We start from the raw sequence: 251,872 nt of genomic DNA on the forward strand, positions 1-251,872 counted from the left end.
ATAGGCTGAAGTATCCATTACGAACTTCATATACCAAATTTGAAACAATTTTGGTGAATATTGTCGCTAGAATCATCAAAATACCGAATATCGGCAAGTATAGTTATATGAGGGCTATACGAAGACATGGACCTGCACAGACAATTTTCTGTCATACGCTGAAGTATTCATTACGAATTTCAAATACCAAATTTGAAACATTTCCGGTGAATAATGTCGCTAGAATCATCAAAATACCGAATATCGGCAGGTATCGTTATATGGAGCTATTCGAAGACGTGAACATGCATGGACAATATTCTGTCATAGGCTGAAGTATCCATTACGAACTTCAAATACAAAATATGAAACATTTCTGGTGAATAATATAGCTTATATCACCAAAATCCCGAAAATAGGGAGGTACAATTAAATGGGGCTATATTAAAACGTGGACCTACATATTCAATAACGAAAGACCTCCAAACATAATATAAGGGGCGTCTGGTTACCCTAAAGTTTATAACAATTGTTACAAATTGTTACTGGAAGTCGTCTGTTTACCCAAAAGTTCTGCAAAAGAGAGCGGTCGGAGAGAGAAATTTTGACAGTTCTTTCAGTGAGAATTTGCAAATTCTTGCTGGAAAAATTTCTTCTTGCAATCGCTTGCAACTCTTCTTCTTCTCATTCATCGGCATTCAATCAGATGTTTTCTATTGTCTGTTATTTATTTTTGTGCTTTCAATTTAAAATATATTTTTGGATTGGCAAGACTAATAGTTTTGGAGAACAACTTTATAAAATGTGAAAAACGTAAATGTTAATATGTAATAAGAAAATAAAAGACAATTTTCAACATTTTTATTTAAAAAACTTGTAAAATTAGTGTTGGTTCCTTTGTTTTAATTCTCCTTATGGGGACAAATTGGTTTGTTTTGACAAATGCAGACGAATTAGTAGCAGCACAAGCAAAAATACCGTCTATTTACGTCACAGCAGTTTGCTTCTTTGCAAAACACAATGTCGCAGCAAGCATTGCCTACAAAAGACGTCACAACCACCAATTTCTCTCAAAATCAAACGACACAACACCGCCATTGAATACGCCGAACAGCCACAAAGGAGTCGCTGCCACCACAGCCGCCATTGAATCTGCCACCACAGCCGCCATTGAATCTGCCATTACATTCAGTAGTTTTGCCACCACAAACAGTACCGCCAACAACAAGTCAACAGTTGCAGACTCAAGTGCATCAACTGCCGCCATTGTCTATCAAACACAGATGAGTCTTTTCCAAATTCACTTTCAAATAACTCCAACGGAAATGCACATAAAAAAATTATCCCTTGCCTATTTTTTCAGGTCTTCCAGAGGAGTGGCAGGCATTTTTCGAAGCCTACGAGAGCACACAACCGAATTTGGTTACTCCAATCTCCATAACATCATGCGTTTGAGAGACGCATTGAAGGGCCGAGCAAGGGAAACAGTGGAATCCATGTTGGGGAGTTCTGCCAACGTCAGCGCCATTTTGGAAATTCTGCAGGAAACATTTGGTCGACCAGAGCAACTTATCCGAAGCCAAGTAGAAAAAGTCCGAGCATTCCACCGCTGGCAGATGATAATTTGGATGCACTTGTCAACTTTGCCAACAAACTCTCCAATATGGCCACTTTCCTAAAAAACGCCAAGGGTGAACACCATCTATCCAATCCATCGTTGCTGAGTGAGCTAGTGTCCAAACTGCCGATAAACCGCCAAATGCAATGGGCCGAAAAATGTCTGCAACTCCAGCACCCCGCCACTATAGTGATTTCAGCGATTGGTTGGGAATATTACGCCGTCTCGCACATATGGTCCACGACACACAGCCAATTTCAGCAACCTCGTCCAATCGCCGACACACACAAACACAACAAAAAAAATACGCATATGTCGCTGTCAGTTCGAGCTGTCCAATTTGTCAGGGAGAGTGCAACAATATAAAAATCTGTCCACACTTTTAAAAATGACCATCGATGACCGATGGAATAAAATTAAACAAATTAAAACTTGTTTTTGTTGCTTAAAGAGAGGCCACCAACTTAAAAATTGCCACTATAAGCGTCGTTGTGGCATAAATGATTGCCAAAAATCACACCACCAATTGTTGCACAAAACACTCGCGACGCCATCCCAGGAACCGAAACCGAACATTACCCACACACGATTTGGAGCCACGAACGAACACCCCATCTCTTCCCGACGCACCGCCGTCTCAAACACAACGAAGAAATTGTCATGCCGCCCACTACACCGAAAACGTACTGTTCCAGATTTTGCCCGTGACGCTATACGGAACACACAAACAATAACGACGTACGCGTTCATTGACGACGGCGCCAATGTGTCCATGCTGGACGAGGACGTGCTCGCGAACTCGGAGTACACGGGAAACCGGAGATTTTAAAAATTCAGTGGCTTAATAACCAAAACATAAACGAAAAAACAGAAAAAATTAATTTGACAATTAGTGGTGTCGGTGAGTACAACAACAAGTACCCGATAACCAATGTTTACATTTCGTCCAATCTGTCATTGCCAATACAGAGTTGCCATCTGGCTCATTTAATTAAATCCCGTGAAATCGACCAAATCGCCGAAATTCCATTCCGGGATTATTCGAATGTTCAACCTAAACTAATATTAAGCTTGCAACATTCATTTTTAACAGTTCCCTTGGAAGCTCCTCGTATGATGACCGATGTTGGACCAATCATTACCCTAACGAGATTAGGCGCCGTAATTTATGGACCGATCCCAGGCGAGAAGAGTTCCAATCTTAAGCGGGCTTTACACGTTAGGAAACGTTTCGAGGAAGAAAATTGTGACTTTCTTAAGGAAATGCATACCATGATGCGGCAATATTTCGACGTGGAGACATTGGGTACCAAGGTAAATGTGACACCAATTCTGTCCATAGATGATGAACGAGCGTTAAAAATATTGAGAGAAAACACGAAAAGAATCGATGGGCGATATCAGTGTCCGCTTTTGTGGAAAGAACATTTTTCTCCAATTCCAGAATCGTACAATTTGTCGTACAACCGATTGCAGTGTGTGGAACGAAAAATGGCAAAGGACAGTGTATATGCAGCTCAATATTGCAAAAAGATAAGAGACTACGAGGAAAAAGGATATTGCCGTAAACTTTCAGTAGCAGAACGAGAAAGAAGGAGCGACCGAACGTTTTATTTGCCACATTTTGGCGTTAAAAATCCCAACAAAGATGGAATTCGTATCGTCTTCGATGCTGCTGCTGAAGTTCAACAATTTCATTAAATAAAGCCTTATTACCTGGACCTGACATAAATAACTCTTTAATCTCTATTCTTTTTAAATTCAGGGAATTTCCTGTAGCCGTGTGCGGAGATATACAAGAGATGTTCCACCAAATTGTAATCGCCAAAGAAGATCAGGACAGTCAGCGATTTCTATGGAGAAATGGGGATCCCAGTCAACCCTTAGAAACTTATGTAATGGAACGGATGATTTTTGGAGCCACTTGTTCGCCCACCATAGCCCAATATGTAAAAAACCTAAATGCCCGAAGGTTTATAAATGAGTCGCCAAGAGCAGTACAAGGAATCATCGATCGTCATTACGTAGACGATTACGTCGACTGTTTCCAGACTGAAGGTGAGGCAGTTGAAGTGGTACGTGATGTCATAAAAATTCACAAAGAGGGTGGATTTAATCTCCGCACATCAAGTCTAATTCCCTTGTTTTACAACGTATGTTTGGCAACCCTATTTCTGATGAAAGTGATGGCAACTCCATTTTTGATGATGGAATGGAACGGGTACTCGGTATTCATTGGCTGCCAAAATCAGATGTATTTTGTTTTGAATTAAAATTACACAAAGTGGATGAAAAGATATTGAAATTGCAAAAAGTGCCAACGAAACGCGAAATGTTGTCTTTAAATATGTCCGTATTCGATCCATTCGGGTTTCTTGGTGATTTTATGGTGACGTCGAAGATAATTATGCAAAATGTGTGGAAAAGTCGTATAAAGTGGGACGAGGAGTTGCCGTCCGCGATTTATAGCCGCTGGAAGACCTGGCTGGAGGAATTGCCTAAATTAAAGGATTTCAAAGTTCCGAGGTGTTACAGTAATGGATTTTTTAATGGTATAGTAGATTTGCATGTGTTTGTGGATGCCAGTGAAGATGCAATGGCTGCTGTGGCATACTGGCGTATAGTAACAAATTGTGGTGTAAGTGTTGTGTTCGTTATGGGCAAGACGAGCTGTGCCCCAACAAGATACCATACTATACCTAAGCTTGAGTTGCAAGCAGCAGTAATTGGAGTGCGAATGAAGGAAAAAATTTTGGAAAATCATTTGAAGAATATTAATACATTTATTTTGGTCAGATTCCTCAACAGTGATAAGTTGGATCCGTTCAGAACACCGTACATACAAACAATATGTGGCAAATAGAGTGTCGGAGATTCTGGAAAGCAGCCGTATGGAGCAGTGGCGGTGGTGTCCAGGAGCGGAAAACCCAGCTGACGAAGGGACCCGTGCTAAAGGACCCAAGAAGTACCAGCCAGAAGGACGTTGGAAAAATGGGCCAGAATTCCTGAGAAAAGAAGAGAAGTATTGGCCGGACGAGGAACAAATTGGAACATGTGTGGATCACAGCAAAACAGAGCTAAGAAACAAATACAAAGTTTTGGTGGCTTGCCAGGTATGTTTTTGTATTCCAGATATTAATAGATTTTCAAAATATCGTAGGCTGAAACGGGCAATGGAGACGTGGACGAGTCATCGAAGTATTCAGGGGCAAAGACGGAGTGGCACGATCAGCCAAGGTGAGAACGAGTGCCGGTGTATACCACAGACCTGTGTCCAAACTTGCCATTTTGGACGTGGAAGCGGCTGGAGACGGAGTTGGTGAAGCCTCCCCCTCTGGGTCAGTTCACGGGGGTGGGGATGTTAGAGATGGTAACCCTGCAATTACCAAAGCTAAAAAAGTGTAGCCAAATTTGAAATACCACTGTTATAAATGGCCGAAATATCCCAAGCGAAGAGGGAGACGAAACTAAATTTAAGCCAACATCTTCATTTTGTTTATTTTTGTTGTTTTGCTTAATGTCACTTTTTATATAAATAGGCCCTTATGGCCATTGTTTATTCCCTTTTTTGTTAGAACCCAAAAATAAGTAAGTCGTGTTAATTTTTATTGTTTTTAAATTAATATTGTTATTTTATTTGTAAACTTAATTTTTGTTAAATTTTTAAAATTCTTACAGAGAATAAACAACGACAACTAAACTCACTATTTGTAAACAAACAAACCAAATAAACGCAGCTTTTTATTTTGCCGAAATCCTGCCAGTCTTGTCATTTGGGAGCCAGCCGAGTTTAGGTTTATTCCTGGAAAATAACAAAAAAGGACAGAAGCTAAAGCATTTCCACAAACGGACAGACGGACGGACATCGCTAAATCGACATAGAATTTTATGCTGATCAAGAATATACATACCTTGTGGGGTCTAAAATGTATATTTCGAGTTGTTACAAGCCGAAAGACAAACTTAATATACCCTTCATACAAACCGTCTGGCGCGAGAATCTGACGCTTTCGCGTGAATCAATTCTTTGTTTGTGTTCATGCCCATATGTCTATTGACATAAATACACTAAAGGAAATCGTATCAGGTCACTTTATAGGTAATTATAAAATAATAATTTTATCTATTCTGCGATTAAATTGTTTTCGCTGAATTTGATTTTGTTGTGCATAAAAACCGGGAATTTCATGCCATAGACAATAATGCATTTTTGCCACAAAACACAAGTTGTGCATACATTTCGAAGAGGCAAATTTTACTATATATTCAAAATGAAGAAAGAATGAATTACAACTTACAGTGTTACCTAAAATTCGACGTATTTCACCACTCATGTAAAACACATAAATTTATATGAATGTTACCCAAATACGTCGAGCGTACGAAAAATCTGAAGTTTACAATAACTTATGGAAAAATTGAATTTCCATAAAATTAAGGAAGTTAAGTCATTTCAGTCAGTAGCATTATTAGGTTTGTTACTTATGGTCTATAAATGCAGCCAATATATGAATATTGACTTCCTAAAGAAAAATATCTGAAAACCTGGTGTGGAAAAGAATCCAATTTCCAATGTTGCATAAATCTCAGGGAAAATCTCAAGCACAAATTTAGAAAAAACTTTGGTCGGCGTAAGCGGTGTTGGAAAACTTGTCAGCCAATTTGTGGCATATAATAAACATATTTTTTTTCTTGGTTTTCTGGTGATTTGTAAAAAATCCGTCTCCACAAATTGATTATTTTACTAATTTAAAACCGGTCTGGTGTCTGGATAGTTGCGTCCATAATTTTATTTATGCGATTTTTTTATTATTCTGCAAATTCTTTCATAACATGGTGGATAACAAACCAAATATTTCAGAAAATATGAATAAAGACATTTGTACATTAAAAATATTACAGGGTTACATTTTAACCAACAATAATTTCGTTTTTTCTTTGCTTATTCTTGTTTTGTATTCTCAACAGCTTTTGATTTTTTATTTTCTTCTGGATTTAATTTATATACCGAATAGTTAAGCATAGAGGCAAAACTCAACCAAGCAATGTATGGAACAAACAATAGGCCGGCAGTTTTGTTGACATGATAAAATAACACTCCACACAGCGAAGCCGTAGCTGTTAAGGCTGCAAGGTCTATTAGCCCCTGTAAATGGAAATAAAAGAGACACGCATTACGTTGGTAGAGTGCAGATGATGAAATCATTTTTCCACTTACCCCTTTAATATTGTGACTACCGAAAAATATAGGTGTCCAAGCCCAATTCAGAGCCAGTTGGGTGCCATAAGTTATCAGTGGCCACTTGGCATCGCCGGTGAATGAACTACCGCCATCTCTCCACACCAAATATGAGGCATAGCCCATTGAGGAATAGATCGAAGTCCACATTGGACCAAAAATCCAATTTGGTGGCCGATAAGAGGGAAAATTCAATTTCTTATACCAAGAATCTAGGTTTTTGCGGGTAATAAGACCGCCCATTATGCCTCCCACATTGGGAAGGATGACGGCACCGGCTACTTTCCAATATTCGCTCATGTTATTATAAATTCCAGAATATGCCAAAGCAATGGATCACTTAGTTAAAATATTAAGGTGGAGGGGTTTTGTTTTGCGCTGCGTAAAAATCCAATTGGAAGTGACTGTTGCTGTGAAGTTCTTCTAACTCACACTGGCATTCAAGTTGAGTGTACGTGTTTATTTTACCTATAAAAAATACATGTATTTTTCCACAACTCTCCAGAGATGAATGCACAGCGTAGATAGGTCTCTTGTGCACTTTCCAAGTGCTGTAATTCCAATCAAGTAAAAAACAATTGTTCTCATTTTATTTGTTCTCACTCGTTCACATTTACTCACTTACCCATGGCACATACCTATGTACATAAATCTATATTCAGAGATATCCACAAATGAATATCTCTCTCCCCATTGCAAAACAACGGCAACAAAAACGAAAACGGAAACCGGTGAGCATGACATTAGCAAACAACAAATGTCTATGGCCGTTAGTGTCTTTGTTTATTCGAATAAGAAATGAATGAACAACCGTTCGTTCGTACATTCAAGGGTAGAACTTTTGTAGCCATGGCAACTTTCCGAAGGAACAAGGAATAGCAATATTCAGGACAATGAAAGCAAAAGACGCATTCATTCATAGTTTTCATTCGAAATGACGCTTTTATTTGATACCAAAGTTGAATTTTTAGATGCAGATGCAGTGGGCACTATAGGCTCTTGGCATTCACGGGAACCGATATTTGCTGTGGCATCATACAGCCAAGAAAGAGGTGGATCGGTAACCGTTTTTACTGATACGGTAAGTTTAAAGTTATGCGTTGAATTTTTTTTAAATTGAAATTCTTTTTTTTAGGGAGAACCCCAGCGCGATGTCACCTATCCGGTACACCCCACCTCACAGTGCACGGCCATGGCCTGGCATCCCGAACGAATACTTTTAGTAAGCTGTTGGGAAAACGGTGACATTCATGTGTGGTTCGATGGTCATCGTGAATTTGCCAGTGTCAGTGGTCCACACAAGGCCGCCATTATCCTGGTTGAGTTTAGTGAACAGGGTGGTCGCATGGTTACGGCCGATACAATGGGTCTGCTAACCGGTTGGCGTTGTGATGGCCAATATCAATTTCTTACAATGTTTTCGCACGATTTACGTGATGTCCTTTCGTTGATAACATTTCGTCGCACCATATGCAGCGAATTGCGTGAAGAGATGGTAAATTTGGCTAAAGCTGCAGTGGCCGGTGATGAAAATGCACTGGATACATTGACAAATTGGAGGCCACGCACGGCGGTGCGTACCGCTACACACACCGATATCAAAGACAACTATTGTTTTTTCGTCTGCACCCAGGTGGGTCAAATGTATTACATTAATCAGGGTGGAACATGTACGGAAGCTCTCAACAACAATTCCGTTCCCATAACACAAATGTTATGGCATCCAAAAAAGTAAGTTTATCGGCATTATTCCGGGTCCGGGAGTATATATCTATAATTCAAATTAATTATACCTTTGAAGAGATGCTGTGATATGCCTAACGGAGGACATGTCGGTGGTGTTGTTCTTGGTCGAATCAACGGGTATTTTAACGGAATTGGATCGTGTAAAGTTGAGCTGTAAACTTACCGGAAAGAAAGGAGCCATAACATGGGTCGGTTCTACACTGGCAATAATAACGGGTACGTATCTAGTCTGAAGTAAATCCAAGTTATGATAAAAATATTGTTTTATCTCGAAATTTTTAGACTTTTTCACATTCAAGTTTGAAAATATGAAATTTTTGAAATTGAAATAATTTTGGATAGTTTTCGGTATTATTCAAACCATGGTAAAGAATCGCTGACTTGTTTCCCAAGTTATGACAGATAAAAGTATTGAAATTTGTGACCCTTTGTGAGTGAGGTGCCATAACGCATCAGATCTTGTCATCACAACAGATCTTGTTTAAAGAAAAATATTTGTATGTGTGAAATTTTAAGAGAGAGTTGGAACTTATTTCGCTTTCTTTGGGCGTTATGTTTTTCAAAAGCTTGAACCCTATGTGGGGGAGGTACCAGAAGAAATGGTCCGATCTCTACCATCTTTATAACAGATCTTGTGTTGATGAAAACGTTCCGATGTACAAAAGTCTGAATAGAAAAGGATGTTAATTTTGCGATTAATGAGCTTCATGGATATTTAAAATGCTAACCTCTCGTGGGGGAGGTACCAGAAGGAGTAGACCGATATATCCAATCTTCACAGCATATCTTGAGTTAGTAGATGTAATGGGATTTGTGAAATATAAAGATAATCTTATGCTTATTTCGAATTTTATAAACCTTTTGGTTATTCAAAACGTTTACCCTTTGTGAGGGAGGTACTAGAAGGAATGGTCCGACATCTATCATCTTTATAACAAATCGCGTGTTGATGGAAACATTGAGATGTGCCAAGTCTGAATGGAAACGGATGTTATTTTCGTGTTTTAAGAGCTTCTCGGATATTCAAAATGTTGACTCTTTGTGGGGAGGTACCAGAAGGAGTTAACCGATATATCCCATCTTCACACCAGATCTTGGGCTAATAAAAATATTGTGATGTGTGTCATTTGAAAACAATCGGACACCTACATCACATTTTATGAGCATTTTTTTATTATATTTATTCCAAATTTTGACCGTTTGTGGGGGAGATACTTGCTGGAGTGGACCGATATTGTCCATTTTCACATCTGACTTAGCACTGATGCAAATATTAGGATTTGCAAAGTTGAAGCAAAATCGGATTATCGTTCCTCTTTCTGTGCAGTAAATTATTTTCTTTGAAAATGTTGAAATTTTGTGGGTGGGGTACCAGAAGGATTGGGCCGATATAGCCCATCTCCGAACTCGATCTAAGTTTGACAATAATATTACGATGTACCAATTTTGGATCAAATCGGATACTCCCTTCGAGATTTATTGTGCGCATCAGCCAGTGAGACAGACGGACGGACATCGCTAGATCGACTCCAAATCTCCTGAAACTGATTTGGTCCAAAAGAACCTAGTGACTAAAACCGTTATTTCGATGAGGCCCGTTTTGCCCGTATCATATCATCATCTGTGGCCATATGGCTGAGGGAAAAAAAAATTTTTATGTCTCCAAAAAAACTAGGAAACCTTAAAACAGGAGGAAAGATTAGAAAACATATCCAAGTTCCATAAATGATTTGGATTGGGAGGAAAATGTCCTCACCTCGTTCATTTCATTACAATTAGCAGGAATCAGACAAATTTGCAGATAACCAAGTCAATACTTACTCACTCTCTACTTCTTCCTTTATTCCAGGAGATTTATCCGTGCGAATCTGGGATATTGAAAAAAGCGACAATTATGTTTTGAAAATGGATTTGCCTGGTGCCAAGACTTCATCTGTGGGCGACTATCAGTCTTCTTCGTCGGCATCGAACTTCTTTAGCCAGGAAAATAGCATTGAAAACAGTTTGATGATGAATCATACAAGTGGTGCCGTCAGACATCTCAAGAGCATGCCGCATAATTCCAATGAATACTTTACTTGCCTTACTTACATCAATGATAATCAGACTCTGAATGCCGGTACAAATCTGGGAAATTTATATACATGGAAACGTAATGTGGGCTATAAATCCGCAGCACCTGAAGATATGTGGAAATTGACAAATATTTCATATTTACGTGGATCTATTAAACAATGCCTGTGGGGTTTCAATGAATTGGCGAAACCGTGTCTGTTAGTCAACTGTGTGTCCAATGTGTATGTGCTGAAGGTAGGGCGATATAAACATTAAACTTTAATATTTTCTAATTTTTCACAAATTTGCACACAGGAACAACCTTTGATTTCAGTTCACAGTCGAGAAATTTGGGCAATCCAACAGAGTGCCAGAAATATTCTTCTTGAATATCACGACAAACGAAGTTGTACTGTACAGGCGGAATTTTGTGTTACATCACTGGCCCTTGATGTGGCCAATATGGCATTGAGTAATGGCCGCAGCATTTCCACATATATCATAGACAAGGAGAAGTCGGAGGCAACGGATGCCACTTCATCCAGCGACAGCATCAAAACCGAAAATAATTCCAATCAACTTGTTGTGACGTTGTTGCAAACCTTTAATGCCGATTGTTTGGCACTGGGATTGCGTCAGCAAAATGTCTTTTGTCTCACAACCAATGATGTGACAATTTACTCAATAGGTGGCGTCGTACTGCACAAAGTGATCGCCAGCACCACAGAAGGTAAAATTATTGGCATGGATTTAACGTCTACATATTTGTCCATTTTCACAATGAATGGTTATATAAAATGCTATGATGTGTCACGTCATGACCCCAGGATTTTGTTCCCCGCCAAATCGGCCTATGATATATTTGAGGATTTTGGAGAAGTTATTTTGGTTAAATGCAACTCGGATGGGACGCATTTGTCGATTCTAATTGCCAATCGTAGTTTCGTTCCCCAACCCACCCTCTATTGTTGGGATTTTGAAAGGAATAATTTAATGGAGTTTGATTTGCGCAAAGATGGCATGGATAAGTCAGAGCAGTTGGAGTCCTGCATGCCGGTTTCATTGTGGTGGGATTCAGATGAACCTAGATTGCTGGCAATGGAAATAAAATCTATGAAGCAACAGCAAAACAATGAGAAACAACGTGCTAAACTGAATGATAATGTGGGGGGCAGCCATCAATATGTTGAGGCAGCTGTTTGGGTTTTCTTTTATTCGGACAGTAATAAATTGAGTGTGTTGGAAACCAAGGATTTAACACCCGGGGAGCAGCTTGTCAACATATGTATCCCTTGTGTGGTAAGAAAAAACATAAAACTTAAGTAAAAACTATTAATACACCCTCTCTATCCCAAACAGATAACTCTGGACATAAACCTTATACGAGAGACTCCATTGCGCGACTTTAGTGATTTAAAGGATTGCGATGCTTCAACGCGCAAAATGGTTTTGAATTTTAGTATGCATGTGGCCGAGGGTAATATGGATTTAGCCTATCGCAGCATTAGATCCATACAATCGAAAGCCGTTTGGTCTAATTTGGCTAAAATGTGCATTGAAAGCCAACGCTTGGATGTTGCTAAAGTTTGTCTGGGTCATTTGGGCCAGGCCCGTTCTGTGCGGGCCATACGCGAAGCCATGGAAAATGATGATTTAGAAATAGAAGCTAAAACTGCTGTACTTGCTACTGAATTGAATATGCCCGAGAAGGCTCAAGAACTGTTGGAGAAATGCGGAAGGTATGATCTGTTGAATAAACATTTTCGAGCCATAGGAAAAATGGATGAGGCTTTGAAAATTGCCGAAACCCATGACCGTATACATTTAAAGAATACCTATTATCACAAGGCCAAGGAGTTGGCCGAGCAGGGTGATATTGCAGGTGCATTGGAATATTTTGAAAAGACCCAAAATCCAGTGCAGAATATTACTCGTCTGCTATTGGATAATCCCATAGCATTAAAGGTAGGCTGGACTTTGATTTACGCAACTGTCTATAATTTGCAAAAATATATTTCCAGCGTTATATGCAGAATACAACGGATCCTAATATGCTGAAGTGGTGGGGTCAATATGTGGAAAGTTCTGGGGATATGGATGGTGCCTTGGCGATTTATCAAAAAGCAGATGATTGGTACTCCCAGGTGAGCGGTGTGAACATCTAAGTTCCCAAAGAGATTTTCGATTCTTCTTATTTTAGGTGAAAATTTTATGCTACCTGGGTAAAATATCCAAGGCCGATGGGATTGCCCGGCAATCGGGTGATCGTGCTGCCTGCTATCACCTGGCGCGGCACTATGAAAATGTTGGCAAATTCCAGGATGCCATTATGTTCTATACACGAGCCCAAACTTTCAGCAATGCAATACGTATTTGCAAAGAAAACGATTTCCAAGATGAACTGTGGACCGTGGCCAGTTCATCACGCAATCGTGATAAGGCTGTGGCTGCAGCCTATTTCGAAGAAGTTGGTGCTTTCAAAAGAGCCGTAGAGCTATATCATAGAGCGGGAATGTTACACAAGGCTGTGGATATGGCATTTGAATCGGAACAACCTGACATATTGGAAGTTATTGCCTCGGAACTGACAATAGATTCCGACCCAGAGTTAATACATCGTTGTGCTGAATTCTTTATGGGCGTTGAACAACACCAAAAAGCTGCTCATTTGCTGGCCAAGACGAAACAGCTTAAAAATGCCATACAAATATGCGTTGAGAAAGGTGTTCCCATCACTGAAGATCTGGCAGAAATGTTGACTCCCGTCAAGGGGGAAGTGGAGGAGGATACCCGTATTTATATTCTCTCACAGTTGGGAGAACTATTACAGCAACAGGGTGATTATCATACGGCCACGAAAAAGTTTACCCAGGCTGGAGATAAAGTAAGAGCCATGAAAAGTCTCTTGAAATCGGGAAATACCGAGAAAATAATATTTTTTGCCAACATGTCGCGGCAACATGAAGTCTATATAATGGCTGCTAATTATTTGCAAGCTCTCAACTGGCAGGATGACAACAACATTCTGAAACACATTGTCACCTTTTACTCCAAGGGTCAGGCCTATGATTCATTGGCAAACTTTTATGCCATCTGTGCACAAATTGAAATTGATGAATATCACAACTATGAGAAGGCCTTGAAGGCAATGCAGGAGGCCCATACCTGTTTGGGTAAATTGGGTGGACACAGTCAACAAGCCATTAATAACTTACAAAGGACAATGGCCGATGTGAAGAGCATCTTGGATATACAGAATGCTTTGCAAAATGGTGACAATCAAATGGCCATTTCAGGGTGTCGTAATATGTTAAGTAAGTCTATTTTTAAATGGGTATTTAAATGAAGTTCCCTAAAGTGGGTATTTTTTTATTATCTTTTAGTAAAACCGGAAATGCCACCCATACGACAGTCGGATATAATTGCCTTACTTATACGTGCCCTAACAAATACAAAACAATATAACGAGGCAGCCAAAGCATTGAAAGAACTAAGTGTCAGAGATCCTGGTTGGTGTTCATCGGGTATTTTGGAAAAGTCACTAATACAAAAAATAGCAAAGGAATGCAATTTGGATTTCGATTTGATTTGGAAACCAAGTCAGTCTTATGCCATGGACAATGATAATGACAGTGATGAGGAAATACAGGAAGTTTTACGTTAATATTTTTTGATTACTTTTAATAACTTGGGAAAATAAATGATAATATTTAACACTTTCTCTGTTGTTTTTTTTTAAATTTATGAATCCTTGACAGAAACATTAAAACAAGAAAATATTTCATTTGTGTTATTAAACGTCGCACTTACCAGCTGGAACTTAAAAAAAGTCGGTGAATAACGTCGCTAAAATCAGGTACCGTTATATGGGGGATATACGAAGACGTGGACCTCACAGACAATTTTCTGCCATAGGCTGTAGCATCCGTTACGTACATCAAATACCAAATTTGAAACAATTCTGGTGAATAATGTCGCTAAAATCATCAAAATACCGAATATCGGGAGGTATCGTTATATGGGAGATATACAAAGACGTGGACCTCACATTCAATTTTCTGTCATAGGCTGCTTCAACTACAATTCCGAGCTTCAACTACAATTTCGGTGAATAATGTCGCTAAATCAACAAAATATCGAAAATAGTAAAATACCACCTTATGGGGGCTATACCAAAACGTGGACCTACATGGCCCATTTTCAATACCAAAAAAGTAAAATTTATCAACCTACTTCATTTCGTTCGGAAGGAAGACCTACCTTCGGTTAAAATATCAGAATTTCCCGCCAGCTAGAGCTAAATTCAATTTAAGACTTGCTCTTTTCCACAGCCTGGAGAGTCATTTGTCAAAAATTTAATTTTTTTGTCGATACAAAATTTGTTGAAAGAATTGCCTCTTTTGTTAGCAGTTTTCTGTGGAAATTCCAACTCGTGGACAAAATGCGCACCTCGCATAAGAGAGAAAGCATTTACTTTCGTTTAAATATACATACGCCATTTAAAATTGTAGTTTTCATTCATAATTTTCAGTCTTCCCACAAATTTTTAAAACTTCATTTTTTCGCCTAGAAAAAAAAAAAGAATTGATATTAAAATTAACAGACAGAGCCATGGACAGAGCTGTATTTTTTACCAATTCGCTTCCACTGAATTGGTCGGAAGTCGGCTTACATATCCCTAATACCGGCACAAGATAGGCATTTTTCACTCGTAGTCACCCGAAAAAAAGGAAAATGTGGAAATATCTTGCATTAATTTGTCTATTATTTCATAATGGTGGTGCCGTACTTCAATCTAATGCTGATACTCTAGTTTTACTGGATAATTTGGCAATACGCGAAACGCATTCTATGTTCTTTAAATCCCTTCAAGGTAGGTGTGGTATTTCGATGCTCGCAACTATGACGTGGTAACATTTGTGTACTCTGCTTATCTTCCATTAGATCGAGGATTTAAATTGACCTACAAATTGGCTGATGATTCTGGTCTACTATTGTCTCGTTATGGCGAATATTTGTATAAAAATTTAATTATTTTCGCACCTAGCGTTGAAGAGTTTGGTGGCGAAATAAGCGTGGAAAAATTAGCCCAGTTTGTCGATGATGGTGGTAATGTTCTGGTCGCCGGCAGTGAACAGTCTGGCGATGCTTTGCGAGAATTCGCATCGGAGTGTGGTTTCGAAATTGATGAGGAAGGTGCATCGGTTATGGATCATTTGCATTATGATGTGTCCGACAAGGGTGACCACACAACCATACTTACTGCATCGAAGAATTTAATCAATTCTCGTACTATTGTTGGTAATAGCCGGGATGATATCAAAAAACCATTAGTGTACAAGGGCACAGGTCTGTTGGCAGACAAGGAGAACTCATTGGTTTTACAGCTATTGACAGCCGAAAGTACCGCATACAGTTACAATCCTGACCAAGCTATTAAGGATTATCCACATGCTGTTGGGCGCAATACATTGCTAATTGCTGCATTACAGGCTAGAAACAATGCTCGTGTTGTTTTCTCCGGTTCTTTGTACTTCTTTTCCGATGAAGCTTTTACCAATTCCGTAACCTATGCCCAAACCGGAGAAAGCTTTAAACAATCCGGAAATCGTGATGTTGCCAACTCGATTAGCAAATGGGTATTCGGAGAAACAGGCGCGCTACGTGTTGCTGGCGTGAAACATCATCTGGAAGGCGAGACACAACCTCCAGCTGAGGCATACACCATTACCGATCCCGTTGTTTATTCCATAACAATTGAAGAATTGGTTGAAGATAAATGGCAGCCTTTTAATGCCAATGATGTACAATTAGAATTTGTTCGCATTGATCCATTTGTACGCACCACTTTGAAGCATGTTGGCGGTGGCAAATATCAAGCTAAATTTAAAATACCCGACGTCTATGGTGTGTACCAATTCAAGGTGAACTACGATCGCATTGGTTACACTCAGCTGTACGATACGACACAAGTATCGGTGCGGCCATTGGAACATACTCAATATGAACGGTTTATTCCAAGTGCATTCCCCTATTATTGCAGTGCCTTCTCAATGATGGTTGGAGTATTTTTATTCTCGTTTGTATTCTTGCACTTCAAAGATGAAAGTGCACCAGCAACAGCTGCCTCAGCCAAGAAGGGTGAAAGCAAGAAGAGCCAATAAAAACATGAGATGCATTTTTCTACGTAATTGTATATCGAGTAATTAAAAGCATTTGGCTGATGAATGTACAATTTCATTTTGAGAAATAAATTTTGAAATCCAAATAAATATTTTGTCAAAAAAAAAAGTTATTACATTTGTTGTTTATTCCATCATTTAGTTTCAAAAAAAAAACTCCGTTAAAAATTCTGTTCAAATCTTAAAAATATTATATTAGGGTCTATACGACGAGGACGTTATATTAGGGTCTATACGACGACGTAGACCTACAAAGGCAACTTTTGCCATAATATTCAAATGCGAAACTTGAAAAAATATAGGGTGGTACCCATATATGGGGCTATACGACGACGTGGACCTGCACACACAATTTTCTGTCGTAGGCTGTAGTATCTATTACTAACTTCAAATACCAAATTTGCAACAATTCCGGTGAATAATGTCGCTAAAATCATCAAAATACCGAAAATAGGAGGTAAAGTTATATGGGGGCTATACCAAAACGTGGACATACATGGCCCATTTTCAATACCAAAAGTACTGCAGACATAATGTACATTTCATTTCATTTATTTACCTTACAAAGAAATATAAATAAGCCCACAGGGCCCATAACTTATATTATCTATCTACAATACCCTAACATAATACAAATTCAATGATTAATTCAAACTTAACAAATAACATATTAAACCTAATAAGTTATCTTAATAATTCACGTGATAATTCGAACCCTACACCTCGATTCACCATCACCAACTAAACAATAGTCTAGTAGAGCAGTGAAAAAGTGTAGCAGAAACGAGCTAAAAATAAGAGATAACTATTTTATTACTCACAAAACAGAGTATAAATAGTAACTCACATTATACCCTACAAATAAAATTAAGAAGATAATATAGTGGCTCCCCAGCCCAAACAAAAAGAAAAGCAAAAAGAAAAACCCATAATAAACCGACGCAACCACTACAAAAACATAGCCTACATATTTAGGCGAAGGTATTCAATTACTTTAACCCTAAACAGATAATTGGTATGGGCAAAAGTACGTAAGGCCAAAGGCAGCTGATTCCACAATCTCACCGCCCTAACCACAAATGATCTCTCACCAATGGAGGACGAAAACATTGGACACAACAATTGAGGATTTCGAGATGATCTACAAAACACAAAGTTGTCACGAAGAGGCGAGTCAAAATTGCACATAACACTGTAATGAAATTGAAGAATACGAAGATCAACGTAGCTGCTAAATGGCAATCCCAGGAGATCATTAACAAAACAAGAAACATGATCACCACGACGCAAGCCATACACATAACGAACAATCGAATTTACCGCCCTACGGATACGTTGCATTTGAGAAGAAGTAGTACCGGAGACTACCTCTAGACAATAATTTACCTGCGATAGCAGCAAGGATACAACCACTCTCTTCCTAACATGACAAGGCAAATAAGCATTAAGACAATACAGCCTCCGCAGCTGAAACCTTATGCGACAAAGCAAGGAATCAATGTGTCTCTTAAAGTCCAACTTCCGATCAATTATAATACCAAGACATTTCATTTCATCAACAAATTTCACTAACACAGAACCCACAGTAATATTAAGAGAACCACCATTACCATGATCATTGAACAGCATAGCTTTAGTTTTATTCCAATTAATCATAAGGCCATTTAGCGAAATCCACGACGAAAGAGACAAAACAATAGAATTAACCAATCCTTCCAACCCAGCAATATCAGCCTCTCTGAAGAAAACATGAATATCATCTGCATACAAAAACAGACAACACCTGTCATCAACCACTGAGTGCACAATGTCATTAATGAACATAATAAATAACAACGGTCCCAGTACAGAACCTTGCGGGACTCCACATTGGACACTACAAACTTCAGACGAAACACCCAAATGAACAACAAACTGAGACCTACCTTCCAAATATGAAGCCATTAAATGACACGCAGAAGATGAAAAACCAAACTTAACCCTCAGCTTGTCAAGTAAAAGGGAATGGTTTATCGAATCAAAAGCCTTTGACAAGTCAAGGCCCAATAATAACCCAACATCAGATGAATTAAATACATCTCTAATCATGTCAGTAAGATATAATAAGTGCGTGGTCGTACTACATCGTCGCCGAAAACCAAACTGAGAACTACTCAATAGCCTACGATCATCAAGGAAGTCAACAATCGCTTCTTTAATAATATGCTCAACGACTTTTGACATAGCAGGTAGAATGCTAATGGGACGCAGATTCGGCAAATCAAATGATTCGCCAGTTTTCGGCACAGGAACAATTCGTGCAACCTTCCACGCCCGAGGAAAAGTAGATGTCATAAAAATCGAGTTAACAAAATGCAGGAAATGACAGGAAATGTATGGAAATATAAGTTTAAAAAACTTTACTGGCACGCCATCAACCCCCACAGCTCCCGACTTAACTTTATTTAATGACCTTACAACATCAGAATAAAATATGCAATAAAACCGAAAAACATCATCTCCCACATGACCCTCACTATAAAGAGACTGACCACGCTCACCCACAAAACCAGGATTCCCACTGGAAAAATAATGATTAGCAGCATTGACATCAATTGGTGGAGCTTCATTATCACTACCCAAAACACCAAACGACTTTAGAGATTTCCACAGCTGATTATTATTCATACGACCAAAGAAATCATTATAGTACTTACGCCTCTCATTCCTCATCACAGCCTTACAACGATTCCTATACATACAATATATTATTCTATTACCCTCCATAGGTCGCTTGCGCCACTCAAAGTACGCAAGATCTCTAAACATCCGTGCCGATTTTACCACATCAGATTCCAACCATGCATCATTCCTGGGGTTGACCTTACGAACAGAAACAGGAACGAAAGACAATAGCGCGTTAAACAACAAATCAAATAGTGAAAGTTGACAATTCACATCAGAAGTGGAATATAAGGGGTTGAAGTCAAAATCGGATACGAAATTTAGAATGCCCAACCAATCCGCTCGGCCAAAGTTACGATACTCAATAAATCTCTCCTCTGAAAATACAGGCAGGTTAAGCGAACCAAAAACAAAGGCATGGTGTGATATACCAGGACATCGACCCTGAGACGAGAAACCCAAGGACAAATTATCACTAGTAAGGCAAAAATCAATTAACGAGGTAGAGTTATGGGCCAAATCATAATGGGTAGGTTTCATGTTATGCACAATAGTTAGCCCCAATGATCTGCATAATCCTCTCATCGAAACAGAGTTCGAAGACACAAATAAATTACAGTTAAAATCGCCAAGGACAATGATATTAGAGAAGCGATCAAACAAACTCTCATGTACATCACAGAAAGACTGAACATCGCCATGGGGAAGATATACTACCGCCACAAGCAAAACCAATGCCCCAATATTCAACTCAACACACACCGACTCACAAACACCAAAATTATTTGAACGAAAAACTACCTTATAAGGAATGCCACTACCAATATAGAGACATACCCCACCACCAACACGACCAACACGATCACTCCGCACCAGCTTATATCCTGGAACAACCAACGATTTCGATGAGACTGCAGAATTAAGCCAAGATTCAGTGACACCAAAAATGCTGATACCACTACCAACCAGCAAGGATCGAAGCTCATCAATTTTATTATTGAATCTCGATGGGCGAATACTTTGGCAGTTCAAGTGGCCATACGTTAGTTTACCAGACAAACCCTCAAATAAGGGTTTAAAAAAGTGAGCGTCATTAATTATGGGTCCCAGATTATCATCAAGTGACATCAAACCAAATAAAGGGGCTGGGGAGCAAAACTTTTTATTAACCTCCTGATATTAAAAAAAAATAGTAACGAACTTTTGATACCCTCCACCATGATATATAAGGGTGAGGTAAAAAAACTGCAACGAAGTCAAACGCCATAATTTATAATTTTTTTTTAATTTTATTGAATGAAAGCAAAAAATGTCGGAAATGGCATCAAATTTCAGAATAAGTTGAGATTTGTTTGAATTTGTCACCTTTGGCACAAATTATGGCCTTTAAATGCCCAATGAAACCGTTACACGCTGCCCGAATGTTGCTCTGCGGTATTTTGGCCCATTCCCGGCGAGGTGCTTGCTGGAGGTGATCGACACTTTGGTATTTTTGCTTTCTAAAATACTCTAGACACAATAGTCCAACGGATTGGTATCCGGAAATTTTGGTGGCCATTGTGCTCTGGAAATGAAGCGAGGAACCTCACTTTGTAACCATTCTTGGGTGGCCCGTGCTGAGAGCGATGATGCAGAGTCCTGTTTGAATATCCAAAGTCTGCGACCAAAATGTTTGCGAGCCCAAGGCTTCAATACACCCTCCAGAATATTTTCGCGATAATATTCGGCATTTATTTTGATGTCACGGTCGATTAATACGAGTGGACCATCGGCTGTTATATTTTATATTGCGATATTGCGATATGATCAGCTCACGAGCCATTTTTCGGCCACTTTTCGAACCATTTCTGCTGATGTTGCTATTTTCTTCCGTACATTTCCTTGACGTCGGGCTACGCTATCAGTATCACGGTAACGAGCGATGGTACGAGACACAAAAGATGTATTAACATTTAAATGCTGAAATGCTCCAACGATAGCCACTTAAGGTTTTCCAGCCAAATATAAAGAAATCACACTATCACTATGAATTCCATCTGGAATAATTTTTTTTTTGCTGGAAAATTCTCACCTAAATGCTTCTGTACGCTTGTAAACAATATTATGAGCTGTCACTGGAATAATTTTAACAGCTGTCGGACGAGTGACTTAGAAATGACAGCAGCTGAAGTAGGTTGAAGTTTTTTTTCATCTCACCCTGTCAAATGTATATTTCGAGGTGTTACCAACGGAATGGCAAACTTAATATACCCTACGTACTATTGGTAATGAAATCATATTTGTGGGAAATCCACTTTGTTAATCTGATTTTAAAAATGTATAATGACTCTCTAAATAGATCAGATAATTCTTGCATAAAATAAAAATTAATTCAGAGACAATATTTTAAGAAATTTTCTACAGTAAACACCAAGACGCCGATCCGAAAGCCTGTGATATTAAAAAAAAAACTAGAAAAAATAGTAGCGAACTTTTGATATCCTCCGCCAAAGTGAGGGATTGGAATTTTACACTGATCATAAATATATACACTTTGTTATAAAATTACAAATGACAATCTTCATGTACCCTCCCTCCCTGGAGGGTATAAAACCCAATATATTGAGTCTTTGCAAAAATATATTTAAAAAGTCCACAATTATATTCTCAAAGATATTCCAAAAAAATCTAATCGCCAAGTTTTGATTTTGGAAAAACTTAAATCATCGATTTTTTTTCATACTGCCTCCTTTACATGAATTTCATTTAATTTACCTAAATTTACCCAAATCCGATTACCATTCGAAATTCAAAACAATTGCATTTAGTGTGTTGTTGTTTTTTGTTGTTTTTTCTTTCTTATAAAAGCAATTTTGTATTTTAACTAAAAATTGGTGTATATAAATTATGCATATTTCTCTTAATTACTTTTATGTTCGTAGGGATAGTGTTAAGTATGTAATGACGAATGATTTGTTGGTTGATTTCTTGTGGTTTTGTATTAATTTTTTGTTTTGTTTTTGTAATGTGCCATAGTAGCAGTGGTTTGTTTTTGTATGCAGATCATCATTATCATCGTCGTCGCTTATCAAATACTTGGTTTGTTGGTAGTAAAAGTTGTTGTTAGCAAGAAGAGTGTCTTTATTTGGTTTGTTTCAACTGTGCCAACTGCCAAACGGTACGCACACACTTTATATAACAATTGGAGCAAAGTCATTCGAAGCAGCAGTAGTATTGGCATTGGGACAGCAGCAGCAAAACAGTAACCAAACGTTTGTTTTTAAGAACAACAGCTCTTATAGGCTGGGGCTTTTTCATTGTTCCTGCGATCAATTACCACTCTCTCGGGATTCTCGGCAGATTCTCGTCCGGCTGTTTTGTCCAGAATTGCTTCGGCTAGTTCGCAGAATGCACTTTCAATGTTGATATTTGATTTGGCTGATGTTTCCTTGAAACGTATACCATGCTCTCGGGCAATCTGCAAAAAAAGAAAAGTGGAGTTCATTATTGGAATTGTTTTTAATGTTGCACAAAAGTGTAATGAGACGATATTTAATACTCTATATTCCCAAAATATTTTTTCGAAAATAAAAAAATCTGAGTTTCACTGGACTTGTCCTTAAAATCAATCAATTATTTTCTGGTACCTCCTCCACAAAGTGTCAATAATTCAAAGAACATAATTTTCTGCCCAGAAAGAAAAAGGATAATCCGATTTAGCTACAACTTTGCAAATCCTAATATTTGCGTCAGTTCTAGGTCAGGTGTGAAAATGGACAATATCAGTCCACTCCTTCTGGTACCTCCCCCACGAAGGGTCAAAATTTTGAATAATTACAACTCTTATACAGTGTGATGTAAGAGTCCGATTGTCTTCAAATTTCACACACACCAATATTTTTATTAAGCCAAGGTCTGGTTTTAAAATGGAATATATTGGTCTACTACTTCTGGTACCTCGCCCACAGAAGGTCGAAATTTTCAAAAAACAAATTTTTACACAGAAAGAGAAATGATTAGCCGATTTGGCTCCAACTTTGCAAATCCTAATATTTGCCTCAGTTCTCGGTCAGATGCAAAAATGGATAATATCAGTCTACTCCATCAAGTGCTTGTCCCACAAAGGTTCAAAATTTTGAATATTTATAATTGTTATAAAATGTGATGTAACAATCCGATTGCCTTAAAATTTCACACATTCCAATATTTTTATAAACTCAAGATCTGGTGCTAAGATGAAATATATCCGTTAACCCTTTCTGGTACCTCCCCCACAAAAGATCGACATTTTGAACATCATAAAACACAAAATTAAGATCCGATAGACTTGGCACATCTCAATATTCCCATCAACACAAGATCTGTTATAAAGATGGTAGAGATCGGACCATTTCATCTGGTACCTCCACCACAAAGGGTTAACATTTTGAATAACCAAAACGATGATAAAATCCCAAATAAGCATCCGTTTTCTATTCAAATTACACACATTACAATATTTTTATTAACCGAAGGTGTGGTGTGAAGTTGAAATATATCGGTCCACTTCTTATGGTACCTCCGCCACAAAGGCTCAATATTTTGAGTATCCATAAAGCTCATAAAATGCGAAATTAACAACCGTTTCCATTCCAGACTTGATACATCTCAATATTTCCATGAACACAAGATGTGTTATAAAGATGGTAGGGATTGGACCATTTCTTTTGCTACGTGCCCCACATTGGGTTCAAGATTTTAAAAAACAAAACGCTTAAAGAAAGCGAAATAAGCATCCAAATCTCTTAAAATTTCACACATACAAACATTTTTGCTAATACAATATCTGTTGTGAAGATGATATATATCTGCGAACCCCTTCGGGTACCCCCTCCACAAATGGTCACAATTTTCAATACTTTTATCTGTCATAACTTGCGAAACAATTCTGGGGTTCTTTACAACTTGCTACATCTAAATATTTCTCCCAACCATAAACCTGAGGTGAATATGGAATTTATTATTATTTCCCATAAATTGGATACAAATCCTCGATTTTCTTAAAATTTTGCCAATACCAAAATTGTTAATGTATTATAGCATGTTTCCATTGGAAACCGAACAACGTTGTTCGCTCTCAGAATTAGGTACACGAATTAACCCGTTCATACGGCACGATTCGTAATTCATAGTAAAACAATTCATTTTTTCAAAAATTTTGTTTGATGATTTTAATAGGAATTTATACGAAAATACATGAAATTCTTACTAATATGAATAGAAGAAATTATTGTTTTCCTCCCAAAGATTTATTATATAATTAATTTTACAATTTTCATTCAGGTTTTTAACTTTTTGTGTAAATGTTGACATTTTGAAAATATTTTTGTGTTTTTCCATTTTTAAATTCTGCTGGAGAGACACTTGTCAAACATTTTTTCTGCCGATAGAAACTTTTTGAAAATATTGCCTCTTTTGTTTGCAGTTTCCTGTGTAAATTTGAACTCGTGGACCAAATGCGTACCTCGAATAAGAGAGAAAACTAAATTAACTTTCGTTTGAATGTACATACGCCATTCGACATTGTAGTTTTCATTCATAAATTTCAGTCTTCCCAAAAATTTTTTAAATTTCATTAAATTTTTCTATTTTTAATTTTTAAATGTCATAATTTATTTTTTCGATAAATGCTCTCATTTGTTAGGGATGGGACATATTTTTTCGTTGTTCTGAGAGTGATTTGATTTGAACAACGTACAAATATGAGTGTTCGCTCAGGAAATTTTGTGTGAAGAATAAAGTAGTTTTTTCATAGTTAAGGGTCAAACAACGAATAGAGAGCGAATCAAGTGCAGTGGAAACGCCACATTAGATGAATCATGAAAATGGAAAACTTCTGTCTACTATAACATTTTCTAAAAATTATCACATATTTCATATAAAGTGAAGGAAGTAAACAGTATAGTCCAAACCACGTCGCAATATTTATATCATATGTATTCAGGACCGACACGAAATGGTCAATATTAATCCATTCCTTCGTAACCTATTTCATAGAGGATCGACAATTTGAATAATCATAACAAAAGTCAATTTTTTTGAAATAATCGAACATTGGCTGAGGGTATACATCTGTCAGCAAAAACGAGTGATATATTCTAACTTGTTTTCAATAAAAAAAATTAGAAAATTCAGAAAATCTTTGATTTGTTTAAAAATCGAGAATTTTTGCCGCATTTTTCTATTCCAGCAAAAAGTTAAAATTTATTTTTTTTTTCAAATCAATTTCGGTCTGCAGAAAATCTGGGATTCCTTTATTTTTTTTTTAAAGAACAAATTTTATAATTAGTTAATTTTTAATTTTTTTTTTTTTTTTTTTTGAAAATCAAAAACGTTTTTTAATAAAAAAAAAATTGTATTGTATTGAAGTTTGTCAATTCTTTCCGGCAAAATTTTCAATATAACGTGTTCCAAATCACACCTATGACTATATTCCATTAGAGTTTAAAATTAATTCTGGTACTTTCCACAAAAAACAGTGACATTCTCTGAGGATGCACATTCCTAAACGCTAACTAATTCTTTTTGTTTTTTTCTACAAAATATTTCTGTATTTGCTTCTTGAATGTTATATGTACTTAGACGCTGTGTCGGCAAATTTTTCAAGAACAAAAATGTTGATAAGGAATTTCTGCTTGCGTATACCGATACGCTTTTTTTTTTTTAAACGATGACTAAAATGTGATTAATTTTATATCAATGGTTAATAGTCATACAATAAGAACTTACCGCTTCTCCGCGTTCTTTACTAACAACACGTTTATCTGTCATATCGCATTTGTTGCCCAAAATCATTTTTTCCACGTCCTCATTTGCATGCTATAAATATACAAAAACAAAAAATTGACAACAATGCAATATGATATGTCAAGCTTAAGGTAGATATTTTGCTTACCTCGTCTATATTTCTTAGCCATTTGACTATGTTTTCAAAACTCTTTTCATTCGTTATATCATATACTAACATTATGCCCATTGCGCCTCGATAATATGATGTAGTGATGGTATGGAAACGTTCCTGTCCCGCAGTATCCCATATTTGCAATTTGATTTTTTTGCCCCTGAGTTCAACGGTTTTTATTTTAAAATCAATTCCTGCAAAGACATGATAACAGAGAGATAGAATCGTTGTTTATTTGTTCATTACGAATAATAATAAAATATATAAAATACTTGTTTTTAAGTTGTTTTCAATACCCCCCTAAAAAAAACTAATTTAAAACCTATGACTTTTATTAATTCGAAAAAAGACTTCCCCATACACTTGTTCGCTTTTCTCCCAGGTTTGTATGTATGTACATATACCGTGGTATACGCAATGTTTGTTCTATTTATTCAACTTTATCAATCAGCTGAATTTGTTTAATTAAAATATTTACACACTAAAAAATGGGAAAGAAGAAAAAAATCAAAAACCTGGCAACCCCAGGTTCTAGATAGTTTATTAAAACATCGAATGCGTCATTTTTTATGTAATTAATTAACTACGATGTTGATCCATTCTACTTGTGGAGCAATGTCCATCTATCTACACCCCGCTCCCATACATCCATCCATCCATCCCATGAGACAATGAACAAAAATAGAACAACAAATGCGTGCAAAAGGAAGAACAAGGAGGGGGTTTTGTGTGTGTTCCACCAACAAAGATATATGCATGCAAGTAGGTATATACAATGTCATATTGTACGTTCGTTCTCTGTATATATGGTGGGATATGACAAATAGATGTCAAAAATAACAGGACAAAGGGAGTAATGACGACAAGCGAAAAAAAGACGGAGAATGTGACACCCATGTAGACATTAATAACTTAGCAATTTTTTCCCTCAAATACACAATAATTTCGATGCTTCCTTTTTGTTCGTAACACCACGCCCTTTTAAGTAGGTAGATAGATGCCTTTTTTCCTAATCTACTCCATGAAAATGTCAAGAGAACACCGGCTGGTGGTGGTCAACCTTCGATGGTTGTAGTACATTGGAACTTGGACTTAAGCCGGCTTGCGTTGCAACTCAACTTACCAATGGTCGATATAAATGTGGAGGTGAACGCATCGTCAGAGAATCGGAACAGTATACAAGTTTTTCCAACACCTGAATCGCCGATTAGCAACAGTTTAAACAAAAGATCGTATGTTTTCTTGGCCATTATTAAGTAGTGATTTGCAATTTATGATGTATCCTTATTAGTAGTACTTGTTTCTCTTTCGGGGGGAAGAGGTTAAATTCTTATTTTTGCGATGTTTCTTTATTATGCTACGTTATTTTTGGAGTTGATTTCTATAGGTTTGTTTTTTTCTTTTTTTCTCTGTAGAGATCTACAAGTCGACTTCTTTGCGATATACAGTGTTCTATCGATTACAATTAGAAATCAAACTGTCAGATATCGATGATAATTTGAAGTGCAATGTCAATACGTCAAATGGAATTCAGGTTCTGGAAAAAAGCAATAGCTTAACTTCGAATGGAGACTTTTATAATAGTTTTGTTCTTTGTTTGTTTTGATTTTTTTCAGAAACTTAAATAAACTCATTTTGTTCCCTTTAAAGTCCGGAACATTACATGATATGATAAAGACATAAAGCTGTTTCGTAAAACTTCTGAAATACAACCCTGTGTTCCAGAATTTGCAAGAATCTACTACTTTTTCATTTTATTTCGATATCATAAAGGGTAAATGGGTTATCGCAGTAAAAACTTCAACATTCTTGTAGTTCTGGAACAGATTATTTCTTAGCAAAACTAGAAAAAAAATAATGGAGCGCTCCGCAATTAACGGTCTGTTCCAGAATTGTAAGAATGTAAAATTGCTCACTACGATAACCGATTTCATTATATGATATAAAAAATGCAACACTAGTAGATTCTTTTGGTTTCTTCTTCAATTCGCCGCAAGAGTAGCTAGGTTTTCGCACTCTAGTACAATACAGTACTATATTGGAGGTTCTGGAACACAAGTTTTGTATATAATTGGTCTACATACGCTACGTTATTGAGGTAAACCTCGATAATTCACTAATCACAATACATTTGCTCCGTTCCAGTATCTGCAAGAATCTACTAGTTTTGCAATCTCCTACGACATCACGAAGGGAAAATCCGTTGTCGTAGTAAAAACTCCTACATTCTTGCAGTTCTGGAACAAACCTAGTTTAAATTGGTCTGTTCTGATCAGTTCTGGAACAGACCATTATTGTATGTTTTCCAATGTTAAATTCATTGTGATTAGTTAAGGGTTAAAAGTACGTTTAGATTTACAAAATCCACTCGATACTAAATTTCAATTCCATAGCGTATACGTCAAATAATATACACACGAAGATTTGTATTTAAATGTAGTTTCGAAAATAAATGTATTTTGTATATAAAAATGCACTCTACTTTTGACGCCCACATCGTATTGCGTATAAGGTAAACTTGATACATAGGTTTTTTTATTACAAAATTCGAGAATGTAAACATGTCATAAATTAAATACTTTGATAACAACAAATCGATAACAACCAAACATCGATTTTCGATTGTCTACCAAAAAACCGACATTGAGTTTTTGCTCGATTAATCAAGTGGCCCAAAGTCGACTTGCATATCCCTAAGAGCGTGAATTTTTTAGTGAACAGAGAAAGAAAAGAATAATTAAATGCATTAAATAAATTAAATTCCAAGAATAATGTCTTAAAAATTCCGTAATAATATTTATTTAATTCATACCGGATACATAATCTCGCTTCTGCCGTTAAGCGTTTAAATAAATCCCACATTCCCTTTGACAATTTTTACACACAGAGAAAATTTTTATGTGAGAGAGAGTGCAAAAAAAGAAGAAAAAGAATTGACATGATTTTTTACAAATGAAATTTAAGAATGCAATGTGTGTACTGCTCTGATTCTATTGTTTTTTCCAATTGTATGGCAAGATAGATAATAAAAACAATAACAATTCACAGGACGTGGTCCGTATTAGAAAATATATAGTCAACTGCCAATAGCAAAACGAAAAAAAAGAAGACCATCAATTAGGGAGGGACGTACGGGAAAGGCAACGGAAGAAAGAAAAAAGCGAAGGTGTTGATTTCGATTCGGCTGGCTGTCACAAAATCTCAAATCTATTGAACCCACCCTACCCTTGCAAAGCAAAAAAGGAGAAGAGAAGACAAAAAAAAAAGATATAGTGCAGCAAATGTACGGCAAACAACGAAAAGAAAAAACAATGAAACAGCTTGCCAAGAACAAGTAGTAGTAGTAACTTAATTCTCAAATTAAGAAAATAAATAAAAGTAAATGAACATGTGTGCCTTCTTTGTAGGAATCGATTGACTAGAAGAAAAATGTATGCAAATGAAAACTAAGGCTGTTTGCTGCGCATAAATGTGGTATTGTTGTTGTATTGTTCTTCTTCTTGCGTGTATGCGGACATGAAACAAGTCATCACCGACATCATCATCAGTAAAACTCGATGATATATTCCATATTTTGTAATTTTTATGTTCCATAGAATCGATGAAGCCAACCATATTGGCTGCTACTGCCTGTCGAATGACAATACAATTGCATTGTTGTAGAAATACGAAACAACATCCAAATAAGGTTGAAAATATATTCTCTATAACTAATAAATGAAAAAAAGAACACAACAGTAAGTGCCAGTGAGAAATCGTGCAAAAAGTCTCCAATCAGCCAATAAATCATACAAACATATTAACGACAAAAAAAAAACCAAACGCTATTGAGGAGTTCACAAAACGGCCAACACCAAAAAAAAAAACAAAAACCGAAAACAACAATCGTTACCAAAAAACCTGTGTCTCTTCTCATTGTGTGTTAGTTTGTTTCTATGTATGTTGCTTGCGATCCTTCAACGTTTTGGCAAAATATAATAACAACAAAAACATTATATCTATCAACGACTAATTCGTAGAATTGAAATCTATCTGCCTGACTTGGAGCTAAAGCTTTAAATAAAAGTGAAAAGGCCGCCGCAAAGTTAATCCATCAACAATCAATATTTCAACAACAATGGATAGCTCGAGTGCCGTTGGACGGCGCCGTGTTAATTCTCGGGTAAATGCCGAGGATCAGGCATTAGATCAAATTGCTAAAGAGGTAAATATAATTTTTTATACGTTTAAATATTTTAGTTTAGAAAATAACATTAGAAAATAAGTGTTATTACATTCAACAAACCTTAAACTGATCCTAAATATCCAAAATGTAATTTTATACCCTCCGCCATACTCTGGAGGGTATATTAACTTTGTCATTCCGTTTTTAAATCCTCGAAATACCCATATCAGACCAAAAAAAGTATATACATTCCTGATCAGCGTAAATGTCCAAGTCGATTGTGTGTCTGTCTGTTGTAATCACGAACAAATTGAGATAGAAGGCTAAACTTTTGCACACATGTGTATTTTGCCAGGAGGCAAATTTAGTGAATGGGCCATGTCGGTCCACGTTTTCGTATAGCCCCCATATAACGGTCCATCCCAATAATCGGATTTTGATCATTTAAACTACATTATTTTCCGGAATTGTTTCAAATTTCGTATTTGAAGATCTTATCTTAATGGGCCCTGCAACCTATGACAACAAATTACTTATGCAGACCCATTTCTTCGTATGGCCCCCATATCAGGGTTAGATAAAAAATTGCAACAAAGTCAAACGCCATAATTTTTACTTTTTTAGATTTTATTGAATAAAAGCATCAAATTTTAGAGTAAGTTTAGATTTCTTCGAAATGGTCACCTTTGGCACGAATTATGATCTTTAGACAGCCCGAATTTTGATCTGTGGTATTTTGGTCCAAAGCGCTTGCTTGAGGCAAAGCGCTTGCTTGAGGTGATCGACACTTTGGTATTTTTTAGTGCCGACCTTGCTGTCCAAAACACTCCCGTCACAATAGTCCATCGGATTGGTCTCCGGAGATTTTGGTGGCCATTGTGCGCTGGAAATAAAGCGAAGAACCTCATTTTATAACTATTTTGGGTGGTGCGTGCAGCTTTTACTTGAACATCATACTTCCTTAATTGGAGTTTAAAAAAGTAATTGGCTTCAATTAAATTATTTAAAGAATAAGGGTCCTTACCCTAATCAAAACTAATTGCAATATATCGCTTTATATTCAAGGTAGATTTTTGAATAATTTTTGAATGCAAATCAAATGTTATAATACACCCTCCGGAATATTTTCGCGATAATATTCGGCATTTGTTCTGATGCCACGATCGATTAATTCGAGCGGAGAGCGACCATCGGCTATTATGGCGGCCCACACCATAACCATGGCCGGTGCTTGAGTTCTGGTGGCCTACCGAAGCTGCACATTTTCAGCTGAACTCTTTGGCAAGTAAACTCGACCAGTTTGTTTACAAACTGCTGGACAAGGAATGTTTACTCATCGGAGAAAACCAAATTCGGCAGTTCATCACTTTCGGCCAAGCGAAGCAACTCTTTAACTCTTTTGAGTCTATTTTCTTTCCGTTGCTGTGTAAGTTCTTGCACTTTTTGGAATTTCAATAGCTTAACCCCGGGATCATTTTTCAATATTTGCCGAATGGAATATTGCGATATGTTTAGCTAACGAGCCATTTTTCGGCCACTGCGACGCGGGTATCGATCAAGTCGTTTCTTTACTTTTCGAACCATTTCTGCTGATGTTGCTGTTTTCTTCGTCCGTCCACTTTCTTGACGTCGGGCTACGCTACCAGTATCACGGTAACCAGCGATGGTACGAGACACAAAAGATGTATTCACATTTAAATGCTCTGAGCACTCTAATATATATATTCAACCGATTTCGGATTAGTAGTGCACCAAATGGCAAATATCAGTCCAAATGACCTGAATTTTGGCACATCCAACCTAATTCAGCCTAAAAGCAAGCACATCAAATTTGATGAAAATAGGTTCAGATATAGCTATAGCTCTCATATGTATGTTTCATCCAAATTGGGGTTTTAAGTCCCTCACATGCACTTCACAACAATGATATTTGGTACCAGATATCTTATAGTGCTCGAAAATAGCTTTGCCAAATTTTATCGAGATCGTCTCAGATTTGGCTAGAATATATATCCTTATTGCGATTTCAGGTTTATTGTGCAAAAAATTGGATAATATCAGCCCAAATTATAATAATTTCGGATGTATGTTTCCATTTCGTGGAACTCGGCCCGATATACATATTTTTATTAAATGTTGACAATTTGTGTGGCAGGTACCAGAAGGAGTGGACCGATATTGTCTATCTCCGAACTCGATCTAAGTTTGACAATAATATTATGATGTACCAAGATTGGATCAAATCGGATACTCCCTTCGAGAGTTATCGTGCGCACCAGCCCGCCAGGCAAACAGCCAGACGGACATCGTTAGATCGTCTCAATTGGTCCAAAGAGACCTAGGGTCTAAAACCGTTATTTCGATGAGGCACGTTTTGGCCCTATCAAATCATATATACCCTCTGTGGCCATATGGCTGAGGGTATAAAAAATATATATGTCTCGAAAAGAACTAGAACAATTTGTATTTAATATTTATTTTTTTTGGCTCTTGGTGGTAGTGTGGTAAGTATGCTTACTTCCAATGACATGTTGATTTTAAAATAGGGTTAACCTGATTTAGGAGGATTTATTTGAAGTGTAAGTAAAGTAATATTATTAGTATATGTTAGTTAAAATGTCCTTAACTTAGTAATGCAACTTTTTGCTAATCCAACGTTGAATTCTTCCTAACTGGTTTAAATTGCGATTTACCCGTTGCCATAAATTGCAGTTGTTATCTTCAAAACAATAAATTATTGAGTTCAACAATCAATTTCGTTTTTATATTCTTAGTAAAATAAAAGAAAACGATTAAAATTTATAGATTAAATCATTTGATTTTCCATGTCTCGCAATGTTATTTTTGATATTCTCTTTAATAAAAGAGAATGAGTTTTAAATTCTTTGTCAACGGAGATAGAGTGGAAAAGAGATCTACTCTTTGGGAGATATGGTTAACTTTTTTTGTAGAAGTTGATAAAAATAAGTAAATCCAGCAACCAGCCTACACATGCAGGTATAAAGAGAAATGTATAGATATTATTGTTGTTGGAGGGAGTGTGTGTTTCTCTTGGCAATTAATATTTATATTTTTGTCTCAAAAGGCAAAACCATGGAGAGTAGGTACGTCTACCACACATAATTTGTGGGTCTCTCTCTGTGGTTTTTATGGCCCTTGAAGAGAGCCGGTTTTAGTTGTATTAACTGCTTGATCGTTTGGATCACTCACTCAGGCTGTCAGTTAGCGGACGACAAAGTCAGTCATGAGTAAGCGCGCACCGCCTGCACACAAATTGTGGCCCAAAAGTGAATAAAACAATCCGTGCTTCTATCTGAAATATATCCAGCAAAAGCGAGTTTATTTGAATTTGTTTTGTCAATTCAATTCCTACGTTTGTTTATTTCCACATATCCATAACCCCCCGAATAGACAGACATACGAACAAAATGTATGTAAATTAATGTGCGGATCAGAGCGACTTAAAGTGTGATTACGTAGCCAAAAAAGAAAACGCGTGTGTAGAAGAAGTGAAAAAGTAAAGAAGCCAGAAACGAAAAAAGCAAATAATTATCCATTTGAAAAATATCAGCAAATTAGTAGAAATCCCCTTTGGAAATAGGTATGTCGGGGAAACAACAACAACAACCGTCAAATCAAGCCCCATCCAATGACAACCCTGGCGGTGGCGGTACAAAAGCGAATAGTAAAACAAATCAAAAAAGTAAAAAAGTGATTAATAAGAAAAGTTTGAAGGCAAAACTGCAACACAAATCAACTAAAAACAACAATTGTAATACAACCAGCAACAACAATAACAACAACGATAATGGCAGTAACAACAAAAATAACAACGATGTCAATGAGAAAAAAAATGTAAACGATGAAGTCATCGAGGAGTTTGATTTTTGTGCCAGTGATTTGGCCGAGTTGGATGCAGCAACGGCAGCTGCTGCAGCCACTGCATCCCCCCTTACTCCAGCAAATGGCGATGATCACAAAATTGACCAAGATTTGGCTATTGAAGAATGCGAGGAAGCTAAAGAACAAACAATGGTAAAAGACGAGGGCGGCGAACATGTTACCCCAGTTGTTGATAACGAACAGGTGGATAGTACAACGCAAGCAAAATCAGCGGGACTCATTGATAATGACGGTGATAAACACGAACTGGCTGGAACAACAACTACAACAACAGCAGAAGCAACGACGACAGAAAAAAGGGAGTCACCGCCACCACCATTGGTGCTGACTAAGAATACCGACGAAGTGTGCGAAGAAGACGAAGAAGTAAAAGAAAAAATTAGCAGCAACATGGTTGCAAATATGAAATCAAATGAAGACACCAATGCCGCCACCGCCACCACCACTGGCAACAACAACCATAATAACATCCAACCAACAACGAAAATGTCAACGCCAACGCCACATCAGACAGACAACGACTCGAGTTCAGCGATTCTCCCTTCAACAAACGTTGCAGCGAAGAACACAACGTCAAGTAACAATGATGCTGATGATGACAACGGTTCCGCCGATGCCGACGATTACATTGACGATGGACTTTTGGTTCAATTTCTTGACGAAGCAAATAATATTGTAAGCAAATCCATTGTTAAATTTTCTTTCTTTGACGCACACAATAGAATTTTTATAAATTTCCAATTGTATTCACATTAACAGGCAGTCCGCCCTTATGGTGGGGTGAAGATGGGCAATTTTCTTTGCGAATAAGAAATTATAAGAAGTTCAATTAATTCTTATTATGATATGATGTATTCTGAACTCATAAAAAATTGGATGTTATTGGAAGGGAGAGGGATTGTCGCCTCTAATCTAGATCGATTTGTATTTGTATTTAGCACAACAACATTAATTTTCAGTTTTAACTATGCGACAAAAATTTGTTTTCAAATTAACGATATATCCCATCTTCATAACAGATCTTGTGTCAGTAGAAATAATGGGAAGTACGAAATTTGAAGAGAACCCGATGCTTATTTCGTATTTTATGATAATTTTGGTGATCCAAAATGTTGACCCTTTGTGGGGGAAATAACAGAAGGAGTGGTCCGATCTCTACCATTCTAAAAACAGATTTTGTGTTATCGAAAATGTTGAGATGTATAAAACGTGAAGAGAACCCGATGCTTATTTCCGATTGTGTAATCATTTTTGTTATTCAAATCTTTGGATCTTTTCTTTCTGGGGGAGGTACCAGTAGAATTAGGCCGATCTCTACCATCTTTATAACAGATCTTGTGTTGATGGAAGTACTGGGATGTGCCAAGTCCGAATGGAATCGGATGTTAATTTCGTGTTTTATGAGCTTCATGAATATTCAAAATATTAAGCCTTTATGGGGGAGGTACCAGCAGGGGTGGACCAATATATTCTGCCCTCACACCAGACCTTGGGTTTATAAAAATATTGTGATATATACAATTTGAAGAGAACCGGATGCTTATTTCGATTTTATTCGTTTTTGTTATTAAAAATTTTAACTCTTTGTGGTGGAGGTACCAGAGGAAATGGTCCGATTTCTACCACTTTCATAACAGATCTTGTGTTGATGGAAATATTGATAATGTGTGCCAAGTCTGAATGGTATTGGATGTTAATTTCGTGTTTTATGAGCTTCTTGAAAATTCAAGATGTTGACCCTTTGTGGGGGAGGTACCAGATGGAGTGGACCGATATAATCCATCTTCACATCAGACCTTGGATTAATAAAAATATTGTAATGTATGCAATTTGAAGAGAACCGGATATTTATTTATGATTGTTTTTGTTATTCAGAACTCTGACCCATGAATATTCAATATTCAAGATGCCGACATTTTGTACCAGAAGAAGGTACCAGAAGGAGTGGACCAATATTGCCCATCTCCGAACTCGATCTAAGTTTGACAATAATATTACGATGTACCAAGTTTGGCTCAAATCGGATACTCCCTTCGAGAGTTATCGTACGCACCAGCCAACCAAACAGACGGACGAACGGACATCGACTGTTATGTCGGTCCACACCACCACCATGGCCGGCGCTTAAGTTCTGGTGGCCAACCGAAAGTAAACATGGTCATTTTAAGTCATTTGTAAGTTCTTGCACTTTTTGGAATTTCAATGGCTTTACCCCGAGCTCATTTTTCAATATTTACCGAATGGAATATTGCGATATGTTCAGCTCACGACCAATTTTTCGGCCACTGACCACGCGGGTTTCGATGAAGTCACTTCTTTACTTTTCGAACCATTTCTGCTGATATTGTTGTTGGGAGGTACTGTATGTATCTATACGAAGACGTGGACCTGCATCAGCAATTTTCTGTCATAGGCTGTAGTACCCATCAGGAACTTCAAATTCCAGATATGAACCATTTCCAGTAAAAAGTGTGACACAAATCATCAAAACGAATATCTGGTGGTACAAGTTTATGGGGGACTATATTAAAACTCAGACCTATATTGATAACTCAGATCTAACTCACATTTGTGTACATTTTTATCAAACTAATTCATTTCGATCGGAAGCTAGAGTGATTTTCAAGAATATATATTAAGCTCATAAAGAGTCTATGTCAAAATACTTGGATAAAGTGCGGTCTAAAATTTCTAGAACGGGGTAATGTATTCAGATAATAAAAACTGAAATAAAATGAACCACTTCCTTTGAACTCCTTTATATGTCACAGGCTAATTAACTAAATATAGCTCCTGCTGCAGAAAAATCCCCTTGCCCACATACCATGACGACGTTTTTATTATCTATATTTTCTCGCTCGCCCCTAAGAGTCCCACCATTGAGTCATACTATTCATTTGCCACCGATTTCGTACTGCTATTGCGATTTTTTGTTTTTCGTTTTTAATTTCCAAAAAATCACGTATAACAACTGTATTTGTATTCGAATATAAACAATTCGTATTAGTAGAACGCAAAGCAATTTACGCTTACTTAAGATAAAGATGTTGTCACAGTACAGAATACAATTTTCACATACTTTACAAAAAGCAATTTGCTCCGAACGTCGTCGTCGTCGAGTTCGATATGTGTGTGTGTGTTTTGTTTGCATTAGTTTTTATCAGTAAAACGTTATAAAAGTTCACTTCAGATGTATATGTACATATATACAGCTAGCGTCTTTGCCATGCCAAATGTGAACTTTTTCAGGCAACCTATGTAAAAAAATGAATGGAAAAGAGGAGTGTATGGATCCCGTGCCTCCTGGAACGCACATCTGGTTCTTACTTTGGTATTTTTAGTGCCAACCTTGCTTTCCAAAATACTCCAGACACAATAGTCCATCGGATTGGTATCTGGAGATTTTGGTGGCCATTGTGCGCTGGAAATGAAGCGAGGAACCTCATTTTGTAACCATTCTTGGGTGGCGAGTCCTGTTGGAATGTCCAAGGTCTGCGGCCAAAATGTTTGCGTGCCCAAGGCTTTAATCCACTCTCCAGAATATTTTCGCGATAATATTCGGCCTTTATTCTGATGCCACGGTCGATTAATACGAGCAGAGAGCGTTCATCAGCTGTTATGGCCGCCTACACCATCACCCTGGCCGGCGCTTGAGTTCTGGTGGCCAACCGAAGGTGCACATTTTCAGCTGACCTCTTCGGCAAGTAAACACGACCATTTTGTTTGTTTACAAACTGCTCGACCACGAATGTTTTCTCATTGGAGAAAACCAAATTCGGCAATTCATCACATTCGGTCAAGCGAAGCAACTCTTAAGCTCTTTTGACTCAATTTTCTTCCTGTTGCGATGTAAGTTCTTGCACTTTTTGGAATTTCAATGGCTTTATCCCGAGCTCATTTTTCAATATTTGCCGAATGGAATATTGCGATATGTTCAGCGAGCCATTTTGCGGACACTGCGACGCAGGTTTCGATAAAATAGTAGTTTTTCATCTCACCCTGTATGTGGAGGAGGTACCAGAAGAAATGGTCCGACCTCTACCATCTTTATAACAGATCTTGTGTTATCAGAAAAATCGACATTCAAAATTTTGACCCTTTGTGGGGGAGGTACCAGAAGGTGTGGACCGATGTATTCCATCTTCACACCAGACCTTGGGCTAATAAAATATTGTAATGTATGCAATTTGAAGACAATCGGACATCACATTTTAAACGAGTTATAATTATTCAAAATTTTAACGCTTTGTGGGGGAGGTACTTGATGGAATGTACCGATTTTGTCCATCTTCGCACTTGACCTAGCACTGATGCAAAAATTAGGATTTGCCAAGTTGGAACAAAATCGAATTATCTCTTTCTGTGCAGTAAATTACTTTCTTTTGTGGGAGAGGCACCAGAAGGAGTGGACCGATATTGCCCATCTTCGAACTCGATCTATGTTTGACAATAATATTACGATGTACCAAGTTTGGATCAAATCGGATACTCCCTTAGAGAGTTATCGTGCGCACCAACCAGACAGACGGACGGACATGGCTAGATCGACTCCAAATGTCCTGAAACGGATTTGGTCCAAAGAGACCTAGGGTATCCGTATCAAATGATATATACCCTCTCTAGCCATTTGGCTGAGGGTATAAAAATGCTAAATTTTGTATATAAATCCTCTCCAAACTCTGCGAGATTCAAAAATAATTTATTGCCTTTCATGTCCCCATACAATCTTTTTTAACTATTTTTTTATTTTAATTTCTTTTTCTTGCAGGCTGAAGCAAGATTGGCGGCTCGTAGACAGGCCCGTGCCGAGGCACGTGAAATTCGAATGCGAGAACTGGAAAGGCAACAACAGCAACAGGAGTTAAATGCCGATCGGGTATTCGATCTGCATACCACAGCATCGGGCATAGATCCATTGTCTCGGACAAGACTGGGAATGGGCAGTGCATCACCGGCAATCAGTGGCTTATTGAACTCTTCACGAGTTGGTAACTCAATGTCTTCAAGACGCAGCAGTGAAGATTCCCTCGAAGAGGAAGGTCGCAGTTTAAGAGACATACGCCACGAACTGAAGGTAGCGAATTTTGTCGTCAATGAATTAAAACTCATCACAGAAATACTTAATGTGAATGTTTTTTCTTCTTTTTTCAGGATGTGGAGGAACGATTTCGCAAGGCCATGATAGCAAATGCCCAGTTGGATAACGAGCGTGCATCACAGACGTATCAAATTCAGTTGTTAAAAGACAAATTGGAAGATATCGAAGAATCGTATGCCCAGTTACAGCGTGAATTCAAAGAAAAATCACGTGAATGCAATGCCCTGAAACGGTCGTTGGATAAATTAACGGAAGAATTGAAACTGGTGCAGGGTCAGCTAAACGAACGGGATACACTGATTGAGGAACAAGGCCTTGTCATTGTGGCCGTTGAAAACGAGGATGGCACAGATGCCAAACGTGCTCTAGTCAGCGTAGAAAATGCACAATTGTTAGGATCTGTTCAGGGTTCTTTAGGTATATTTTCCTGGCAAATTTTTAAACATTTTTTGTATACCTATCATTGGCTTCATTTTTTTCTTCTTTTAGATGTACGACTTAAAAAATTCACCGAAGAAAAACAGCAGTTACAATCCGAAGTACAACAATTGCAAGAGCAATTGGAAACGTACAAAAGTCAAGGCAAAGGTCGGGGTAGGGGAAACTCTCTAAACGGGCCATTGGGTTCAGATGATGATGATTATGAAGCTCAGAGTATGTGTGCTGTGTAGAGCTATTCCATTTGGATTTGTTAATGTGTTGAATGTTTTCAATTTTACAGGGGAAGCCAACAAAATAATCTTAGATTACAAATATAAACTGCAAAAGGCCGAACAAGAAATCGCTAGTCTACAATCAAGTTTAGCTCGTTCCGAAACTCAAGTTATACGATATAAGAGTACAGCCGAGGCAGCTGAGAAAGCAGAAGCTGAACTGAAAATTGAGAGAAGGAAACTGCAAAGAGAGGTAAATGTTAAAAACAAAGAAGATTATTTAGGCATTGCGTTCATTTGCCGTCATTGGAAAGTTGCGAGTTAAGTAAGAGTACCTCCCCCACAAATGGTCAAAATTTGGAATAATTATAACTCTTATAAAATGTAATGTAAGAGTCCGATTGTCTTCAAATTACAAACATCACAATATTTTTATTAACCCAAGGTTTGGTGTGAAGATGGAATATATCGGTCCCCTCCTTCTGGTACCTCCCCCACAAAGGTTCAACATTTTGAATATTCATGAAGCTCATAAAACACGATAGAGACAAGATGATAGATATCGGACAATTCTTTCTGGTATCTCCCTCACAAATGGTCAAATTTTCGAATAACCAAAATGATCATAAAATCCGAAATAAGCATCTGGTTCTCATCAAATTTCACACATTACAATATTTTTATTAATCCAAGGTCTGGTGCGAAGATGGAATATATCGGTCCCCTCTTTCTGGTACATCCCCCACAAAGGGTCAAAATTTTGAAAATTCATGAACCTCATAAAACGATCAAATTACATTCAGACTTGGCACATCTCAATATTTCCATCAACACAAGATCTGTTATAAAGGTGGTAGAGATCGGACGATTCCATCTGGTACCTCCCCCGCAAAGGGTTAAAATTTTGAATAACCAAAACGATCATAAAATCTCAAATAAGCATCCGGTTCTCTTCAAATACACACATTACAATATTTTTTATTAAACCAAGCTCTGGTGTGAAGATTGTCCCCTCGGTCCCCTCCTTCTGGCAACTCCCCCCACAAAGGGTAAAAATTTTCAATATTCATGAAGCTCATAAATCATGAAATTAATATCCAATACCATTCAGACTTGGCAAATCTCAATATTTCCATCGACATAAGATCTGATATAAAGATGGTAGAGATCGGAACATTCCAAGAAGATACCACCCCACAAAGGGTCCAAATTTTAAATAACTATGAAGCTCATAAAACACGAAATTAACATCCGATTCCATCCAGACTTGGCAAATCTCAATATTTCCATCAACACAAGATCTGTTATAAAGATGGTAGATATCGGACTATTCCTTCTGGTACCTTTTCAGACAATAATACTTTTGAAACCCTTTCAGTTTGCATCTGAAAATAACAAAGCCCAACGAATTTTGCCTTGCTATTTCCAGCAATTCCCAAAACGCAATAAAAAGTGCTCAATTATTTATCCTTTTTTTTTGGTTTTTTTTTTCAGAATCGAGAGGCCATGGAAAAACTTGAGGAGCTGGAAACGTCAAATAATCATTTGATCAAGCGTTTAGATAAGTTAAAGAATGCCAAGAGTGCTCTTTTAAAGGATCTTTGACCATTGTATGGATATGAACGTATGTCTCAAATAAATGATACGTCGCCGCAGCCGCCTAGCAAGGTTGACATTGAGGATTCAGGAACAAAATCTTATACATCACCAAAGCAGCCACACAGTAGTTATAATGCCAATGATGATGATGATGATAGCAGCAATAATGGTACTACGAAAATCAATGGCAGTAGTCATCACAACAATGCCAATGGCCATTGAATTGATTGATGGCCAACGACGATGATGATGATGGTGAGGGGCCTACGTCGTGATTTCATTTCATTTTCGTTGCATATATGTTTGTTATGCTGTTGTGTTGTTGCTATGCTTGAGATCCGTGTCAGTCAGTCAGTCAAGTCAAACAGTTAGTTATGCATATTTTTTTAATTAACAAAAATAGAAATTAAAACAGACTCTTCCAAACTCTATTAAAAAAACACACACACAGACAGAGACAAACAACTAAAGAAACGTCTAATTAATAAGAAGTAAAAAAAAGTAAAAACTCTCTTTAATATATAAATATATATTTATATAATATATACCAATCCATACCACATAGACACCACACAAACAAAATTTGCTGCACCGCGCTCTCTCTCTATCTCTGTATGCGATAAATAAATATTATTATTATTACCTATGTATGTATATTTGTATACATTTATTATGTTTATATATAATACATTGTATTTGTAGTCCAAACAAGAAACAAAACAAAAAATTATAACATTTTTTTAATTAATATTTTATTTGTTGAAATATTTATTTTATTTTTAACCTGAAGTAAAACAAAACAAAAACTAGAATTTATTACTTAAAAAAAAATTAATAATAAAAACCCAACAAAAAAGTCGTCAATCAAAAATCAAGTAACTAACAAAAATGTGCGCCAACAACAACAAATATTATTTTAATGTTGTTGGTAGGGCGATTTAACAAAAAAAAAAAACACAAACACAAAAATGCCATGAATAATAAATAAACCCAATAGTTGTTTTGTAAGCAGAACTCTTTTTTTTACAAATCTAACAAAATGCCAATCATCGCCCTTCCCCTCAATCCATAACAGTAACTCTTCATCCCTTAGGTCCTAATTTTTCTCCTGCAATATTTCAACATATTATTTAGACACATTTTTTAATCTCTCTCTTTTTTTTACAAAATTGTAAAGTACTTAAAAAGACTTAGACGAAAAAAGAAAACTGTTAGCATATAACTCCTCTACACCTATTAATCTCCAAATTCCAAAAATCTTAAAATCTCCATAGTAGAACTATCAATTGTCATTGTAATATTATTTTCATTATCTTGCCATTAACATTTGTTTTTTTTTTTTTTTTAAATTTGTATTCAAAACAAAACCACTCTAGAAATTGATACAACTGTACAGGACAGCTTGTTCCTTTTTCCCAAAACACATCATCCATACACTCACCTACCTAGCCAGCCACACACACACACCCCACAATTACCCATTATGAAACGATAAAATCCAGTTTATATTTGTTATTCTAAAATAATTATTGTCTTTTTGCGATAAAAAAAGAAAACATTTAGTTGCTTCGCACATGTATTCTAAATTCAAAACGAAATTAGGAGTAAACGAAACAAAAAATAATAAAAACAATAATAAAAACTAAAATAATCACATTAATATATATTTTGTTTTATTTAACAAAAAGATAACAGAATTCCAAATCAGTCAAAACTTTGACCCTTTGTGGGAGAGGTACCAGAAGGAATGGTCCGATCTCTACCTTTTTTAACAGATCCTGTATTCAGCTGTGCCAATGGATATTCAAAATTTCGACCGTTTGTGGGGGAGGTACCAGAAGGAGTGGACCGATATATTCCATCTTCACACCAGTTCTTGAGTTTATAAAAATATTGGGATGTGTGGAAATTTTAAGACAATCGGATTCTTACATCACATTTTATGAGACTTATATTTATTCAAAATTTTTACACTTTGTTGGGTAGAGTGGACCACTGTGTCCATTTTCACACCTGACCTAGCACTGACGCAAATATTTCCAAGAAAAAAATAGCTTCCCGGCGTCAGAAAAATACCTACCACTGGAAACAATTTAAAAAAATTTACTAAACTAGAGTTCAGCCTAAAGATATTCTAAACTATGAAATTGTGGGCAACAGGCCGTTTTTGTTCGGAACTTGAGATCGATCCAACATTCTTTCTTACTTGTATTGTGAGTTGATATATATTTTCTAGCTCCCAACGCGTCGATTATGACATTGAAATATTGGTGAAAATTAATTAAAATTTATAAAACAAAAAATGAAAAAATTGCAAAACTCTAACCTGGTCTTTCGGCAAACTCAGGATGTTATAAATTCCCTTATTCGTATATCAAAAAAAAAAAATAACGTCCAAGTCCGTTGTTTCTTTATATTAATCTTCACGTATCTACTTACATATTACTCCCATTTTTTATTATTCAGTTTAATACGAGTTTTCCACATTTTCTCGGGATAATGTCTATAATTTCCATTTTCTTTTGAAACTTCAACTGCTTTTTATTTCTTTGTGAACGGTCTTTATAACGATTACATCTTGTTTCGTATGCCAGTTTTGGGATATCGATTAATTTTTCTGATAACATTTATCGAATGTGGGCAACCCTGCATTTGCCTGGCTGCTTATATGATAACGCATCATTTGTCAATTTAAATAAATGATGATATTCTTTCAGTCCTGACTTTAAAGACGCTTTTAAAGTATCCTTTTATATTTTTTTTAATCAAAAATATATAAAAAAAATTAAAATAATGACAGGTATGACAGGTAGTAATTTGTCAGAATGTTATAAAATGTAACATAAATGTTTTTTGTCAAATAACTTTAAAACCATCTGTTAAGAGAGATGGATGTCAAAGTTAAATACGCGAGCGTTGCCATTATTGTTATTATTATTAGGTAGGGGGCATTTGTTTTCAAAATCTGAAGATGGCTAAGTGTGTCGTTTTTGTATTTTTCCAATTAGAAAAAAATTAATTTTCCCTTGCAAAAATATTACTTTCGGGAATTTACCCATAATTTGGTAAGAAAACAAAGAACTATTGGCAACCCTGTCATTTTCTGAACAGGGAACATAGCACAACGAACGAGCTGGAGCTAAACCGATACTTTGCTTTTAAGCAAAAGAAAAATAATAATTCTTGTCAATTGCTGATAAAAAGAACGTTTCCTAAAAAACAAAGAGAAAGGTATTTCCAATTGATTAATACATACCAATTTGCCAACTACTTGGTTTGTGTGTGTGTGTAAGCTTGTTGGTTTGTTGTTTTCACTTCGGTGTTTGGCTGTCAAATCGTTTGGAGGACAATGAATGCGGTGGCGGCGGCTCAAGAAGAAACTAAACCTCCAATTCTACATATTTTGGTAGTGGGATTCCATCATAAGCTAGGATGTCAGGTTGGTGGGAATATAAGTTACATAAGCCTGTTGTTGTTGTATTTTTTTTGCTAATGCTGTCAATGTCCTTTGTGTAGGTGGAATTTTCATACCCCCCTCTGGTGGCTGGTTCGTCGGGTAAAAATGAATGTCCCAGCGGTTGGAAGTATTTGTCAACCTTGGCATTGCCGGATGGTTCACATAATTTTGTTGAAGACACGGTTTTCTTTAATCTACCCAGTCTAACCGACCCCACGGAGAGTGTTTACGGGGTGTCGTGTTATCGTCAGATACCGGTAGAGAAGCTGAAAATTCGCACGGCCGATGTAACACGTAGTACGGTGCAAAAGTCCGTCTGCTGTCTGGCACGTTTGCCTATTTATGGCTACATTGAGGTGAAGTTGTCATTGATCGCGGATGCCTTCTTTGAGGAGGGCGATTTTTCCAGCACCGATATTCTTGTCAAGGCCTATGAACAACTCAATGCATGTCTGATGGATGGTGATGAATCACGACGAGCTCTGCGTCATTTCCATGTTGGCTTATCTCTGCGTGAAATTGTTTTGAATTGGCGTCACAAGACGTTGCAACTTTTGAAGCTATTTTTGTTACAAAGAAAAGTTGTGTGCTTTGGATCTCCTGTGCGCGGTATGTGTGCCCTGATTTTGGGTATATCATCGTTGATACCACGTCTATTGGAAAAGGGTTTCCAGGAAGTGGCATGTGTAAGGACATCACGGCCATTGTCACCCATGCCGGATTATACGGATTCTCTGATAAAGCCAGAGGATTGCAACAGCAGTGGTGATGCAAAAGATGAGAATGCAACAGCAACAGGAGAGGACGATTGTTCCGATAATGCTGCTGGTTATGATGTTCAGGAAAAGTTGAGGAAATTCTCAAATGCCTCCTCGAAGAGTAGTGAAAAATCAAGCCATAAAAGTAGTTCATCGCCAACATCGGCGATTTCGGCAGGTGGTGACGCAGCAGCAGATGCATCGGAAAATCCATCCACCCAGAATGATAAGAATTTAGAGCGAAGTAGCTCATTTACCAAAGATAACAGCTTGGATGCGTCATGTAAGTATTTTTTTTTTTGCGTTTTAATGGAAGTATGTCCAGGCAAAATTTTGTGATTTTTTATTAATAGATCTGCTTGTGTTGTCAATGTAGCGATCGAAGGGAGATCAAAACGAAGAAGTTTTATTAGGCTCTCAGAAGTATAGAAATCGGCAGGGGCAATATTTCTTGTTGGCGTATGGTGGCGCTTCAATCTCCCTACTACCTTTTCAGCAAAATAGCAATCACAGGAGACATATTTTCGGGCGGAGACACCTGCTGTTCTTCCTTTTGTTGACATCCATGGTCAACTGCTAAGGTGTTGTGCCTTTAAAGCCGCAAGTCCCACAGCATTTCCAACATATTTTGGCCCTTATTGAATGCTTTAGGATTATGACTCACAGAATTCAAAGATAGTTGTTGGAACTTCCCTACTCTTGTTTTATAGTGGGCTAGGGTGCCTGGCTTTAGACTAGCACAATTTTTATCTTCCAATCCGAGGTGGGCACATCTGAAGATAGGCATAATAGTTGTTGCAACTGTCCAAATAAAACAGAATGTTCTTTGCCGAAGAAGAATGAATATCTGTGTAGAAAATTGAAAGCAGAGCGGGAATGTATTATGTTTATCTCGAAGGGGTTGTCATTCCTGCCAAATTTGGATCTGATTGTATCTATAGCCGTTTATGGCTTCTAGGACCGTCTGCTGATAACGTCCGACAACAAGATCTGGGAATGGAAAATATATTCTTGATCAGCATAAAATTCTATGTCGACATAGCGATGTCCGTCCGTCCTTCCGTCTGTGAAAATCGCTCTAGCTTCCGAACGAAATGAAGTGGGGTTGATAAATTGTTACTCAAATGTATATTATGTCTGCAGGACGTTTCGTATTGAAAATGGGCCATGTAGGACCACGTTTTGACATAGCCTCCATATAACGGCACCTCCTGATATTCGGTATTTTGATGTTTCTAGCGACATTATTCGTCGGAATTGTTTCAAATTTAATATTTGAAGTTCGTTATGGATACTACAGCCTATGACAGGAAATTGTCTGTGCAGGTCCACGTCTTCGTGTAGCCCCCATATAATAGTGCCTCCCGATATTCGGCATTTTAATGAATGTAGTGACATTTTTCACCGGAATTTTTACAAATTTGTTATTTGAAGTTCGTAATGTAACTTCAGGCTATGGTAGAAAATTGTCCGTGCAGGTCCACGTATTCGTATAGCCCCCAAGTACCGGTAACTCCCTATTTTTGGTATTTTGATGATTTTAGCGACATTTTTTACCGGAAATGTTTCAAATTTGGTATTTGAAAATCGTAATGGAACTACAGCCTATGACAGAAAATTGTCTGTTCAGGTCCACGTCTTCGTATAGCCCCCATATAATGGTACCTCCCTTTATTCGATACTTTGGTGATTTAAGCGACATTATTCACTGGAAATGTTTCAAATTTAGTATTTGAAGTTCGTAATAGATACTACAGCCTAAGACAGAAAATTGTCTGTGCAGGTCCACGTCTTCGTATAGCCTCTATATAACGCTACCTCCCGATATCCGATATTTTGGTGATTTTAACGACATTATTACCGGAATTGTTTCAAATTTCGTAGTTGAAGTTCGTAATGGATACTACAGCCAAAAACAGAAAATTGTCTGTGCAGGTCCACGTCTTTCTAAAGCCCCCTTTCTAAAGTTTGGAGTCGTTACTACAGCCTATGACAAAAAATTACTTATGCAGCACCCCGTCTTTATATAGCTTCCATATTAAGGTTCTTTTGTGCGGTATTTTTCGGCGGATTTTTTTATTTTTTGGAAATTTTCAAGTTCCTTCCAAAAAAGGTGTAGGGTATAAAAAACCGCTTTTTTCATTGTTTAAAAATAATCTCATCTTTCCACAGCCACTTTGTCCTTTCTCACCACCATTAATCCCGACGAATATCGTGCCCCCATTTCAATATTTGCCAGCGGTAATCTTTGTTTGCCTTATCTATCCTTGCCATACATGGACTTGCTAACCGATCCATCGGTGTTGAGTTATGTCATCGGAACCTCAAATGTGCTGTTCCAGCAAAGGCAACACTTGGCGGATATATTGATTGATATTGAAAATGGCAATTTGGAGGCGCGTGACCCGGAGTTGAGAAAACAGCTGGTCTTGAGTACAGAAGATTTACGTTTTATGGATTATATACTGCGTCATGTCCAAGTGCCTAAAGAAGATGCCGAGGGTGGTAGTGATCAGTGGATACGACAACAATTCCAGGGTTATCTGTTGGCCTTGCTGCGTACCTCGGTTGCGGCCACAACCTCGGAAACAGCCGTGAAAGATGTTGATCATTTTAATGCGAATTTTATGAGTGCATTTCAAAAGACCCAATGCTATCAGGAATGGTTTGATGTAAGGCCGGATAATGGGTTCTTTGATCCTCTGCCCATGGGGCATCCATTTTCGGGGGCGACACTCTCGGTTACGGATGTAAAACTGAAATTGGCCCAGTAAGTCTAGAAATTGTGGTAACTTTGTTCAAAACTAATGCTTGTTTCCGTTTTTTTTTTCAGAACCATGCAGAGCACAGAAAGCGGCCGCAAGATAAACCAAGCCGTCAACAATACCAGTCGAGCAGTGGGTGGAGCCTTATCCCAGGCAAAGGGAGCAATTTCTGTTTGGTGGTCATCAATGACCACAACAGCTGCCACAACAGGTGCCAGCAGTGCTGAGGTGCGTTTATCCACTTCAGATCAGCAAAAACAAGATATCTCAGTGACATTCCAAAATAGCGGTGAATCAATTGAGGAGGGTATCAGTGTGCACACCGAAGAGAAAATAATCTTTTCCACTAAAAATGGCGAGGAAACCAGCGACACCAAGGAGACAGAGGGCGGAGAAAATGTTGAAAAAATTGTCGAAAAGGCTGAAGAACTACGGGAGGGCAATCAAATCGAACCAAACAAAGTAATGCAAAGTAGTGGCATTGTTGAAATTGGCAAAGAAGCTGAAGTGCTCAACAGGGATGAGCAGCAGATAGCGGTTGGTGATCGAAATAGCAACGGCAACAGTGTATTTATAGTTTAAGTGACACCTACCAAAACCGAAGTTCAATTCTCATAAAACACCACACACATAAATATGTTAAGATACATTTTTTCTTTCATGAAAATCTGCCGAAAAAAATATGTTGCCAACATTGTATTGTGAAAGTTGTCTATTGTCCAGATTTTATCTTGTGTTATTTATATTGGCAGATATATACATATTATATTGTCTAAGTTAGCTTTATATATATCCTATAACGTATGTGTATAAGCGGTTTCTCATTAATTTCCCATTAAAGATGCATTTGAATACCGCAGTAAATTCCTAGTGATCAGAAAGTCATTCTCAATATTGTGAGTGTGGGTCCTTCTATCCTTTTGTAATTAATTGGCAATGTGTTCTCTTTTTTTTGTAATTTATTGTGTCCTTTAATCATGTAACTTACACGTACACACACACACATACATTCACTCTATTATATAACATATTTTGTAATATTTATTTATTATTGTTTATTATTTAAAAAATATTAATGTTTCGAATAAATATGTATTTATTATTAATAAAGGTGTAACACATGCATACATCATTCCTTATATAAAATCGTCAATTGTTTTCATTCAGTTTTCATGCTTTAGAAGCTTTAATCCTATTAACTAGTAGAAAGGAATTTTGCTTATGGGTCTCATGTCCAACTCAAGGAAACAACAAGAAAACTCTTCTTTACTTCTTTGTACATTTCTCGAACATTTCTTCGAGTCTACCGCACATACGACGTTGAACAGGCGAACTTATTCGTTGACAACAAATTCTTCGATCTGGCTTGCGATTGTGCCATGAAATTAATGGTCAGTTGTGCGATTTTATGAGCATAAGGGTTTTGTACGCCGAATCTATTCGAGCATATTTTTGAAACCGTTGCTTAAGTACTTGAACACCATCGCTGCTAGAGCAGCCACATTAGTGATTACATCCAGGAAGTTCTTATTTGCTACATAAACACCAGTACAATGGGGAAAACGGCGAATGGTATATTCTCGATATTCTTGGTTTTTGGCTTTCCAACGGTTACAAAAAGTTCGACGTTTAGAGCTTATGCTGTCCGATGTAATGTTGTTGGAATATGACCATGGGGTAGGTAATCTTAAGCTGATGGTCCGACATGGTAGGCATGTATGCAAGGTCAGGTGCGAAAATTGACAATATCGATCCACTCTGTGGGGGAGGTACCACCACCTCAACATTGTGAATAATTAAAACTCTTTTAAAACATATTTTATAAAATAATATATTTTACTAATCCAAGGTCTGTTGGGATATATCGGTCCACTCCTTCTGGTACCTCCCCCACAAATGGTCAAAATTTTGAATATCCATTAGGCTCATAAAACACTCATTCAGACATGGCACATCACAATATTTTTTATAAAGATTGTACAGATCGGACCATGTCTTCAGGTGCGGAAATGGAATATATCGGCCTACTCTTTCTGGTAACTCTTATAAAATGCAATGTAAGAGTTCAATTGTCTTCAAATTTCACACGTCCTAATATTTTTATTAAACCAAGGTTTTTTGTAAAGATGGAATATATCGGTCTACACCTTCTGGTACCTCGCCCACAAAAGTTTTAAGATTTTCCAAATTCATGAAGCTCATAAAACGCGAAATTAACATCCGATCCATCCAGACTTGACACATCTCAATATTTCTATTAACACAATATCAGTTTTAAAGATGCTTAAGATCGGACCATTCCTTCTGGTACCTCCCCCACGCAGGGTTTTTTTAAAAAACGAAACGTTCAAAGAAGGCCAAATAAGCATCCTACTCTCTTCAAATTTCACACATCCACATATTTTTGCTAACGCAGGATCTGTTTTGAAGATGATATACAGGGTGAGATAAAAAACTGCAACAAAGTCAAAAGCCAACATTTTTACATTTTTTTTTCTAACTTTTATTGAATGAAAGCAAAAAATGTCGGAAATAACATCAAATTTCAGAATAATTTTAGATTTGTTTGAATTGGTCACCTTTGGCACGAATTATGGCCTTCAAATGGCCAATGAAACCCTCATACGCTGCCCATTGGCCCATTCCCGACGAATAGCTTGTTTGAGGTGATCGACACTTTGGTATTTTTTAGTGCCAACCTTGCTTTCCAAAATACTCCAGACACAATAGTCCAACGGATTGGTATCCGGAGATTTTGGTGGCCATCGTGCGTTGGAAATTAAGCGAGAAACCTCATTTTGTCACCATTCTTGTGTAGCGCGTGCTGAGTGCGATGGAGCTGAGTCCTGTTGGAATCTCCAAGATTTGTGGCAAAAATGTTTGCGTGGCCAAGGCTTTAATATAACCTCCAGCATATTTTCGTGATAATATTCGGCATTTATTCTGATGCAACGGTCGATCGGCTGTAATGGCGGCCCAAAGCTTTACCATGGCCGTCGCTTGAGTTCTGGTGGCCAACCGAAGGTGCATATTTTCAGCTGACCTCATTGGCAAGTAACGACGATCATTTTGTTTGTTTACAGACTGCTGGTTAACGAATGTTTTCTCATCGGGGAAAACCAAATTCGGCAGTTCACCATTTTCGACCAAGCGAAGCAACTCTTTAGCTCTTTTGAGTTTATTTTCTTTTTGTTGCGGTGTATGTTCTTGCACTTTTTTGAATTTTAATAGCTTTACCCCAAGCCCATTTTTCAAAATTTGCCGAATTGAATATTGCGATATGTTCAGCTCACGAGCCATTTTTCGGCGACTGCGACGCCCTCTTTTATTTTTCGAACTATTTCTTCTCATGATGCTGTTTTCTTCCATCCACTTCCTTGACGTGGGGCTACGCTACCATTATCACGGTAACGGGCGATGGTGGGAGACACAAAAGATTTATTCACATTTAAATGCTGCTAGAGGGCTCTAACGATAGCCACTTGTGTTTTTCCAGCCAAATATAAAGAAATGACACTATCACGCTTGAATTCCTTCACGAATTCCTTTAACAGTTGTCGGACGAGTGGCTTAGAAATGACAGCAGTCTGAAGTTGGTTGCAGTCTTTTCATCCTACCCTGTAAATGTTCGATTTCCTTTCAATTTTGCACAGACTAATATTTTTTTCTGTATTAGATTTAGTATGAAAATGGAATGCTTCGGTCCGCGTTATCTGCCAACTCCTGCATATTTCCATATCTTCCAAAAATTTTCACATTTCCCATATAAAGTATAGAAAGTAGTCGATATAGTCCATATTTGACACGTTGTAATATTTTTATCAGTCTTAGGTCAGATACCGATTGGTCTATATTGGCCAACCGCTTCGGAACCTCCCCCATAAAGGGTCAAGAGTTTAACAAATCATAACTCATGGCTGGGGGTATAAATCTGTCGGCAAAACCGACTGATACTTGTTTTTATTTTTTGTTTTAGTGGAGAATCTCGTATTCGTTTCGTCCCCACTGTGTAATGAGTGCTGAAATAATTCTTTACAGTGCTGGCACAAACATTTTTGGTACGAAATTAATTTCGCACTATCTTTATCCCCCACATAAAAAGCTCTCAAAGCATGTCAAACCTCACGAAAAGAGAACAAATCCAAAACACATTTCCTTTTGTCAATGCCAAACAGGGGTGCTCAAAACCGTGTTCTAGAACATGAAGAGAAAAAAGAGATAATTTAAGAGAAAATTAAAATTCTGTTTTTCTTTATATTTTACTGTTCTATTTAATTATTTTTAAACACGAATGTTTGCCAAAATAGTTTATAAAGCAAATGGATAAAAATATTTGTATAAATAATGACTTAACACTGTTTTGTTCTTGATTTAAATAAGCAAAGAGAAATTTGACTGAAAACAGATATTTCTTCTTGAGCACCCCTGATGCCAAACAACCCCCAAACAAGAAGGCCACTCTCTCTCTCTCTCTCTGCCTTTGAGAGAAGGATGGAGTGCGAGAGCAAACATAATTAGCTGTGTGCGTGCCATGGGGAGAGCATTCGATGGGATATGAAGAAAACTTAACGTGGAACAGCCTGTTTGCAGGCTCCCCGAGTTCAGTTTGAAATTTGTCAATGAAGTCTGTGGTAAGCTTCAAGTTATTCGCGCTGTTACCGCGACTAAAGTTGTCTGGAAAAGATGTAAGTTTGATGGTGAAATTTGTTTGCACAACTAAAAAAAATGGGGAAAAAAAGTATTAACTTCTTTGATTTGTTGTTGTGCGTTTTTTTTTTTTGTTTCGTTGTGTCAAAGTTAAAATAGAATCAGCCAGAAAATTTGAAGCTTAGAGCTGAATTTGAGCTTGCTTTTGTTAAGTGCCATGCAAAATGTTAAAGTGGAAACAAAAAATAGCCAGCTACCTACCTCCACATCAAATAAATGATAGCAAACAAATGAAATGAAAAAAAAAAGAATTACACAAGTGCTTTATACTATGTAGTGTCGATGTATGTGAGTGTCTGTGTCTCTCTCTGTCTGTGTGTGTGTGTGGTTTTGTTCATTTGCATACAAACGCACAGGAAAAAAAGTTTCTATATCTGTGAATTGAAAGATAACAACAAGGAATGGAAAAATGAAGAATAAAATATCAACAACAACTATAACAACAATGTGAACAAAATTCGAGAAAAAACCATGGACAGACATCGCCGCCAGACGCACAATGTTGCGCTGGACAACCACCAACCTGGTTAGCTGTCTTGGCTGGCTTTTTGTTGCATAATTTCTAGTCATTTGTGGCAAAGTAAATTCTGAAATCATAATTTTATTGTGGCAGACGTAACCACGATCTGTATGTATTTTATTTCATAATTCGCAAGTAAGTTTTAACAATTTTTTGGTTAATAAAAAAATTATTGAATTAGTGCTGAAATTGTAGAAAACATGTCCAGACATGCAGACAAATTGTTTTCATACATAATGCATAAAGGGCGTTGTGTTTTACAAAGGACATCATAAATGGAACTCATCCTCCGGATTAGTTGCAAAAGCATAGACAGGAGGCACCACTCAAATCATACGCACCAAATGTGCTTAGTCGTCCCTGTGTATGTTTGTGCGTGTTCGTGCCTAAGAATCCCATGTTTGCAACGTTTATCGTCATCATCATCATCATCACGACCACCACCGGAGCATTCCTTTGTCAGTGGTGTTGAGTTGCCTTCGCTTTTGGGGTAAAATCAATAATAAAAAGTTTCAAAATAGGTACTTTGTACTTTTTCCTAGCAACAATTTTTCTTAAGCTCATTGAAAATTGTCATTTGTTCAGAGAGGGAGAGAGACAGAGAGAAGGAAAAGAGTTTTAACGAAGCAAAGAGAAAACGAGAGTGAAATAAAGAGAGTTCACATAAATAAATGAAAAAAATATTACTGGGTTACAAGCACAGGCATGGAAATTCAATATTTCTAAAAGTGGTAAATATTAATAAATTTAATTGTAGCAATATATATAAATAAATAAAATTAAAAAATTATTTCTAGTTGGGGAAGATCTCCTGAAAGTAGTCCACAGTAAAATACCATTTTATTAAAAAACATGTAAATAAAATGTAAGTTCCGCCGGGCCGAACTTTGAATACCCTTCTCCATTTTGAACGAAATTGGGTATTTTCAAAAAAAAAAATTCTGTTAAAATCTTATAAATACCGAATGTAGCCGTTATATTAGGGTCTTCACGACAACGTGGACCTGCACAGACAACTTTTGTCATAAGCCATAACAATATTCAAATGCGAAACTTGAAAACAAAATTCGGCGAATAATGTAGCTAAAATCATCAATATAGTGAGGTACTATTATATGGGAGCTATACGAAAACATACAATTTTCTGTCATAGGCTGTAGTATCACTTACGAACTTCAAATACCAAATTTTAAAAACATGTCCGGTGAAAAATGTCGCTAAAATCATCGAAATACCGAATATGGGGAGATACCGTTATATGGGGGCTATACGAAGTCGTGAACCGGCACAGACAATTTTCTGTCATAGGCTGTAGTATCCATTAAGAACTTCAAATACCAAATTTGAAACAATTCCGGTGAATAACGTCGCTAAAGTCATCTAAATAAGGAATATCGAGAGGTAACATTGTATGGGGGCTATACGAAGACATGGACCTGTACAGACAATTTTCTGTCATAAGCTGTAGTATCCATTACGAACTTCAAATACCAAATTTAAAACAATTCCGGAGAATAATGTCGATAAAATCATCAAATACCGAATTTCGGGAGGTAACGTTATATGGAGGCTATACGAAGACGTGGACCTGCACGGGCAATTTTCTATCGTAGTCTGTAGTATCCATTAAGAAATGCCAAAATTTGAAACAATTCCGGTGAATAATGTCGATAAAATCATCAAAATACCGAATATCGGGAGGTACCATTATATAAGGCAATACCAAAACGTGGACCTACATGACCCATTTTCAATACCAAAAGTCCTGCAGACATAATATACATTTGAGTAAACTTTTTTCAACCTACTTCATTTCGTTCGGAAGCTAGATAGATTTCCACGAACGGACTGTCACAAACAGAATGACAAACTTAATATACCCTCCCATACTATGGTGGTGGGCATAAAAACCCCCACAGAACATATTTTAATTAAGATTTTTAACAACTCTAACATAGAGGGAATCCACATAAATAAATGATAAAAAAATTTGCTGCGTTACAAGGACAGGGATGGGAATTAAATGTTTGTAATTAAACAAAATTCAAACAATTCTTTCTACTTAGGGGAGGTACCTGAAGGAGTGGACCGATATATCATATCTTCACACCACACCTTGGGTTAATAAAAATATTGTGATGTGTGTAATTTGAAGACAATCGGACGCTTCCTTCACGTTTTATAAAAGTTATAATTATTCAAAATGTTGACCCTTTGTCGGGGAGGTACTTGACTTGGTCTAGCACTGATGCAAATATTAGGATTTGCAAAGTTGTTGCAAAATCGGATTATCCTTTCTCTTTTGGTGTCCATCTCCGAGCTTGATCTAAATTTGATAATAATATCACGACGTACCAAGTTTTGACCAAAGCGGATATTCCCTTCGGGGGTTATCGTGAGCACCAACCAACCAGCCAGACAGGCGGACGAACGTACGGAGGGACATCGCTAGATCCAAATGTCCTGAAACGGATTTGGTCCAAATTTGGCCTATCAAATGATATATACCTTTTCTAGTCATGTGTCAGAGGGTCTAAAAAGTGTTCTAGGCACCAAATAAACCAACCAATTTCCAGGATATTTTCTCAATTATTGAAAAAAATTACAAGCAAAACACAAAACGAGCGAGCCTTTTAAGCCAGTGTTGCTCAGACTTGTCCCTGTTTTCAAATCTAAGCTAATGCATGTCTAAAGTCCATACCTCTCTATGGGAGTGAAATCTGGTTCTTTTCCAATTCCACAACACATAGACTGCAAGTGTTCCCTTTAACTTCAAAAGAAATATGCCACATTGTTTCCCAGACATGATTGAAAAAATACCTTGTGATTAAAAAAACTAAGTTCTCCTTCTCTTCATGTTGGAGCAAAACAATAAATGAGCGTAATTTATAAGAGAAGTATTGCGTCGAGAGCATGAGCATAGAGAATGAGAAAGCTTCTCTTTTTCGATTGAATGTTTTCGTTAAGTTTCGTTGGCATGTGACGTATGAATTTTCAATATACGTCATACGCACACATCCTACCATGTGTTTCTCTCGTGAGTGTGTGTGTGTGTGTTTGGCATTAAGGAATTTCCAATCAGCAATCAGCTGTTTGCAATAGCTAGACATGACCATGTGTGGATGTGGGGAGCGTATATGTGTGTGAATGTTGCAATATAACTGAAATAATTTAAATATTTATTATCTATAATTATAATAATTTAAATCAAAAGCAAAATCATAAAGAGAACGTTTAAAAGAACATTAAAATTGCATTTTTCATTGTATTTTATAAAAATATTTTTTTTGAAAAAGGAATGTTGTCGAAAATTGTTTGTGAAACTTATTTTTTAAGGACTTAAATTAATAATACATAGACATTGATTTGTTGGTTGTTTAACAAAAATTAAGAGAAAGTTCTAAAACACTTTCTTGCTTTGCGATGATCGAAAAGAATTGTCTGGTTAGTCTTCCTGCAAGAATAGTGTAAAATAATTTACATAGAGTAAGGTACATTTGTCCTCTCTTGCAAGAAAAAAGAAAACTCTGCAAGTAATCAACTGATTTGTCAAAACAAAACAATCAGCACAGTTATGAACATCCGCGCGACATTCTATTATCCTAGAGAGCATTTTTCCCGAGAAATAATTTCACAAATCACGAATTATTGAAAAGAAATAATTGTTACGAAAAGGAGTAGACCGATAAATTTCATATTCACAAAAGATCTCTGGTTGAGAGAAAAATTTAGCTATACCAAGAATCGCAAGTTATAAGAGATCTAAGTATTGAAAATTGTAAACCTTTCTGGGTGAGTTACCAGAAGTGGTGGATCGATATCTGTCATGTTCACAGCAGATCTTGTGTTTGAATAAATATTGGGAGGTGTCAAATTTGGAAAGAATCCGATGCTTATTTCACATTTCATGAGTTTTGTTATTAAAAAATTGATCCCATTGTGGGAGAGCTACCAGAAGGAGTGAACCGATACATCCCACTTTTACACCAGATTTTGTGTTAATAAAAAATATTGGGATGTGTTAAATCTGAAGAGATTCGGGTGCTTATTTCGCGTTTTATGAGACATAACTATTCAAAATCTTGACTCGTTATGGGGGAAGTACCAGAATGAGTGATCCGATCTATTCCACCTTCTTTCCAGACTTAGATATGTGAAATGTCAAGACAATTTGATTTTTATTTCATATATTATAAGCGTTGAGATTATTCAAAATGTTGACCCTTTTAGAGGGAGGTACTAGAAGTAGTGGGTCTATATTGTCCATTTTCGAACCTGACTTAGCACAATTACAAATATTAGGATTTGCAAAGTATAAACAAAATCTTATGATCCTTTCCGGTTCCATAAGGTAATTTGTTTACTGTGAAAATTTTAATATTTTGTGGGGGAGGTACCAGAAGGAGTTATCCGACATCTACCTTCTATACATCAGATCTTGTGTTAGTAGAAATATTGGGATATGTGAATTTTGAGGATAATCGGATGCTTATTTGCAATCTATGAGAGTTGTAATTGTTCCAAATTTTGACCCCTTTGAGGGGGAGGTAGCAGAAGGAGTGGTCCGATATCTACCATCTTCACACCACATCTAGTGTTATTAGAAATATTGAGATATATGAAATTTGAAGAAGAGGCGGATTCTTATTTCGGATTTTATGATCATTTTGGTTATTCAGAATGTTGACCCCTTTGTGGGAGTGGTACCACAAGGAGTGAACCGATACATTCCATCTTCGCATTAAATCTTGTGTTGATAGAAATATTGGGATGCACCGAGTTTGAAAATAATCGGATGTTCGTTTCGCGTTATATGAGCTTCATGGTTATTGAAATTTTTGACCCCTTTGTGGGGGCTGTACCAGAAGGAGTGGATGGGTATGTACCATCTTCATACCAGTTCTTATGTCAATGGAAATAATGGGATGTGTGAAAAATGAAGAGAATCGGAAGCTTATTTCGGATTTTATAATCGTTTTTGTTATTCAAAATGTTGACCCTTTGTGGGGGAGGTATCAGAAGAAGTGGTCCGATATCTACCTTCTTTATAATAGTTCTTGTGTTGCTTGAAATATTACGTTGTGGCAAATCTGGATGGAATCGGATGTTAATTTCGCGTTTTATGAGCTTCATGGATATCCAAAATTTTGATCCCTTTGTGGGGGAGGTACCAGAAGAAGTGGGCCGATACATTCCACCTTTACACCAGACCAAGAGTTATTAAAAGTATTGTAATGTGTGTAATTTGAAGGCAATAGAACTCTTACATCACATTTTATAAGGGATATAATTATTTAATATTCTGACCCTTTGTTGGAGAGGTACCAGAAGGAGTGAACCGATATTGTCCATTTTCGCACCTCATCTAGCACGGAAGCAAATATTAGGATTTGCAAAGTTGAAGGAAAATCGGGCTATCATTTCTCTTTCTGTGCAGTAAATTATTTTCTTTGAAAATATTGACATTTTGTGTGGGAGGTGCCAGAAGGAGTGGGCCGAAATTGCCCATCTCCGAACTCGATCTAAGTTTAACAATAATATCACGAAGTACCAAGTTTGGATCAAATCGGATACTCCCTTTGAGAGTTACCGGACGGACGGATTTGGTCCAAAGAGACCTAGGGTCTAAAACCGTTATTTCGATGATGTATGTTTTGGCAGTATCAAATGATATATACCCTCTCTAGCCATGTGCTGAGGGTATAATTACTGGATGTATATAACGTGATTGCTTTTCGTTAAAATGTGTAAATTTCTTTGCTAAGTCTCTTCATTTTTCCAAAGGGAAATTTTTCTACCTTGGAATTATTTTTCGAGATATTTTTCTACCTTGGAATTATTTCCTGGGTAATCAGAAAGGGCAAACATTCCTGGGAGATCCGCCTGCCACAATTTCTCCCAGTGTACAAATGACGAAGACTTGCACCAATTGTAACGACCTTGAACCGCAAAAAATCAACAAACTCCCTAATTATGTCAGATTATGCCAGACAGCCACGACAAACAAATAAAATCTTTCAGCTTCTGCCTTACCTTACTCGGTCTAGCGGGTCTGATTCTGCCAATGATGGCGTGCCCTGTACTGTGATTTATAGGCTACCCTTATCGCGGCGACAAATAAATTGCACACGATTTGTTTATTTTCGTTTGCTTTCGCATTTTATCGATATTCTCTGGTACTAACTACATAACAACAACGACAACAAAACTAAGACAGAAGAAAACATAAGACAAATGATGGGCAAAAAAAAAAACATAGTAGAAAGGAAGAAGAGACATGGGAACGCCACAACAAAATGTTAAAAGCTGTGCAGACGGCAGTTCTGTTAGTGCTTAAGTGCGAGCGAACACTCAAACACACATCTCCGGCTGTCTGTCGTCAATTAAAAAACGTGAATTTTGTTAAAACAAAGTGTTTAGTCTATTTGTTCGCCTGTCTGTCTGTCGGTCGGTAGTGCATTGATGGGTGAAAAAGTGTTAAATTTCTAAGCAGCCACAACCAGTCATTTGTCAAGGAGATAAGCAAAATTGTACGTAATAAAGGAAATGAATAGAGAAATTTAAACTACTTGTTATTGCAATGCAATAAAGAACAATAACAATAACAACAACAAGAATGAGATTGTAAATATTTTTCTGCAGAGAGAAGTGGTATTAATCATGTTCAATAGAAATTCCAAAAATAAAACGAAAACAATAACAACAAACCAAGCTCCATTGCTTTACATGGGGAAGTTGTTAAAGAGAGCGTGAGAGAGAGACTTAATGGGGAGACCAAAATAGAGTTGTTCATGATGAGTGAGTTGTTTACGGTACAGTGGGTGTTTTATTAATGGGTGCGTGTGTGTGTGCCTGTGTGCGCGCCAATGTATGGACGAATTGTAAAAAATAACAAACAGACTATTGTGAATGATTGGAAGTGCTAATAATATTATTAATGTTTTTTTTTTTTTAAATGAAACTATTGTCATTGTTTAATTTGATAACAAATTACTACACTGTAATTACAAATTAAAGGGCATTTGGGGGAAATGAAAAAAAAAAACTTATTAGAATCAGACACATGTGCATGCCACTCTCTCTCTCTTTCTTTACTCTCTTTTAATATTCTCACTAGTGCTTTGAATAAACCTTACAGTACATTAGTTGTTGGTATGTTGACCATTCATAAATACAAATCGTATTTTTTTTTTTAAAAGCTGTACAAAATTGACCAGGCACTGTTGAAAAAATAATTTAGTAAAATCCCGAAATAAAAAAATAAAGGCCATGTATTTAATGTGTCACAAAATCTTTTAGGTAGCTAGCTATTGACTTGGTAACAATCATTTGTGGTCCCAGAATTCTTTCGTCACTTACAGCAACATAGGTACAGCGCTGATCATAGAATTAGCATGCCTCTTTAGGGTATTTAAAATCACTCTATAGGTATATTAATTGTTATACCCTCCGCCATATATAGTATGGAGGGTATAGTAAGTTCGTCATTCCGTTCATAACTCATCGAAACAATAATTTTAGACCTAACAAAGTATATATATTCTTGATCAGCGCAAAATTCTAAGACGATTTAGCCATGTCCGTTCGTCATTCTGTCCGTCTGTTGTAATCGCGCTGGTGTCAAAATGAATAAAGATAGGAAGGAAGAAATTTTGCACAGATCAGTCTTTTGTGTGCAGGCAGGTCAAGTTCGAAGATGTTCTATATCGGTCCACGATATCGTATAGCCCCCATATAATGTTACCCCCCCCATTTTCTATTATGATTGCAGCCAAATTGTTCAATGAAATTGTCGGAAAATCCAAAAAAGTTACTTCTGAGTACTTTAGCCCCTGAATAGTATTGTCTATATAGGCCCACGATATCCTATAGTCCCCATATAACGGTCCGTCCCTATATTCGGGGCTTTGATGATTTTGGCAACATTTTTCTATGAAATGGTCTAAAAATCCATATTAGAAGTTCTTTCTAAGCACTTTACTTCCTGGAAGAGAAATGTCTACATAGGTCCAAGATGTCGTATAGTCTACAAACAACAGTACCCCCCGGTATTCCATATTTTGACGATTTTAGGGACCTAATTGTTTCAAATTTCGTATTTAGAATTCGTAATGGGTACTACAGCCTATGACAGAAAATTGTTTATGCAGGTCCAGGTCTTTGTATAGCCCCATATATCAATACTTTCCTATATTAGGTACTTCGACGATTTTAGGTACAATATTATCAGCATACGATTCTATGTCGATTTAGACATGTCCGCCTGTCTGTTTGTGGCAAACCACTTTAACTTCAGAACGAAAAATATGTAGGTCAACAAATTTCGCTCTGATGTTTTCTATGTCTGCAGAACTTTTAGTATTGGTAGGTCCACGTTTTGGCCAAGTAGGTTTTGGTATAGCGCCCGTATAACTGTGCCGTCAGATTTATGGTATTTTGGTTGTTATAGTCCAAACTTCCAACCAAATTTGCTGTTAATTCACGGTTTGTGTTCCCACCATGTAGGCCACATCCTTAATAGAACTGAACACTACCTCCTAAGTCAGAAACTTGTTCATAGAGGTTCACATTGCACCTCCCGATACTCGGTATTTTAAGGATTTTAGCGTCATTATACCCTCAACCATATGGCTTGAAAGAAATTCCTTTGATTCTAGATCTCTTTGGACCAAATCCGTTTCAGGACATTTGGAATCGATTTAGAGATGTCCGTCCGTCTGTCGCACGATAACTCTCGAAGAGAGTATCCGAAACTTGGTACATCGTAATATTATCAGACTTAGATGGAGTTCGGAGATGAGCAATATCGCTCCACTCCTTCTGGTATTTCGAAAATTTCCAAAAACAAAAAAATATTCTACTACGCAGAAAGGGAAAGGATAATCAAATTTTGCTCCAACTTTGCAAATTCTAATATTTCAATCATCAGTGCTAGGTCAGGTACACACCATCAAGTACCTCCACCACAAGCGGTTAAGAATTTGAATAATTATAACTCTTATAAAATATGATGTAAGAGCCTGATTATCTTCAAATTACACGCATAAAAACATTTTTCATAACCCATGGTCTGGTGTAAAGATGAGATAAATCGGTCCACACCTTCTGGTGCCTGCCCCACAAAGGGTCAAAATTTTGAATATCCATGAAGCTCATAAAACCCGAAATTAACATCCGATTCCGTTCAAGATCTGTTATAAAGACGGTAGATATCGTACAATTTCTTCTGGTGCCTGCTCCACACAGGGTTCAAGATTTCAAAACGCTAAAAAATACGAAATAAGCACCCAACTCTTTTCATTTTTCACAGACACATTTTTGCTAACACAAGATCTGTTGTGAAAATTATTATATCTGTGAACCCCTTCTGGTACCTCACCCACAAAGTGTCACAATTTTCAATACTTTTATCTGCCATAACTTGCCAAACAAGTCAGCGATTCTTTACAACCTGCTATATCTAAATATTTCTCTCAAAGTTTTTAAGATTTTTCACATCCTTGATCATATTATTGGGTTGTGCTCTTTTTATGATCACCCCTGTGCTTATGGGTTTAACATATACATTTTTGTTTAAAATAGACGTGCATAAGTACACATATCATGATAAGGTTGTGCGTTGTATGAACGAACGGACACTACTTGTAATTGAGTGACATCAGGTGGTAACAGCAAATCTGGGCGGCCAAGTAAACATGAATGAGAATGGTCAAGGCGAATTGTATATATAACTATACCCTACACTAGGAAATAGAAATTAAAATTGAATAAATTGCAGAAGATGGCACAGGGTAGACATAGAATTAAGAAGAAGAATGTATTCCATCTTTAGAAGACCTCTAGAATGGTTCCATCCAGAGAAGACTTTGAAGTATTCCTTTCTATTTTCTAGAAGAACTCATATCCCAAAACCACCCAAGAACCCCTCCACCATTTCGAAGGAACTTAAATTTTTCAAAAAAAAAAAAAAAAAAAAAAAAAACAACGTAGAAAAATACTCTCAAATGATAACCCTTATAGGGGGTTGTAGTACCCATTACGAACATCAACTACGAAACTTTAAACAAGACGAACTTTGAAATAAATTAAATACGAACTTTTAAATATTTCCGGTAAAATATATCGCTAAATTCATCAAAATTGGTAGGTATCATATTGGTAGGTACCTTTATATGGGGTCTATACAAAAAACGTGGACCGACATGGTCCATTTACGAAATTAATCTGCGAAATGCACATTGCAAAATGCATATTTTTATATGTTGACACAACACTTTTGATTAAATTATATTTTTCCGATGGAAATAGGACTCGCTGTGATCGAAAAAGTACTTCTGTACTTTACTCATATATTTCACACCTTCAATTTCGCCCATGTATCACATGATGTGTACAACTTCAACATATGGAAAATTTGATAGCACATGTGTAAAAGCCTTATCCGTCTGTTAGAGCTTAAAAAAAAAACAAAAGCACGTCAAATTTTTTCACCAATGTAGGTTACACAAAGTGCGAAAAAACCCCATTCGCGTTGCCATCTTCACAAATTATTTTTCATCAATTATTCGTGATTGGAAGAATTCGACAACTTTCGATTACCGTATTATGTATAGATCCCGACTATATTTTAAAATTTCCAAAACCTCCGCCCATGTTACGGCAATACAAAATGTTAGGCTATAAAATAAACTTAACACAAATTTTAATTGCTTATAATTTTTTTGAAAAACCTGCAAATAAATCAAAAACTAATTTCATTTAAATTTTTAATTTACTGTCACTCTATGTCAAGTGATAGTTGAAAAAAGTTACTTAAAACGGAATCAGATAGAAACGAATAGAACAGAATACGTGATGTTGAGTGGATTTCCCCTAAAGTCAGGCTCAATTTTCGTAAATGATTACGAGGCGAACAACAGCAGCAGATACAATAAGACAAGCACATGTGCAGTTCAGCTGAGTTTTGGGGATTTACAAAACTATACAATTTATTACTACTAAAATTAAAAAAAAAAACATTTTCAAATGCAACAACTTTTATATTTGAAAGAATGACATATAAACATATGATAATAGTTCTATTGTCAGTCAAATCATGAATGAGAGTTCCGTACGAGTTTTTTCTCTCTCTCTATTCCTTGTTTTGCTATTATAAATAAAAATTCCTATCGGAAAATGATAGGAGAAAAAGTAGTTATCTCGATTGCTTTGAAAAAAATGTATTTTCCTCCAGAACTTGCTCACTTGCTAATCTAAAGAGATCTGACAAGAAAACTGGAATATTTCTAGCAAAAATCAAATGTCATATATACCAGCCAGCAATTTAATTGTTTTTTTATATCATAACTATATGCTATATTTCAAATTGGTATATTTTAATTACAGGAGGTTTTTATAATTATTTTTGCATATTATTTCAATAATTGGCTTAAAAAGGCGATTAAGAAACTTTGTTGGAATTTCCCATTCACAAGCATATTTTCAATTTCCTATGTTTCCCCACAGACTTATCAACATCCAAAAACGTTATTCGATTTCTAATATTTAAATTTAGTTCATTTTAATTGCTTAATTTTAATAAAAAACAAAACACTTGAAATTTGCACAACAAATAGATTAAACAAGGTACGAAAAAGACCAATTAGCGTTGCCATCTTTGCGAATTATTTCTCCTCCATTATTATTCATGTTTGGGTGAATTGGAACAAGTTAAAAAGTATTAGTCGCCTTGGCCGACAGATGTATACCCTCAACCAATGCTCTATTATTTAAATATATTTTGAATTCTGTTATGATTATTCAAATTGTTGACCATCTATGGAGTAAGTTCCAATGGAATGGCCTAATATTGTCAATTACCTTGTCGGACCAAAATAAATATGATAGAAATATTGTGATGTGCCAGGTTTGGACTATTTCCTTTACTATGATATGAGATATGTGATAATTTTTAGAAAATGTGCCCGAGGTACCAGATATAGTGGACCGCAATATTCCATTTTCATACTTCATCTAATACAGATAAACATATTGGTATGGCCAAAATCATGAGAAAATCGAACATTTTTATCCAATTTATGGGAAATCATAAATTCCACATTCATTTCAGGATTCTGGCTGAGGGGGCATATATTTAGATATAGCAAGTTGTATAGAATCGCTGAGTCGTTTCGCTATTTATGACAGACAAAAGTATTGAAAATTGTGACTCTTTGTGGGTAAGGTATCAGAAGGGGTTGGCAGATATTGTGTTAGCAAAAATGTTTTTATGTATGAAATTTGAAGAGTGTTGAGCGCTTATTTCTCTTTCTTTGAGCGTTTTGTTTTTTTAAAATCTGGAACCATATGTGGGGTAGGTACAAAAAAATGGTCCGATCTCTACCATCTTTATAACAGATCTTGTTATGTTATTTTCGCTTTATATGGATATTCAACATTTTGAGTCTTTGTGGAGGAGGTACCAGAAGGAACGGACCGATATATCCCATCTTCATAACATATCTTTGGTTAGTGCAAGTAATGGGTTGTGTGAAATATAAAGAGAACCTGATGCTTATTTCGGATTTTATAAACGTATTGGTTATTCAAAACGTTGACCGTTTGTGAAGGAGGTACCAAAAGGAATGATCCGATCTCCACCGTGATTGAAATATTCAGATGTGCCAAGTCTGAATGGAATCGAATGTTAATTTTGCGTTTTATGTGCTTAATGGATATTTAAAATTTGACCCTTTGTATGGGAGGTACCAGAAGGAGTGGTCCATCTTCATAGCAGATCATGGAGTGGGCTGATATTATTTAAGGAGAACTGGATGCTTATATGGGATTGCATGATCGTTTTGCTTATTGAAAATTTTAATCCTTTGTGGGGAAGGTACCAGAAGGAATGGTCCGATCTCCACCATCTTTATTATAAATATTGCGTTAATAGAAGTATTGAGATGTGTCAAATTTGAATGAAAATTTTTACCCTATGTGGGGGTGATACCAGGAGGGGTGGGCCGATATATTTCATCTTCACACCAAATCTTGGGTTAATAAAAATATTTATTTCACATCTTATAACAGTTAGAATTATTTAAAACTTTGGCCCTTTGTGGAGGAGGTACACGAAGGAGTGGACCGATATATTCCATCTTAAAACCAGACCTTGTTTTAAAAAAAATGTTGTGGTGTATGTAATTTGAAGTTATTCGGACTTTTTTATAAGATATATATTTTTTCAAAATGTTGACCTTTTTTAGGGGAGTTACTTTATGGAGTGGGCTGATATTGTCCATTGTCGCACCTGAAGTAGCACTAATACAAATAGTAGCATTTGCAAAGTTGGAGCCAAATCGAATTATGCTTTCTTTTTCTGTGCGGTAAATTATTCTCTTTGAAAATATTGAAATTTTGTGGTGGAGGTACCAAAAGGAATGGACCGATATTGCCCATCTCCGAACTCGATCAAAGTTTGACAATAATATTACGATGTACTAAGTTTGGATCAAATCGGATACTCCCTTCGAAAGTTATCGCTTAGATCGACTCTAAATGCCCTGTAACGGATTTGGTCCGAAGAAGCCTAGTGTCTAAAGCCATTACTTCGATGAGGCAATTTTTGGGCGGTATCAAATGATATATAGTCTCTGTAGCCATATTTTTGATGGTCTTAGCCAAAATTTTCAGTGGATTTGTATGGAATCTGATATGGGAAATTCTTAATCGGTACTTATTACTCTGAGAAAAAGTTGTGTAGATAGGGCTACCCCCAAATATTCGATATTTTAAAGATTTTATCAAATTATTTTATGGAATTGTCTTCCTCTAGCCTATAATTTTCTATATATGTCCAGGAGTTACCTCATCCCTATATAATGTTACACCCTCTATATTTCATTTTTGATGAATTTAGACAGATTTTTCAATGGACTTCCTTCCTAATAATTGGCCGCATATTAGTATTTTGATGGATATTTTGCAACATTTTACGGTAGTCTTAATAAACAATATTCATCTTGCAATTTGCCATTTTAGTTGGGTATCCAACGAAAAATATACAGAAAATATAAAAAATGTATTTATTTTCTCTGATGGTGGATAGTATCGGTCCCCGAACTTACCTGTTTTTTTATATTGTATTGTTTTATTTTCTTCCCTATGTCTTTCTTTTTGTACCAGTATTAGCTTTACAGTACACATTGTGATGTCATTTATTGTTTTCTCTTACTCACTCGTATTTATAATTACGGTCCCCTTTGTTGTTTACATACATTCGTTTGTTTGTGTAGACGAATGAGCGTGGTCGTCAATTCGTTGGAATATTACAGAACATCCTGTATTGGGATTCCCGAAACTTCCATGAATATATGGGGACATATAAATACGAGTGTGTAGGACGACATTCAGTCAATTCAGTATTGAATGGAGACTTGTAATAGACGATAAGTAAAGAGATAAAGTAAAGCTGTGTACTAAATGAAGTAAAGAGCATATGTAGGGGTCGGAAGTATTCATCTTCCTCTAATACTGATAAAAAATATTGGAGGATGCACAAGAAGGAATGAACCTACATATTCCATCTTCACACCAGATCTTGTGTGAATTAACATATTGAGATGTGGGAAATTTTAAGACGATCGGTTATAATTATTCCAATTTTTGACCCTTTGTGGAGAAGTTATGGAGTGGATCGATATTGTCCATTTTCTACAAAAGCTAGCACAAAAACGAATAATCCTTTCTATTTCTATGAGTAAAATGTAGCCATATGGCTGAGGATATAATTAGCTTAAAAATTATTTTTTAGAAACCATTGTTGAAAATTACTCATGACGGAGAATAAGAGACATCAACACTAGCGTGCATAATTGCTCTTTTAAAGGTCTTCTCTCTGCAGAATATTTGTAAATTAACTTTTATTTGGATCACATCTCTTGAATGCCTTCTATTAGCAGAAGATCTTTCCCATTTCATTTTTAATTTAAATTTTTTTTATATTTTTATTTTTAAATTAAAATTTTACACATATTTTGTTTTTATTTATTTTTTGTTCTTTACAGCTGCAAATAGTGCCTGAAAAGCAAAAAAGAGTTCTTCCCTTTTTGTTTGCTTTAGTGTGAAAAAGTAAAAATAAAATAGTTGCTTGATTTGTTTTGTAGCGCCAACATGAGAAGACGACAAATCCGTAAGCCTTTTTAAGCATTTTTTTATTTTATTATTTATTTGTTTATATTTTTTATTTAATTGTATTTTATATGCTGCTTTGCATTTTTTGTTAATCATCATGTTTAACATCCATAGTTTTAAAAAACAGTAATTTTGAACTCACATCCCCACAAAAAATAGCTTCATCAGAGCCTAAAATCAAATCATTTTTATTCATTGCACATTTCATAACTCGACAAGCCGCATTTTCTTCATCATCATCATGACACGGACCTTGACCAAAAGTACGTTAAAATAAGTCTGACTATATACAACATATCATAAAAGTACTGTGGTTGGTCAAATATAATTTCGCTATTCCGAAACATGGACCTATGTTGAAATATATTCGTGAAGATAAATTGTAAATTTGTATTAGCAAAGACATCAACCACTTGCAATTTGTGTTGGTGCACAAAGGGTTAATTGAATAATAAACTTTTACAATTTTAATGATTTTTATCTAATTGTTGATACATTTACGTCTCATAACAAAATTACTTAAATACAAATGGTTCTCCTAAATTTGTTTTTACAAAAAAAAAAAAAAAAAAAAAAAAACACATAATTTTCAGAAATGAATAATCAAAACAGGGTTGGCGGTACGGAAACTGCACGGGAAATTCCGAATTGCATAAAAATTATGAAATGCAAGCTCTCTATAGGGTGGACCTATATTAATACATTTTTGTAAATAACATTCCTCAATAAAAAGAACTCAAACTAAAGGGAAACTAAAAGGCAAACCACCCCACCCAAAAATTTAAATCGGAGTTACCCTTACAAGGAGATTTTTCCAAAAAGGCTCATTTTCCTCAGCAACTATTGTGCATTCAATCCAAAGATCTCTATTAAAATCCGAAGTTCTATCCTAAATATTGGGAAATAGAGAATAGAAACAGAGTGAGATAAAAAACTGCATAATTTTTACATTTTTCTTAAATTTTAATTAATGAATGAAAAAAATGTCGGAAATAGCATTAAATTTTAGAATAAGTTTAGATTTTTTTTCGAATTGGTCATCTTTGGCGCGAATTATGGCCTTCAAACGGCCAATGAAACCGTCACACACTGCCCTAATGTTGCTCTGCAGCATTTTGGCCCATTCCCGGCGAAGCGCTTGCTTGAGGTGATCGACACTTTGGTATTTTTTAGTGCCAACCTAGCTTTCCAAAGTACTCCAGACACAATAGTCCAACGGATTCGTATCCGGAGGTTTTGGTGGTCAATGTGCGCTGGAAATTAAGCGAGGAATCTCATTTTGTCATAATTGTGCTGAGTGCGATGGTGCTGAGTCCTATTGGAATGTCCAAGGTCTGCGGCCAAAATGTTTGCGTGACCAAGCCTTTAATATAGCCACCAGAATATTTTCGCGATAATATTCGCCATTTATTCTGATGCCACGGTCGATTAATACAAGCGGAGAGCGACCATCGGTTGTTATGGCGGCCCACACCATCACCATTGCCGGCGCTTGAGTTCTGGTGGCCAACCGAAGGTGCCCATTTTCAGCTGACCTCTTTGGCAAGTAAACATGATCATTTTTTTGTTTACAAACTGCTAGACAACGAATGTTTTCTCATCGAAGAAAACCAAATTCGGCAGTGCAGTTCGTCTTTTTGGGCCAAGCGAAGCAACTCTTTGGCTCTTTTGAGTCAATTTTCTTTCGGTTGCGGTGTATATTCTTGCACTTTTTGGAACTTCAATGGCTTTACCACCCCGAGCTCATTTTTCAATCTTTGCCGAATAGAATATTGCGATATGTTTAGCTCACAAGCCATTTTTCGGCCACTGCGACGCGGGTTTCGATCTAGTCACTTCTTTATTTTTCGAACCATTTCCGCTGATGTTGCTGTTTTCTTCGTCCGTCCACTTCATTGACGTCTGGCTACGCTACCAATATCACGGTAAGGAGCGGTGGTATGCGAGACACAAAAGATTTATTCTCATTTAAATGCTGGAGTGCTCTAACGATAGCCACTTGTGGTTTTCCAGCCAAATATAAAGAAATTCCACTATCGCGCTTGAACTCCGACATCACGAATAACTTTGTTTTGGTAAATTTCTCACCAAAATGCATTTGTACGCTTGTAAACATTATAATGAGCCTTCCCTGGAATAATTCTAACAGCTGTCGGACAAGTGGCTTAGAAATGACAGCAGTCTGAAGTTGGTTGCAGTTTTTTCATCTCACCCTGTATGTATATAAGTATGTGAGTATGTATGGGTGTAATAGAAGTTTTCGTGTTATAGGGGAACTATAGCCATTGGTTGGAGATTTTCTTCATCCAAGATGTGTTATAAATTAAAATAGATTACTTGAAGTCTTTTAATGGTCTCTATACACATATCAGAGAAGGGAATATGTTATCTATGCACTAACATTTCAGAAATTAAATTACAGAAAATTCAGAGATGGGTGCTTATTTGAAATAAATTTACCTTCTTGATTTTACCATAAGCCCTGCTTTACCATAAAGTAGTAGGACATTTAAAATTCATATTTAACTTGTAAATTACATAACATAAGCGATTTTACAATAGTAAAAACAAAATAAAAAAACGCATCCAATTAAAATTCCAAAAACACCAGCAAATAATTTTCAAGAACACCCGCCTCAACATTATTGCGAACCAAAAAAAAAGAAAAATCCCCGCACTTGACCGAAAAAATAAATAAATAAAACTTAAAACAACGATAGTCTAAACATGACGTGTTTTAGCAAAGTTCAGTCATTGCGTGTAACAATTATTGGCCTTCTTCCAATTGCCATTAGTAATTTACATTGTTGTTACAACAACAATAAAAACAACAACAATGCCAAAATATATTCACATAAAATACCTCCTCATAAATAATTATAGATATGTGGCGTTTATTATTGGCAATTATCAAAAAGAGATTTCATTACACGATGGGTAACCCCACCTTCGCACATCTCCTCCCACCACCGGGAACCACCCAGTGATGTTAATGACAGCAGTACTTACCATTGTTATGTGATGGTGTTTTCCACCTCCCATAAACAATGGGTTGTACTTTAGTGCTCTAGCATTTAATAAGAAAATGCTTGGGGTGATTAACACGGATGGGAGGTATGTTATCGGAATTTTGTTTGAAAATAAAGCTTCGATCGCAACATTGAGTGACACTAGTTTGTGCTTAGTAAATTTCACGTTAAACAATTAATGTGACACGCTTCTGGCCAATTCGGTAATAAATTCCTTATCAAAACAAAGCAGTTTATTCCCAGCAAACATTTGGAGAGCAATTGTGCTACTCTCAGAAATATGCAATGAAAATGTTCATCACCTTTCAAACACTCACAAACATGAACGTGTTATGAGAATGAGTCACAAACAGCCAGTTCAATCATGAGAGCATTACTCTCGCGTAAAACATTTTTCTCGAGAGATTATTCTTCCAATCATTAATAATTGAGAGAAAACAGATTTGCAAATATGGCAACGCTAATGGGTCTTTTGTAGAAAAAAAAAAAGTAAAAAAACATTAAGTTCGGCCGGGCCTAACTTTTAATACCCTCCACCTTAGGGTAAAGGAAACATTAGAGCCCATTGTGACCCACAATACCAATTTTTGACATATACGTGGGGAAATATGGCAAAAATCATCAAAATATCGAATATCGGGAGGTACCGCTATATGGGGGCTATACCAAAACGTGGACTTATAAATACAATGTTTCGCCACAAGAACTAGAACCCATTAGAATACACAAATACTAAATTTTTGGACAAATCCGCGAAAAAAAAAGTGGCAAAAATCATCAAAATATCGAATATCTGGAGGTATCGTTATATGGGATCTATACCAAAATGTGGACCTATACATACAATGTTTCGCCACACGGACAAGGACCCATTATGACCAACAAATACCAATTTTTAGGTAAATCGGTGAAAAAATGTGACAATAACCATCAAAATACTGAATATCGGGAGGTATCATTATATAGGGGCTATACCATATCGTGGACCTATACATACAATGTTTCGCCACACGATCTAGAACCCATTATGACCAATAAATACCAATTTTTAGACAAATCCGTGAAAAAATGTGGCAAAAATCATCAAAATACCAAAAATCGGGATGTATCGTTATATGGCGGCTATACCAAATCGTGGACCTATACATACAATATTTCACCACATGAACTAGGACCCGTTTTGACCTACAAATACCAATTTTCAGACAAATCCGTTAAAAACTGAGGCAAAAATCATGAAAAATAACGAATATCGGAAGGTACCGTTATATGGCGGCTATACCAAATCGTGGACCGATATATCTCATTTTCAACACCAACCATTCTAGACCCAATACAAATTGTTCTGCTTAATATTGACGCTCTACGTCAAATAATGTGGGCTGTATCGTGATTTCAACAGACAGACGGACAGACGGACATCGTTAAATCGACTTAGAATGTTATACTTTACGAATCTTTAGGGATGTTACAAACGGAATCACAAAGTTAATATACCCTTCTTTCCAAGGTGGAGGATATAATATATACTTTGAAATGATTCGGTTTTTTATTTTGTGGTTAAGGGGAAAGAACACTAACGAATGCATGGATGGCACCAATACAAAAATAACATTGACTTGGCCCTTAGAAGGTTACACTGGGCAACTTTTACAAGAAACTTTGAGGTTAATGGAAATTGAAAATTTCCAAGAATTCTCCTGACTCGCTTCAAGATTGGACCCAACACCGGATTGAAAGAAGAAGAAGGGTCTCCAATTTTTTGAATTAATCTTTTTTCGAAGTGATGTTTATAGGACAAACAACGTGACGAAAGAAACAAAGTGAAACATGTATAGATATACAAAAAATCAGCGCTGACTGATCTTCAATCAGCCCCTATTTTCGCTTCAGAGATCTACCCAACCCTTCTGATTTTCGGGTAGCAAAAAGGATTTGCGAGATATCATCATTTGGTCGAATATTCGAAATAGGACCTAATTTCCCTGCAGAAGCAGAGGGACTAGCAAATGAGCGTGATAATCTCCGTCAGTGAATTTACTGCAGAGTGGCACATTTTCACTCAGAAGCGGTACCTTCTTGCGAGAAGAACTGCTCGAAGAAACAGAGTTTTTACGGAGTCTACTCTTCAATATTTTGTTTTGTGCTGGAATCTGCTCGATTTTGAAAAAAAAAATTCTCCCACCCAAAAACGAGGAGAGCATATTCTCCTCATTCTTATATTCGGACGACATTGAAAAATTGATTTTGCTCATTTTTTTTTGCTCCCAGGAGAGCACTCGCTCGAATTCGAGTGAGTTTCACTTTTCGAACAAATTCGGGTGAGTTTTTCGGAAGCCTAATTTACAGTGGAAGCCAGACGGTGGTACAGGACAATGAGGGGAAAAAATGGCAAGACCATCTGAAGTTTTGCAACATTGGAAGCGATATGAGTGAGCTGTGGGATACGGTTACATCGCTCTCGAACTCTGAGAAAAAAGGTGATAGGTCCTATGTCACTTTTAATCGCCGTAACGGTGACAGACAATTTGTCGGGCAATATGGTGAATCTAAGATTACTATGTCGAATTAGATATCTTCCCGCCAAGGATACTACCACAGTTTACGATGGCTGATGTTGCAAATGTCATTCGAAACGCTAAGTCATCCAATGTTGGGCTTAGACGGAATCTCAATGGTAAGGTTGAAACAAGTAGAGTTGAGTACCTGAAAAAAGTTCTTAACCTGTCGCTAGCCAGTTACATCGTTCCCTGGAGGCCTAGAGATGATGTGGGTGATTCCGCTACTGAAGCTAGGCAAGGGTGACAGCAAATTTCGCTTTTGTCGCTAGTAGCAAAGAATCTTGAAGGTTTGCTCCCCTTGTAGCATCAGAGGAATCTATTAAGTTGTTCTACAGCAGGATTACACACACTATCCACACATATCAGTTGAGGATTTAACCAGAACAAGCCATGTCATTGAACAGTGTTGGCAGCCCTTGACCTATCAAAAGCATTTGATACAGTCTACCACGTCTCACTGTTGGAGGATGCAGAGAGAACTACCATCTGAATGAGTTTGAAACGTTAGAAATCACGCGGCGTTCACGCGTGGAATTCGGGAAAAAAAGGTCCAGAACGCATAGAGTGAAACAGAGAATTCCCCGAGGTGTGGTAATACTTCGGAAACTATTTGACCTTTACAGAAAATTGGATGATCTCTTCTTGTCCTATGCGGCAATTTTTTTTCTGTAAAATTATTGACCTTTTGTGGTGGAGGTGCCAGAAGAAGTGGACCGCACTCTCGATCTAAGTTTCTCGATTTTAAGTTTCTCCGCACTCGATCTATGTTTCATAATAACATTTCGAGAGTTATCGTGCGCACTAGCCGGACAGACGGTCGGAAGAATCTACTCCAAATGTCCTGAAACGGATTTGGTCCAAGAAGACATTTGATCGTTATTTTGATTAGGCATGGGAACAATTCTAGATTTTTTATTCCGGATATTCCGGAAAATGTTTTTTCTTCAGGGATGGACCCGGATATTTATTGTTCAGGTTAATGACTTGGGTTAGTGCAGGGCCTGATGTGGATAATTTCATTTGAAATCTAATCTATCCAATTTAATCCGATTTTTTGGACCCGGATTTTTAAAAAATCCCCAATATTTCGAAAAAGATCCAATTTTCCGATTCCACGAAATATATGGCAAATTATAGTTGGAGCTGTCACCTTTCCAAAATATTACAATACGTGCTTTTATTTTTACTGAATCCAAAGATAAAAGTCTTCTATACACAGAGAAGAAAACCTCAAGCCCACTACTTAAAAAAACATCTAATTTAGAAAAAAGTTTGGTTCGACTGCGTTTGACATACCTGCAACACGGACATCAGGTCTATTGTACGGATAAGGGGATCCGTCTCCCATGAAAAAAAAATTTTTCTCCCCGAATGGTACAAAAACTTACCCCTGAAAATTTTTTCCAAAAAAAAAAAAAAAAAAAAAAATAAAAATCTGAGAATTTTTGCTAAACTAAAGTTGAGCAGACTTTTCTTTGTTGCCCAGTGTAATTCTCGCCGTCCATGCATTGCTAATTCAACATCATCTACACGCTGTGTTTGTTGTTGTTGTTGCTGTCACTTGTGTTGGTCTGAATAAAGCGACGAACACTCAGTTGAAAAACATTCACCCTGTCCCAGGTGATTGAAATGTTAGAAGAAATTGAACCCGAATTTGAATGCAAAAACAAAAAAAAAAATTGAGATTCCCATCATTATGCAAATATTTTTTTTGCTTTTTTCGATACCGACATACATACATCTCAATATATTATTGAATCGAATTTTTTTTTTCAAACAACGATTGTATACATCTTCTCGAATGGCAATGCATTTATCTGGAGCAGTTTTGATTTTAAGATGAACCAAAAAAAAAAAACGCCAAAGCAAAATTCATTGATTCGCTTGATCTCCGTTTGATTGGGCGCTGTTTCAACGACATTCGATGAATAATTCGAAATAATCAAATCTAATTTAGTATTTTAATTGGAAATGTGCAGATGAAGAGTGTGTGTTTTGTTTTTAAAACGTGTGTTTCTCAGTGATGTGTGTTTTTTATTAAAAAAAAAATATTAAAAAAAAACAGAGAACGCAAACTATGAATGCGTAACAAGCCAGCCAGCCAACGACTCTTTCAACTGAAAACTTCTGTGTGTTCCGTTTTTTTAATCGCAAAGTCCACTAATGTTCTTTAGTTTTGTTTTTTTTTTTTTTTTGTTTTCACTTCTTCTTTCTTTCTAAGCTAATCGGTTTTGGTGTTCCTTATGTGAGTCGGAGAGTTAAATGAGTTCAGCAGAAGAAGAAGAAGAGGAAGCTCATAAACTCATTAAGTAGTGGTGGACAAATTTGGAGTTACAAAAAAAAAAATAAAAAATAAATGAATAAACAAATATAAATAAAAAAATTAATTAATTAATATGTTGTGGCTTTCAAAGAGCATGGTTAAGTTGGTCACAAGTGAGAAAGAATTCGTTCCTTTATATTAATTTTGAATGACGTTTTTGCGAGATTTACCTGTAGAAGTGGACCTATAAATCATAAATCTTCGGAGATATTTTGATTTTGGATTAAAAATTGCCTCAACCTTAGTTTAGAAAACTCTTCGATATTTTTTTTTAATTTTTGAAGCGGTAGTTATTGGCACCTTGATTCCGGAAATGATATTTATACCCTACACCACAAGGTGGTCAGAGTATTATGTCGTTGTGCATTTGTTTGTAAATGGCAAAAGGAAACGAGATAGACCCATAGTTCCTTTTGATGATCTGCATAGAATCACATTCTGAGACGATTTATACATGTCCGTCTGTCCGTCCGTCTGTCGATGTATTTTTGTAAACAAAGTACAGTTCGCATTTATTGCCCGATCCGGATGAAATTTTGCACAGATAATTTGTTTGGCCCAAGGACGAACCCTATTGAAATTGGAGATAATCGGTAAAAATTTAGATATAGCTCCCACATATATATCTTCGTCCGATTTGCCTTTTATTGTGCACCAAACGTTTAATATCAGTCCGAATAGTATGGAATTTTGCACATACGATCAGATTGGACCTAAAAATAAGTATGCCAAATTTGATCGAAATCGATTCAGATATAGCTATAGCTCCAATATATATTGTTCATCCGATTTGTTATTTTAGTCCTCCGCAGCCGTAATATGCACTCTGTGACAACAATATTTGGGGAAATATATGAAATACAACTCAGAAATACATTTGCTACATTTTATCGAGATCGGTTCAGATTTGGATATAGCTCCCATATACAACTTCGTCCGATTTACCTTTTATTGTGCACCAAATGTCTAATATTTGTCCAAATGGGATGGAATTTGGCACCTACGGCCGAATTGAGTCCAGAAGCTAGTATGTCAAATTTGGTGAAGATCGGTTCAGATATAGCTATAGATCCCATATATATTGTTCATCCGATTTGTTGTATTTGTTACCCACAGCCGTAATATGCACTCCGTAACAACGATATTCAGGGAAATATATCAAGTACAGCTCAGAAATATCTTTGTCAAATTTTATCAAGATCGGTTCAGATTTGGATATAGCTCCCATATATATCAAATGGGCAATACAAGTCCGAATTTATTTAGTCTTTTGAACTTTAAATTATAACTAAAATCTTAGCGTGTATGATGGAATTCTCCCATAAAAACTTTTAATTGTTATGCGGAGCTCTACTAAATTAGCAAAGTGGTATAGGGTATCATAAAGTCGGCCCCGCCCGACTTCAAGACATTCTTTACTGTTTTTTTTGGATTTTTTTTCAACCCGTAAATAATTTTTTTTTGGGACGGACCCGGAAATTTTCCCGAATACCCCGGATCCATGATCCGGGTTAGACCTGGATCTACAAAACCGTTTTAAACAAAATATATATCATTTGAAAGCTAATAAAAATACCGGCTTAAACTGACTTTTAAGGGTTATACTCGGATTGACTTGAAATTTTTGTCACATGTAGGTATCTTCAACCTGATTGCGGCCAAGTAATTTTTTTGTGGGGGGAAACCCGGTTACCCGGTTATTCGACCCGTAAGTTCGGACACAAAATTCGGTTTTTATCCGGTTCTACAAAATTGGTATAGACAAAAAATCAGTTCTGTTGAAAGCTTATGGAAATACCTATTCAAAAAAAATGGTCATATGGTGAACCGGTGCCGGAGTAATACAAAAAACAGGTATTTGGGTGCCGGAACTTTTTGAAAAACCCATAAAAAATCGACAATGGAGCCAATATGGGGTATTTAAATCTATATCATACATTATAGACTACACTCTTAAATTATTAAATAAAAATCATGAAATTGAGATTTTCTCCACAAATATGGATCTAACTTTTCCGAGTTCCGAATATATTCACCCTAAGGATGAAGTCCGGTTACTTACAAAAGTATAAAAATGTTTTAGACTTTTGAAGAATTTAAAGAAAAAACAAAAAAACAATAATATTATATATCTATATTTTCATATCGGTTTTGTAGATCTGGGTCTTGGACTCAAATTTTTGGGATTTTATAAGATTTGGTCCAAAAAACTATGATTTAAATATAACTTCAGAATCGTTTTTAATGAACCCACCATCTGACCGCTAGCTTTCGAATGATACCTATATTGTTTAGTTGCCCTTGGACTAATCCTAACCCCAGGACCCGAACTCGAGTCAAATATTCTGGTCCGTTCCCTAAGAAAAAAAAATACTTTCCCGGATCTGGGTACAAAGACCTACGCGTGGAAAATGTCAACTCGAACTCGAGTCAAATATTCTGGTCCGTTCCCTAAGAAAAAAAAATACTTTCCCGGATCTGGGTACAAAGACCTACCCCTGGAAAAATGTTAAAAAAAAAAAAAACAGTTAAAACTGTATCAGTCGACTTTTTTGTGGAGGTTCCGAAGAAGTGGGGCAATTTTGTCCATTTCGTATCTTGTTTTAAAAAAAGTTTAGATTTATGGAATTTTAAGAGAATCGATCACTTATTTCGCATTTTATGGGGGTCATAATTATCTGAAATTTTAACCCTTTGAGGGGGGGGGGGGGGCAGAAGGGATGGTCCGATATATTCTATCTGTACATCAGATTTGTTGTCGATGGAAATATTGGGATGTACCGAGTTTAAAAATAATTGGATGTTCGTTTCGCGTTTTATGAGAATCATGGTTATTCAAAATTGTGACTCCTTCGTGGGGGACGTACTTGATGGAGTGGGCCGATATGTCCCATCTTCACACCAGATCTTGTGTCAATAAAAATAATGAGATGTGTGAAATTTGAGGAGAATCGGAAGATTATTTCACATTTTATGAGCGTTTGGTTTATACAAGATTTTGACCCCCACGTGGGGGAGGTACCAGAAGGTGCGGCCCGATATATTCTATCTTCACATCAAATATTGTATTGATAGAAATATTAGGATGTGCCGAGTTTGAAAATAATCGGAAGTTTACTTCGCGTTTTATGAGTTCTATGGTTATTCCAAGTTTTGACCCTTTTGTGGGGGAGGTACAAGAAGGAATGAACCGATATGTCCCATCTTCACAACAGATCTTGATCAGATCAGATACCCATAGATCTTCTTCAAATGTCCTAAAACGGATTTGGTCCAAAGAGACCTAGGGTTTGTATTTTTGTAACTCAAAATTTTGTCCACCACTGTAATACACCCACCTTTAATCGGCCACCGGAGTATCGCCATGTAATGGCTTTCTCAGTTTCGCTTTTTCTTCTCGATTATTGGAGAATGAATTGAGGAAAAGAAAACAAAATAAAGTCATAACAATTTTTTGAAAAACACAAAACTAAAGGTACACCTCGCAATTGTGACGGCAACAACAGTAACGCGCTATAAACAAATAAAAAAAAAACGAACCACAACAATAAAATACATAATGTTTTAAAAAAGAATTTGCCCCCTTAAAAGAAGTGTTTTTCAAATGTTTTATTCGAAAGGCCATTAGCATTTTGGTTCCATTAAAAAAAAAAGAATTCTACTCGAAGTCATAGTCAGTCCGGCTGCTGTGTTTTATTCGCGAATCAAGTCACCTCAACTGAATGGTAAACAAAATGCTCCATGTGCTGCCAACAACCAAATGTCGCTAAAGTGAAACTCAAAAAAACAATTTATTAAAACAACAAACACACACACACACATTGCGAACATGAATACATTTTTCGGAATACGAATATCCCAGGGATATTCGAAATTACCGGACAATGAGGAAGGTAGGAGGAAAACCGATTTTAATCTAAGACCAATAATCTAATCTAAATTAAGTGTCTGGTGTTGGGTAAATGAAGAGAACATTCCATTGTTCTCTTAAATGTTAATTGTATTTGGCAAATCACTCTCTTTCTCTCATTTCATAACACACTCATGATCATTTAAATAAGTACATGTCCATATAAATTTCATAAACCAACATAGTCACATAAAGCATAGAGTCATTTTAAGAAGTTTTCGTAGTTTAATGCGAGAAAATATTGAATCAATTAATCTTTTTATACCCTACACCACAAGGTGGTCAGGGTATTATGTCTTTGTGCATTTATTTGTAACAGGCAAAAGGAAACGAGATAGACCCATAGTTCCTTTTGATGATCTGTGCATTGAATCACATTCTGAGTCGATTTATGCATGTCCGTCCGTCCGTCCGTCTACGTATTTTTGTAAACAAAGTACAGGTTGCTGTTACGAGTTTGACCGATCCAGATGAAATTTTGCACAAGTCATTTTTTTGACCCAAAAGACTAACCCTATTGAAATTGGAGATAATCGCTAAAAATTAGATATAGCTCCCATATATATCTTCGTCCGATTTGCCTTTTATTGTGCACCAAACGTGTAATATCAGTCCGAATAGTATGGAATTTTGCACGTACGATCAGATTGGACCTGAAAATAAGTATGCCAAATTTTATCGAGATCGGTTCGGATTTGGATATAGCTCCCATATATAACTTCGTCCGATTTACCTTTTATTGTACACCAACCGTCTAATATTTGCCCAAATTGGATGAAATTCGGCACTTACGACCGAATTGAGTCTAGAAGCTAGTATGCCAAATTTGGTGAAGATCCGTTCAGATGTAGCTATAGCTTCCATATATACTGTTTATCCGATTTGTTGAATTTGTTACCCACAGCCTTAATATGCACTCCGTGACAACAATATTTGGGAAAATCTATCAAATACAGCTCAGAAATATCTTTGCCAAATTTTATCGAGATCGGTTCCGATTTGGATATAGCTTCCATATATATTTTTAACCGATATCCGTGGTGTAGGGTATCATAAAGTCGGCCCCGCCCGTCTTTAAGACTTTCTTTACTGGTTTATTTTTACAAGTGTTCTTTCAAAAACGATGTCCGATAAGATAAAGGGAATATTTCTATCCTACTAGATTTATCAGCTACCTAAAAGTATGCTACAAAAATGAAAAAAAAAACAAAAATTATTATCAATCAGATTGAAATATACAATAATGTTTTAACAGCCTGTTCAGCAAACTTATTTTTTTTTTCCAATTGCAAGGTAAATGGCGGGCAAATAGAATTTTTGGTTTCCGTACGAAAATAAAAAAAGGGATTTTTCCATAGGCAGATTTTGGTTCACCTAACTCCAACACAAACAAAACAAAGTGCCAAAGTAGACCATCAAAAAATATCAATCGATTATTTTTGGGATGTGTGAAATTTGAAAAAAGAATCTGAATAGTCAAAATTTTGACCCCTTTATGGGGGAGGTCCTAAAAGGGTGGTTCGATTTACTCTATCTTTACATCAAAAACTGTGTTGATAGAAATATTGGGATGTGCCGAGTTTGAAAATAATCGGAAGATTGCTTTGCGTTTTATAAGCTTCATGGTTATTTAAAATTTTGAGTCCTTTGTGGGGCGTCTACTTGATGGAGTGAGCGAGCCAATATGTCTCACCTTTCTACCATGTCTTGTGTCAGTGAAAATATTGAGATGTGCGAAATTGATAGAGAATCGGATGCTTATTTTCCCATTTTATGAGCGTTTTATTTATTCATTCAAAATTTTAACCCTTTTGTAGGGGAGCTATCATAAGGAGTGGATCTGTATCTACCATTTCCACACCGGATCTTTTGCCAATAAAAATATTGAGGTGTATACAATTCGAAGAGAATCGACCACTTATTTCGTATTTTATGAGAGCCGTAATTATTACAAACAAAAAGAAGTGCCAGGGTAGACCATCAAAAAATAGCCCTCATTCATTCACAAAATTGAAACAAAGCAAAATATTGTGTTTGAAAATGGATATTTCACACAGAAGGTATGGTCCATTTAAACCGCTGGGCTGTGTCGATCCCAGCAGCTAGGCTTTTTCGCTGTTCTAAACTCTAGCCTGACCTGACCTGAGAGACTACAAAATCACAAAAATCTCTTGTTGGTCCATTTAAAGCCCTAAAGATTTCTATTCTGACCCTATGCCTGACTTAAAGAAAAATTTCGTGAGGTTTGCGTCATAATTGTAACCTGCAGCGTGATTATAAGTGACAAGTGAAAGTTCGGCTGGGCCGATCTTTGAATACCCTCCATCATTTGGAACGATTTTGGCAATTTTCAAAAAAAAAAAAATTAAATAAATGAATAAATAAATAAAAAAATAAAATCCGTTAAAAATTCTGTTAAAATCTTAAAAATGCCGAATGTAGCCGTTATATTAGGGCCTATAAGACGACGTAGACCTGCATAAGCAACTTTTGTCATATACTTAAATACTCAAATGCGAAACTTGAGTAAAAAAATTCGGTGAATAATGTCGCTAAAATCGCTCAAATACCGAAAATAGGAAGGTACCGATATATGAGGGCTATACGAAGACGTGGACCTGCATAGATAATTTTCTGTCATAGGCTGTAGTATCTATTACGAACTTTAAATACCAAATTTGAAACAATTCCGGTGAATAATGTAGCTAAAATCATCCAAATACCGAATATCGGGTGGTACTGTTATATGGGGGCTAGAACAAAACGTGGACCTACATAGCCCACTTTCAATACCAAAAGATCTGAAGACATAATACACATTTGAGTTAAATTTTATCAACCTACTTCATTTTGTTCGGAAGCTAGAGTGATTTCCACAGACGGACATCGCTAAATCGAAATAGAATGCTGATCAAGAATATATATACCTTGTGGGGTCTAAAATGTATATTTCGAAGTGTTACAAAGGGAATGACAAACTTAATATTTCCTCCATACTATGGTGGAGGGTATAAAAATGGACATACGGAGACACATAGCTAAATCGACCCAACTCGGCGAGATAGGAAGATAAATATGTAAAATCGTGGGTCTAGCACCAAGGTTTGTGGCATCATCTAGTCTTTGGCGGATTAGATTGATATTCCCGCCACCCCTTTTACACTTTTTTCAGTCATAATCTCCACTACTTACAAAAATTATTAAATGTAGTAAACTTGTGTTCGCGTTGTCCGGTACCGGACATACCCAGAAGAGAAAGTCTTTGGACATACCCATTATTATGAGGGCTATGTCCGCTAATTTCCGGGGTTTTGTGACCGTTTTTTTTTTTTGGATATAATCTCTATTCCATTATGGGGCTCAATCACGATCCCCAGAAAGTTGCGAGCATAATCCATATAATAATTGGAATGTTCAAAATGATTGGGTGTGCGAAAAAATTGTAAGTAGACGATCTTTGACCGGGGCTTGAGATTTTCTCCTCTGAGTATGTCCCCTACCGGCTACCGTGAATCAAACGGTCATACTCCCTATGGGAATTGTGTCTATTTTGGAAGCGGTTATATAACAAAGCGGACATAATCCCCATAATTGCAATGGGAATTATGTCCGGGCACCGACATGGCAACTCCAAAACCAACGAACACAATCATTTTCGAACTAGATCGAAGTTTTATAATAATATTACGATGTACCAAGTTTGTATCAAATCGAGAGTTATAGTGCACACCAGCCAGCCAGGAAATATAAAATGTCCCAAGGTTTTAAGAAGCAGACCAAAGTTCTTATGGAGGACTCCAACGTCATTTTTAGATAACTACAAGGCCTTTCTAGGTTAGTCTCCGAGGTATCATGCAAGAAGACCATGTCCAGTTGAAACGTCACTCAACTCTGAAACCTCTCACCATCACAATTTTCGTGAGAATTTTTCAAGTGTTCTGTACTCCGTAGTTTCCACCATTTATGAGGTCCTTCACATTAAATATGACATTCGAGATTTCCCGTTATGTTACGGGGCGCACGTTGTCCGATTAAGTGTTGATATTCAATATTGACATTTGTTTTATCAACATGATTCGATTCGATTCGACTTGATTTGATTTCCATTTTTATTGACTGCCTCAAGAGGTTGGCTGGCTGGTTGGTTGATTCGTTGATACCGAACGACGTCGATGATGCTTTAAATGTCAAAAATGATATGTACGTCATATTTCGTTGTTTTTTTTATTGTGACATAATTTATTGTTTGGTACTGCTATTGCCGCAATGGGTCCTGATTAAAATAAATTTTTGAAGTTTTCGACACCTGGTGTTCGACTTATGTTTTATTGAAATATATTTCGAATGAATGGTTTTATTTATGAATTATGGTTTTTAGTTTATTTTAAGGTTCTAGTCGGGTGGAAGAGAAGGAGAGAGGAGAGCGAGTTTCAAAATTCAAATTCTTGCTAGAATTTTTGCGGAGATTAAATAGCGATACCACCTGTTTCAAATGATTTCATTAAAATTCGAATTCGGACGAAACCATAATCGATGACCTTGAATATTTGGAGGGTATGAAGGGTATATTAAGTTTGTCATTCCGTTTGTAACACCTGGAAATAAATATTATAGACCTTACAAGGAATATACTGGATCAGCATAAAATTCTATGTCGACTTAGCGATGGCCGTCCGTCTGTGGAAATTACCTTAGCTTTCGACCAAAATGGAGTGGGTTGATAAAATTTTACTCAAATGCATATTATGTCTGCAGGACTTGTGGTATTGAAAATGGGCCATGTAGGTCCATGTTTTGGTATAGCTCCTATATAAAGGTACCTCCCGATATTCGGTATTTTGATGATTTTAGCGACATTATTCACCGGGATTGTTTCAAATTTGATATTTGAAGTTCGTAACGGATACTTCAGCCTAAAACAGAAAATTGTCTGTGCAGATCCACGTCTTCGTATAGCTCCCATATAAAGGTACCTCCCTATTTTCGGTATTTTGATGATTTTAGCGACATTATTCACCGGAATTGTTTCAAATTTGGCATTTGATGTTCATAATGGATACTACAGCCTATGACAGAAAATCGTTTGTGCAGGTCCACGTCTTCGTATAGCCCCCATATAACGGCACCTCCCGATATTCGGAATTTTGATGATTTTAGCGACATTATCCACCGGAATTGTTTCAAATTTGGTATTTGAAGTTCGTAATGGATACTACAGACTAAGGTAGAAAATTGTCTATGCCGCTCCACGTCTTCGTATAGCCCCCATATAACGGCACCTCCCGATATTCGGTATTTTGATGATTTAAGCGTCATTATTTACCGGAATTGTTTCAAATTTGGTATTTGAAGTTCATAATGGATATCACAGCCTATGACAGAAACTTGGCTGTGCAGGTCCATGTTTTGGTATAGCGATTGGATTTTAGCGACATTATTCCCGGATTTTTTTTTAATTTTTAATTATTTTGAAAATTGCCAAATTCTTTCCAAATGGTAGAGTGTATGCAACGTTCGGCCGGGCTGAACTCACAGCTTTTTTTACTTGTTTTTTCTGACTGAAACTCTATAAAAATTAATTGCACTCTTGCAAACATGACCTTTACTCCTCTTCAAATTCTAATCGACTTTTTGAAATTCCGCAAAATATTTATGGACTATTATTGAAATATGTACCACCAGAAGTACTCACTGTTTATAATCCTCCCGCCCCATATGAAATAAATAAATAATAAACAAATCTCCTGACTCATGCTCATCATACGAAAATAAATAAATACAGTTTTTATCAGGCGAAAAAATAAAATACCCGCATTCAAGGGTCCCAATGACATCTTGATTTGTTTTGTTCACTTTTAGTTTCTTCTTTTAACTTATCGTCGTCGAAAGTCCAATCTATTCGACAAGTACCCTTGTTAAAAATAATCGTTTTTAGGGGAAGAGACGGGCAGACGACAAACTTCAAATCTGCTCGAAATCATAGCACTGTCGCTGTTGACGATTTTGAAACCCCAACTGTGACGTGCATTCACTCAACTCAAATCGATAATTAACCAGTTAAAACTCGCATAAAACGTGTTGAATTAACGAATATACAAATCTATTTTGCTACTATTTACACTAACACCATTGCATTAACTATGTTCTGTGAAAAGGCGTAGTTGGAAGTATGACAATGTTTGATTTACCAGGGGTGTAGTTGGCGTTTTTATGGGTGGAACGTCTTTACTATAAAACTGCACACAAGAGATATAGAAGGTCCTATCGTAGGACCTATAAATATACAAAAATATATATTAGACCTATAAATATTCAAGATCTATGCCCGGATTTCAGTCAGTATAAACGGCTCTTTAAATAAATTATCATAAGTCAGAAACATCCGCAGGGTATCATATTCCCACGAAAAGCATTTCTCTCGAGAGATTATTTCTCCAATCATAAATAGTTGAGGAGAAACAATTTGTAAAGATGGCAACGCGAAAGGGTGTTTTTCGTACCTAGTGTGTCCTATTTGTTGTTCAAATTGGTGCGAATATTCATAAGTCTATGGAGCATAGTAGATGTTTGCAAGTGCAATCCAGAACGACACAAATATTTCTTGGTTGCTCATTCAATAAATTATTTGCAAAAAAAAAAAAAAAACGTAAAAATTATAAAAAAATGTATAAGTTAATAACTTTTAGAAAAATGGCTTAAATTAATGTTTTTCAAAATTAAAAATCCTTTTAGGATGTGATGCAAATTATAATATCCGAGCAGAACATGAATATCTATGCAGAATTCTATCCCTACGAAAGCAATTCTCTCGAGAACTCATTCCTCCAATCATGAATAATTGAGGAGAAACAATTTCTAAAGATGGCAATGCGAGTGGGTCTTTTTCGTACCTAGTGAATCCTATTTATTGTTCACAATGGTGCAAATCGGAAATGCTTTTGTTTTCATAAAAATTAAGCAACTTAAACCAACTAATTTTCAGTATAAGAATTCGAAATGATGTGTCGAATGTTGATGAGTCTGTGGTATATCATAGAAGTCGAATAATACAATCCAAAACGGCTCATTGCCCCAACGGTTCTTGGTCGCTTTTTAATAAATTATAGGAATAAAATGCAAAAACAAAAAAATAAGACCCCGAAATATTTTAATAACTATTTGAAAAAAGCTATAAATTAAGGTTTTTCAAAATTAATTTTTACTCAAAAATTGTTCGTTAGAAAGAATTTAAAATGACTGAATTTTAAACAACTTTAAGCAAGACATGATATCAGCCCAGTGATGAATATCCGCGCAGTATTCTATTCCCGAAGAATAAGATTTCCATGCGGGAATATTGAGGGGGGAAAAGAAGGCGAAGATGGCAATGGCAATGGTTCTTTTTCGTTCCTAGTGAATCCTAGTACCAGAAAGAATTGTCCGATATTTATCATCTTTATAACAGATGTAGTGTTGATAGAAAATTGAGATATGTCAAGTCTGAATTTTAAGAGCTTCATGGATATTCAAAATTTAGACCCTTTGTGGGGCGATATATCCCATCTTCACAGCAGATCTTGTTTCAGTAGAAATAATGGAATGTGTGAAATATGAAAAGAACCGGATGCTTATTCCGGCTTTTTTATGGTCGTTTTGTTTATTCAAAAAGTTGGACTCTTTGTGCGGGAGGTACCAGATGGAATGGTCTCCTATCTCTACCGTTTTTATACCAGATCCTGTGTTGATAGAAATATTCAGATGTGGCATGGATAAATGGAATCGGATGTTAATTACGCGTTTTATGAGCTTCATGGATATTCAAAATTTTGAACCTTTGAAAATTATTTTCTGAAAATTATTTTCCTGAAGAAGTGGACAGGCAGACAAACAGAGGGACGGAGGGACATCGCTAGATCGACTCCAAATGTCCTGATAAGGATTTGGTCTAACGAGACCTAGGGTCTAAAACCGTTATTTCGACGATGCAAATTTACACCTATTTGAACAAGAAATAGGATACACAAGATACGAAAAAGTCTCGTTAGTGTTGCCAACTTCTAAATTAGTTTTTCCTTCATAATTATTCATTATTGCTCAGAAAAATGTTGTTAGGGAAATTCTCCAATGTCTGTTAATGAAAATTTACATTTAATCAGCCAGAAAGAGACAAGTTAAAGAGTATCAGTCGGTTTTGCCGTCTATTCAAATATTTTGACATGTTTTATTATTTTTTAAAATTTTGACCCTCTATAGGAGAGCTACCGATGAAGTAGAACAACAGTGTCCATTTCGCTTTTGACCTTAGCCTGATATAATCGTTTGGATAATGTGTATATACTTTCTGAAAATGCTCTATTTTTTTTGGGTCACCAGAAAGAGTGGGTCAACATACCCCATATACACGATTTTTGAAAAAAATCGATTTTTGAAAAAATGTATAAAGGTTGAAATAATTCATAATGCCATATAGCTGAGGATATAATAAAAATAATTAGAAATTTCTCCCTTTTCCATTTATTGCAATAAAAATCAAAGATTTCTTTCGAAAATTTGAGTTTTCAAACTTGTATGTTGCTCCACAGACTTATCAACATCCAAAACTTGTATTCGAATTATTCTAATTCAATCATTTAACTTCCCTAATTTTTATAAAAAAAAAACACTTGAAATTTGTACAATAAATAGGTAACACAAGGTACGAAAAAGACCCATTAGCGTTGCCAACCTTTGAAATTATTTCTCCTCACTTATTCATGAGTGTATTGATTGTGTGAATAGTCTCTCGATGTAAAAACTCCCCGTGAGAATATAATTCCGCTCGAATATTCATAATTGGGCAAAATAACTTTGCAGGTGATATTTATAATTTGGAATATTTCATTTGGGGTCTCAGTGGGATATTTTTACGTTTTAGAATACCTTTATTTTTATTTGAATTAATTCTTTTTTTTAAGATATTTTTTATCTCAATTTAATATCCCCCTTTTGGGTGTACGCCCATGGACGACCATTGGAAAATTTTCAGAAAAATTTCCAATAAAGACAAATTAGAAAATCAAAATAGAAACTGACGGCGACGGTGAAAACACAAAATCACGAGAATTCACTTGAGATGAAAATCTGGCCAGCTTTGAAGTGGACAGGAAAATGATAAGAATTTTGTGGATTAGCATGGAACAGTGGCTATCAAAGGAATGTAATCAAATTTCTGAATAATTTCAGTATCTGACACTCAAATCGAAAACTGAAAAAATTTCAATGAAATTGAAATTGATTCATTTATTTTAACTATTTTGTGAAAAACAATTTTCACCAGCCCATCATAATCATCGTCCCATTTGCGTTTAATACCCGTTTGACTTATCACGGCTACGTGAGAGATCACGTGCACGATTAAACGGCACTTGAAAGTGTCAGAGTTGTCCCTGTCCATAAATACCCCACCCCAGATATCAGCAACAAAATTTGCACTGCCATCCGAAGTAAGGCTAGCCAATTTATCGCCATCGCAAAATAAAAGTAAATAAATCAGCTAAATCCCGAAACGAAAATCGACCACAAATGGTAAACAATTCAAAAAATAAGTTCTATCAAATAAATGGCTAATTTGCGTCAGTTCGAGCGGTAGTTGTTTGAAATGTGGGGTACTTTTTTTTTTTTTTTTGTTTATTTTGCTTCCTACTTTCCCCCTGAAGGTTGTCATTTTTTTCCAAAGAACTGGTCTTTTCAACTTGAGATTGTCACATTTGGATTGGATTGATGACGAACTAATTGAAGAACACTACTAACCCATCAAATAGATCTAATTTATTTCCATTGAATTATTGAGTTGCTATTGCTGTTGTTGGTTTTTCCTCTTACATATGTTTTTGTTGTTGTTGTTATCGTTGATGACAGTTGTATTGATAATTGTTGTTGTTGGTTTTATATACTTTGTGTGGCACAATGTTTTTTTTTTTTTTTTTTTTTTTTGTTTAATCGCACAACTTGAAATCGACGCATAAACACTTCCAGCCATCAGTTCCATCACTTGACCGGCGACCATATGTCATGGGTATCAGAGAAAGGTGTGTTGGGAACTGATATTTAATGCCTCTTGACATTATCACCGTTCGTATCAGCAATACGGAACAATACGCACATAATTTAGATGTCAATATGTGTAAGGGTTCTGGGTAGAATGTTTCAAGGCAATAGAATATAGCACAGCAAAGTGCCGAAGAGTTTTGGGGGAAATGAAGGCTTATTTAAATGACAGGGGCCTATTATTGATATATTATGAAGAAATGTGAGGACATTTGTGTCCTTCCTTGGCGGAAATTGATATTCAGTCAAATCGTGAATAACAATTCAGTGTTTAAAATTCGTACCGGAATATTTTCCTCCAGAAAAATCTTCGCGGCAAAACTAAATGGAGTTTGGACAGAGATTGAAATATTTGTAGCTGAAAGCAACCCCAATCTATACAGTCAGCCATTTTATTGGGTTTTATATCAACACATTATTTATTCATAAAATTATTTAACTTCTTTAAATATAAAACAACTTCAAATTTGCACAAAAAATAGGATACTCAAGGTACGAAAAATATTCATCAGCGTTGCCAACTTCTTAAATGTTATCTCTACAATTTTTCATGACTAGAGGAATGATTTCTCGAGAAAAATGATTTTCGTTGGACTACAAGCGGATAATTTTAGGGGTCTATAACTTCCAGGGGTTTTTAATGAAAAATAATAATTTATACCATTTTTATACCCTCAGCCATATGGCTAGAGAGGAGGGTATGTATCATTTGATACGGCCAAAACGTGCTTCACCGAAATAACGATTTTAGACTCTAGATCTCTTTGGACCAAATCCGTTTCAGGACATTTGGAGTCGATCTAGCGATGTTCGTCCGTCCGTCTCTCTGGCTGGTGTACACGATAACTCTCGAATGGAGTATCCGATTTGATCCAAACTTGGTACATCGTAATATTATTGTCGAAACTTAGATTGAGTTCGCAGATGGACAATAACGTTCCACTCCTTTTGGTACCTCTCGCACAAAATGTCAACATTTTTAAAGAAACTAATTTACTGCGCAGAAAGAGAAGAGATAATTCGATTTTGCTCCAAATTTGAAAATCCCTTGAATAATTATAACTCTTATAAAATGTGATGTAATGGTCCGATTGTTTTCAAATTAAACACACCACAATATTTTTATTAACCCAAGGTCTGGTGTAAAAATGAAATATATCGGTCCACTCTTTCTGGTACCTCCCCCACAAAGAGTCAAAATTTTAAATATTCATTGAAACTCATAAAACCATAAATTAACATCCGATTCCATTCAGCCTTCATACATTTCAATATTTTTATCAACACAACACCTGTTATAAAGATCGTAGAGATCGAACCATCCCACCACACATGGTCATAATTTTGAATTACCAAAACGATTTTAACATCCGATATAAGCTTCCGGTTGTCTTCATATTTCACACATCCCATTATTTCTACTAACACAAGATCTGCTGTGAAGTTGGGATATATCACTCCACATAATTTTTACATTTTATTTTTTTGGATGAAAGCAAAAAATGTCGGAAAAAGCATCAAATTTTAGAATAAGTTTAGATTTGTTCGGTCACGTTTGGCACGAATTATGGCCTTCAAACGGCCAATGAAACCGTCACACGCTGCCCGAATGCTGCTCTGAGGTATTTTGGCCTATTCCCGGCGAAACGCTTGCTTGAGGTGATCACCACTTGGTATTTTTTTGTGCCAAAATACTCCAGAGCGACCATCGGTTGTTATGGCGGCCCACACCATCACCATGGCCGGCGCATTCTTTCAGCTGACCTCTTTGGTAAGTAGACACAATCATTTTGTTTATTTACAAACTGGTGGACAACGAATGTTTTCTCATCGGAGAAAACCAAATTCGGCAGTTCACCACTTTCGGCCAAGCGAAGCAACTCTTTAGCTCTTTTGAGTCTATTTTCTTTCTGTTGCGATGTAAGTTCTTGCATTTTTGGAATTTCAATGGCTTTACCTTGAGCTCATTTTTCAATATTTGCCGAATGGAATATTGCGATATGTTCAGCTTACGAGCCTTTTTTTGGCCACTGCGACGCGGGTTTCGATCAAGACGCTTCTTTAGTTTTCTAACTATTTCTGCTGATGTTGATGTTTTCTTCCGTCCACTTCCTTGACGTCGGGCTACGCTATCAGTATCACGGTAACGAGCTATTATACGAGACACAAAACATATATTCTAATTTAAATGCTCCTGGGGTGTTCTAACTATAGCCACTTGTGGTTTTCCAGCCAAATATAAAGAAATCACACTATCACGCTTGAATTCCAACACGAATAACTATTTTTCTAGAAAATTCTCACCAAAATGCGTTGCGTACGCTTGTAAACAATATATTGAGCTGTCACTGGAATAATTTTAACAGCTGTCGGACGAGTGGCTAAGAAATGACAGCAGTCTGAAGTTGGTTGCAGTTTTTTTCATCTTACCTGTATGGAGACCTTGGAGTTCTTTTTGGCGGAAATTACATTGAGATCAATCATGAATAAGCATTCCCTGCGAAATTTCTCGATTTCACCTTTTTTTGCTATCATAAACCAAAATTCCTACCGGAAAATAATTCCGAGGGAGAAAAGAGATAGAGATGTATTTTTAATTCTCTAAAAATTAATTCAGAAAAATCTCACTCGAGAACTAAAGGGAATTTGCAAACAAATTGAAATATGTCCAAATAAGAGCAACCCCTTTGTATAGATCCAGCTAAACACAAAAACACCTCAAATTTGCACATCAAATAGGGTACACAAGGTACGAAAAATACCCAATAGCGCTGCCAACTTCTCCGATTATTTCTCCAGATTTATTCATTATTGTATAAATGATTTCTCGAGAAAAATTATTTCCGTGGGAATAAAATTCTTCGAATATTCATGTTTAGGTTGATATATTAAATCTAAAATAAATAAAAAGAAGTAAGTTCGGCCGGATCAAACTTTGAATACGAATATAAGAAACCGTCGTTATATTGGGGTATATACGAAGATATGGACCTTCAAAGCCAAACTTTTTCATTTTCAGGTAAGAAACTTGAAAAAAAAATCCGATAAATAATTTAGCTTAAATCATAAAAACACCGAATATTGGGAGGTTCTGACATATGGGGGCTATACGAAGACTTGAACTTGCATATACAATTTTCTGTAACAGGCTGTAGTACCCACCAAGAAATTCAAATATGAAATTTTAAACAATTTTGATTTTGAAAAATAATAATTTATACCAGTCCGTCCCTCTGTCTGTCTATCTGTCTGTCTGTCTGACTGGTGCGCACAATAACCCTCGAAGGAAGTATCCGATTTGATCCAAACTTGGTACATTGTTATATTATTGTTAAACTTAGATCGAGTTCTGGGATAGACAACATGTCCCACACAAAATGTAAAAATTTTCAAAGAAAATACTTTACTGCACAGAAAGGGAAAGCATAATCCGATTTTGCTCCATATTTGCAAATCCTAATATTTGCATTAGTGCTAGGTCGGGTGCGAAAATGGACAATATCGGTTCACTCCATCAAGTACCTCCCCTACAAAGGGTCAAAATCTGGAATAAATTTAACTCTTATAAAATGTGATGTAAGACTCCGATTATCTTCAAATTACACATATCACAATATTTTTATTAACCCAAGGTCTGGTTTGAATATGGAATATATCGGTCAACTTCTTCTGGTACTTCCCCCACAAAATTTTGAATATTCACGAAGCTCATAAAACCCGAAATTAACATTCAATTCCGTTCAGACTTGTCGCATCTCAATGTTTCCATCAACACAAGATTTGTTATAAAGACGGTAGAGATCGGACCATTTCTTCTGGTACCTCCCCCACAAAGGGTCAAAGTTGTGAATAACCAAAACTATTATAAAATACGAAATAAGCATCCGTTTCTTTTCATATTTCATTTTTCAGATCCTACTATTTCTACTAACATTTTCTGTAAAAATGGGATATTTCGGTCAATTTCCTCTGGTACCTCCCCCACAAAGGATCAACATTTTGAATACCCATGGAGCTTATAGAACCTGAAGTTAACATCCGATTCCATTCAGACTTGGCACATCTTAATATTTCTATAAACACAATATCTTTTATAAAGATGGTAAAGATTGGACCATTCTGTTACCTCTCTCACATAGGGTTCACGATTTTTAAAAAACAAAACGCTGAAAGAAAGCGAAAAAAGCATCCAACTCTTTTCAAATTTCACGCATCTCAATATTTTTGCTAACGCAAGATCTATTGTGATCTATTGCCAACAATTCACAATACTTATATCTGTCATAACTTGCAAATCAACTCGGCGATTCTTTATAAATTGCTATATGTAAATATACATGTGTTCTATTGTTAGCTATAATCTGCTATGCTTTTCCCGTAATTTTGAAAAAAAAAAAAAAAAAATAAAAATGGATATTCTCGCACTATATTATATGGGCAATACCACTTGTGTGCACTTTGTACGTGAATATCTTAAATTTCTGCTTATACATCAATTTATCCACCCAATACCTAGTATTAAATAGGGTCCTTAAAATAAGAATTGGATATTATTTTTTTTTTAATTCTTGTTTAACCTTTTTGTAATAAAACTCATTTTCCCTAACCAACGTCAGCATTTGATGCTACGCAAAGAATTTCCATCTTTGACCCCTCTTTCTCTCTCTCTCTCTCTCTCTCTCTCTCTCTCTCTCTCTCTCTCTTTAACAAACACACACACACTTAATCACAACAAACACGTTAGACAAAGTGTCTGTCACAAATTAATTCAATTACAAAGTGCAAATGAACGATGGACGCTGTGTTGAGTCGGCTATGACAAGTTGTCTTTCGCCGGCCGGCATCTAACATCTGTCTGACCGTCTCTCTGAAACTTGTTATAACGGTGAAGAAAAGAACACACACACTTTAATGACATTTAACAAATGGCAATAAAACAATTAATAGCTACAGACAAATTATAAACGCAAATCTCGCACTTATAAGCAATTATGAACATTAAGAAGAAACATTAACAATTAATTGTTTAATGGAAAAGAACGTTTAGAAAACAAAACGTAAACATCTTGAGGCATTGAAATTATGTTAAGAATTTAATTTATTACTTTTACAAATTATCATTTACAATTTAACAACAAATATACATTAAGGTGTTATTTTTATAATTGTATTTGCTGTGAGGCGTACGTATGGAGAATTGTCGTCTGAGAACGAGATTTGATGCTGAGCATCAAAATGAACTGTGGATCTATATCGTCTCATTCTGTATATAACATCTGTTTGTAGAAGTGGTAGGAGTAACATAGGGTATACGAATTTATAGCCAGGAGGGGGGTCGATCACTTGGCACACTATTCCACTTATGTAGACAAGAGAGCTTTGACAAACAAATACTCTTTTAGAGCAAACTGAAATTCTGTATTCATGCTGAACACACCGAAAAGGATCGATCCACGATTTTCCGAAAATCGATCGTCAAACAATTTAATAAACGACAAACAGTTTCAAATTGAATAAAACTGTGTCAACCTGTGTTACATTGCATTTTTCGCTCATGCACATTAATGCATGAGATGCTGGAAACCCGTGCGTATACGTATTACACATACGTGTATTACTTATACGCCAAATTGTACACAGCTGCTACAATCGCTGAAAAGTGAGAAAAGTAAAAATATAAAACATATTTTTAATGAAGCTTATAAAAATATGTTGTGTAACAAAATTAAACTTTTTTTTTTGACAATTACAAGAAAAATACAGTAGATTACACTGTGCGACAAAATTTATTTTTATACCCCCCACCATACTATGGCGAGTATATTCATTTTGTCATCCCGTTTGCAACTCATCGAAATAATGATCTTAGACCCAACAAAGTATATATATTCTGATCAGCGTAAAATTCTAAGACGATTTAGCCATGTCCACCTGTCTGTCTGTCTGTCCGTCTGTCTGTTGTAATCACGCTATCTTTCGAACGAATTGAGATAGAAGGTTAAATTTTACACATATGTTTATTTTGCCAGTAGGCAGGCTAAGTTCGTAAATGGGTTATGCATGTCCACGTTTTCATATAGCTCCCATATAACGACACCTCCCGATTTTCGGTATTTTTATGATTTTAGCGACATTATTCACCGGAATTGTTTCAAATTTGGCATTTGAAGTTCGAAATGGATTCTACAGCATGTGACAGAAAATTGTCTGTTCAGGTCCAGGTCTTCGTATAGCTCCTATATAACGGTAGCTCCCTATGTACGGAATTTTGAATATTTTCGCTACATTATTCACCATTTATTTCAAGTTTCGAATTTGAATATGGCTTGTAACAAACAATGCCTATGTAGGTGCACGTCGTACAGGCCCTAATATAACGGCTATATTCGGTATTTTTAAAATGTCAACAGAATTTTTGGCGAATGTTATCTTTTTTGAAAATTTTCAAATTCGTTCTAAATGATGGAAGGTATTCAAAGTTCGGCCCGGCCAAACTTACTGCTTTTTAACTTGTTTTCAATAATTAAGGGAAATATCCAGCAGCACTATGACAGTAGAGCTAAACAAGTTAAAAGTATCAGTCGGTTTTAAATATATGTTGACTTCTGTTAGGATTATTCAAATTGTTGACCCTCTATGGAGTAGGTTTCCAAAAAATTGATTTCGTGTCGGACCTAAATAAATATAATATAAATATTGTGACGTGCCAGATCTGGACTATATCGACAACTTCCTTCACTTTATATGAGATATGTGACAATTTTAGGAAAATGTTAAATTTGTGCTTGAGATACCACATATATTCGAACTGTGTATTCCATTTTCATACCTCCAAATACAAAAAAATCGGACATTTTTATCCAATTTTATGCGAAATCATAAATTCCATGATCATCTCCGGTTTCTGGTTGAGCGAAATATTAGATATAGCAACTGACTTGATTCGCAAGTTATGACAGATAAAAGTATTGAAATTGTGACCCATTGTGGGTATACCCTTTATACCCTCAGCCATATGGTTAGAGAGCGCATATATCATTTGATACGGTCATATATATCATTTGAACGCGCCTCCTCGAAACAACGGTTTTAGACCCTATGTCTCTTTGGACCAAATCCGTTTCAGGACATTTGGAGTCGATCTAGCGATGTGCGTTCGTCCGTCCATCTGTCTGTCTGGCTGGCAGGTGCGCACGATAACTCTCGAAGGGAGTATCCGATTTGATCCAACTTGGTACATCGTAATATTATTGTCAAACTTAGATCGGGCTCGGGGTCCGGTCCACTCCTTCTGGTACCTCCCACACAAAATGTCAGCATTTTCAAAGAAAATAATTTACCGCACAGAAAGAGAAAGGATAATCCGAATTTGCTCCAACTTTGCAAATCCTAATATTTGCATCAGTGCTAGATCAGGTGCGAAAATGGAAAATATCAGTCTATTCCATGAAGTACCTCCCACACAAAGGGTCAAAATTTTGAATAATTATAACTCTAATAAAATGTGATGTAAGAGTCCGATTGTTTTCAAATTATACACATGACAATATTTTTATTGTCAGGGTCAGCATTTTGAATAACCAAAACGGTCACTTCAAATTTCACACATTCTATTACTTTCTGCCGTAAAAATGGTATAATATAGGTCTTCTATGGATAGAAGACCCTCCTATAGCCTTATAGCGATGGAAGTCCTCGTATACAGGGTTGCCCATATTCGACGGACCTTTCCAATCGACGAGGCTTGTCCGCAGGCAACATTCTTTGCGTCAATTGAATTTTGTACGGGAACAAGTGCAAATCAATGCGAATAATCCGTTGTAAAGTGGACCGAGCCATGTCCAACTGCTGAGAACGGCATTTTTGGGATGTTCTTGGGGACCTCTCAACACTGGCTCGTACGGCTGCGATATTCTCTGCCGATCGCCTTGGTCGACTTTTATATGGCCTCTTCGGATTAGAAAGAGCCTTACCAGTCGAAAATTTTTCGTACAAACGCTTAATGGTGTTCTTAGAAGGCGCACTTCTCACATTTTTAATGTTTTAAAAGCACGTTGAGTTTCACAATTGACTTCTTCTGTTGAATGTAAATTTCTACTATTTCAGAGCGCTCGCGGGGCGTGTATTGGTTCATGGTAAAAATCTGCGTGGACTGACGCTTCAAACGCGGTATGTCATTAAGCGATGTGACATCTCTGTTAAAAGTCATGGCGTTGCCAGATGGGTCCGTCGTCTTTAAAAGTCTTCCAGGGATAGAAGACCTTCTGCAGGTCATTTATGGATAAAATACCATCTATATGTCTTCTATGGATTAAATACCTTCCATAGTTCTGCTACGGATAGAAGAGCTTCCATATGCCTTCTATTGAATGACGACCTTCAACATATGTGTATTATAGATATAGAACAACTTTTAAATGTCTTTTAGGAATAAAATACGTTCTGCAGGTCATTTATGGATAAAATGCCTTCTATAGAATTTCTATGTGTAGACGACCCTCCATAGTTCCTCTATGTATAGAAGACCTTCCCTTAGTATGGCATGGAAAGAAGGCCTCCTACTTCAAGAAGACCTTCCATAGTTCCTCTATGGAAAGAAGACCTTCCCTTAGTCTGCTATGGAAAACAGGCCTTCTATTTACGTCTCCCATGGAAAATATATCTTCTTTCGGTTTTCTGTGGTTATGAGAACTTCTCTTAGTAAATTTTATATTTCCCTTCCCTATTCGGCAACATTGAAATTTTCCGACCTCAAGCCTTCCAGTTTTAATTATCAATAAAAAATTATTTAAAATCCGGGAAATACAACAACAATACATTTTAGTTGAGCGGCGGAATTTGTTGCATCTTGAAAAAATATATTTTTATTGGACAAAATAATGATAGCAACAAGAATGCCTAATTATTATTGTTGTTGTTGTTTTTTTCAAAAACCAAAGAAGAAACACTTCAATTGAGCCATTTCTTTTGTTTTTCAAATTCAATTAAAGACCTTTCAATTGTTGCGAATAGTCCACATAACAATCGCATTGGAATTATTGGCATTTCTTCTGGTTTTAAAATATTACGACGTATTTTCCATGGCATTTTTTTTGGTAAGCCCTCCCCACCATCAAATCTCCATAGGGTTTAAGGTTGGTCATAATGTTGAGTGGGCCTTTGATAACACCAGGTGGAAGAGAGAGGAGCAGAACACAACAGATAATTAATGATAACATTGATTTCTGGTTCAACTTGACCTTCACACCGCCCAGTTTGAAGGGTAAAATCATGCCAACGTCCATACCAAGCATAGCAAGATGTTGACTTCAGACACGAGCACACATCGGTCATATCTGAGTGGATGGATGATAATCAATAATTATTGTTTGTTTGTAATAAAAGCAAACGCATATAGACAGGGTTAGATGAAAAAACTGCAACCAACTTCAGACTGCTCTCATATTTTAGCCAGTCGTCCGACAGCTGTAAAAATTATTCCAGCGATAGCTCATTATATTGTTTACAAGCATACAAAGCATTCTGGTGAGAATTTTCCAGAAAAAAAAAATTATTCGTGATAGAATTCAAGCGTGATAGTGTGAATTCTTTAAATTTGACTGGAAACCCACAAGTGGCTATCGTTAGAGTACTCCAGCGTTTAAATATGAATAATCTTTTGTGTCTCGCATCCTATCGCTCGTTACCGTGATACTGGTAGCGTTGCCCGACGTCAAGGAAGTGGACGGAAGAAAACAACAACATCAGCAGAAATGGTTTGAAAAGTGAAGAAGCGACTTGATCGAAACCCGTGTCGCAGTGGCCGAAAAATGGCTCGTGAGCTGAACATATCGCAATATTCCATTCGGTAAATACTAAAAAGTGAGCTCGGGGTAAAGCCATTGAAATTCCAAAAAGTGCAAGAACTTACACCGCGACAGAAAGAAATTAGACTCAAAAGAGCTAAAGAGTTGCTTCGCTTGGCCGAAAGCGATGAACTGCCGAATTTGGTTTTCTCCGATGAGAAAACATTCGTTGTCCGGGAGTTTGTACACAAACAAACTGATCGTGTTTACTTGCCAAAGAGGTCAGCTGAAAGATGCACCTTTGGTTGGCCACCAGAACTCAAGCGCAAAACTTAACCGGCCATGGTGATGCTGTGGGCCGCCATAACAGCCGATGGTTGCTCTCTGCTCGTATTAATCGATCGTGGCATTAGAATAAATGCCGAATATTATCGCGAAAATATTCTGGAGGGTGTAAACACGTGGACCTGCACAGACAACTTTCTGTCTTTGGTTGTAGTGTCCATTACGAATTTTAAATACAAAATTTGAAACAGTTCCAAAGAATAATGTAGCTAAAATGGTCAAAATACAGAAAAAAGGGATGGTACCATTATATGGGGGCTATACGAAGATGTGGACCTGCACAGACTATTTTTTCGTAATAGGCTATAGTATTTATTGCGAACTTCAGATACCAAATTTGGAACGATTCCGGTTAATAATGTCGCTAAAATTATCAAAATACCGAATATCGGGAGGTACCGTTATATGGAGGCTATACCAAAACGTGGACCTCCATAACCCATTTTCAATACCAAAAGTCCTGCAGGCATAATACACATTTGAGTAAAATTTTATCAATCTACTTCAATTTGTTCGGAAGCTAGAGTGATTTCCACAGACGGACGAACATCGACATAGAATTTTATGCTGATCAAGAATATATATTTGAGGGGTTTAAAATGTATATTTTGAGATATTACAAACGGAATGACAACCTTAATATACCCTCCTTACTATGGTGGAGGGTATGAAAAAGGTCTATTGTCTATTAATAACCTACATATAGTCTTCCATCTATAGGAAACCTAGAGAATATCTTCTACCCGTAAGAGACATAAAAGCTATTCTAACCATAGCAGACCTAGAAAAATGTTCCGTCTGAAGAAGATTTCTATCCATAGAAAACCTAACGACGGTTTTGCTATCCAATGGACTTTTGGTTTGTTTTTTTTTTTACAAATGGAAGACCACCATAAATGTTACCAGCCACAGAAGGTGCATAAAGGGTATTTAAACCTGCTGAAGGTCTTCTTCCCAATGGAAGAGCCAAGTATTACAAATTATGATATTATAACTTTTTCCCATCCCCGCTACAGCCACTTTTAAAAGACCTCCTCTCGATTAAAATCTTAGAATTCCTGATAAGAAAAATATCTGTGATTTTTTCTGAACTCCCTTGAATCCCAATTAATCATCTCTCCCTTTTTTTCTATCTCCCATTTAATCACTTGCTGAGTGGTGTCTGATATGACCAGTTATCTGACCACAATTGTTGTCCGCTGAAGTGTTTCTGTTTTTTTTCTGTGGTGATTGAACCCATCACTGATTGGAGGATAAGAAGGCAACAAGGTGTTTTGTGTGTGTGTGAAATCGCACGATGGCAATTGACGTAAACATTTGGCCAATAGCAAAGGTACACACACACACACTCTCTCATCTGATAGACAGGTCTATTGGGGTAGATTAGTGGGTCTTAAGTGAAAATTAATTTGTTAAAAAAAGAAATATTATTTGTTGGCAACCAATTAAAATGACAATTTTTTTCGTGAAATATATTATGGTGATATGAGTGGAAAATAAACGAATATTAGAATTAGAGAATTTTTAAATATATACGACATTTAATTAAAAATTTATTATGTGACCAGGTATGGTATAACAAATCTCTATAACACTGGGCGATAAAATTCATTTTTTCAATAATTACAGGGAAAATCCAGCAGATTATGAAAGTAGAGCTAAAAAAGGAAGACACGTGTATTGGCATTTGGAAAGTTAACACCAAAAAGTAACCAAAATGGAAGAGGGGCAAATTCCCATCTCTGGCACATTTTTGGGAATTTTCAAATTAGGATTCCTCAAAATCCATGCATTTTAGGTATATAATGTCTTTGGCAATATTGAAGATAAAAATACGAAGAATATTTTTGTTGAACATTTTAACCCTCAAGCGTGTCAACAAAGGGGTCTTTTTGGTCCTTTATTTGAAATACGGTTAAAAACTCCCTTTAAACGGCATCGTAGCAAATTAAAATATTCTACAAAATTATTCGCCATCAAATTCTACTATGGGTGCTAGAAGAAGAGAAGAGTGTAAATCTTAGCCAAACGTCAGGATTACATATATATTAAAAACATATTTAAGGGTTAAAGCCATACTTTGTGGGAGTTTGTGAAAAAATCTCCAACAAGGCATAATTTTAGTTGGATGACTTGAAAGACAAAAATATTCCTTATCAAATTTTACTATAAGTCACCAAAGAAAGGAAATCTCTATTTCTATTGTATGCCACAATATTTTGCCAATGTTCCGAATAGAAAAAACCAAAAATATTCCCTATTTAAAAAAAAAAATGTTTTCTCGGCCATTTTCTTCAATTGATGGCCGAAAGTAAAATAAATTTTCGTTTTAGGTGGATGGTATCAAAAGAAGAATATTCTGCACAAAATGTTACTAAAAAATAGGGTTAGGGTTAAAGCCGTACTTCATATAGCTTTATGAAAAATGTTCCTATAAAACATTATTTTGAAGGGATGGCAGCATGGACAAAATTAATTTATTTAGTTTATGCCAAAATCTCCAACAAAGCGTTATTTAAATTGGATGACGTCAAAGACAAAAATATTCCTTATCAAATTTTACTATAGGTCACCAAAGAGATGCAATCTCCATTTTTATTATATATTAAAAAAAAATTTGGCATCAATTTTACCAAAAAACCGAAAAAATTCCCTACATTTTTTGATTAATTTTTCTCCCGTATTTTTTCGACTTGACGCCTGAAAGATAACATCAGATCTAGTTTTAGACGCAAGTTATCAAAAGAAGAAATATTCTACACTGAGGGAAAAATCCCGTTACGAAATCAAGCACGTATGTTGTCATTTTCGCAACGACCCGTTGTTATATTTTTCAACAACGGCTGTTGGTGAATTGTGCACGAACGTGCTCAAATTGACACCGAGACGTGGTCAACTTTCGGTACCAACAACAGCCGTGCTTAATTTGTCCATTTGTAATATTGGTAATTGCAGCCGATTACACACGAGTAAAAAATGACAACGGTGGTGCATGATTCACACACGGTCGTTGTCAATATGACACCGGTCGTGTATGAATTATGCACCACCACCTGCATAATGATGCACCACCGTTGTTACTTTGTACACCGACGTGCATGAATCGTACACGATCGTTGCCATTTTAGCAACTACCGTGTATGAATCATGCACCACCGTTGTCATTTTTTTTACTCGTGTGCAATCGGCTGCATATTTACCATTTTTTCCGTGTTATTGAAAGAGAAAGGACGCATTGTGCAAAAAATTTATTGAAAATGAATAATAATTCGCAAGATCCTCAAAATATCATTGGTGAGTTGTTAGAAATCGATGGCAATATTGTTGTGGTTCGCGATACAAACCATTGCAGCAGTCAAGATGCGGAAAACAATGAGGACGATTATATGTTAAGGGAGTTCTTAAAAGGAATAAATATGGAGTCGCTTTTTGAACAATTAAAAGGTAAGTAAATAAAAATGAATTTTTCAGTTAATCAGTGTAATTAACAAAGAATTTTCTTTTTTGTTCTTTTAGCATCACATGTAACATTTCGCAGCTTGCAGTACTTGAAAAAAGAAGATTTAAAGGAAGCAGTGCCACCATTGGGACTGCGTGTTGAATTCAGAGAAAAGCTCTTTGCTTGGAAAAAACGAAAGGTACGTATTATTTGTTTTACAGAGTTGAACTCAGTATTAATATTGTCATAACAATAGCTCGGGATTGATGACGAAACTATGTCAGTTCCATCTAAAATAGGTGAATGGTGGAAACGCAACGAGACACCTGCAAGTACTCCTGGTACTCCCGACACTACAGGTTCGAACTGCTCAAAAGCCAAAGGAATTTTGTCAGAGGTAAGGTAAGAGTAATATTTGTGTAAGCATAGTTAATGTAGTTTTTTTATTTAATATAGGATCTAACGGAATTGTTAACACATACCTCGAAGGGGAAACTAGCGCTTGAATGTAGTAGCGTTAATAAGAAATTAAGTGACGAGCAAAGAGATGATATAATTAATATAATTATTGAAGATATTTTAACCAACAATGTTACTCTTTACACTCAAGACTATATGCGCATATTGGATGAAATTTGTTCCGTTTTTCCTCTTGAAAACGAAATGAGGGTAAGATTAACAATATAAACAACGTATCTGATTATGTAGTTTCTTAACTTATAATATGTCTTTATTTTTAGGATTATTATTACATTTCAAGAAAAGGAAAGAACAACGCAAGCGGAAAACTTTATGCCAAGTATAGAAACAAGAAGTCCAAAAGAATAAAGCTTTTGATTTCCGAGCCTAGCACAAGCAAAGCAGCAACTCACACATCTCCTAATTTTTGTAACAAAGATGTTCCCGAAATTGATGAATCAGTTGAAAATTCATTGAAAGCTTCCTTACTAAGAGAATGTAATGATTGGGGATCGATCTGCGAAAAATGGAAAAGATCTTTTAACATACGGCAAAGAGATATAAAAAATTTAAGTAGCCATACATTTCTCCTTGAATGGACGAAGTTGTCCGATGCAAGAGCTTCAGAATTGGTAAGTAGCCATGAGCTATTTATTTGTATATGGATACTAATGTTTCGTTTTAGGTTTTTTTAATACCAATTTTAGATTTTATTACTTACCCATTTCACTTATATCCTATGAATAATGGAAAAGTTTATTTCAGATTTAAGTTAATTTAATTTGTTTCTATACATTGAATATATGTAATTCGAATTGTTTTGTTAAATCAAATATGTATTTATATTGAATTTATGTAATTGGTTTCGTTCAATAAAATACTTTTCAAAAAATGTCGTTTCTTCTACTAAGGGTATAAAATGGAAAAGGAACGGATATCAAAAAATGACCACCATTGATTTCAATCTGACAACGGGCGTTGACAATCCGACAACGGAGCGTTGACAATCTGACAACGAAGCGTTGACGATCTGACAACGAAGCGTTGACAATCTGACAACGGGGCGTGCTCGAAATGACCACGTATGTGCTCATTTCATGCACATCTGTTGTTGAAATCGTTGCCAAAATCTCGGTGTCAAAATGACAACAGCGTGCTCATTTTGACACCAAACGTGGTTGATACACTATCATACACGGATGTGGTCATTTCATACACGGATGTTGTCATTTTTTCTCTGGGTGTACACAACATTTCATCATAAATCTCCAAATAAACCATGTATCTAGGTACAATAGTTTTGTATGAAAATTACATTCGAAATTAATATATTAAAAGTAGAGACTACGTTTCTACGTTTTTGTCTCTTAATTTCATATCTTTCTATTGTGACTTAGAATCTCCCTTAATACACCATTTTTTGAATAAAGTGTCAAAGGAAGAAATATTCTAGACCCAATTTCATTATCAGTCTCTGAACAAATGAAATGTGTTAATCTAATATATACTACATAAACAATATTATTTATTTTTAGTTTTTGCCAATTGTTGGTATTTTTAATTTTTCAATATGAAGAAACATTCCCAGTAGATATTAGCAATATATGTCCTCGTTTTGCACATATATGCTATTTTAGGCGGGTGGTGTCAAAAGAAGAAATATTCTGCACAACATTTCACTGAAAATCTCAAAAGAAACCGTATACCTAGGTACAATAGTTTTGTATGAAAATTGCATTCAAAATTGACTTACTAAAAGTCAAACTTATTCTATGTTTTTTTATACCCTCAGCCATATGACTAGAGAGGATATATATCATTTAATACGGCCTAAACGTGAATCATCGAAATAACGATTTTAGACTCTAGGTCTCTTTGGATCAAATCCTTTTCAGGGCATTTGGATTTGATCTAGCGATTTTCGTCCGTCCGTCTCTCTGGCTGTTTGGCTGGTGCGGACGATAACTATCAAAGGGGTATCCGATTTGATCCAAACTTGGTACATCGTAATATATTTGTCGAACTTAGATCGAGTTTGGAGATGGGCAATATCAGTCAACTCCTTCTGGTACCTCCACCACAAAAGGTCGAAATTTCCAAAAAATATATTTTTTTTCTGCACAGAAAGAGAAACGATAATCCGATTTTGCTGCAACTTTGCAAATCCTTATATTTGCGTCAGTGCTAGGTCAGGTGTGAAAATGGACAATATCGGTCCACTCCATCAAGTACCTCCCCCACAAAGGGTGAAAATTTGGAATAATTTTAAATCTTATTAAATGTGATATAAGAGTCCGATTGTCTTCAAATTACACACATCTCTTTATTTTTAAAAACACAAGATCTCCTATGACGATGGAACATATCGGTCCACTTCTTCTGGTACCTCCGCGAAATTAACATCCGATTCCATTCAAACTTGATACATCTCAATATTTTCATCAACACAAGATCTGTTATAAAAACGATAGAGATCGGACCATTCCTTCTAGTGCCTCCCTTACAAAAGGTCAAAGATTTAAATAATCAAAACTCTCAAAAATTACGAAATAGTCCTGCGATTCCCTTCGAATTTCACACATCGCATTATTTTTACTAACACCAAATATGCTGTGAAGATGAAATGCATCGGTCTACTCCTTCTGGTACCACCCCCACAAAGGGTCAAAATTTTGATTATTCATGAAGCTCATAAAACGCGAAGTTAACATCCGATTCCATTCAGACTTGGCACATCTCAATATTTCTATCAACACAAAACCTATTATCAAGGAGGTACAGATTGGACCATTTCTTCTTGTACCTACCCCACATAGGGTACAAGATTTTGAAAAAAACGCTCAAAGAAAGCGATATAACCATCCAACTCCCTTCAAATTTCACCCGTACAAACATTTTTGCTAACACAAGATCTGTTGTAATTTTGATATATATCTGCCAACCCCTTCTGGAACCTCTTCCACAAAGGACCACAATTTTCAAAACTTTTATCTGTCATAGCTTGCGAAACAAGTCAGCGATTCAATTGCTATATCTAAATATTTCTCTCAACCAGAAACCTGAGATGAATATGGATTTAATCGGAATTTATGATTTCGAATAAAATTGGATATAAATGTTCGATTTTCTTGTCATTTTGCCCATACCAATATTTTTATTTGTGTTAGATTAAGTATGAAAATGGAATACACCTGGTACCCCTCACGCACATTTTAAAATTTTCTAAAAATTATTACATAAAGTATAGGAAGCAGTCCAAACCTGGTACGTTGCAATATTTATATCATATTTATTTAGGTCCAGTACAAAATGGACAATATGGACACATTCTTTCGGAACCTACTCCATAGTGGGTCAATCATTTCAATAATCATAGCATAAGTCGAAATATATTTAAATAATCAAATATTTGCTGAGGGAATACATCTGTCGCCAAAAACGTATGATACCTTTTAACAGGGGTGCTCAAGAAGAAATATCTGTTTTCAGTCAAATTTCTCTTTGCTTATTTAAATCAAGAACAAAACAATGTTAAGTCATTATTTATACAAATATTTTTTATCCATTTGCTTTATAAACTATTTTGGCAAACATTCGTATTTAAAAACAATTAAATAGAACAGTAAAATATAAAGAAAAACAAAATTTTAATTTTCTCTTAAATTATCTCTTTTTTCTCTTCATGTTCTAGAACACGGTTTTGAGCACCCCTGCTTTTAACTTGTTAATCTCAAATTATATTTCTCTTAAAGTTCACGTCTCTCTTTCTCTCTGTTTTGGGGTTGGTGTTATTCTTGTTATAATCATACATATTTATGTTTGTGACAACGGTATTGCTCACTAATACCGGTTTATATGCAAAATAAAGAGAGTAACAAGGGGAGAAGAATAACAATAAACAGTGTTTATGTAGAGTATGTTCAGTTAAATCTACAGTGATGCTGCTGTTGCGTGTCTCACATAAACAAGGGAAATATTTTCCGAAAAATTCCTTTTTAAAATTTTATGGTTTGGCGTTTTTTCCTTATAATTTTAATATTCCAAAAAAATTATAAAGCTAATCGTTTTTTAATAAAATTTTATAATCTTGTCTGGCGTGAACAACATATGATTAATTTTTATTGCGCCCTCTCATCCAGGCCCAATTTGTTTTGGTTTTATTTCGTTAGTATTTATTAGCAGTTTATGGTTAATTTTGGAGAGATTCTCAAAAAACAAATCACATCATCAATTATTCACAATAAAAAGAGGCACGCCCCATTGGAACTATACCAGGAACTAGACGACCTAGGGCAATTGCACACTTTTAAGTATTTTATGATATTGTTTTGGCTTTTATTGGGGGGCACAAATTATCAGAATTGGAAAATCATTATTAATTATACAGAATTCTATCAGAATTTTTAATGGAAGCAGCCACAACAATAATAATTTACTTTATTGTTATTACTGTAATAAATGGTATGCGTGAGTGTGTGTTGTGGTGGCTGGTGTGAACAAAACATTGTTAAATTCTGTATAAATAGGTGTCAATTATAACAAAAGGCCATATAGTTGATATTAACTCTTTTTTGTTGGTCGTTTGATAAGCCCAATTTTGGGTGAGTAGGTGTTACCATAATTTCCATGGAGGGGTAGGTCAATAACATTTTACGATAAACGACGGAAACCTGTGGAAATGTTTTGTGTAGTAAAACGATTGAGAGGAGGCCTTTGGACCATACTTTTTAGGTTACTGTTGAAGGACCCTAAAATTATCTTTTTTTTAACACATAAGACTGTTGAAAGATGACTGAAAACGACAATTTAAAGGGACAATAGTCAGAATTTTGACATTTGCATGTTGTTATGAATAATAGAATAAAAAAAATCCTGGTATTATTCGTGAAAGCAGATTATAAAATTGCACTATGCAACACAAAAAAAATAATTACGGGGAAGATCCAGCAGATTATGAAAGAAGAGCTAAAAGGAAGGAATCTGTGCATTTTACGTGTATACAGGGTGAGTTAAAAAAAAACTGCAACAGAGTCAAATGCCATAATTTTTAGATATTTTTTTTTTTTTTAAATTTTATTGAATGAAAGCCAACAATGTCGGAAATAGCATCAAATTTCAGAATAAACACACCGTCACACGTTGCCCGAATGTTGCTCTGCGATATTTTGGCCCATTCCTGGCGAAGCGCTTGCTTGAGGTGATCGATACTTTGGTATTTTTCAATGCCAACCTTGCTTTCCAAAATACTCCAAACACAATAGTCCAACGCCCATGCACTTGTCTTTTTTTATACCATCCACCATAGTATGGAGGGTATATTTGTCATTCCGTTTGTAATACCTCGAAATATACATTTTAGACCCCACATCATAAAATTCTATGTCGATTTAGCGATGTCCTTCCGTCTGTGAAAATCATTCTAGCTTCCGAACGAAATAAAGTAGGTTGATAAAATTTTCCTCAAATGCAGCACTTTTGGTTTTGAAATTAGGTCATGTAGGTCAACGTTTTGGTATAGCCCCCATATAATGATACCTTCCTATTTTCGGTATTTTGGAGAATAAAGCGACATTATTCACCGGAATTGTTTCAAATTTGGTATTTGAAGTTTGTAATGGATACTACTGCCTAAGACGGAAAATTGTCTGTGCAGGTCCACGTCTTCGTATAACCCCCATATAATGGTATCTTCCAATATTGGGTATTTTGGTGATAAAAGCGACATTACTCACCGGAAATGTTTCAAATTTGGTACTTGAAGTTCGTAATGGATACTACAGCCTATGACAGAAAATTGTCTGTGCAGTTCCACGTCTTCGTAAAGCCACCATATAACGTAACTCCCGATATTCGGTATTTTTAAGATTTTAGCCACATTATTGGCCGGAATTGTTTCGAAATTGGTATTTGAAGTTCGTAATGGATACTACAGCCTAAGACAGAAAATTGTCTGTGCAAGTCCACGCCTTCGTATGGTCCCCATATAACTGTACCTCCTGATATTCGGTATTTTGATGATTTTAGCGACATTATTCACCGGAATTGTTTCATATTTGGTATTTGAAGTTCGTAATGGATACTACAGCCTAAGACAGAAAATTGTCTATGCAGGTGCAGGTTCTCGTATAGCCCCCATATAATTTTACCTCCCGATATTCGGTACTTTGTTGATTTTAGCCACATTAATCACCGGAATTGTTTCAAATTTGGTATTTGAAGTTCCTAATGGATACTAAGACAGAAAATTGTCGTTTCAGGTCCACGTCTTCGTAAAGCCCCCCTATATAGGTACCTCCCTATATTAGGTATTTTGATGATTTTAGCTACATTTTTTAAATGTAATTTTTTGTGATGGCTTATGACAAAAGTTGCCTATGCAGGTCCATGTCGTCGTATAGACCCTAATATAATGGCTACATTCGGCATTTTTAAGATTTTAACAGATTTTTTTTTTTTGAAAATTGCCAAATTCGTTCCAAATGGTGGAGGATATTCAAAGTTCAGCCCGGCCGAACTTACAGTTTTTTCACTTGTTTTTACCTCTTCTTTCATAATCTGCTCGATTTTCTTTCCCAGTAATTATTAAAAAATCAAATTTTGTCGCACAGTGTAATCTAAATATTTTCCGGAAATTAAACATTCCAAAATCTCATTGTTTTTAATCAAAAAATTCAAACCTTTGTGGAAATATTCCACATTTGTTTACATTTCTCATTAATTTTGACGTTCTGACGTTCTCAGGGATTCCTTTAAAAATGGGAAAAAATATAATTTTTTGTTGAAAAAAACCGAAAGAAAGAACCTTTGTTTGCTGAGCATTTTTAGACAACATGTACCAATATCCGGCAATGTTATAACAACTGTTATTAATTGTGCAAAGGGACTTCCCAAAATACGCTACGCTATGCTACCACCTCAGCCGCTTTGTTCTGGCTGCTAATCTACTCACCTGGGGGCGGGAGAGAAAGACTCCTAGCTACATTACCCCCTCCTAGCTTCATTACACCCCTCCCAAAAAGTACAACACAACAACGAAATTTATCGATACCACCCCGCGTTAAAAAAAATCCCAGTAACTTCTTTTATAAATCACTTAAAAAATCCCATAAACCATATAAGTGTTGATATGTCTGTACGTGAGATGTGAAAACTTTGCCAGAGTGTTGGTGTTCAAGCGTGCTGGCCGCTGCCCTGGCACACAGAGAAAACATGTTTATAGCTTTAATAGGTTCGCGGATCAGATTGACAGTTGTTGTTGACTGACTGGCAATATATGACCATTTGCAACTGATTATTTGCCCACTAATGTTGTTTCAGGTTGTTAGGTGTGTTTGGCGAATATTTGTTGTTAATGTTTGCCGTTGTTGTTATTGTTGATAAGAGCACGCGAACGAATCGCAGCAGCAATCAGGCAGGCAGGCATTTAATTTAATCATATCTAAAGGAGTTCTGTGACACATATACATATGTACATATATTCCAATGTTCATGAGTAGCTATTACCTATATTTAATAATTCTATATATTATCATTCTCGTGTACATTGCAATTTTCTCTTTGAAATCCTTGTGTCAAAATGACCTTAACCTTAAAAACTTTTTGTCATTTGTTTGGCTCCATTTATCTCTCCCAAAAAATCTAGTTTAATTTTCAGTCCAATGTAAACCCGATAAAGTTTAATTTAATTTCATTCATTCATAACTTTTTTGTAAGAAAAATGTAAATCACATTCAGTTTTACTTTCATTCATGTGTTTTGTTTTCCTGAGAATGCAAAATATACGTTGTTGTTGACGTTTACGTTCAGGTGAGTGCGTGTGTGCCCATGTGCCATGCACAACCCCATGCTCTGTTGTTTATATTCTCCCCCAAGGCTTACAGTTGTTGGGCAGAGACATGACGACGACGACAGTAGCAGAGAGATATGTTGACGTCGACGTAAGGCAAGGCAACACAACGTAGTCATCTCAGTCATTATCTCTTTTCTTCATTTCGTTTAAGAGTGCAATCGGTTTTGATGATCGTGTGGCTAAGGCAAGCTTTGTTGTTTTGCTGCCGAGGGGCTAACGTCTCTGCTGACGTCTGTTTATGCAGTGATTACTGCCTCAGTAGTTCTTGTTGAGCGTGTTTATTTTCTCTGTTATTGATGTGATGTGTTGGGGGGCTTTCGTCGTTTTATTCTCGTGGCCGCCGACGTCGTAAAGAGGCTAACGTCTCTGCTGACGCCTGTTTATGCAGTGAATATTGCCTCAGAAGTTCTTGCTGAGTGTGTTTATTTTCTCTGTTATGATGTGTTGGGGGGCTTTCGTCGTTGTATTCTCGTGGCCGCCGTCGTCGTCGTGAAGAGGCTAACGTCTCTGCTGACGCCTGTGCTTGCAGTGACCATTGGCTTAGTAGTTCTTGTTGAATGTGTTTATTTTCTCTGTTATTGATGTGATGTGTTGGGGGGCTTTCGTCGTTTTATTCTCGTGGCCGCCGACGTCGTGGAGAGGCTAACGTCTCTGCTGAAGCCTGTACATGCAGTGACTGTTGCCTCAGTAGTTCTTATTGAGTGTGTTTATTTTCTCTGTTATTGATGTGATGTATTGGGGGGCGCTTTCGTCGTTGTATTCTCGTGGCGGCCGACGTCGTCGTCGTGCACATGTTATTATAATCTTCGCCAATTGATCGTGTGGCGCAAATGAAGTCTTATCTTCTTTCTTTCTTTCGTAAAACCCTCTCTGGCCTGAAGAGTGAGTGGCTGGTTTTGTTGGCTGACTTGCTGACTGGCTATCTAACTGGCCAAGTTTGATATATGGATTATGATACGTTTCGTGCGACGTCTTTTTGCTGGTGTTGTTCGATTGATTTTTGTGTGTTCAGTGGGAGAGTTACGTTATATTACCAGGTGTCGATAGTCTTCGTTCATTCAGTACGCGGCATGTTGATGTAAAGTGAAGACGGGTCGGCCTACCAAACAACGAATTCGGAAAAAAACAACTCACGAAAAGTATTGTATGGAAATTGAATGAAAGAAAAAGAAAAAAAAAACGCGGGATTATTTTTCTTTAAGAAAACAAAATAAAAATTTGAAAAAAATAAAATAAAAATAAATTCGAAAGAAAAAACACAATTTTGTGTTGTAAAAGAGTAAAAAGGAAATAACGAATTTATTAAGCATTTACCGCAATACAAAAAATCCCAAAGCCCAAGTGAAGTTAGTTTTGAAACCAAAAAAAAAAAAAAAATAATTTTGTTAAAGCAGCAAATTATAACCTCCAGCCAGCAACAAAAAAACAACAACAACAAGGCAGCCAATGTAATTATTCACATGTAAGCCGACAAAAGCCCTTGAAACGAAAACCATACTTGAGAAAAAAAAGAGAATGCAATTAAATCTTGTAGAAGAAGTTTAAGAAAAAAAAAACAACAAAAACAAAATAAACAAAGTTTTGTGGCAGTTGACACCTTTATTTTAAGACCAATGACATAGTAATGCCCTCAGCTACATTACCTAGGAGTTAATCAAAAAATAAAAAAAAAATTAATGGCTGGATGATAACCTGATTTGTTTTTGATTTCTTGGCACCGCTTCATGGCGATGTTTAATTTATGCGTTCTTTTTTTGAAATTACAAAAAAAAAAAATGAAATTAAATAAAATTGATTGTTCATGGTTTATGTTATGCCATTCTTGATATATTAGCCAACTAAGTCCGTCAGCTAGCCAGGCAGACAGACAGGCAGCCAGCTAGTCAGTCAGTCCATCAGTCTCCATGAACCAGCAACTCATTGTGAATAGTGTTATAGAGAAGACGAAAAAAAAAACAAACGCTAAGGTATAAGGTACAACACCACAACAAAACAGCAAAATGAAAATATTGAAAACGAAAAAAAAAAACAAGTTATAACAAAAGAAAAAAAAAGATTGAAAAACGTACACCACACACAATTTTGGACGTTTTTTTTTTGTTTCGTCTCCATACCCACAGGGTTGAATGTTATTGGCCAAAACAATTGAATCAAAAATTAACAAAAATCATAATAATTATGTGTGAAATTCGAAATTGAATGAAAATACTGATCAAGCACTCAATTAAAAAATAATAATAAAAAATATATGATCATTAATGCAATGTTGTAAAATTGTTTAAAAAAAGGGTCAATTAAAGAGTAAATAAATATGAAACATGCGTTAGAAATTTCGACATTATGAGTTAAAAAAAAAAAAAAAATTAATACCCCCAAAAAAATTCAAATTTTTCTCAGGCAATTTTGTTTTAAAAAAAATCAAAACTTTGAAAAACTTTTAATTTTTTAAGGCATATTTTTGGAAAAGATTTTTATAAAAAATAAGTTGAAAGTAATTCAATTCATAAAAAAAAAAATCAAAAAATTATTTAAAAAAAATAAAAAATTCCTCTAAATTATGAGGCCCAACCTTTTCTAAATCAAAATATTAATAATAAGTTCAAAATTATTTGGACAATTTTGTTGTAAAAAATCAAAATTTTGAAAAACGAATAATTTTTTAAGAAATATTAATACCCTCAAAAATATTCAATTTTTTTTGGGCAATTTTGTTGTAAAAGAATAGAAATTTTTAAAAACGATTAATTTTTTAAGACATATTTTTGGAAAAGATGTTTATAAAAAATAAGTTCAAATTAATTCAATTCATAAAAAAAATCAAAAAATTATTTAAAAAAAATAAAAAATTCCTCTAAATTATGAGGCCCAACCTTTTCTAAAACAAAATATTAATAATAAATTCAAAATTATTTGGACAATTTTGTTGTAAAAAATCAAAATTTTGAAAAACGAAAAAATTATCACCCTCAAAAAAGTTCAAAGTTCAAAAAAATTAATACCCTCAAAAAAGTTCAAAATTATTTGGGCAATTTTGTTGTAATAAAATTCAAAATTTTGAAAAATAATTTATTTTTTAAGACATATTTTTGGAAAATATATTCCTGAAATTAAATTCAAATTATTACAATTCATAAAAAACACAAAAAAAATAAAAAAAACATTTAAAAAAATTTAAAAAAAAATTATCTCGAACTTACCTTTTTTATAAAAAAAATCTTAATACCCTCAAAAAAGTTCAAAATTATTCGGCCAATTTTCCTGTTAAAAATCAAAATTTGGAGAACGATTACTTTTTTAAGGCATATTCAAAAAATTAAGTTCAAATAACATGAATTCATGAAAAAATACTTTTCAAAATAAAAAACATTTTTTTTTTTTTTCAAAAAAAAATAATTTTTTTTCGAAATTATGAGACCCAAACTTTTTTAAAACAAAATATCAATACCCTCAAGAAAATTAATAATGCATATTTTTCTACCCTCCACCATAGTATGGAGGGTATATTAAGTGTGTCATTCCGCTTGTAACACCTCGAAATTTACATTTTAGACCCCACAAGTATATATATTCCTGATCAGCATATGTCGATTTAGCGATGTCCGTCCGTCTGTGGAAATCAATCTAGCTTCCGAACGAATTTAAGCAGATTGATAAAATTTTTCTCAAATGTATATTATATAATTCGTAATGGATATTACAGCCTATGACAGAAAATTGTCCGTGCAGGTCCACGTCTTCGTATAGCCCCCATATAACGACATCCCCCTATATTCGATATTTTGATCACCGATATTTTTTTTTTCAAGTTTCGCAAAACTTACTCAAAAATGTTAATGAGAGATGCTAAGTGAAGAGAATGTCACCTTTTTTCTCTCAGATTGTTGCTTTTCTATTTTTGTTTTATAACTACTACTAGTTCTACAATAAGGAGACAAAATTGGAGTTTACATAACCCGAACATAGTTAGAAATACCCAACTTGTTTATGCCTTCTGACATTTTATGCATTATCGATCAAGGTCGGTATTCCAAAATCTAATCCGCTTTTGAATATTTATAAAACTATAATAATAGACTTTTTCATACGGAGACAAAGAACCGAAATTATTATGCAAATGACTGGCACGCTTAAAAGAAAGCTTTGTGTTAGAAAAACCATAGGCGAATCTATTTCGTCTGGAGTAAAACATGTTCCCCATGATATTAACTCAAATATTCAAAATATTCTAGTTTAAAACTCCGACTGTTAAATTATAACAAAATCCCAATGTCGGACTGACAATGAACTACTACTTGTTATTGACTAACTACTTAAGACCGAGGCCAATATAGGATCGAACAAAAAGACCATTTATACCCTCAGTCATATAACTATAGAGATAGATATAGAAAACTGCAACCAACTTCAGACTGCTGTCATTTCGAAGTCACTCGTCCGACAACTGCTATTCCAGTGACAGCTCATTATATTGTTTACAAGCGTTCAAAAGCATTTTGGTGAGCACTTTCCAGAAAAAAAACTATACGTGATAGAATTCAAGCGTGATAGTGTGATTTCTTTATATTTGGCTGGAAAACCACAAGTGGCTATCGTTAGAGAACTCCAGCATGTGAATAATGTCTCGTACCATCATGACTGGTAGCGTAGCCCCGGCGTAAAGGAATTTTACGGAAGAAAAAAGCAACATCAGCAGAAATGGTTCGAAAAGTAAAGAAGCAACTTGTTCGAAAACAGTGGCCGAAAAATGCCTCGTGAGCTGAACATATCGCAATATTCCATTCGGCACATATTGAAAAATGAGCTCGGGGTAAAGCCGTTGAAATTCCAAAAATTGCAAGAACTTACACCGCAACAGAAAGAAAAAAAGTTTTATGTATTCTCACCTTCACAGCAATGTATTAGATTATAGTGCAATAGTAGTTGTGTCCCAGAACCTACAATATTGTACCAGTTTTAAAAATTGTTAAAACTAGAAAGGGTGACAGGCCTGGTCTGTGAGACAGTTTCCGATTGCAAAATATAATTATTTATTGAATTTCAAAGAAATGTAGGGAATGTTTGTGGTTAAAATATTTGATGAGCGTCGGAATCTTGCGAATGGTGTCATTCTTCTAAATTTATATCTTTCTTTTCGCATGTAATTTCTCCCATCTCCCCGCACAAGCTCACTACAGTACTAGCGTGACATTAGCAAAACAAGAACCCATTAGGCTACGCGACGCGTATGTACAACTTTAATCCGCAAAACATTTCTTGTTTAAATATTTAGATAATTAATAGTTCTCTCGTCCCGAAAAAAAATAAAACCTGTTGAGTGGTTTTTTCTATATTTTGGGGAGTTTTTTTCCAACTTCTGGAAAAAACAAAATTGCGTTTTGTTAAATAGCTTGAACAGCAAAACAAAAGATCTGCTGGCAACATCTTGTGTGTGTCTCTCTTTCCATGTGTATAGGTAGGTATCCCCCCACCACTACCTTAATGAAGTTACTGACATTTGACTCCATATAATTACTCTTTTTTCGCCAACTCTGACGCAAGGCAAAAAATAAAATAAAAAATAAAACTGAATAAGCATAAATGCGAATACAGCTGGACATTGGTTTAGGGGGGAAGAAAATTTTTTTGTTTGGATGATTATTAAGGCCATGTTCACACGAAACGTGTTTTACATTACCATTTCTAACTATATCTAATCATTATGGGTATGTTAAATAGAACTAGGTATTTTCATAAATCAGTTTCTTTTAGATATTGGTATAAGACAATGTTTTATTAGTCCATAAGGACTTAGCAAGGGTTTAAAGGCCGACCAGCAAACCCATCTGACTTCTAGGTTAACTACCAAAATACATACAGGGTGAGATAAAAAAAAACTTCAACAAAGCCAAACGCAACGATTGTTTTCTCATCGGAGAAAATCACATTCGGCAGTGCAGTTCGCCACATTCGGTCAAGCGAAGCAACTCTTTAGCACTTTTGAGTCTATCTTCTTTCTGTTGCGGTGTAAGTTCTTGCACTTTTTGGAATCTCAATGGCTATACCCCGAGCTCATTTTTCAACATTTGCCAAATGGAATATTGCGATATGTTCAGGTCACGAGCCATTTTTCGCCCACTGGGTTTCGATCAAGTCGCTTCTTTACTTTTCGAACCATTTCTGCTGCTGATGTTGCTGTTTTCTTCCGTCCGTCCACTTCCTTGACGTCGGACTACGATACCAGTACCTCGGTAACGGGAGGTGGGATGCGAGACATAAACGATTTATTCACATTTAAATACTGGAGTGCTCTAACGATAGCCACTTGTGGTTCTCCAGCCAAATATAAATAAATCACACTATAACCCTTGAATTCCATCACGAATACCTTTTTTTTTTTGAAAATTCTCACCAAAATGCTTTTGTACGCTTGTAAACAATATAATGAGCTGTCACTGGAATAATTTTAACAGCTGTCGGACGAGAGGCTTAGAAATGACAGCAGTCTGAAGTTGGTTGCAGTTTTTTCATCCATCTTTTTCAGAGATGGAAACTTTGTTTTTATGCAGTGCAAATTGACAAGGTAAATTACAGAAATTACAGAGATGGATATGTTTATTTGAAATGACTTTACTTTCTTAATTTTACCATGCCTACGCCCAATACTGCGAACACTATGCCCAACAAATTATGAGAGTTCAAAAACACGCATAGTTATCCCACACGTGACAAGCGAATTTGCTACACATGCTTATATCTTGCATCTCGTAATCTAACTCAAGTATACCACATGTTGCAACTGAAAACTCAATCTCATTCATATCCAAGGACTGCAGGTCTCGGGGTCACCACAAGTTTCTTATCGTATTTAATGTGGACTGTATTAAAAATATTCCTGTTTAAGAAAAATCTCTAAAAAGTATCGACAAAGACTACATCATCACTGTAGCTTCAGTTAAGTATTATATAGATAAACTTAGAAAAATAGGCCTTGTGCTAAGTATAGAACTTAAGGGCTTCTTGTTTAACAAAAATCTCAAAAAGTATTGACAAAGTCTACAGCATCACCGTAGCCTCTGTTAGGTATTATATAGACAAACTTAGAAAAATAGGTCTCATCCTAAGTATATATATAAGGAACTTAAGGAGAGAGTACAGAAAAGGCCCCCTGTTTAAAAAAGTCTCAAAAAAGTATGGACAAAGTCTACATCATCACTGTAGCCTCAGTTAGGTATTATATAGATAAACTTAGAAAAATAGTTTTATGCTAAGTATAGAACTTAGGAACTTAAGGTGAGAGTACAGAAAAGGATTTTTTGTATTTGCAAGGTTTTGTTTTTGAATGCCATCGACTGGTTTCTTTGTAAAAGAAGAATGGATCGTTGGGTCAAAATCGAACTAAGTCAACCTAAAACTCCTGTGTTCCTCTACGAAAATAGTAGCCTATCACTTAAGTCAGTCCAAAAAAGCCTTTTATGTACTCTCACCTTTATGTTAGCCGCAAGGTATTGAAACATTGTTCAAGGACTTGATGAAAATATAATTGGGTTCAATCTTCCACATTAGGTAGCTTCGCTATTCCTTCTTTATAGACAAAATCTCTTTAATTTAAACATTTTGCAAATAATGAGTAGTCGTAGTATTATGACAATTTTTGTTTGCTGACATTATTTTTTATGAATGCAAGAAAAAATCCACTTAATTTTAAACTTGTGTAAATATGATTTATGACATCTTCGAAATACGTCAATGTAAATAGGTCAATACATTGTAAAATAATTGCCCCCAAAATAAACCAGTTAAAAAAGTTAAAAATATCGACAATCAATCTTTGTCTTAGCCAAAAATATATTAGTCTAGATCGTCGCATTTAATGGATATTAATACTGGATTTGTATACAAAACAATTCAATACATTTGTGAACGTGAATTCAAAAGAAATTTCCAAAAAATCTCCATGTGTTTGAATGACTTATAATTAATGCAAGATTGCTAAACAAACGACAAGAAAGGAAAAGTTGCTTGAACTTGATTTTTCTTTCTTTCTTTTCAAAAAAAAAACGAAATTTTTGAAAGAAAAACAAACTTTAAAAATACTTTCAGACAATCTCGTGCCTGTGTCCCATCACCGGAAACCGCAAGAAAACATGTGCTCTACTCTAACTTGTGTGGAGGGAATGTTGTTATCAAATTTATGATGGTATTTTTTTTAAAAAAGAGTTGCCACATCATTTGATTTTTTTAAGACATAAACTTAGGAAAATAAGTCTTATGCTAAGTATAGAACTTAAGGGCTCCTTGTTTAACAATAATCTCAAAAAAGTATCGACAAAGTCTACAGCATCACTGTATCCTCAGTTCAGTGTTGTATAGATCAACTTAGAAAAATAAGTATTATGCTAAGTACAGAACTTAAGGTGAGAGTACGAAAAATGCTTCCTGTTTAACAAAAATCTCAAAAATATATCGACAAAATATACGGCATCACTGTAGCCTCTGTTATGTAATACATAGTTATACTTCGAAAAATAAGTATTATGCTAAGTATAAAACTTAGGAACTTAAGGTGAGAGTACAGAAAAGGCTTTTTTTGTATTTGCAAGGTTTTATTTTTGACTGACTGGTCAAAAAAAGCGTTTTATGCATTCTTACCTTAAGACAGTAAAATAGAGGACATATATTTGGCAGACCTCCAACGCATATATTAACCAGGCTTAAATTTGAGCGGGTGTGCTCCTGGGAGCAGAAAACATGGATGTCAATAGGAGTGATTATGTTTTCCTTTTATTTTGAGTGCGAACTAAATTCGTTTAAATTCGAGCTGTTCCAATTCCTTTGCAGCTCTGAGCATACCACAGTCCTAAAATTAATATCCATGTTGTGGAATTGTTTTGAATACCAACGGACTCTGGTAATTTGATTTTTTTTTTTTAAAAAAAGGAGATTTGTATATGTTTTCCCATACGACACCAATCGGAGGTTGTTAGAATATGCATTTTTTTTTAACAATTTTTGGAAATTTCAATACTTTTTTTCATTCTAAAATTTTAATTTCTAAATTGGCAAAATTGACAGCTCATAGTCCCAACAGCTGTATCGATGCGATTACCTGTATTCTTCTACCATGCCCTATATTGAACAACTGTGTTCCTTAAGCTGCTATCAGACGATAAGGGTTTTACATATGTAGTGTCATATCACATCGTGTGATACATGAACGACATTTCAGCTGTGAAATAAATGAGTAAAGTACATATTTTTTTATTGAATGAAAGCAAAAAACGTCGGAAATAGCATTAAAATTTAGAATAAGTTTAGATATAGAATATTCAGAATATTTTCCCTATATTGTTTTCTCATCGGAGAAAACCAAATTTAACAGTTCACCACTTTCGGCCAAGCGAAGCAACTCTTTAGCTCTTTTGAGTCTATTTTCTTTCTGTTGCGGTGTAAGTTTTTGCAGTTTTTGGAATTTCAATGGCTTTACCCCGAGCTCATTTTTCAATATTTGCCGAATGGAATATTGCGATATGTTCAGCTCACGAGCCATTTTTCGGCCACTGCGACGCGGGTTTCGATGAAGTCGCTTCTTTACTTTTCGAACCATTCCTGCTGATGTTGATGTTTTCTTCCGTCCACTCCCTTGACGTCGAGCTACGCTTCCAGTACCACGGTAACAAGCAATGTTTCGAGACACAAAAGATTTATTCACATTAAAATGCTGGACTTCTCTAACGATAGCCACTTGTGGTTTTCCAGCCAAATATAAAGAAATTCCACGATCACGCTCGAACCCCGACATCATGAATAACTTTTTTTCTGGAAAAGTCTCGCCAAAATGCTTTTGTACGTTTGTAAACAATATTATGAGCTGTCACTGGAATAATTTTAACAGCTGTCGGATGAATGGCTTAGAAATGACAACAGTCTGAAGTTGGTTGCAGTTTCTTCATCTCTCTCTCTCTCTCTGTATGTATAAAAAATATGCAAGTGTTTGATCGCAAGAATTGTGAGTCATATGTAAAATGGCAATTTTGACATACAAACGGAAATAGGCATGGATAATAAAAGTGACAGCACATATGTAAACCCCTTATCGTGTGATAGCTGTTTGATATGCAAATTTACATTTTCGTTTAAATTTCAACAATCTGGCACCTGGGCTACACCTAACACACCTCAGAAAGAAACGAATCAAATTTTAACTTTTTTATATACCGTTTGATACTTTGTTGTCAACGCTTACGGCCACAAATGGGCCGGTTCGACAAGTTTAATCCACTACAAAGCACACAAATCACAGCGTCGACAAAAAATCTCCCAAGTAAATGCTTTTAATCAAGATCAATTAACGCCATTGATGCTGATGCACCAGCTAACCATCCAGCAAACCGGCCAAATTAAAAATCGAAACAAATAATTAAAACTGTTGTTATTGTTTCTGGATCACAATAAGCCCGTCAGGCAGCAGCTGATCAAGAGTAGTTAAATTAAATGCCGTTATATATCTCCAACGACAAAGCAGAACAACGTCATTGTGATGATGATCATTTCAAAGGCAATGGAAATTTATTATGTGATAGGTTCTGCCCCCCGTCATCCCGCCCTCAACGGATTACAAACTTAATAAAAATACAAGTTAAATAAAATCAGTCGCTTATGCCGACAGATGTATACCCTCAGCCAATGTTCGATTATTTGAATATATTTTGACTTCTGTTATGATTATTAAAATTTTGACCCTTTATGGGGGAGGTACCAGAAGGAGTGGACCGATATATGTCAGCTTTACAGCAAATCTTGTTTTAGTTGAAATAATGGGATGTGTAAAATATGAAAAGAGCCGGATGCTTATTTCTTTACTTTAATCGTTTTGGTGGTTATTCAAAAATTCGACCCTTCGTGGGGGAGGTACCGGAAGGGATGGTCCGATCTCCACCATCTTTTTAACAGATCTTGTGTTGATGGAAATATTCAGGTATGCCAAGTCTAAATGGAATCGGATGCTTATTTCGGGCTTTATGATTGTTGTGTTTATTCAAAATTTAGACCATCTGTGGGGGAGGTACCAGCAGGAGTGGGCCGATATATCCCATTTTCACAGCTTCTCTTGTGTTAGTAGACATAATGGGATGTGTGAAATATGAAGAGAACCGGATGCTTATTTCGGATTTTATGATCGTTTAGGTTATTCAAAACTTTGACCTGTTGTGGGGGAGGTACCAGAAGGCATGGTCCGATCTCTACCATCTTTATGACACATCTTGTGTTTATGGAAATATTAAGATGTGCCAAGTCTGAATGGAACCGGATGTGATTTGATTCGCAAAATTGCAGCAAAATCGGATTATCCTTTCTCTTTCTGTGCAGTAATTTATTTTCTTTGAAAATGTTGACCATTTTGTGGGGGAGGTACCAGAAGGGATGGTCCGTTCTCCACCATATTTTTAACAGATCCTCTGTTGATGGAAATATTCAGGTATGCCAAGTCTAAATGGAATCGGATGTTAATTTCGTGTTTTATGAACTTGAATATTCAAAATTTTTGTCCTTTGTGGGGGAGGTACCAGAAGGAGTGGGCCGATATATTCCATCTTCACAGCAAATCTTGTGTTAGTAAAAATAATGGGATGTGTGAAATTTGAACACAATCGGACTCTTAGATCACATTTTATAAGGGTTAAAATTATTCAAAATTTTCAGCCTTTGTGGGGGAGGTACTTTCTGAAGTTTACCGATATTGTCCAAATTCACACCTGACCTGGCACTGATGAAAAAATTTTGATTCGCAAAGTTGGAGCAAAATCGAATTATCCTTTCTCTTTCTGTGCAATAATTTATGTTCTTTGAAAATGTTGACATTTTGTGGGGAAGGTACCAGAAGGGGTAAACCTATATTGTCCATCTCCAAACTCAATCTAAGCTTGATAATAATATTACGATTTGCCAAGTTTGGACCAAATCGAATACTCCCTTCGAGAGTTATCGTGCATACCATCCAGACAGACGGACGGACATCGCTAGATCTTCTCTAAATGTCCTGAAACGGAATTAGTCCAAAGAGACCTAGGGTCTAAAATCGTTATTTCGATGAGGTACGTTTTGGCCGTATCAAATAATATATACCCTCTCTAGCCATATGGCTGAGGGAATAAAAAAACTGTCCAACGCTGTGACTTTATTTTTTTTTATTTTTATTTTTTGACTTTATTTTTCCATTAATTGATCTAATCAAACTACGACAGCAGCAACAACTACAACTATTACGGAGCAGACAATATCTTCAGTTAATCTATAAAAAAGTAGCCACCGGTGACATGTTCATGTCAAACATTTAGCGATTTTATTCTTCTTATTGTTGTTGCTGTTTGTTTAATTTATGCAAATGATAACAACAAACAAATGATCAACAACTACACCGCACAGAGAAGTGAGAACAACAAATAAAAGAAGCCAACATCTGTCATATGAATGAGTGGCCAAATATTCCCAGCACTAGATGATAATAAACAAACAATCATGCTCGTACATCGATTGATAGATATGTTTGGGTGTGTGTGTGTCTGCGCCACAACAAAACCTCCCCAACATACCAAATTGACTTGAGAATAATATTTTAATAAGCTTACAAACATAAGCCTAAAGCTTGAGAAAATCTTGAGAATGTATTGAGAAATGTTTGTTTAACAATTATAGAATAATCGAAAAGGAACCCTTATTCATAAGCTTATTCTTGTAATTGCAGAATAAGCTTACGAAAGTAATATTTTATAAAGCTTATTTTTTCAATGGTAAAAAATATTTATTTATTCATTTTTTAATTATTTTACACATTTTATTCATTGATTGCCATCCCAGCTGTCACTGCATCCTGTTGCCTTGATACCTAGATGCTTTCTTTCCCCTTATTTGAGCTTCTGTATCTCCTCCACTTATTCTTCACTTCTGTTGAATTCCTGCAACTTTTTGACGCCTCCATTCTGAAATGAGATTGAAATAATTTATACTACAGATTCCCAGATTTATTATTCATCATTACCTTAGAGTTTCGTCCGGAAATGGGTCCTAAATTCGCGTGATTTTGATTTTAAGCAAAGAAAATAATTTTTTGTTGACAATTTTCACAAAAAAAATCAAAACAAATTTGTCAACAAAGGACAGATTTGAGAAAAGTTTGTGCAAAAAAGTGTTTCTCAAGCATTGTTGAAAAATTCTTATGATAAACTATTTTCATAATATTATTCTCAAGCTGTATTGTATTTTTGGTATGTTGGGTCCTGTAAAACATTTCCAACAACAACAAAAATGTGCCAGCAATTTAATTAAAATATATTTGTCAAATATAAACAAAATTTGATTGCTGTACAAACATGATTCTCTCAGAAAGAGACAGTGAGAAAGAGAGAGAGAGTGGTCAGAGAAGGAAGGTGTGAGGCAATCAATACAACAAAACTCTCATATGGCGGTAGTACATCCATCATGCATGCATGCATTATTATTTGTCAAATAAATAAGATTTATGTTTATTGTTTTTTGTTGTCGTTGTTGTTGTTGTTGTTGCAATTACGTTTCACACATTAAACGTAATGATCTACCGCATGCCTGGGCATACATACAATACGTCTGTGCTACGTAAGCACTAATCTATCTTTGTAGCAACGGCAGTGCACAGCCAAGCCCCAGTCCCCATATGTAACTGTAATAACTGTCATTTGGGCAATGTTGAGGTTTTGGAGAGCGGACAGAAATGGCCATTTCGCTGTGTGATATTATTTAAAACAAAAAAAAGAGACAATTGTAGCTATGGAAAAAAATTAATTAAATGTTCTTACAAATGTATCAACGCGATATATTCTAAGATCACTTGATGTACCCACATTAGTATTTGTGTGTTACATCATAGCAGTGCAGTATGTACAGTGGGAATGCGAAGCAAAATATAATAATTTATTTTTATTTATAGAATTTGCTTTATTTCAGTTTTGTTTTGTTATTTTTGCAATTTGTGTGATGTTAAAGCTTTTTGAGAACTTGGAGAATCTTTGGGATAAGAAATAAATGAAGGAGAAAACTTAAAGGGGAATCAAACAGACAAAATGTTTAGCTTGGCCATCTCTTGTTCACGGATTGGATTTGTATTTGTAGTTCCTTTTTTTCTCAAGATGAACTAGTTCCTTTTTTCCGTTTAACTCACATCTTCAGTGAAGTTCAAATACAAAGCAATAAATACTTAAGTAATTGGATTTCAAATAAAAATTAAGAGTTGCATGGACCGCTGAGGTCATTGTGGCATCTAACTTATAGGGTATAAAAACCTCAGAGTGTACAGGGCGAGATCAAAAAAACTGCAAAAAAGACAAACGCCATAATTTTTACATTTTTTTTTTTAATTTTATTTATTGAATTTATTGAATGAAAGCAAAAAATGTCGGAAATAGCATCAAATTTTAGAATAAGTTTAGATTTGTCCGAATTGGCCATCTTTGGCACGAATTATGGCCTTTAAACGGCATTCGCAGCCCGAATATTGCTCTGCAGTATTTAGGCCCATTCCCGGCGAAGCGCTTGAATAAATAATAAATAGTGTCATGGACCGCTGGGGGTTTATTGTGGCATCTAACCATATGGCGGCTACAGAGGGTACAGGGTAAGATAAAAAAACTGCAACAAAGCCAAACGCCATAATTTTTACATTTTTCTTTAAATTTTATTGAATGAAAGCAAAAATGTTGGAAATAGCATCACATTTTAGAATTAGTTTAGATTTGTTCGAATTGGTTAACTTTGGCACGAATTGTGGCCTTCAAACGGCTAATGAAACCGTCATACGCTGCCCGAATATTGCTCTGCGGTATTTTGGCCCATTCCCGGTAAAGCGCTTGCCTGAGGTGATTGTTCGACCTTTTTGTATTTTTTAGTGACAACCTTGCTTCCAAAAAAATCTAGTCACAATAGTCCAACCGATTGGTATCCGGAGATTTTGGTGGCCATTGTGAGCGCTGGAAATGAAGCGAGGAACCTCATTTTGTAACCATTCTTGGGTGGCCCGTGCTGCTGAGTGAGATGATGCTGAGTCCTGTTGGAATGTCCTAGGTCTGCGACCAAAATGTTTACGTGCTCAAGGCTTTAATACACCCTCCAGAATATTTTCGCGATAATATTCGGCATTTATGCTGATGCCACGATCGATTAATATGAGCGGAGAGCGAGCATCGGCTGTTATGGCGGCCCACACAATCACCATGGCTGGCGCTTGAGTTTTGGTTGCCAACCGAAGGTGCACATTTTCAGCTGATCTCTTTGGCAAGTAAACACGATCGTTTTGTTTGTTTACAAACTGCTGGACAAAGGAAATTTTCTCATCGGAGAAAACCAAATTCGGCAGTTCACCACTTTCGGCCAAGCGAAGCAACTTTTTAACTCTTTTGAGTCTATTTTCTTTCTGTTGCGGTGTAAGTTCTGGCACTTTTTGTAATTTCAATGGCTTTACCCCGAGCTCATTGTTTAATATTTGCCGAATGGAATAATGCGATATGTTCAGCTCACGAGCCATTTTTCGGCCATTGCGACGCGGGTCGCTTCGATCAAGTCGCTTCTTTACTTTTCGAACCATTTCTGCTGATGTTGCTGTTTTCTTCCGTCCACTTCCTTGAAGTCGGGCTACGCTACCAGTATCACCGTAACAAGCAATGGTACGAGACACAAAAAATGTGTTCACATTTAAAGGCTGCTGGAGTGCTCTAACGATAGCCACTTGTGGTTTTCCAGCCAAATATTAAGAAATCACACTATCACGCTTGAATTCCATCACGAATAACTTTTTTTCTGGAAAATTCTCACGAAAATGCTTTTTTACGCTTGTAAACAATATAATGAGCTGTCACTGGAATAATTTTAACAGCTGTCGGACGGGGGGCTTAGGAATGACAGCAGTCTGAAGTTGGTTACAGTTTTTTCATCACACCATGTACATTCGCCGGTAAAACCGACTGATTCTTTTTAACTTGTTTTGCCAATTTGCCATCTCAAACATTTTGTTCCATATGAACCACTCTTATTCGTTGGCAATATTTTTGTTTACATACATTTGTTTATATCATTCACCTACTCACATTTGTCAAAATCAAAGATAATCAGCGTTTAATTAAATTCAAAACTGACCCAAAAACGTGCAAACTTGCCAATAACCCTATGAATAAATTATGAAATTGAGTTAATTTTTAATTTGAATACGATTTCAACGTCACAAAACATTTTGGTATTTTTCCTTTGCCAAACAAGAAGCCGATTTATGGTAATCAATCATTTGAATGTCAATAGCATAAATATAACATCGGTGATATGCAAAATCCAAGGGGGGGGGGGGTTGTTAATTATTGTCATGCTAATGTCAAACAAATTATGGGTTATTAATTAATAAAGGTTTATTGTTTAAGAGGTTCAAAGTAAAGGAAATGTTTGTAAAAAAAGCGAAAACAAATAAAGTTTGAAAGGTGGCATTTGTGGGAATAGAGATTGGCGCTTGTTCGAAAAGAAGGCAAAAAAAGTGAAATTAAAAAAAAATCTCCCAATTTTAATTTGATGCTATTATATTATTTGTATTTTCTTTGCCAAAACAGCCTGAAGAAGTCCAAAGGGCTGGAAAATTTTGAAATGAAAAATATTTTTTTTATAATTTTCTATGCCCTCCACCATAGTATGGAGGGTATATTAAGTTTGTCATTTCGTTTGTAACAGCTCGAAATATATATTTTAGACCGCAGAATATGACAGAAAATTGTCCATGCAGGTCCACGTCTTCGTATAACCTCCATATAATGGTACCTCCCTATTTTCGGTATTTTGATGATTTTAGCTACATTATTCACCGGAATTGTTTCAAATTTGGTATTTGAAGTTCCTAACAGGGACTACAGCCTGTGACAGAAAATTGTCTGTGCAGGTCCACGTCTTCGTAAACCCCCTTATAACAGTACCTCCCGATATTCAGTATTTTGGTGATATAAGCGACATTATTCACCAGAATTGTTTCAAATTTCATATTTGAAGTTCGTAATGGTTACTACAGCCTATGGCAGAAAATTGTCTATACAGGTCCAAGTCTTCGTATAGCCCCCATATAATGGTACCTCCCTATTTTCGGTATTTTGATGATTTTAGCTACATTATTCACCGGAATTGTTTAAAATTTGGTATTTGAAGTTCCTAACAGGGACTACAGCCTGTGACAGAAAATTGTCTGTGTAGGTTCACGTCTTCGTATAGCCTTCATATAACGGCACCTGCCTATATTCGGGATTTTGATGATTTTAGCGACATTATTTAACGGAATTGTTTCAAATTTGGTATTTGAAGTTCGTAATGGATACTACAGCCTACGACAGAAAATTGTCTGTGCAGCTTCACGTCTTCGTACAGGTCCCATATAATGGTACCTCCCTATTTTCAGTATTTTGGCGATTTTAGCCACATTATTCACCGAAAATGTTTCAAATTTTCTATTTGAAGTTCGTAACGGATACCAAAGCCTAAGACAGAAAATGTTCTGTGCAGCTCCACGTCTTCGTATAGCCCCCATATAACGATACCTCCCGATATTCGGTACTTTGATGGTTTTAGCGATATTTTTCATCGAATTTTTTCTCAAGTTTCGCAATTGAATATTGTAATGGCTTCTGACAAAAGTTGTCTATGCAGTTGCATGTCGTCGTACAAACACCAATATCGGCTACATTCCATAATTTTAAGATTTTGAAAGAATTTTTTACGGATTTTATTTATTTATTTATTTATTTTTTTTGAATATTCAGAAATAGGCAAAATAATCTGAATTTGGATAAGACGCAAAAATCCTGCCTTTAATGCCAATTAAATTTTTTTTTTATTTTTTTTTTTGTGTTTGCTGTTAAATCTTATTGTCCCCATTGTCCACACTGGCTATTCAATTATCTATCTACTGGCACAACCAGTGGATTAGTATATCAACATTATTCATTCCAAATAATATTGTATAAATACAGCTGACATATAAAATTAAGTACTAATTAATAATAGAACTAAGACTACTAATTACCGTTAAATATACAATTTATTTAAAATTCTCTTATCGGAATTATTTAACATTTCGCACAGATGTTATTGGATACTAAGTAAAGAAAAAAAGTAATACAATTTAATTTAAAATAATTCGCAATTGGAAAACAATTTTTTTAGGCAGCCTGATAAGGGGTGCTTTAAAAATTAAACAAAAAAATTTTATATTAAAAAAATATTTTTTTCTTTTTTTTTTGTTATTTGTGTGTTCTTACCTTTCTTTAATGCATTTCTGCTTATCAAGAAAATTGCAAGTTTAAAGAGTTGTTGGGTACACTGATAATTTCACAACAATAAAAAGAGGTTTTAATTGATAACAACAAAAATTAATATATTGGCAATATTTATGATTAATAACAAATACCTAAAATAAATAATGTGGCGTTTCCACTGCACTTGATTCGCTCTCTATTCGTTGTTCGACCCTTAACTATGAAAAAACTACCTAATTCTTCACACAAAATTTCCTGAGCGAACACTCATATTTGTAAGTTGTTCAAATCAAATCACTCTCAGAACAACGAAAAAATATGTCCCATCCCTAACAAATGAGGGCATTTATCGAAAAAATAAATTATGACATTTAACAATTAAAAATAGAAAAAATTGATGAAATTTAAAAATTTTTGGGAAGACTGAAAATTATGAATGAAAACTACAATGTTGAATGGCGTATGTACATTCAAACGAAAGGAAATTTTGTTTTCTCTCTCATTCGAGGTACGCATTTGGTCCACGAGTTAAATTTTCCACAGACAACTGCAAACAAAAGAGGCAATATTTTCAAAATGTTTCTATCGGCAGAAAAAATGTTTGACAAGTGTCTCTCCAGCAGAAATTAAAAATGGAAAAACACAAAAATTTGTTCAAAATGTCAACATTTACACAAAAAGCTGAAAACTTGAATGAAAATTGTAAAATTAATGATATAATAAATCTTTGGGAGGAAAACAATAATTTCTTCTATTCATATTAGTGAGAATTTCATGTATTTTCGTATAAATTCCCATTAAAATCCACAAACAAAATTTTTGAAAAAAGGAATTACTTTACTATAAATTACGAATCGTGCCGTATGAACGGGTTAATTCGTGTACCTAATTCTGAGAGCGAACAACGTTGTTCGGTTTCCAATGGAAACATGCTATAAAACGCAGTCAATGCGATATGTTTCACACGACATATCGATATTTATCGCTAGTGCAATCACCCCTTACTATAAATAACTTTAGGTATCATGGCCACATGTCAAATTCAACTGCAGCGTTGATCGCATCGTAGAAGAATTTTGGAATTGAACCTTTTGAATGAAAAATGATTGAAATTTGTAAAAATTGCTCAAAATTGCATGTCATAAAAAAGTGACCTGAAAATCAGTAATTTTTTATAGATATGAGTGAAACCAAAGCATATTTAGAACCTTTCTTATTCACTATCGAAATTATACTATTTTTTGGGGAGAGCAATAATATATAGTAAATATTTATGCACATCAATATTTCCACCTTCCTCATCGATTGCTCGAATAAAACTAAATATTCTACCAAAACCATTTTGACAGAAATTTCAAAACAATTTATTTATTACAATTGTGTTGGTGAACACACAGACATCACATAGGATACTCTTCGCCTACCCTTGATATAGATTTAGATGCATTCATTAAATTGAAATGACATAAAAAATTTATATAGATTTCACAGTTTTTATATCCTCAGCCATATGGGTAGCCAAAACGTACCTCATCGAAATAACGATTTTAGACCCAGGTCTCTTTAGCATTGTCCGTCCTTCTGTCTGTCTGTATCCCAATGGAGCATCTGGTTTGATTCAAACTTGGTACATCGTAATATTATTATCAAACTTAGATCGAGTTCGGAGATGGGCAATATCGGTCCACTCCTTCTGGTACCTCCCCCAGAAAAAGTCAAATTTTTCAAAAAGATAATTTACTGCACATAAAGAGAAAAGATAATCCGATTTTGCTACAACTTTGCAAATCCTTATATTTTTATGAGTGCAAGATCAGGTGCAAAAATAGACAATTCCTGTTCACTCCATGAAGTACCTCCCCCACAAAGGGCCAACATTTTAAACAATTATAACTCTTCTAAAATGTGATGTAAGTGTCCGATTGTCTTCAAACTGCATACATCACAATATTTTTATTAACCCAAGTTCTGGTGTTAAGATGGAATGTATCGGTCTACTCTTTCTGGTACCTCCCGCACAACAGGTCACAATTTTGAATTTTTATGAAGCTCATAAAACACGAAATTAACATCAGATTCTACTCTGACTTGGCACATCTCAATATTTCCATCAACACAAGATCTGTTATAAAGATGGTAGAGATCGGACTGTTCCTTCTGGTACTTCCCCCACAAAGGTTGAATGTTTTGAGTAACACAAACGGTTATAATATCCGAAAAAAGCATCCAGTTGTCTTAATATTTTACACATCCCATTTTTTCTATTAACCCAAGATCTGATGTGAAAAGGGTATATATCGGTCCACTCCTTCTGGTACCTCCTCCACATAGGGTCAAAATTTGGAATATTCATGAAGTTCATAAAATTTCAAATTTAACGTCCGATTCCACTCAGACTTGGCACAGCTCAATATCAACACAAGATCTGTTATAAAAATGGAGGAGATCGGACCATTCCTTCTGGTACCTCCCTCACAATGGCTCAAAATTTTAAATAACCAGAACGATCATAAAATCCGAAATAAGCATCCAGTTTTCTTCATATTACACACGCCTCATTATTTGTACTAGCTCAAGGTCTGGTGTAATGATGGGATATATCGGTCCACTCCTTTTGGTACCTCCCCCACAAAGAGTCAAAATTTTGATTATCAATGAAGCTCATAAAACACGAAATTAACATCCGATTCCATGAAACGACACGAAAAATAAAATGTTCAGAATATCCAAAATTTGGGTCAAAAAATTATTGTTTTATCACTTACCATTAGCAGTATTGTTAGTTTGTCCTATTTGTATAATTCTATTGCTGTGCAACATATGATTTATTAAAAAATATATATCGATAAATATCGATTTACCAATTATAACATTTTTTGTTATAAATCTCTTTAAGTCGCATGGCCACATATCAAATTAGTTAGGGTTTTTTATAACACATCATTCTTTCATTTCACATACATGGCCACTACTGGCAACAATTTACAATTATAAATATTCAGAGAATGTCCAAGAGTTAGCTATGTTAGTTATTTATTATTTCTGAAATGTCAATTGACATTTTTATCAATGAGCTCGTTATTTTCTTTATTCTATTAACTCTTTCCCAATCTCTCTATGGTTCGTTAAACTCTCACTCGCTCTCTCTCTCTGTCTGTCTGTCTCATTTACAATACTCTCCCACTTAAATTTAATCTATATTTACCAAGTAGTATACCATATATAAATTACCTGGTTTATCGTAAAACACCTCTCTGTTTACGAGCTTAAACTGTCAATAAGGGATTTTTTCTGGCTTTTATTTACTGTCGTTATTGCATGGCAATTTCCATTATCTGATTCATCATCGTCGTCGTCGTCGCATTTTCTTTAAACTGTTGTGATTTACTTTTATCTAATCTCGCTCACAAAATTCCCAAATACTACGTTTTCCTTGGAAGAGGTCTTGTCTTCTCCAAAAACGTTCCAATTGTGTTCTAAGGAAAAAAAATATTTTTTCATGGTCATCAAAGAATGACATTGACATTGCAAATATAACTTACAATTTAAATCCTTTTGTGAAAATGCATTAAACCATAACAACATCATCATCATCAGCCGGTAATTATTGACCTTATGCATTTTTCCGCAAAAAAAAAAAAAAAAACAACAACAAAAATTGAAATTGTCAACAAAAGTTGTTAAACACAGCCAACGAACGAACGCACTGTTGACAAAATCAAATAAATCTAAAAAACTTCCATTGGAGAGTCTTGCTTGAGTGATTTTTTGTTTTTTTTATTTATTTATTTACTTTTATTTCTCTCCATCATAATAACACTCTAAATGACAGATTTATTGACAGACTACTACGAGTGTGTTTATTCTATGGCGTATAATATTAATTTGTCACTTTTAACAATTTAGTGGGGTTCAGTTGATTGTGACATGTAATAATGATTGATATGTTAAAGCTGTCTGGCCACACATTAAATTGACACTTACCAATTAAGTGATATACATTCTAAGTAGACTATGGTATAATTACGAAGATAATCCCATTCATTAATATAATTAACATTTCCGAAAGCATGGGCCCAATCGGACCTAAATAAATATGATATAAATATTTCGAAGTGCCAGGTTTGGACTATATCGAATAGTTCCGTCAGGTTTTCGGTTGAGAGAAATGTTTAGAAATAGAAATTGTGGCCCTTTGTGGGTGAGGTACCAGAAGTAGTGGATCGATATATCCCAATATCGATATATTTTTGGTTATTCAAAACGTTGACCCTTTGTGGGGGAGGTACCAGAGTCTGAATGGAACCGGATGTTAATTTCGCGTTTTGTGAGCTTCGCGGATATTCAAAATTTTGACCTTTATGGGGAAGGTATCAGAAGGAATGGTCCGATCTCCACCACATTTACAGCAAGTATTGTGTGTATGGAAATATTAGGATGTGCCACGTCTGAATAGAATCGGATGTTAATTTCGCGTTTTATGAGCTTCATGGATATTTAAAATGTTGATCCATTGAGGGGGAGGTACCAGCAGGAGTGGATCGATGTATCCCATCTGCACAGCATATCTTGTGTTTGTAGAAATATTGAGATGTGTGAAATTTGAAGAGAATCAGATGCTTATTTCACCGTTTACGATGAAAGTCGCTATACCGAATTCTGAACCTTTGTGGGGGAGGTACCAGAAGAAGTGGACCGATATATACCATTTTCACAGCAGATCTTGTGTTAGTAGAAATAATGTTATGTGTGAAATATGAAGAGAACAAGATGCTTATTTCAGATTTTATAATCCCCTTTGTGGGGGAGGTATTAGAAGGAATGGCCCGATCTCCACCATCTTTATAACACATCTTGTGTTGATGGAAATATTTAGATTTGTCAAGTCTGAATGGAATCGGATGTTAATTTCGCGTTTTATGAGCATCGCGGATATTCAAAATTTTGACCCTTTGTGGGGGAGGTATCAGAAGGAATGGTCCGATCTCTACCATCTTTATAACAGATTTTATGTTGATGGAAATATTGAGATGTACCTAGTCAGAATGGAATCGGATGTTAATTTCGCGTTTTATGAGCTTCATAGATATTTAAAATGTTTACCCATCGAGGTGGAGGTACCAGCAGGAGTCGACCGATACATCCTATCTTCACAGAAGATCTTGTGTTTGTAGAAATATTGAGATGTGTGAAATTTGAAGATAATCAGATGCTATTTCGCCGTTTACGATGAAAGTACCTATTCCGAATTATTAATCTTTGTGGAGGAGGTATCAGAAGGAATGGACCGATATTCCATATCCACAGCAGATCTTGTGTTAGTAGGAATAACGGGTTGTGTGAAGTATTGAGGGAACTGGATGCTCATTTCGGATTTTATAATCGTTTTAGTTATTCCAAATTTTGACCCTTTGTGGGGAAGGTACCAGAAGGAATTGTCCGATCTCCACCATCTTTATAAGGGATCTTGCGTTGATGGAAATATTGAGATGTACCAACTCTGAATGAAATCGGGTGTTAATTTCGCGGTCGTCGTTTCCCTTTATAATTTGACATTGACATGCCTAGCGATGAAGCCAAGCTGCTTATGTACCCTCTCCTTAAGGCTTGATTATGGAATGGTTGAATTTGGTTTCGAAGCATCATTTTGCGACAGCTAGGACAAGTATGAAAATAACACAATATCGCGGTTTTTTTTGCTATAATACTGGTAGAAGATTATGATTCCGAATTTTGAGTCAAATTGGCCTTAATGTCATTGCAGAAAATTATCAGCACAAGATGTCGTTTTAGAACAGAATCCATATAGCGCAGGTATTTTGGAGGTTTTTCTAACATTTTTCAACGCGTCATTGTGGGATTTTGACGCCTAAAGACTGAATTAAAATAAAACGTCACGGACTACATAAGATCTAACAGCAGCAAGAATGTTTCCTTAAGATGAAGGGCTTAAAATCTCTATTTTTATATGTTTTAGCTTAAAACAACATAAATAAAATTCGTCCTTTCTAAGATATGGAATGCCGAAAATAATAGACAATCAATAGTTTTTATAAAATAGGCCACTCGTCATACGTAAATATTTCAGATATGAAAATAAAGTTTATTTTGAAAACGACGACGTTAAGTACTTCAGAAAAGGGTTGCCATATTCGATTTAGCTAACAAGTCTACCTTTATTGTTTTTTGCTTTGGTACAAATCTTAGTTGCCCACAAATCTACGCGGCGCCGTTAAATCAGAGGTGAATAGACCACGGAGAGGAAGTACGACCTAATTTAAAAGCGTGCCGCATTCACATTAATAATCCTTCAAACAACACATGTTGGGTAATTAATTTGATTTTTTGCTATGTTTTTAAGGTAATTGAAATGCCCAGCATTAAAGAATGCTAAAAAATCTAATTAAAAACTTATATTAAAGCTTAACTTCTTTAAAGCTTAATTTCCAGGAAATACAAATAATTTGACTAAAATTGTGGCACACATAAATGTGACCTTCTATTCGTTTTTAAATTATATTTAATCAGATTTAATTAAAACCAGTATTGAAATTCATATATAGAGATTTACATGCAAACTTTTAAATAAATCCATAGTCTAATCTAAACTTTGAAAACAAGAAATGTGGTTCATAAAAAAAAAACTGGGATAAAACGCAAAAGAAATATTAGATTTGTCTTAATTTTAGAATATTTTGTGGATTCGAATCCAGTTTTGAATATAAATAAATATCAGTTGACACATTTATATATATTAGGCAATATTAAATGTAAATTAGTTAAATTAGAATGTTTTTATATGCAAAAGGTATGAATTATAAAATAAATCAACGACTTCAAATCAAACAAGAAAACATGCCAAAGAATTTTATTTACAATGTTTATATTGCCAATATTTTCCACCTCACCTCTATTGGCCATAGCGACAAAAACACACTTCAAACGCAAAACTCTAGTCGTCAACACTCATTCATCGAGTGCCCGATAATTTCTGGAAATACCCATTTATGAATTTGATAAAACACCGATGACCATCGCAAAATAAAAGTAGCAAAAGTTTTGTTCTAATTACAAAAAACAAAAGAGAACTTCATGAAATACTCAAAATACAATATCAGTTTTTTTTTTTTGTGGTAAGGAGACACTTGTAACCGGAGAGTAAATGGCTAGGTCGTAAATTGTCTAATTAAAATTTTGTATTGTCATATTGCACCTATTTTATTTTTTATTATCACAGCATTGTTGTTGTTGCTGTCGTTATTATTTTGACGTCGGCCATCTCCGGAGTGTCGTATGCGTGTGTGTGTGTGTGATGATGATGATATAATAACAAAGATGTAAATGATTGTAATCAATTACTGGCACTTATTGTCATCATAATTATACACGTGTAAATGTTGTATTTGTTCAAATGAATTCAGAGCCATGGCAATGGGCTATCAATGCATAGAAATGAGAGCAACGTTTTGCAGAGATAGTGAGAGTAATAGAATTTATAACAGCACTAAAAGGAAAATGAAGACGGAGAGACAGACTGTGGCATTTAAATGCCGTTAGACATCGTGGCAAATGAATTTTTGAAATTAAAGCAATTTTTTTTTCTTTCCTTGTAGAAACAGTTGTGCAATTTTCAATTAGCTTGACTTTTTTATATACTACATTAAAAGTAAAACAAGTAAAATAGTATCAGTCGGTTTTGACGACAGATGTATACCCCCAGCCTTGAGGTATAATTATTCAAACTGTTGACCCTTTATGGGGGAGGTTCTGAAGCAGTTAGCAAATATTTACCATTTCGTATCTGACCTAAGGGTGGAAACACATAAAGCACATATTTGGCTGGCTTAAGTCATCGGCTGGCTTCTTCGTAGATGAACAAAGGAGTTTTAGGTTGACTTAGTTCGATTTTGGCCCTAGGCTCCTTTGTTCATTTCCGAAGAAGCCAGCCGATGAATTAAGCCAGCCAAATATGCGCTTTATGTATTTCCAGCTTAAGACTGATATAAATATTACAACATGCCAGAATTTGAACTATATCGACTACTTCCTATACTTTATAAGGGATATGTGCCAGATATTGGTAACTGTAGAAATATACGTGAGGCAACAGATATAGCGGACCGAAGCATTAAATTTTCATACTTCATCTAATACCGATAAAAATACTAGTATTTTCAAAATTTGAAGGAAATCAAACATTTATATCTTATATAGAAGTATTGGAGATTATGACTTGGATGTGTGAAATTTGAAGAGAGTTGCATGCTTATTTCGCTTTCTTTGAGCGTTTTCGTTATTCAAAACTTTGACCCTTTGTGGGGGTGGTACCAGAAGAAATGGTCCGATCTCTCCCAACTTTATAATAGATCTTGTGTTAATGGATGTATTAAGATGTGCCAAATCTGAATGGAATCGAATGTTAATTTCGCGTTTTATAAGCTTCACGAATATTCAAAATTTTGATCCTTTGTAGGGAAGGTACCACAAGGAGTGGACCGATAAGTTCCATCTTCACACCATACCTTGGGTTAATAAAAATATTGTGATGATTATAATTCGAAGCGAACCGGATGCTTATTTAGGATTTTATGATCGTTTTTGTTATTCAAAAACTTGAACCTTTGTGGGGGAAGTACCAGAAGAAATGGTCCGATCTCTACCATCTTTATAACATATCTTGTGTTAATGGAAATATTGAGATGTACCAAGTCTGAATGAAATCGAATGTTAATTTCGTGTTTTATGAGCTTCAAGAATATTCAAAATTTTGAGCCTTTGTGGGGGAGGTACCAGAAGTAGTGGACCGATATATTCCATTTTCACACCAGACCTTGGGTTAATACAAATATTGTGATGTGTGTAATTTGAAGACAATCGAACACTTGGATCACATTTTATAAGATTTATAATTATTCAAAATTTTGACCCTTTGTGGGGGAGGTACTTGATGGAGTGGACCAATATTTTCCATTTTCGCACCTGACTTAGTACTGATGCAAAAATTACTATATGCAAAGTTAGAGCAAAATCGGATCATCCTTTCTCTTTCTGTGCAGTAAATTATTTTCTTTTGAAAATGTTTACATTTTGTGGGGGAGGAACCAGAAGGAGTGGACCGATATTGCCCATCTCCGAACTCGATCTAAATTTAATAATAATATTACGATGTACCAAGTTTGGATCAAATCGGATATTTCCTTCGAGAGTTATAGTGCACACCAGAAAGACAGACGGACATCGCTAGATCGACTCCAAAGGTCCTGAAACGGATTTTGTCCAAAGAGACCTAGGATCTAAAAACGTAGCCATATGCTGAGAGTATAAACAAAAAGAAGTCTGGTATATCGGCTATCATTGTTTATGCTTCTTCTTATTCGGAGGAAAATAAAGCTTGTGACAGGGTGTTAACAGAGTGGCGACGCATAGCCCCCAGCTTTCCTCCAAACATGCTTTTATTGCATACTGCCTCTGAGCGGATTCATCATTTCACGCTTTTACTAGTTTAATCATTCCAAAGTATGGCATCACTGCAAATATTACAAACTAACATCTTGTGATACTTTAGGTTGCCTGGCCACATAACAACTATGTTCATACTGGGGAATGAATCCAAAGAATAATTTTGTTTTGAATTAACTTAATTACTTTTTTAATTAAATTTAAAAAAAATCAATAAAAAAGAATGTTATTTTACAAACATTAGCATTTTTCACACGATTAATTATCTATGTTCCATATAAAAACTAACAAAACTGTAGAAGAAATATTAATTTAATCTTAACCTTGCTACTGTAGATGTTGTTTATATCGACACACTTCAAAAGACCCGAATAAATGTTAGAATCTCTTGCAGCTCCCATGGCTTGATGTATTCTAGGAAATAAACACACATGTTTTGCCGAAGACAATAAAAGCCACTAATTATTTTTCTATTTTCTGGTTGGTGTTCCAGCAACAACAAATCATTTTAAATAATCACAATTTTTGTTATTTTTTTGTCGAACAATTCCCAAATAATAAAACAATTTGCATACATACAACTGTACACACAAGTAGGTATTTTGTGAGTGGGTACTCACAAACCCGGGCCACACCGGCAACAAGATAGACTAGTTATTTTTAAGCCAACGACGGCGGCAGCCAGTTTGGAATTTAAATAAATAGAGAAAAAAAAATAGCGTGAAAAATAAAAGTGTTTTTTGTTTTTGGTAGTCTCTTTTAAATTGTTCGCTCACATTAAGGGGTAAAATATGAGCAATGGCTCTACCATAAAATAAAATTCACATGTGCTTTATAAAGACTAGACAAATTTTTAACATTTCCTTTGCAGATTTATATTGTGTGAAATATAAACTGTTAATAAAGATTAAAAATCTTAAATCCCCACAATTAGGCCTCTTTATTATTGTTTTGTTTATAAAAATATAAAAATTATTCTAAATCATCATCGTTTATAAAGATTTGCCTTGGAATACCCCCAAAATCCCATTTTATAGATGTAAACAAAATATAAAATCGTCATTGCTTTTTTTATCTTCCCAAATGTATTTGTGGCGGCGTTGCAGGTGCCCAACAACAGCTATTCACGATGTTGATCTTCTTTTCGCTGTGTTTTTTTTTTTTTTTTTTTTTTTTTTTTTTTTTTTTTGTTTTTCGTTTTTAAAATATTCAATGACCGGTCTAGTTAAATTTAGCTTTGATCATAGCTTTTGACTGTCATCACCCCGTGTAAAGTGTGTTCACACAACATACACACCCTCTTTTGTTTGCATTAGTTGTGTTTTTTTTTATTAATTACAGATTAATAAATTGTTATGTTTTGGGTTTTTTTATAAAAATAGTTCCATAAGATAGGCAAATTAAAAAAGAAAATTAGACAAATGAACTCAGAATCATAAAAGCGTATAAAGTCCAAGCCAACGTAACGGAGTAAAGAACAATTTACAGTAGAATTAAGAAGGTAAAGTCATGAAATCAAATGTCTACATTTTTTTTTCTAGCGGAGCTTCCATTTTTTTTTTTTTTTTTTGATTTGAAGCTTGCGTTAAGTTTGATATATGGCTCAGCAACCTTAGAAGTTTTGTTCAATTATTCGTTCTTGTGCGAACATGGTTTAAGCGTATACTTACTTTTGTTTACATAAGATAGGGTTGCCAAATCGGTGTTTAAAGATAAATTCATGGCAGAAGAAAATATGTCAAAAATATTAAAATGTTTTTTTTTTTTTTTTTTCAAAAATAAGTAGATTTTTGTAATTTTTCTTATACGACACCAATACGAGATTGTTTTGATATCCACATTTCAACAATTTTTACAAAATTTGAAAATTTCTTCATTGAAACTTTTTAATTTCAAAGTTGGTTTGACAGTTCATTGCCCCAGCAGCTACGACTACCTGTATTCTTCTACCATGTTTCGTAATATTAACATGTAAAAAAACTGTAAGCTCGGCCGTCCCGAACTTTGAATACCCTCCAACTGGAACTTATTTGGCAATTTTCAAAAACATAATAAAATCCGTTAAAAATTCTCTTAAAATTTTAAAAATTGTGAATGTAGCCGTTGTATTACGGTCTATACGACGACATGGACCTGCATAGGCAACTTTTATCATAAGTCATTACAATATTCAAATGCGAAACTTAAAAAAAAAATCCGGAAATAATGTCGCTAAAATAATCAAAATACGGAATAAAGGGAAGTATCGATGTATTCGGGGCTATACGAAGATCTGAACCTGTATAGACAATTTTCTGTCACAGCCTGTAATACCCATTAAGAACATCAAATACCAAATTTGAAACAATTCCGATGAATACTGTCGCTAAAATCATCAAAATACCGAATATCGGGAAGTACCGTTATACGAAGACCTGCACCTGCTCGAACAATTTTCTGTCATAGGCCATAGTATCCATTACGAACTTCAAATACCAAATTTGAAAGAATTCCGGTGAATGATGTCGCTTAAATCACTAAAATATCGAAAATAGGGTGGTACAATCATATGGGGGCTTTACGAAGATGTGAACCTGCATAGAAAATTTTCTGTCAGAGGCTGTAATACCCATAAGGAATTTCAAATACGAAATATGAAACAATTCCGGTGAATATTGTACCTAAAAATATCAAAATATTGAATATCGGGAGGTACCGTTATATGGGGGCTATACGAAGGCGTAGACCTGCACAGACAATTTTCTGTCTTAGGCTGTAGTAGCCATTACGAACTTTAAATACCAAATTTGAAACAATTCCGGTAAATAATGTCGTTAAAATCATTCAAATACCGAATATCGAGAGGTACTGCTATATGGGGCCTTTACGAAGACGTGACCTGCACGGACAATTTTCTTTCATAGGCTATAGTATCCATTACGAACTTCAAATTTGAAATTTGAAACATTTCCGGTAAATAATGTAGTTTAAATCACCAAAATACCGAAAATCGGGAGGTACAATTATATGGGGGCTATACCAAAACGTGGACCTTCGCAGACAATTTTCTGTCTTATGCTGTAGTAGTTATTACGAACTTCAAATACTAAATTTGAAACAATTCCGGTGAATAATGTCGCTAAAATCATCAAAATACCGAATATCGGGAGGTACAATTATATGGGGGCTATATCAAAACTTGGACCTAAATAGCCCATTTTCAATGCCAAAAGTCCTGCAGTCATAATATACATTTGAATAAAATTTTACCAACCCTACTTCATTTCATTCGGAAGCTATAGTGATTTCCACAGACAGATGGACATCGCTAAATCGACATAGAATTGTATGCTGGGGTCTAAAGTGTATATTTCAAAGGAATTACAAACTTAATATACCCTCCATGATGGTGATGAATTTTTTCATATCAAACTCATATTTATGAATTCCAAAATCCTCCCTTTTCCAATTTCGCATGTCTTTAAATCCAATTTCAAAGCAGTCAGGCCACACATCAAGTTTTCTGATTATGACCTTCTCATTGTCTTCTTAACACCTCTCATAAAACTATGCTTTCTATGTACGCATTTAGTGAGAGTGAGAGTCAGAATTTCAATTTTAATCGCATTTGCAAAGAGAGAGATAGTATAATGCGCTGTTCTCGTACTGTTAAACATTTTTAATTCATTCCAATCCATGGTAGAAGAATGCAGGTAGTCGCAAACCAATTTTAGAATTGACATTTTTGAATGAAATATTATTCAAATTTGTAAAAATTGTTGAAAAACTCTTATAAAAATCTAATTATATTAAAAAATTTAAAATTGTTGTCACATCAATGTTCCTAAGCCTTGATTCCTAAGCCTTGATATGCCACTCCATTGGCAATTTATACTTTTGTGCTTTAATCCGGTAAACTGTAAAAATAATATAACATTGCAATTTAAGTCTTTGTAAAATATATTTCTAAAATTTCTTACTTGTTATCGATATAAACTAAAACTAATTAATCGATAAATGTATAATTTGACTGGATTGGCAAAGATTGATGATGATGATATGTGTACTAAATTTAGTGTTTTTTCCAAATACAATGAATTTCTTTGAATTTCTTATTGCAAAGCATCAGCCTTTCACGAGAATGTCAATATTTGTATTTCTCATTTTGGGTAAAAAAATCCAAAAAAAAAAAAAAAATCTGACAGCAAAATATTTAACTTGAAATCTATGAATAGCAAAGAATATTCCCCAAAAAAAAATAATTTCTGTTGACAATTTCCAGTGACGTCAAAGGTATAAATTAAAAAATCAAACTTATTTGACGCCTTCGCAAATTATTATTTATTAAAGGTGTTATTGATACATTTAATTTGGCGGGTGGTGTTAATTTTGTGAAGTATGTTCACCAGCAAATTAAAAAAAAAAGAAAATTTCAAATAAAATAACGTCCATGGGCAAAAAATCTTAAAAATTCTGCCAGGTGTTGCTCTTTTAAGGATGACGGCGTTGCCATACTTAAAATCTACTTGACAAAAAACATGGCGCAGTAAATATATTTAAAATGAAAGTCATTAACAGCTTGTTCCACATTATCGAAGGAAAATTTATTCGAACGAAATCTAGTCACTCACTTTCGTATCAGACTGCGTTCCACTAAAATTCATTCGTTCTTTCGCTTAACCTTACGTGACTCAGTGTTGCTAAATATACCTTTAAAAAAACGCCAAAAGGACACTATGAGTCATTAAAATACAATCAATTTTGAAAATTCCCAATAAAACCAAATTCTACTTTTACAATTTTAAACTCATGGGAATCACCCAAAATGTTCCATCATTGCTACTTCAATCCATTTCGATTATATAATTATTTTTTCTCACACCCAAGAATGACAACAATTTTGAAAGTGTCATCAATCTATTTGAGAACTGTGAAAGTCTACGATGTTTAACAACTCAAAACATGATTTCGATATGCAAATTTAACCACAATTATAAATCAGGCAGGCATGCCGCTGAATATTATTGACAAATTTAGAATTGTTAAATTTTTTCCTCGATTTGAGACAAAGAACAAAAAAGTTAAAACGTTTCGATATTTTTTTTTTTTTTTTTTTTTTTTTTGGTGAAGTGGATTATAAAATTAGATTGAAGATATGATGGGCGATGAGTTTATAAAATTCAAGATTCGAACTCGACTAGTTGCCGGTTGCCAAACGTCATACGTTAAACAAATCGTTTGTTTGCCTATTTTGTGGTTTTGAAATGCCAAGAGATTTTAAGCACTTGAAGTTTTTTTTTGCCATAATTTAGCAATTCGTTGAAATTTCATTTGTTTAATTATTTATTGAATGAAATCGAAAATACTTCATCATCATCGCAATATTTTTTCTATTTTATTTAAATGACTCTTTCAAGTGTAACCGCCACTTTGGCCATTAATCATGTGTATTAATATTATTTTATTCATCCGATACATTTCCTTGGCTCACCACATTGAATATAAATTTAAAATATTTTGTATGCCAAACACATACCGTAATGCCCCATAAACACTATATGGTTACGCACTTCCCCATATTGTTATGCAAATTTGTTTTTTCATGTTTGATATAAATCTTAATTGCTTAGAATTGAAATTCCCAAATAAAGAAATAAATTCATTTAAATGTGTAGATCGTTAACTGGGTTAGTAATATGGCAACGCCATAAATCGATTACGAAGAGGAGGAAGACAAAACGATCACACAAAACAAAATTATGTGTAAATATTACTGTAAGCGAGAAAATTTGATGTGTGGCCAGGTCACCTTAAATATGGGATGCTTAGAGTGGGGTAAACACTATCAGTTTTTTTTTTCTTTTTTTAGTGGATTTTGGTCACTTAATTGTTGCAAATTGTGATTTACAAGGAGAAATGTGACATATATCTGAGCATTGCTTAAAATATTAAGATTGGCGAATAAAAATTAACAATAAATAATATATATATTTTTATACCATTGTATGAAGGGTAATTTTGTCATTCCGTTTGTAACTCCTCGAAATAAACATTTTAAACCCTACAAATTATATATATTCTTGAAAAGTATAAGATTCTGGGACCAGTTCCTTCCTTCAAAATTGCTAAAGTAAGAAATAACTAAACTGGACTGTAAAGGAAAGATATAAGAACGGGCTATATCGAATAACCATTTCCGAAAGTGAGTGAAAATCACTCTAGCCTCCGAACGAATTGAAGTAGGTTGATAACATTTAGCTGAGATGCATTTTTGATCCTTAGAATATTTTGAACTGAAAATGGTCCATATCTTGATATAGACCCCATATAACTGTACCGTGATATTTAAGGTGTTTTGGCTGTTTTAGTCATATTTTGAAACAAGATTTGCTGTAAATTGGTAATTTGTGTTCCCTATATGTAAGAAAATATTTTTGCAAAGAACTGTCCATATACGTTTAATATTAGATATAGTCCCCATATGACTGTACCCCCAGATATTCGGTATTTTTGTTGATTTGTGACACAGTTTTTCACCGGAATTGGTTTAAACTTGGTATTTGGATTTATTAATTGATACTGCCTCCATTGACAGAAACATTTCTTATATAGGTCCCATATAAATATACCCCCTGATATTCGGTATTTTGTTCATTTCATGTCAAATATTTCACCGGAATAGTATGTAATTTGGCATTTGGAGTGCGTAATGGACAGACCCCAGATTTGGTACAGCCCCCATATAACTATACCCCCTGATATTAATTTTTTTGTTGGTTTGTGTCCAATATTTCACCGGAATTGAAACAAAGTTGGAAAAAGAGTTCATAATGGATACTTCGTTCGCTGACAGAAAATTGCCTATATAGGGACATGTCTTCGTATAATCCTCATATAACTGTACCTCCCCATATTTGGTATTTTGATGATTTTAAGCTACACTTTTCAACACAACTATCTCAAACTTGGTATTTGGAGTTCGCAATTAGCACAGACCTCGCTGGCAAATAATTTCCCATAGAGCTCCTCGTTTTGATATAGCTCCGAATAACTGATATTTTTAACTTTAGCGGCATTTTTTAAAAAGACATATTTTTAATTCTTCGAATTTCTTCCAAATGGTGGAGGGTATTAAGGGTTCAGCCCGACCGAACTTACCTGCATTTTTACCTGTTCGTATTTTTATTTAAAGTTTTGCTTTCAAAAATAGGCTCTGTTGTAGAACCTGCAAGAATCTACTAGTTTCGCATTTTTTCGATACATAAAGGGAATTTCCGGTCTTTTACATTCTTGCAGTTTTGCCGCAGATCAATAAATTGCTTCTTAACTATTTTCTAACGTTGTCGTTCAGAGGTTGTTTTGATATCCGTTTTTCAACAAATGTAATCAATTTAAATAGTTTTATCATTCAAAATTTGAATTCCAAAAATGTTCTGACATTTCATTGTACCATCAGCTGTGTTATTGTGACTAGGTGGTAACTACACATAGAAAAAGTGTTGGTAACACTAATTTGTCATGTGCCCTGGTCCCTTTAAAAATACGTAACAGTTTTCGTTGTTATTAGTCATATGAGAATGTATGCTTGGGGAGAGAGTCAGAATTTCAATTTAAAAGGAATCGCATTTTGTTGAGAGAAACATAGATACAGTTTCAACGGGAGAGCATTAAACATTTTTAATTGGTATCAAATTCATTTTAAAGAACACCAAATCATGATTTTACCAGTAGCCGCATATGTTTGCACAGTTTATTGAAAATAATCGGGACACAGATGAAGTTTTTTTATTCTTTATTGTGAGAGTACATAAAGAGCTTTTTTATTGGCTTAAGTCTTCGGCTGGCTTCTTCGTGAAAGAACAATAACACATAGGGCGAACAAGTATAAGTGATGGACCAATATCGAACTAAGTCAACCTTAAACTCCTTTGTTCTTTATCGAAGAAGCCAGCCGATGACTTGGGAGTTTTAGGTCAAAAAAAACCTTTTATGTACTCTCCATGGTAGAAAAATACGGGCAATCGCATCGACACAGCTGCTGGGAAAATGAACTGTCAAACCAATTTTGAGATTGAAATTTTGGAATGAAAAAATTATTGAAATTTATAAAAAAATTTTTAAAATGCATATCATAACAAACACCGATCGTCTGAGGAAAGCATATACAAATCTACTTATTTTTGAAAAAAAAAAATCCCAAGTGTTGAAGCATCTACATACGGCGCAATAACAATTTGTTCCTGCAAATTTTGAAAACCAGATGAAATGTCAAAATCTGTTTACATTTTTTTGACTATTGTTTTTTCTTTTGTTCTGTGATTTCAATCGCAATAATGCATTTTGACATTACATTTGGTAGTCGGCTGGCTTGGCAGGGGGACCATATACTTGGGCCATGCATCTACTTGTATTCATGGTAGAAGAATACAGTTAAACGCACCGACATAGCTGCTGCGACAATGAACTGTCAAATCAATTCTGAAATTGAAAGTTCTGAATGGAAAATTATTACATTTTTTAAAAATTGTTGAAAAAAGCATATTATGATAAGCTTCGGTTGACGTCGTATAAGGCAACGTATAAAAATCTACTTCTGTTTGAAAAAAAAAAAAAACAATTAAAAAATTTTTGTCATATCAATGTTCCTAGGCGTTGATGCATCTACCTGTATCCTTCTACCATGGTATTCACACATTTAGAACTCCAAAGCCTGTCTTTTCCATTTGCCGCACAGCTTTGCAACATTAGTTTAAAGTGGTCGGGCCACACATCAAATTTTCTGGTTTTGTAGCAACATTTCTCACTCACAACTTTTTTATGACTCTCACACGTGCTGCAATGCAGTACTTCGGATTGTCTTCCCATAAAATAACGCTTTCTCTCTGCGCCTTGTCAAAAGAACACTAGGCTTATTTTACGTTTTTAGAAATTTGACGCGATAAACTAACATCTAATGATTTATTTGAGTTGTATTGTTTAAACACATCCATCAAATAAATCACAATAGAGCAATTACCGCGATAAAGAGCTTTAACTTATTTAACTTTTTTTTGTTTATCCATCAGATTTTAATACAATTGATTTTATGGCACATAACAAAAAAAGTTTTGTAAACAAAAGGCAAGTCATTTTCGTTGTTGGAATTAAGAAACTGTTTTAAGTATTATTTGTAGAAATTGCTGAGATTTATTTGAATGATAATTTTAAATGTTGGAAAACAAAAAGCAAAAAACAAAACAGAAAGTCAAGTGTTTGTCCATTAAATATCTAATGGATAATGAGGGTGCATTTGTGACTATAGTAATCTAGGCGGTATTGTGTTTTGAAGTTGAAATAGCCAGGACAGAAAACTACTTTTGGGGATTAAGTAGAGAAATTATAATTAGTATTTATATTATTTTTGAATGTTATATAATTAGATGTTTCGTCCCGGAACCTGCAATAATATACCAATTTTAACAGTTTTTTCGAAAAGCTAGATTTTTATATGTTTTCTTATACGACGCCAATCGGAGGTTGTTATGATATACATTTTTCAACAATTATAACGAATTTCAATAGTTTGTAATTCAAAATTTTTAATTTCAAAATTGGTTTGACAGTTCATTGTCCCAGCAGCTGGGTCAATGCGACTGTCTACCATTCATCCACCATGAGTCCTATCGATGGCAAAAGTGTTGCCAACTTTAATTTAGACTTTTCATTCATAATTTTTGCGTTTGATATCGGTGATCCGATATTTATGAGTAACTCAAGAAATGAGTTTAAAAAATCCCACAACAGCTTTTAATTTATTTCAAAATATTTGTTGCTTCTAAACCTAAGAAAACCCCCCTTTTACTAGTCACTCTTAAATAATAACTATATTTCTACGTCATTGTAAAACTATTAGCGCAGTATGTAATAAACTTCGTTTTGTAATTATTTCAAAACACGCAGACGTTAATCAAAAAAAAAAAAAAAAACTTGAGAGTTATGAAATTGTTAACAAAAAAACTATTCTTGGAAGTTTTCATTACGAAAATAAATTCAAGTTTTACTACTATCATCGGGCACATTGAAATAATTGCATTGTTACGATATATAGAATAAAATTAAATTGTTTTTTAAAGGAATTCCAATGAAAATTATTTAACAGTTGACGATTTTATTTCTAATTGAATTGATTATAAGGGGGTGAAAAAAAAAACAAAATAAATCAAAAGCTCAACAGCTGTTTACAATAGTGGCCAACAAGACCGGTTCACACATGGTGATCTAAACGTAAACAATTTTGACACTTTGTCTGATTCATGGAGAAGGAGAAAGAATATAGGTAGACGCATCGACACAGCTTTCTGGGACAATGAACTGTCAAACGAATTTTGAAATTGAAAATTTTGAATGAAAAATTATTCCAATTTGTACAAATTTTTGAAAAATGCAAACATCCTCCGAATGTTGTCGTATAGAAAACGTATAAAAATTTACTTATTTTTTAAAAAAATATTTTAAAAATTTTGACATATCAATGTTCCCATGCATTGATGTATCTACCTGTATTCTTCTACCATGGGATTTTTCGCAGTTGATTAGTTGTCAAAATACATATTCTTAATGGAATCCCAGCACGACATGTAAACAAAGAACAAGAAAAAAGTTAACAAATTTTGACATTTAGTCTTTTTCCTTCACAATGATGACATTTGTTTGTCTTACGTGAGGAATTCATGGTAGAAGAATATAGGTAGATGCATCAACGCTTGGGAACATTGATATGTCAAAAATGTTTTTTATATGACGAAAATCAGAGGTTATTATGTAATGCATTTTCAACAATTTTTACAAATTTTAATAATTTTTCATTCAAATTTTTCAATTCCAAAATCAGTTTGACAGTTCATGTCCCAGCAGCTGTGTCGATGCGACTACCTGTGTTCTTCTACCATGGAGGAATTCTTATCTAATGTCTTGTTTACACAAAACAGTTTTCTAAATCTATCCAAAAATATCTTCGGTAATCGCATGGTAGAATGAAGAAGGTAAATTCCTGCAATCATATGTTTATAATTTTTTCAAAATTATTCATTTGACACAACTTATTTTCAAAATTTGTATTTATGCACAGAAATGAGATATGGCAACCTGTTTTTAATTCCGTGACATTTGACAAGGTAATTTACAGAAAATGCAGAGCCGGATATTGTTATTTAAAATTACTTTACCATCTTATTTTACCATGGGTAATTGGTGAATAAAAAAAATCGTGGGTAGAGAACCAGATTTTTTATATTTATCATTGAATACAACACGAAACAATTCTAAAATTTATTAAATAAGCGATTAAATTAAATTTAAATTAAAATAAAAAAATAAATTGCAAAATAAATTTAATCTTTTGTAGGAACAGGTTTAATATTTTTAGCATTTATCTAGGCTTCAATAAAAATGCAAATTAAAAAACGACCTTGTTAATTTGTTATTACTTTTAAAGGATATCATCCGAAGTATATATTTTATGTGTTTTTTCTTTTCTTTTCTGTTTATTTACGGAAATATCTTGTTTTATTACACATCGAACTGCTGCGTAAAACAAGTTCATTACATTAACATTTATCTGCAATGAACTTTAATGACTTCCAAAACCGACAACCTTTATTTTATCAAATAAATTAATTTCATTTAATATTATCAGAATGACAATTAACGCCTGGTATTTCCTGGAATTTGCAATAGAGTATTGAGTGTTCGTTCGTAAGGAATAACTTAACACTTCTTTGAAAATTAAATGGAATTTTTTTTTATAATTATTTAGTTGTTTATTATGGAGAAATTAACTGAATGTTGGTGGGAATCAAAAACAGAGAGGTAAAGAAGTTTGTTTATTGCTCCCTCTCTCTCTCTCGTGGAGAAACAAAACAAGACAGGCCAAGAAATTTGTGTATTTTTCTTTACTTCGCACTCTCTCTCTCTCATGGAGAAACAAAATAAAGCCGTTGTTTCATATATTTGAGGTGCATGCTGACACCTGTAATTATAAGAAACTCATTTATAAAGCTTTCTGGTCACACATCAAATCAGAAGTACTTATGAGACAGCGAATAATTAAAAATCGAACATTTTTATCCAATTTTATGCAAAATCATAAATTCTCTCTAGCCATATGGCTGAGGGTATAAAAATTACTTAAGAATTTTATGAACCACCCATCCATGATTGGACGCTAATTTGTTTGATAGTTTAAAATAAATTATTTCTGATTAGATTTAGATAATTAACGCAAATATGAGTTGCTTGAATTGAAATGGAATGGCCTTAACAACATAAACTTTGTAGGGAAAATTGCAAATAACAACATAGGTATTGAACAAATTAATTAAATTAAAAAAAAATTAAGAAACAAGATTTAATTGCATTTCCCCCGATTACAGAACAATTTTATGGTTTTCGATTCAAAAGGAATTTTGTTGTAATGCTGTTTTTTCTTTGATCCTGAGTATACAAGCGGTATCCTTTATAAGAATTTTCTTTCTCTTTTTTCTCTTCTTCTTCTCATCTCTATTATTTTAGCCATATCAACGGTCCGGTGACTAAAGCCTTTGACTTCGAGTCAATAGACGAAAGTAGCAAATAGAGTTCTAAGACCAAAAAATAATAATAACAAAAAAAAAAACAAAAGAAATTAAAAACAAAACCAAATCCATGTACACAATCAGCAACTTTTCACACACAAATACTACTACACAACCTTGCCCCCACTACACGCCCTTCAACAACGCTTGCGTAAACCCTGACATGTAAAGGTTTTACAACACCGGCAGACACCAGCACCAAAAAAGGAAACACTCACACACACATAGTTGCAAAAGAAAAACAAAAGAAATTATTACCTATTATTAATAAATATATTTAATAAGTAGCACTTAATTATTATAGTTTAGTTATAACACATACTTAATTATTATTAAAACAGAAGAAAGAAAGAAAAACAAAACAAAGAAAACGTGTGATATTTCCTAATTTTCTCCTATCCACTAATATTTCTTAAATTCTTGTCAATTGTTTTCAATTTATTATTTCTCTCCAAAAAAAAAAACAAACGAGGTGATATGTAAAGAAAGTGAGAGAGAGAAAACAACATAAATTAATTGGTAACAAAAAAACTGTTATGAGATTATTTAACGCCCTCTAGAGTCAATGTAATTAACTAAAGTTCAATTGTAAACAAAACAAAGCACACACACGCATACGCTCAACCAAATGTAAACCGGAAGCATTTGTTCTTAAATATCTACTCTCTCTCCCTTACTCACTCACTCACACTCTCTCTCATGTGTTATATGTACATAGTAAGCAACGCCAGCAGAGCAAACAGCGCTGCTCTATTTATGCCGTAGTTTGCCTGTGTGTCATTGATGTAAGTCAAACAAGAAGCCTTCTTAGTTTTGTTTATTACGTACATAGATATTTGTTTGTTTGTATTTTTTGTTGTTTTTTGTATTTTTGCAATCGAGGAAACCAAAAGTATTATACAAAGCATTCCTACTTATTATTATTATAATAATTAATATTATTATTATTATTTTTAAAACTATAATTAGAAAAGCAAAAAATTTAATTGATTTAAATTTCTTTTGTAAATTACATAAAGTATATACATATTTTTTTTGATTACTGCAATTAATTGCAAAACAATGCAAAGAAGAACAATAAATTATATTAATTTTCCTAAATAAATCACTATCACACACAAACGTACACACACCATTGTACATATAATTATATATCTTGTAAAATAATTATTAAAACTTATTGAATAACAACCAAAAAAAAAAAACACAAAACAAAAAACTATGTCGCTCAACGGCAGAGAAGCCGATACATCATCGCATCAATGGCAGTTGGAGAGCAATAACAATGACCTTCACAAAGATACATCCTTGACAGCGCCGCCATCGGCGAATACAGTGCCGTTTGGCAAACAGTCAACGCCGCTGGCATCCTCTACAGCGGCGTTTGCAGCAGCAGCCACAGAAGCAGCAGCGACGACGACAACAACAAACCTAGATGCACATTTCCCCAGTCTGACTAGCAACAATGGCAGTGATAATCATAGTACGAGCAACAATAGTCTGAGTAGACGATCGCTAGATGCGCACCACACACTAGACATACAACAACCACCAACCAACGACAACAAAAACAGTAGTAGTAAAGCCCCAACAACAACACCCACAAATGATACAACAAAATCATTAAACTCCACACCCCATGAATACACCAGCGGCAATGGTGTGCCACATGGTCATTATCGTTATACTCTGCCGCCACTAACAAATTACAGCAACAACAAAACAAATCACACCAACAACATACCCACCATACAGCATCAACAATCGCAGGATGATAATTTTAAATTGTTTACAATTTATGGAAATGGTGAGTTAGAAGTCCCACTCTCTCTCTCTTTCTCTCTCCTTTTTCATAATTTTTTTTGTCGAGAAATTTGCATAGCAAAGTAACTGTTTGTTGTTTTCTGTTACGACTTTTGGTTTTCTTGTAAGAGAAATGTTTTTTTGTAAAAACAAGTATAGAGGTAGCCCAACGTTGTTTGAGAATTATGGTTTTTTTATATATTTGTTAACAAATTCACAAATCCCCATAGTTAATATATGACAAGCCCCTTTTATTATATCTTTTCTTTATAAAAATTAAAAATTTCTTATGTATAGTACGGTAAATTGTTATTTTGGATTATTTAGTAACCCACTTCACTTTCTAACAAAAAAAAAAATTGGCGGGAAACAACATCTGAGAGTCTAATAAGAAATTTCTCAGCTGGAATGACACTTATTGCTCTCTGTGTAGGGGAAATGAAGTTGCATGGCCACACGTTCAATTTGTACTATATTTTGGTGTTTAAAACCTTACGGCCACAAATTAAAGATGAAATTAAGTTATATAGTTAATAATGTTTTCTTAATAAGACGATGCTTACATTTAAGCCCTTTATTTTCATAGTTTATCCGGTTTACACATGAATAATTTTAATGCAAAGTAAGAAAGACGTCATCCAAGTCTTTCTTACTTTGCATAAAACGCTTAATTTCAAGGAATTTAATTGAATGAAATTTCTCAGGCGTATATAGGGACTTATAACCAAGATCTTCACGATTTGTTATCTGAAAATATTTGAGATTTTTTTTGTGTGCAATGGTCATAGCAGAATAAATAAATGAGGCGTATTCCCATTGAGTTTAACCATTGGAACTAGTTCATGTTTATTTTTGTGACCTTCCTTACAAATCATTAGGCCTCGTTATAGGAGGCAACTACTTCAAAGAAACTTTTCTCTGAAATAAATTGGGGCATGTTTTTTTTATGTCTTCACTTACAAATCATCAGTCATCGGAACTAGGTCATGTCTCTTTTTTATGTACTCTCCTACAAAGGAGGAACTATTCACTTTTATGAACTGATGGAACTTGCTTCCTATTGTTCTTCTTCTTACTGGGAAGGTTGGGCCTTTTTCAAAAGGAATTACATTGATGAGAACACTGTAACAGTAAGTAATTCTTACTTTCCCTCCCATTAAAGGGAGTACACACGGAACACGGATATTGTGTTTAGACCATCCTCAAACTCTTCAAATATTAAATACTGACAGTAATTCTTATTTGGCACGATTATCGCCTCAATTGGATCATACCCGGGTCAAATAAAGCTTTGTCAAAAGAAAAAAGTGATTTGAACATTTTTACGTTGCGGAAAACTAGTTTAAAAGAAACTATTCACTTTTATGAACTAATGGAACTCTCTCCATAATTTTCTCTTTTTTACTGGAAAGATCGGTTATTTTTCAAAAAGAATCACAGTGCTGAGCAAAATTATGAGAGTAATTAATTCCTTCTTTCCCTCTAAGTGGTGGCAGTACACACGAAACACGGATATTGTGAATATTATGTTAATATCAAGCATTGACAGTAATTCCCATTTGGCGCACACTACTATTATCGCCACAACTGGTTCATATACGGGCCATAAATAAGATTGCCCAATGGTAAAAGTGATTTGAAAATTGTTACGATGCAGAAGACTAGTTTAAAGAATCTATTCACTTTTATGAACTGACGGAACTCTCTCTCCATAGTTTTCTGTTTTTTACTAGGAAGGTTGGTTTTTTTTTCTAAGGAATCACGGTGCTGAGCAAAATTATGAGAATAATTAATTTCTCCTTTCCCTCCCAGTGGAGGGAGTGCACAGGGAACACGGATATTGTGAATATTATGTTAATATCAAACATTGATAGTAATTCCCATTTTTTTTATTCTCTCCTCAACCGGTTCATACACGGGCCAAATATAGCTTTGCCCAAAGGTCAAAGTAATTTGAAAATTGTTACGATGCGGAAAACCAGTTTAAATGAACTTTTCACTTTTGTGAACTGATGGAACTAGCTCCATATTTTTCTACTTCTTACTGGGAAAGTTGGGGCTTTTTTTCAAAAGGAATGGCAGTTAGGCTATAGTTAGAGTAATTTATACTTGCTTTCCTTTCTTTTTTCTCAAACTCCCCAACAAAATCAAATGGTAATATACCAGTTAGTATCAAATATAGACTAATTTTCATTTTGGCACGCGCTCAAAGGTTTCAAAAGTTAAGGTAATAACTTAACTATAATTATTTTCTAAACAATTTCACTTTTCTATTTCGAGATTTAAGAATTATCAGCATTTCAATGCCACAAATTTCAAGTGCATACTAAATTACAGTTAAGCTGGAAATACATTTCGATAAGGCGAAATAAATCGAATTCTGCCTTACGACCGAAACAGAGTCAGCTATTTGCGTCATAACGCATTTGTTGTTGGATTACTTCTGTCTCAATTCAATTTTGTGGTAACTCACAAAGTTACACGCCAATCCATGCACATTGACAGAAGTCAAGTGTTGTTTTGGATTACCATTACCTCTACTTGCCTTGGCCAATAAAGAAAGCACATGACCTTCAATTTGTTTCGGCCTTTAAAGATTATTTTTCCCCCCAGTGATTCATATTGGCGACAAAAAAAATGTTTGTTCTTGATAAATGTATTTCTTCGAAAAATTCAAGTAGAGTGTAAAAATAATTGTTTTTTTTTAAGATTCCATTTTTTTGTTTCAATTTTCTAAGATTATTACCTTTGAAACGTTGCATTAATCGTAAAATAAAATTGCCTTATCAAAGTAGAAGAACACATGTACAACAAAAACAAAATGTAAATATTGATAAGTTATTATAATCTGATTTCAAAATGTGATGATTTTTATACGTTTTGAATTTTTTTTAGCTTTTGTTTGTTTTACAAAATCGTAATAGTGAGGATTTTTTGTCGTGTGGAATAGGATTAGTGCAAGACGTCATGACTCTGTACCGGGGATGGGAGTTTTAAATGTTATACTATCGACATGGTAGAAGAATATCAAGGTAAATGCATCAACTCTTGGGAACATTGATATGTAAAAAAAATTTTAAATGTCTTTTCAAATGTAAGTAGATTTTTATATGTTTTCTTATACGACGTCATTCGGAGGTTGTTATAATACGCGTTTTTCAACAATTTTTACAAATTGAAATAATTTTTCATTCAACATTTTCAATTTCAAAATTGGTTTGACAGCTCATTGTCCCAGCAGCTGCGTCGATGCGTCTACCCATATTCTTCTACCATGAATATCGATTCTTAACGATAGTGCGATAAGAAAAAATGAGGTGGTTTCACATGCAACTGTATTGCAATGGGGGACGTTTTAAATGGTGAAGCAGCTCAAAGATTAAATCGTGACATTGAACAATGTTGCCATTTTAGCTGACAGAAACGTGAAAATACAACACTGTTGTCAGCTATTTTTGTCTTTTCACGCCGAAGCCATGATTTAGCTTTGCTCTGTTTAAGCCTTAAGAGACTTGCATGTCTTGCTGAAACATCAACGGGAATTTGGCGTCAATAACTCAACATTAGGTGGATTCACAGACAGGGTTCTAATGATTATTTAGAATATTGAACTTTTTAAACTTCTAACAATAAAATATTGATGATTCTGAACAAATAAATTAAAAAAAAATATATAAAATTCAAAACATAACTTATTTCTAAGAATTCAACTATGAAATCCATTTATTTTTAATTCTAATATTATTTTTTTAACAATTGACACGACTTTTTTTATGGCTTATACCCATTGTTTTTTTTTTCACATAATCTCATCATCATTATTTAACAAATTAATTCTTTCATCACTCATTTGTTGCCATTATTTTGTTCTAACACTCTAATCGATATTCGACACAAAGCTACAAAAACAACACGGTCAGCGGAGCATGTTTTGTGCATTTTGTGCTTAAGTGCAAAAGTGTGATTTCCAACATTCTGTCGTTTTTAAGATATTTGAATGTGTTTTTTTCCTGTAGTCATAATTGTTTAACCATTATTTTTTGTATTGTTGTCAAGATTTTTGTTGAAATATTTAAGTAAGCACTTTAAATATTTAGCTTTTTTTACTAAATTTCTTTTTGTTTACTTTTTTCCCTTTCAAAAAAAATTGTTTCCACAGACACCGACAATGACAAATTGTCCGGTCTACCACATTCGACAACCGGTTCATTAAGCTCAATCATCACGACGTCCATAGCATCCTCAGAACCTGATCCTGGAGCGGGCGGCGGAGGTGGTGGTGGTGGCGGCGGCAATGGCGGTCCCGGCAGCCTTGGCCATGATGGACAAAGTAGTGTGGACGAAAAGATGGCCCTCAATCGGCCGGGCATCAAACAGGAAAAATGGACAACGATTTTAATACAGGTTTCAATACCATTCTTTTTGGCTGGTATTGGTACGATTGGAGCTGGCATTATATTGGGCAGAGTAGAGGTGAGTAGTCAAATTAAAAACACAAAAAAATAGCAGAATTTTAAAAGCCCAAAAAATTAAATAAAATAAAATGATGTGTGGTCAGATACCTTTAAAAATGTATTATTCATAGGTGTGCCTGGTTACCCTAATTGTTACCATAGACAAATTAAGGTATAGACTAAAAAGTTGTCTCATCTGTTATCTTCGAAAAAAGTGCTTCAATAGATGTCGTTCATGCTGTAAGAGAGGTTCAGTAGACTCACTCAATTCTCTCACTATACAAAATATTGAATATTTTTATGATACTTTAATATTTATCAATTAAAAACGAAACAGTGACTTTGTTTACATTGACATTACCCAACTATGTCGTAAAATATAAAAATATGGAACTTAAATAGCAAAAAAATGAATAAATTGTTTTCGAAGTCGAGTGACTTCACTAGCCCTGAGTGACTTAACTGGCCCAAGATCAACCATAGTGACATCTGCCGGAAGGGGTAAATTTTAAAACTTTTTAGTCTATACCTTCATTTGTCTATGCTAACAGTAACAACATAGACAAATGAAGGTATAGACTAAAAAGTTTTAAAATTTACCCCTTCCGGCAGATGTCACTATGGTTGATCTTGGGCCAGTTAAGTCACTCAGGGCTAGTGAAGTCACTCGACTTCGAAAACAATTTATTCATTTTTTTGCTATTTAAGTTCCATATTTTTATATTTTACGACATAGTTGGGTAATGTCAATGTAAACAAAGTCCCTGTTTCGTTTTTAATTGATAAATATTAAAGTATCATAAAAATATTCAATATTTTGTATAGTGAGAGAATTGAGTGAGTCTACTGAACCTCTCTTACAGCATGAACGACATCTATTGAAGCACTTTTTTCGAAGATAACAGATGAGACAACTTTTTAGTCTATACCTTAATTTGTCTATGCTGTTAGTCGTCTGTTAACACAAAAGAGAGCGAGCCAAGAGAGAACATTTGACAGTTCTTCAACAAAGACTTTGCAAATTCATGCATTCACTTGAAACTCGTCTTCTTCTCCTTTCGATGATTTTTATTGTGGGCATGCAATTTCGAAGTATCGTTATTTTGAAAATTGCAAGCCTAATAGAAATTAAATCTAAGAGTGGAAGTACATAAAGCGCATATTTGGCTGGCGTCTTCGTAGATGAACAAAGGAGTTTTAGGTTAACTTAGTTCGATTTTGGCCCAAGGCTCCTTTGTTCATTTCCGAAGAAGCCAGCCAGATAAGTGTTTTATGTATTCCCACCTTAAGAGTCCAATAAGAAATTTCTCATGACAAATGACACATATTGCTCTTTGTAGAAAGGAAATGAAGTAGCATGGCCATACGTTCAATTTGTAGTATAAATTTTGGTGTTTTAAACAGTCAGGTCATAAAATAAAGATCAAAATATGGTCTGTTCCAGAACTGCAAGAATGTAAACGTATGATATCGAAAAAATCGCACAAATTGTAGATTCTTGCAAGTTCTGGAACAAATCAATAAATTACAGGGTAAGATAAAAAACTGCAACAAAATCAAACACCGTAACTTTTACATATATATTTTTTTTTAATTTTATTGAATGAAAGCAAAAAATTTTTGAAATAGCAGCAAATTTTAGAATAAGTTTAGATTTGTTCGAAATCGTTACCTTTGGCACGAATTATTGTCTTCAAACGACCAATGAAACCGTCACACGCTGCCCGAATGTTGCTGTGCGGTATTTTGGCCCATTACCGGCGATGCGCTTGTTTGAAGTGATCGACTCTTTGGTATTTTTTAGTGCCAACCTTGCTTTCAAAAATGCTCCAATAAATTGGCATCCGGAGGTTTTGGTGGCCATTGTGCGCTGGAAATGAAGCGAGCAACCTCATTTTGTAACCGTGCTTCTGAGTGCGATCGTGCTGAGTCCTGTTGGAATGTCCAAGGTCTGCGGCCAAAATGTTTGCGTGTCCAAGTCTTTAATATACCCTCCAGGATATTTTCGCTATAATGTTCGGCATTTATTCAGATGCCACGGTCGTTTAATACGAGCGGGTAGCGACCATCAGTTGTTATGACTGCCCACACCATGGCCGGCGCTTGAATTCTGCTGGCCAATCGAAGTTGCACATTTTCAGCTGACGTCTTTGTCATGATCATTTTGTTTGTTTACAAAGTGCTAAACTACGAATGTTATCTCACCGGAGACAACCTAATTCGGCAGTGCAGTTCACCACTTTCTGCCAAGCGAAGCAACTCTTTAGCTCCTTTGAATCTATTTTCTTTCTGTTGCGGTGAAAGTTATTGCCATTTTTTGAAATTTCAGTGGCTTTACCCCGAGCTCATTTTTCAATATTTGCCGAATAAAATATTGCGATATGTTCAGCTCAGCAGCCATTTTTCGGCCACTGCGACGCGGATTTGTATAAAGTCATTTCTTTTCTTTTCGAACCATTTCTGCTGATGTTGCTGTTTACTTCCGTCCACTTCCTTGACCTCGGGCTACGCTACCAGTATCACGGTACCAGTCACGATGGTACAAGACACAAAAGATTTATTCACATTTAAATGCTGGAGTGCTCTAACGATAGCCACTTGTGGCTTTCCAGTTAAATATAAAGAAATCACTCTATCACGCTTGAATTCCATCACGAATAACTTTTTTCTGGAAAATTCTCACCAAAATGCTTTTGTACACTTGTAAACAATATAATGAGCTGTCACTGGAATCATTTTGACAGCTGTCGGACGAGTGGCTTAGAAATGACAGTAGTCTCAAATTTGTTGCAGTTTTTTCATCTCACCCGAATAAAGGATACAATTCGAGTCTTCTTCTTTTGAGTAAACTTAGCCATGTACTGCGAATGGTTAACATTTTATACCTTAGAACTATTCATGTCTTGTACTAATTACGATGTAGGGAACGCTACTTGCGAAATATGATTGGTGTATTATAAGTAACAACAAACGAAGAGAGTGTGAATGGTAGAAGAATACAGGTAGATGCATCAACGCTTGGGAACACTGATGTGTCAAAAATTGTTATATGTGTCTTAAAAAATAAATAGATTTTTGTATGCTTTCTTATACGACGTCATTCGGAGGTTAATATAATACGCGTTTTTCAACAATTTTTACAAATTTAAATAATTTTTCATTCAACATTTTCAATTCCAAAATTGGTTTGAGAGTTCATTGTCCCAATAACTGAGTCGATGCGTGTAGAAGAATACAGGTAGATGCATCAACGCTTGGGAAAATTAATGTGTCAACAATTTTAAAATGGTTTTTTTTTTTTTTTCAAAAATAAGTAGAGTTTTATATATTTTCCTTTACGTCGCCAATCGGAGGTTGTTATGAAATGCATTTTTCAACAGTTTTAACGAATTTGAATGATTTTCATTGAAAATTTTCACTTTCAAAATTGGTTTGGCAGTTCATTGTCCCAGAACATGGTAGAAGAATATAGGTAGACGCGTCGACACAGCTGCTTGGACAATGAACTGTGAAACCAATTTTGGAATTGAAAATGTTGAATGAAAAATTATTTGAATTTGTAAAAATTGTTGAAAAACGCGAGTTATAATAGCCTCCGAATGACGTAGTATATGAAGGTATATGAAAATCTACTTATATTTGAAAAAACCATTTAAATTTTTTGACATATCAATGCTCCCAAGCATTGATGCATCTACCTGTATTCTTCTGCCATGTCCCAGAAGCTGTGTCCGTGTGACTACCTGCATTTTTCTACCATGGCCACAAATGTAACGAACAGAGCAGAATATGCGTTAAATAAATTACGAATGGTTGTAAAACTTAATTTTGACAATTGAAAATTTAAATTTGAGGTTTTCGGTGTATTTAGTTACCCTATAGATAAAATTTTACTCAGTCTCTACAAACAATTTTATTAAAAAAACAACGTCATATACTCTATATAATCGCATTTACTTTAATGTTAATATTTCACACGTTGTTTGTCTTGAAATGAAAAAAATTTCCACGCTTGATGACAATTTTTCATTGTCTAGATCATTAAATCAGCCCATCAAACCATGGTGTTAATTGTAATTATTTAATTAGAGGTTACTTTGCATTAACTCTTAAATTAATTTGAGTTTTTTTATTTTCATAATTTTACGTATGATTCTCTTTTGGGTTCCCATAGTAAAAAACAGATTATAATCTGTTAAATAATTGAATTGTTATTTTTGTTATTTTGATGGGTGAAAAAATAATTCAATGACATCTATGAGACATGACATGCATGCAATATGATTTAACAAAGTTTGTTTAAATATATGTTTTAAGGTTCTGACACACAGACAAACAATAGGGCAGAGAATTGTTTTGTTGATAACACACATTGACATGTGTACGTCAAAAACGTATATGTCAATAAACAACAAACAATACCCATATGTTTGATTGAACAACCGCAGTAGCTTTGAACAAAATTTTTGATTTACTCATTGGACTCTCATATTTGGTAGCAGTGTGACGTACTTACATTTTTGTGACAGACATGCCCATCATGACTCAAAAAAACAAACAAACAAACACAGAGTTCTATGGGGGTTTCCTCTATAAAAATATATAAATACCATTTTACATATAAGCAAACATAAATATGCCCCCAAACTACATTTCAAATTGCAAATGCAACACGTTTTAGTAATAAACTTTCACATTGACATTGTAAGGTAAATGGGTGCAAAATTTCTAGTTAAATGACATTTGTTTTGTTTACCTTAAATGTCATTTCTCTATTTAGAAATATATATAATTTAAGAAATATTGCATTGCATGTTTCATTTAATTACAGTTAGTTCAGGAAGAAATGTCATATATTTCAAATTTTAATTAACACTACAGGGCATGGTAGAAGAATACATGTAGTCGCATCGACAAAGCTGCTGGGGAAAATGAACTGTCAAATCTATTTTGAAATATAAATTTTTGAATGAAAAATTATTCAAAATTGTTAAAAAAAAATGCATATCATAACCTCCTTCGATTGGTGTCGTATAAGAAAAATTATAAAAATCTACTTATTTTTGAAAAAAAAATTGACATATCAATGTTGCCAATCGTTGATGCATGTACCTATATTCTTCTACCATGCTACAGGGCTTAAAATATTTTGAACTAGGTTTAGATTAAACAAAATTAATCATGTTTTAGTTATAGGTAACAATATAAATGAAATTAAGGAAAATATTGCAAATATCCTAATCTCACTTATGTGAACATAGCTTTTCTTTAACATGGATGTACAATGTTCATACGACATACGGTTTATGAAAAAAACTCAAGTCATCATTTTTATCAAGGTTAAAATGAGAAGGAAAAGTAATTTCAAATAACATTATCCATTTCTGCATTTTCTTAATTTACTTTGACTAATTTCTCTAAATAAGAAAGAGGTTCCCATCTCTGATTTCTGTGCATATAATGGATTTTCAAATATAATTTTGACAATGAGATATTGTCAAATGAATAATTTTGAAAAAAAAAATATAAATATATAATTACATGACTTTACCTTCTTAATTCTACCATGGCTATAATTAATGACCACAATATAAATGTAATAAACGAAAACATTACAAATATCTCAATCTCACTGATGGGAACATAGCATTACTTTAACATGGATGTTGTAATACAATGTTCATACGACAGTGGTTTATTAAAAACACTCAAGTCATCATTTTTATAAATTACAATGTAATACAATGTTCATACGACTGTGGTTTATGAAAAAAAAACTCAAGTCATCATTTTGATAAATTAGAGCAAGCGTTCCTAGCCAGAACATGGTAAAAGAATACAGTTAGTCGCATCGACACAATTGCTGGAACAATGAACTGTCATACCAATTTTGGAATTGAAAATGTTAAGTGAAATATTATTCAAAGTATAGGAAAATATATTGAAATTTACTTATCTTTGAAAAACAATTTAAAACTTTTGACATATCAGAGTTCCCAAGCGTTGATGTATCTAACTGTATTCTTCTAGCATGCATTGATTTTATAATACAATGGTCATACGACAGTGTTTACGAAAAATAAAAACAAAATGGAAAATTTTCCAAAAAGTAAACGAACAAGAGCTTGTAAAAAATTCTAATGTAACAGCTGATTGATACAAATAATAACAAAACAATAAACGAACTTGTTTGTTTTAAAAACACTTTATAATAGAACAGCTGATGATACCGGATCATTCAGTCAAACCAATTTTGAAATCGAGAATTTTGAATGAAAAATTATTTAAAATTGTTAAAAAATACATATCACAACAACCTGGTAATGCCATCGTATAAGACTACATATAAAAACTTATTTTTGAAGAAAGTTTTTAAAATGGTTTACCTATAAATTTTCTCAAGCGTAGATAAAGGGTGAGATAAAAAATAGCAACAAAATCAAATGCCTTAATTTTTACATTTTTTTTATTGATTGAAAGCAAAAAATTTAAGAAATGTCATCAAATTTTTAGATTGGTCACCTTTGACACGAATTATGGCCTTCAAACGGCCAAAGAAACCGTCACACGTTGCCCAAATGTTGCTCTGCGGTATTTTGGTCCATTCCCGGTGAAGCGCTTGCTTGAGGTGATCGACATTTTGGTATTTTTTAGTGCCAACCATGCTTTCCAAAATACTCCAGACACAATAGTCCAACGGATTGGTATCCGGAGATTTTGGTAGCCATTATGCCTCATATAACTTCACACCACAGCCTAAAACTATGCTTTAAAAATATGGGAATAAAAGATCTTAAAAAATTTATTTTTAGTATTTTTGATGCAAATAAATACGTTAAGTATTTATTTCTTTTACTACATTTTAAGAATAGTCCATTAAAATGACCTAATTCTGCACATTTCCAATTACCTGCTATTGCAGATTTACCCTATTGTAATGTTCTTGTTCTTTGTCGATGTTAGTAATTTATTTTTATCTTCTTGGGTAGTAATTTTATAGTGGAACGTATTTTTTTATGGTTTGATTTAGATTGTGTGGTCTTGATTTAATTACTTTTTGTTGTTCATCATTTTCATCAAATACAAAAGTTTGTTAGAAGTTTAGGGGGGAATAAAGCGCTTATTTGGCTGGTTTAAGTCATCGGCTGGCTTCTTCGAAAATGAACAAAGGAGCCTAGGGCCGAAATCGAACTAAGTTAACCTAAAACTCCTTTGTTCCTCTACGAAAAAGCCAGTCGATGACTTAACTCAGCCAAATAAGCGCTTTATGCATTCCCACCTTTATGGCTGTGGAGCCCTTAAAATACGATTTAAATATCCTACTTGGAAATGTTAAATATATTAAATAAATAATCAATATTTAAAAAGTTTTGTTTAATTAAAAGTGATTAATTCTTAATGTTTTTTCTCCCCTTTCCCTTTTACAGAAATGGCGCGTCTTCAAATCGGTTAGTGAACTCTTCATTTTGGTGCCCGCTCTGCTGGGTCTCAAAGGCAATTTGGACATGTGTCTGGCATCTCGCCTCTCAACTCAGGTCAATTTAGGCAATATGACATCGCGCAAGGAAATCATACGTATGATTGTCGGCAACATAGCATTGGTGCAGGTGCAGGCCACTGTTGCATCATTTCTGGTTGCCATGTTTGCGATAGCCGTTGGTGCTGCCATGGATGGGAATTTCGAATTTGAACATGTTATGCTGCTGATAGCATCGGGCATGTTTACGGCAACATCATCGTGTTTTGTATTAGATTTTGTATTAGTGGCTGTGATATTATTATCTCAAAAGTATAAATTGAATCCGGATAATTTGGCAACACCGTTGGCGGCTTCCATTGGTGATGTTGTATCAATTAGTTTGTTATCGTTTATCGCTTCGCTGCTGTTCGATCACATAAGTGAGTGTGCGAGGATTAATCTAAAAAAAGGATTTTAGTTTAATATTAAAAAATCCTGTTTATTTTTAGAAACCCATTTATGGATAACATTTGTGGTGGTCGCTTGCTATCTGATTTTACTGCCAATGTGGGTTACAGTTGTGCTTAAAAACAAATATACTCGCCCCGTGCTCAAGAGTGGTTGGGTACCGGTACTGTCGGCTTTATGTATTAGTGGGTAAGTTCGACGTTTTGTTATAATTTGAAAATAGTTCAATTAATATAGTTTGGGTTAAATAAATGTATACGCCTTAAAGTATGCTTTACTTTTTTGCCAATGATACAGATTATTTATTCATTGTTTTCTCTTTATCTATTACAGTTTGGGAGGCCTTGTTCTGGATGCTGCTGTAGATATATTTAACGGTTTCGTTGTTTTCCAACCCATCATTAATGGCATTGGTGGCAATCTGGTTTCAGTACAGGCTAGTAAAATATCAACAATGTTACATCAAAGTTCAATTATTGGTATTATACCGCCACACACGAAAATATTTGAATGGCCCTGGAAGGCACTTTTCAAAGGAGGTAGGTCCACAAAACAGACATTTTTTCATGGTAGAAAATAATTGGAATCTTTTTTTTTACAGTACCCTATGCCAAGACAGCTCGTTTGTTGATCATGATGTCAATTCCTGGCAATATTGTCTTTATATTTGCCGCTGACTACATTCACATGTCTCAGTCGACTGTCACATTCTACTTTGCCTTTTCATATATACTTGCAAGTTTAATACAGGTAAGGTTTTGAAAATTTGAAAATATTTGGTCTGTTCCAGAACCTGCAAGAATCTTCGATATTCGATATTATAAAGGAAAAATCGGTTATCGTAGTAAAAAATGGCACATTTTGGAACAGACCAATCATGATCCAAGTATAAGGTCCCCCTTCCAGCTCAGTTGATTACCAGACAATCTGACAATTAAATTTTAATTCGCTGCAACTAAAAGGAAACATCAAAACCATGGTAGAAGAATACAGGTAGTCGCATCGCAGCTATTGGGGCAATGAAGTGTCAAACCAATTTTTAAATTAAAAATTTTAAATGAAAAATTATTAAAATTTCTAAAAATTGTTGAAAAATTCATATCATAACAACCTCCGATTGGTGTCGCATAAGAAAACTTATAAAAATGTACTTTTTTGAAAAAAACATTTTGAAAAATTTTACATTTCAATGTTACCAAGCGTTGACGCATCCACCTGTATTATTCTACCATGCAGCAAAGCAAAATTGACCACAAACATATTCGCCACAAAATCCTTCTGTCAAGGCGAAAATATTTATTTTCGACTCAAGCATGAATTTTGACATTTCATCTGATAAAATAATAGCTGTTTGTAGATTAATTTTTTAATTAATAATTTAATTAAAATGGGGCCATGAGACCAATAAACTATTTCATACTAATCGTGGCTTTCATTTCAGGTTATGCTCTTGATGTACATTGCCCACATTATTGTACATGCCATGTGGAAATGGAAAATCGATCCCGACAATTCATCCATTCCCTATCTTACTGCTTTGGGTGATTTGCTGGGCTCAAGTTTGTTGGCCCTAGCATTCTTGTTCTTGCTTTCAATCAACAAGGAATATGGAGCTGGTTATGATGTACTGAATGCCTCAAATTAATCAAAACAGCAATGTTTACGCCTCCACACCCTCACAGAACCACCACTCGCCTATCCCTCCACCACTAATTAATAATTCTTTCTAAGAATTTTAGCCATAGTGATGCATTATATTCTATATTTATATATATAGTGTGTTCGATATAGAAAATTGAACATAATCCCCCCCGCCCCTCTGTAGTTATGACGGTAACACAACTGAAACGAGTTGTTGCTAGTAAAGAATTTGTAAGAAAAGAAAAACAAAAAAACGATAAGGAAAAAAAGACCAGTGCTTAGACTAGTTCATTCTCCAAAGTACCTTAATGGAAGTAAATTTAAAACAAAAAACAAGAAATTTAGATTATTATGTGTATTTTAATTTATTTTAAAAGTGAAAAATTAAGTAATTATGTATATGTATGTATCAAAGTGAAAACTTAACATAAAGTATAAAACAATGTATCGACTCCCATTCCCCCTCCCCTTATATCCTCGATCTTACCTTAATATCCATTCCTTATTTCCCATCCCCCCAATATATCCCCCTCTCTTAAATAAATATATGTTTATTTAATTTAGGAAATTTAATTTGATAAACCAAATAAAAAGAAAAAAGCAAATTCATAAGAAAAAAAAATACAATAAAAAATTCAAAATTGTTCCATAAAAAATGAAGTTTTATTTGAAGGGAAATGTGGATTTTCCATGTCTTCGTCGAATAGAAATGGACATCCAAACGATTTTTATAAATCCCATTCATTTACGTTCTGTAACTAAAATGGATGAGCCGATTTATCAACGGCAATGCATCTTATTGAGGAGACGTATAACATGGATGTTGTAATACAATGTTCATATGACAGTGGTTTGTGAAAAAACTCAAGTCATCATTTTGATAAGTTAGCAAGCGTTCCTTGCCAGAACATGGTAGACGAATACAGGTAGTCGCATCGACACAGCTGCTTTGACAACGAACTGTCAAATCAACTCTAAAATTGAAAATTTTGAATAAAAATTTATTCAAATTCGTAAAAATCGTTGAAATGCACATCATAACAACCTCCTATTGGCGTCATATAAGAAAACATACAAAAATCTACTTATTTAAAAAAAAAAAACAAATTTTGAAATTGTTGACATATCTGTATTCTTCTACCTTGATTTTTCACTTTTTTTGACTCTCTTAAGTCAACGACTGGCTTTTTCGTAAAAGAACAAAAGAGTGTGGGTTGAACAAGTATTAATGATGGACCGAGGTTAAAGTAAGTTATCAAAATGCATGGCGTTGTGAATTAAACGTATAAAAATTGTTCTGTTTAATTTGCTAAACCTCCAAAAATCTACTAGTTTTGCAATTTTTTCGATATCATAAAGAGAAAATCGGTTATCGTAGTACAAATATTTAAATTTTTTCAATATTTCTTCTTGTAACTGATAACAGTGTTGTATTTTCAAATTTCATTCAGCCCAAGGTAGATCTAACAGGTAACCGCATCGGCATATTGCTACAACAAAGCAACATTTGTGGTCCCCTCAAATGTCAAAATTGGCATCTAAGGCGAAAAACATAGATTCGCCATGACATTTAAAGGTTGCGGCAAATTTGTTTCAACCAATCAGAAACGAGGTGTTTGTTTACATTTTATTTTGTGTGCCTCTCGTCGTAAACGAACGTCGCAATAAAAGTTTTTATTGTAAAACAAATAAGAGTAAAATAAGTATTATTTGTAGTATTGCGATATTTTTTAAATCAAGAAACTTATAATGACTATATTTAACTGGTTTAAACCGAAAGTTTTCCGGAACTGCAAATGACAAGAGTCGAATTCTTGCACTACTTCCCGTGATGTGCTTTGGGAATCTTAGATGTTTAGGCTAACTTAATTCTTAAAGCTGCACTCCATTCTAACCTCCTTCCTTCATTTTCTTTTATTTTGGTTTCACTCTAAACTTGCTCTTAAATTATTTGAAATATTATAAAAAGGTACTTTTAGGGAGACAACATAAACAAATTTGTTGTTGCATTCATTTAGGGCGAATTCTTCATTACAACAATTTGTTTTGACATTTAATGGTGCCGTCAGCTGGGCTGATGCGATTACCTAGTACATCTACCTTGATTCAGTCCAAAATGGCCATTTCGTCCGATAAAACTCTGCATCGATATCGCCTTTTAATGTAAACTATCGATTCTGACATCGATTGTTTGCATCAACTACCAAAGAAAAAATTGCTCCGTTTCGTTGTTAAGGCGCCAAAAAATACATTTTGGTTTATTGTTTTAATAGTGATCATAAACATATCCAAAAATTGTAGGTTTTGGAATGCAACGATTGAGTACATGTACATACTAGATCTAAAAATCAACAATGGCAAAGACTTTGATTTCAGTTGGCAACACCATAGTCCTCCAATCAATATGGAGAGAAGCATTTTAAACAAACGATAGTAGCAACTAGTTCCGCGCTCTTTAATGGAGATGTTCAATTTTCCTCACGTCTCATTCGTAAACAACAGAGTACCCCGAGTCTTGGCTTTCTGTTTACTTCTTCGTTATTATTCCTTTGTGGCCTTTATATTCGTTTCGTTGGAACGTTTTTCATTTTTGTTTTCCACGCTCGCAACGAACAACCAACCAAACAAACGAAAGCGCGCGTTTGAAGCAGAGACGACAATCAACCAAGGAAGTATAAAATCAATAAAACAAACAAGCAATTGGATAAGAATTGGATTGGACACATTTGTTGTACAGGATTATTTAAAAAGTTAATTCAATTTTAAATCTAATCTTATAATTATTAAAATGCAGAGACCAAGACGTACTTCTGAATTTCATGAAGAACCTGGTGGAATAAGGCGCCAGTCAAGGTAAACTATCACAATTTCTTTGATAATATAAAATAATGATTGAATATGTTCTTTAGGGCCCAACAAAAAAGCGTAGCCCCATCACCATCTACAGCTTCCAAATTCACAACAAGGTGAGAATGATGTTTTTTAATTTCCAGCAAAAATAACTTCATTGATAATTCATACCTTCCATTAGGCAAAGTCGCATTGCTGTGCCCACACGATCCGGCTCAACTGATCGCGCAACAACAAGCTCCAATGCATTTCTTACAGTTCCCGGTAGCGTTACGGGTCGTCAGTCGACCACACCCATGTCGAATGCTAAAATCACCAGTAATCGTGTTCTCTTCACTGCCGAAAAACATCGTGGTGGTAATGCAACTGCATCCAATGGTGGCGCCTTGCATAACGACAAGAAATGGGTACAGGAACAGACACAACGCATCACTGAATATCTACTAAATCAGAATACAATTGGTGGCATGAGTACCGATTTCCTGCAGAAGGGTTTGCGCCAAATGTCCATTAAACAGTTTGTGGCAATTGTCAACTTTTTCCTCAATCACATTTGGGGGAAACGTTATGTGGTTGGCAGCAATCATGTCGAGGATATCATACAAATATTACAGAAGTTACAATATCCTCATCCCGTAAATAAATCATGGCTGAAGACGCCCAATACCCAGCATTCGTTTGGCAATGTCGTTGTGTTGTTGGATTTTCTAATGGATTTTGTACCACCCTATGTGGATGAAGATGTTGTGCCACAGGTTGTGGATTTCTTTGAATTGCAGGAGCCGCATGAAATCATGAATGGTTCCCGATTGGCGGAGGACATATTTCAAAGTCCCGACTTGGAATTTCAACGTGAATTGTTAATGAACACTGAGGAGGGATTTACTCTCTGGGATACCCAAATGAATGATGAGTTTAATAGCTTACAACAGGAAACATGTAATCTTCTCATAAAAAAGACTTGTAATTTTCCGGATGCAGCTGCAATTCACGTAGAAATTGAAAAACTGAGTGCCCAATTGAAATGCTTAGAGGATGCAAAACCCAAAGAAGATAAAGAATTAGTGCGATTGGAAGCCAAATTAACAGATGAATTTGATTTCTTAAGTAACGATATGGAGCGGCTGAAAGAGGAATATCATAATAAAAAACGCACTCAACAACAATTGACCCGGGAGAAGGCAGATGTACTAAATGAAGTGGAGAATATGGAAACAGAAATTGAAAATTTACAGAAGGTAATCAACAAGCAAGTCTGTACGGTGGAGCAAAGAAATCAGTTAATGACCGATCAAAAACATTTGGAACATTTACTGAGCATAGAAGAGCGTACCTTGCGTGAACTGGAGTCACGCAACCACAATCAACAGGTGCTCTATGCAAGGGTGTTAAAACAGTTTACCGATGGTGTGGATTCCTTTAATGCATTTATGAGGGAAATTGCTTTCTCGGATATACCAGAGATGAAGAAAATCTCTTCCGAGGAACTTCAACTGCCTTTGCGTCCCGATGAAGAACAACTTCAGCAACGTATTCCAAACTTGCTGCACATCAAGGAAGCCACACTGAAAGCAATACAGGAAAAGAAAAAACAGGCCACAGAAACGCAACTACGTGCCAAAGATATTATCGATGAAGTTGATACACAATTGGAAACAAAACTTAACGCCTTGCGTCACCGTGTAGCCCAGGAAACGGATAAATTTGAAAAATTATGTCAAAAAATGAAAGAACATGCTGCCAAACTTAATATGCAAGCCCAGGATTTGCAAAACCAAATATTAAGCGCTGACAAAAATATTGAACAGCTACAAAGTGCCATCGAACAAAAACGCATGGAAATTGAAATGATGAAGGCCAAGAATGAGGAGACCATGAAAGATGCCGAGGAACGACATGCAAAGTATATAGAACAGAGAAGGGCTTTCATAACAGCTTACGATGAAATGTTTGAGCAATCAGTTAGCGGTGATGTTTTGAAGAAATTGGCCGAACAAGTTGAAGAGCGAGAGAAAGAGTTGGAGATATTGCGAAAGGAATTTCAAACAGAAGTGGTTCCAATCGATCAACAGGATTGAAGGAAATGTGTTTTTGCTTGCCACTTTTATAAGAATTAATGTGTAATTTGTTGCTTTCTTGTAAATAATAAGTATAAGTTTGTGGTTTATAATCTTATTTAAAATAAAACTTGTTTTTAGTATATTTTAATAGTTTTTTTTTTATATATTGGACATGGTTCACGTCACTCAACTTCAAGGAAACTAGGATAATGCGACGCTGTACTACTGTACTTCGCTACTCCTTTCGCTTTTGTATGCAATCGAAATCGTCCAAAAATCTTTTGTGTCTCGTACCATCGCTTGATATCGTGACACTGGTAGCGTAGAACGATGTCAAGGAAGTGCACGGAAAAAACAGCAACAACAGCAGAAATGGTTCAAAAAGTAAAGAAGCGACTTGATCGAAAAGGGAAAAATGACTACTGAACATATCCTGAGCTAGGGGTAAAAAGCCATTGAAATCTCAAAAAGTGCAAAAACTTACACCGCAATAGAAAGAAAATAGCCTCAAAAGAGTTAAAGTGCTGCTTCGCTTGGCTGAAAGTGGTGAACTGTCGAATTTGGTGTTTTCCGATGAGAAAACATTTGTTGTCCAGCAGTTTGTGAACAAAATGATAGTGTTTACTTGCCAAAGAGGTCAGCTGAAAATGTGCACTTTCGGTTGGCCACCAGAACTCAAGCGCCGGCCATGGTGATGGGTCGCCATAACAGACGATTGTCGCTCTCCGCTCGTATTAATCGACCGTGGCATCAGAATAAATGCAGAATATTTTCGCAAAAATATTCTGAAGGGTGTATTAAAGCCTTGGGCACTCAAACATTTTGGCCGCAGACCTTGGACATTCCAACAGCACCATCGCACTCAGCACGCGCCACCCAAGAATGGTTACAAAATGAGGATCTTCGCTTCATTTCCAGCGCACAATGGTCACAAAATCTCCGGATACCAATCCGTTGGACTATTGGGTCTGGAGTATTTTGGAAAGCTAGGTTGGCACTAAAAAATACCAAAGTGTCGATCACCTAGGCCAAAATACCCCAGAGCAACATTTGGGCAGCATGTGACGGTTTCATTGGCTGTTTGAAGGCCATAATTCGTGCCAAAGGTGACCAATTCGAACAAATCTAAAATTATTCCAAAATTTGATGCTATTTCCGACATTTTTTGCTTTTATTAAATAAAATTTAAAAACTTTGTTGCAATTTTTTTATCTCACCCTGTACATATTCAAGTGCGGTTTTGACATCCATTTAAGATATGCCTACAAGCCGCTTATGTACCCACACCTTTATGTCTTGAATCAAGAAATATGTTGGATATGTGCACTAGCTAGCCGACCCGACACACTGAACTTTTTAATTAAATAAATAAGCATTGTGGCGACATCCTATGGAAGTAGCAACATTTCTAGACTTTTAAATTGAACTCGGCCTAATTTGATTTTAAAAAAGACCCAATGACCTAAAAATGTGATTTTTTTTAATTAGCATAAAATCACTGCATTGACAACATTCTTTATAACGGAACATTGTTCATTCGTTTTGGTGCAACAGTGATGGCACATTCAGGCAAAGTTATAATGTGGGAGTGTTTAGAATGAAAACAAAAGTAAGTACGTCAGAAAGTCAATAAATTATTCAAAAAAAATATTAAAAAAACATCAACAATATTAATTCCAATAAAAAATATCGCATAATTTTTTAAAATATATTTAAGTTGAATGAAGAATTCAAGTGCATCAAGAAAAATGAAAAAGAAATGTGCGAAAAGTACCACAATTTTGTGCCATCACTGCGTTGTTATTGTAGCCACCTTTTTGCAACAACGATTTCATGATGCCGCGAACTTTGCTCGTCGTCGTTATTCAGTGTTAGGTTTTTGTAATTTAAAGACATATCCCTCTCTACTCTTAACATAATTTTTAACTAATTTTAATTGTAAGTGAAAAGAAAATTGGCAATCAATAAAGAAAAAGAAAAACAATAAAACAATGATTGTGATAGATACATCTTTGAGTTTTGTTCCCTATTTCCGATTTGATAAACATAAAAAAGAAAACAAATTTAATCAATCTCTCATGGAGCATAACTTCAATAACGGATATTTTTTATTACTTTTTTCTTTTGTGTCTCTTTCTGATGCCCAATGCAGTTGTGAAATTAAAGTGAGAAAGAAAATTAGACCTTGAAATGTGAAGCAATAAAGGGCCATCTTATTTTCAACAAAAGAGGATTTAAGCTTGTATTATTTTTTCTTTGAAATATGTATCGCCTTGGAGTTCCACGTACAGTTGTGTTTGTGGAATTTTTGTTGGAAATGGAATGGACAGGGATTATACTGGCGAGTTAACTATTTTTGTTTTATATTTCAGATTCCAATTTGTATGTTTAGCCCCAAATAAATTGTTGTACGTCGTACATTCGTTTTGATCGGATTAGAAAAATAAAAAAACAACCGCAGCCACCATCATCAGTCAGTGCACCCTTTTATAACACATACAGAATGCAACAACGCCAGTTTACATCGGGCAGCCGTCAGGCTCCAGATCCATATGATCAATTTCTGGAAGAACATCAATTTTATCGCAAGCATACGGCACGGGATGCCTCCTGCTTGTTTCGCGTCATTTCGGAACAGATGTATGATACCCAACTGCATCATTTGGCCATACGTGAAAAATGTGTCAACTACATGCGTAAACATCGGAAATTCTTTCAAAATCTTGTCGATCGAGATTTTGATGAATATCTCGATGATATGTCGAAGCCAAAAACGTATGGAACATTGTTGGAGCTGCAGGCAGCTGGTTATCTTTTTGAGTAAGTAGTGCCTACTATAAATCAAACATATTGATATTGTAACTTATTAGATTATCAAAGTAATTCTTATAGGAATGACATTAAAGAGCAGGGCCTTCCGATCATACAAAAAAATTAAAAACTCGAAACAGGGGTTCCACAGTTTCCCAAGCAGGTAGTTTCTTAGGCATAAGTTGAGTTTAGGGGCTATGCTTGGATTGACCTGAAATTTTTACCGCAGGTAGGTATTTGTAACCTGATTACGGCAATATAATTTTTTTGTGGGGGAAATACCCGGTTACCCGGTTATTCGACCCAAAAGTTCGGATACAACATCCGGTTTATATCCGGTTCTACGTAACCGATATCAATAATATGGGTATCATTTGAAAGCTTATGAAAATACCTATCCAAAAAGTGGTCATATGACGGGGTAACTGGAACCTGTTTCGGAGAAATTTAGGAAAATGTGCATTTTTGTATGAGTAATTTTTGAAAAACCCATAAAAACTCGAAAATGGACCCATTATAGGGTCTTAAAATCTATACACAATATTATAGCTAACACTATTGCCTTTCCAAAATGGTGTCATATGTGTTGATATCTTTTGTAGTTCCGAAGATATTGACTTTTAAAGTCGTTACTTATGAAAGCAGTTTGAGTGAACCCAAGTTTTGTGTCGGGTTTAACGTTCTTGTTAATCTGCTTTGTTTTTAATTTGGTGTTGTTAGAATATTATGGATCGCGTAGTCGGTGTTGGACATATCCCAGAGGAGAAAATCTTAAGCCCCGGCCGAAGGCCTGCTACTTACAAAAATTACAATTTTTAGAAAAACTATGGATCGCGTAGCCGGTGTTGGACATACCCCAGAGGAGAAAATCTTAAGCCCCGGCCGAAGGCCGGCTACTTTCGAAAACTACAGTTTTTAGGAAACTATTGATCGCGTAGCCGGTGTTGGACATACCCCAGAGGAGAAAATCTTAAGCCCCGGCCGAAGGCCGGCTACTTACAAAAACTACAATTTTTAGAAAAACTATGGATCGCGTAGCCGGTGTTGGACATACCCTAGAGGAGAAAATCTTAAGCCCCGGCCGAAGGCCGGCTACTTACAAAAACTACAATTTTTAGAAAAACTATGGATCGCGTAGCCGGTGTTGGACATACCCTAGAGGAGAAAATCTTAAGCCCCGGCCGAAGGCCGGCTTCTTACAAAATGTACAATTTTTAGAAAAACTATGGATCGCGTAGCCGGTGTTGGACACACCCCAGAGGAGAAAATCTTAAGCCCCGGCCGAAGGCCGGTTGCTTAAAAAAGCTATAAAGGTCAAAGTCAAATGCATCTAGACTGGAGAAAAATATAATTTAATGAATTCTATCTCTTATATCCACGGAACCACAAAAGATATCAACACATATGACACCATTTTGGAAAGGCAATAGTGTTAGCTATAATATAGTGTATAGATTTTAAGACCCTATAATGGGTCCATTTTCGAGTTTTTATAGGTTTTTCAAAAAGTACTCATACAAAAATGCAAATTTTCCTAAATTTCTCCGAAACCGGTTCCAGCAACCCCGTCATATGACCGCTTGTTGGATAGGTATTTTCATAAGCTTTCAAATGATACCCATTTTATTGATATCGGTTACGTAGAACCGGATACAAACCGGATGTTGTATTCGAACTTTTGGGTCGAATAACCAACCGGGTAACCGGGTATTTCCCCCACAAAAAAATTACATTGCCGTAATCAGGTTACAAATACCTACCTGCGGTAAAAATTTCAAAATGATCCGAGCATAGCCCCTAAACTCAACTTGCTCCATGGTTTTAGATCCTAGTTCTCTTTGAACCCAATTCGATTCTGAACATTTGGAGTCGATCTAGCGATGTATGTGCGCACGATAACTCTCGAAGGGAGTATCCGATTTCATCCAAATTTGGTACATCGTAATATTATTGTCAAATTTAGATCGATTTCGGAAATGGTCAATATCGGTTCAATATTTCCGGCACATCCACTACAGTAGGTCGAAATTTTCAACTTTGCAAATCCCAATATTTGCCTCAGTTCTAGGTAAGGTGCGAAAATGGACAGTATTGGTCAACTCCAACAACTGGTCAAAATATTGAATAATTATATTTGGTATAAAATGAGATAGTAAGTCCGATCGATTGTCTTCAAATTACACTCATAACGATATTTTTATTAACCCAAAGTCTGGTGTGAAAATGTCATACATCGGTCCACTTCTGGTAACTCCCCCACAAAGGGTCAACATTTTAAATATCCATGGAGCCCATAAAACGCATACCATTTCATTCAGACTTGGTACATCTTAATATTTTTTATCAACACAATATCTGTTATAAAGATGGTAGAGATCGGACCATTTCTTCTGGTACCTCCCTTTTTTAAATAACCAAAACTATCATAAAATCCGAAATAAGCATCCCAGTTCTCTTCATATATCACACATCCCAATATTTCTACTAGCACAAAATCTGCTGTGAAGATATGATATATCGGTCCGTCGGTCCTTTATCGGACTCATAAAGGGTCAAAATTTTGAATATTCATGAAGTTCATAAAGTGCGAAATTAACATTCGATTCCATACAAACTTGGTACATCTCAATATTTACACCAACACAAGGTCTGTTAAAGATGGTACAGATCGGACCATTTCTTATGGTACTTCCGTCACATAGGTTTCAAAATTTTGGAAAACAAAACGCTCAAAGAAATCGTTATCCCCTTCTGGTGCCTCACCCACAAAGGATCACAATTTTTAATACTTTTACCTAAAATATCTAAACAGAAATCTGGGATGATTACGGAATTTATGATTTCGCATAAAATTGGATATAAATGTTCGATTTTCTTCTAATTTTGCCCATTCCAATATTTTAATCTGTATTATATGAAGTATGAAGATGGAATGCTTCGGTCGACTATATCTGGTACCACACACAGATTCTACCATTTTCTAATTGTCTCATATCTCATATAAAGTGAAGGAAGTAACCATTTTAGTCCACACCTGGCTATCACAATATTTATATCATATATATGTAGGTCCGACAATATTGGCCCAATGGACAAATTTGGTCCATTCCTTCGGAACCTACTACATAGAGGGTCAACAATTTGAATAATCGTAACAGAAGTCAAAATATATTTATATAATCGAACATTGTCTGAGGGTATACATCTGTCGGCGATTTAGAAGATATTAACCAACAGACCGCCATCTATGCCGTCTTCGAGACGACTAAGGATCAAGAAATGTAGAAAAGATTTTTTAGGGAAAAGGCATGATGTCCTTTAAAAGGCTAAGGATAATGCCTTGTTGACAATTTTTACTATGGAAACAACAGATATTTACTAATGGAGTTTTAAGAATCCAAAAATGGGACGAAATACGATAATGGAATTTTCTGAAATTTATTTAGGATATTATTTAATGATCCATTAATTTTAATATCTCCTTGTTTTCGATATTACAGACGAAATGTTATTTTATTTGAGCCCTTCGATTTGGGCAAATATTTCAACGAACACCGATCATATTTTAAAGAAGTATTTCGTGTTTTTTATACGCCCGAGAGACATTTTGATTCTGTATTCACATCGGAATACATTCAAGAAGCGGCGATCTGTCAATGTAAGTAATTGTTATATCTTTTAATAAAGTCACAAATAATTACTAAATTTTTCATTATGCCTCACTTAGCAATCGTTTATGAGATCCTTTATAAAGACTTATTCAAATTGCCCGATGTTGCGTTTGCCGTTGAACAAATGTTGCATGGACCCAACTTTGAAAATATGGAATATACAACAAATACCAACGAAGATGGCTATGCCACGCGTCTCTATCTAAGTGATGGACGTGAATTTGAGCTGGATTTGCCGCATAATACAGATTGTATTTTGGAAAATTATAAATTGTGTCATTTTCATTACACAAATTTTCCACGATTTTCGGATGATTTACAGCGTGAGTTGAAGGGTGCCCATCACGAGGACAATGAGAAAAATACCCTGTTAATACAACGTACTGCCGAATCGTTTTTGCCCAATAAATACATGTCTTGTGTGCGACAATTGTTGCAGGAGAGTAAGTTGCCTCGACCATTTTTGTTTGGGAATTTGAAAATAATTTTGAAATTATCTCCTTTACAGATATTACACCATTTCCCTATAAAGTGGCTAAGGCATTGGACCCGAATATGTATCGTAATATTGAGTTCGATTCGTGGAATGAAATGCGCAAAGAAATGAAATTACAAAACTGGTATAACGGAGATTCCAATTTTAAGGTATTTAGGATTTGATTAATATATTTTAAATGTTATTAATGTATTTTGTATCAAGCATTTAGTGTTGTGTTTATTCGACCATTTGTCTATGTATATTTTTGTAGGCCTTGGTATATTTTAACCATGTTTATATGTTTATACCCTACACTACATAGTGGTAAGGGTATTTTGTCTTTGTGCATTTGTTTGTAACATGGAAAAGGAAGCGAGATAGACCCATAGTTACTTCTGAGGAACTTTATGTATTCTTGCGAACAAAATGCAGGTTGCATTTATTATCCGATTGAACTGAAATTTTCCAAACAATACTTGTTTGGCCCAAGGACGAACCCTTATAAAATTGGTGATAATCGGATCAGATTTTAATATATCTCCCATATATCTTCAACCGATTTCAGTTTAATTGTGCACCATAAGACCAATATCTGTCGAAATGGCCTGAGTTTTGGTACATCCAACCGAATTAAGTCTAGAAGCAAGTACATCAAATTTGGAGAAAATCGGTTAAGATATAGCTATAGCTCCCATATATATGTTTTATTCGATTTGGAATTTTAAGTCACTCACATGCGTAATATGCACTTCAAAACAATGACATTTTATACCGGGCAAATTTTATCGAGATCGGCTAAGATTTGGATATACCTCCCATATATATCTTCAACCGAGCCGAGTGAATTTCGGCACGTACGTTTCCATTTGATGTAACTCGCCTCCGATATATATTTTTATACCCACCACCATAGTATGGAGGATATTCATCATCATAAAATTCTATGACGATTTAGCGATGTGCGTCCGTCTGTGGAAATCACTCTAGCTTCCGAACGAAATCAAATAGGTTGATAAAATTTTTCTCAAATGTATATTATGTCTGCAGGACTTTGTACATTAAAAATGGGCCATATAGGTCCACGTTTTGTTATAGCTCCCATATAATGGTACCTCCCCATTTTCGGAATTTTGGTGATTTTAGCGACATAATTCACCTGAAATTTTTCAAATTTGGTATTTGAATTTCGTAATGGATACTAAAACCTATGACAGAAAATTGTCCGTGCAGGTCCACGCCTTTGTATAGCGTATATATAAGGGTACCTCCCGATATTTGGTCTTTGGACAATTTTAGCTATATTATTCACCGATTTTTTTTTAAGTTTCGCATTCGAATATTGTAATGGCTTATGACAAAAGTTGTCTAGGTCCGCGTCGTCGCAAAGACCCTAATATAACACCTACTTTTATTTATTGGAACTTTCCTTTACATGTCAATTTTGCTTGTCTCTTGTCTATTTAATTTGTTTGTTTGTGTGTGTTTCCGTGTGTCTTTCTACTAACCAGTTAATACATTACCACACCAAACGAGTTCGCAAAATATTCCAGGTTGGAGCTAAATGTCATGTTAAGCTACGTAAATCTGAACAAGATCTCTATACGTGCCACATTCAAGAAATTGCCGTGGACAAGGGACAGTGTATTGTATTCGTTGAGCAATTGGGTGAGAAACGATTGGTACCCTATGAAAACCTCACGCCATTGCCACCGGATCAATTTAAACCATGGACCGTACCGTATCGTTTCCAAAGACAAATGCAAAAGTTTAGTTCTGTCCGTTTTACACGACAATACAATTATCGTTTTAAATTCAATTCTACCACCGAACATCATCATCATCAATTCCATCAACAGTTCTGTGGTGGTTCTGGTGGTGGCGGCGGTGTCATGGATAATGACAGTTGTTCGAACAGTGATTACATCAATGAGAGCGATCCCAAACGCAGTCTTCACCATCACCACAATCATCATCTTCATCACAATCAGTGTACAGCAGCCGCTGCGGCAGCATCCTATTACAAATTGAAACAGTACACACATTTGGAGAATTTCCGAACACAAACGGTGGAGTTTTGCACTATGCCGCTGACGGTGGAACACAATAGTGCAGCAGCAGGCACAAGGGATGGAGAAACCGATGTCAAGGGAACAAATAGTAATGGCCAACAGCAGCGTGGTGATTTAAATGACAACTCTAGAGCTACCTCAAGATCAAACAGCAATGCAGGTGGTGGTTCTCAAAATGGTCTCTCTGATGGTGGTAATGTAGCCAAGCTCGGTGGAGAATCCTCAAGTGGGGTTTTTGTTTCAACCAACGAGGAGCACATGATGCCGGGTGTTGCTTATGCCCTGCAGCACGGTGAAGGTATTTATGAGTTTGAAAATTATAATCCCAACGGGGCTCCAACAGCTGTATATGTTCCAGAACTGCAAGCATACTATCCCATGTATCCCTATCCAGCAACAGCAGCAGGGGGTTTACTGCCCGAGGAATATTATGGCTATTGTGCCTATGATGCCGGCATGGCTCCAGCACCAACTTTTATGTCGGCCGTAAATGGTTGTTATTATGTATGTAGTAATGGTCCGCCACCACCAGCACCGGTGGGAACTTTTATGGCTTCATCTGGTGGTCCGAATCAATTTTTGGCAGCTGCTCCCCAGGCCATTGGTATACCAGCTGCTCCACAAAATCTTGCCATGTATGCTCAGGCACCGCCGCCACCATATGCTGCTGCCACCAATCAATGTCCATCTATTCAGGTTACAAATAGCGGAACCGCAGCAGCAAATATTGGCAACAGTTCCACCCAACCCTCATATACACCATCACCACGATTATCACGCAACGGAAACAGTAATCTCTCAACTACTCCGCTAAGTGGTCGCATAAATTATGATGCTCGGAAATCATACAAGGCCAGTGGTGTAGATTTGCCCACCGATACCGCAACATTGAGATTTTTCTATAATCTTGGCCTGGATTACTATCATCAAAAGCAGGCTAAATCCAATGAGTCCAACAATGAACGTAAGTAAATTTAGAAGTTTAATGCAAAGTATTAAGTATTGAAAAGTTTTCTCCTGTTGTAGAACCCAAAACCACGGAGTTGGGAAGTAATGAAGATGTTGACAACTTGACGTCTGAATTTCAAAATATACGACTGGATGAGAATGCCAATCAGGTACCTACACCAAATACTGTAAAATCCGATGCCAATAACAATACCTTAATGCCAGAGATGGGGGGAAATGGACCTGCTGCTAACAACAATGTCGTCAATGATAAGCAACAGCAACAGTCTGTTGTATCACAACAACATAACAACAATAGCAACAGCAACAAAAACTCAAATGCCACAACATTAGGCAGTAATAATTCAATGTCGACAAATACTGGCGTAAATAAGACCAATCATCGTCGTTATTCCTCCAGATATTTCAACAACAAAGATCGCCCAATGCAGCAACAACAGCAGCATCATCAACATCAACAACAACAGCAGCAGCAACATTACCATCATCAGCAACACTCGTCGGCACGTAATCACATGAATTCTTCGAATATGGGAAATGGCGGCTCATCGTATTCCAATCATTCACAACATTCGAATCAAACATCTCGTAATAATGTTGTCAATCATAAAAATACTGGTGGTGGGGGAGGCTATTTAACATCGACAACACCAAACTCCTCACGTGGTGGTAGTGGTCAAAATCACCAAGGCGGAGGAGGGGGATTATTGCAACATCCACAATCTGCCCATCTTCAGCCGCCATCGCATGTGGCTATGTCCGAGCATTCGGTTCAAACTTCTCCCATGTGTGGCTATGATGATGGGTTTATGGTCAACGATTCGCGTAACTGCAATGTAAGTGTTTGATTTAATTATTGTTTATGATTCATAGATGTGACTAAATCCTAGAATCTTGGCAAATTTTAAGATTAGGTTGTAGGCAACAGTTATTTGCAAATATAACGATCTAAAATTGAAAAATTGTTGGGGATATTGAAGGTGGCGGCTGAAACGGTCCAATGCAAAAGTTTTACAAAATTTTTAATTTTATAAAATTTTATGTATTTATTAGTTTAGTCACGGTGCAGAATCCATCAGGAATACGTCCATATACAAGATGACTTCTGACTTCTCCCACGGTGCAGAATCTAGCAGGAATAGGTCCATATGGAACATGACGCCTGAGAGGCCTACATTAGGGTTTTCAGAAAATACTATGAATGTAGGATTTTAATAATAATTTTTATACCCTCCACCATAGTATGGAGGGTGTGTTAAGTTTGTCATACCGTTTGTAACACCTCGAAATATACATTTTAGACCCCACAATGTATATATGTTCTTGATCAGCATAAAGTTCTATGTCGATTTAACGTCTGAACGAATTGAAGTAGGTTGATAAAATTTTACTTAAATGTGTGTTTCGTCTGCAGGACTTTTGGTATTGAAAATAGGCTATATAGGTTCACATTTAGTTATAGTCCCCAAATAACTGTACCTCCCATTTTAATGATTTTTGCGACATTCTGTGACAGGGCTTCGTATAACCTCCATATAACGGCACCTCCCGATATTCGGTATTTTGATGATTTTAGCGACATTATTCACCGGAATTGTTTCAAATTTGGTATTTGAAGTTCGTAATGAATACTACAGCCTTAGACAGAAAATTATCTGTGCAGGTCCAGGTCTTTGTATGACCCCCATATATCGGTACCTCCTTATATTCGATATTTTGATGATTTTAGCGACATTGTTCACGGGAATTGTTTCAAATTCGGTATTTGAAGTTTGTAATGGATACTACAGTCTATGACAGAAAATAGTCTGTGCAGGTCCACGTGTTCGTATAGCCCCCATATAACGGCACCTCCCGATATTCGGTATTTTGATAATTTTAGCGACATTATTCACCGGAATTGTTTAAAATTTGGTGTTTGAAGTTCGTAATGGATACAACAGTCTAAGACAGAAAATTGTCTGTACAGGTCCAGGTCTTCGTATAACTCCCATATAAAGGTACCTCCCGATATTCAGTATTTCGATGATTTCAGCGACATTCACCGGAATTGTTTCAAATTCGGTATTTGAAGTTCGTAATGGATACTACAGTCTTAGACAGAAAATTGTCTGTGCAGGTCCAAGTCTTCGGATTACTCCCATAAAAAGGTACCTCTCGATATTCGATGTTTCGATGATTTTAGCGACATTATTCACCGGAATTGTTTTAAATTTGGTATTTGAAGTTCTTAATGGATACTGCAGCCTTAGACAGAAAATTGTCTATGCAGGTCCCCTTTCTTTGTATAGCCCCCATTTATCGGTATCTCCCGATATTTGGTACTTTGATGATTTTAGCGACATTATTCACCGGAATTGTTTCAAATTTGGTATTTGAAGTTCGTAATGGATACTACAACCTTGGACAGAAAATTGTCTGTGCAGGTCCACGACTTCTTATAGACCTTAATATAACGGCTACATTCGGTATTTTTAAAATTTTAACAGAATTTTTAACAGATTTTATTTTTGTATGTATATGTATTGTTTTGAATATTTTTATTTTGAAAAATTTTTAAAATCTGTTAACATTTTAATTCAAATTTACAGCTTTTGAGGAAAATACATTTTTTCTTTTTTGGATGAAAAAAACTTAGTGATTTTATGAACTCAATATTGTAAAGAATACGTAGCGTTCGATATACTTTCGCGATTTTCTTTTATATAAATATATTGTAAAAAGAATGTCAAATAAATAGAAACAATTGGTTGCATTTGCTATTGGACATTTGTTACAAAACTTTAGCTTTGTTTGGAACTTTTCACATTTAATCAACCTGCTCTACCTTTTAATTGTACCTCAATGTGTATCGTTCAAATTTTACATGTGAGATAAATTTAATATTAAATTAAAAAAAAAAATAATTTTATTTCGGATTCATCCATTGTAAATGCTTGAAGACTAAAAAGCCATAAAAACTGAAAGACTTTTCTGTTAACTCAACTTTTTTTTTTGTACTAGACCCCCACTTCGAATAACTCCAATGTAAACACCATACTTGCTTATGGTCCTTATGGACCTGGAGGTGGCGAACAAATGGCCGAAACTGCTGGTATGTGTAACGGACCCTATGGTGTACCATTGGCTGCAACATCTGGTGGTGTATTTGTACCGATGCAAATGGCTGCAACCGGTCCACCACCGCCCTATGGCATGTATGCATCTCATCCGCCGCCACCAGCACCGCCGGCTTATCATGCCGCTACATCGGGTATTCCACCAAATTACATGAATGGACCATTACATTTGGCACCACAACCACCACCAATGCCACCTGGAGGAGGAACAGCAAATTCCACTACTTCAAGTTCGGACACCACGGAAAACAGCAATGTGCCAGCAGCATCCATGGAAATGATGAATAATAATTTAACACCATTACAGTGTCCAAGTTATCCGCCACCACCACCAATGCCCTATTACTATGCTTCGAATGGAGTGCCGGCGCCACCAGCAAATGGAAATGGTGCTACTATGGGAAATGGCGGTAATGGTGGTGTTCATTTGATAACACAAATGGCTCCGCCGCCTACCCCCACAAATCATGGTATGACCCCAACATTTTCGACACCCCATCCTGCGATGGGTGCTCAGGTATTGCTGCTATGATTTAAAATTGAGATGACATGTAAATCTGAAAGACCATAATTTATTTTTTTAGGGTTACTATTGTTTGCCACCACCGCCAACCCCTCATGCACAGCAGCAACAACAAATGCCTCCCCCACCAACACCACAACAGATGCAACAACCTTCTCCAATGACTAACAATAGCGCTCGATCGGATGTACCCACATCAAATAATGAATAGAGTAAAACCAAAAGCACCATGATGGCGCGGCTGGATCATACATACAACCTCATTTATAACTATCACACCCAAGAGTTTGACTTCTTGACCAATTTACCTCAGTGTCGCATAGAGACACATTCAAATGCATACTTAGTCTATGTATACAATACATATGCCTTAACTTGTCCTTAAAATCACTTTTTTTTATAAAAATGCAACTATTTATATATAAATGTAGAATAATGTATAGCTTGTACATTTCATCATAAGTCAATAACATTTTTATCCTCATTATTACTAATTTGTAAGTTAACATAAAACACTCACTCACCTATCACAACAAAAGTTTCCTTTTTAAACGCACATAACTTACTCACCCTGTTTTGTTTGGCAAAGCCGCAACTATCTATCTACTAAAACTTAGTTCTAGATTTTAATTATGTCCCCATCGGCTAGGGTTTTTTTTTATTGTTAACAATATCAACAACAACCACAGTTTTTAAAGTTGTCAAACTAACAAAGAACAAATTAAGCCCATATATATTATCGAATTCGATTTTAAATATGTTTTAATTTAAGATTGGAAGAAATTTACAAAATTTCAATTTAACGAAACTTTTACATTGTCGTTTAATACATTTTTTGTTATGTATGGAGAAAATCTATTTCCACTTTCGATCACATTCCATTATGCTCGGTTTTTCCAATGTATTATGTAATAACTTTTATGGTTGCCAATTTTGTTAACTATTTTAAAGAAAACTGTTTTAAGTATTTTCCATAACACCTTCGTTAAGATATCTTAGACAAAAAATACTATCGCATTTGAAAGACTTAAAAACACACTTTGCATAGTTTAAAACATTTCCTTAGATATGGCGTAACATTTTCGTTAAAATTGATTTTTGTGATTTCTTCTGAACCGTATTTTGTTTGATTCGATTTAAAACATAACGACTTTAATCATTAACGCATTTTTCTCTATTTATCCATATATAACATCTTTCTATATATATTTTTTCACTATTTATAATAAATCTTTGATTGATTCAAATTTATTTTTTTTTGGTTTTATTAAAATTCTAGCAAGTGCCCGCTACTTGTTTAGCGAAAAGTCCACCATAAAATTTTAGATCCGTTTTAACAATTCGTGTTAGGCCTTTTTATACCCTACACCACATAGTGGTAAGGGTATTATGTCTTTGTGCATTTGTTAGTAACATGGATAAGGAAGCGAGGGTATATACCCATAGTTAATGCCAATCCGTCTGTCCATGTGTTCATGTAAACAAAATGCAGGTCGAATTTATTATCCGATTGAGATGAAATTTTCCAAAAAATATTTGTTTAGCCCAAGGATGAATCCTATTGAAATTGCATCAGATTTAGATATAGCTCCATATATCTGTGGCTTTCTTTTATCTTGATGCAAAAAAAAAAAAAAAAAAAAAAAAAAAAAATAGAAGTATAAAATTTGATGTGGACTTATACACCGAAATATAGATTTTCAATCAAGATTTTTATTTAATATTATTTCTACATTTATTTATTAAGTATAATTCATTAATGGGTTTATTAGGTTGCACGTACTTTTACGAAGTGTAAGATTTAAATTACCTTTTATTTTGAATTCAACCAATACAAGACTAAAGTTAGGACTAAAAAAAACATCAAAACTTAAATACTTTTCTGAAATTTCGACTTTTTTTGTACTAGACCCCCACTTCGAACAACTCCAATGTAAAGAGCATACTTGCCTATGGTCCTTATGGACCTGGAGGTGGTAGTGGTGTCGGCAAACAAATTGTCGAAACTGCTGGTATATGTAACGGTGTACCATTGGCTGCAACATCTGACGGTGTATTTGTGCCGATGCAAATGGCTGCAACCGTCCACCGCCCTATGGTATGTATGCATCTCATCCGCCGCCACCGATATCGGGTTAATTGTGCATCAAATAGCCAATATCAGTCGCAATGATCTGAATTTTTTGCATATCCCCCGAATTTAGTCTAAAAGCAAATACATTAAATTTGGTGCAAATCGGTTCAGATATAGCTATAGCTTTCATATATATATTTTTTATCCGATTTGGTGTTTAAGTCCCTCAGATGCGTAATATGCATTCGACAACAATGATATTTGGTCCCAGATATCCTTACAGCTTAGAAATAAGTGCCTACAATTTTTTCAAGATCGGTTCAGATTTGGATATAGCTCACATATACATCTTTATCCGATTTCAGGTTTATTGTGCACCAAATGGCTAATATTTGCCCAAATGGACTGAATGTTGGTACTCAAGGTCCAGAAGCAAGTACATCAAATTTGGTGAAAATCGGTTCAGATATAGCTCCCATATATATGTTTCATCCGATTTGGTGTTTAAGTCCCTCACATGCGTAATATGCACTCCACAACAATGTTATTTGATACGGGACATCAGATACAACTCGAATACCCCTAACAAATTTTATCGTGATTGGTTCGATATACATTTTTATCCAATTTTACGGATATTGTCCACCACGTATGTAATATCAACCCAAATTGGATAGTTTTTTCATATTCAACCGAATTTTACCATTTGGTGAAAGTCGGACCGGTATATCTATTGCTCCAATAAATATTTTTTAATATAATTCTTATCGAAGTCACGTCATGCACTATACAGCAATGTTATTTCGTACTAGGGGTACAAAAGTTTGCAACAAATTTGTTGAAAATCGATTCAGAGTTGGATATAGTTCTAAACTTGTGACTACTCTAAAGCCATGATACGCATTCTAATAAGGTTAATTGTTGGTATGATCTATTTCACACAAATTTTCAATATAAACTGTTTTTTTTTTTACGGGAGCTCTATTAAATCCGCACAGTTGTGTAGGGAACCACATCCAACTTTCCTGTCCAAAACTATTTTAACCTCTTAATATGTAAACCCTTCAGTATCAAGTGTTTAGAATCTCGGCCTTAGCTTTTCACCCAATAAAAAATGCAATAACATTTAGGACGCATATCCAAAACAATGTACATCTCTCCATCCAAGACACCAACTGTGCTCCAAAATTAGTACCATTTAGTGCTTTTCGAAGTACGCATCTGCAACATAGATCTAAATATCAAATTTCTAGTTCTATACATTCCTCAGATACCAGCAGGAATTTAATTATCAAATATCAAAATTTTATTTCTATCCTTTGACCCAATTGTACCAAATATGGTACTTTTTAGTACTTTTGGTGTACTTGTAGTACACATTTTCAAAGCTACCTTTTTATAACAAACCAACAGGGACCATAATACAAAATTTCAAAATGTCCGCTTCATCAGTTCACCTCACCCCAAACCAAACTGTTTCAAATTAATTACAATTCGGTATAGTTCGCAGTCATATTACACACTTACAAAACCACCTTCATATCCCAATTCCAGATACCAACAGAGACCTAAATATCAAATTTGAGGATTCCAGTCCTACCCCTTCATTTAATACCAAATTTAGTACCATTTAGTACTTTTCGAAAAATATAGGACGTATATCCAAAGCACCGCCAAATCACCAACACAGATACTATCAGTAATCTAAGTATCAAATTCCAGGATGTCAGCTCTATTCCTTCATCCAATACTATTAGGACTATTTAGTACTTATCGTACAATTATAGTACATGTTTCCAAAACCACCTCCATATGACTCCAATAAAAAATTTCACCTTTTTCCGTTCACTCTTAACCAAACTGTTCCAAATTTAGTACAGTTTTCCAAAAATTAGTACACATTTTCAAAACCAACTATGATTCGCACACTACATTTCAAGTTTTTAAATCGATCTGTTCGGATGATAACCAAATATGGTACATTTTAGAGGTTTAGTGCCATTATGGAACTTTTCGAAACCTTTAAGTTAGAATTTCCAAAAAACCTTTGGTACACAGTGACTGCATTCCATTGGTGACTCAAATTCTAGCTCATTCCGTTTGTTCAATACAAGCTATTAAATTTTTAGTACATTTTAGTACTTTTCTTACACATTTAGTACGAATTTCCAGTAACCCAGCCGAGATTAAACTTCAGCCATTTCGAGTGGTAGTTGATTCTTATTTAGCTCTATCTGTTTACCCAAAACCAGATTATATCAAATTTAGTAACATTTTGTACAGTTTTTACATTTGTACACCTAAATTTCAAGGTTTTAACTCAATTCGTTCACATAATTTCAAATAGATCTATTAATAACCATGTTGTACTATATGTACATTTAAGTACTTTATATCCCATTATAGGAGGAATTTTGAAAAATGTCGGCTTATAGCTCACCTAAGAGTGAACCCATTAAAATTGTCATAGTTCGAGATTTTATTTATCATTCTATTACAATGCTGTGGCATTTTGTACCTTTTCGTTCTTTTCAAGTACAATTATTCAAAAAATTTGCCTAAAATCTAAATCTATAAAAATCCTATCACTCAAAGACTTCAAAATTGGTTACTCTTAGTACTACTTGTACTTTTTGGTACGAATTTTCAACAATTCTGCGACATTTCACTCCATCACACATCTACCTTTCGATAAATCAAATGTACGAAAGTCGTAATAGAGGCTTTAAATTTTTATCATTTGATACGGGGAAAACGTGCCTCATCGATCATAGGTCTCTTGGACCAAATCCGTTTCAGGACATTTGGAGTCTGGCTGGTGCGCACGATAACTGTCGAAGGTAGTATCCGATTTGGTTCAAACTTGGTACATCGTAATATTTTTGTCAAACTTAGGTCGAGTTTGAAGGTGGGCAATATCGGTCAACTCCTTCTGGTACCTCCACCACAGAAGATCGAAATTTTCAAAAAATATTTTTTCTGCAGCGAAAGAAAAACGATAATCCTATTTTATTCCAACTTTGCAAATCCTAATATATGCGTCAGTGCTAGGTCAGGTGTGAAAATGGACAATATCGGTCCATTCCATCAAGTATGTCCCCCACAAATGGTCAAAATTTTGAATAATTACAACTCTCATAAAATGTGATGTAAGAGTCCGATTGTCTTCAAATTTCACACATCCCAATATTTATATTGACTCAAGATCAGTTGTTGAGATGAAATATATCAGTCCACTCCTTCTGGTACATCCCCCACAAATGGTCGAAACTTTCAAAAAAATTTTTTTTTTGCACAGATATAGAAACGATTATCCGATTTTGATCCAACTTTTCAAATCCTAACATTTGCGACAATTCTAGGTTAGGTGCAAAAATGGATAATATCGGTCCACTCCATCAAGTGCCTCCCCCACAAAGGGCAAACATTTTGAATAATTATTAGTTTTATAAAATGCGATGTAAGAATCCGATTGCCTTAAAATTTCATACATCCCAATATTTTCATAAACTCAAGATTTGGTTATACATCTGTCGGCAAAACGGTGTCGGTCCGTTTTTTACTTGTTTTTAGTCGACGTTCATATATTAACCATTTGGTATTTGATATTTGACCATGAAAAAAACAATAGCAAAACGATTTGGAAATATTGAAGTAATTTCCGACATTTGTCTAATAAGATCCTGGCACTAAAAACCTCAATGCTTCGGTCATTTGCAAGAACTCTGGTTTAGTAAAAACTCTTCCGTTTTTTTCGAAAAAATTTCCAGAGGTAGTTATTTTTATTTCGATTCCGGTAAACTACTTTTTTCTTGTGGAACGGGCCGGATCCACCCGAGACTCGAAAGTCCGGGTTCAAGACCCGGATACACTTACCCGATATAGACAATATAGTTAAAGTAGTTATAGCTTATGAAAATACCTATCCAACGTATGTTGATTAAAATATGTACTTACTTGGACTTAGAAAATGCAAATAGGTTTGTTTGCTGTCTTAGCACTCGCCGCTGCATGTCGATGTCGTTGCCTTTCCGTAATACGATTTTTAAATCGAAGCGATGGTGATGTCGCCGAAATCGACTGATACTTTTTTACTTGTTTTAGTAAAAAAGAGGGAACCTCAATAACTTTGGACATATTATGCCAATTTAAATTTTTACTATTCAACTATTTTGTACATCTTAGTACTTTTCGTGTCCAAAAGAAAACAACCCTTTCTATAATTTAAGCATTTTTTTTTGGTAAAAAAAGAAGTTTATTAAAAGTACAAAAATTCAGTACAAAAGACTACACAACGAGAATGTTTGTCCTCAAAACTCTGTCCAAACAATTCATCCACTTGGCTGAAGAATTTCTGATAGCTTTTAATACGAAGAAGACGATGGCGAGCCGTAGCTAGGAGCAGGGGCAGCAGCGGCACCACCATAACCGCCATTGAGGTTAGCCAAAGCGGCCAAACCATTGTTGCCGGACAGCAATTGGTAGCCAGAGTTGGCAGCATTGCCACCAGCAGCAGCGGCGGCGGCAGCAGCAGCATCATCACCACCAGCACCGCCGGCTCCACCGCCCAAACCGGCAGCGCCCAGAGGAGCGAATGAGGCAGCATTGTTGAGCGAGAAGGCACCGGGGGCATTGGCAAAGGCACCGGGTCCCAAGTTGACGGGCACAAAGGCAGCGGGTTGGGCACTGAACTGTTGTTGTTTCTCGTTGACGAAGTATTTCTCTGCTGGGGGCTTGACAACATTGACGTAGACAGGTTCAACCTTGACTGGGCGGGGGTGGTGCTTGACAACGACCTTGCGCAACACGACTGCTGGGGGTTTGTGCAAAACAACTGGGGCGGGCTTAACGACTAGTGGGGGGTGGTTGACAACGACGCGGGTAGGAGGGCGCTTGACAATGATGGCAGCGGGACGGTGGATCAAGATCTCACCCTTGTTGTTGGGATAGGTGATGGAGGAACTGATACTGTTGCCTCTGGTGTTTTGGGGGGCATAAGGAAGATTGTTGCTGCTGCCATAGCTGGAGCCACCGACACCGGATGTTTCGCCGGTGTTGGCCGTGGCAGTGGCGGCGGCAGCACCATCAGCACCAGAGTTCAAACCATGGAAGGCACCGCCATCGCCACCAGCAGCGGCGGCAGCGGCAGCTGTGTCCGCACCTGCGCCTTGACCGCCATAACTGCTACCCGAATTGTAGCCAGAGGCATTGGCCATTGCCTAAACGAATGCGGAAATGGAAATAAAAACAAAGCCGATTAGTCACAAAGAACATATGACAGTGTGCGTGTTTCAACAAAACATCGAGATTGACTACCGCGATGGAAGAATACCTACAATCAATGCAATGGTGAGGGTGGCTACGAAGAATTTCATCTTTGTGCTGTTTCTCTTTAGTCACCAAGTCTTGCTGAAGCTCTTCTGCTCGTCTCGTACTTGATTCTCAAGGCAACTTCTGTTGTTGACTGATGCATGATGCCGAGCTGCATCTTGGATTTAAATATGATTTCACGTAGACCCAACTGTGATGCGAGTGGCTATGAAATCGAGCCAAGAAATTCACTTCCAATTACGTGACATTTGTCCAAAAATTAGGTTCTCCAGCGGCCGCTGCAATCTGCCGGTCCCCCTCCGCGCACCAAGTGCCCCATTTGCCCATTGAGGAAAATGTATTGATATCTTAACGCAATTTTTATCATATTTTGGTTAACAATAATTTTGTGTTTTCTCTTGTTGGTGATGACGAAGAGGCTGTGTCTCCAACCCATGATTTTCTCTCATTAAAGATTACAGAATATTTTACAAAAAAAACTGAAGAGAAATGAGATCACATTTCGTTTTTTCAGAATGATGATGAATTTTGCAAAAATGATAAGCTCATGTAAAATGTTGAAATAATTGATATTTCGATAGTTATGTACTATGTTTGACTGTGTAGATAGTTGTGCTCAGCCGACTTCAAATACCAAATTTAAGTAGAATCTGTGATTTTCTTATGTGGGTCCCATATAAAAAATTGGACCAATAAAGTCTAAATTAATTCAAAACCAACCTATTGGAATTTGAGAAAATGAGGTGAACATCATAAATGAACCCCATATGTAAAAATGTATAAAGACTAGGACTTAGCATGGGTACTTAGGGGTTTTGATGATCGCCGCCCCACTATTATGTACATTGTGTAATTTAGGTGTAATGAAAAGAAGATAAGATAGACACATCGCTGATGCAATAGAACCACATTTAGAGACAATTTACGCATATTCATTCATATGACTGCCAAATTGAGATGCACTTCTCCAAAATTGAACCCTATTGGAAATTTTGATAATTTGGATGTGAATTGGATATAACTGTCATATATATGTCTTCCAATTTTATGTTTATTGTGCACCAAATGTCTTTTTGAACAAGATGCATTTTAAAGAAAATATTCGAATAATACTAGAAATCGAAGTAAGACTTCCAAGAATTCCAAGTTCAGATTTATTTAAGTTACCAAAGCCATACCATACCATATGCACTCGATAGCAGTAATATTCGATACACGATACATACAACCTAGAAATATTTGCACCATTTTTTTCGAAATCTATTGATTTAGATTTTGATATAGCTTCTTTGTTTAAAGACATCCTGTTAGTTGAAGTTACCACCCTTCTACGTTTTCCAAATGTGTTTCTTTTTCTGATTTCTAAAGTAATGCTATGAACTTTATTGCCATGCTCCAAGAGTTCCTCTATCAAATTTGCTAAAAATTGCTTCAGATTAAGATTTAGCACCCTTATATGTTATATGTTGTCAAAAGTCAAGTCAAGTTTTGGCTTTAACTTACTTTCATAGGGCATGTAACACTGTAGCGGCCAAATATAGTACGTTCGCTATATCATTTATTTGAAAGGTCTATACCATATTTTCCAATCAGTTTTGGAAAAAAAATAAAATTTCATTTCTTTGAAGGTAGAAAACTTTTCGACAGCAGCACCCATATATAACGTCATCTAAGTTATGTGTTACCGATGTGTTGGTATTAGGTCTTCAAAGCAAAACTTCAGAAGTGGTTTTAATTCCCAGATTAATTGAATAACCCTATATGATCGTAAGCTTATATTGGGGCCTTTCATACTGAATATTTTCTGTCGAAAAGCTTTCTACCCCCACTGAAATCAAAATACAAATTTATAGTCAAATCGAGTAAGTGAGGTAAGACCCTTGCAATATCTAGACTCAGGTGTTATATTTATGTGAGGGCTATACCAAAACGTAAAAAAGTGGAATTTCTATATAATATGAACTCAAAATACAAACATTTGGCAACATTAACTGGAAAGTATGACTCAAAAGTACAATGCACTTGAAAGCGGTGCTAATCCTTATACTTATAGCTTACTAAAAAATGAACCGAAATAACCCAATCTTTGAAAACAATGATTCTTGAAAAAAAAAAAATCCAAAGCACTATAAATTTCCGGAATTCTACATTAAATGTTCCGAAATACAGGGTGAGATGAAAAACAGCTCATTATATTGTTTACAAGCGTAAAGAAGCATTTTGATAAGAATTTTCCAGAAAAAAATAAATTACTCGTGATGGAATTCAAGCGTGATAGTGTGATTTCTTTAAATTTGGCTGGAAACCCCCAAGTGGCTATCGTTAGAGCACTCCAGCATTTAAATGTGAATAAATCTTTTGTGCCTCGTATCATTGTTCGTGGTTTTTTCCGATGAGAAAACATTCGCAAAGCAACACTCGGGCAGTGTGTGGCGGTTTTATTGGCCGTTTGAAGGCCATAATTCGTGCCAAAGATTACCAATTCGACCAAATCTAAACTTATTATAAAATTTGATGCTATTTCCGACATTTTTTCCTTTCATTCAATAAAATTTAAAAAACTGTAAAAATTATGACGTTTTACTTTGTTGCTCAAAATATTGTGGTCCTTTGATATATGGTCTATGGCGTAGGATCTTAAGACTAAAAAAGTTCGGCCTAAGAACCTGAAACTCTTTTGGGGGTTTGATCCACTTGGATTTGATAAAAAAAAAAAACATTTAGAAAATATTTTTTAAGACAATATTTTCTGGATATATAATAGAAAAATATAAATCTTTTTTTGATGTCTTGTAGAAAATTTTCATAAATAATATTTTAGCCTTTGAGGACAACAGAAAAGTTTTGTTCTATTTTTGATATTACTGTCCATATATTTCAATATTTGATCTCAAATTATGCACATTACAGCCGATACCTCTAGAAAAAATGCTTCAATGAGTTTTAACATAGGCCCACTAAAAATAGTCTAAAGACCGGTTTTGAACGTGAAATAAAATATTCACCGAACTCGCCTCGCGGTAGGTCCATTGTTACGCGTGCTGACGCCGTCTAGTTGAAACCACAGTCATGCAAGTTATGCTCTTGCATTTCGGGCAAAGAAAGTTCGATATAATCTCACGGTAGCGCTCACCATTCACAGTTAGGTTACGATACGGAGCATCTTTAAAAATTTTGGTTCGATCATGCCACCAGTCCATGAACCACCCTTTGACAATGCTTATTTCTTATCTTTACTCCAAAATCGAAAATTGAAAATTGTTGTAATACGGCTAAAAGGTACGTACGTACGTTTCAGGACATTTGGCGTCGATTTAGCGATGTCGGTCCGTCTGTCTGGCTGGTGCGATTTGATACAACCTTGGTACATCGTATTATTTTTGTCAAACTTACATCGAGTTCGGAGATGGGCAAAATCGGTCCACTCCTTCTGGTACCTGCCTCATAAAAGGTCCAAAATTGCATAGAAAATATTGTACCTCATAGGAAGAGAACTGATAATCTGTTTTTGTTCAAACTTTAAAAATATGTGCATTACCGCAAGATGCATTATCGCGAGAATGGACACGATCGGACTACTTCTTTTAGTACCTCTCCCACAAAGGGTCCAAAGGGTCTAAAACGCTCATAAATTGCGAAATATACTACAGATTCTTCTCAAATTTCACACATACCTATATTTTTACCATTATAATAATCTGGTGTAAAGATGGAGTTTAGCGGACCACTCGGACCATGCATGTAGATAATATTTAATACCAATATCCTAATTTTATACAGCCATCAGTGATTCTCATAGCAAATTTTACAAATGTAGCATACATCATACAGCATGCTCAAGCTCTCGTCGTAAGAAAATGAAAAAATAATTTCCAATATTTACATAATTTTAAAGATTTTTAAATTTTGAAAAAAAAAAAAAAATTGCACAGAAAAGAGATTATCAGACCAATCGTAATTAAACATTTTTTACTATTGTAAAAAATTGGAGAGGAGAGAGAGATCACAAATGCTCTCAAATTGAATTTCGCTCTAAAAACAATCTCCATTGCAAAATTTTAGCGATTTTGCAAAGATATTTTAGTTTTGAAAATTATTAAATTATACCATTGATAGATATTTTCTAATTTAATTTTAACAGCATCTAAAATGAGACAAGAATCTTTGGTGAAATTTGACTTTTAGTATAGTGTTTTCGAACTTCTATGTTGCCCCACCGATTTATGATATCTCGAGAAAATTGTGTTCCGTTGGAATAAAATACTTCTCGATTTTTCAACTTAAAAAAAATTGTCCCTCAAAAATATTTTTTGTTTTAAATTAAAAATTTCTTTATTGAGTATAAAAAATTTTGGCATATTCTAGGCGAAAAAAATTGGACAATCCATTCGATTCATTCCAGGCCAAACGAAAACGCAGTTGTCCAACTTTCTTCTCTCGAATTATTTTAACAAATAATTTAATAGGCCGATTGACCACCGTACGATGCAGCTGGGGCGGAGTAGGCAGGAGCGCTGTTATAACCAGCAGCACCACCGTAACCAGCATCACTGCCAGCGGCGGAGCCAGCGGAAGAGCTGCCACCATATGAGGAGCCGGAGCCGTATGATGGACCATAGGAGGGAGCGGCGACGGGAGCATCAACATGCTTGCCGGGTTTGTATACTTTAACGTAGACAGGGTTAAGGCTAAGGGGAGTTGGCACCTTGTTGATGACTTCCTGTTGGTAGATGACGGATGGCTTCAATTTGTAGATGATGGGAGCGGCACGGACCACAGATGGGGGACCGCTGTTGACCTGGGTGACGGGGGAGCCGGGTTGGTTGACAACCAGGGGTTGGAGGGGCTGGGTGGCAATGACGTGGTGGGTGTTCAGTCTGTTGGGCACCAACAGGGAACGGAAGGCGGTTTGTCCCACAACATTGGGAGCCACAACATTCACCAAACCCTGACGGATGTTCGAGGCCAAAACATTCTCAGCCAATGACTCGGCAATGGCGTCGGAGTTCTTGAGGTTGTTGTAGGCAGAGTTGGCCTGGAGGGCAGCCAATTGGGCGTTGGCAGCAGCCAAACCGGCTTGGGCAGAGGCGGGAGCAGAGACATCAGCAGTAGCAGTCAACGAAGCTGCACCGCCTTGTTGGTTAGCAGCGGCAGCATTGATCAACTCCTCGACACCATTACTGCCGGCACCATAACCTCCAGCTGGGCCATAGGCAGTGACAATCTACACAGAAGAGGGAAGAAGAGACACATTGAAAAAAAAGTCAACTCGTGCCTGGCGACATCAAACCTACCGGCAGCGCAATGGCGCAAATTGTGAACACAAAACGGAAATTCATGACTGAGAAAGTGTTGTTCTTCAGAATTCGCCTCAGATGCGCTTCTATGTTTGTAGGCTTACTAGAAAACGCCACAAAATCAACTGGTAACAGCTCTGGGTGCTGGACCAGCTTTTATATAATGAAAAGTGGCCAATTTGTGAATGGTGGTATGCGGTACGTGATGTTCGATCGAAAAATTCTTGAGACCGACAGACAGACAGAGAGATGTTTGTCTCAGTGCAGTGCTGAAGTTATGACGAAGTTTCTTATCGTATCACCAAATTCGTCGTCGTCGTCGTTGTCGATTCGATTGGATATTCATTTTTATTTTCTTTTGAGTTAATGTTATTTGATTTGATTATTTGAAATGCAAGATGAGGTCAGAACAAAAAACAGAGAAACCGATATCTCTTCCGTTTACAGCGCAATCTTGTTGGGAATAGAAGATGTAGATATTATGGTGGGGTTTGGTTTGTTCTTCTTGTTGGCATTCACAAAGAGACTGTTGAGAGTTGAATTATTAAAAATCTCTTCAATATTTTAGGGTCTCAATTCAATAGTTGTAGGGTAAAGAAATTTAATTTAGATTGTTACAGTCGAATTTAAACAATTCATCAGATTTGGACTCATTCGATTTTTTTGTTTCCAAAACAAAATGCGTAAGTTCGGTATGACTGGGGTTTTTCAATACCTTCTTTTGGCTTCGAAAATTTTACTTCGAAATACCTAAAATTTTAGTTTACCATTTCATAAGAGACTAGCAAGTGGCCGCAACTTCGTTAGCGAAAATGGGATGTCGCTCGAATCTGAGTGATCATATTTTCCTCATTTTTGAGTGGGAGCAAAATTCGTTCAAAATCGAGCAGATTCTACTCTTGCCGAGCACTCTTTTAATTTTTGTCATACCGTTTTTGTATTTCTATATATGTGTATTTTTAAATCCTCAGTTATATGGCCCCTCTCTAGCCATATATCATTTGATACGGCCAAAACGTGCCACATCTGTCTGTCTGGCTGGTGCGCACGATAACTCTCGAAGGGAGTATCCGATTTGATCCAAACTTGGTACATCGTAATATTATTGTCAAACTTAGATCGAGTTAGGTGATGGGCAATATCGGTCCAATCCTTCTCATACCTCCCCCACAAAAGGTCCAAAGGTCAAGGAAAATATTTTACTACGCAGAGAGAAAAAGAGTAATCCGATATTTCTCTAACTTTGCAAATCAGGTGCGGAAATGGACAATACCCCCAGAAAGGGTCAACATTTTGAATACATATGAAGCACATAAGACTCGAAATTAACATCCAATTCCATTCAGAATTGGTAGATCGAAATATTTCTCTCAAGACAAGATCTCTTATAAAGATGGTAGTGATCGGACCATTTCTTCTGGTACCTCCCTCCCAAAGAGTCAAATTTGTGACTAACCAAAACTATCATAAAATCCGAAATAAGCATCCGCTTATCTTCATGTTTCACATATCCCATTATTTTCAATAACACAAGATTTGAAATTCGGTCCACGATTTTATGTAGCCCTCATAAAAAGTTGATGTTAGTTGACAACAAAAATTGATGTTGGGACAACACTTTCGAAAGGTTTTGATTGTAGTTTTAACCCCATTAAGTACTTTGTCAACACCGACATATCATATTTTTATACCCTCCGCCATGGTATGAAGGGTATATTAAGTTTGTCATTCCCTTTTGTAACACCTTGAAATATACATTTTTGACCCTACAGAATATATATTCTTGATCAGTGTAAAATTCTATGTCGATTTAGTCATGTCCGTCCGTCTGTGGAAATCACTCTAGCTTCCGATCGAAACGAAGTTGGTCGATAAAATTTTACTCAGAAGGACTTTTGGTATAGCCTCAATATAACTGTACCGCAAAATGTATGGTTTTTGATGATTTAAGTCACAATTTTAGCCCGAATTCGCTGTAAAATGGAACTCCCAGTATGTGGGAATCTTCTTGCATAGAATTCTTTATATTGGTCCAACTTTTGGTATGGTCCCACATATAACTGTAATGCCAAATATTTGGTATTTTAATTTGTATTTCGTTATATTATTTGGAGTTCGTTATGGGTACTACATCATATGACAGAAAATTTCCTGTACAGATCCATGTCCTCGCATAACCTCCCAAAATCTGATTTTTGAGCTATTTTGACGATTATAGCTATATTTTTTATCGGAATTTTCTCAAACTTAGTGTTTTTAGTTCGTAATAGTTATAGCCCCCATATAACTGTACCGGTAGTTTTATGGTCTCTTGGTTGGTTTCATGGTCTTTGTGTTTCCAGAAGTAGGGAAAAATCCTTGCATAGAACTGTCTATATAGGACCTAGTTTTGAAATGGTCCCCATATAATTGTACCTCCAGGTATTCCGAATTTTCTTTTCACCGGATTGATTAAAAAATGGTGTATTTTGAGTTCGACAGATAACTGCATGTAGAGGTCCACATTGTCGTATAACCTTATATAACTAAAATACAAGATATTCGGATTTTTTAAAAATTATAGTGGAATTTTTAGACTTATTTTATGTTACATTTTGCCAGTTCATTTCAAATTGGCGAAGGGTATCAAAAGATCGTCACGGCTACCTTAGCTGTTTTTTTATACCCTACACCACATAGTGGTAAGGGTTTTATATCTTTATGCGTTTATTTGTAACATGTATCCGATTGAGGTGAAATTTTTCACACATAATTTTTTTGGGACAAAAAAAAAAAAAAAAAAATCGGCTTGAATTTAGATGTAGCTCCCACATATATATCTTCAACCGATTTCGAGTGAGGATATATATGGGAGCTATATGCGCCAAATACCCAATATCAGTCCAAATGGCCTGAATTTTGGCACATCCGACCGAATTCAGTCTAGAAGCAAATACATTAAATTTGGTGAAAATCGGTTCAGATATAGCTATAGCTACCCTATATATGTTAAAGTGGTGTTAAAGTCCTTCACTTCAAAACAATCACATTTTATACCGGGCATCAGCTACTGCTCAAAAATACCTTTGCCCAATTTTATCAAGATCGGTTCAGATTTTTTTGTAATTTCGATATACATCTTCATCCGATTTTACGGTTATTGCTCACCGTATATGTAATATCAGCCCAAATTGAATAGATTTTTTCATATTCAGCCGAATTTTTCCATTTGGTGAAATTCCTATCCTCCAATCCTTTGAAAATCGATTCAGAGTTGGATATAGCTCCCAAATTATGACTTCTCTAAAACCATGATAATCATTCAAATAAGATTCATAGTTGGTATCTACTTCACACAAATTCCCAACATAGCCTTTTTTCGTTACGAGAGCTCTATTAAATACGCATAGTGGGGTAGGGCGTCATATAGTCGGCCCGCTCGATTTTTGGCCTTTTCATTACTGGTTTACTTGTTGAACATAGAAAAGTGCAAAATTTTGGTATGGCCTCATACAACTGTATCGCCTGATAGTATTTTGGCAATTCTCATTTTTAGAGGTTTGGGAAGCTATTTTTTTCTAGGATTTTAATGGTCTTTACAGTTTTGAATGGAACTCGCTCGAATACTGAATCTCGGTGATAAACGTGGAGGGTATCGTAAGTTTGGCCTGGCCTTTTTATTACTTCTTCTAACAAAACATTTGGCATATTGTAGGGTACTACATCATCTACTAATAATTTTCTCATTAAAAATGGGTCGAGGTTTGTTTTGAAATATGAAATTATGGCATTTTTGCAACCATCATCATAATATGAGATTGTTGAATAATATAATCGTCGGAGGTTTGTTTATTTGTTTTTCAAGTAAACTTTTAAAAGAAGAAAAACTCAGTGCACTGCATTTTGTTGTTACCAACCAGAAATAATATTTATTTATTTTTGCTGTTTGTAAATACGAATATGTTTCCCTATACCCTTCCTTGTGAATGTCCTCAAACAAATCCATTAGAATCCAACAGTTTTGTCAAAATGAAAAATACAATGATTTAAAAAATATGCTCGAACCCGTGGTATTTAATTATTTGATTTATTTTTAAACGATTTTCCCACGAAGTCTATTTGCTACAGATGACCACAAAATGTTTAGAGTGGCGTTGGCTATCAGAAGTTAGCACCGCCCGACTTTTGTCTTTCTTTATTGTATTACCTGTCATGATCGTTCTTATCAATTTTATTGGTTTTTATATCAAAACACACAATTTGAACTGTAAAAAATTTTGAAATAAGTAAATATTGCACATAATTTATTTATTAAATTTATTTTAAAAAAATCAGTAACTTTTGGTTTTTTGTTACCGTCAGCAAATGTAGAGAAGAAAAATATCATTTTTTATATTATATATCTTTGTTGTATATTCTGCAATAATTGAGAAAAAGATGACCGAGAAGCATTGGTGAAATTGGAAATTAAAATTCCGCACAGATATTCATGACCTGAGCCTATTCAATTCTGACCTGAGTCTAATGCCCATAATACGATGTGCAACGTTTGTATCAAAACGAAGGCTTCTGCATGTCAGATATGTAACCCACAAAAAAATGGCATCTAAAAAGTAGAGGAAAAAATAGCTTACAGGGTGAGATAAAAAACTGCAACTGCAATTTTTACATTTTTTTATACCCTCCACCATACATAGTATGGAGGGTATATTAAGTTCGTCATTCCGTTTGTAACTCATCGAAATAATTAGACCCAACAAAGTATATATATTCTTGATCAGCGTAAATTTCTAAGACAATTTAGCCCTGTCCGTTCGTCCGTCTGTCCGTCTGTTGTAATCACGCTGCAGTCAAAACGAATAAAGATAGGGAGCTAAAATTTTGGACAGATCTGTCTTTTGTCTGCAGGCAGGACTATATCGGTCCACAATATCGTATAGCTCCCATATAACGGTACCCCTCGATATTCGGTATTTTGATGATTTTAGCCACATATTTCAACGGAATTGCTTGAAATTCTACACAAGGAGTTCCTTGTGAGCAATTTACCCCCTGAATGAGATTTGTCTATATAGGTCCACGATATCGTATAGCCACCATATAACGGTACCCCCCGATATTCGGTTTTTTGATGATTTTAGCCACGATTTTCAACAGAGTTGTCTAAAATTCTACACAAGGAGTTCTTTGTGAGCACTTTACCCCCTGCAAGATAATTGTCTATATAGGTCCACGATATCGTATAGCCCCCATATAACGGTACCCCCCGATATTCGGTATTTTGATGATTTTGCCACATTTTTCAATGGAATTGTCTGAAATTCCACACAAGAAGTTCATTGTGAGTACTTTACCCCCAGACGCAGATTTGTCTGTATAGGTCCACAATATTATATATCACCCCAATATATCGGCTCCTTACGATATTCGGTATTTTTAAGATTTTAATCGAATTTTTAATGTATTTAATTTTTTTGAAAATTTCCTAATTCGTTCCAAATGTTGGAGGCTATTCAAAGTTCGGCCCGGCCGAACTTACTGCTTTTTTACTTGTTAATTTTATTGAATAAAAGCAAAAAATGACGGAAATAGAATAAGTTTAGATTTGTTCGAATTGGTCACCTTTGTCATGAATTATGGCCTTCAAACGGCCAATGAAACCGTCACACGCTGCCCGAATGTTGGCCCATTCCCGGCGAAGCGCTTGCTTGAGGTGATCGATACTTTGGAATTTTTTAGTGCCAACCTTGCTTTCCAGAATACTCCAGACACAAAAGTCCATTAGATAGGTATCCGGAGATTTTGGTGGACATTGTGCGCTGGAAATGAAGCGAGGAACCTCATTTTGTACCCATTTTGGGATGGCGAGTGCTGCGTGCAATGGTGCTGACTCCTGTTGGATATCCAAGGTCTGCGTCCAAAATGTTTGCGTGCATTGTGGCATTTATTCTGGTGCCACGGTCGATAAATACGAGCGGAGAGCGACCATCGGCTGTTATAGCGGACCACATCATCACCATGGCCGGCGCTTGAGTTCTGGTGGTCAACCGAAGGTGCACATTTTCAGCTGACCTTTTTGACAAGTAAACACGGTTATTCTGTTTACAAACCGCTGGACAAGGAATGTTTTCCCATCGGAGTAAATCAGATTCGGCAGTTCACCACTTTCGGCCAAGCAAAGCAACTCTTTAGCTCTTTTGAGTCTATTTTCTTTCTGTCGCGGTGTAAGTTCTTGCACTTTTTGGAATTTCAATGGCTTTACCCCGAGCTAATTTTCCATATTTTCCGAATGGAATATTGCGATATGTTCAGCTCACGAGCCATTTTTCGGCCACTACGACACGGGTTTCGATCAAGTCGCTTCTTTACTTTTCGAACCATTTCTGCTGAGGTTGCTGTTTTCATCTGTCCATTTCCTTGACGTCGGGCTACGCTACCAGTATCACAGTAACGAGCGATAATACGAGACACAATTAAATGCTGGAGTGCTCTAACGAAAGCCACTTGTGGTTTTCCAGCCAAAAATAAAGAAATCACACTATCACGCTTGAATTCCATCACGAATAAGTTTTTTTTTTCTGGAAAATTCTCACCAAAATGCTTTTATACGCTTGTAAACAATATAATGAGCTGTCACTGGAATAAGTTTATCAGCTGTCGGACGAGTGGCTTAGAAATAACAGCAGTCTGAAGTTTGTTGCAGTTTTTTTCATCTCACCCTGTATGCGTGAAGTACCAGATATAGCGCACCGAGAGAAGTGGAAACTTCATCTAATGCAGATAAAAATATTGGTAAAAAATCGAACATTTATATCCAATTGTATACGAATTTTATTGAAAACTTTGACCCTTTGTGGAGGAAGTACCAGAAGGAATGGTCCGATCTCTACCATCTTTATAACATATCTTATGTTAATGGAAATATTGACATGTGTTAAGTCTGAATGGAATCAGACGTTAATTTTGTGTTATATGAACTTCATGGATATTAAAAATTTTGACTTATTGTGGGGGAGGTACCAGAAAGGAAGGACCGATACAGTCAATTTTCACACCAGAAAATACCAGAGCAAATTTATAACAGTTTTTATTCAAAATTTTGACCCTTTGTGGGGGAGGTACTTGATGTTGCAGACCGATATTGCCCATTTCATAAATGCAAATATTAGGATATGCAATGTTGGAGTAAAATTGGATTATCCTTTCTCTTTCTAGGAGGTAAATTATTTTCTTTGACATTTTTGGTCCAAATAAACTTAGGGTCTAAAACGGTTATTTCGATGAGGCACGTTTTGACCTATCAAATGGTACATACCCTCTGTTGCATAAGGCTATACAGTGCAATCCAAGAGCCCTTTGACTCACTTCTTTTCCATAAATACATGAGGGTTAAATTTCTGGATATGAGGGAACTTATTTTCACCTAACCCCCGAAAATGAATTCAAAACTTTTAATGGTTGCTGTTGTGACAAAGACAAAGTTTATTGAAATTTATTTTGATTTCATTCTCCCTTGACAACGGAATTCGGCGACTTGCCAGTCTATTCGAGCTAATCACAAAGAAGAAGAAAATGAACGAAGAATGCAGATCAGTAACCACAACTAGAAGTAAAGAAAAAGAAAGAAAGAAGAAAATGGAAATCACTCTTTGCATTTTAAATATTTATTTACAATTCACGAAGAAAAAAAACTTAAAAAGTAACTTAATTAAGACTAAACTAAAAAGTACGAAGTGGTTCCTACGGACTTGAATAAAAATTTGGATAGAAATTCGGCGCGGGAAATGTGTAGGTTTTATCCGCAGCACCAAATATCCTGTTGAATCTTCCCTCGGCCAGGAATTTTAGAAATGTTGCTGTTTCATGATCCTGTGCGGGGGGACTGCGATCGAACACTGACCCTTGGTATAAATCATCCTGTGACGACTCAATAAGGGCCACATGTTGTCTGACAATATCGGCTATGATCTGATCTAAATGTGCATCGGAATAGTAACCATTGACCGGTGTAAAGGTACGATAGTGGGGATCGGCCACAACTTGTACTTCATCTTCAAGGGAATGGGACAGAGCCACAGCTGGTTTGGAATATTGTGCCGAAAAGAAGTCGGCATCATTGTTGTATTGCGCCTGTGATGGACCCACAGTCGGAAGATATGGATTGACGCCATAGTCATTGGAATTCAATGGATAATATGAATTATCCTCCTGCCCATATCCTCCTTGTACAAAATAACTCTCAGCCGGCGGAGCTGGAGATGAGAATTGTGTGAAATGGACACAGCCATAGGGGCCGGCATTGCGTTTCTTCACCGTGGATGTGGAGGACAAAGAATTTGAATCGCCGCCATCGTGGTTATCCACCGGAGAATTCTCAATGTTATCATCCCCGCTGCCATCATCACCAATGTCCGAATAGTGATCTTCGGTTTTCTCCTCCGAACTGTTGGGACTCTCAGTCGTAACCTTATTTCCACTGAAATGTTTCAACAACTGTTCATCATCCATGTTGGGTAGTTCCTCAAACTGCCGACATGAGGCAAACTGGCATTGACCTCTCTTAAAGTTGGGATCCAAAGTTTCGGGCATAAATTGTATGATTTCGGGTAGTGTCAAATCCAACTGGTCACGTTCCTTTTCCAGTAGATCATATTCGCCCTTGATGTCACGTTTGCTGCGCAAACTCCTATCGAACATCATGTCGCTCAACTTGGTCAAGGGCCCATCCAGGCTATCCAGTGTGGGCAGCGCTGGAAATGCTGTGAAAGGTATAAAACTTGAAACAAATTTCGGCAAAATATCTGGTGTGGGTGTTGTGGTCGTTGTTGTTGTACTGGACACATCATTGGCACGCTTGTAGGAGGACAAACGTTTCTTGTATTGTTTGACAGTGCGTTCGGGTTTCCGTTCCACATATGATTTTCTTGGACTCAAACCAAAAAATTTCGACAGATCTCTGCGACGACGGGTTTTCGCTTGCGAGAAATCATCGTAGGTTGGATCCCCCTCCCTTTTCACAGGTGTGATAATGGCCGCCCAAGTTAGGAAAGGATGTCTCCTCTTAAAATTCGATTTCCTCACACTATTCGGATGTTCATAGGTCGCTAAGCTACGTCTAAAGATTTCAGCCTGGTCTACGGTGGATACATACCTGCAACGAGAACAGGTGCATTTTTCGCCGCAGCTGCAAGAGGGTGAACGCTTCGGGGCACTCACAACGCAATCTGTGAAAGAATGACAAGATGAAAAATTATTTTTTTTTACTTTTGGTAAATTTTGTGATTTTTTTAAATAGGTGTTGATAATTGTGCCCCCCTAACCATAGCTGAAGATGGTATACATCATTTGGTAGATGTACTTGCTTCTACACTGAATTCGGTCGAATGTGCCATAATTCACTCCATTTAGGCTGATACTATTCATTTGGTGCAGGAAAAACCTGAAATCGGGTAAAGATATATATGGGAGCTATATCCGAATCTGAATCGATCTTGACAAAATTTTAGGCACTTATTTCTGAGCTGTATTTGATATCTGGTACTAAAGATCATTGTTGTGGGGTACATATTAAGCATGCGAGGGGCTTAAAACCCCAAACCGGATGAAACATATGTATGGGAGCTATAGCTATATCGGAACCGATTTTCACCAAATTTGAAGTACTTGTTTCTAGGATGAATTCAGTCGGATTTGCCAAGATTCAGTTCATTTAGGCTGATACTAGCCATTTGGTGCAGGAAAACCCTGAAATCGGATAAAAATATATATGGGAGCTATATCCAAATCTGAACCGATCTTGACAAAATTTAGTTGCTTAAAATCCCAAATCGGATAAAACATATATCTGGGAGCTATAGCTATATCTGAACCGATTTTTTCCAAATTTGATGTACTTACTTCTAGACTCAATTCAGTCGGAATTGCCAAGATTGAGTTAATTTAGGCTGATACTAGCCAATTTTGTGCAGGAAAACCCCGAAATCGGAAAAATATGTATGGAAGCATGGGAGCTATATCCAAATCTGAACTGATCCTGAAAAATTTTAGGCACTTATTTCTGAGCTGTATCTGATATTTGGTACTAAAGATCATTGTTGTGGGGTGCATATTACGCATGTGAGGGACTTAAACCCCCAAATCGGATAAAACATATATATGGGAGCTTTAGCAATATCTGAACCGATGTTCTCCAAATTTGATGCACTTGCTTCTATACTGAATTCGGTCGGATATAACAAAATTCAGGTCAATTGAAATTATATTGACCATTTGGTGAACAATTAACCGGAAATCGGTTGAAGATATATATATGGGAGCTATATATAAATTTGAACCGATTCTCACTAATTCCAATAGGGTTCGTCCTTGGACCAAATAAATATTGTTTGGAAAAATGTTATCTCAATCGGATAGTAAATGTGACCTGCATTTTTATCACAAGAATACGTGGACAGACAAACGGACGGACATACATAAATCGACTCAGAAAGTGATTCTATGAAGATCCTTTAAAGTAACTATGGGTCAAAATAGATAATACCCTTACCACCATGTGGTGTAGGGTATAACAAGTAAAAATACCTTTTAAGACAACAAAATTCCAAATTGTGACTGATTCGGTTCAAATATATGATTAAAACCTTCAAAGTATCTTAATTTGAGGAGCATCCTTATATGGGTGCTACTTTCGAAGAAACCTCTCCATATCTCAACCGCAGATACCAACAGCGATCTTAATATCAAATTTTAGTTCTGTTATCTTATTTAGTACCATTTATTTATTATTTAGTACCATTTAGTATAAAATCATTTACTTCTCTCTACTACAGACACCGACTTTGACATCCATATACAATTTCAGGATTTTACCTCTATTCCCTTACCCAATACCATATTTAGTGCTATTTGAGATTTTTCGTAAATTTCCAAAACCACCTCCATATCTCAATTCCAGATACCAACAGAGACCTTCATATTAAATTTGGGGATTCCAACCATATCGCTTCACGTAATGCCAAATTTAGTACCATTCAGCACTTTTCGTATAATTAAAGTACACATTTCCGAAACCACCTCCATAGCTCAATCCCAAATACCAACGTCTCTGTATGTATATAGGACGCGGTTCCAGTCCACTGCCAAATCTCAAACACATATACTATCAGTAATCTACATATCAAATTTCAGGATTTATGGTACCATACCGTACTTTTCATTCAACTATAGTACACATTTCCGAAATCACCTCTAATTGTCCAGGCTACACATTAACAGCGACTCCAATACAAAATTTCAGATTTCAAGCACTTTATGCTTACCCGATACTAAATTGTATCAAATGTAGTACTATTTTGTACTTTTCGTGCACTTTCAGTACCTGTTTCCAATATTTCATTTTTATCACAAACCAACCACTAACAAAATTTCAAAATTCCAGCTTCATAGGTTCACCCTAAACTAAACTGTTTCAAATTTAGTACCACTTAGTAAAGTTTAGCACACTTAGTACACATTTCCAAAACCAATTTTCTTTCTAACTTACTTTAAGACCAAATATCAAGTTTTTCGCTCCATCAAATGGTACCATTTTCGGAATTTAGTAGCATTTTAGAACTTTTCGTAACCGTCAAGTTCGAATTTCCAAAAACCCTTTTTATACCCTCCACCATACTATGGAGGGTATATTAATTTTGTCATTCCGTTTGTAACTCCTCGAAATACTCATGTCAGTCCCAACAAAGTATATATATTCTTGATCAGCGTAAAATTCTAAGACGATTTAGCCATGTCCGTCTGTCTGTCTGTTGTAATCACGCTATCTTTCGAACAAATTGAGATAGAAGGCTAAAATTTTGCACACATGTATATTTTGCCAGTAGGCAGGTTAAGTTCGTAAATGGGTCATGTAGGTCCACGTTTTCATATAGCCCCCATATAACGGTACCCCCCGATATTCGGTATTTTGATGATTTTAGCGACATTATTTACCGGAATCGTTTCAAATTTGGTATTTGAAATTCGTAATGAATACTACATCCTAAGTCAAAAAATTAACCATGTAGGTCCACGTCTTCATATAGCCCCCATATAACGGTACCCCCCGATATTCGGTATTTGGATGATTTTAGCGACATTATTTAACGGAATCGTTCCAAATTTCGCATGTGAAGTTCGTAATAGATACTTCATACCATGCCAGAAAATTGTCTGTGCAGGTCCACGTCTTCGTATAGCCTCCATATAACAGTACCCCCTATATTCGGTATTTTGATGATTTTAGCTACATGATAAACAGGGGTTTCTTCAAGTTTCGCATTTAAATATTGTAATAACGTTGCCTATGCAGGTCCACGTCGTCGTATAGGTATTCGGTATTTTTAAGATTTTAACAGAATTTTTAACGGATTTTATTTTTTTTTTTGGAAATTGCCAAATTCTAAATTCATTCTAAATTTCAGAATTCTGTCTAATAAAAATTAATTTCAATTTTGTACATTTTAGTACTTTTCGTACCCTTTAGTATGAATTTCCAAAAACAGAGCGTTTTCACACGCCTACCCACCAACACTGGCCTCTGTGCAAAATTTCAAATTTTACCATCAGTCATTTCGTCTGGTCGTCGATTCTAGATCACTCAGTCAGTCAATGAGTTATTTCATTACTCTATTATATCCATAGATGAAGGTTCTGTTATAAGTTGAATACTTCTATGTGTATTCTACAGGTTAAAGACCTTACATAGGTCTTTTGAAGATGTACGACTTTCAATGGGAAGACATTTGTGGTCTTCTGTACATATGTCTTCTATAGATAGATACCTCCCTCTTCTTACAGACCTTTTAAATGGATCTTTTATAGAAAAAATACCTTCTGTAGTTCTTTCATAGAAATAATATTTTTTGTATGCTTTTCTGTTGGAAAAATACCTTGCCCGAATTTTCCATAGAAAATAGAAGATCTTCTATAGATTCAGATTGCATACATTTTGATTTTCCGTATTTTCATCTCTTCTACTTTCGTCTGATTGCATATAAAATCGGAAGTACGCCAAACAAGGTTAATTAAAGCAACCATCTGCATATTTCTTGACTTTCTTTTTTTTTTTTTTGGAAAACTTTCTCTTCATTAATATAAAGTTGCTATCTTTGAATGTTGTCAGAATTTTATTTCCTATAAATAATTTCTCTAGAAATGCTAAAACCCACTTAAGGTTATTCACAATTTTTTTTTTTGCTTACAATAGGCAGTTTCTGTTGGCATGAGTGGAAACTTGAAACCCGGAAAGTTTTGAATTGCTTTGCATTTGGTTTTTGTGAAATGACAATTTTTCAGTTTTCAGATGCAGTCATTTTCCATTGCAGAAACATGAAATTCTTGCTAGCTTTCTTTGTTTTGTTATCGTTGTTTGTAGGTCAGGTACTTTTTTTAAGCTACAAAATATCAAACAATTATTAAATTAAGATTTTATGCGGTTGAGTCGAATTGAATCTAAAATTCGCTAGAAATTCCAAAAAATCATATCAGAGAATAACTTTGAAATTTCACATGACCTAAGTCGGTCTTCCAGAAAACACTGAAATATTAGAATCTAAAAATTGATAAAGATATTCGATCATGAATAAAACATAAAAAACCTTTAAAAGGATTCAGAATTCGAGAGAGTTCTATTAATCGATTATATCGAAACTTGAACTACAAGAACGTTGTGAATGCTCCAAAAATGAGAAATGTTTTTTAAAAGTACTTAATATGGAGCTATGCTCAAAATTGGGTGTATAAAGCAGACATTTCTTTGCAATCATGGCTTATATCAGCAGATAACACAAAATTTCAGTTTACAAACACAAGGCACACAAAATCTTACGATACTCCCTCCATGAGCCCTACATCATAACGAATTTCGATTTTGAACATTTTTGACGTACTCAATGTTAAATATAAATATCAAATTATATCCAATTCTGTTTGAAATAAGTTAATAAGCATCATTCGGTTCTGCCGACAGACGTATACCCTCAGCCAATGTTCGATTATTTAAATATGGTATAAATAAATATAAATAATTAAATATATAAATATTTAGATATAGCAAATTGTAAGGAATCCCTGATTTGTTTCGTATGTTATGACAGATAAAAGTATTGATAATTGCACCCTTTGTAGGTGAGGTATCAGAACGGGTTCGCAGATATATATCATCAGCACAACAGATCTTGTGTTAGGATAATTGTCTTTATGTGTGATATTTAAAGATAGTTGGACGCTTATTTGGCTTACTTTAAGCGTTTAGGTTCTCAAATTCTTGAACACTATAGGGGGGAGGTACCAGAAGGAGTGGTCCGATTTCTACCGCCTTTATAACAGATCCTGTGTTGATAGAAATATTCAGATGTGCCAAGTCTAAATGAAATCGGATGTTTATTTCGCGTTTTATGAGCTTAATGAATATTCAAAATTTCGACCATTTGTGGGGGTGGTACTAGAACGAGTGGATCATATATTCCATCTTAACACCAGGCCTCAGGTTAATAAAATTATTGGGATATGTGAAATTTGATGACAATCGGACTCTCACATTTTAAAAGAGTTGTAATTATTCAAATTTTGGCCCTTTATGGGGGAGGTACCTAATAGAGTGGACCGATATTGTCCATTTTCGCACTTAACCTAGCACTGAAGTAGATATTAGGATTTGCAAAGTTGGAGTAAAATCGGATTATTGTTTCTGTTTCTGTGGAGAAAATATATATTTTTTTTTTGAAATTTTCGACCTTTTGTGAAGGAGGTACCAGAAGGAGTGGAATGATATTACCCCCCTCCGAACTAGATCTAAGTTTGACAAAAATATTACAATGTACCAAGTTTGGACCAAATCGGGTACTCTCTTCGAGAGTTATCGTGCGCAGGGTCTAAAACCGTTATTCCGATTAGACACGTTTTGACCGAAATTAAAAAAAAAAATATTTTACTGCACAGAAAGAGGAAGGATAATCCGATTTTGGATTTGGTGCGAAAATGGACAATATCCCCCACAAAAAGGCTCAAAATTTTGGGTTATACAATATTTTTATTAACCCAAGGTCTGTTTTGGAAGATGGAATAAATGCTCCTTCTGGTACCTCCGCCACAAAGAGTCAAAATTTTGAATATTCATGAAGTCATAAAAAGTGAAATTAATATCCAATTCAATTCAGATTTGTCTCATCTCAATATTTCCATCAATATAAGATTTGTTATAAAGATGGTAGAGATAGGACCATTCCTTGTGGTACCTCTCCCACAAAGGGTTACAAATCGATTATGAAATTCGAAATAATGATATGGTTATCTTCATATTTCACACATCCAATGATTTCTACTAACACAAGATTTGCTGTGAAGATGAAATATATCGGCGCACTCCTTCTGGTACCTCCCCTACAAAGGGTCAAAGTTTAAAATAACCAAAACGATCATAAAAACCGAAATAAGCACCCAGTTCTTCTCATATTTCACACAAGTTCTGCTGAAAATGTGGGATATATTGGTCCACTCCTTCTGGTATCTTCCCCACAAGGGGTCAAAATTTTGAATATCCATGAAGCTCATAAAACGGAAAATTAACATCCATTTCCATTCAAAATTGGTGTATTTAAATATTTTTATCAACACAAGACCATTTCTTCTGGTACCTCCCCCAAAGAGGGTTTAAAATTTTGAAAGAAATCGAAATAAGCATCCAACTCCCTTCAAGTTTCACACATACAAACATTTTTGTTAAGGCAAGATTTATTGTGAAGATTATTATCTGCGAACCCTTTCTGTTACCTCACCCACTAAGTGTCACAATTTTCAATATTTTTATCTGTCACAACTTGCGAAACAAGTCAGCGATTCTTTACAAATTGCTATTTCTAAACATTTCTCTCAACCAGAAACCTGAGTTGGATATGGAATTTAACGGAATTTATGATTTTGCATAAAATTGGATATAATTCGATTCGAATTCGATTTCTTGTAACTTTGCCCTAAACTAATATTTTTATCTGTATTAGATGAAGTGAAAAAATGGAATACCTCTGTCGACTATATCTGGTATCCGACGCCCATTTAAACATTATCACATATCTCATACCTGGTACGTCGCAATATTTATATCAAATTTAATTAGGTACGATACAAAATGGACATTATTGGTCCATTCCATCGGAACCTACTCCATATAGGGTCAAAAATTTGAATCGTCATAACAGAAATCAAAATATATTTAAATAATCGAATGTTGCCTGGGGGTACACATCTGTCGGCAAAACCGACTTATATTTTTTAACTTATTCTTCACAAATTTCAGTTCCACAATCCTCTGCGTTTAGTATTTTCACTTCAAAACTCTCCAAACACACACACTCACCACCCTCACACTTCTCACTCACCTTTCTTGTGGGCCGTTATGCGATCAACTTTGGCATATAAATTCAATTTTTCATCCTCAACCGGCAGAGGTCTGATCGGTTCCTGGACGGTGAAGTCAAAACTATAGGTCACTTTGCCCTTGGGCGGTGGTGGCACTTCCAATTTGTAGCCATGTTCGTAGCGTGGATTTTCTTTGGTTTCCGGTGGCGGTGGAATGTTGACCAAATAATTCAATGATTTCGGACAATCACAATTATCGCCGCCGGTGTAGACAACCTCAATGGGAAGGCATTGCAAGGTTGATATCTGAAGTTTATAATAAAAAAAAATAATAAATTGTTTATATTTTGTTGTTGAATTTTTGTGGAGTGGGTGTTTGGTTGGGGTGGTGTGACAACCAACTCACCATGGCCAATATCATTAACACCGCAAGACATTTGTTTTTCCCGTTCATTGCGTTCTCCGTTCTTATGATTCCGATATTGTTCGTTGTCACAATAACTATTTGCTTTGATTTGTCAAGAATTTTGAGATAAAACTAATCAGATATCAGCATGAAAAGTGCATTTATATAAACTCGGTATGAAAATGAAAGCTTTTTAGTAGCATTTCGGCATTGTTGTTGGGTTTTCTTTCATTTTTTTTTTTGAATCTTTCGAAATTACAAAATACGTGTGTTTGAACTTGAATATTTTCATGTTCATGGCGTTTTGGAAAGTCAGTCTCTTGAACTTGAGACGAAGTTCCAAAACAAATTATGCGTTTTGTCTATGGAGAGAGAGAACGAGAGTGAGAGAGAGAAAGTCATAAGACTACATAGGTACATAGTCTTGAGTGGAAAGTACACATGCAATTTTGAAAATTTTTGAAATTATATTAGAAGCATCACTACAACTATATTAACTAAAAAAAAAACTAAAAACAAAAACTTTGCTGTGAAAAAGATCTGCCAATAGAACTTGAGTCCAACCTGGAGAGTTTCTAGTGTATAATTCGCATATGCTAATTTGCAATAAGTTCGAAATATATACTACTTTCCAGAGAACGGCCCTTGTAAGCCATCATCCACACCAAATATGCCTGATGAGCCGCTTAACCAACGGCGAAACGCGTCGCATAGTGGTGAGTGTGTGATAGTGTCTATCTGGCTTTCCTTTTCACTGCAAATTTCAGATCATTAAGCTCGTCTCGAAAGAGAAAACAAACAATATATTAACTAAAATTTTTGTAGCACACAAATTAATTATGTGATATTGAAATCTCAGTTATAAGTTAGCATGTCTGTATGTTAAAAACAAAATACCCAGCAAGAACTTGGAAAATGTCTAAGCCGATAACCCATTACAAGGTAGTGTAAACAAACTGCCTTCTGCGTTAGCAGTAGCTTAAATATAATGGGGTATTCCTAAAAAATGCATAGAAAAATAACCTATATTTTTCATTACAAAGCAATGGTAACATCGGCCCAGGGTTGCTGTGTTCGGTCCACGATATCGTATAGCCCCCATACAACGGTACCCCCCGATATTCGGTATTTTGGTGATTTTAGCCACATTTTTCAATGGAATTATATGAACTTCTACACGAGAAGTTCTTTATGAGTACTTCAACCTTTTGAAGAAATTTGTCTATATAGGTCAATTATATCGCATATCCCTCATATAAGGGTACCTCCCGATATTCGGCATTTTGATGATTGTAGACAATATGTTCACTGGAATTGTCTGAAAATCTACACAAGGAATTCCTTTTGAGTACTTTATCGCCTGGAATAGAATTGTTTATATAAGTCCACGATATCGTATAGCCCCATAACTCGGTAATTCCCGATATTCGTTGTATTGATGATTTTACCGACATTTTTAATCGGAGTTGTTTCAAGTTTCGTATTTGAAGTTCGTAATGGGTACTACAACCTATGACGGAACATTGTCTATGTTAGTCTACGTCTTTGTTTAGCCCGCATATAACGGTTGTTATTTGAGTGGTATTTTTCGACGGTTTTTATACCCTCCACCTTGGAAAGGAGGGTATATTAACTTTGTCATTCCGTTTGTAACTTCCCTAAATATTCGTCGTAGACCCTATAAAGTATATATATATATATATATATTCATAATCAGCATAAAATTCTAAGTCGATTTAACGATGTCCGTCTGTATGTGTGTTGAAATCACGTTTCAGCCCACATTATTTGACGTAGAGCGCCAAAATTTAGCAGAGCAATTTGTATTCTGTCTAGGATGGTTCGTATTGAAAATGAGATATATCGGTCCACGTTCTGGTATAGTCCCCATATAACGGTGTCTCCCGATATTCGGCATTTTGATGATTTATGCCACATTTTTTCACGGATTTGTCTAAAAATTGGTATTTGTAGATCATAACCGGTCCCTGTGCGTGTGGGAAAACATTGCATGTATAGGTCCACGTTTTGATATAGCCCCCTTATAAAGCTACCTCCCGATATTCGGTATTTTAATTTTTGTCCAAATTTTTATTTTACGGATTTGTCTAAAAATTTGTATTTGTGGGTCATAATGGGCTCTAGCTCCTTTGGGGAAACATTGCATGTGTAGGTCCACGATTTAGTACAGCCCCCATATAACGGTACCTCCCCATATTCGGCCTTTTAATGGTTTTTGCCATATTTCTTTTAATGTTTCCTTTACCCTAAGGTGGAGGGTATTAAAAGTTTGGCCCGGCCGAACTTAATGTTTTTTTACTTTGTTTTTTTTTTTTTTAATTTTTCAAGATCCATCCAAATGGTGGATGGTATAAAAAACTTAACAGCTTTTTTACATGTTTGTTCTTATTTCCTCAGTTTTTGTGGACACATAGTAAATACCATTTAGGGTGACCTACCCTTATAATAATAATGGGTTAGTAGGTTAATTGAAACTACCAAATATTTCCTAGTAAATCCATAATTTGGCAATGACAATTTGTTTTAAAATGATTTGAAGAGAAATGGGGTTATATCGGACCACATTTGAGACTAGCCCCCATGTAACAGACCGCCTAGTTTTAATGTTTGAGACGCAATTTCCAACCGGTTGAGCCCCAATTTTACAGTTCGGTTCTCAGTGTGTAGAATCTTTTTCGGGTAAAAATAGTCAATGTTTGTTCACAATTTGGTAGCACCCATATAAAGGCCCCTTACTATTTAAAGTATTTCGAAGATTAAACCCAATCCGCATGATAATGACCAGAGTATCAGCATTATTTGATTTAGACCCCATAGAACAGCCTTTCCCGATATTATAAAGAATTTCGCTACATTTTTCATCGGAATTAATTTTAATTTAACAATTTGAAAGAAAATTCGAATTCTGCATTTTTTGGCATGGGCCCTATATATTGCAAACTATTGATTGCAGGTGGTTTGAAGGTCTTTGCAAAATCTTCCAGCCTTGAAATCTTGATAGGCTCGAGAACAATTTTCAATATAGATCCAGTGGAAAGTCGCCTATAGAACGATAGCTTCCAATAGATTATGAAAGTGGAATCAAAAATAAAAGATGGGTGCATCGAAGTTTCACAAGTTTATAGTGTCTTTGGCAATACTATTGATAACAATACAAGGATTAATTTGTTAAACTTTTTAACGCTCAAGCGAGTCACCAAAGGAGTCTTTTCGTTCTTTAAAAATATTTGGTTAAAAACTCCGTTTAAATGGGACCATAGCAAAATGCCAAACTCTAAATCCATATTAACGCAGGGAATTTCCAAATTATAAAAACACATTTTAAATGACCTTTCTATGAGTTTACGTTGAATTTTCTACAAGATTTCATTTTTAGAGCATGACAACAAAGACAAAAATATTTTTATTATCAAGCAGAATAATTTTTTTTTTAAATTTTACTAATAAAATGTCATGACTTTTTTTATAACCTCAGCCATATGGCGACAGAGGATATATATTATTTGATACGGCCAAAACGTGCCTAGGCCCTAGTTCTCTTTCTCCAAATTTGTTTCGGGGCATTTGGAGTCGATCTAGGGTTGTCCGACCGTCTGTCTGTAATAATGTTGTTAAACTTAGATCGAGTTCGGACATGGGCAATATCGGGCCACTCCATCTAGTATCTCTCCCACAAATGATCAACATTTGGAATGAATATACATTTTATAAAAAGGAAAATAAAAGTCCGATTTACTTTCGGATTTCACACCACCCAATATTTTCTTTAACACAAGATACGATGTGAAGATGGGATATATCCACTAATTCTAGTAACTTCCCCACAAAAGGTCATGAAGCTCTTTAAACGAGAAATAAGCATCCGATTACTCTCAAACTCGAAAAATTCCAATATTTCTATCAACACAAGCTCTGGTGTGAAAATGGGATATAATGGTCCACACCTTTTGGTCCCCTTCCCCAAGGGGCTAAATTTTTAATAGCCATTAAGTTCAAACTCGTTACACCTCAACATTTCTATCAACACAAGATCTGTTGTGAAGATAGTAGCTGTCGGCCTACTCCTTCTGGTACCTTACCAACAAAGGGTTGAAATTTCAAAGAACCAAAAAGATCATAAAACTCGAATTGAGCAGCTAATTCTCTTAAAATTTCACACAACCCAATGTTTCTACTAAAACAATATATAGTGTGAAGAAGGCACCACTCTTTCTGGTACCTTCCCCACAAAGGGTCAACATTTGGTATAACCCAAACTCTTATAAAATGCGAAATATGCATCCGGTTCATCATAAGCTTCATACATTCCAATATTTCCACTAACAGAAGATCTAGATCGGTCCACTCATTCTGCTACCTCCTCCAATAAGGGTCAACATACTAAATGAAGTGTATCTGGTACATCGCGCGCATTTAAACATTTTCCAAAAATTATAACATATGAAGTACAGGAAGTTGTCGTTATCTGCCAACTTTGGCACTCTGTAATATTTCTATAAGATTTATTTAAGATACAAAATTGACAATATTGGCCAAATCTTTCGAAACGTCTTCCATAAAGGGATATGTAAGCAAACCGAGGTTGACTTAGGGTATACATCTGTCGGCAAAATCGACTGATACTTTGAATAAATTTTTTAATCAAAACTTCATACGTTGTAGTAAATTTGCAGACCATCAATGTTTTATCTTTTTCGTAAAGAATAATAGGAAAAAGTTTTCCAAATTTTTCATTTTGTAGTTTGCGAGGAAGATATTAGTAAAACCATTGCACAATGAACCCACATCCAATTTTTCTGTCCAAAACTCTTTCAAGGTCTCCGCATGTAAGCTCTAAAGACCAAAAGTCACCACAATATCAAATTTTAGCTCAATGCTAAAATATGAACTTTTCGTACAATTTTAGTACACATTTCCAAAACCACCACCATATCTCAATCCCAGATAGCAACAGAGACCTCAATATCAAATTTCAGAATTTGAACTCTACTCCATTACCCATCAAACAATTAGAATGCACATTTCTAAAATCCTCTCCATACCTTTACCACAGTCACCAATATTAAAATCTATATCAATATTCAGGATTTCATCTCTATCTCTATTCAAATTTAGTGCTAAATTTCTATTCTTCGTATAATTTTAGTATTAATTTGTAAAACCGATCCATTTCTCAATCCCAGACACTAACCGTTATCGCATTATCAAGTTTGACTTTGAGGTCCAGCCCCATTCATGTGGTATTATTTACTGTGGTAAATGTGTTCCCATTTAGTACTTTTCGTACAAATATAGGGCGCATTTCCAAACCACCACCAAATCTCAAACACATTTCTAAAACCATATACCATATCTTTACCACAGACACCAACATTGACACTTACATCAAATTTCAGGATTTCAGCTCTATGCATTCACCCAATACCAAATTTAGTACTATTTAATACCTTTAGAACAATTACAGTACACATTTCCAAACGATCCCTATATCTTAACCAAATGCCCAATATAGTACTATTTAGTACTTTTCGTACAAATATGGGACGCGTTTTCAAAACCACTTCCATATCTCAATTCCAGATACCAATATCTAATTTGAGGATTCCAGTCCCTTTCCCTCAGCCAATTCCAATGTGGTATCATTTAGTACTTTTCGTGCAATTATAGTACACATTTCCGAAATCGCCTTCATTTGTCCAGGTTACACATGAACATCGACTCTAATATTTCATAATTTCAGATTCCAAGCACTATTTGCCCAATACAAAATTTTACCAAATATACTACTATTTAGTACTTTTCGTGCACTTTAGTACACATTTCCAATAGCACCTCTTTATCACAAACCTACTACAAACTTTCGAAATTGCTGCCTTACCCGTTCACCCTAAAGCAAACTGTTCCAAATTTAGTACCATTTAGTACAGTTCACACACTTAGTACACATTTCCAAAAGCATCTTCACATATATCAAGCTTACTTTCCATCCTTGATTCTCATATCAAATTTCAAGTTTCTAGCTCTATTCGTTTACATAGTACAATTAAAGGACTTTTCATACCCTTAAAGTTCGAATTTCCAAAAACCCTTTGGTACATCTATCCTGCACTCCATCAATGACTTTCATTCAGAATTCTAGCTCATTCTGTTTGTCCAATACAAATTAGAAAATTTTTAGTATTTTTACTACAAATTTCCAAAAACCCAGCCATCACACGCTTATGCACCAAGACTGGTTGTCGAACAAATTTTCAAGATTCTTGCTTCAGCCGTCTGGGCGTTGATTGTAGATTAGCATGTCGGTCAGTAAGTTATTTCACAACCCTTTCATAAATTGATTTCGATTTTATCAAACAGAACGGACAGTATATATTTACTTTTATAGCTCGAGATGAAAGAACCTAAATTAATTTTTTTTTTTTGAAAAAAATCCAAAATTTTTCAACAACAAGGCATAAAGTCAGTTTTTTTATTAACAAAAAATATAGAAAAATTAAATCACATACACACACATTTTCGTTACTTAAAAACTAAATAAACTATCATCCTCTTTTAATACCCATCATCACAATTGTCCCCATAATTATGTTTCGGTTTTCGATAGGGAGCAATACGGCCGGGTTTATACCCACAATCCACCGAAACCTTGCCACGAACTACATGACGTTCACTTTCACTATTCGACGACGACGATGATGAGACATACGAACGAATTTCCTCAAATGTTGGATTTTTATATTCCTCTGGAACATAGCCCAACTGTTTGTAGGTCAAACGCGGCTGATCGTCCTCTTCCTCCTCGCCATCAGCATTGGCCGGCTCCTCATCTTCCACCTCGGGATATTCATCTTCGATGTGTTTGGCATTAGAGTGGGGTACTTTTTTCTTTAGCGTTATAACTTCGCTATTCAGGGCGTAGAGATTTTCCTCATTCACCGAGGACATATAGATTTTGGGCAGGCCATCAATGGGCTTTTGGACAAAGCCGTAGGAAAGTTTAGCTTCGGGAACTTCTATGGCTTTTCCGGCTTGTATGGCCAGGCTGACACTTATCGGATCGGCGGCAGGTGAGTCGTCCTTGTAGGCGGAGGAAACGTAGCTGGTCCTTAAATTGAAGGGGAAAAATTTAGTTATTAGTTTTTTTTTTTATTTGAGATCTTTTTTTATTTAAGATTGTAATAATTATTTTCTGAACATAACCTACTGTGGCACAGCATATAAACTGGAAGAGCTGGAGGAAAATATTGCTGGTACCGAATGTGAGCTGGAACTTGATCCTTTACAGTTGCAAGGCCTCTTCTTTTCCTGTAATGGAAAAAATTAAAATGGTTAGTAGAATTTTAGAAATGAAATGTATAAAATGGAACATCTGGACGCTGACTGAATCAGAAAACCAAAAATTACAAGAAGCCCATGTCAGACCCAAAAAATATTTAAGTAATATTTTTTACCGGAATTATTTCAAATATTTAAAATTAAATTAAAGTTCGTAATAGGTACAACGGCCTATAACAAAAAATCGCGTATGCAGATCCAAGTCTTCGTATAGCCCCCATATAACGATATCCCTCTACATTCGGTATTTTGAATAGTTTAGCGACAATATTAACCGGAATTGTTTAAAATTTCGTAGTTGAGTTCATTATGGGTACTACAATATATGACAAAAAAGTGTCTATGCAGATCCGTATAACAGTACCTCCCAATATTCGGTATTTTTGATGATTTTAGCGGAATTGTTTCAAATGTTGTATTAAAAGTTCGTAATAGTCACCACGACCTATAACAAAAAATCGCGTATACAGGTTCTCGTCTTCGTATAGCCTCCATAAACGGTACCTCCCAATATTGAGTATCTTGATGATTTTAGCCATATTATTCACCTGAATTGTTTAAAATTTTGTATTAAAAGTTCATATGACAAAAAATTTCGTATGTAAGTCCACGTCTTCGCATAGCCCCCATATAGCGGTACCGCCGCAAATTGTTTGAAATTATTCAGCGGGATTTGTTTCACATTTCGTATTTGAAGGTTTAATGGGTACTACATCTCTCCATCCTAGATACCAACAGTATTCCACGATAAGTTCCATTTAGTACTTTTCAAACAATTATAGTACAATACCACATTTAGTGCTTTTAGTATAATTTTAGTACTCATTTTCAAAACCGTTCCTTATCTCAATTCTACAAACCAATATTTATCGGAAAATAAAATTTCATAGTTTCAGCTCTATACCTTCCCCCAGTACCAAATTTAGTAACATTTAGTCATTTTCGAAAAATTATAGTAGGCATTTTCAAAACAATTTCCATATTTCAAATTCAGACAAAAACAGTGACCTTAATATCAAATTGCAGCTCTTTAATTTCCCCCACTCACCAAATTTAGTATCAATAATTATGCATATCCGAAAGCAGTTCCTTCTCTCAACCATAGATACCAACGGTGACTTCCATATCAAATTTTGGGATTCCAGCCCTATCCCTTCATTCAACACCCAATTTAGTACCATTTAATACTTTTCGAACAATTATGTTACATATTTCCAAACCACCTCCATATCTAAATTGGAGATACCGAAAATGACCTCAATATCAAATTTGAGGATCCCAGCCTTATCCCTCCACGCAATACCAAATTAAGTAACATTTAGTACTTTTCGTATAATTTTAGTACTCTTTTGCAATGCTGTTCCATATCTCAAATCTAGACACCAACAGTTATAGCAATATAGAATTTCACGGTTTCAGCTCTATCCCCTCGCCCAAAAACAAATTTAGTAGCATTTAGTAATTTTCGAAAAATTATAGTAGGCACTTTCAAAATAATCTCCATGTCTCAACTTCAACCACTTATACCAACATCAAGTTTCATTTATATAAAATTTCAGGATTCCAGACCAATCCTTGCTTTTCGAACAACTATAGTATGGACTTACAAAACCATCTCAATATATCAATTCCAGATACCAATAGAGACGTTATTATCAAATTTGAGGATTCCAGCCCTATATCTTTACCCAATACCAAATATAGTACCACTTAGTACTTTTGGTGCAAATATAGGACGCGTTTGGAAATGCACCCTAAACGCCGAATTTCAAGCACAGATACCATAAGTAATCTAAACCTAATCCTTTCACCTAATACCAAATATAGTACCATTCAGTAGTTTTCCAACAATTAGTATACATTTCCAAAACCATCTCCATATGTCCAGGCTAAACATGAACAGCGACTCTAATAAGACATTTCACATTTCAAGCACTATCTGTTCAATCAATGCCAAAGTCCTATTAAGTCCTATCGTGCACTCGTAGTACACATTTGCAAACCCACCTCTTTATCACAAACCAACAGGGACCCCAATTCAAAATTCCAGCTTCATTCCTTCAACCTAAACCAAACTGTTCCAAATTTAATACCATTTAGTACACAGTTTCAAAACCACCTTCACATATGCCAAATTTACTTTGCAAACTTGATTCTCATACAAGTCGGTGGGGTCTGTTCTGGTCCTCATATACGACCGAATTTAGCCCAGAAAAGGAGAAAGTATCAAAGTCTAGATAAAAATCAGTTCAGTAGACCTATTTAGCCAATATAAACGGATGTGCCTAGTGAATATGCATAGTGATCTAGGGTATCATATAGTTGGCCCTGCCGGACATACCGTAAGTGGGCAAAAAATTTAGGTATATCGAAATTTCCGATTGACAAGAATTGTGCATACTAGCAGAAGGACTTGACCTCTCCAAATAACAGGTTTAGACCCTAGGTCTCTTTGGACCAAATCCGTTTCAGGACATTTGGAGTCGATCTAGCGATGTCCGTCCGTTCATTCGTCTGTCTGGCTGGTTGGTGCGCACGTTAACTTTCGAAGGGAGTATCTGATTTGGTCCAAACTTGTTAGATCGTAATATTATTGTCAAACTTAGACCGAGTACGCAGATGGGCAAAATCGGTCCATTCTTTCTGATACCTCCTCCATAAAAGGTCGAAATTTTTACTGCACAGAAAGTGGAAGAATAATCCGATTTTTCTCCAATTTTACATAATAATATTTGCATCAGTGGAAGGTCTGGTTCGAAAATGAACAATATCGATCCACTACATCAAGTACAAGGGTCAAAATTTTGAATAATTTTAACTCTTATAAAATGTTATGTAAGTGTAAGTGATTGTCTTCAAATTACGCGTATCACAATATTGTCATTAACACAAGGTCTGGCGTGAAGATGGTAGAGATCGGACCATTCCTTCTGGTACCTCCCCCACAAGGTATTAAAATTTTGAATATCCATGAAGCTTATAAAACGCGAAATTGCCATTCGATTCCATTCAGACTTGGCACATTTCAATATTTCTATCAACATAAGATCTGTTGTAAAGAAGGTAGAGGTCGGACCATTCCTTCTGGTACATTCCCCACATAGGGCTTACGATTTTCAAAAGCTCTCTTCAAATTTCACACATACACACATTTTGGCAAACCCAAATTCTGTTATGAAGATGATATATATCTGCAAACCCATTGTGGTATCTCACCCATAAAGGGTCAAAATTTACCCATTCCTTTGCAGTCTACTCCATAGAGCGTCAGCAATTTGAACAATAACAGATGTCAAAATATATTTAAATAATCGAACATTGCCTGAGGGTATACATCTGTCGGCAAAACCGACTGATACGTTTTAGCGCATTTTTAAAATTTCCATTAATTTCGTTAAGTTATTTACTTACCGCTTTAATCTTGGGCAATACAGCTGGTTCGATTAGTTTCTTGGTACACCAACATTTATCACCAATCGGTGCCACATTTAGCTCTGTGCCTTGAAACGGCCTCGTTTTGGGTCTCACTGCCCGTGGTCCGTCGCAGCCGGAGCAATAATCTTTGCCCTTTTCATTGCAAACACAGCCTGCGTCTATCTGGAGTCAAAAGGTGAAAATGAGACTCAGGCGATTTCAAAAATTTTATCTACACAACTATACCTCCGATGATAGCAGCAGCAAGGCCACACCAGATAGCAGCAGGGTCATAGACACCATCCATTTATGGTCCAGCAACATTATTGCAAATGTGTAATCCTTTTTTTTCGGCTAATTTTGCTGGATGTTGTCTCCTGAATTATCCCCAGTCTGTGATGACATGTATTTATCCGCTGAATTTGACCTACTTACCTCGTTCAAAGTGCACTTGTTTCTGGCAAATGATGGAATTCCATCCACCGACCTATGGTCATCCAGCCATGCCGAAAGAAGAAATATTGCATCTGAAACGAAGTCGTCTTTATCATCCAGAGTGAATTCGTGCACTTGCTCATACATGTCATGTCAGTCAGTCAGCCAGCCAGTCGACTAACATTTGTTAGATAATATTTTCCGGTCGTTTTCGTTTTTTTTCGCAAAGATGCTCCGTGTTTCTGCAGAGCTTGTTTTTCGATGTGAATAATTTCAAGAATTTCTAAGAAATATTGACAGATTATTAACCAAAAAATAAACACCATTGCGGGAGCTTGGCAGTCTTCGGTTTTGTCAACGTTTTACATATAAGTGCATGTACACATGTACATATATACTCGTATATATATTATGCAGTTCATTCAAGCCATTGACGATTTCAAAGGTTCTTCGCGGTGAGGGTTGGCAAAGTGCTGCAAAACTGGACGATAAAGGGCAAAAATACTAATTAGGCTTAATGGTTTGGAATGTGTACATTAAGGTGGGTAGAAAACAAATGAAGAGATGTTTATAGAAATGCGTACAACAAGTATATGAAAAGTACTAAATAGTACCAAATTTGATATTGGGTAAAAGAACTGTATGTGAAATCTGAAATTTGGCATTAGGTTCACTGTTAGTATGTAGGTGGTTTTGGAAATGTGTACTAGAAAGTACGAAAAGTACTAAATGGTGCTAAATTTGACATCCGGAGAGAGAATATAGTGGGAAATATAAAAATTGGAATTTGGATCAGTTTTTGAGGAATGAATAGAACTGGAAATCTGAAATTTGGAATAAGGGTCTTCCATTATGTGTACGATAGACGTACGAAAGGGTTTTTGGAAAAGTGTACTAAAAATCCAAAAATGTACTAAATTTTGTAAGGGTAGAGGTCTTAAAAAAATGTGTACTAAATGTTAAAACTGTGCTAAATTTGGTACAATTTGGTTTAAGGTAAATGAATGGAGGTGGAAATTTGAAAGCCCCGACCGAAGCCGGTTACTTGAAAAAATAACAAATTGGGAAAAAATTTAGTTCGCGTAGCCGGTATTGTATGTCCAATACCAGAGGAGAAAATCTCGAGACCCTTTCGAAGGCTGGCTACTTAAAAGGCTGGTTATCAAAATTAGTAAAACTTTGGTTTGCGTAGCCGGTATTGAGGAGAAAAAAAAAACATCGGGTTTAATCAGGATGTTTAACATACCCAGAGGAGAGAATCTCAAGCCCCGTTAGAAGGCCGGCTACCTAAAACAACATAAAATTTACAAAAACGTTTGTTCGATATCCGGAACAAAATCGGGACCCATATCTCAGGATCCAGAAAAATGTTGGAACACATTGTAGCATTTTAAAATGCTTGGTGTGTAAGCTATAACTTAGTATATATTTTGTGGATTCCCATAATGGGCACTTTTAGATTTTTTTCGGTTTTATAAAACAATCGGGTCCCAAAAATAATAATTTAGGTATAACTCACGAACCGTTTTAAATAATTCAATAATGTATATGGGTATTTCATTATATTTCAATATATATTTGGATATAACAAGGGACATTGACCCGGTCTTTTGGATCAAATCGTCCGGGTATCCGGGACTATCCTCCAAGAAAAAATACTTTCTCGGAAATACCTACTTTTGTAAAAAAAATTCTCAAAAAATCCGAGAGTTTTTACTAAACTAGAGTTGTTCCGCTAAAGTTTGATATTAGGATCACTTTTTGTTCGGAGGGGTTGTTATATAGATGTGGATTTAAAAATGCAGCAGGAAAAGTACTAAATCAAGTTGAAAATCTGAAATTTTAAAAAAAGGGTCTCTGTGAGTGTTTACGGTTGAGATTTTTGGCATATTGAAATGGATTTAAAAATGCGTACTAAAAGGTACGATAATTTCTAAATGAAGCTGAAAAACTAAAAAATCCGAATGAAGCTCTTTGATATTGTGTAGGATAGACGTACCGAAAGGTTTTAAGAAATTCAAACTTTATGTGTACAAAAAGTACTAAAAGTCATCAATTTGGGACCAAAGAACAAAAATCTTAAAATAAAAGTTGTGAAATACGCCTGATATAAGAAGATGTTTTGAAGATGCGTACTTTTGTGTACCAATCTACCAAATAGTACTAAATTTGGGACAGAATTGTTTTTTTTTTTCGAATGGATAAGAGAGGATTATTGAAATTGACGTTGGTGGTCATTGTAAGTGTGTACGATTGAGATATAGATGTCGTTATGGAAAAGTATACAAAATTAGTGTTCGAAAGGTACTCAATTTGGTATAGAGTGTAGAAATAGAGGTGGCAATATGAATTTTGGTATTAGGATCACTGTGAGTGTTTAACGTTTAGATACCAAGGTAAATTTGGAAAGGTGTACTATTACATGTACAAAAAGTACTAAATTTTAAAATGAAATTTGAAATAGAAGTGGAAAAATTAATTTTGGGACAAAGGCTGTGGAGAGCTTAGATAACACTGAGCAAAGCAAAAAATAATTACGGGGAAAGCCCAGCTGTAACCTATATCCCACTTTTTCACACTTTTGAAAAGTTTCGGATTAAGATTCCTCGAAATCCATGTATTTTAGGTATTTTAGGTTTAAGTCAGTGATTATTTTCAAACTTGGTATATCTAAATATTTCTCACAACCAGAGATCTGAGGTGAATATGGAATTTTTCGGTCCACTCCTTTTGGAACCAAATGTTATTATCAGCATTAGATAAAGTAGAATTTCTAGGTTCACTATATTTGGTATCTCTCACACTTTTCAACATTTTCCAAAAATTATCACGTATTTCATATATAGTGCAGAGTTTAGTCGATATAGTCTAAATCTGGCACATTGTAATATTTTTTATCAGACTTAGGTCAGATACGAAATGGACAATATTGACCCATTCCTTGGAAACCTCCGCCACACTTTCAATAATCATAACGCAAGCCAACAATAGTTATGTAAAAAAACATGGTAAAACCCTTCCAAGATTCCGATTTCGGGGGTAGGGTTCTCAAGATCTATATCAAATTCTGGACATATATTATCAATTTTATTCGAAGACGTCAGTTACCTATTAAGAACACCAAATGTCAAATTATAGTCTATTTTAACAACAAATGTACCTAAACTCTTCAAATTTCTTTAAATCGGAAACAAAACATGAACCTATCTTTACAATTATTTGGTTACATATTTATTGCTTAATATGAAGCTTCGGTAAAAAATATAGAAACATATTTGTCACCCCTTACCATACTAGAAATGAGATCACTTAGGTTTCTGTCGCCTTGAGATCATAAAGTCCGAAATTAAAATTTCCTAATTTCAGCTATATAAGTTCACATTATAGCAACGCTTGGAACCTATTACTCTTTTCTATACCCTACACCACATAGTAGTAAGGGTACTATGTCTTTTTGCATTTGTTTGTAACATGGATAAGGAAACGATAGACCCATAGTTCCTTTTGGTGATCAGCATAGAATCACATTTTTAGTAGATTTATGTCCGTCCTTCCGTCTGTCCATGGAATTTTGTAAACAAAATGCAGGTCGCATTTATTATTCGATTGAGATAAAATTTTGCAAAAGTCATTTGTTTGACCCAAGGACGAATCCTATTGAAATTTGAGATAATCGGTCAAAATTTAGATATAGCTCCCATATATATTCGTCCGATTTGTCGTTTTTGTGCACCAAACGTGTAATATCAGCCCAAATAGTATGGAATTTTGCACATACAATCAAATTAGGCCTGAAAAAAAGTATACCAAATTTGATCGAAATCGGTTCAGATATAGCTATAGCTCCTATATATATTGTTTATCCGATTTGTTATTTTTGTCCTCCGCAGCCGTAAAATGCACTCTGTAACAACAATATTTGCGGAAATATATCAAATACAGCTCAGAAATAACTTTGCTAAATGTTATCCAGATCGGAACAGATTTGGATATAGCTCCCATATATACCTTCGTCTGAATTGCCTTTTATTGTGCACCAAACCCGCAATATTAGACCAAATGGATTTTGGCACTTACGACCGAATTTAGTCTAGAATCTAGTATATAATATATAATACATATATTATGTTCATCCGATTTGTTATATTTGTATAACGATATTCACGGACATATATCAAATACAGCTCAGAAATATCTATGCCAAATTTTATCGAGATCTGTTCAGATATGGATATAACGCCCATATATATCTTTATCCGATTTCAAGTTAATTGTGCACCAAATGGGCAATACAAGGCCCAATTGAAAAGATACAATTCTTCCGCAAATTAAGTCCTTTGAACTTAAATTATAATTATCATAGCTTGTATGATTTAATTATCCCACAAAAACTTTTAATTGTTATCTGAAGCTCTACTAAATGTGCAAAGTGGTGTAGGGTATCATAAAGTCGGCCCCGCCCGCCTTTAAGACTTTCTTTACTGGTTATATCTTGATTTTCCGACAAAAACGTTTATCCCAACCCAGGACACCAAATAAAAACAAATCCGTCCATATTTTCGTTCAACTAATTCCAACTTCATCCTAAAGGGACAATTGCTTTTAAGATTAAAATTGAAGGTTTTAAAATGGAATCACAAAATTGTATTTGGGTATCTTCACTACCATTATTGATAACTGAATAAGTCGTTGCAAGCTAAGCTATTGACTTCTTATTGATCACCTAATTAATTCGAAACACTCGAAATTTTTTTGTATTTTTATAGCCACTTTCACTTTTCTCACATAACCGAAAAAATATGCTTACACAAATTATTTCCAATCAGCAAAATAGCTTTTCCAACTTTCACTGCCACACTCTTTTTCCGTATTGAGACCCTGTAATGACCTACAATGCGCAATTTCTGCCGAGTAACGAAAAAACAAATTCGGAAATGTTGCGAAATTTTGTAAACAAAATTTATGAATAATAAACATAAACAATTTTTGTTTTGCACACACACACTTTCTCATTTTCTTTTGCTTTTTAGTTTTGTTTTTGATGACCCGCTTTTTTCACATTTCCGCATATATGTTCCGATTTTTTTGTGCCAAATTTCTTTTTGAATTTAGGTCATAGCGTTCTTTTTTTTTTGGGTGGGTGATCCCATTCCGGTAATTGTGTCAATGCGAAATAATCACCAGACCCCGCGCACAAGGGAGCAAATTCAACAATAAAACGCCACATCAAAAGTCTGGCCAGAAACTGTGACTTCTTGAGTGTCACCAACAATATTTTGCCGATGTTTATGACTAGTATCTGATTTGCTAGCGCAGACACACCAGCACACACACACTGATATTGGCTTAGTTCGAGACTAACATTCAATGTCCTAAGCTTAGCGATGCAAAAAAATATCTGAATCAGGTCAAGTTCGCTGAAAGTAGATCATTGCAGTTTTTTTTTGAGGGGCGAAAGTAATTTCTATTTTTTTTATATAGATTTCCGTATGGCTGAATAGAGTTTCCGTTGGGGAACTTCGATTCAGCCGGGCTGAATAGAGTTTCCATTGGGAAAACTCCGATTCAGCCGGGCTGAATAGTGTTTCTATTTGGAAAACTCCGATTCAGCCGGGCTGAATAGAGTTTCCGTTAGGAAAACTTCTTTTCAGCCAGGCTGAATAGAGTTTCCGATAGGAAAACTTCTTTTCAGCCGGGCTGAATAGAGTTTCCGATAGGAAAACTTCTTTTCAGCCGGGCTGAATAGAGTTTCCGTTAGGAAAACTTCTTTTCAGCCGGGCTGAATAGAGTTTCCGTTAGGAAAACTTCTTTTCAGCCGGGCTGAATAGAGTTTCCGTTAGGAAAACTTCTTTTCAGCCGGGCTGAATAGAGTTTCCGTTAGGAAAACTTCTTTTCAGCCGGGCTGAATAGAGTTTCCGTTAGGAAAACTTCTTTTCAGCCGGGCTGAATAGAGTTTCCGTTAGGAAAACTCCGATTCAGCCAGGCTGGATAGAGTTTCCATTGGGGAAAACTCCGATTCAGCCAGGCTGAGTAGAGTTTCCATTGGGAAAACTCCGATTCAGCCAGGCTGAATAGAGTTTCCATTGGGAAAACTCCGATTCAGCCAGGCTGAATAGAGTTTCCATTGGGAAAACTCCGATTCAGCCAGGCTGAATAGAGTTTCCATTGGGAAAACTCCGATTCAGCCAGGCTGAATAGAGTTTCCATTGGGAAAACTCCGATTCAGCCAGGCTGAATAGAGTTTCCATTGGGGAGACTCCGATTCAGCCGGGCTGAATAGAGTTTTCATTGGGAAATCTCCGATTCAGCCGGGCTGAATAGAGTTTCCATTGGGAGAACTCCGATTCAGCCGGGCTGAATATAGTTTCCATTGGGAGAACTCCGATTCAGCCGGGCTGAATATAGTTTCCATTGGGAGAACTCCGATTCAGCCGGGCTAAATAGACTTTCCATTGGGAGAACTCCGATTCAGCCAGGCTGAATAGAGTTTCCATTGGGAAAACTCCGATTCAGCCAGGCTGAATAGAGTTTCCATTGGGAAAACTCCGATTCAACCAGGCTGAATAGAGTTTCCATTGGGAAAACTCCGATTCAGCCAGGCTGAATAGAGTTTCCATTGGGGAGACTCCGATTCAGCCGGGCTGAATTGAGTTTCCATTGGGAAATCTCCGATTCAGCCGGGCTGAATTGAGTTTCCATTGGGAAATCTCCGATTCAGCCGGGCTGAATAGAGTTTCCATTGGGAGAACTCCGATTCAGCCGGTCTGAATAGAGTTTCCATTGGGAGAACTCCGATTCAGCCAGGCTGAATAGAGTTTCCATTGGGGAGAACTCCGATTCAGCCGGGCTGAATAGAGTTTCCATTGGGGAAACTTCGATTCAGCCGGGCTGAATAGAGTTTCCATTGGGGAAACTTCAATTCAGCCGGGCTGAATAGAGTTTCCATTGGGGAAACTTCAATTCAGCCGGGCTGAATAGAGTTTCCATTGGGAAATCTCCGATTCAGCCGGGCTGAATAGAGTTGCCATTGGGAGAACTCCGATTCAGCCGGGCTGAATAGAGTTTCCATTGGGGAAACTTCGATTCAGCCGGGCTGAATAGAGTTTCCATTGGGGAAACTTCGATTCAGCCGGGCTGAATAGAGTTTCCATTGGGGAAACTTCGATTCAGCCGGGCTGAATAGAGTTTCCATTGGGGAAACTTCAATTCAGCCGGCCTGAATAGCGTTTCCATTGGGAAAACTCCGATTCAGCCGGCCTGAATAGCGTTTCCATTGGGAAAACTCCGATTCAGCCGGGCTGAATAGAGTTTCCATTGGGAAAACTCCGATTCAGCCGGGCTGAATAGAGTTTCCATTGGGAAACTCCGATTCAGACGGTCTGAATAGAGTTTCCATTAGGGAAACTTCGACTGAATAGAGTTTACATTGGGGAAACTTCGATCCAACCAGGCTGAATAGAGAGTTTCCCTTAGAAACTTCAATTCAGCCGACCTGGCCGCAATAGAGTTTATCTATGGAAATTGTAATTTATCCCAGTTCATTTAAAAATCTCCCTCTCCCACAACCTTCTCCCGCCCCTTTCCCAAAAAATTAAACATCATTTCATTTTTGCTTTCAGTTTCATCGAAATTCTCATTTTGCTTCCAGATTATTAGAAGCAAAATCAAAAGATTAATAAGTAGTTTATTTAATAATACATTTTCCTCCTCTTCTCCATCATTATCATCAAATTCATCATCATTTTCTTCGTTATCTCTCTGTGGGTCCATGGAAACAATTGCAAAGTCCGGAAATCTAAATTCGGTCGTTTTATAAATATTATCAGTTGCTAGGCAGCTGTGTCCAAGCTTCTGATAATATTTGTACAGTACTCCTCATAAAACATAGGTGTCATAGTAGTCGACATCGTGGCCGGAAATGAAGGAGATCTCCTCCAAAATGTTGATGAGCTTGAGGGTGGCCTGTTGCGGTTCCACACGTGGCAATTTTAGTAGTTTTTCATCACCCTCACCGGCATTGATGACATCGGCGACATCGATGACATTGTTGTTGTCATCATACTGGGGTTGATGAGTCTTCAGAATACCGGGGGCATAGCTCATAACGGTAACATTTTGTAGACTTTCATCCGAAGCCACAGAGCGGAAGTACATGTCACGGGCCTTCTTGCAGGAACATTTCAGGGAGCTATAGAACATCGGCTGCAGCATGAATTGGGAGTTGATGTTGATCAGCAACTTTGGGGTATCCTTGAGAGCGGCGCACTTGATGAATTCTTGATTGAGAGCAACGGGAGCATACAATTGTTGATTGGCGAAGGCCATCCAGGATTCGGCGTCCTGGGGTTCCATTCAGCATGTGGGTAGCAAGAGTACCCTCGTTGTGTACAATTAAGCGAATTCAAACTCCTTAAAGCCTCCAGCTTCTTGCTGGGGGAGGCTGAGTACAGTGGCAAGCAATTGTGGAACAACTTGGAATCGGCATTCTGCCAGTCCATCAAATTACAACAAATAACCTGCAGTCCTTTGGTTTGGGTCTCGATCTCCTTGCGGACCTCCTGCAGGCACTCATCGTCGACATCGATGAGCATGACCAGGGATCGGTCTGGAAACGCTGGCACATTTCAATCGCCAAATGTTTGCCCAAGGGATTGCTGACTCCGCTCAGGACGAAAAAGGATTTTTTCTTCAAATCCATTCTTTTGGCCGACATTGTAATTTAATTATTTAATTATTTTCTAGAGTTAAAATTAATTATTCTTTTTTTTTTTTCAATTAAAAAAACGGAAAGAACTTCTTTCTTGTTTTTGTCTTCCACCAAAGGCGTGTTATTCCACTTTCGATTGCTCTACTGCACTGAAATTCTGGTCGCTCCGTTGTTTGCCAAGAAGACTTTTTGCCAAGTGTCAAAGCAGTAAACGACTATATAATCCGATGTGTGTTGTTGGTCTGGACATGTGTGGATCAGGCAGTTGGGGGTTTCTATGTATTTATATAAATGGACATCAGCCAGCCCCGATTTCTTATCTCTTTGTCTGGCCTGTCTATGAGGAATCGAAATTTCAGCATTCGTAACATCATCAATTTTGCTTATCACCTCGAGAGAGCTCTGAATGATTCCGTTCGTAAGCGGTTCAAATCGAATCAACCAATTTAAACCGCTACACGGCACAGTGTCATGTGACAGGCGGTGAATTCCAAAAAAAAAAAAGCAAAATTAGGTGAGGGCGATGGTTCAGGGGCCTTTTTTAATAGGTTTTAAATAAAAACACAGAATAGCTACATACGTATATCGGAAATTATATTCTACTCAGCCCGGCTGAATAGAGTTTTCCCATAGGGAAATTTCTATTCAGCCCGGCTGAATAGAGTTTTCCCATAGGGAAATTTCTATTCAGCCCGGCTGAATAGAGTTTTCCCATAGGGAAATTCTATTCAGCCCGGCTGAATAGAGTTTTCCATAGGGAAATTTCTATTCAGCCCGGCTGAATAGAGTTTTCCCATAGGGAAATTTCTATTCAGCCGGCTGAATAGAGTTTTCCCATAGGGAAATTTCTATTCAGCCGGGCTGAATAGAGTTTGCCCATAGGGAAATTTCTATTCAGACCCGGCTGAATAGAGTTTTCCCATAGGGAAATTTCTATTCAGCCCGGCTGAATAGAGTTTTCCCATAGGAAAATTTCTTTTCAGCCCGGTTGAATAGAGTTTTCCCATCGGGAAATTTCTATTCAGCCGGTTGAATAGAGTTTCCCCATAGGGAAAAACACAGAATAGCTACATACGTATATCGAAATTATATTCTACTCAGCCCGGCTGAATAGAGTTTTCCCATAGGGAAATTTCTATTCAGCCCGGCTGAATAGAGTTTTCCCATAGGGAAATTTCTATTCAGCCCGGCTGTGAATTGAGTTTTCCCATAGGAAAATTTCTATTCAGCCCGGCTGAATAGAGTTTTCCCATAGGGAAATTTCTATTTAGCCCGGCTGAATAGAGTTTTCCCATAGGGAAATTTCTATTTAGCCCGGCAGAATAGAGTTTTCCCATAGGAAAATTCTATTTAGCCGGCTGAATAGAGTTTTCCCATAGGAAAATATCTATTCACCCTGGCTGAATAGAGTTTTCCCATAGGAAATTTCTATTCAGCCCGGCAGAATACAGTTTTTCCATAGGAAAATTTCTATTCAGCCCGGCTGAATAGAGTTTTCCCATAGGAAAATTTCTATTCAGCCCGGTTGAATAGAGTTTTCCCATAGGAAATTTCTATTCAGCCCGGTTGAATAGAGTTTTCCCAAAGGGAAATATCTATTCACCCCGGCTGAATAGAGTTTTCCCATAGGAAAATTTCTATTCAGCCCGGCTGAATAGAGTTTTCCCATAGGAAAATTTCTATTCAGCCCGGCTGAATAGAGTTTTCCCATAGCCCGGCTGAATAGAGTTTTCCCATAGGAAAATTTCTATTCAGCCCGGCTGAATTGAGTTTTCCCATAGGAAAATTTCTATTCAGCCCGGCTGAATTGAGTTTTCCATAGGAAAATTTCTATTCAGCCCGGCTGAATAGAGTTTTACCATAGGAAATTTCTATTCAGCCCGGCTGAATAGAGTTTTCCCATAGGAAAATTTCTATTCAGCCCGGCTGAATAGAGTTTTCCCATAGGAAAATTTCTATTCAGCCCGGCTGAATAGAGTTTTCCCATAGGAAAATTTCTATTCAGCCCGGCTGAATAGAGTTTTCCCATAGGAAAATTTCTATTCAGCCCGGCTGAATAGAGTTTTCCCATAGGAAAATTTCTATTCAGCCCGGCTGAATAGAGTTTTCCCATAGGAAAATTCTAGTCAGCCCGGCTGAATAGAGTTTTCCCATGGGAAAATTTCTAGTCAGCCCGGCTGAATAGAGTTTTCCCATGGGAAAATTTCTATGCAGCCCGGCTGAATAGAGTTCTCCCATAGGAAAATTTCTATTCAGACCGGCTGAATAGAGTTCTCCCATAGGAAAATTTCTATTCAGCCCGGCTGAATAGAGTTTTCCCATAGGAACATTTCTATTCAGCCCGGATGAATAGAGTTTTCCCATAGGAGAATTTTTATTCAGCCCCAAAATCGCGTTATCTCCATTTCATACTGTGCGGCACAGGTTTGTTCTTTGTTGTAATTCCGCTGATTTGTAAAATACCACATTTACCCAAGTATTGTTGTGTAATAAATGTTTACTGTGTATATAATCAATATTTATAAATCCAGTTCTGTTGCCATGACGAAAGTGTTTTTTTATTTTTGTTCCATTCCGCCATTTACACGAGCCCCATATCAGTGGCGTAGTAATTTGTGAATCACGCCAAACATGGTAGCGTTATCGCCGCTTCCATGGAACTTGAACTGCTTCTAAACTATTTGCACGATTGATAACCTTTTACGGTGATCTTTAAGTTAAAACAACAACATAACACACATTTAAAAAAACATCGTTGTATAATTCACCTTTATGAATTCATTCTGAATCTGATTTGAACCCATAGTAACCTGAGCAACGATTGCGTGAAATCAGAGCATCGAACGGACGAAGGACGGACGGGTATTGATACGTGAAGCTTGCAGCTGCCAACAATGTTCAGACCAATTCGGAACGTCATTGATTAGGGTTTAAGCTAAGCATTAACGCGCCCACATAAGTGTGAATGAAAGCAATGGTAAATGCAAGCTAAAATAATTAATTTAAATACAAACAATTAACATTTAAGCCTTTTAGAATTCTGATTTCAAAAATATTTTTTTTTTCAAAATGTGAAATTGATGATCTGCTAGTTTTGGATGTTAAACCTTACATAGAAGAGAAAATTCTTTTAGGTATTAGGTATAGAAGACTTGTATAAGGTCTTATACGGTAGAAGACCTGTATAAGGTATCCTACGTATAAAATACCTGTAGTAGGTCTTCTGCGTTTAGAGTACTGTAGAAGGTGACCTGGACATTACCGGCATCAAGTAAAACAAGTAAAAGAAACATTAAGTTCGACCGAGCCCAAACTTTTCATACCCTCCACCTTATATTCATGGGAAAATGTGCCAAAAATTATCAAAATACCGAATATTGGAAAATACGGCTATATGGGGCTATACAAAAACGTGGACCTATACATACAGTGTTTCGGCAAAAGAGAGAGAACCCATGAAGACCAATAAATACCAACTTCTAGACAAATACGCGAAGAAATCTGGCAAAAAACATTAAAATGCCGAATATCGGGAGGTACCATTATATGGGGGACTATACCAAAACGTGGAACTAGAACCCATTATGACCTACAAATACCAATTTTTAGGCAAATCAGTGAAAAAAATGTGGCAATAACCATCAAAATACCGATTACCGGGAGATACCGTTATATGGGGGCTATACCAAATCGTGGACCCATACATGCAATGTTTCGCCACCGGAGCTGGAATCCATTTGACCAACAAATACCAATTTTAGACAAATGCGTAAAAAAGGTTGCAAAAATAATCAAAATACCGATTACCGGGAGGTACCTTTATATGGTGGCTATGCTATTTTTAATACCAACCATCCTAGACACAATGCAAATTGCTCTGCTAAATTTTTGTGCTCTACATCCAATAATGTGGCTGTATCGTGATTTCAACAGACAGACGGACATCGTTAATCGACTTAGAATTTTATTGCTGATTATGAAATATATATACTTTATGGGGTCTACAACGAATATTTAGGGATGTTACAAACGAATGACAAAGTTAATATACCCTCCTTTCCAAGGTGGAGGGTATATTAATAAATAAAAAAGTATTCTCAAACGCATTTTAAATACCACCGAATCCACTACCTTTGATTTTACATCTGGAGGTTACTATCGTGGGAGTTGAGCTCTTTTGGACAACGTCTACGATGGTAAACTAAGCATTTGACCTGTTTCACAAATGTATGCTCAATAAGAGGAATTTACGAAATCTAGAACTTTTGTGGGAGGAGGCTCTAGATTTACTTTAAGTTTCGTAGAAAATATTCTCAAGTGCAAATCGCATACTCCCTTCGAAAGTTATAAAGTGCACCAAACAAGCAGACACCTATCTAGGTCTTACAGCCGTCATTTCGATGAGACACATTTTGGTCGTATCAAATGTTTGGTATGTCACAATATCATAGGTTCTTAAGACTGGGCAGAATAAAAAAAAACAGAGCCAAAATGTCTCTACATTGACTGAAACTGTTTACCTTACCCTTTACCACCCTTGATCCCAGTTTTATCAGAGAATTTTTTATACCCTCAGCCATATGGCTAGAGAGGGTACATATCATTGATATGGCCAAACGTGTCCTTATCGAAATAACGGTTTTGGACCATTGAACCAAATCCTTTTCAGGACATTTGGAGTCGATCTTGCGAACTCTCAAGGGAGTATCCGATTGATCCAAACTTGGTATATCGTAAAATAATGTCAAACTTAGATCGAGTTCGGAGGATGAGCGATTATCCGACTCTCCTTCTTGGTACCTCCCACAATATGTCAAAATTTTCAAAGAAAATAATTGACTGCACAGAAAGAGAAAGGATAATCCCGATTTTGCTACAGCTTTGTAAATCCTAATATTTCATCAGTTTCTAGGTCATCTGCGAAAATGACAATATCGGTCTACTCCATCCTGGTCAACATTTAAAATAATTAATACTCTTATAAAATGCGAAATATGCATCCGATTCTCTTCAAATTTCACACATCCCAATACTTCTACTTAAGCAAGATCTGGTGTGAAGATGAAATATATCGGATTACTCATTCTGGTACTTCCCCACATACGGTAAAAATTTTGAATAAACCATGAAGATCGTAAAACGCGTAACACAAGATCTGCTGTGAAGATATACCATCAGTCCACCTCTCCACAACAGGGTTTTGAATATCCATGAAGCTCAATTAAACGCGAAATTAACATCCGATTCCATTCCATGCATCTCAATATTTCCATAAACACAAGATATGTTATAAAGATGGTAGAGATCGGGCCATTTCTTCTGGAACCCTCCCACAAAGGGACACAATTTTCAATACTTTTATCGGACATACTTGTAGACAAGTCGGCTACTGCTTTACATCTGGCTATATCTAATATATCTCTCAACTAGAAACCTCTGGATAATGAAGTTTATGATTTGGCATAAAATTGAATAAAAAATTCGATTCGATTTTCTTATAATTTTGGCCATACCAATATTTTCTCTGCATTAGATGAAGTATGAAAGTGGAATACTTCGGTCCACTGTATTTTCGTACCCCCGCGCACATTTTAATATTTTTTAAAAATTATGACATTCTTGAAGGAAGCAACCAATATAGTCCAAACCTAGGTCCGATACAAAATGCACAATATAGCCCATTCTTTCGGAACCTAATCCATAGAGGGTCAACAATTTGAATAATCAAAACAGTAGTCAAAATATATTAAATATTGGCTGCTCATAATTTGATTTATGTTTAGTAACAAAAATTTGATTGCAAAATTTGGGCCAAATCGTCCGAAAATACACATTTCGATGAGACATTTTTGCCGTATCAATGATTGCTCATTTTTCAATATTTTAGGGTCTCCTGTCTGGATATAACAGGCAGCACCAAAAATTTTTAATTCTGGAATACATTGACATACCTATATATTAAAACCAGTAAACAAAGTCCTAAAGTCGGGCGGGGCCGACTTTATGATACCCTACACCACTTTGCCAATTTAGTAGAGCTCCACATAACAATTAAAAGTTTTTTGTGGGAGAATTTAATCGTAAACGCTATGATTATAATTATTATTTAAAGTTCAAAGGATTAAATATGCCGAAGCATTTGTATCTTTTAAATTCGGAAATCGGGTAAAGATATATATGGAGCTATATCCAAATCTGAACCGATCTCGATAAAATTTGGCAAATATATTTCTGAGTATTTGATATATTTCCCTGAATATCGTTGTTGAGGAGTGCATATTAACGCTGTGGGTAACAAATACAACAAATCGGATGAACAATATATATGGGAGCTATAGCTACATATATCTGACTCGATCTTCACCAAAATTGGCATACTAGCTTCTAGACTCAATTCGGTCGTAAGTGCCGAATTCCATCCCATTTGGACAAATATTAGACGTTTGGTGCACAATAAAAGATAAATCGGACGAAGTTATATATAGGAGTTATATCCAAATCTGAACCGATCTCGATAAAATTTAGCAAATGTATTTCTGAGCTGTATTTGATATATTTCCCCAAATATTGTTGTTACAGAGTGCATATTACGGCTGCGGAGGACTAAAATAACAAAATTGGATGAACAATATATATTGGAGCTATAGCTGAACCGATTTGGCATACTTATTTTCAGGGCTAATTTGGTTGTATGTGCAAAATCCATACTATTCGGGCTGATATTACACGTTTGGTGCACAATAAAAGGCAAATCGGACGAAGATATATATGGGAGCTATATCTAAATTTTGACCGATTATCTCCAATTTCAATAGGGTTCGTCCTTGGGCCAAACAAATGATCTGTGCAAAATTTCATCTGGATTGGGTAGTAAATGCGAACTGTACTAAAAATACATGGACAGACGGACGGACATGCATAAATCGACTCAGAATGTGATTCTATGCAGATCATCAAAAGGAACTATGGGTCTATCTCGTTCCCTTTTGTCTGTTACAAACAAATGCACAAAGACATAATACCCTGACCACCTTGTGGTGTAGGGTATAAAATTTATGACATCGCATATAAGGGCCAATTAAAAACTTTCTTAGAGCACTTTACGTTTTTTACGATGTCATAATAACCTGGACTTCAAAAGATATTCAGAATGCATTTCAAATAAATTATCTGAATATCAAATGGGATTTAATGAAATGCGAATAGAAAAGAATATATTCTAAATAATTTATTTGAAATTCATACATTTTATTTCAAATTCAGAATATCGCTATTGAAATTCAGAAAATTCTCATACTCTCATATTCACAAAATTCGTTTGAAGTGATTTAGATAGTCCATTTGAAATTCAGAAATTATACTTGAAGTTCTGATATTTTATTTAAAATTCATCAAATTTCATTGGATATTCCGAATGCATTTCAAATAAATTATCTGAAATCCACTTAATTTGATGAATTTAAAATGAACAATCTGGATTTCACAGGGGCTTCAAATGGACTTTCTAAACTACTTCAAATGAAATTTTGTAAGTATGAAAAGAAATTTTCTGAATTTCAGTAGCGATATTCTGAATTTGAAAAAAATGTATGAATTTCAAATAAATTATTACAATATATTCTTTTCTATTCGCAATTCATTAAATCACATTTGATATTCAGATAATTTATTTAAAAATAAATTTTGAATATCTAATGAAATTTGATGCATTTTAAATAAAATATCAGAATTTCAAGTAGAACTTCTGAATTTTAAATGGACTTTCTAAATCACTTCAAATGAATTTGATGAATTTCAAGTGCGATATTCTGAATTGAAAATATAATGTACGAATTTCAAATTAATCATTAGAATTTCTTTTCGAAATTCATTAAATTCCATTTGATATTTAGATAATTTATTAGAAATTCATACATTATATTTGAAATTCGGAATATCGCTATTGAAATTCAGAATTTTAATTTGAAATTTAGAATTTTAATTTGAAATGCAGAATATTTTGTTTGAAGTAAGTCAGAAAGTCCATTTGAATTTCAGATATTTCATTTGAAATTCAGAAATTCTTTATGAAATTCTAATGTGTTATTTTAAATCATCACATTTCATTTGATGCTCATTTAATTTATTTGAAATTCATACATTATATTTGAAAATTAGTATATCACAATTGAAATTTAGAATATTTCATTTGAAATTCGGAATTCGATTTGGAATATTTCGTTTGAAATTTAGAATTTTGTTAAAAAAAAAAAAAAGAAAAATAATTGTTTGAGTATACTGAACATAATTTTCACTTCAAATCTGCGAAAAACCGTGACCGACGTTTTTTGGAGTCAATGGAGGTTACAGTATCTAAAACACTTTATATTCTGAATTTCAATTGAAATTTTATTTTAAATGAAAAATATTAATTTAAAAATGAAAATATGAATTCGATTTGATGTTTTCTGAATTCTAAGTGAAAATTCTGAATTAATATGTATACAACGCCATTATTTTACTTTTTTTAATTTTATTGAAAGAAAGCAAAAAATGTCATAAATAGCATCACATTTTAGAATAAGTTTAGATTTGTTCAAATTGGTCACCTTTGACCTCCAATGGAAGCGCTTGCTTGAGGTGATCGACACTTTGGTATATTTATTTTTTTGGTAGTTTTTTAGTCACGCTATCTATCTCCTATTTTTCAATAATGTCCACATATCTCATATAAAGTCTTGGAAGTAGTCGATATAGTCCTAATCTGGCACGTTATAATATTTATTTCAGTCTTAGGTCAGATATGAATTGGTAAATATTGGCCAACTGCTTCGGAACCTCCCCCATAAAAGGGTCAACAGTTTGAATACTCATAACTCAAGGCTGGGGGAATTCATCTGTCGGCTGATATTATTTTAAAAGTTTATATTATTTTTATACCCTCAACCAATAGTATGAAGGTTATACTACGTTTGTCATTTCGTTAGTGACACCTCGAAATATACATTTTAGACCCCACAAAGTAGTGAGGAAAATAGCATACTTTAAAACGGCCATAAAAATAAATATTGACATTTCGGGGTTTTTAGCTATTATTTGTGATCACTTTTTTAAAGAGGAAAAATAGCATACTTTAAAATGGCCATAACTCCTTAAATATTGACATTTCGGGGTTTTTAGCTATTATTTGCTATCACTTTTTTAAAGAGGAAAAATAGCATACTTTAAAATGGCCATAACTCCTTAAATATTGACATTTCGGGGTTTTTAGCTGTTATTTGTGATCACTTTTTAAAGAAGAAAAATACCATAACTCCTTAAATATTGACATTTCGGGGGTTTTAGCTGTTATTTGTGATCACTTTTTTAGGAGGAGAAAATAGCATACTTTAAAATGGCCATAACTCCTTAAATATTGACATTTCGGGGTTTTTAGCTATTATTTGTGATCACCTTTTAAGGAGGAAAAATAGCATACTTTAAAATGTCCAAAACTCCTTAAATATTGACATTTCGGGGGTTTTTAGCTATTATTTGTGATCACTTTTTTAAAGAGGAAAAATAGCATACTTTAAAATGGCCATAACTCCTTAAATATTGACATTTCGGGGTTTTTAGCTATTATTTGTGATCACTTTTTTAAGGAGGAAAAATAGCATACTTTAAAATGGCCATAACTCCTTAAATATTGACATTTCGGGGTTTTTAGCTATTATTCGATCACTTTTTTAAGGAGGAAAAATAGCATACTTTAAAATGGCCATAACTCCTTAAATATTGACATTTCGGGGTTTTTAGCTATTATTTGTGATCACTTTTTTAAGGAGGAAAAATAGCATACTTTAAAATGGCCATAACTCCTTAAATATTGACATTTCGGGGTTTTTAGCTATTATTTGTGATCACTTTTTTAAGGAGGAAAAATAGCATACTTTAAAATGGCCATAATCCTTAAATATTGACATTTCGGGGGTTTTTAGCTATTATTTGTGATCACTTTTTTAAGGAGGAAAAATAGCATACTTTAAAGTGGCCATAACTCCTTAAATATTGACATTTCGGGGGTTTTAGCTATTATTTGTGATCACTTTTTTAAGGAGGAAAAATAGCATACTTTAAAGTGGCCATAACTCCTTAAATATTGACATTTCGGGGGTTTTAGCTGTTATTTGTGATCACTTTTTTAAGAAGGAAAAATAGCATACTTTAAAATGGCCATAACTCCTTAAATATGACATTTCGGTGTTTTTAGCTATTATTTGTGATCACTTTTTTAAGGAGGAAAAATAGCATACTTTAAAATGTCCATAACTCCTTAAATATTGACATTTCGGGGTTTTTAGCTATTATTTGCGATCACTTTTTTAAGGAGGAAAAATAGCATACTTTAAAATGGCCATAACTCCTTAAATATTGACATTTCGGGGTTTTTAGCTATTATTTGTGATCACTTTTTTAAGGAGGAAAAATAGCATACTTTAAAATGGCCATAACTCCTTAATATTGACATTTCGGGGTTTTTAGCTATTATTTGTGATCACTTTTTTAAGGAGGAAAAATAGCATACTTTAAAATGGCCATAAATCCTTAAATATTGACATTTCGGGGGTTTTAGCTATTATTTGTGATCACTTTTTTAAGGAGGAAAAATAGCATACTTTAAAGTGGCCATAACTCCTTAAATATTGACATTTCGGGGGTTTTAGCTGTTATTTGTGATCACTTTTTTAAGAAGGAAAAATAGCATACTTTAAATGGCCATAACTCCTTAAATATTGACATTTCGGTGTTTTTAGCTATTATTTGTGATCACTTTTTTATTAGGAAAAATAGCATACTTTAAAATGGCCATAACTCCTTAAATATTGACATTTCGGGGTTTTTAGCTATTATTTGTGATCAGTTTTCTAAAAGAGGAAAAATAGCATACTTTAAAATGGCCATAACTCCTTAAATATTGACATTTCGGGGTTTTTAGCTATTATTTGTGATCACTTTTTTAAGGAGGAAAAATAGCATACTTTAAATGGCCATAACTCCTTAAATATTGACATTTCGGGGTTTTAGCTATTATTTGTGATCAGTTTTCTAAAGAGGAAAAATAGCATACTTTAAAATGGCCATAACTCCTTAATATTGACATTTCGGGTTTTTAGCTGTTATTTGTGATCACTTTTTTAAAGAAGAAAATACCATACTTTAAAATGGCCATAACTCCTTAAATATTGACATTTCGGGGTTTTTAGCTATTATTTGTGATCACTTTTTTAAGGAGGAAAGTAGCATACTTTAAAATGGCCATAACTCTTAAATATGACATTTCGGGGGTTTTTAGCTATTATTTGTGATCACTTTTTTAAAGAGGAAAAATAGCATACTTTAAAATGGCCATAACTCCTTAAATATTGACATTTCGGGGTTTTTAGCTATTATTTGTGATCAGTTCTCTAAAGAAGAACAATACCATACATTAAAATGGCCATAACTCCTTTAATATTGACATTTCGGGGTTTTTAGCTATTATTGTGATCACTTTTTTAAGGAGGAAAAATAGCATACTTTAAAATGGCCATAACTCCTTAAATATTGACATTTCGGGTTTTTAGCTATTTTTAGTTGTGATCACTTTTTTAAAGAGGAAAAATAGCATACTTTAAATGGCCATAACTCTCCTTAAATATTGACATTTCGGGGTTTTTAGCTATTATTTGTGATCAGTTTTCTAAAGAGGAAAAATAGCATACTTTAAAATGGCCATAACTCCTAAATATTGACATTTCGGGGTTTTTAGCTATTATTTGTGATCACTTTTTTAAAGAGGAAAAATAGCATACTTTAAAATGGCCATAACTCCTTAAATATGACATTCGGTTTGGGGTTTTAGCTATTATTTGTGATCACTTTTTTAAGGAGGAAAAATAGCATACTTTAAAATGGCCATAACTCCTTAAATATTGACATTTCGGGGTTTTTTAGTTTTATTATATTTTGATCACTTTTTTAAGGAGGAAAAATAGCATACTTTAAAATGGCCATAACTCCTTAAATATTGACATTTCGGGGTTTTTAGCTATTATTTGTGATCACTTTTTTAAGGAGGAAAAATAGCATACTTTAAAATGGCCATAAATCCTTAAATATTGACATTTCGGGGGGGTTTAGCTATTATTTGTGATCACTTTTTTAAGGAGGAAAAATAGCATACTTTAAAGTGGCCATAACTCCTTAAATATTGACATTTCGGGGGTTTTTAGCTGTTATTTGTGATCACTTTTTTAAGAAGGAAAAATAGCATACTTTAAAATGGCCATAACTCCTTAAATATTGACATTTCGGTGTTTTTAGCTATTATTTGTGATCACTTTTTAATTAGGAAAAATAGCATACTTTAAAATGGCCATAACTCCTTAATATTGACATTTCGGGGTTTTTAGCTATTATTTGTGATCAGTTTTCTAAAGAGGAAAAATAGCATACTTTAAATGGCCATAACTCCTTAAATATTGACATTTCGGGTTTTTAGCTATTATTTGTGATCACTTTTTTAAGGAGGAAAAAAGCCATACTTTAAAATGGCCATAACTCCTTAAATATTGACATTTCGGGGGTTTTAGCTATTATTGTGATCAGTTTTCTAAAGAGGAAAAATAGCATACTTTAAAATGGCATAACTACTCTAAATATTGACATTTCGGGGTTTTTAAGAGCTGTTATTTGTGATCACTTTTAAAGAAGAAAAATACCATACTTTAAATGGCTAACTCATAACTCCTTAATATTGACATTTCGGGGTTTTTAGCTATTATTTGTGATCACTTTTTTCAGGAGGAAAAGTAGCATACTTTAAAATGGCCATAACTCCTTAAATATTGACATTTCGGGGTTTTTAGCTATTATTTGTGATCACTTTTTTAAAGAGGAAAAATAGCATACTTTAAAATGGCCATAACTCCTTAAATATTGACATTTCGGGGTTTTTAGCTATTATTTGTGATCAGTTCTCTAAAGAAGAACAATACCATACATTAAAATGGCCATACTCCTTTAATATGACATTTCGCGGGGTTTTTAGCTATTATTTGTGATCACTTTTTTAAGGAGGAAAAATAGCATACTTTAAAATGGCCATAACTCCTTAAATATTGACATTTCGGGGTTTTTAGCTATTATTGTGATCACTTTTTAAAGAGGAAAATAGCATACTTTAAAATGGCCATAACTCCTTCCTTAAATATTGACATTTCGGGTTTTTTAGCTATTATTTGTGATCAGTTTTCTAAAGAGGAAAAATAGCATACTTTAAAATGGCCATAACTCCTTAAATATGACATTTCATTTGGTGGTTTTTAGCTATTATTTGTGATCACTTTTTTAAAGAGGAAAAATAGCATACTTTAAAATGGCCATAACTCCTTAAATATTGACATTTTTCGGGGTTTTTAGCTATTATTTGTGATCACTTTTTTAAGAGGAAAAATAGCATACTTTAAAATGGCCATAACTCCTTAAATATTGACATTTCGGGGTTTTTAGCTATTATTTGTGATCAGTTTTCTAAAGGGAAAAATAGCACTACTTTAAAATGGCCATACCTCCTTAAATATTGACTTTCGGGGGGTTTTAGGGCTATTATTTGTGATCACTGTTTTTAAGGAGGAAAAATAGCATACTTTAAAATGGCCATAACTCCTTAATATTGACATTTCGGGGTTTTTAGCTATTATTTGTGATCACTTTTTTAAGGAGGAAAAGTAGCATACTTTAAAATGGCCATAACTTAACTCCTTAACTACCTTAAATATTGACATTTCGTCGGCGGGGTTTTTAGCTATTATTTGTGATCAGTTTTCTAAAGAGGAAAAATAGCAATACTTTAAAATGGCCATAACTCCTTAAATATTGACATTTCGGGGGGTTTTAGCTATTATTTGTGTGTCAGTTTTCTAAAGAGGAAAAATAGCATACTTTAAATGGCCATAACCTCATAACTTTAAATATTGACATTTCGGGGTTTTTAGCTATTATTTGTGATCACTTTTTAAGGAGGAAAAATAGCATACGTTAAAATGGCCATAACTCCTTAATATGACATTTCGGGGTCGTTTTTTAGCTATTATTTGTGATCACCTTTTTAAGGAGGAAAAAAATAGCATACTTTAAAATGGCCATAACTCCTTAATATTGACATTTCGGGGGTTTTTTAGCTATTATTTGTGATCAGTTCTTTAAAGAGGACAATACCATACTTTAAAATGGCCATAACTCCTTAAAATATTAATGACATTTCGGTTTCTTCGGGTTTTTAGCTATTATTTGTGATCACTCCTTTTTTAAAGAGGAAATAGCATACTTTAAAATGGCCATAACTCCTCCTTAAATATTGACATTTCGGGGTTTTTGTTTAGCTGTTATTTGTGATCACTTTTTTAAAGAAGAAAATACCATACTTAAAATGGCCATAACTCCTTTAATATTGACATTTCGGGGTTTTTTAGCTAGCTATTTTGTGATCACTTTTTAAGGAGGAAAAATAGCATACTTTAAAAATGGCCATAACTCCTTAAATATTGACATTTCGGGGTTTTTAGAAGGCTATTATTTGTGATCACTTTTAAAGAGGAAAATAGCATACTTTAAAATGGCCATAACTCCTAAATATTGACATTTCGGGGTTTTAGCTGTTATTTGTGATCACTTTTTTAAGGAGGAAAAATAGCATACTTTAAAATGGCCATAAAACTCCTTAAATATTGACATTTCGGGTTTGTTTTTTTAGCTATTATTTGGATCAATTTTCTAAAGAGGAACAATAGCACTACTTTAAAATGGCCATA

At 35.5% G+C, this 251,872-nt stretch overlaps 15 protein-coding genes and 1 long non-coding RNA gene across 25 annotated transcripts; 9 read left to right on the forward strand and 7 right to left on the reverse strand.

The window, feature by feature from the left end:
• The first annotated feature begins 1,393 nt into the window (after nt 1–1,393).
• LOC131802171 (uncharacterized) lies at nt 1,394–5,352 on the forward strand. Of its 2 annotated transcripts, XR_009342071.1 has the most exons (3): nt 2,380–2,498; nt 2,691–4,328; nt 4,394–5,352. It is a non-coding gene; the product is annotated as an uncharacterized LOC131802171 (long non-coding RNA). The 2 variants fall into 2 exon arrangements; XR_009342070.1 differs by having other exon boundaries at nt 1,394–4,328.
• A 1,004-nt stretch (nt 5,353–6,356) lies between these two features.
• LOC101888423 (translocator protein) lies at nt 6,357–7,282 on the reverse strand. Its single transcript, XM_005182776.4, has 2 exons — nt 6,816–7,282; nt 6,357–6,743 (listed from the first exon to the last, which is right to left on the reverse strand). The coding sequence occupies exons 1-2, from the start codon at nt 7,134–7,136 to the stop codon at nt 6,540–6,542; spliced, it is 525 nt and encodes a 174-aa protein (XP_005182833.1). The 5' UTR covers nt 7,137–7,282; the 3' UTR covers nt 6,357–6,539.
• Nucleotides 7,283–7,424: 142 nt separating this feature from the next.
• Nucleotides 7,425–14,333, forward strand: LOC101890316 (intraflagellar transport protein 140 homolog). Its single transcript, XM_005182787.4, has 9 exons — nt 7,425–7,917; nt 7,972–8,567; nt 8,638–8,798; nt 10,432–10,892; nt 10,953–11,936; nt 11,997–12,602; nt 12,659–12,781; nt 12,838–13,951; nt 14,021–14,333. The coding sequence occupies exons 1-9, from the start codon at nt 7,771–7,773 to the stop codon at nt 14,299–14,301; spliced, it is 4,473 nt and encodes a 1,490-aa protein (XP_005182844.1). The 5' UTR covers nt 7,425–7,770; the 3' UTR covers nt 14,302–14,333.
• A 966-nt stretch (nt 14,334–15,299) lies between these two features.
• On the forward strand, nt 15,300–16,932 carry LOC101888589 (dolichyl-diphosphooligosaccharide--protein glycosyltransferase 48 kDa subunit). Its single transcript, XM_005182777.4, has 2 exons — nt 15,300–15,510; nt 15,582–16,932. Exons 1-2 carry the CDS (start codon nt 15,372–15,374, stop codon nt 16,799–16,801), a joined length of 1,359 nt encoding a protein of 452 aa, XP_005182834.1. The 5' UTR covers nt 15,300–15,371; the 3' UTR covers nt 16,802–16,932.
• A 5,353-nt stretch (nt 16,933–22,285) lies between these two features.
• LOC101888766 (ras-related protein Rab-10) lies at nt 22,286–27,836 on the reverse strand. The gene is made up of 4 exons (XM_005182778.4): nt 27,526–27,836; nt 26,397–26,596; nt 26,231–26,320; nt 22,286–22,940 (listed from the first exon to the last, which is right to left on the reverse strand). The coding sequence occupies exons 1-4, from the start codon at nt 27,650–27,652 to the stop codon at nt 22,743–22,745; spliced, it is 615 nt and encodes a 204-aa protein (XP_005182835.1). The 5' UTR covers nt 27,653–27,836; the 3' UTR covers nt 22,286–22,742.
• A 1,229-nt stretch (nt 27,837–29,065) lies between these two features.
• Nucleotides 29,066–43,163, forward strand: LOC101888945 (leucine-rich repeat flightless-interacting protein 2). 3 transcript variants are annotated; one of them, XM_059121759.1, is made up of 7 exons: nt 29,066–29,189; nt 29,999–30,606; nt 39,239–39,544; nt 39,622–39,985; nt 40,058–40,222; nt 40,290–40,474; nt 41,716–43,163. In XM_059121759.1, exons 2-7 carry the CDS (start codon nt 30,520–30,522, stop codon nt 41,824–41,826), a joined length of 1,218 nt encoding a protein of 405 aa, XP_058977742.1. In that variant the 5' UTR covers nt 29,066–29,189; nt 29,999–30,519; the 3' UTR covers nt 41,827–43,163. The 3 variants fall into 3 exon arrangements, with proteins under 3 accessions (XP_058977742.1, XP_005182837.1, XP_005182836.1); XM_005182780.4 differs by having other exon boundaries at nt 29,074–30,606; XM_005182779.4 differs by lacking the exons at nt 29,066–29,189; nt 29,999–30,606 and adding an exon at nt 33,763–35,145.
• Nucleotides 43,164–44,902: 1,739 nt separating this feature from the next.
• On the forward strand, nt 44,903–49,946 carry LOC101889240 (late secretory pathway protein AVL9 homolog). Its single transcript, XM_005182781.4, has 4 exons — nt 44,903–45,259; nt 45,337–46,318; nt 48,208–48,805; nt 48,869–49,946. The coding sequence occupies exons 1-4, from the start codon at nt 45,170–45,172 to the stop codon at nt 49,380–49,382; spliced, it is 2,184 nt and encodes a 727-aa protein (XP_005182838.1). The 5' UTR covers nt 44,903–45,169; the 3' UTR covers nt 49,383–49,946.
• Nucleotides 49,947–53,467: 3,521 nt separating this feature from the next.
• LOC101889413 (solute carrier family 41 member 2) lies at nt 53,468–169,774 on the forward strand. Of its 4 annotated transcripts, none has more exons than XM_011293934.3 (8): nt 53,468–53,485; nt 69,072–69,196; nt 159,256–159,569; nt 166,978–167,449; nt 167,519–167,666; nt 167,811–168,016; nt 168,079–168,227; nt 168,919–169,774. In XM_011293934.3, exons 2-8 carry the CDS (start codon nt 69,178–69,180, stop codon nt 169,120–169,122), a joined length of 1,512 nt encoding a protein of 503 aa, XP_011292236.1. In that variant the 5' UTR covers nt 53,468–53,485; nt 69,072–69,177; the 3' UTR covers nt 169,123–169,774. The 4 variants fall into 4 exon arrangements, with proteins under 4 accessions (XP_011292236.1, XP_005182840.1, XP_011292235.1 ...); XM_005182783.4 differs by lacking the exon at nt 53,468–53,485 and adding an exon at nt 60,373–60,557; XM_011293933.3 differs by lacking the exons at nt 53,468–53,485; nt 69,072–69,196 and adding an exon at nt 80,773–81,004.
• On the forward strand, nt 104,026–105,829 carry LOC131802173 (uncharacterized). Its single transcript, XM_059121761.1, has 5 exons — nt 104,026–104,660; nt 104,733–104,854; nt 104,912–105,052; nt 105,112–105,324; nt 105,396–105,829. The coding sequence occupies exons 1-5, from the start codon at nt 104,357–104,359 to the stop codon at nt 105,807–105,809; spliced, it is 1,194 nt and encodes a 397-aa protein (XP_058977744.1). The 5' UTR covers nt 104,026–104,356; the 3' UTR covers nt 105,810–105,829.
• A 1,964-nt stretch (nt 169,775–171,738) lies between the features above and the next one.
• On the forward strand, nt 171,739–174,116 carry LOC101890488 (uncharacterized). The gene is made up of 3 exons (XM_005182788.4): nt 171,739–171,971; nt 172,028–172,084; nt 172,150–174,116. The coding sequence occupies exons 1-3, from the start codon at nt 171,907–171,909 to the stop codon at nt 174,044–174,046; spliced, it is 2,019 nt and encodes a 672-aa protein (XP_005182845.3). The 5' UTR covers nt 171,739–171,906; the 3' UTR covers nt 174,047–174,116.
• A 1,739-nt stretch (nt 174,117–175,855) lies between these two features.
• Nucleotides 175,856–188,546, forward strand: LOC101890656 (uncharacterized). Of its 3 annotated transcripts, XM_020036505.2 has the most exons (10): nt 175,856–175,966; nt 176,401–176,848; nt 180,340–180,497; nt 180,567–180,953; nt 181,019–181,155; nt 182,497–183,355; nt 183,416–184,021; nt 184,084–184,862; nt 187,030–187,662; nt 187,730–188,546. In XM_020036505.2, the coding sequence occupies exons 2-10, from the start codon at nt 176,532–176,534 to the stop codon at nt 187,877–187,879; spliced, it is 4,026 nt and encodes a 1,341-aa protein (XP_019892064.1). In that variant the 5' UTR covers nt 175,856–175,966; nt 176,401–176,531; the 3' UTR covers nt 187,880–188,546. The 3 variants fall into 3 exon arrangements, with proteins under 3 accessions (XP_019892064.1, XP_019892063.1, XP_011292237.1); XM_020036504.2 differs by having other exon boundaries at nt 182,497–184,021; XM_011293935.3 differs by having other exon boundaries at nt 182,539–184,021.
• Nucleotides 188,547–193,956: 5,410 nt separating this feature from the next.
• LOC101890831 (chorion protein S38) lies at nt 193,957–195,223 on the reverse strand. The gene is made up of 2 exons (XM_020036506.2): nt 195,079–195,223; nt 193,957–194,961 (listed from the first exon to the last, which is right to left on the reverse strand). Exons 1-2 carry the CDS (start codon nt 195,115–195,117, stop codon nt 194,107–194,109), a joined length of 894 nt encoding a protein of 297 aa, XP_019892065.1. The 5' UTR covers nt 195,118–195,223; the 3' UTR covers nt 193,957–194,106.
• Nucleotides 195,224–199,379: 4,156 nt separating this feature from the next.
• LOC101891006 (chorion protein S36) lies at nt 199,380–200,511 on the reverse strand. The gene is made up of 2 exons (XM_005182791.4): nt 200,368–200,511; nt 199,380–200,297 (listed from the first exon to the last, which is right to left on the reverse strand). Exons 1-2 carry the CDS (start codon nt 200,410–200,412, stop codon nt 199,533–199,535), a joined length of 810 nt encoding a protein of 269 aa, XP_005182848.1. The 5' UTR covers nt 200,413–200,511; the 3' UTR covers nt 199,380–199,532.
• A 7,312-nt stretch (nt 200,512–207,823) lies between these two features.
• Nucleotides 207,824–217,255, reverse strand: LOC101891179 (uncharacterized). The gene is made up of 4 exons (XM_005182792.3): nt 217,148–217,255; nt 216,762–217,047; nt 209,501–209,573; nt 207,824–207,952 (listed from the first exon to the last, which is right to left on the reverse strand). The coding sequence occupies exons 1-4, from the start codon at nt 217,193–217,195 to the stop codon at nt 207,940–207,942; spliced, it is 420 nt and encodes a 139-aa protein (XP_005182849.2). The 5' UTR covers nt 217,196–217,255; the 3' UTR covers nt 207,824–207,939.
• A 6,361-nt stretch (nt 217,256–223,616) lies between these two features.
• Nucleotides 223,617–228,609, reverse strand: LOC101891348 (uncharacterized). Of its 2 annotated transcripts, none has more exons than XM_011293938.3 (5): nt 228,353–228,609; nt 228,164–228,294; nt 227,915–228,100; nt 224,373–224,473; nt 223,617–224,273 (listed from the first exon to the last, which is right to left on the reverse strand). In XM_011293938.3, exons 2-5 carry the CDS (start codon nt 228,239–228,241, stop codon nt 223,721–223,723), a joined length of 918 nt encoding a protein of 305 aa, XP_011292240.2. In that variant the 5' UTR covers nt 228,242–228,294; nt 228,353–228,609; the 3' UTR covers nt 223,617–223,720. The 2 variants fall into 2 exon arrangements, with proteins under 2 accessions (XP_011292240.2, XP_058977473.1); XM_059121490.1 differs by having other exon boundaries at nt 228,164–228,310.
• A 7,344-nt stretch (nt 228,610–235,953) lies between these two features.
• Nucleotides 235,954–237,311, reverse strand: LOC101889810 (sepiapterin reductase). Its single transcript, XM_005182784.4, is given in 5 exon segments — nt 235,954–236,704; nt 236,706–236,746; nt 236,749–236,817; nt 236,820–236,954; nt 236,957–237,311. Coding segments are annotated over 5 exon segments (831 nt in total). The 5' UTR covers nt 237,066–237,311; the 3' UTR covers nt 235,954–236,227.
• Nucleotides 237,312–251,872: the final 14,561 nt, after the last annotated feature.

This window comes from Musca domestica, unplaced genomic scaffold (genome assembly GCF_030504385.1).
Source record: "Musca domestica strain aabys unplaced genomic scaffold, Musca_domestica.polishedcontigs.V.1.1 2, whole genome shotgun sequence".
Lineage (NCBI taxonomy): Eukaryota > Metazoa > Arthropoda > Insecta > Diptera > Muscidae > Musca > Musca domestica.

Bases quoted from the DNA above. Each gene is read 5' to 3' on its own strand.
- LOC101888423 (XM_005182776.4), bottom strand. From the start codon at position 7,136: ATGAGCGAATATTGGAAAGTAGCCGGTGCCGTCATCCTTCCCAATGTG. The intron at 6,744-6,815 runs GTAAGTGGAAAA...TTCCATTTACAG, and splicing joins GTAGTCACAATATTAAAGGG to GGGCTAATAGACCTTGCAGC.
- LOC101890316 (XM_005182787.4), top strand. From the start codon at position 7,771: ATGACGCTTTTATTTGATACCAAAGTTGAATTTTTAGATGCAGATGCA. The intron at 8,568-8,637 runs GTAAGTTTATCG...ATACCTTTGAAG, and splicing joins ATGTTATGGCATCCAAAAAA to AGATGCTGTGATATGCCTAA. The intron at 13,952-14,020 runs GTAAGTCTATTT...ATTATCTTTTAG, and splicing joins AGGGTGTCGTAATATGTTAA to TAAAACCGGAAATGCCACCC.
- LOC101888589 (XM_005182777.4), top strand. From the start codon at position 15,372: ATGTGGAAATATCTTGCATTAATTTGTCTATTATTTCATAATGGTGGT. The intron at 15,511-15,581 runs GTAGGTGTGGTA...ATCTTCCATTAG, and splicing joins GTTCTTTAAATCCCTTCAAG to ATCGAGGATTTAAATTGACC.
- LOC101888766 (XM_005182778.4), bottom strand. From the start codon at position 27,652: ATGGCCAAGAAAACATACGATCTTTTGTTTAAACTGTTGCTAATCGGC. The intron at 26,597-27,525 runs GTAAGTTGAGTT...ATGTCTTTGCAG, and splicing joins CACATTTATATCGACCATTG to GAATTGATTTTAAAATAAAA. The intron at 26,321-26,396 runs GTAAGCAAAATA...GTATATTTATAG, and splicing joins GGCTAAGAAATATAGACGAG to CATGCAAATGAGGACGTGGA.
- LOC101888945 (XM_005182779.4), top strand. From the start codon at position 34,171: ATGTCGGGGAAACAACAACAACAACCGTCAAATCAAGCCCCATCCAAT. The intron at 35,146-39,238 runs GTAAGCAAATCC...TTTTTCTTGCAG, and splicing joins TTGACGAAGCAAATAATATT to GCTGAAGCAAGATTGGCGGC. The intron at 40,223-40,289 runs GTATGTGTGCTG...TCAATTTTACAG, and splicing joins TGATGATTATGAAGCTCAGA to GGGAAGCCAACAAAATAATC.
- LOC101889240 (XM_005182781.4), top strand. From the start codon at position 45,170: ATGAATGCGGTGGCGGCGGCTCAAGAAGAAACTAAACCTCCAATTCTA. The intron at 45,260-45,336 runs GTTGGTGGGAAT...TCCTTTGTGTAG, and splicing joins ATCATAAGCTAGGATGTCAG to GTGGAATTTTCATACCCCCC. The intron at 46,319-48,207 runs GTAAGTATTTTT...ATCTTTCCACAG, and splicing joins TAACAGCTTGGATGCGTCAT to CCACTTTGTCCTTTCTCACC.
- LOC131802173 (XM_059121761.1), top strand. From the start codon at position 104,357: ATGAATCATGCACCACCGTTGTCATTTTTTTTACTCGTGTGCAATCGG. The intron at 104,661-104,732 runs GTAAGTAAATAA...TTGTTCTTTTAG, and splicing joins GCTTTTTGAACAATTAAAAG to CATCACATGTAACATTTCGC. The intron at 105,053-105,111 runs GTAAGGTAAGAG...TATTTAATATAG, and splicing joins CCAAAGGAATTTTGTCAGAG to GATCTAACGGAATTGTTAAC.
- LOC101889413 (XM_005182782.4), top strand. From the start codon at position 154,515: ATGTCGCTCAACGGCAGAGAAGCCGATACATCATCGCATCAATGGCAG. The intron at 155,101-159,255 runs GTGAGTTAGAAG...TTGTTTCCACAG, and splicing joins GTTTACAATTTATGGAAATG to ACACCGACAATGACAAATTG. The intron at 168,017-168,078 runs GTAGGTCCACAA...TTTTTTTTACAG, and splicing joins GAAGGCACTTTTCAAAGGAG to TACCCTATGCCAAGACAGCT.
- LOC101890488 (XM_005182788.4), top strand. From the start codon at position 171,907: ATGCAGAGACCAAGACGTACTTCTGAATTTCATGAAGAACCTGGTGGA. The intron at 171,972-172,027 runs GTAAACTATCAC...TATGTTCTTTAG, and splicing joins GGAATAAGGCGCCAGTCAAG to GGCCCAACAAAAAAGCGTAG. The intron at 172,085-172,149 runs GTGAGAATGATG...ACCTTCCATTAG, and splicing joins GCTTCCAAATTCACAACAAG to GCAAAGTCGCATTGCTGTGC.
- LOC101890656 (XM_020036504.2), top strand. From the start codon at position 176,532: ATGCAACAACGCCAGTTTACATCGGGCAGCCGTCAGGCTCCAGATCCA. The intron at 181,156-182,496 runs GTATTTAGGATT...TCTACTAACCAG, and splicing joins ACGGAGATTCCAATTTTAAG to TTAATACATTACCACACCAA. The intron at 187,663-187,729 runs GTATTGCTGCTA...TTATTTTTTTAG, and splicing joins ATCCTGCGATGGGTGCTCAG to GGTTACTATTGTTTGCCACC.
- LOC101890831 (XM_020036506.2), bottom strand. From the start codon at position 195,117: ATGAAATTCTTCGTAGCCACCCTCACCATTGCATTGATT. The intron at 194,962-195,078 runs GTAGGTATTCTT...GCATTCGTTTAG, and splicing joins CCCTCACCATTGCATTGATT to GCAATGGCCAATGCCTCTGG.
- LOC101891006 (XM_005182791.4), bottom strand. From the start codon at position 200,412: ATGAATTTCCGTTTTGTGTTCACAATTTGCGCCATTGCGCTGCCG. The intron at 200,298-200,367 runs GTAGGTTTGATG...TCTTCTGTGTAG, and splicing joins TTTGCGCCATTGCGCTGCCG to ATTGTCACTGCCTATGGCCC.
- LOC101891179 (XM_005182792.3), bottom strand. From the start codon at position 217,195: ATGAACGGGAAAAACAAATGTCTTGCGGTGTTAATGATATTGGCCATG. The intron at 217,048-217,147 runs GTGAGTTGGTTG...TATAAACTTCAG, and splicing joins TGTTAATGATATTGGCCATG to ATATCAACCTTGCAATGCCT. The intron at 209,574-216,761 runs GTGAGTGAGAAG...ATTCTTTCACAG, and splicing joins CATAACGGCCCACAAGAAAG to ATTGCGTTGTGAGTGCCCCG.
- LOC101891348 (XM_011293938.3), bottom strand. From the start codon at position 228,241: ATGTTGCTGGACCATAAATGGATGGTGTCTATGACCCTGCTGCTATCT. The intron at 228,101-228,163 runs GTATAGTTGTGT...TTTTGACTCCAG, and splicing joins TGCTGCTGCTATCATCGGAG to ATAGACGCAGGCTGTGTTTG. The intron at 224,274-224,372 runs GTAGGTTATGTT...CTTCAATTTAAG, and splicing joins AGTTTATATGCTGTGCCACA to GACCAGCTACGTTTCCTCCG.